General features: G+C 37.4%; 2 protein-coding genes and 1 long non-coding RNA gene across 7 annotated transcripts in view; 2 read left to right on the top strand and 1 right to left on the bottom strand.

The window, feature by feature from the left end:
- Positions 1-83,770: 83,770 nt before the first annotated feature.
- Positions 83,771-213,904, top strand: LOC149088928 (uncharacterized). 4 transcript variants are annotated; one of them, XR_016195129.1, is made up of 6 exons: positions 83,771-83,930; positions 98,685-98,736; positions 110,166-110,249; positions 113,032-113,128; positions 208,707-208,784; positions 211,358-213,904. It is a non-coding gene; the product is annotated as an uncharacterized LOC149088928 (long non-coding RNA). The 4 variants fall into 4 exon arrangements; XR_016195131.1 differs by lacking the exon at positions 113,032-113,128 and having other exon boundaries at positions 83,796-83,930; XR_016195134.1 differs by lacking the exon at positions 98,685-98,736 and having other exon boundaries at positions 83,816-83,930.
- A 28,721-nt stretch (positions 213,905-242,625) lies between these two features.
- LOC149088929 (fatty acid hydroxylase domain-containing protein 2-like) lies at positions 242,626-257,627 on the top strand. Of its 2 annotated transcripts, XM_089253221.1 has the most exons (5): positions 242,626-242,875; positions 247,323-247,453; positions 250,213-250,415; positions 257,012-257,284; positions 257,395-257,627. In XM_089253221.1, the coding sequence occupies exons 1-5, from the start codon at positions 242,806-242,808 to the stop codon at positions 257,519-257,521; spliced, it is 804 nt and encodes a 267-aa protein (XP_089109347.1). In that variant the 5' UTR covers positions 242,626-242,805; the 3' UTR covers positions 257,522-257,627. The 2 variants fall into 2 exon arrangements, with proteins under 2 accessions (XP_089109347.1, XP_089109353.1); XM_089253227.1 differs by lacking the exon at positions 247,323-247,453 and having other exon boundaries at positions 242,789-242,875.
- A 30,549-nt stretch (positions 257,628-288,176) lies between these two features.
- LOC149088930 (dual specificity protein phosphatase 3-like) overlaps positions 288,177-288,358 on the bottom strand; it is a 552-nt gene continuing 370 nt past the window's right edge. The window contains exon 1 of the mRNA XM_089252474.1: positions 288,177-288,358. This exon is cut by the window's right edge and continues 370 nt beyond it. Within this exon, the coding sequence (XP_089108600.1) occupies positions 288,177-288,358 (182 nt within the window).

The following is a 288,358-nucleotide window of genomic DNA, read 5'->3' on the forward strand; positions in this document are numbered from 1 at the left end:
CGTGTGCAGAAATTGACCATCGTGCGATAAAAATGATCAATGAACTCTTTTTTGGCAAACTTCCAAATGTAGCCACAAATTGTAAAAAAAAAGCGAAAATTTATACAATTGAAGAAATGCACATATATCTTTTTTCTTTTTTAAACTAATTGTTAAGAGATTATTATTATTATTATTTTTCACGTAAGTAAAGGAGGAAAAGATATTTCACATTTCCGTGTACGGAATTGCAATTCCGGGATAAAGAAAGTGTTTGGAGATGGCATTTCGTGTGGAAAAAAAATTGAACGAGGTGAGGATGTGTTTACACCTGCGAAACGCGTGAAGGACCATTAGTTTTGTCCACAGAAAAATTCTCTCATCCACCGTCTCTTTTGCTGTCAAGATTCTTAAAGGCGGAAACAATGTTTGCGGAAATTCCTACGTGCCAAATATGTCAAGCGGGAGTGACGTGTAGATGAAACTTTTCAAGCCTTGCGTTTATGTTTGCCAAAGAGACTATAGTCTGTACGCATTAGTGAGAGAGTGACACGTGGCAATATTTTCTGCTCAGGCCGAAATATATTTATTAAATAAAGTAATATTTTTGTCGCGTGGTTATGAAAGAATATATTTTGATGCTTTATATGAGAAAATAACGTTTTAGACATTGTATTTACGTATAAAAATTCAAGGAAATTTAAGATTAAACTACAGCATGCATTATTCAAGTATTATGAGTTTATTGTGGCACTATCAAAGAACTATCAAAGAAATATGAATGGTGATACTAGAGATTTCTGAAGTTTTGAGCGCCATTGGAGTCTCGGCTTGATCTTTATTCAGGATATTTTGATTTCTGAAATAATTCTGTGGATGCTCGACGCATGTTGTAAAAGCACCTACGCCATCGACGCAATTAATTTCAACTTATCACAATTTATTCGTCAATATCTTTTAATTGCTCGTGAGGAAATGTGATGAAAAATTTTAAGATTGCATTTCAGATTTTACTTGATCATTTTTATCGCACCACGGCCATTTTCTCCACGCGAGGGCGAATTGGACCGGGAGCTACAATTTATTTCCGATTCCACAAGCGACAGCTTTTTTTTTTTTTTTACTCGCCGGGAGGTTGGTGCGATAACCCTTCGATGTGGGACTCCCTGCTGTAGCAATCTTTTTCTGTGGTATTGTCGCCGTCTCTGTTGTGCCCCTGTCCCACTGTCGTGATCGCCCTCTCCCCTCCCCCGACCCACACCCACCAAACGAAACCACAATTCACACATAGATACATTGGAAACAACACATTTTGAGTTTCTTTCCTATCTCAGGAATTCCACGACGCACATTTCTTTGTATAGAGATACGTGCAAGTTGCGCAACAAAATTCCATTCATTGACCATGACCATATTTGGTGAGCTGGGGTCCCGATCGCCGCTGTGGTAGTGGCTCATACCCCCTTCATCTCTCTTCGCCAATTCCATTCATTTCTATCATCACTTGAGACAGACATGTCACGTTTTCATGCACGTGCCTGCGAACCAATGAAAACCTTTGTTAGATAACAGGTGATAGTATTTAACCAATAGGAGCAGTTTCCATCGACTTTGTGTAAACACACGACGAGCTCTTCATCATAGAGAGTGATCGGTTTTACATGAGGGAAGGTCAGGTTTTGAACTCACTCTCTCGGCATGGGGAAGCGTAAAGTTGTTTTTTGTTGGTATAAAGTGGTGCTATCTGTTGTGGAAATCGAGAAAATGGCGGCCCGAAGGAGGCGCGCAAGCGTCCTCCTTTCTCAGTTTTCAAACCTGGTAACCCTATGTGATTGCAACTGTTGAATGTTGCATCAAAACAAGTCACAGAGTAACAAACCATGTTTTTTATCAGAGAATTCCACCCACGGAAAATTTAGTGGAAGAAAAAATGTTGTGTTTCAAACATTTTATAAAATTGAAGAATCTGATCTTTTTCTCCCTCTGATGTATTTTTTTTTCAAATTTTCGTTGTACTTTCTCAATCGCATTACTTTTCCGTTTCTTTTCATTATTGTTTCATTGAAATTGAAGAATGAGTCTATAGTTACCTTTTTTTCCGGGTTTTTTTTTTTCAAATTTATCAATTTCATATGAAAAATTTCCTCTTTCTTTTGTTAGAAATTCCGTTAGATCTGAGATTTTTTCTTATGTCTGAGAAACAAAAGTTATCAAAATAATGCTTAAATATAATGATTACGAGAAATATAAAGTGATTAAAAAAATTTATAAATATATTTCATTTTACTATCATTTGTTATTTCTAGTTTGAATAAGGTTTTTTCTTAAGAAATAGAAAGTTGAAACACCATATTTTATTAATTTGAAGCACATTCATCTTCTTGATAAATAAAACAATTTTATTTCCAAATTAAAAATGTAATCAGTAAATGAATTTTTTGTAAAACAAAAAAGCGAAGTAATTGAATATTTTTCGAATTTTAATCTTTCGTTTGAGATTTTAGCTAAATTAAATTTGAAATACTTCTGAAAAATTTCTTCATTTCATTTTCTTTCGCATTCTCCGACAAGAATGCGGAACAGAAACATTAAATAACAAATTTAAACCAATAATCTTATTAAATTAGTTACGGATTAAATTCAATTTTTATTCGTCTATTAGTTTTTAATAACTAAAATAACTGGAAATTTTAGTTATTATATGTTCAGTATGATTTTTTCGTTTATTTTAATCTGTTTTAATGAATTTCACCAACAAAGTAATGAATGAGTGAACAAACTTTCGGGACAGAAGCTTTTCATTGAAAACTACTATTTTGTTAATAAATTTTAAACAATCAATTAAAATTACTTATTGTTTTTTAAACCAGTATCCGGTACGTATAACAAATTTTCAACTGTCCTTTTATCGGTAATTCATAATTTTACATAATTAAAGTAGAAATAAATTTAATAAATAAATTTATGATTTATTTGTCTTTTCGATGTTCTAAAAATATTATGAAATGTACCGTTTCCGCAATTTATCATTTACTTACAAACTTAATACTGCTGAATATTTAAGATCATTTCCCATGAATTCGCGCGACAATTTATCGACAAAAAACGGGTACCGATGGGATTGTTAACAAATTCGCAGATGACGTGAAGCTAAACGGGATAGTCGGGAATTAAAGCGATAGAGAGTTGCTCCAGACCAACCTAAACAGGATTACAGCAAATGAATGGAGCATGTCTTTTAGCGTGGACGAGTGCATGGTCGCTCATTTTTGGTTCCGAACAACCGACGTTTCACTTACGAGTTCAATGGTGTCATTATTTCGGATACAATAGATCTCCTTTAGGATCACCGATTTGGGTATTCTTATTGAACGAGCGGCTTTGGTTTTCTGATCATTGTTCAACTGTGGTCAGAAAACCGAATAGAATAGAATTCGGTTTCCATTCTCAAAAAGGTCTCTTCGAGTTCTCCTAAAGTGATCCTTCCTCTTTCCCGGGGCATAATTCGTCTTGCACTGTTGCACTGGAGTATTCTGCAAGGTTTTGGAAACCATGCCTACAGAGGGACACAGACTTGGTCGACGGGGTGCAGAGAAGCGTAGCGCCTGCTGTTAATGGCACACATATTTCTTGAACATGTTTACATTGGAAGAGCGCAGGTGTCGGGGGGACATGATTGAAGCGTTTAAAATTTTCAACGGGATGGATAAAATTGACCATGAGTTATTAATGCACTGTCAATCAACTGCTTCGATAAGGACATCAGTATCGATTTGTGAGGGACAATTCTAAGTTGTGGTGTCACAGGGAGTTTTCCTCTCTAATAGGGTTGTGGATAAATGGAATAGCTTACGTACAGGGGTCGTGGATTCACACAATTGACACATTTAAAAAGGAATACGATAGACATATTGGGATAAATCGAGAAGCTCTCCATACTTAGATGAAACAACCATAATTTTTATGGGTATCATTTTTTTCCTTAACCTCGTTGGAAATTTTGTCTGCTGTGGCCTTTGCATTTGTGTATTTCTATTATAAATTGTACAGAGGCTTATTAGGTGTATTATATCTATAATCAACCTTTAATGCCACAGCCATAATTATAATTTTCGATAAATTATCCTGTAATATTACGTCAATGAATCACCGTCATCCAATTTTTTGAACCTCTGAAATACAATATTTTGTTGTTAGTGTAACTGAATGCTTTAAAATCATGATCGAAAAATATTTTACGTAACGTATATGTGTGTGTGTCAGACAAGTTAACAAACCATTTACTTCTCGGCTCAGTTAAATGTTCAAAAATGTTTTCACTTAATTGAAAAAGTCAAAAACCACTTCTTTCTTAATTGAAATCTCGCGAGTTTCAGTCCCACAATTGAATCACTTTTTTTTCATGTAAATTAAGAATCCTTTTGTAGAACACGGGAACAAACACTGTTTTATGCAGTTTTAAAATGTCTAAAAGATTTTTTTTCTCTTTAGTCTCAATTTGGTTCGTTCATTTGCATGCAAAGTGGTGTCAACATTCGGGGTGAAGAAAAAGGTGCAGAGACGGAAAACGCTTAGAAGAAGCATTTATTTTGTCTCTCCTGAGGAAGATGTTTTTCCCCCATTAACATTAGCAGTAACATCGCTTTACTTGAATTAAGTTGGATTCAGTTTAAACACAAATTTACTTTGCCTTTTGTGCAGAGCAGAATCTTGTGGAATTTTATAATATTACTAGCTATAATGATGCTATCTTGAATGATGCTTTTTGGATCACGTGATATCTCCCTCTTTCTTTGAGGGACATGCAAACCGTGTCTAAATTAACCAATATGGCGACTTCCTGCGCGACTTCATGAAATAAACAAATCTAGATTTAAAGAAACGTAGAAATGAATATATATATTGTACCCCCCCCCTTCTTTAAGGGTAGCTCAGTATTTCGACCCCCCCCCCCGAACTTCAAGTTATCCATCTGCCAGTTTCAGCTTCCAAAAATGCTTAATTAAAGCTGTGAAATTTTTTCGATGTACTTTTTACGGGCCCATAATAAATTTTAAAATATCCTGACCTACATGAACTTATGCAGTTTGAATATCAAAAGACTATACGGAGACATTAGTTTTCATGCTTGAGAAGATATAAATAAAAGTTGAAATCAATGTTATTGCATGAATATCCAACTCAAAAGTAGGTCCGGATAATTACTTCATATTTAATCTCTTGGGCTTCGTATATCTCTCAAAGCGAACTCAATGTTTCAAAAATCAAGAATTCAATGCAATTTTTAAAATTATTGATGTGACAGGAAACTCCCAGTAAATTTCCGTATTTATGCAGTAAAATCTGCAATTTTAACACTGATATCTATGGGGATCATCCTTTGCCTGACCTTCAAAGTGATGCTGATTATGATTCTGACGACTATTGAAAAAAGTGGCAAAACATTATAAAGGCATAAACTGTTATACATATACACTGGCAGCGTAAAAGAAGCGACAAACCATTGTAAAGGCATATACACGTCTGAAACGCATTGCTAAGGAACCAAGGTAACCAAAGTAAACGTTCGGAAAGTGATTGTTGAGCCCGAGAAACCATTGTTGCCCGACAGTTTTTTTGCTCATTTGGGGCACTTGCCCTGCTCTGACGAAATTTTAAAGTAGCCTATCGTTCAAGTCGGGTCCCATTTGGTATATATGCAAAATTTGGCGACGATCGATCTAAAATTGTAGATTTGTATGGAGAACATACATACACACACACAGACACACACAGAAAATCAATTTTATATATATAGATAGATAGATATCGTAACTTACATTCGAATCATTAAAATTGGTTTTCTTATGTGTACTAACTATTTTCTACATAATTCTGTTAATGAAGGAGGATTTAAATTCTGCTAAATTTGGTATTTTGTTAAAATGGGTAACAGCCAAGAGCCTAATATCAAGACATTTGCAATTTTTGTACATAAAAATAGAAATGCATGAAACGTAAATTTTCGTCGTATATTTTGAATACATCTCCAAACATGAGAAATGATTGACATGAGGCTGGGACTATAGGCCTACACGATTTAGAAAAATTCTTGTATAAAAATTTAAAAATGCAACCAATAAGAGCAGTAACAAATAATCAGCCTATTGGTTACATCCAAGGCCTCCTCTCTAGACAGTTTTGGGGAGCCGTGGAAGAACGATGACTGCGGAAGGGAACTACGGGTAGAGAAAATTAAGAACCCCTGCTTATACGAAATTAAATTTTTGGCACGAAAAAAAGCTCTTCTCATTCGGTTTATTTCATCGTGTTTGAATTGTGTAAGTTTCGAATTATTTTCTTAAATTATTTTATTGAGATATACCATCGAAAAAAATACATATACATATTGATCATAATACTTGTTACATATTCTATAGCGGTTGGTGTCCGTAAATTATTTTTTTACAACTGCAACAGCGGAACGGTGGAAAAAAAAGTGGTTGGAAAATTTTGCGGACCGGCGGAAAAGTAAGAAATAATTTACGGATCAACTAATAATAAATAAATAAGAAAAAACCGTATTTGATTCACAACCATCGAGAAATGATTTTAGGACCAACAAAAAAAAATGAGGGAAATAATTTGCGAAATAATTTAAGGATTGGCAAATAAATAAACAGAAGAAATAATAAGTAAATAGTAGAGAAAATACAGAAAATGCATAGAAAAAATAATTTGCGGACCGGCAAAAAATAAATAAATATGATTTGCAGACCCGCTCACGGCTAAAACAAAAATAAAAACCATTGAAAGATGAGATAGAACATTTATAAATGTAAATTTATGAAGTGGCCACAGCCGAAATGCTTCATGAACCAGCATCGGTCCTCGTACCAACATTTGAAAAGAGTGCTGGCTTCTTATATGTGTTGCTTGCTACCAAAACCCGAATCGGCCATTTCGCGAACTGGTCAATTTCGTTAAATATTGACCTGGCCCATTTACAGTTCGCGAAGTGGCCGTTAATCCCTTTCGAAAACCCGATAACAAAAGACATGATTCGGAACCATCGTCAAGTTGGCGTATTTTTTCTTGACAATAATGCCAACGTTAGTTATGGTAACCCATTAAACCCCAGTCACGACGAGGTAATCATTTTGTTTCTCTCCAAAATTTTGATGAAAAAAATCATGAATTTATACAATTATTTTATAGTTTTTCTCTCAAATTTCACTTTTTTCCCCCCGTCACTTACCGAGTTGACCGAGGATATTAAGATACATATATATATTTTGTTTTGAATATATCTTTGCATCAACCAGCTGTTAAAAACCTTAGTTTGGATAGCGGAGATTGACATCATCCTCGGATAAGTCGCCATCTGGTGGCAGTGTCAGCAATTGTGAGCTTTGATCTGAATTGTGTCCGACCGTCCATGTACGAGCTCCATGGAAAGATTGAGATATCCATTGCCTCTGCAGTCTAGTGGTCTAGGGCGTTCACCCGAAAAGTGAAAGGACGTGGATTCGATTCCCCTCAGGGGCAGTTGAATTTTCTCTCTTTTCGAAAATATATGTTCGCATCAACCAGCTGTTAAAGACATGGAGTTAATCCAATACAGCTGTTATATATAAACATGTATCACACATTGGCGATGAAAAAAAAATGGATTTGGGTCCTATATACCGGGCCGTCTTACATCAGCACATCGAGTTTTGGCCAGGAATCTCCGGGCACTTCGCGAAATGACCGGACAAAATCCGAATCATTACTGCAGTTCGGACTTTGGTTAAAACGCGTTTGGTTAAGATGCCGGCCCCGTCGAGAATCGGCCTCACTTCGGGCTTTGACAAGAACATGCATACAATCAGAAATCGGCTGATTCATGACAATAATATTTTATGAGCTCTTCCAACATTATTTCTTTTTTAAATTGATTTTTTCTTTTCTTTTTTTAGTTTTTTACTTTTTTTTAGTAATTTTTTCCAGCCACTTTGTTGAGAAATACGTCTGTTGTGGCTTCTGATTTCATATTTGTAAACAATTACTTATCTGCGATTTGAAAAATGAGCTCTTATCGATAGTCTAATTAAAACCAAGTAACATTCACAGATAACCGCTACTTTGAGCTGCAAAAGCATTATTCTGAGAGACAATCCTCCATTTCACTTAAATCAATTATGACTAAATACAAAATATCCGGAGTTTCCTGTGGAAACAAACGGGGTAAAAGTATGTTAAAACATACCTATTCAATTATTCAGGGATATCGGAAGCTGTTAATGGACACCGGCTGCTTCACTTTTCCACTCCAGTAGTTGGCTTACATGTGCCCCCGAATGAGGACAGGACTAGCTTTTCAAGCGAAAGAATAAAAAAAGTGACTTTCAATAGCATTTTTGTTCAGTTTCGAGACCGGAATGTTTCAGTTACTCAGACTTTTCCGTGACCGAACATTCGAATAACGTATTGAAAGGAGAATTTCTTCGAGCGATATACATGTTCATACACTTTTCTCTCTCAAAAGAACGAGAAGTAACGGGAAAAATGTTTGTATACGAATTGCAAAAGATAAGAAACACAAACTTTCCACTGCTTTGCTGAATAGAAAAATAAGCTACAAAAACGAGACCTGAAAGAGCCTCGAGAAAGTGCATCGCATCACGGAAAGTGCAACAAGTAAATTAATTAAATATACGTTGCATTAATGAGTTGATACGTGATTCTGATTAGTTTCAGTTGATTTAGAAATATTCGATCAACATATAAGAGTAGCAAATGTCTCTTCGGATTTTTTTCTGATAAAATTTGTGTGATTTTTGCTTACATGTGACGTCTTTAATATTAAAAAAATTATTTTAACATATAGTGAATCGCAACCATCATGTACAAGTAAATACGCTTTTGCGATGAATTTCGTAGAAAATTTATTTTTTATGAAATATTTTTACCCTTTTCAGAAAGATCTTTTTGAAAAAAATTCTAGTTATAGATAGTTCAGCTGAAGAAGAATTTCACGAATGTTCATTAAATTATAAGTGGAAATTTAAAATTCAAATTACGCTAAAAATACGCTTATGGGTTTTTAATACATATTTTCTGAAAGGAATATAAATTCTATGATTGAATTGAAGTAAGTAGGGGGGCTCTGCCCCCCCTGCCACCTTTGGCGGCCAACCCACCCACCCCCCCTCCACTTCTCTTCCTAACATATCTTGTTTATTTCGTCCCACTTCATCAGCGTGCTATGGAAAGGGGGAAAGGGACGTGTGAAAGCACCAGCTTACTGAAGAAGCGAATTTTAATAAAAATAATAATAAAGCAAAAAAAAAACAAATGAGATTCATCAAGTACCCCCCAGAAAACTTCCCCGTGGGGGTCCCCAGATTCAATTCGCTGAATTTCAGTGGGGCCCCACACTGGATATATCTTGGACTACCGATGTGTTGCAAATTTTACAATGTTAAACCACAAAAATCAATGAGATACATCCAGGGGCACCTCATTACAACCTGCCAACATTTCCATGGTGCCCTGACCTGGAAGTTTGTCGGACACCCCGCTGTGAGAATTTTTCATTTTTATCAATTTTACAAGGAATAAAATCCAGGGCCCCACATCCAGTAGCGGGGACACCAATTCGCATACTTTTGGTGGGACGCCAGACTGGCTTTATCTCGGGCTTCCGCTGTTGCAAATTCTACAACAGAAAAGAATGAGATTCATCCAGGGCCCCCAAAATGAAACCTGTAAACATGGGGCTCCCGACATGGAAGCTTGTCGGTCATCCTCCGGTGCGAGCGCCATGAAAAATTTTCATTTGTATTCGTTTTACCAACGAATAAAATCCAGAGCCCCCGAAATGAAACCTGTAAACATGGGGCCTCCGACTTGGAAGCTTGTCGGTCATCCCCCGGAGCGAGTGCCATGAAAAATTTTCATTTGTATTCGTTTTACCAACGAATAAAATCGAGGGTCACCAACCAATTACCTGGGACACCAAATCGCATACTTTTCGTGGGGCCCCAGCCTTTCTTTATCTCGGGCTTCCGCTGTTGCAAATTCTACAACAGAAAAGAATGAGGTTCACCCAGGGCCCCCAAAATGAAACCTGTAAACATGGGGGATCCCGACTTGGAAGCTTGTCGGTCATCCCCCGCTGCGAGTGTTATGAAAAATTTTCACATACTTTTGGTGGGGCCCCAGACTGGCTTTATCTCGGGCTTCCGCTGTTGCAAATTCTACAACAGAAAAGAATGAAAAAAATTTTTGTTTTCGTTTTACTAACAAATAAAATCCAGGACCCCCAAAATGAAACCTGTAAACATGGGGCCCGGACTTGGAAGCTTGTCGGTCATCCCCCGGAGCGAGTGCCATGAAAAATTTTCATTTGTATTCGTTTTACCAACGAATAAAATCCAGGGCCACCGACCAATTACCCGGGACACCAATTCGCATACTTTTGGTGGGGCCCCAGACTGGATATATCTTTTGCTTCCGCTATCGCAAATTTTTCAACGTTAAAGCAGCAAGAAAATAATGAGATCCATCAAGGGCTCCTGGAAATGAAAACTTTTTACTTATACGTGAAATCTCCCCCGGGTACCCCGACCCTGTGTTGGGAGCACTGCTGCTGTTGTGTGTATATTATACATATACATACCTCTCGGCATGGACCCCCCCCCCCCCACAAGGGCAGGGCTGACAGGGGCCACAACGACTCTTATCACTTTTTGATTTCCCACACTATAAATTAATCACAGAGGGGCCCCTGAAAAGCTGGTTTGGGGGCTCGAAATCTAAATTCCAGCCTAAGGGCTCTGCTGTAGGAGCCTCTCGGTACATGCACATAACGTGGTTTCGATATGTGCTACAGTTAAATGAATATTTGACCCAAAATCGTAAATTCAATCGACAAAATTCTTTATCCAAATACCGTGGGGTAAATGTTTTTCGCTGCAATACAAGGCACAGACTTTACTGGCGGGTTATAAAGATATTCAAATCGATTGAATATTCAAATTAACATTTCTAAGATTTTATTGTTTGAAATAAATTCATATATTTGTAATAAAGGAATATGTTTATTCAATATAGTAAGGTTCACATTTTGAGGTATTTGAGAATTATTTTGTTTTAAAATTTGCTGATTTTAAAACCAAATTACTATAGTGTGATGCATAATTTAATATTGGTATAAATATTTTAATATATATGTTATACGGAAAATGTGATAAATGCGGTTAATATACATAATAACCGGTTATTATGTATACTTAACAAGCATTTTGGTAAGTTTGATAAATTCCCTAAATTTATCATTTTTATCGGAGATTACACATAATACCCAAGCGTTGCGTCGTTGATAAACATAATAAATCATACTATATGATATACTATACATGATAATTCATACATGTATTGTCTCGTTATATTCATACTAGACTCATTTGGAATTTTTTCATATTTATCAAATTCAATAATTACAATCGATTATTATGCATAATCACACATAAAGGCGATACATTTCAAGTATTTATCAAATTTACCAACGACACTTGGTTATTATATATATACGCCGGCAAAAGTGGTACATTTACCAAACTTACCAAGATGATTGATAAGTATGCATGATAACCGGTTATTATATATACAATATCCGATTTATCACATTTACCGTAATATATATGTTTCGCAGTGATTTCACCGATATCAACCGCATTACGCATGAATCAAGCGTTAATGTCTTTTTTTTTATCTGTTGTATCTTTATTCATTGTACCAAACAAATACAAATACAAGGAAACAACGGGTAAAATGCCCAGCGAGGTGGCTGAACCAAGAGAAAAGAAAAATTGTTCAGCACATTATAACTGTTTGGAATAACTTTCCTTAGAATATTTCCTTCTTAAAATTATGAGAAAGTGATAATAAAATAATTGATGCGCGAATACTTTTGTGGGAAAATAATGGAAACGACGCTAATGCGTTTTGCAACTTAGCTTTTAAAAACATTCTCTTCAAAATTCTACTTACGAAAAAAAAACAAAATGATGCTATTATAATTATGTGCGTGTCAACCGAGAAGCTAATGCTCTTTTAATACGCGTAAGAGATAATGCATTTTGACGAGATAAGCAGTTTGAAAGATTCACAAAAGTATTCCCCCTCGGAGTCTTTTCATTAGGGTTTCTTTGACAGAAAAAAACCATCCGTGATTGCGATATTGTACTTTTTGAGTTAATCTTGCTGATATGATTTCACTTCCTGACCTATTGTTAATTAATGCACAGTGAGTTTGGATTTTTCAACCTTTTGTTTGAGTCGAAACCTCTTAATGGTCGTCATACCGATGGGGGAAAAACAACTGAAGTTATTCAAATGATTTTTTTTCCTTCTTGAAACAGTGATTTTGAGTACATTCTTGAACATTTTAGCTACTTGATTCAAAAGAATGTATTTTTAGACACGATGCTTTCACAATATTAATGACATGGATGCCCAGACCGGGATTCAAAACCTCAACTTTCAGAGTAGGAAAGTTCATCCAAGAGAATTGTAACCTTCAATACTCACAGCCTGGAAGAGTATGCCTAGACATTTGTGCAATAATCCAAAGTATTTGCCGCTATTGTGTTTTGTGGGGTATATGAATCAGGGCACCTGTTCTCTCTCTCCAGGTGCAAGGCCTGGTATGAAAATGATGGAAGGGCACCTTCGCGGGCAGTGGTGTGTTAGAGATATGAGTCAACAAGTCCCGGACACAGAATTAAAAAGCTTCCTAGATACTACTCCATCTACGAGGCGTTGAAAGAATCCTGAATCAAATAGGGGAGTCACAAATCCCCGAAGGCTTCAATAAATTTGATCTTATTTCTTCCCTGAATTCTCTGAAGTTTTATTAAATTCTGAATTGATTTCTTTCATTCGTTCTGAATTTTTGTCAAACATAGATTTATTTCTCTCATTAAATTATTGATCGTTTTTTTCTTGGATTCTGTATTCTTGTTAGTTGTGAAGTCTTGTTACTTCTGAATTTTCAATGATTCTGGAAACACATTTGTCATTAATTTATGGATTACATCTGTCATTAACATTTTAATTACTTCTCTCATTAACATTTTAATTACTTCTCTCATTAACTTTTGAATTACATGTGTCATTCACTTTCGGATCCAATTGAATCCAATTCGCTCATCAGTTTTGGAAATACTTCTGTCAATATATATAATTTTGGAATTATTATTATTTTCATTCATTTCAGATGTTTTTGGTTCCGAATTTTCATTTACTTCTGGGATAACTCTACCCCGGTTAATTATAATATTACTTCCCTCAACAATTTTTATATTACTTCTCATCATTATGAAATTACTTTTTATCATTATGAAATTACTTTTTATCATTATGAAATTACTTTTTATCATTATGAAATTACTTTTTATCATTATGAAATTACTTTTTATCATTATGAAATTACTTTTTATCATTATGGAATTACTTCTCCCACTAATATGTAATTAAATTTTATAATCTCTTCATTAATTTTGTAATAATTTTTTAAAAATAATTTTGCATTTTCATCAATTTCGAATTTTTATTAATTCTGTCATTAACTCTCTATCAGTTTTTGTTCGTTTCATCCGTTAATTCTGAATTTTTATTAGCTCTCCATTTTCATTTCCGCGGGTGTGAATTGCATCTAAAATCGAGTGATTTTTGCAGATATTTTTCAGTATTCCTGTACATTCTGCAATAATTTATATTTTTCGTACGACCCCCATCCCCTCACCTAAAAAAAATGTAAATTGGGCCCCTGGTCTCCCCGAAATCCCAGTTCATGGGACAAATAAATTCATCTAATTACGCACAAAATTTAGCTTTTCATACCCATTTTTACTGTTGAGGTGGAGTCACCTTGAAATTTTTTAACATTATTGAAAAAATATTTAAACAATAGTTTTTTTTTGTTATTTTACCTATAGTACAGACCTAAATGCGGATCTGATAAGACGGCAAGGATGGAGTAATTCTATTTACATCATATGTGTGGTTTCTAGGATATATCAATACAATCCGCGTCTATATTGTGGAGGATGGAAAATAATGAAAACAGTCAGTGGAAAACTCAAAATATTGACTTTCTATTTGGACAAAAGAAAAACCCGATTTTTTTTTGAAAAAAAAAAGGAGAAGCTTCTGATTAATTTGACGCGAAAGAATTAAGAGATCCTTGATGCGGAAAATTGAGTTGTTTCAAAACATCAAAGAAGTAGTCAATGGACGATGAAAAAACTTCAAAGAAATTTCTTGGAGAAAAAACAATAAAACCTAATGGAAGTTCCATAGTACAGTCAATTGAATTTTCTATACTTATTCCAGTAAGTAAACTACTTTTTTTTACAGGATGAAGAATAAAAAGATAATGTTTACAAAAAGTAATAAATCCACAAATTTAATAGAATGAAATGAAATATATAGCATATATTTTTATAAAAAAAAACTCGTAAAAAAACTCATGTTTTTATAGAGTAGGATGTAATTTGAAGAAAAAACAATTGCCACGGTATAAACATTTCGACTGAAAATGTATGAAATAATATTGCAGCGTAAAAATGTAATCTTAATAATTATCTTAATTAATCTTAGTTAGTAAAACTGGGGGCAGATGGCAGCACTACACATAACAAGCATTACACAGAAACAAACTATACGTCAGGTTGCACTACACGTACACGCACATTCCCGCATTTACCGATTCGTTGGGGGGGGGTTCCGCGGGGGGGGGGGGTGTAGCAGTAGTAGGTAGGGGCTCGGGGATCCATGATGTTGTTAAGTCAGCCACCTCGTTGGGCGGTTTGCCTGTTGTGGCGTTGTATTTGTATTTGTATAATAATTACCTTATTTTTTGTTTGTTTTTTCGAAAAATTCCAATGGTTTTTTTCTATGTGAAATTTTTATGAAGAAAATTAAAACACGAAAACTGGACAATTTTCTTCGAATAAAACGAAGTTATATTTTTAATGTAAAAAGCGCCAAACCCCAATTAACAGCTTCACTCACGTTCGATTGGCGAGAAATTCGGATGATGTCTGCTTCACGCATCAGCGATAAATTCACGTTTTGATAACCTTTTTCCATTATGGAATGTTAGAAAAAGGAAGGAAAAAAACAGTAGAAAAGTAAGAAAAGATAAAAACAATATATTACTACACTCTCTCTCTCTCTCTCTCATCTGTAATGCTTTCAGATAAGAGATAGTGGAAAGATATTTTAGCTAGTTGATATATAGCTAGTTGATGCCAAGAAATATTCTTGGAACGAGAGGAAATTCAACTGCCCCAGCGGGGAATCGAACCCACGTTCTTAGACATTCCGGGTGAACGTCCTAGACCACTGAAAAATTCTATTGAAAAAACTATTTTTTCCAAAAATATATCTTCGCATCAACCAACTGTAAAAAAACCTTTGTATGAGAGTGACGTCATCCTCGGATAAGTCGCCATCTGGTGGCATTGTCAGCAATTGAGTTATATCAGACCGTCCATTGCACACAAAATCTGAGGAAACATTGAGAAATTCTTTGCCTCTGTAGTTTTGCGGTCTAAGGCATTCACCAGGAATGTGCAAGGACGTGGGTTCGATTCCCCGCAGGAGCAGTTGAAATTTTCTCGCTTTCCAAAAATATATCTCCGCATCAACCAGCAGTAAAAACGTTTATATCGATAGCGGAGAGTGGAGTTATCCTCGGAGAAAAGATAGTAGGGGTATGAAGTATATTTCCCTTTTCACCCTCACCTATAATTACATTACATACTATTGTATATTACATTATATTATTACTGGGGGGGGGGGCTCTGCCCCCCTGCCACCTTTGGCGGCCACCCCCCCCCCCCCCCACTTCTCTTCCCAACATATCTTGTTTATTTCGTCCCACTTCATCAGCGTGCTATGGAAAGGGGGAAAGGGACGTGTGAAAGCACCAGCTTACTGAAGAAGCGAATTTTAATGAAAATAATAATAAAGCAACAAAAAACAAATGAGATTCATCAAGTACCCCCCAGAAAACTTCCCCATGGGGGTCCCCAGATTCAATTCGCTGAATTTCAGTGGGGCCCCACACCGGATATATCTTGGGCTACCGATGTGTTGCAAATTTTACAATGTTAAACCACAAAAATCAATGAGATACATCCAGGGGCACCTCATTACAACCTGCCAACATTTCCATGGTGCCCTGACCTGGAAGTTTGTCGGAAACCCCCCTGTGAGAATTTTTCATTTTTATCAATTTTACAACGAATAAAATCCAGGGACCCACATCCAATAGCGGGGACACCAATTCGCATACTTTTGGTGGGACCCCAGACTGGTTTTATCTCGGGCTTCCGCTGTTGCAAATTCTACAACAGAAAAGAATGAAATTCATCCAGGGCCCCCAAAATGAAACCTGTAAACATGAGACTCCCGACTTGGAAGCTTGTCGGTCATCCCCCGGAGCGAGTACCATGAAAAATTTTCATTTGTATTCGTTTTACCAACGAATAAAATCCAGGGCCACCGACCAATTACCCGGGACACCAATTCGCATACTTTTGGTGGGGCCCCAGACTGGATATATCTTTCGCTTCCGCTATCGCAAATTTTTCAACGTTAAAGCAGCAAGAAAAGAATGAGATCCATCAAGGGCCCCTGGAAATGAAAACTTTTTACTTATACGTGAAATCTCCATATATATATATATATATATATACCTCTCGGCATATTATATATACCTCTCGGCATATTATATATACCTCTCGGCATATTATATATACCTCTCGGCATGGACCCCCCCCCCACAAGGGCAGGGCTGACAGGGGCCACAACGATTCTTATCACTTTTTGATTTTCCACACTATAAATTAATCACAGAGGGGGCCCCTGAAAAGCTGGTTTGGGGGCTCGAAATCTAAATTCCAGCCTAAGGGCTCTGCCGTAGGAGCCTCTCGGTACATGCACATAACATGGCCCCGATGGGTCAAATGGGTCCCGATATGTGCTACAGTTAAATGAATATTTGACCCAAAATCGTAACCGACTTCCGTAACACAAAAACGTAACAGATTTCCGTGACTCAAAAACTTCACCCACTTCCGTCACTCGGTTGCTTAGCAACAGGCCCTTTTCGAGTTTGTGATTTTATATTATAGAGTAGATATATTATTATATATTATATTGTATATATTATATTGTATATATTATATTATATATACAAGATATACGGAAGACTGGATGTTGTGAAGATATTTATTATTTGAGATGTTAATTTTTTTTTTAAGGAAGGAAAAAACTCATCACTACCTCTACCGGGAGTCGAACCCGGGTCCCTCGATTGCCGGACGAGTGCTCTGACCACTAAGCTACAGAGGAGATAGAGATTTTCCTTCGCTAGAGCGTATTTTTCCTTCCTTAAAAAAAAAATTAACATCTCAAATAATAAATATCTTCACAACATCCAGTCTTCCGTATATCTTGTATTAACAAGTGGAGAGCGACATTCATGTCATATATATTATATATCTTCTATATATATAAAATTGATTTTCTGTGTGTGTGTCTGTGTGTGTGTGTGTATGTTCTCTATACAAATCTACAATTTTAGATCGATCGTCGCCAAATTTTGCATATATACCAAATGGGACCCGACTTGAACGATAGGCTACTTTAAAATTTCGTCAGACCAGGACAAATGCCCCAAATGGGCAAAAAACTGTCCGGCAACAATGGTTTTTGGGCCTCAACAATCACTTTCCGAACGTTTACTTTGGTTACCGTGGTTCCCTAGCGATGAGTTTCAGACGTGTTTATGTCTTTACAATGGTTTGTCACTTCTTTAATGCTGTCAGTTATGTATAATAGTTTATGCCTTTATAATGGTTTGCCACATTTTCAATTCTCCCAGTAATGAGGTTTTTTGAATGACCTCATAATCATTATCAGCATCGCTTTGAGGGTCAGGAAAAGGGTGATCCTCATAGAAATCAGTATTAAAATTGCCGATTTTACTGCATAAATACGGAAATTTAGTGGGGGAGGGGGGGTTTCCTGCCGCATCAATAATTTTAAAAATTAAATTGAATTCTCGATTTTTGAAATATTGAATTCACTTGGAGATACGAAGCCCAGAAAATTAAAAATATGAATAATTTGCCGGATCTACTTTTGAGTTTGATATCCATGTAATAACATTGATTTCAACTTTTTATTTATATCTTCTCAAGCATGAAAATTAAGTTCTCCGTATTGTCTTTTGATATTTATTAGCATAAATTCATATAGTTTAGGATGTTTTTAAAATTAGTTATGGGCCCCGTAAAGTGCATCGAAAAAATTCCACAGCTTTAATTAAGCATTTTTGGAAGCTCAAACAGGCAGAAATAGATAACTTGAAGTTCTGGGGGAGGGAATCGAAATACCTAACACCCATAAAAAAAGGGGGGGGGACTATTCATTTCTACGTTTCTGTAAATTTAGATTTTTTTCTTTCATGAGTCGCGCTGGACGTCGCCATATTGGTTAACTTAGACACGGTTTGCATGTCCCTCAAAGAAAGAGGGAGATATCGCATGATCCAAAAAGCCTCATTGAAGAAAACCCGGGCAGCGCCGGATATTGTAGCTAGTTATATATATTATTATATATATATTGTATATTACATTATATTACATGTTTTCTTTCCCATCTTATGTACATGTATATAGTACAACCTATTTCACCTTAGAATAGAAGTTTTTTCCTCCTCATAACGGAGATGTAACAAAGTTTCGTGTTGATGAGGAAAGAGGAGAGAGAACAGATTATAGGCTCGTTTGAATTTATCCCATTGGCGTTTGGACGCAATATTACCGCTTTGATCGTAAAGTGGTTAAATTACTTAAACAGCCAAAGATTTATAGTTTTAGGAATATCTGTGTCAGCCATGACATCGATTTAAAAACCATACATTAAATTACAGTCGAATGTTTTTCGTTTCAGGGATTACCACATTTTCAACTCACAGTTGGATAATCATGGCTGAACTCAGTTCTTTGAGATGAAAATTGGACCGGTTTTCGCCAATTCTGTCTGGCAATAGGCTTAACTACCGGACACGCTGGAACCAAATTTTTTTTACAGAAAAATTAACGTATGACTTGCCCAAGTGCAATGAACACCGCATCTTTCCTTTGTTTTGTATATATATTTTACAAAAAAATGTATTTTTTAATTACCATGGACGTTTTCTTCGCTTTTTAAATCGATGAGTATGCAGAGTGTCCCACAACTTGACCGACAAAATGCGAGGGGGGATACCACACGTCCAGACAAACAATTTTTCTCTTATAACCCACTTATTTAAGGGATGCGCAGTCGCTTAAATCCCTGTAAACACGCGCTGAAAATAAAAGTCATTTGTGACAGTGAGCCGCATCGCAAAAATTGTGTGTGTTTGTCTTCACGTGTATTATCATTTCTATCTTTTTTCATGACCGAGTTCCGCGACCCCCTGAATGAAATGTCTCGAAAATTTGAATACTTATATTACAGGACACTTCCTAAATACAGACGGTCCACATTGAATACGGCCATCTGGTGGCCCAATATCATTCTTTAACAAAACAAAAACTCTTTTATTATTTCAGTCGACACTCGTTATAACGATCTTGCGTAATACTGACCGTTCTTTTATAACGACCGATGATATTTTTGGATAAATCTCAAATGTTTCATATATAGAGTATCCTATATGTTTCATACGTAGAGTATCCTATATGTTTCATATGTAGAGTATCCTATATGTTTCATATGTAGAGTATCCTATATGTTTCATATGTAGAGTATCCTATATGTTTCATATGTAGAGTATCCTATATGTTTCATATGTAGAGTATCCTATATGTTTCATATGTAGAGTATCCTATATGTTTCATATGTAGAGTATCCTATATGTTTCCTATTGCTTCTAAACTGTTTTCCACGGAAAGATAGGGTTCGTTGTAACCAAGGTCCGAATGTTGTTGGCTTAAGAAATCTTGAAAAGTAGCCTTAAATAAAAAAATCCCTTAAAAACTCGAAAAATACCCTAAAAATTGGAATAGATAAAATAAAGTTTTCTTGAAGAACCGATTATACTTTCGAAAGTCGAACGGAAAAGTTTTGACAGCATCAAAAAATATCAAATGTACATTTATTTTTTTTAATGCTTAGATTCTCATCGAAAATAACAATTTTTCTAGTAAACGACTTATGATTCATGAATTGGTTAGGAATATTGGCGTTATAGCAAAGAGAGCTGTCAGTCCCACCCTTGCAGGGCGCTCCGGCCCGAGTGCCTGAGAAGATTTTCTGTTTCTTCACAAGAAATTCATTATTGAGAAGCCCGTGACGAATTTGACCGGGGGCGTATTGCTGGATGTGAGAGCCATGACTGGCGTTCTGGGGGAGGAGGTGTGTAGGGTTTCTTCGTTGTAAAAAACGAAAAATGATTCTCTTCTGGGAAAATCCTATTTATGCCTATGATTAAGAAGCCGAAAAGCATATTTCATTTTATTTTTCAAAGCAATTCAAGAATAATTTTTCATAAATGTTCAATGTGCAATCAGTATTCATTTTATTTTTTCGATCCTTTACATTGTCAAAAATATTTGAAAATTTGAAAAAAAATATCCTGAAAATGACAAAAAATGTCCTAACAGTGAAAAAAAAAAAAAAAAAAAATAGAAAAGATGCAAAAAAATTATAAATATCAACATCCGGGCCTGTAGTTATAACAAACGTTGATCTTATGTTATGATCTTATATGACACAGTTTTTATCTTATGTTATGATCTTTCACCTTATGTTATGGGGAAAATTTAAATTTCTACTTCTACATTTTATTATTCGGATCTCGATATTGATTTGAGTGTAGTCTCCAGGGCCGTAACTAAGCTAGGACAACCGGGGGCACTGTCCCGGGGTCCCAGCCAAATGGGAGCCTCACAATGACTGCACACTTATTTTGCATAAAGTTTCCCTATTTAAAGGGCCCATCCCATTAAAATGCTTGTCCCGGGGCGCCGAGAAGGTACGCTACGGCTCTGGTAGCTTCTGAAAGGTTAAACATAAATTTTATATGAAAAATATAATTATTTTTAAAATTTCAATGATTTTCATAATTTTTTTGAGTGAAAAAAATTTATATATCAATTATTTTTAAAAGATCCTTCCATGTGACATTTGAGTTCTTTTTACTTGACGTAGACGCACTTCACCATTCACTTTCATGTTTTTCATGTGATATTCATTCAACTTCAAGGAGAACGTCTAGAAATTTTATTCATATATAAGTTTAACACAATTCCTTGTATTTTTCCCTAAAAAAAAAATGAGAAGAAAAATGTAAAATAATATGAAATTTTATTCAATCACGCGAGAGTCACAAGAACTCTCGCATTTCTTTTCTTGAAGAACTTTTAAGTTAAAAGAAAACCATGAAAAGTAGGGAAAAGTTTCCTTTCTTATTAAAAACTGAAACTTCAGTTTTTCTTAAAAAAAAAAAGAATTTCAAAGCAAAAAGAAAAACGTTTTCTTTGCTCTAAAATCTCGAGCGTTTCTTGGAAATTCTATACCGTTTCTATATGTATAAAGAAAAAATCGGTATAGAATGACACATTTTCTGTATCCAGTAAGAAGAATTCAATGGGAAAAAAGTGCATCAAGGACGCCCGAAATTCCATGCAATAGTGCGATATTGACTCACTCTATATAAGCTCCTTTTATACTTAAAGTTTGTACTTATCAAAATATGAATATATTTTATACGAGTATGTATTTCACCTTGAGAGATTTTCTGAAGATTAGCCGATTTTTCTTGAAGGGCCATTCGGGTGAATAAATCAATTTATATTTCAATGCCGGCCCATATTTTACGGTCAAGTGTTTTGTATAAGAGCGTTTTTTATAAAAAAAAAAATCTTCTATCAAAAAGGTTCTTCACGATAAAATAAAAGTTATAGAGGACTTTGGTGGATTTTGTACTATCTTAAGGAGACTGAAGAGAAACTTTGTGGGAACAGAACTGCCCTTAGGGGCGTCCGACAGGGGCAGATAGCTGTAGATCTTATCTAAGTTTAAGAATTGGATAAGAACTTTAGAGGTTTAAGACTAACTGTAAACTTTTCATCCCTCCCACTAATCACTTGATAAGAATCTCTAATTCAATGCCACTTCGTGAATTTATTGTCATAGATCAGGTGTAGTCAACAGCTGGTCCGCGACAAGGTAAAAAGTACCGTGAAAAAATTGAATTTGTGATCATTATTTGAACTATCGGTTGAAACAGCAGATTTCTTGATTAACAAACTGCTTACAAACGTCTTATTTCTAGTGACGAAATTAATTTAATAACTAATTAATCGAATTAATAATTGAGTTGCACCACTGATGCGGCGCGTGACGCTATTGCTGACCCATTACGTTCGCCCGCGAACAGAAAGAAGTTGGCCACCCCTGGCATTAGATATATGAATAATATTTTAAAAAAAAACACAATTCGGATGGCATACTTATCACTAAATATTTGAATATAAAAAAATAATCTTTCTTCGTTTCTGTCACTTGTGCAGATAATCAATACATTCGAGATGATTGATCGGTTTATCAATGCATCAAATATTCCCAAATGAATGTTAACATTTTGAAAAGAAAATGAAGTTAAGATGTCGTTCGTGTTGAGATTGTATTCTATCATTTTTCGTTCCTAAAAAAACCGTGAGTGATAACAAATTTTATTGTACTTTTTCTCTTTTGATGTACTGTATTTTTTAGGCACGTCTTAAGATATTTCAACGCATTATAAAAACCGATATATTTGCATAATCATCAATCATATTCCCGGATAAGAAAGGAAAAATATTTCATGATTGTGATCGTAAAAGAAACCATAATTTTTTTTCCCCAATTTGGTGGAAAAATTTTTTGATATGCATTTATACATATTTTTGTCAAATTGTATTACTATTTTCTATAAATTTAACACATATTCTACTTGGGTTTTTAGAACCTTTACAATGACATATTTTTGAGAATTTTTAATTGATGTGATGAAGTTCATAATTGCAATATAATGATAATAATTAAGGTGAGAGATTCTACATGACTTTTTTGGATTTATTTCAGCATTTTCAGTTTAAGATTGCTACTACAGTAAAGCATCGATTATCCGCATACCGATCAACCGAGACATCGGTTAACCGAAAGCGTTCTAGTCGGGCAATTTACTGCCTTGAGACGGCTATGAAGTGGTGGTTAGAACAAGCAAGTTTGAAGAATAAAATGTGATGTTGTCCAATCGCTGTCTTTAAAACGTTTGAGATATTTAGCGGCAAAAACAAAAAGAGTCTCGGCTCGGAAGCAAAAGAAATTTTTTGGACTTCTTTTCTTAAACTGTTGGCCTACTTTAATGGCCATTTGGAACTTGCCAAACTAGGCTAGTCAGTTCTTTGTGCATGGCTCTCACAAGGGTGGGATTGACAGGGCTCCAGTCCTGGGGCCCAGGACAATTACTGCCATTTTTTTTGTTTTTTCATGCAATAAATTCACTATATAAGGACCCGTGACAAGTTTGGTTTTGGGAGCCCACTAAAGATTTCAGCCTAAGGGTCCTGCTCAAAGCTGTGGGGGGGGGGGGCAGGTCTCTCTGTTATTTGTAAGATGTGTGACACAAAATGTATAAAGTTGTGTGTCTAATATCAGTCTTTCTTTATTTCATGTTGCTTCTCTGACACTGGGTACAATTTTTTTTATGTGAATGATTGGTTATTCAAACACCCCCAGTCCCCAATTGTTTAGGATAATCGATGCTCTGCTTTATAGTACTTGACCGTACATGCACCTCGAACACATTCCTCCAGGGAATTTCTATCGAATCAGAGTATGCAGGAACGTGCTGTATGTGTGTATGCGTGGCACTAACATACTTATGTTTTCAGAGTTGTCATACTCTCTTGTTTCGTATTATACTGGTGCTTCCATCTGGATTCTTTATACTTTGAAGTGAAAATGGCAAAAACCTGAATTTTCATGTTACATATGTTAAGTATTAAGTATCGTGTTGAAGGTCTGCCTGTTATCAAAGGCTGGGAGAGCTGGGCACCGATGTGCGCAGCGCAGCTTTGGACTTTATAGAACCTCTAATCTGTGATTCAAACTAAACTATGATTCCAGATTTTATCAAGGCATCTTGTGCTTGACATTGACTATTTACTTCTCCATCGATTCAAGATTTGTTGTGGCTTGAAATTTGTGATTTATATTTTAAAAAGTAAATAAATGAATAAAATTACCGGGTACACACCCGTCCTTCGGTACTGCGTCGAAATCTCTTTGACATGTGAAACGGGTTGTGCCCGGTCCATCATTGTTCAATGTCTGCGGGAAGACTTTTTTTTAAATGGGTTACCCGTTCGAAGTTGCAAAACTAGTGAAAATCTACTTCAGCCGACTACTGCGGCAACATTAATGGAGTTCGAACGTGGATCCTCGCGGTGAGAGTTAAACACGATGCCCACACGACCTGACAGCAGTATAACGGTTTGATGCACTACAGTTGTTCCCTGGCGGATTTTTATGTTGGCCTAGTTTTATCTAACGTCACTTGACGACGGCAACTGCTTGTGTTGGAGGAACGTCGTGTTGGAACTGGAACACGCAGTGGTCTATCGTCCTGCACGATTCATTTTCATTAAAAAACAATAACGAAAACTCTTATCAGATTGTCAAAGCTTATTTGCATCACAATATCTTCCATCTTTAAACGTTTCTTTGGTACTTGTTCTTGATTTGAGAAGTGAATTAATTACTTTGATCAGGAATGCATAACCAAATGCACGTAGAAAATGCATTATGAGCACCGAAACAACTTCTTACTCGGGTATTTCATGAAGGAGCACCAAAAATATTTTTCACATTTCCACCGAAAATAGTGCTCGTTTTAAATAAATACTGTCAGTAGTAATTCGAAACGAAGAACATCTTGGAATTCCTTTCATGTTGGAAATTAGCCCAAGGTAGATAAGGTTTAATCTCTTTTCAACTCGAAAAGTGGGCACGCGTCATACTTTCTTTATGTCCTAACATTCATAACAACAGAGTCGAACATTATTTAAATAACACAAACCACAAACTCGGCAGATATTAACAACTCGCAACAACTTTTACTCTTGAGAGGAACATTATAATTTTGTTTTTTTAACTTATAGTGCGAGCACATTTTGGATCGGTATTAAGCTGTTTTCAAAACATGTTTGCCTTAAGACTATGCCGAGGTTACCTTAATAGAACGGTCAAATATCAGAGATTAGAAACGAGAATTATTTATAGGAACTATGTCTGAAACGTTGGTTGTTTTTGAGAAAGAAGTTTCACAAAAAGGGATCCGTGTGACGTGTGTTAAAACAAAGCATGGATCAGAATATAGTGTATGACGCATGGAGCGCAGGGGTAATTGTTTGTCCGTTGTTTGACTAAGGGATCCTCGTGTAAATGCGAATTTAAAAGCTATTCCCTATGTGGTAAGCTTCAGACTATTTATTAAGGCTGGGAATCGATCAAAATTTACAACTGGTTAATCAAAAGCTTTTAATCGATTGACTGATTAATCGAATTCTAATTTCATATTTTTTGCGATCATATAATATTGATAGATGCTATAAAAATACATTTTATTCATTTCTCTTAACTATTCGGTAGATGCAAACCAGTATTTATGGCATGATGCTCTCCACTTGTCAATGCAAGATATCTCTCTCTCCCCCTCTGTAGCTTAGTGTTGAGAGCACTCGTCCGGCAAACGAGGGACCCGGGTTCACTCCCGGTAGAGACAGGGATGAGTTGTTTCCTTCCTTAAAAAAAATCAACATCTCAAAAAATAAATATCTTCACAACACATCCAATTTTCTGTATATCTTTCATAAACCAGTATTTTCCAAAGTGGGTTATGTCGCCCCCTGGTGGACGATGGAATAGTCCAGGGAGCATAGAGTCTACGAATTTAACACAGCGTCCTATGGGTTCACTTGAGTTTGAGGGAGGGAGGCGATGAGAAGAAAAGAAATTCCGATGAAGGAGACGATGGAACAAAACGTTTGGGAAACTACGATGTAAACTAATATAGGAATAATTTAAGAAATTAAGACTGTCCGCTTTGAACAATTTACTATGATGAACATAATTGCCAAAACCTGTAATTTCTTTTCTTGGATCTTGTCGTTTCTGTTTTATAAATCGGTTATTTCCGGTTATTATTCAATGATTTCGAAACTGTTTCGATCATACTATTGTTTGTTTTCCTAGTAACGCCTCTCGAATGGTACTTGTGAGGAGATGAGCTGATGCTTCCAGGAATACGGAAAACTACTGTCCGTAGAGTGGAGACAATAAATTTTGGTCGTCTTCTAAAACTCACATCAAACTGAATTTGAAACTGAAATCATCAGTTTCCGTTGAATCTAATTTAATCGAAATATTGATTCAAATATTTTTAAATATGATCACTTATCCAAAATGTTCTGTATAGAACATAATTTATAAGATATCTTAATCAGTTTTTTCACAAAAAAAAGAGTTAATTCCCAAACTTCAGATAAAAATTTTAATCGAATTTATCGAATCGATTAACTCGGGAAAAAAATTACCGTATATACTCGTGTATAAGCCGAGTTTCTTTGTGGAAAAATTCGTTCCTCAAGTGCGGGGGTCGGCTTATACTCGGGTCAGTTTTTGATGAGAAAATATCGACTCCCGCAGTCAGTCATTTTTGTAGCAGTGTTCGAGAATCCGGCATTATTAGGTATGGGATATGTTCAAAGCCTACAGAACGGATAATGTCAAAGCCGAGGTAAAGAATCGACAAGCCTCTCAAAAACTATTTGAGGAATTTGGGGATCGAATGGATGAGTTCCGATGATAAAGAAACTACAAAAAAGTGGTGCCTTGAAGAAACCTGACATTGGTCTAGTGTGCCAATGGGTACATGAGGCGTGGAATTCTGTTTCTGCGGATCCTTCAAAAAGTGTTGCGTCAGCAATGAGATGGACGGAAATGAAGATGATATTGTCTTTGAAAGTGCAATGGCGATGACAGCCCAGATGAAGATTAAAAACGAAGATGCCGCACCCCCTATGATGATCTGATGGATTACGATGAGCTTGGAGACTCAAAAGAAATGGATTAAAAAGTTTGAATCATTTTCTATTGTAAATCTCCACAAACTATTCATTTTGCATGAAAATATAAGATTTTTTTTCTCTAAAATGCACAGATTTTTTTGGGGTCGGCTTATACACGGGTTTTCAATTTATTGCGGTTTTGGTGGTCCTGAAGTATGGGGGTCGGCTTATATACGGTATATCAGCTGAAGTTATTATCGATCAAAACACGAAATTGTATTAAAATCGCGCATATTTAGCACCGTATTAATATTTAGCTCGAAAAGTTGGTTCAAACGAATGAATTCAGAAACAAAACACCCAAGCCTTAAAAAAAACTTCAGAAATTTTAATTTTATCTGGCAAAAACTTCGTTAAACACGAAAAAAAAAAAAAAACAGTGGCTGGATGTGATTTAGAAAACTCAATGGAGTAAATACTGTAGGACTTGATTTCAAGTTTACCGCTTTTCTTGTGTGATTGATTTTTTCCTTGTTCACCCTCCATCGACTATTTCTCTAGTGTTTTCTTTTGCAACAACTCAATTTTCTGCATGAAAGATCTCTTAATTCCTTGTGTCGCGGCAAGATTACTGCAAATTGTGTTTGTTTCCACCCCTCGATCTTACCACAGTTCTTTTCTTTCAACATCAACTCAAAAAACTCCATTCCTTTTTCTTCCACGGAATGTTTATTCGTTTTCCTTTTGTTTATGTTGCATCATAGAAAAGACACAAAAGTCCTATAGTAAATTCTAGTGAGGTGCATTCAGATGTGGTATTAGTGAAAAATAGCGTTCCGGATAATATATCTCACACAAGTCCTTGAAATGAATAAAGGACGGACCAAAATGCAGGATGTCACAGATTTATTCGAAACAGCTATTTTACACGTGTTCACAAACAGTTATTTGACAATATACGCTAAACAGTGAATCCCTTACAGATGGCTTCTCAAACGTACACAAGAGGTTTTTTTTTCTTTTAACTACAAAGTTTCGCTTTGACAGAAGCTTTTGTAGAGGAAAAGAAAAGTCGAGAAGTTTCTCGACCATTCTCGCGAGATCCCATTTTCTTCCCCTTTCTTTCTACAAATTTCCCTTTGCGCTATGACATCGCTAAATAATCAGAGCTGTCGCTAAACTCACCAAGTTTGTTTTCAACTCGGTAACATTTACAGAGAAATATGCTAATTTTCACTTTAAGCCGGGTTTTCCTAGAAGCAGGTTTCTACAGTGCGTGCAGCGTGATTGGTTAAAAAAACCTGAATTTCAAGTTTTTAACCAATCAACATTTTCACGCTGCACACGGCGCAAAAATTCTATTCCTAGGAAAACCTGGCGTTACATAGGGTAATGACGGGCTCGGATTTCTGTCTTTGCCTTTTTTTTTGCATATTTCGCTATTTTTACGTGATGGACCATATTTTCAAAATTTTAAGGAATATTTTTCTCATTTTATGATTTCCGATTAAAATTAAATTTATTTCCCGCCTCTGACGAGAGCTCTTTGGGCTAGAATTTTTATGCACTAAAAAAATGGAACTTCGTTGTTGATTGGAAAAAAAATCCTGAAATTCATGTTTTCAACCAACCAGCAATTAACATTGAATTGTTAGAGCATAAAAATACTAGCTATTCAACGACACTGGTGTGTGCTATAAATAGATCAATCATCTGTCGGTGATGGTAACTGGCGGGAAAAATTCACTAAAATTTGTAAATGGGGGGGGGGGGGGTTTTGCGTTTGAGGGAAATTTTAATAGTTTAATCAAATGAAAACAATTATTTATTTATTTAAAATTTATGTTTTTCTAAAGCTAAATATATATATATATATATATATATATATATATATATACACTACTTGACTAGGTATTTTTACCTACAGATGGCAACGTATAAATTCTGTATTTGTGAAGAAAAACTTTGTTCAAAAGGGAAATTTTTGAAGGAAATTTTGGCTCCATAAGGTCAGTTAGTAAAACGAAGAATTTCTGTTCATGCAATAGGTAATTTGTTCAAATTAGTTTAGACAGCATCAACACTTATCGTATTATTTTGCTAAAACTAATGTTATCTTAGACAGGAATGAAACATTTTTTAGGACATATTTTTCGTTTTTAGGGCATATTTACCATTTTTGTAACGGCAAAAATGCATTTTTTACACGTTTTTAGAGCATAAAAATCCTAGCCCTATAATTATTCACAATATTTATAGGTGAAAATGGCGTATAATAAAATTGATAAATAAGAACTATTTGCATAATTTTCGTAACAGTATAGGAGAGACCTGGGCTACTTAGCATAAGGGGATAGTTAACATACAGCTTTTTACGGCAGTGCGTTGTCATGGGCATCATTTTCTCAGCCCCCTCGTTGGGCATTTTGCATGTTGTGGCGTTGTATTTGTATAGTATTGCCACTGTCAAACCACCTGAGGGTGTTGCATCATTCATTGTAGTTTAATTGTGATGGAAGCTCCCAGAGAGAAAGGGCAGCAAATTTCCCGATTTCCCGAAAGAGGAATGTATATATATTTTTTTCATTTCCACGAAAGTTTTTGTTAAATTCTCTGAGGCCTATAAATATGTTGACACGTTTTCAACACTTGTGATGGGTAGAGTGGTCAATAACGTTTTGTATTCAAGTGCTGAAATGCTTCGTAATACTTTTGTGATACAGTGAGAGGCAGCCTTCTTGTCTAAACAGCGATGTTGGGGCCAGTTGCATCCCAGCTGAGGGGCATGTTGGCATATAACACGCGTCATATATACTTACCTACCACGATTTGGTATAACCACAGCAAAATTATGCGAAAATTGCAACCACCAGCTTAAGAGAGCGATCGATATACTTTCTTGGTGGACAGGAAACTGAAACTAACATGTTCATTCAATTTCAGCGGTCTGCAATGAGAAAAAGGCTGGAGAACATTGAACTTAAAAATCCTACAAGGCCCAGGTATTTAGTGTGCTTTTAGGTAATTTTGGACAATGCCTTTACGATTCGGCATTATAATGCTCTCAGAAAGTTTATTTTTTCAAGATGCCCCGGTTTTTATCAGTGATTTTCCCGGTTTCTCAGTCGCACTGGATTCGTTAGAAGTTCCGCAGAGAAATATGGACGAGGTGCATGTCTGGTTTAGTAGTAGTAGTAGTCGGATGATCCGGGGCCTTATAATAGCCATGTACTTGCGCAAGTCACGTCCCGCACCGTAAATAAGCTGATTCTATAATTGAGGTGAATTGTAACTTGGCGTCTTCTTTTCCGATGCCAAGGGCGCCGAAGGTACTAATTCGTAATAAGCGGTTTTATACTAATCCTAGATTTTTAATTGGTGACCACATTTTTCTTTTAAATTTTCGTTTTTCAAAATTTCGATTAAAAAGAAAATTATATCCTTTCCGATATTATTTATGCAAATAAATAAATTTGTTTTCAAAGTTTTTTCAAGCAAATCCAGTGGTAATATTTTTTGGACACGTGAAATTTTGATTCGGTTATCTATTATTTCAACTTAAATGCCCGAAAGGTATGTAAATTTTCGGAGATTTGTCCAGCCCTGGCATATTGGATTATCAGTGACTATATAAAGCCTATGCGACAGGTCGACGGGGGATTTAACGTGTTTGCCTCCTGACTATTCCAGTATAGTGATTCCGAAACATCTCTCACGCTTCTTCATGAGCGTAACTGCTTGTTTTTAGTTAATTGATCACTCACAGTTCTTAAACCGGGATGTCTCCCCGTGTGTTTCATCTTATTGACAGATATTCTGGTGATCGTATGGAGAGGAGGAGCTCTTGAGTTTTCGTTGTGAAGGAGAACGGGCAGTTCAGTCTTTCAGTCTCCATGATATTCGAGATTGATTGCTTTGAGTACATATCTCTGTCTTATACAAATATAAGGAAATATTTCCGAATAGCGGCATTACAGTAGCGAGGAGACTTACCTTACGCAAGTCACCACTCAATTGGTACCGTAGGTTTTCTAGCCGCCAATGCTTCAATAGCCTAATCTGTGTGACACTATAGAAATACATGTGTTGGATCGTCTGGATGCTGAGTCTTCTAGTATTTAGGCAACTTTAGTATCCCGTGTAAAGAGGTCTCTTGTTTCCTCTCCGTTGCTAATCCCACATGTGCGTTGAATGTAGCCAAACTAATCATAAAAACTACGTATCAAAAATTAAGAAATTATTTTGAAAAATATATATGAGATACTCCAACTTTTATATCGAGATATCGAGTGAAATTAGTGTGACAGTCGATGAAACTGCACACTCAGGCAATTAAGGAAATATAATCGATGAATCTTAAAATATAAACCCAAACGAAAAAATTCAGAAAATAACAGTGCGAGTTTTCAATGACACAGTATAGCGAAACGACGAAAAATTACGAATTCCCCCTCCCCCACACACATAAGTCAATAAAGTAACCAAACATACAGTTACAAGTCATATTTTACCATATATTGGAATCCATACAAAACAAGAAAAGATTGGGTATATTAGTTTTTCCCAATTTATCTGGACATAGCATTTTTTACCAAGCTAATGATACTTCCAAGTAATTGTTCAAATACACGAAAAGCATTCGTTATAGTGAATTCCTGATTAAATGAATCTCAACAAACTAGGTGATTCATTAAGTTTGTGAGTCAGCATTGGTTCCCTAAATGGTATTCTGAGTTCACTTTCAGTTTGTCGCCAAATTGTGTATAATTTCACGAAAACAGACCAGATTGGAACATCAGTCCCACTTAAAAGTCGTGTATATCAAACATATTCTCTTGAAACTGAATATTTATGCCCCAAATTGATTCTGCTGGCCATTTCCATACGCGTTGGAATCGTTGGAGGTTCGGTGAACGGCGTTCAAGTGAATGTTCGTTCGAAGATATTCGCTCATGTTTGAGCACGAATATGAATTGATTGTCAAACTGACAAAGTGAAGTGAGAGAGAGACTCTCGAACTAACTTCTGGTAGGGAAGCCATCTTCTCAATGATATTCACAACGAAATTTGTATATAAATGAGGTTAGCTTTCCGTGTGGTCACTTCCAATTTCTCTTCAAGATTGCATGTAATTCCCCGTGAATTCCTCGTGGAGGAATCTGCGAGTCACTTTAGAAGTGAATACGCATATTTCTCAGTATCTCAAACGCATTCTAGGATCTAATGCTTCCATACCAAGTCAATTAAAATTTCAAATTATAACAATAAGCAGTTTCCTATGCTGATTTTTTTTTTTCAGTTAAATTAGCAAATACCAAAAGTAAGAAAGTGAGCCTGGGGGATTCTTAGAGGCGAATAGGCTCCCTGCGTGTAATTTGCAAATGCAAGATTCACCAAAATACAAAATATTATTCACCAAAATACAAGTATGGAAAGGGTTGTTGGTCACGTTTTGGTGAAAAAAAAGTGAATTAATCTCTATAAAAATGCCCTTTTCCTTTTTCAATACCTCGGAGAAAGAAGCTATGCGTAATGTCGTACAATATACATTAAGAGCTTTTTCAACATATAATCCGCGGTTTATTATACGCAAGAACTGCAATTATATATTTATTGGTTTTAGTTATATGCTAGCCTATTTTTTGGCAATGCAATCCAACGCGAATCGTATAATTCTTAGCAGATTCCATGATGCAGATGTGTATTTCGAACATCATCTACAAACGATGTTTTTCCAGTCATTTAAAATTGAATGTCATAACACTTAAGAAGTTTTAACACGTGCAAGTGTCTTCATTACATTTCTTATAATTATCTTCATGACGCATGTCTTTATGATGTTTCTTATACGTACCTTTATGAAGTTTCTCATACATATCTGTATAATGTTTCATATCTTTATTAACGTTTCTTATGACTGTTTTTGTATGTTACAAAAAAGTAACTTTTTGACTTTTATTGAAATTATCTGTAATGTCTTTACAGTCTGATAGAGAGTTGTCATCCATCTAACTGTATTTGAAGAGATTGAATCGAAACTACTTTCACTGAAAATATATGTCATAGTTATATATGAACGAAATATCGATTGCCATATTCGCCAAGGAATTATATATTATTAGTTATTCTAGCGTGAATTACCTTCAAAGCATGATGTATTCACTTGTTACGTAAAACCATTTTTCTTTCATTCGTGTAGAACTCATTCTCATCTGTTAGCGAAACGAAATTTGGAATGGAGTAAAATCTAAATGATACTTTTTACATATAAAACAAATATGAACATTTATTTGTAATTTATTATAAATACATGTTGTAATACTCGAAAGTGACTAAAATATTAATTATTCGGATGTTATTCAATGATGAGTTAGTCACAATGGAGTTGAGTAGTTTATTTAAATCTCATTTTAAATATGTTTTCCTTTAATCCGTTTTACTGAAGTAGTATTTATTAGCGAAAGTTTAGAATTTTTATTTTTTTGCTTTCTTAAAGAAACCTTCTAACGGATACACACACATAAAACGACTTGAAGTATAAAACTGAATGTTGATAAGTCTGATCTCGTGACGACATCTACGAGTCCAAGAAGACCATCCCAATTCTCGAGTATATCAAGTCTAACACCGTAGAAAATGTGACACTTTGCGACGCCAGAGGACTCGTAAGATGATCGTAAAACTCGGTTCACTTCATGCGACCGGACAAGAAAAACTTTTATCGATTTCGAAACTTACGATACTTTTAGATTTAATACATTTTTAGCTGTAAATTTACATTTTATCTGTAAACTGTGTGACAAGCGAAGGAATTCGGTTCTTGAGGAAAACTTTTAAGAGAGTTTTCTCACAACTTTGATCGTTAATCATTTTACTTTCTTTTTTTTTTTTCAATGTTATTTTTGTAAAGTTAATATCAAAAATTGAAGATTATGGAAATAATGTAATCAATGAATGCCTTTTTTTACAAGATATAAACTTTAGCATTTTTGAAAATCTCTAAAGATATAAGACACAATGGGGATAAATAACTTATTTTTCTATTTTTTTTGGACTTGAGTCGATTTTTGCTCCCGAAAATTTCAGCAAAATTCTCACGAGTAGGACAAAAATTAAGTTTTAATGTCAAACAAAAATATTCAAATTTATCATATAAGAGAACTGTACGTAATTTTCAGACATAATCTCACAGAAAAAGATCATTCTCAATACTAAACTCTCCTTAATTAAATGACACTAAAGATTTAGTATTTTTTGACGAGCTTAACGTTTAATTTCTGAGTTAAAAATATGTGCATGTTTAAAATTACTATCCAGCTAATTAAAACTTCTCCACAATAATCTAAGAATAAAACTAATTAACACTTTGCGAAAATGATTAATATCTTTTGAATGAGTTAAGTTCTTATTTGCGGACGAAATGACTTCACGCGTGTGTAAGTACTTCCTATCGCTAAATAACTAGAAAGCAATGTTTGTCACTAAAGTAAATCCCCAAACTATTGGAAAATTATATTAAAATAGTTTTAAGATGCAATAAATCTTGTTCTCCTGGTTGTAAATTTATATTTGTCATTTCTAAAATACTTATTTTTCTAGGTATTCAACCTGGAACTCTTAAGTATTTTATTTTAGAAAAACTTATTTTCGAAATAAAATTGTTAGTGTTTTTGACGAAGTTCTATAAAATGATTACTCTGCTCACAACACTGATTTTTTTCCTCAAAGACATTTCAGTGATTTAAGGGGGATTTCGGGGCTCCGACTCCGAATCTGGCATTGGTTTTGTTAGATTGGCTCTAGTTTTTGAGATAAAGTGAAAATTAAATTTCGATCGTAATGGCATACGAATCGCATTGTTGGGATTATGCATTATCCCAAAAACTAGAGCCAGTTCGGCAAAATCAACACAATTTCTGAAATCGACAGCCGCAATATTCCCTATAACCATTCAAATTTCTTTAACCCTTTCAGCGGCAATCCCGAAGTATCTCGTCAAACTTGATGTGCTTTATTTCAGCCGTCCCAAAATATTTCGTCTTCTTTGAACGCGTTGATGGTATTTTTACCGTAAAGCACGTTTTCCAACCCTCCCGCCCCACTCCAACTAATCAACTGCCAGTAGGAGGAGCCAACTCTTGTTCAAGGTTACATAAGAGAAAAAGAAAAATTATGTGTTTTTCTTTCAGCACAGTAAACAAATATACACTCAATATAAATAATAGAAAAACATTCTTTATCCCAAAAAAGAGAGGATTTCTCTTCCTATATAAAGCCAACACGCCATGACAGAGGTTTTTCTATCATATTGAGGGAAATGAAAGCGATGGGTGGAGGAAATGTTCTTGTTGGGGGCTGGAAGCAATTATCAGACCGTAATCGGAAAACAAGAATAACACTTCTTGAAAATAGGTGACAATTTGCGAAGGTTTCGCAATATTTAGCATTCAAATGGGGAAGTTATAACGTGGATCAGGAAAATTTTGAAAACCGCTTGAAGGGTAAAGAGCATGAGACTTGATTTTCTTTGAGTAGAGTTATTGGTCTATAATTTCGAGTTAAATATTTTTCCTCCTTTTTTGAAGGAATTTATTCACTTATACAAGAAAATACACGACATGCTATAAACGCTTACGTAAATATCGGTGCACTGTGAGTTGACAAGGGGTAACTTGGTTACCCATACTGACAACATAAAATGTAGCTGAAATTAGAAGTCGTTAGTACAATTAGTGTTACTGTTTTGAAATGTGTGAAAATCAAAAAATAATAATAAGTAAATAAATTGGATATAAATAATAATAAGTAAATAAATTTTGAAAATAAACGTGCGGCTGTGTCATAGACACAGCCGCACGTTTTGACGTGAATACGTTTATTGTGCCTTGAATGGCGTGGTAGATTATCATCTGCGTTTTCTTTGGAGTAGCTAATGAACAGTACCAATGTCATGTCGTCTATTTTCGTTGCCAACTCTTCGAGATATAGCGGAAAACAATTTGTTGCAAATCAGGGTGGTGGTTCTTTTGCCTTGATGGCAAGAGATATTGAAACCAAAGTCATAATACGAAGGTTTTAACAACTGGATGTTGCGAAGATATATTTTGGAAAGAGAGAAAATTCAGCAGGGGCAGTTGAATTTCCTCTCTTTCCAAAATATATCTTCGCAACATCCAGTTGTTAAAACCTTCGTATGATAGCGGAGAGTGAAGTCATCCTTGTGCAAAGTCATAATATTGAATGCACCTTTGCAATGTGCATCTCACGATAGCACTGCGTACTTGCTGAGATATAGCGGAAAACAATTTGTTACGAATCGGGGCAGCGGTTCTGGTGCCCAGACGGGAAGAGACAGTAAAACCGGAGAGATATCGGTGAATATACAAATTTTCAATGTGCATCTGATGATGTCATTGCTTTTTTGACTTTCGTTGCGTAATTTCTGAGGTATGAGCGTTTAAAGAAGTCCGTCACGTAATTTTTTTGCGAATGCTCCCAGTATCGTCGGATAATGCCCGCGTGGCGTGGTGGTAAGATGCTCGTCTACAACCTTGAAGGTTACTGTGACGGTCACAGGTTCATACCCGAGGGAGGATATAGATAAGATATTTTCCCTGACGAGAGAGAGAGTGCTTTAGGCGACCACACCGATAGACAGCACCTTAATTTCCAAAACATCTCTCAGTAATGGCAGTGAATTGCAATATAGCGATATGGCCAGAGTTGATGTTTTTGGTGAAATAGTATCGTCGGATGATTGAAAAGACGTATTCACGTGAAAAAAATACATTTGCATAAAATAAACTATATGTCAAAGAAAATACATGTACTAAGTATAAAATTAATTTTTTAGACATTTTCATTGCAAATGTAAATTTTGCAGTATGAAGTACGTATTAGTCTTTTACCTCTGAGGGAATATATGTCTAATAATTTTCTCGTTGAAGCAATAATTTTGCGGTTTCAGAAATTACTGTTTAAACGAGGCTACATAACACAACAGTTTGTCTAGTATAACGTCTAAATAATTATACACTTTTTACATTTTTCACTTTAAAACATTCATTTTTTGCATTTTACGTAGAATAAGAATATTATGGTGAACATGATACTGCTTCTGAAATTGCAAGATTGGAAAGGTTGTTGATGTCTTTTTTCCTGCAACTATGTTGATTCCACTATAAATATTTCATGTTTTTTCGACTTTTTCACTGAAAACATGATCGATGGGTATGTAAATTTAGATATTATCATGCATTAAAATAGGTTTCTCTATTCGCGTAGTGAAGAGTATATTAAAGAAAACGTAATCCTTTGTCATTCGTATTTTTTTCTTCGAAAAAAAAGAAAACAGGAATAGATTTTTGAAACATGAACGGCATCTTAACTTTTTTGATCCATCAACATTCTTTTGGGAATATGTGCATTAGGGATAAGCCGATCAATCATTTGAAATAATATACTGATTACTCGCAGTCATGAGGGAATCGGATGATGAAAACTGAAAAAAAAAGCGTTCTTTATTCTAATCTCTGAATAAAAGTGCTATAAAAACATCATTTTGTAAGAAAATAAATATCATGTTGTTTGAATACTTACGACAGCCGATATTGCAACTATGTAGAGTGAAACCTCGCTACAACAATTCTCTATATATATTAAATTATAATTATATACTAAATTCTTATTCAATGATATTTGTGTTTGGAAAAAAAATGATAACATCATCCAAAATCCCGATAAGTATAAACGAGTTTTTCCCATGTTATTATATTGGCCCGTCTCGTTCCTTGCAAGAGTCATAACAGTGAGCAAATGACATTAACCGCGATTCTAATAACTCGCCTCGACTGCATTAAAGCGGCCGGATATTATTTTAACAATACGAAAGACACTCTCATGATTCACTTTCACGATAATATTTACGAGTATGAACCTATATTTAATTAGCGGAACGTGAATAAAATTCCATATTCTTACATACATGTAAAGTGAAATTTACAATTCTCCCATATACTCCTAATCTCGTTTATCTAGCGAGATGTGAAGCCGTTTTCATTTTAAAAGTTAAGTTCATCTCGTATACAATATCCATACGTTACACATGCCAGAAAATTAATTAATCTTCCTCTGTATATATATCATCGCGAAATACCTCGTCTGATATTAGAGCTCAGATTAGAACTATACAATTAATTTTCTGATTAGCATGTGGAACTTTCCAGACACCTTGGATTTCGAAATTTTAACTCTGAGCAACTGTATTTGCATATTTCGAAGCAGGAATGAGTTATGCGTTTATATATTTAAATTGTATTTCGAAAAGTTTCTTTTGATGGTATCCGTTATTAGTAAGATTTCGTAGTTTGGGTTTTCATTGAATTTTCATGTTTGGTTTAATTATCAAAGTGCTTGACGATGTGATATTTTTTCGACATAATCCACTACTTTTAACTAAATAATTGAAAGGGATCTATTGAAAAGCGCGAGTTGATTTCTTAATGAAATAGCTGTAAAAATGGTGATGGGATTTTAAATTAGAGTCTGAGTGTGGTGAGATATGAATGCACACACTCGAATCCGGACTCACTCGCTACCCCCCACCACACCATCAAAAAACACCATTTTAATACGAAAAACCCCTATTCATATTTTGTGACCTCTTGTTACAGGTCAGCACTTTATGCATGAATGTATATGTTACTGACAAATCCAGAAATATCGGCCAATTTCGTTGTTAATTTTGTTAATTGACCTGACCAATATCCGAATTTTGGGCTTTGGTCAGCAAGTTCACGGAGTGGTCGGAGATCCCTGGCGAAAGTCCGGTAACAAAAAACATGATTCAGAGCATCGCCAGGATGGCGTATTTTTTCGTAATAATTATGTTTACATTAGATATGGCAACCCATGAAACCGCAGTCACGATGGGGTAATTATATTTTTCTCTTCAAAATTTGTTAGAAAAACTATAAGTTATATAATACAGAGTGAGCAAAAAGTCCGCGCGCGTAAAAATTTTAAAAATTCATAAAAACCGGAAAAATAACCGAAATAAAAACGGTTTGCATGGTTAGCATCGCTAGGTCACGGAAAATTTTTTAAGCAGGAAAAAAACATAACTCACAAAAAGTCGATAGGTGGCGTTGATGTACACAAGTCAAAGAAAATATACGCAAATAACGAACAAAATGTCTGCAAATCGTTTATTACAGCAGTATGTATTTCACATGACCACCACCACAGGGGATAACACATTGCAGGCAAGTCACAAATCCAGCAACGGCAGAGTGCAGCAGGTCCGCATACACAGTTTACAACAGTGAACTGACTGTGGATTAGGAGCGCAAGTTCTTATAACCGTCTCATTTGCATATTTCCACCGAAGTCGCTCGTACCAGCGCCACCTATCCGCTGTTTTGAGGTTTTTTTCCTGTCAAAAAAATTCTCGTGACCTAGCAATGTTAACCCTACAAACCGTTTTTTATTTCGATTATTTTTCCGGTTTTTATTCCTTTTTAAAGTTTCTACGGACTTTTTGCCCACCCTGTATAATAGCTTTTTTTCCTCTCAAATTTGTCTTTCTTTGTTTTTCTGACGTAAAGCAATTTCAATACACTTACTGTATATAGTAATGTGTCACACATTCACGATGAAAAAAAAATGGATTTTGGGACCTAATCAGCACATCGAACATTGGCCAAGGATCTCTAATCACTTCATGAATCGGCCATTCAAAGCTCGAATCCTTTCTGAAAATAGGACTTTGGCCGAAACTGTCGGCCAATTCACAAAGTAGCCGTACTTTGGGCTTCGGCAGTAACATATAGACATAATGTAAATGTTATGTACTCTACTGTACGCTTTAAAAATGCATAACAGAAAATAAAGCCAAGAATATGAATATTGTTACGAAAATTATGTAAATAGTTCTTAATCATCATTTATTATGTCATTTTTCGCCTGTAAGGGGCTATTCAAGTATTACGTAAGCAGATTTTTAGCCATTTTTGACCCCTTCCCCCATTGTCAGCAAAATTTCGTCAGCAGCTTTGAATAATTAATATCTTCAAAAAGGGAGGTTGATGACGTAAGCAACCTTCAAACCCTGCTTCCCCTTGTCATCAAAAGTCAGCAAATCCGAAACCTCCAGCCCCCCCCCCCTCGATGCTGACGTAATACTTTAATGACCCCTAAATATAAATTATCTTATGTGCAAATAAAAATTAATGCATTCCTCTGTAAATACTGCCACATTGGTTACAAACTGAGCGAAGTTTTGACGATATAATGGTGTCGGGGGTTGGATAGTCGTGAGCAGGATAGTCGAGATTCTACAGCATTACTTTTACTTTCTGAAATGCAGAAAACGTAATTGATTATCGATAAACACTATAATAATGTTAATTATGTGTTAAAAGTTCGAAGGTATGCCCGATTATTGTACTTCATTGGAAATTTTACATAATTGATATCATCGTAGATGAAAAAATGTACGAAATTAAAAGTTTACCAAATTTTTTGAAACTAGATTAATTAAAGTTTCAAATATTTTGGATTTTTTTTTATACTCCCGCGTGGAGCATGAAGTCGAAAAAAAAATGAATGCCCGGTGCATGTGTCACATTAGATTTGTCCAGTGCTGCCATATGCCTATCTGAGTTTCACCACAGAAAATCCGAGTGTTAGTTCACCTGGATACCGAAAGACAACATTAGTATTCCCGTTTGAGGACCCTCACGTAGGTGAGAATTCACCATGACTACTCCCTCGTGCAGGGATATTCACATGGCTCGCCATTAACTTCTTGGCTTACAAGTGATTGGCAAGAAATTCGGATGCTCTCCATTTGACGAATCGGCAATAAATATAGTAACCTTGTCCTAACCTAACCGCACGTTAGAAAAAGAAAAAAAAAGAATAGAAGAGCCATAAGGGAAAAAACAAATAAAAGAGTAAGAAAGTGTATAATAGATAAGGTGATAAGAATGTAAGTACAAAACAGGTTTCTCTTTTCACCTTCTCCCTACCTGTTTCCTTTCATTCTCATAAGAAAGATGCATCATATGTGGGGGAAAATCACTGTCAGAAAATACAAAAAACCAAGAAGAAAAATAATTGTACGGTTCCGACAAAGCTCCGGGATGACGAAGAGAGAGGAAAGAAAACAGAGTGAACTTTTTTTACTGGCTTTTAGACGCAATATTACGTCTCTGATCGTAGAGTGGTTACGCACGTGTACATGTGAGTTAAGCATGATTTTTTTTTTTGATAGTTTCCCGACTTTTCATCATGTTGCGTGAGATTTTAATATATACAAATACAAATACAACGCCACAACAGGCAAAATGCCCAATGAGGTGGCTGAGAAAAAGATGCACATAACAAATATGGATGTCATATATTTAAAAAATACAGCAACCCAATTAAAAACGCAATTAACACAAATTACAAACAATATATACACATGATAAAATATTATACAATGCCCATAAAGAATACTTATGATTGTCTTATTCTAAGTATGGATAGCTTCTCGATTTATCCCAACATGTTTATCGTATTTCTTTTTAAACGTGTCAATTGTGTTACAATTTACTACCTCCGGGGGTAAGCTATTCTATTTATTAACAACTCTATTAGATAAAAATTCCCTGCGATACCATAGCCTTGCACTGTTCCTTACCAATCGATACGGGTGTCCCCTTGTAAAAGCAGTCGATTGACGGTGTACTAAAAGTTCATGGTCCATCCTATCCATCCCATTGAAAATTTTGAACACTTCGATCATATCTCCTCGACACCTGCGTTCATCCAATGTAAACATATTCAAAAAATGAAGTCTCTCTTCATAACTCAAGCCCTGTGTGCCAATAAGGACCCTCGTAGCTCTTCTCTGCACCCCTTCAACAGAGTCTATGTCCCTCTGTAGGTATGGTCTCCAAAACCTTACAGCATACTCCAGTCCAAGACGAACTAAGCCTCGAAAAAGCGGAAGAATGACTTTAGGAGAACGCGAAAAGACTTTTTTGAAAATGAGACCAAGCATTCTATAATACTTTCTATAGGATTTATAATTATTTTATTCTAGTTAGTTGATTATTTATTTATTTCTAGGACCATAAGTTTTACTCCCCCCCTGCAATAAACGCGAGAGATGTATTAATATCGCGTCATCGATGAGAAAAAACAAAAACTCGCGATAGAGATAATTCAAGCTAAATATAAGAGGGGCTCATTTTTAACAAAAAAATTATTTTACAAATTATTAGTTTTTTTTCACGCTTACTAAAGCAAAATGAAATTAAGAAAACTAAATAAATGAACTTAATATCCCAAAAAAACAGAAAAAAAAACAAGTGACGTAAGCATAAAAAAATAGCAATTTTTTTCCCGACTTATACGCACAAAGTAACGTCATGGCGTATTAACCTGATTAAAAATTCTTTTCTGGTTCACGTAAACAAAAAAAAATGCTAACTTAATATTACCTGGAGAAAAAAAAAACCACATTCTGTGGTTGCGTTTCTCTTTTTTTCCAACGTCTTAATATTCTGCAGGGTTGAAAAATGACTCGGAATTAAGTTACGTTATTACTCGCTATCAAAAATAATTATGACCGGAATTTTTATTTATTTTTGAATAAAAATGAAGAAGCTGGAAGTAATTTCATTTTTACGCTGCGAGTGATTTTTTTTTCTCACTTGATGAACATTTTTTCCATGAAATGCAAACATAAAAAATAAATAACGAACTGTATGGTATGGTATAAAAATACGGTATACTCTCTACAACGAACTTCTAGGTAGAACCTCTCTATGTCAAATGTCAAAACTTTTTAACGTTGGATATGCTACTTTACTAACTTTGTATATGCTACAAATCCGAAATAAAACGATAATCTAATTTGGAGAACTTTAACGTTCTTTGATCGTGATCATGAATGTAAATTTTTGGTGAGCAGCATCGAAACAGTTTCTAAAGGATACATAGCATGCTGAACGCGCATCCTGGTAACTGTGGTTTCCGTTCGGGTGTAGTGCAAAAATACAGGGTGTCTCATAAATTCGTTGATACTTTGAAAATTCATAAATATCGTTAAGAAAATTATGTAAATACTTTGAGCAGTGACGACTTCCAGTCTTGGTAAATTGAACCATTTGATCCACGATGTCGACTCCATATTTAGTTTCGTTCTGTGTAGTAGGCAATTATTTCTGGGGTCTTTTTTCGTTTTCATTGAAAGCTGCAACAGTATGAAGTGAACTCAGAACAAGAAAATTTTTATTTTTTTCCCTGATAGGATGTCAGCGTGATATCAGTTCCAGTTGTGAATACGATCGACGAGTATAGATCTTGTTTTCCTGTTTGTGCAGTTGGAGGCACCTCACGACAGTCATTTCGAAGGATCCCAACCAAGCTTGTCGATTTCGATTTCAAAAACGCACATAATCTCAGTGAGGTAAACTAATTATCTGTGTTGTTACGTTTCGATATTTTCCTAGATAAAGTTCGGTTAATCGAATTAAAACATGTTCATGAATAAGTTGATTTGCTGGTCTGGCATTATCTGCTCCAGTGTAAGGAAAACCATTTAGAATATATTTCAACGCGGCCAAGAAGCCAGAATTTGATCCCAAATTTGTTTGGCTTATTTGGGATATAATGTGTAAATGGACATCTTGCTTTTGAAGGTAAAAGTTGTTCGCCGACAGTTAGATTGGGTCTGGTTTGTAGTAAGTCGTATTGTTTTCTATGAATGAATTCCATAGTGAAGATGCAAGAGCAAATTTGTCAGTTTTCAATCTTTCAGACCTTTTAGATTTCAGATCGAATCTGATGAATTTCAAAATTTCTTTTAAATGACCTCTTGTCATTTTTGCGGAAAAAAAAGGGGGGAAACCCAAGCCAACGACAACTTGAACTCAGGGGAAAGTATTTCGCACCATTAAATTGTATGTTCCGGTGCAATTAGTCCGTACAGAAAATGACCGTGGTGCGAAAAAAAATGATAAAATTAATATCAATCTCAATACGGAGGATGGCCAGCCTATATAGCATTTCTTGTCATTTTATTTGTAATGGAAGTAAACAAAAAAAACAACTTTGAAACCTTCTCTTTCAAAGGCTTTGAGCTGTTTGTCTCCGTTTGTATCCTTCATAGCTTTTCGTAAATACTTTTTTCGAGACAGGTCCAGGCGTCTAGAACACCCTGTACTTTCTCTAATGAAAGTGAAAGTACCTTTTCCATTGATTGAAAATCTTGTGAGAAATCTTGATTGTTCCAGCGGATACTCAAAAATCCATAGTCTCTGTCTAATGTCAAAATTACAACAGGTGAAATAAGAACGCTATACTCTCAAACAATAGCTGTTATTATTTAAATTTTATATTATTAAAAAAAAAAAGTAATTTTTCTTTCTAGAGAGGGGAAATCCCTTCTCGTATGAATTTCAAACTACGAAATATTCAATTTTCTAATTTGAAAATTGAATCATAATTTCCGCAATTCAAAATTTTAAAATATTCATCAAATGGAATCGAATCCAGAATCGTCACATCTTCTAGAACTTTCTTATAATTCAGAAAATTGAAAGTTTTTTACGTCCCTCCCTAGAGTCAATTCTGTGAAATTACTCCCTAAATATATGAATTTTTCAAATTGAATTTTTAGTGAAACCGAAATATTGTTTACTTAAATTTTTCTGAAGAAAAAATGGAATAAAACTGGAGCTAGTTTTTTTTATATTTGTTCTTTTGTTCCTTTTATAAATTTATTAGCTGTCAGTTTGTCTTCGCTTTTTCTCGTACGAAAGTTTTCTGCTTGAATGGAATTTTTACTTATCTTATTTCGTAGATATCAGATGAGTAAATTTACCTTAGAAAGAAATACACCTGAAGCGAAAAATCAGGAAGTGCTGGAGTAGATATTAAACTTAGAGAAAAGTTCAACTTATCAACACTTTACGTACGGGATGTCGCCAAAGCATTTAGGCAATGTATAGTTGCAATGCCCAGTGATATAGAGGGAGGACGAAAAGCCCATGTGAAAAATGTATAAAAAATAACAAATCGACAAAAAAAAAGTGCGGTTTCCACGACAAAAAATAACGTGCAGTAGATGTTCAAAATATGACCAAAAATGTCACTCTCCCTTGTTAATACGGCAGATACGAAAAACTGGCTGAGTGAGGTGATATCGATGTTTCAAACGAGAGACCGGGGTTCGTGTCCCCGTGAGGGCAGAGATGAATTTTCCTTCCCAACATCGATATCTCCTCACTCAGCCGGTTTTCCGTATCTGTCGAGGTTCAAAATGTTCAAACTTTCACTTACGGGTGGCACTGGATAAATAAAAACTTCACATCGGGGTGTGGGCCATCTTTTTCGTAGCCGTGCCGCAATCAGAAATTTTTGTAATACACAAATGCGACAAAAACAGTGTAAACATTAATGATTATTACGACTTTCGTTTCATAAAACTATCACATTTCGATATTAGCACTCTTTCTAGCTCGGGCTGCATCTAAACAGGTGGAAAGTGGTAATTATACTATTCATACATGGTTTTATGCAACGAGAACCGTAATAAACATTAGTTATACACAGTGTGTCGCATTTTATGAGCAGCAAACGCAATTATGTGGAACTAGCGAAACAATTAATACTACAGACACGATTATTTCTAGATTACCGTGATGCAGCGCCGTCTGTAAGCGAAAATTTGAACTTCTAATTTGAAAAAAAAAAAATACAAAGTGAAAAGTATTGTATGGAAACCGCATTTTTTATGCTAATTTGTATATTTCTTATTATTATTTTAAAAGCAATGTGAAGTCAGACCAAGTAGGTGAAAGACTAAATTTGTCTATGGGAGTTCGGTATGTCTATTCAATATTAAATAGGGAATAAAACTGTTGTCTATATGGGCATTTTTCAATCATCAGCCCGGTTATAAGGTTTTATGCGCATCGAGCTTATATTACTGGAGGGAGCATCCAGCCGGCAGCAACGGCATCGACGGCAGCGACATCGAATGCAAGGAAATCACGTGACTCGGTGAAAACAAAGTTCGTGCCTTTCGATCGGTCTCTAAACAGTTCGGTCTCTAAATATTGCGTTTTAAAGATTAAAAAAAAGAATAGAGAGAACTCACCTAAAGATGAAAAAAGATTAAATTATTCATTTCATTAATACTGGAATCATTTCTTTCATTAATACTGGAATAATCTCTTTCATTAATACTGGAATCATTTCTTTCATTAATACTGGAATCATTTCTTTCATTAATACTGGAATAATCTCTTTCATTAATACTGGAATCATTTCTTTCATTAATACTGGAATCATTTCTTTCATTAATACTGGAATAATCTCTTTCATTAATACTGGAATCATTTCTTTCATTAATACTGGAATCATTTCTTTCATTAATACTGGAATCATTTCTTTCATTAATACTGGAATCATTTCTTTCATTAATACTGGAATCATTTCTTTCATTAATACTGGAATAATCTCTTTGATTAATTATGGAATTGTCTTTCACTAATTATGGAATTATATTTTATTATTTCTGGAATTATCTCTATCATTAATTTTGGAATTATCACTTTCATCAATGCTGAAATTATCTCTCATTAATTATAGGATTTCTTCTTCTTTCCTTTATTCTATAATTCTTTCATTAATGCTGGAGTTACCTCCTTCCTTAATTCTGGAATTATCTCATCGATGCTGAAATTATTTCTTTCATTTGTTTTAAACTCCTATTTATTCCATAAGAAAATAACGGACATTGCACCGAGATATTCACCGAGTCACGTAATCTTCCGAGGAATGATGCTGTGGACAACGCTCTCAGTACTGTCAAGGCAAATGCCTTTGTTGTGCAGGTTAATTCAGTTTCTCCTTCCCATTCACAGGAAGTCGTAAATACATCCTAATATGGATTCCTCTTCCCTTTTCCCGTGTAAAAGTGAACGACATCTGGTGTGTATTAATTTTGTTTTATCATTATTTTTTAAAGAAAGAAGAAACTACAACGTTGTGACACTGTTAACTGCAACAAGTTGCAGTGGGACAGCTATCGCTCTCGTACTGGTGAAACACGACAAGAAAATAGGATGGGTTTGATTAGGCTGACCATATTCGCTCGAAAAAAATGCGCAAAATCGCTCCTCAAAATACGGGACATCGCCAATAATCACCAAAGATGATGCCAAAAGGAAGCAAAAGTCGCTGACTCGTGCTAAAATCACAAAAAAAGTCGTCAATCGAAGAAAACGAAGCACCGCTTCAAATTGCGGTGAGTTAAGAAAAACATCAGAAATATGTGAAATATTCTTATTTCTAGTCGTAATTATCTTAATGTAATTTCTGGGTTGGGGGAAGATAATTTTAATCATTGATTTGAAGTTGATTTCGTTAAAAATCCGTGAAAAACCAGGACATTTTTGCAAAAAAGTAGGGACAGACAAAAAAACCGAAAAAAACTGGGACTGTCTCGGCTAATACGGGACATATGATCTACACTCTATAATATTATGAGTGATAAGAAATACGCATGCGCTATTTTCCATTACTCGTTCCGGGAACACGTGACGGTCGTCCACGGAACCTGCACCATGCGACCGTTCTCTGAAGAAGAGATCCTATGCGAATTGTTTTGTATTTCGACAATAGGGAAATTTCGAACATATCCGTAGGGTATTTAGCCGAACATGTTGACAGGCGACGTAGTGAATGGGTGGGTGATCCATCACCTAAGGGTAAATTAACCATTTAAACGGCAATGACGAGATATCTCGCATCCATAAAAGCTTCATATTTTAGCATTGACAAATCCAGATATTTTGTAAAGTTGTTTCCTCAATTGAAAACGTTTCCCTATGCCATACAATCCTTTAAATTTTGGTTCATTACCTGCATCATTACTAGCTAAATGTAGTGTGAGAATAACAAAACAATTCATTCATGGAATTTTTGACAATTGTGTTTGGAATATTACATGAATTTTGCTTAAAAGTTGACATAAATATGACTTTTCATAGAAAATTACATTTAGGTAGTCCGAAATTTATTTATTTTTTCAGTCACAAACTTTATTCAATCAAATTTATTCAAAAAAATAATACAATATAATGCGATATATCTAAACATATGCAAGTGTATCGATATATATGAGTTGTCGAGGAGTAATTATGCCGGTACTGACAACCAATCAACGAAATTAATGGTCATAGTGAAAACAATTTTCTCACAGTCATACATAATGTAAATGTTAATAATAGTCATAAACATAAAGCGGCAATTTTAATTCAAGTACAGTATTTACATAGTCCCGTGATATACATTCAGAAATAGTCTTCAATGTTCCTCCTCCCTCTGAGCACTCAATTTGAGCAGTTCCAGAACAAGAGTTTGGGGCAACTACCCTGAACGGCAATCTTGAGGGGAGAGGGGTGGAAATTATAGAGATAAGAATTGAAAAACAAAATGTACTTCATAAGATATTGCAAAAAAAACCACTGTTATAGTGCTTTGAAGTTATGTTGGGACTGGGGAGGGGCTACTATTTAGGGGACCCGTACCTTTTACCCATGGTGAAAAAGCATGTCCTAATAAAAACATCATTAAAAATACCACTTAAGGGGGTAAAACGTAATTGATAACACGTTTCTTTTTTGTTCAGTGTTGAATTAGAAGTTTCGAAAACAAATGAATAAAAGTAAAATGATTAACGATCGTAGTTGTGGAGACTTTCTCCGAGAGAACCTAATCTTTTTTCCGCCTGACGTAATTTACACACGAAGTGAACATGCCCGTGTACAGATAAGAATGTGTTGAAATCGGTAGAGATTTTTATTTCTTCCGAAGCAAAGTCATATGAAGTAAACCACGCTTTTATGGTGATCTGGAGTCTTCCGGCGTCGCAAAGTGTCACATTTTCTACGGTGTTAGTAGTGATATATTGGAGAATTGAGAAGATCTTCTTTGGTCTATAGATGTCGTCGTGAGAACTGAATCGTGGACTAAGTACAATATTTAAAGTCATCTGACGTCTATGCATCCATCGCTAAGTATAAATAATAAAAATACTCGACGCTTTTAATAATAAATATAAAAATACGCCATTTTTGCTATTAATTCTATCAAATGTAAGTATTACTATATTAAATGCCAATTATCGATTTTGTTTAATATATGTATATATATATATATATAGAGAGAGAGAGAGACAGAGACAGAGAGAATTTAAAGCTCGACGCATTTACATTGGTTTGTGTGTCCAAAAAAAAACGTTTTTTTTATGTTTGCGGAGATTTTGTTAGATTTTATTTAATATTTTGTTAGATTATCATTAGATTTTGTTCCAAAAACAATTTTTGAGGGTTATAATTGCGCTTACACACATTGTTCTTTGTTTAAAAAAATATTATTTTAAATTCGATGTGCTTACGTTTTGTTTCTATTTTAGAAATATAATTTTTTTTTGGCTTAGGGTGTTTTCACGTGGATTTCTCTTCAAATAACACAATTTTTGTTTTTAAAAATTGCTGTTATTTTCGCCTCCAAATAGCAAAATCGGCAAGAAATTGACTATGGTTATTATAGAATAACAATTTTTTTATTAGCTTTTATTTAATCGTATAGTTCTGCGTCGTTATCAAGTATTTTCTAGCAAAAATATACTGTAATTATTTGTAAAACGCGACAATGCAGTAATTTCGCGAAAGTTAAATTGAAATTTAAATAATTAATGGGGTGGGAAAAACTGTGTAATGAGCTATTAGGCAACGCCATCAAAACATAAATGATTAATGTTATTATTTTAACTTACAGGAATGCTTTCCGACATGCTTCATTCACTTTGTAAAAAAACATTTTTTTTAATAAAATAACATATAGTTGCGTATAGGTGATTAGCCCGTTACAAAGACTGGCAACACCTCTCAGATACATCATAATTGTGTCATGACAGTTCAGCGCAAGACAACTCAGCGCAGTGATGGTGTTTTGTAAATAATAATTCCCACTTTTTCCAGACTGTTTAGGACTGACCGAAGATGCATTGCTCTAATTCAATTTCTGTTAGCTTTTCCTCTTTTTGCAGCGCCGTTGTCAATGTCCAAACATTGGGATGATGGACTGAACGAATTTTGTCATCCCTCAATACTATTATTTCTTTTTGCAAGGCCGTCAATAGTGGGGTCGAACTGTTTCCATAGTTCTATAGCAAATTTCGGATCTCTACTGCGATTTTCTCATGTTGGCCTTCCAATCCGTGTGTCTTTTTGAATAATTTACAATATCATGTAAATCTTCATTTTCTCTGTAATACTCTATAGCAGCGGTTCTTAACCGGTGCTCCACGGAGCCCTTGGGGCTCCACGGCCATTCGAAAATAATGAAATAAATCAATAAATTTGATAAACAAAAAAAAAAAAGAAGCCTAAAGGGTACCGCCCCATATAAATAGTACACTAAAAAAGGCTCCTCGAGTTAAACAGGGCTCCGCAAGTCAGAATAGGTTGAGAACCGCTGCTCGATAGTATCCTTCGAAAACGCTTCGATATCTCCGATACATATTTCATGACGACGACATATTTGCGTCACAAAATTCTGACAACACCTTATTTTCAAAATAATTTCAAAGCATTTTGAAAGTACGTATGCCAGTCTGGAAAAAGTGGGAAGGAAGAATTGTTATTTACAAAACACAATCACTGCGCTAAATCGTCGGCACTGAATTGTCTCGCGCTGAACTGTCGTAGATTCCATCATAATTGTTTCAAAAGAAACAGGAAATCAATTCGAAGAAATTTTTCAACAGAAACAAACACTGTTAAAAAATTGTGTATTTATCTAATATAAAATTTTATTGGATGAATTAGTATCTATTAACTGCATCAATCCATCTGAGATAATACATTCATAGTGGGGTAAAATATACTTGTTACGGCAAATTCGGAAAAAAGAACAATCAAGTAGGATGTGCACAAAATACAGTAAAACTTCGATTAACAGTCACCGTCCGGACCAGGACTGTGACGGATAACAGAAATATCTTAATGCATATGTACAGTAACGTGATTTCACTGCGAGCTTGGGACGAAAATGAAAATAATATCCTTTAAAAGTGAATAATACATACATATTGTATTTAATTTTACACAAAACGATCAACATAAACTTCAATATAAGGTCAGTCAGTCGAGGCAGTGGCGACATTGAAAATAGCGTCCTTTATGTTGTATCTCTTCCAAAATTCTTTTCAATTATGCCCTGATCCATAGGATGGACAAGTGGAGTTGTGCTTGTTGGGAGAAAGAGGGATGTGTCGGGGCATTGTCCATTAGCAGCACTTTTTCCTGCCGCAACTGCTTTTCGTCACGAAAACGTTGTGGAACCACTCTGAAAAAATTGTTTGGTCCATCCAAGCACTTTTTTCGGGCATAATAGTTCACAGGCAATGCGTTCATACTTAAATTTTTGAAAGCACGTGTTTTTTGGATTTACCAGTGTACAAGCAGGGGCAATATATGATTGTCGGTGGCATTTGCACAGACCATAGCAGTGATCCGAGCTTTTTTTTACCTTAAAACCTGGGGCTGTTTTTTTCCGTACCTTTTTTTTTGTTTAGACGATGACGGTTAACCGAAACTGACGGTTAAACGATTGGCGTTTAATCGAAGTTTTACTGTATTACCATTGACTCCAGAATCACAAAGTATACAGATCTAATGCAAGTTCCTCTCTGTCCCTCGGAAATGATGAAGTAGATCATGGTCGAAACAACGTGAGAACAACTTTAATTGGTAAACTAAAATATAGTTTGCATAATTAAGAGAAAATTATGTGTTAATAATGTGGGAAGTTTAATGAAATGAAATTATACAGACATACAAATACAACGTCACAACAGGCAAAATGCCCAACGAGGTGGCTGTCTATAATGTCTATGGTAATTGAGCATTACAACGTGGTTTTTAAAATAGAAGGAATGGTACGCTTAATTTCGGTAATAGATAGGAACTATAGATACAGTTAGCCATATACGGTTAGAATAAGTTTTACCTGAGATACCCGGGTGAGAGCTCTCCTATATAATTAATTCTTCTCAGTTCATCTGTCAATTGAATTAAGGACATTAAAGAATGGTTCTTCGAGGCAACCTTCTTCAGGCAGACCAAAAGCACAATTTACTACTGATATGGATGATAGCGGGAAATAAAAATCCAGATGGGACCTGCCAAGCACAGATCAATTGAGAGCATCGTTAGATCAATTTCCCGCATTTCTCTTAGAAGACTATCTATAGACCAAACAAACACTTGACGATGAAAATAAGAATTGCTTGTGTCGTTGAAGAGATTGATGTTTGTTACTTACACACAGAGAAATGTTACCTACAACATTAGATTCGTTATTTTTACTCATGATAAAGTATCTCTACCATACATGTTTCTCCATTAATTCGCCCAACACACATTCTCAGCACTATAGGTATGTCACGGGAGAATTCTCCAAGGATGCTTGCCTAGATAAAAGCATTTTCCAGCAACAGAGTCAAGTGGCAAATTGGTGGTGAGAATTTTATCCTAAAACAATGTACTGTACGCATACCATGCATATACAGTGAAATCTGTCTAAGACGGACACTGGATTAGTCGGAAACCTGTCTTAAACGGAATAAAAACACAGCCTATTCAATGGTTATTACTTTCATTTGCGCCTTTGTAAAACGGAAATTTATCTAAAACGGAATATTATTTCAGTCTATATTGACGTTCCGTTCCGTGCAGGTTTCACTGTAGTACATTGTTACAGGATGAAATTCTCAAGACATGATTGCCACTTCACTCCGTTGCTAACCAATGCTTTTATTTGCTTTTCCTCTCGTTACCGAAAAATCAATGATATTATATATATTCTTATTTTCATACTAAAATTATTTTCTGTTCATGCAACTATCAATTGATAGAGAAGTGCATTCATTGGTACCTTGACTTGCAAGTAATTCAAGTTTACATGATCAAACTATTCACCAAAACAACTTGTGGGCAAATAATATCCAGCGGACGAGCATGAAAAAAATAGTTCATCAGACATTCGTAAACTGTCGTTTCTTACGCGTAAATTCACGAGTTTCCATGAAATCTCGATTTGATGTTGGGGAAAAAACTCACAATTTTTTAAATCCTGATTCACTTTCATTTATTTGCAACTTACGTTAGATTTAGAAGCAATTTATTTGCGAAAATAATTGATTTTCGCCATCAAACTACGTTTAGTCATTTTCATCTGAGGCTTGCAGATTTAAGTACAAGATAATTCGTGAGAAAATCGCATCATTTAATTAAGAGAAACATGTGAAAGTTTATTCACACACATTTCCGTTGCCTTGCTGTAAAACTGTCGACCCGAAACATGTCAAACTTTGGCGATCATATTCATGTTTCAATATCAGCGAGCGCCTCTTACATGAATGGAAACATCTTGAACGAATTAAAGTGTGTATGCTAGTTTCCACAATCAAAAGTTTCCGGTAAATGTGTGTGGTTCAGCGACTGATGCCCCAATCTGTGAATCCTTGTTTGCTTAAGAGAAATCGTGCGCGATTCTGATTAGACTACCGTGAATCTGACTTTTGAAAACACACATCATTTAGGTAATATACTGTATGCTCAACCCGTGGCCCTTGACCTGAAACCAAATTTTGTAAAAATGAAGAAAATAGGACATTTTTATAAATCACTCAAGTGGTCCGCGACACATTTATACATCACTTGAGTGACACCCGGCGCAGTTACAGAGCACTTAAGCGGCCATCGGTTCATCTACAGATCACCTTTGTGACCCGCGGTACATCTACACCCCGATCACTTCCATAACATGCGGCACTTCTATAGATCACTTAAATGGCTCGTGGTACAGTCCGACATCCCTGAAGTGGCCCGCATCACTTAAGTTTCCTGCAGCACAATTACAAATCACTCAGATGACCTGCGACATATTTACAGATCACCTAAGTGATGTATAACGCAGTTCCAGATAGATTAAGCGGCTAGAGACACATTTCCAGATCACTTTTGTTGAGCCACGAAACATCTACAGTATCTTTTCTGCGACCCGCGGCGCATCTACTGATCGCTTCTGTAACATGCGGCACTTCTACAGATAGTTAAATGGCCCGTAATACAGTTCCACATCACTCAAGTGACCATCAGCAAATTCATGAATCACTCAAATGACACGCGAAATATTTACCGACCACCTAAGTGACGCGTGGCGCAGTTCCAAAGCACTTAAGTGGCCCACGGCGTAGTTCCCGATCACTTCAGTGATCCGGGCCACTTCACTGATTTGATGACCCGCGGCATATTTACAGATCTCTCACTTCAGTGACCCAGTACATAGTTCCAGTGCACTCAAGCGGTTCGCGACGCACTTCTAGATTATTTAAGTGACCCACGACCGGTTTTCAAATCAATAAGGTGGCCCGCAATCTCTTGAAGGTTGAGCACCCTTGGCTTGGGTTGAAATTTCTCACGGAGAATTTGGTGACCAAGTGAAAGCAAACTCTCGAAATAGGAAGCTGTTATCGATCAGTTTTGCATTCACTAAGCATTTGTCTATTCACGAACTTGAATCATCGGGTGGGTTATGATTGATGAAATGTGAATTTTTCCGATAAAATGATGCTTTCAAAATGAGCTTCTCTCAAAAATGAAGCTTTTGGTAGATTTATGATCAATTTTTCTTACTGGGAAAATACATGCAAGGTGTAATGTAAGTGCTTTAATTTCACCTTCATCTCATATCAAACTATCGTCGTAGAGGTATGGTTCTAATTTTAAAAACAAATATGCTCAAAATGTGTTCAAAGATCACTCAGTACCAGTTTTGAGAATGAAAATGCAGTGCCATAAAATAAAGAAATCCTAATTTTTCTTACGGTCTCCCCCACCGTCTTCTAATTAGAGAGTTGTTTCTTTGTCTCTGCAGAGACCAACAAAAAAAATCCATGTTTCTAATGTGCAATATTTTCTGAGATATTCGAATTCAAAAATGAGAGAAAATTGGGGAAGAACAGCATAAATGAGGGAAAGAAGCGTTGTCCATTCTTTTACGCTGATCTTTCCCAACTTTTCTCCGTTTTCTGAAACACTACATCTGAATGAATATTGCACTTGGAAATGTGATTTTTTTTGGCCCCGGGAGACACAGGACAACAACTTTCTAATTGGAAATTTGAGGACGGAGGGACCGTATAAAAATTAAATTTTACATTTTTGCACACTGTATTTTCACTCTTGAAACTGGCACAGAGTACTTGCTGAACACATTTTGAGCATTTTCTTTATTATAAAACTACACTTCTGCGACAAACAGTTGATGAGATAAAGGCCGAATCACGACTTAGGGGCCATTCATGTATTACGTAAGCAGATTTTCAGCCATTTTTGCCCCCGCCCCCCGTCAGCGAAATTTCGTCAGCAGCTTGGAATATTTCATATCTTCAAAAAGGAGTGGTTGATGACATAAGCAACCTTCAGACCCTCCCCCTTGTCATAAAAAGTCAGCAAATCCGAAACCCTCTCCCCCCCCCCGTCGATGCGGACGTAATACTTGTATGACCCCCTTACAGGATACCTAGTACAGATATATGGCCGTAAAATTCCAGAAATTCAGCGACAATATAAGAGAGACACTGACCCGGCGGCACTTTTGAAAACTCTAATGCTCGAATTTTTAACAAGGCGAATCCGTTTCGATATGTTAGTTCGTACCTTCATTCCATTCGTGGATAAAATACGCAGCAATGGTTTCTCTTTATTTGAAGAAATTTCGTTCCATCAATTTTATATAATTTTTTTTATTTGATAAAAGTTTAGTCCACCAGTATCTCCGCTAGTAGATCGATCCACGGCTCTCTATAGCCTATCGACATACCGGCCGCAATATTTTTTCCAATGGCTTCGCTGTGTCGCCGATTAGACTCGTCACGTACTGACCATTGCCGAAAACGTCAGTATCGCTCAGCTGAATGGATGTTCATTTCCGTGAGAGGATTTTACACTACGCAACGTAAACGAACATCGGACATATACGTTGAAGAGATTGATGGCACACTCACGGATGTAGAGAATCCTCATCAATACTTTATTCGTTTTCACTAGAAACAAAGTATGTCTACCATTCACGTTTCGTCGTAAATGCGTCCAATATATATTCTCAATACAAGATATGCCACTTAAGAGACCTTGCTGCCAAGAATCTGTAAGGAATCCACACGTACATTAATTTAACAGAAAAAAATAAATACAGTCAAACCTCGTTAGTGCGTCACCCGGTTAATACGTCACTCCACTTACTGGATCACTTTTTGGAAGTCCCAATTATCCTCAGGCAGGAATTGGCACAGCTATGGCTTACTCCGTTTAACGAGTGACTCCGTTTATCAAGTCATATTTTTGCTCTCACAAGAGTGACTCATTAACTAGGTTTGACTGTACTGGACAAGCCTTTCGGGATCGGTCGATTATTTTCAAACGTTAATTTTGAATAATCACAAATGCCGATCACAAGGAACGCGTTTCATCTTGGAGATACGATTTCAGTAACTGCACACAAATTAAGCCTCATTTACAAATTCTATCATCATTGAAATGGAATCCGAAGTTAGATTGAGAGTTTCTCTTGCAGCTGCTGTTGTGGTCAAGTGGTAATAGTGAAGGACTCGCATCGTGAGGTGCCGAGTTCGAACCCCACCGTCACCGCAGTGGTGGTCGGCTGAAGTTAGTTTTCTATGGTTCCCAAATTCGAGGTGCGAATACACAAGCCGATCTCCCCATTAAAAAGTATCACCAGAGACAGCAACAGGCCTACAACGGTAAAATCTTCAAAGATTACACTTCACGCATAGTTCGAAAAATATGTGGTAGATGGCAGGACTACAATAAGCATCACACAGAAACAAGAAAAAAACAGGTTCACCGTGAACCTGATGTGAAGCTTGTTCTGATGTTCTTCTATTGATAGATAGATAGATAGAACCGCTCACAAACCCGGACTGATGCAAAGCAACTTACTTCCGTTACCTCAAAAGAGGCAGCGTTGTGTCGGAAAAATTAGCTAAAATTAATAGTAGCGGCACCCCAGCCCCGTGCTCGGAAGTATCAATCACTCGCGTCGTTCCCCCGATGAAGACAGCTCTATCAGGTGTAATATATATTCTCTATATTTTAAGGCCCGTTTACACGCGGTAAGTGATTAAGTTGGTAACTAAATTTTAAGTTACCGATTGTTCTTGAAAGTGTCCACACGATAAGTCGTCAAGTAGACGCTCATTGGATAATTTTTAAGGAGGCCAAGAGCAACTAGCGCATGCGCGCTTCAGTCTACTCAAATCTACAGAGGAAGAGAGACGCAACGCGTGGCATTATAATAGTAATAATTTTTTATTTATCGGGCATTCTCTCAGAGAGGTGTTTTTTTAAAGCTTTCGTAACAATGGATGAAGGTGATCCGGCAGAACTTACGAATACTGTGATCAGAGCCATATTATACGAGATTTTTTTTAAAGAAGAATATAAATTTATTCACTTTCACTTACACAAAAGAGTACACAACATATTATGAACTTATGTAAGTCATCGAGAAGAAATATAAGATTTCTCTCTGTTTCTCCTCTAAGATGTAAATATCGATTATATGATATTTTAATCGAAGTTAAAGGGGAGATAAATTATAAATTATATAAGCCGAAAATATGGGAGAAGATTCTTGGCATTCCTAGGAAATTCTAAGGATTAAAAATTAAATAATAAAAAATTAATTAAACATAAAAATTAATTCCAAATTTTCCAAATTATTATTTCTTTAAATTTAATCTAGATGCTATCTTTATGTAAAATATTTGATTATGTATTTTTACAACAGATGGCAGCAAAATCATTCTGGACGAGAGAAATATTCGAAATCCCCCCCCTTCCCCGTGTCCAGTTTTTAATATATAATAAATCCTCCACACCAGCACCCGATATATATTTTTGAATCTTCAATTTTTTTCAACTCCTCACATCACGTCGACAGAATATTCCATAGCTTTTTCCAACATCGAATAATTTTTAGCTTGTTTGTTAAGGTAATTTTCATTTCTATAGTTCAACAAACATTCATGGCGAAGATATTTTTCAACAAACTTGAATGTTGTGTCCTCTGGCCACCTCACCATCCAATATTTCCGCGGAATTCTGGCGAAACTTCAGGGGACGACGGAGCATGAACAGGTTCACGCTTGAGATCAAAATAAACCCCCCGAGAGAGTGGCAGGCCACTCCCACTGGCGCATGCGTCTAATTAACAGGAAAAAATGGGACCGTTTTTATTTCACTGAACCACTAAATCACTTGTGCACTTCCCACTTACCGACAAAAGCCGTGCAATTGGCCCTTATCGTCTGCATACATTGTAACGTACTTGGCAACTTAAGATTTAGTTACCTACTTAATCACTTACCGCGTGTAAACGGGCCTTTAGGCTAAGAAGAGGATCTAAGCTTTTTTTGATTTTGTTCTTGGTATGGTTCCTGAAGTTGAGTCCTTCATCCAGGGTGACGCCCAGGTACTTAGTTTGAGTCGATGGCACGATATCTTGTCGCTGTATGATGATTCGGTTTGTGAGCCACATCATTACACATTTGTTCAGCTTGGCATTGTTGTTTGCATTCCAGCTTTCGACGTTTGTGATCAGCTCCTGGAGGCTACTTAGCGCTTTCAAGGGCTTCCTGTCGGTTGAAATTAATATAACATCGTCAGCGTATAAACCCAGGATGCCCTTTGGTACCACAGGGTAATCATCCATGAAAATACTGTGTATCATCGAGCTCAAGCTGGAGCCTTGGTTAATTCCTGCGGTTATACGTATTTTTTCAGATAATGAGTCGTTTATCTTGACCTCAAAGGTTCGAAAAGATGAATATCAACACAAAAAAATTGATCATGATTGAGGATTTTATTTCAGTTATATTAACTGATAATATTTTATTTTACACAAATATTAACTACTAAATTTTTGAAGTAAATTTAAAAATTAAATTGATATTATTGTTTCAAAAATATATATTATATCATATTTTTTTCATACGTTCATTATTTCCTGCAAATTTTATTTTGAAGAGTCATTAACAGTTATGTTTTTTATTTGCTAGATGGCAGAACAGGTTCTAGTTTAATGATGTTTCCAAATGTATGTATGTATACATGATGTATTTGTACATCCTATACTGTATAGTTATTTTGTGAAACCCATATTTTTTTTGCGGCTGATAGAATTTTTTTTTATCCGTTTGTTGGGTGGGTATGGACAAAATTAACTAAGAATGACACTTTTATTTCATGGTAAATACGTTTACAAACAGACAGATCAGCGCAGGTGAAATAAAAGAGAATACGGAAGAAAACAAAGTTGGAGGGCACATCTCATGTAAGAATAAAATTCCTCCTTTTCCCGCGAGCATCTCTGTGATCATCATGGCCCCTCCAACCTCATAAGCCAGGCACCCTAGACTCAGATCTTTAGCGATGGCCTCCTCAATATTGAGTTTATAGTAAAAAAACGACAACTCTCAGATAAACGTCCTATGATTCAATGATTAGCATCATGATTATTTCAAGCAATTTCATGGTTGATTAAAGCGACATGATTATTAAAAGGAGCTCTGATAATGGTTATAATAAAGACTATTCGTGAATATATGCGTACAATATAGGATGAGAGGGCTCTGACCTCTTGAGTCTCAACAATGAGTTCAATCGGGTACAGCACGGACACCCATGCTCCTTCCCCATTCTGCAGTAGGGCCCCTAAGCTGCGATGTTTGGTGGGCTCCAAGGTAAGACTCTTAACGGGCCCCTCAGTATTATGAACTTATCGTGTGAAAACAAAAATTATGACGACAACCCTGGGCTACTACTACTAAACCACGCATGCACCTCGTCCATATTCCTCTGCGGAACTTCTAACGAATTAGTACGTGTCGAAATGTGCGTGTCCGTGTTGTGAACCTAACGTGTTTGTTTCTGTGTGCTGCCATCTGCTACCACTTTTGGAACTATGAATAAAGCGTCATGATTGAAGATTTACCGTTGTAGGCTTGTTACTCTCAACGGGGAGATCGGCTTGCATTCGCACCTCGAAGTCGGGAACAACAGAAACCCAACTTCAGCTGACCACCACTGTGCGGTTCGAACCTGGGTCCTCGCGATGTGAGTCCGTCACTATTACCACTCGACCACCACAACGGCATAATCCTTGGCTGCATGCTGGAGCTCTGCCAACCCCCATCCCTTCTTGTAGGTGACATGCGGGGAGCGCAGTTTAATAACGGTTCCACGATAAGATCTGACACGATGATTTATGACAATAAATATGTGGTTCGAGAGCAGAGACCTCTACGCATAGGGGTGAATGGGGGAGCCGCCCCCCTCCCTCCTAAGCCGACCAAAACTAAAAAAAAACAAGCTGAATATTTCGGTTTAAAAAAATTAAAATATCTGAAGAAAATACCTTTTTATGTGCTATTTTAACCAATTTCTGTTAGTTTAAATGTTTTTTGAAGTGTTATAACTCAAAATTTCTCGGGAAGACAATTTTTGCCCCCCCCCCCAAGCCAAAAGTCGATCCTGCTCGCTCCTGAATAAGATGTTGTGCATTAGCCCACTTTCATTTTGCCCTGGGGGGGGGGGGCTATGCTTGAGACGGCAGTAGGTACAAACTTTTTTTTTGGGGTAAATATTCAAAATTTAAGTTCCGTGAAATAGCCTCATTATTATCAAGTGTTCCGCCGAACAGCCTTATAACCATCAAGGGTTCCGATAGAAACTCTACGGTGGAAACCCCTGGTCTAGGGTGCAATCCCCTAGGGCAGGCATCTTTCCGTAGTGCTATGGGGGGAGCAATATGATGCTCGCGAGCACCCGCGGGAGCACTTGATCAACGTTCCAATTAAAACACATTGTACAAATGCATTCAGGATTGAAACCATCCTCATTTCGCCCATTTTTATGTCAAGCGGACCGCAAGAGTGTTTTTCTTTTTATGATAGGTACACGCAGTGCTTGCGACTAGAAAATGATTGAAGACCTCTGCCCTGAAAGGGACAGAGCGGGGGGGACACACGGTTGGTCTGGTAGTAGTCGTCTAGGGCAGTGTTTCTTAACCTTTTTTTGCCTGTGGCCCCCTTTGAACCTGTGGCCTACGTATTGAATTGATTTTTTCAGTGAATTTATACTGAATGGAAATTTTGGAAATAAGATTTGCCTTCAGACCACTGGCCCAGAATTTATTGAGCTCCCCGCTAGTCCGAGTTCTATTCAGGGCCGTCTCAACGTCATGGGCCCCATAGGCAAAGTGATGCTATGGTAGTCCCTTACTTAGCTGGAAATAAACAGTCTACATACTTCCTATTTATTTTCAAAGTTTATTGTACTATGCAAAATATAAGGTGGGGTCACTTATGGACATCAGACCCCCGGGCATGACCCCTCACAAGAGTGGAACTGCAGCCCGGGGCCTGATATGGGTTGCATCATTTTTTTGTTTTTCACACTATAAATTTAAGTAATATAGAGGAGGGGTGTGTGAAAAATCTAGCCGGGGGCCTGCGAAAAACCCCCATCCTAGCGAACCTGCTGCAAAATGTAGGCTGTGAGGCCTGGGTGGGTCCATGCCCTAAGATGGCCCTCGTTTTATGGCTGGTTTTGTCACTAATATAAAAGCTTTATTTCTTCACACCTTAATTTTTCTTAGCCCTCTGCAGTCCCCAAACAACCTGTCATGGCCCCTTTCTCCATTTTCTTCCATGCCCCCCCCCCCCCTGAAGTGTCCCAGTAGCACTAGGGGGCCATATGGCCCCGGTTGAGAACCACTGATCTAGGTCACACACCCGGTAATTGAGAGGACTAGGGTTCGATTCCCCGCAAGGGCAGTTGAATTTTCTTTCTCTCCCGAATTCATTTTCAACCAGCTGTTGAAAAACCTTCGTATGTGATCTTATATATTGTCGATATTATACGAACGAAACTAACAATGGAACGACAAGAACCGCTTTTTAAATCTAAAGCTATCGCAGCGCCACCTACAATGTAAACACTTGCAATAACTTATTCTTAACCAGAGCTGATATAACATGGTTTGGTTTCATTTTCCAGTTGTTGGTTCCATAATATTTTGAGAAATATTGTGTTTACACAAAAAGAGTGTTTATGTGTTATGTTAAAAATGTGATAAATCAGTAATTGTGCATAATAATAGGTTATTATACATAATTGTCAACCGTCTCGGTAAATGTGGTAAATTTATCACTCTTACCGGTTATTATACATGATTCCAAAGAGTACCAGCTGAATTTGATAAATAATTTTATTGGTAATTATGCGTAATAACCTAGTGTAATTGGTGAATTTGATAAATATATATAAAAAACCAAATGAATCTCGATTGTATGATTGATAAATATAGTTAGACCCCGATACAACAAACTCCTATTTAATGAATTCCACGATTTAACAAAATTTTTTTCGGAACCTGTCCCAATGGGAATCTGTTAAATGAGAGCTTGTAAAAGCACGTTAAATTGAATATTTTTTCAATAGGAGCTCGTAATAGCGGGGTACAATCATGAGGTTTGTTAAATATAACTTCGTTATATCGGGGGTCCCGTATGCTTAGGTAAAATAGGAGTTATTTATATCGGGGTGTGATTATATATGACAAAAACTTGTAAAAATTCGTCAAAGAATTTTCTAAATGAGAGTTCGTTATATCAGGGTATGTGATCGTAAAACTGATTAAATAGGAGGTTTATCGAGTTCGATCGCAAAAATTGTTAAATAGGAGTTCGTTATATCGAGGTTCGATTTCAGAACTCATCGAAACAGGGGTTAATTATAGGAATTACAGTCGGCCCCGCTTAATCGGACATACGGATAATCGGATACAACGCTTAAACGGATAAAATTCTCTGGCACCGAATTTTCTCTCACAGAGAGAAATAGTTTCCCGTATAAGAGGATATTGTGTACTGGAATCGTTGATATCCGATTAAGCGGGACCGACTGTATTTTGGAGATGCTCGGAAAAATTCGTTATATCAGAGTTGATTAAATCCGGTTCAGACTTTAGCTCACAAGTACTGTTGTCTAAATAATAAATCTTAGTATGGCGATGGGATCGATTTATCATATTTACCGATACGAAATATCGATTATGCATAACAATCGGCAAATGTAATGGATTTAGTACGATTTATCATGTTTTCCGACGACGCTTGGGTATTATGCATATTCGCCGGTGAAAGTGATAAATGTAGGGAAATTTACAAACTCTCCAAAATGGTCTGTGATTATGCATAATAACCGAATTGATCACATTCACCGAGCGTAATATATGTTTTTAACACAGGTGCGTAATGTTACGTAGATAAATCGAAAAGCACAGACACAAACTAGTAGATACCCATGTTATGAAAACATGATACATAGACTTCTCTTGATACTGTAACACTTTGACACTTCCATTACCTTTGACATAATTGAAAAACGAATTTAAAATAGAAAAGAAATGCAATCGTTGGTGGAAAATAATGTCAAAATTGTCTAAAAATGCCCCCCCCCCCCGCAAACAGATACCTCTCAAGGAAACGTATCACTGTGCTTACGTGTTACATATACAGTGCCTTCTTTGACTATGAGAGCCATTCTGATGCATAGTCGCATCTTCGACATATATCTTTCTCAACAGTTCATATTGAAATCGCAAGCAATATATCAACATGGTTTTTCGGATAAGTTTCGAAAAGGGAAAAAAAGAATTTGAATCTCGTATATATATGGAAGAGAGAGTGAGAGGAATATTCTCCGGATTTCCCCCGTTTCATGGAAATATCCTTGAAAAAAGATCTCACGTTAAAAAAAGGGGAATATGTATGTGTGCATCGACAGCTTCGAAGTCGTGCACGAAAGTGTTTCATATTACAACGTGTTGCGTTACTTGGGTTTCTTGAAAGTATATGAACGTCAACAGAAACTTACGCTGCGCATGTGTCAGAGGAAAAAATATTCGGATTTTGCTTCAAGAAACAATATCAAAATCACGTCGATAAGGTATTTATTTGATTGAGGGAATATCAGAATGGATTGTAATACCGCTATTTGATCCATCTTTTTTTTTTTAAATAACATTATGGTTTTGATTTTCGGTCATCGGATATGAAATCGAAGCATACTTTTTTTGATACGTATAACAGGTAAATGAAGTAGAAATGTGCTACTTTGAAATGCTTGTCGATATTGGTACACCGCGTGCCCAAAGCTTCAACAGTATCTCCAGAGCTGAGAAGTGCACTAGGGACAGAAATTTAGAAAAATGTGATAAGACAGACATTCAGCAAAGAGAAGGAAATATAAATTTAGAAAAGAGCAGGAAGTGGAAATTCCAAAATTGAAAAGGGAGAAAGTCGGAAAATGGCAGGGAAAGCAGAAATGCGCAAAATGTGCAATGGGGCAGAGACTGAAATTCAAAAAAGACAAAGGAAAGGGCATAATAAGTGTGGAATTTAAAGAGCTTGTTTTAGAGAGATGAAAAAATCGGGAAAAAGCAGGAGGACAGAAATTCAAGGGGGGGGGGGGGGGAAAGAGCCAGAAAATTCACATAGGGCAAAGAAGAAATTAGAAAAAATGGCATAAGGGCAGAAATTACGAACAGAGCAACGGGGGCAGAAATTCAGGAAAGAGCAAGGATGCAGTCATTTAGAAAAGAGCAGAGGAACAGAAATTCCAAAACATCAAGAAAAAGGGTAAAGAAGAAATTGAGTAAAAATGGGAAAGGGTCATAAAATTCAGAAAAGTGTCATCATCATCAACCATTTTCAATCCACTGCTGGACAAATTTGTAAGTACAATCGAATCCCGTGATAACGAACTCCAAGATACCGGTGAAATAATTTCGTTACAAAGTGATTCCGGGATTTTGCTTTGTTCCTATGAAAACTTATCTGAGGGATTAAAAAAAAGTGTTCGTTAAAACGAGATTTCCGCTATAACGGCATTCGAGTGTGTATGTGTGTGTGTCCTCGTTTGTAAATTTCTGAAGGTCTCTGAATTTTTCCATTTTACTGTGCCTGATGCTTTAGCCTTCCAGTTGACTCCAGCGACTTTTCTGATCCCGTCAATCCATCTTGCGTGGGGACGCCTTCTCGGACCAAGGGGGGCACCAACCCAGGATACTTGTGGTCCATCTGTTGTCCCGTCTTCTTGTAATACTATGTCCAGCTTATTTCTATTTTAGACGTTTAATTCTTTCCATGGCATCATATATTTTTGTGTGGCTTCTTACCCAAGTGATTCGTTTTCTGTCTCTCTTTGTGACGCATCTTTCCATGCTTCTTTGTGTTTTCTGTAGCCTTTGTATCGTCTTGCTTGTGAATGTCCATGTTTCAGCTCCATGAGTCAGTGCTGGCAGCTAACACTCGTTAAACACTTTTCTTTCAGGCACAATGGCACGTGGCTCTTCAGAATCACACAGTTTTTGCCAAAAGTGCTCCATCTGATCCTGAGAGTAGAGGGGACGGAAATTCAGAAGAAGCAAATAAGCAATTCCGTGAGAGCAGGTGGAGGGACAGAAATTTCGAAAGGCAGGGAAGGTAGAAATTCAGGAAAGAGCAGTGGGACAGAAATTCATTACAGGACAATGAAGATATCCAAAAAAAAGGCCCGAGAAGAAATTGAAAAAAGGGCAAGAAAGAAATTCGGAAAAACGGAAAATGAACAGAAATTAAAATAAACAAAATTGCAAATACGGTCAGAACTTCATAAGAGCAAATAGATCGGTAGAAATTCAGGAAAGATAACAAATTTAACAAAGAACTGAACTTTCAAAAATTTAGAAAAGTGAATTTATTAGAATGACTTCTCAAAATAATGTCTCGTTTTTTCGTAAAGTCAAAAATATGAATATGACACACATGAAATACATTTCTCAAAGTCACTGACATGTTCATCGTGAAACAATTTCAAGATCAGCAGAATGAAATGTAAGGTATACTTTACTGTGAAATAAATGATCAATGACTAAATGTTTTATTATTCTATTTCTGTTTCCTGTGCATATTTCTTGCACAACCTGTACGTAAAATCAATTTTCATAAAGCCGTTCTCTAATCTGTGGATTTCGGACCTGAATTCTCTGCTTGGTAGAGCTATAGCATCTGTATCGTTTACTTACTACAATTTCGAGAGTCGTACAAGGCACGATGCAGTAATATCTGCCATTATATAAGGCAGGGGTCTTAACCTTTTTCAGCCGCGACCCAAAATCAACAATAATATCAGTTTCGCGACCCACAGGACTGTTTTTTTTTTTTAATTGGTGAAACCAGTGATGCAATAAGTGTAATATCATAACTTGCATGTGGATTTTTGTACTACTCATCTAGGAAGCCGCTGCGAATCAAGTTCGTGCCGTAACCCCTAGCTCAAGAATCCTGGATGTGAGTGTGTTTGTGCGACCCATTTCTGAAACCTGTGTGAATCTTGTTCAGGTAGCGACCCATAGCTCAATAATCTCTGAAATAAGTGGGTTTGTGCGACCCAAATTTCTAAAACCTATGAAAATCAAGTTTTGGTCGTCACCAAAAGAATCCCTGGCTGTAAGTGGATTTGAACGACCCATCTCGGAATCCAAGGTGACCCAAGTGTGGGTCGTGACCCGCAGGTTAAGAATCCCTGAGCCAAGATATTTCATTCGATGGAGCAAGTAAAGTAAATAAAGTATTCATAAAATAAGTCAACTTCAATTTTGCAGAAATGCTACATTACACTGCAATACATTAGAAATGCGTAGGAAAATATTTTTAGAAGTTGCCACGTCATAACCAGAATCAATTCTTCAATTTAGAACTTCACTCGCACGTATTCATGCGATTCCATTTCTCTTCTTTGCGTAATACCTACGAAGAAAGCTTTAATAAATTCAAGAAAGTGGATGGATGTTCCCGCAAATGTCATCTTTTGTTAGGATTTTGAATATCATATCTTCGGATCCTTTATATACATACATACGGTAATTTTATCTTTCGGAATTCATGCCGGCGAAAATGAATTTTCCACCTTATAAAGAGTAGCGTGGGAGTTAAGAAAGAACGACAAAAAAAAAAGGAAAATTCTTAACTCCTTTCTGAAAAGGGGAAGTAAATTTATTAACTTTTTGAGAAGAATATACTGCAGAAGAAGAATGGAAAAGGAATATTTTCGAGGATTCATTGTCTCGTGTGTTTGTGTGTGTGTGGACAGCAACACATACCTAAGCTCCGACGACGTCATACCTCTCGTCTACTGAATATTTAAAGAGTCTCCATTACCGCCTTAAAGTAATTTATTTTGCACCTCCCTGTTTTTCCCCACGAGCTACCTTTTGAAGGGGAATCCATTTCTGCATGGAATTTAATATTAATATTTTTTCAGGCATAGCGGGAAGAATGGAAACTAATCTATCTGATATTATCAGGGGTCTTCAATTCATGACCAGCGGGCCACATTTGGTCCTCGAAACTTGGTGTCATGGCCCACCGATCGTTTCCTGAAAATGGTTGAAAACATTAAAACACGATTAATTCTAGAATGAATGAAATAAATATAATTCTAGAATGAATGAAATAAATATAATTCTAGAATAAATGAAATAAATATAATTCTAGAATAAATGAAATAAATATAATTCTAGAATAAATGAAATAAATAATTCTAGAATAAATGAAATAAATAATTCTAGAATAAATGAAATAAATAATTCTAGAATAAATGAAATAAATAATTCTAGAATAAATGAAATAAATAATTCTAGAATAAATGAAATAAATAATTCTAGAATAAATGAAATAAATAATTCTAGAATAAATGAAATAAATAATTCTAGAATAAATGAAATAAATAATTCTAGAATAAATTCAAAGCAATCCTTGAAAAATGTGTGCCGGTTGTCATGTACCGACAGACTACAGATTGTTTTTTGTAGACCTACTGGAAGGACACCCTACTCTCTTGGGGAAACAGGGTGAATGTTCCTAATCGATATATGTGTCTTTTGTTTCTGTTTTTGTCTTTTGTATCAATTTGCACTTGTTATGTTATTGTTATACAACCAAATGCTGCTTAAATGTTCGATCAGATTTACTATAACAATAAGGGAATTTTTAACCTTTTTATTAGAGTGAAACCTGCCCTAACGGACACCTTCCGTTGACAGACAATTTTCATAGAGTTTTAATATATTTTACTTCCTTCTAACGGACACTCTCGATAGCGGACAATAATAAAATCAGGCAAACTCTGATTTTTTCCCCAAAAACTCTAATTTAATAACTTTTCATCATAAGCCGAGAATTTGTCATCTTCAACTAAGATTATGTTCGTTAAGATTCCAAGCTCGTGTTGGTAAATGTGTTAAACCGTCGATTAATTAATTACTTAAGTGAACGTAACTATGGTCCAGGATGGGGAATTCGAATGGTTGTTAATTTAATTTAATTTCAATTGCAAAATACCGTTTAGTGCACGTATCATGGACTGACAAAAATAATTAATTGGTTTAATGGAGGGAAGGAAGGTATGAGTTTTTCCGTATTTATCAGGCCTTGATCATAATGGAGCGAAGAGATACGAGTCTCGAGAACAGAAAGAAAAAAATACATAGGGGTGGAGGAAGAGACGTCCGAACGTAGTAAAAGAAGAGGGGGGGGATAGAGAAAATGGCCGGATGGGTTCCAAAATGTAAGGTGTGATGATGATGATCCGTCCGCAGAAGAGGAAAAGAAAAAAATGTAGAAACGGACCAATCAGCAGATCGAGGTGAAAACAAACTGGATTGTTCAAGTCGCGGACCTCGTTGAGTGGCCTCTTTCTCTTCTTTGTCTCGCCACTCGAATATGTGAAGCGTAAAACAAAACAATACAATTGTTTTCGTCAGTGCACTCCTGTACCTAGTGGTCGCCTCACTATGTGTTCGGCCTCAAACTTACCCACTTTACTTGGGAATTATGCCTAATCACCGGTAAAAGTGGTAATTGTAGTGAAATTTAATCAGACTTTATCAAGGCGATAATTGATTATGCATAACCACCGGTGTATCACTTTTACACACGCCCACGCAGTGACATATGTATACATTTTAACATTAAAATGTATAGAAACCGAATTCGATCAAAGTCAAACGTCATATAAATGTAAAAATCGTATAAACAAGGTTACACTGTGTATCGTATTCCGGTTAATGGACAAAAATTTTTGGTCCCATGGGTGGCCGTTATCGAGAAGTTCTGCTGTATTAAAATTTTAAGATCAAGATAAGTAATGATACTGGCCTAATACTTGTGGTCAAGGCTATTCAAGCTTAACTTCCAGAGCGAAGTAGAACGGACTACCTTTCACGTCCAGTGGATTCTTTCTTAATTTGTCCCGAAACGTGTTGAAACTATTATGTTTCTTATAAGAAAACCCTTTTTTTTTTCTTTCAGGTAAGTGAAGCTCATCTTTTTGTTCGTCGGTCAAGAACAAGATGTTCTTCTTCTAACGCGAGATAACTTTCCTCGCCTCTGGCAGTAAACAACCAACAAACCAAAAAAATAATAATGATAATATAAAAAAAAAAAAAGAAGAAATCTGAGAGAAGATGTAGTTCCCAGCAACGAAATCACAAGCTGCAAAAAAATAAGATGAAAAGGCAACAACATAACCACCACCACAAAATGAAAGCCTTTATAGAAAGTGTTACTTCTTTTTGTTTCAAGAGCGTTTTTTTCGTAGAGAAAAGTTAGATTCGATTTGAGTTCGAGAAGATAATAATAATAATGATAATAATAGAAAAAAAATGAAGAAGAAGCACCGGGATAATGCGTGAACGTATTAAGCTCGATCGTGCCTAAGTATTTCTTGCCTACAGGCACTAATATCACAGCCTTTCTTTGTTATTATCTTTCAAACGAACGAGTAAACTATGGACTCCTTTCATGAAATAAATAAATCTCAATCAGTTATAATATATAAGAGAACGTTTGGAAATTTATCAATAATTTGTGTATCTGATTTTTCTTTCCATTAATGATGTATACAGATCTTTTGTTCGCAATACTATTTCATCAGCGTTTTTATTTGCAATAAAAATGCATTTGCTTTTTCGTTTACGATGACATTGTATTTGCTCTTTCGTTTGCAATAGAAATTCATTTCTTTCTTTCTTTACAATTTAATACTGCATCAGCGTTTTTGTTTAAAATAAAAATGCAACTGTTTCCTTATCTACAAATAATTTTGAATTTGCTTCTTTGTGTACAATTAATATTGTATGTGCGTTTTCGTTTTAAAATAAAATTTCATCTGCTTCTTCTTTTGCAATGATATTATGTCTGTTTTTTTGTATACAATTTGATATTTCAATTGCTTTATTATTTAAAATAGAAATACATCTGCTTTATTGTTTACAATGATATTGTATCTGTATTTTAATTTACAAATTAATATTGCATCTACGTTTTTGGTTAATAAAAAAACTTACCTGCCTCTTGATTCGCAATAAAAATGCCTCTGCTTCCTTGTTCACATGAAAAATACATCTGCTTTCTTGTCCACAATGAAACTGAATCTGCTTCCTTGCTCACAATAATATTGTATGTGCATTTTTGTGTTCAATTTAATATTATATAACTGCGATTTTAATAAACATAAAAATACATCTGCTTCTTGATTCACATTGAATATTGAAAGATCGGGCACATCCCACTTCACATCTCTGATATGTGAAAGAAGGGGGACACACCTCACTTTACATCTCTCAGAGAGATATCGAAGTGCTCCCGGAGGATGGATGGTTCCGGAAATTTTATTAAATAAAATTTAATTTCTTGATTCACAATAAAAATGCTTTATTGTTTACAATAATGTTTTACTTGCGTTTTTGTTAACAATAAAAATGCAGCTGCTTCATTTTTATCACAATTAATATTGTATCTGCAATTTTGTTTCCAATAATATTGTCTCCGTGTTTTTATTTCGTGATATATTTTTTATATCTGCTTTTTTTTACGAAATAAAATTGTATCTGCGTTTTTGTTCACAATAAAAATGAAATTTCCGGAATTTACATTTTCGTAAGCTCAAGATGTGTTTCATATGCAAATAAACCGAAATACGTTATAATCTGAATAAAAGGCGACCGAAACATTTTGAGATCAGTACATATATCATATCGATTACAAGGGAATGAACACAGAAAGAGTAGCGATAAACCATAAATATCATAATACAAATTCGACAGAGATACGATTATTCCTTTACATATACGATCAAATTGAATTTTCTTGTGTGCGTCGAGTTTCTTGGTTCATTTACAAAATACACACATACACTCATATCTCCCATCCTTATATTTCACTTTGCGTGGATGCCTCGAGAGACAGGAAATTGAGTTGAGAATCGTTCGTTGTAGAACCTCTAGAGTAATTTAAAGGTTTCCGGGAAAACTTCTATATTTCGTGGAATTCCTTTCAAATATAACTGATACTCTCGTACCTAACTCCCTTTTACCTCCTGGGCAGTCGTACCTCTCTCGGGTTGAGATATTTATACGCACTATTTCATCTTGAAAATTCTCCTCTTCATAACCCAGGAGGAGTCTAAGCATTCCGTCGTCGTTGGATTATGGAAATGTATTAGGATCTTTCCCTCACATTTGAAGATTATAATAACCTTCTAGATTGCTGGAAAAGCTTCTTAAAAGGATTAGAAATTAACTGGAGAAAATCCGCCTCGGTTTTGGATGTAATGCAGTTCTTAGGTATTGGTAAAACTACCGAACCACGAGATACGTATTCAACTAACAATGTGTTGACATATCGACAATATTTCGCTCGCGAAAGATTATCCTTTAGTTGTCCATAATTTAGGCGCTGTCGCTAGTGTTGGTGACAATTTTAAGGCTAGTCTTCCGAACGTGCTGGCTTTATTTTTGGCTTCAAAGTGTCAAATTTATTTCAGTGATGTCCACGAAACGATCCTCCAACCTAGAAATGGCCAACTGGGACCTGTACGAGGAGCAGATGTACCTCTGGCGCGGTCCATGTTCATCGGTATCAATAGCAGGCATAAACGGATGCAGATCAGGGACACACAACCTCCTACCCACGGGCCAAATGTGGCCGGCCAAGAAGTTTCATCCGGCCCGCAAAAAGTATTATCGTAGAAAAGTATCAATACACACAACACGATAAACACCTAAACCTACAGAAATTCACTTCATAAAAATCGGACCCCATACGGGATATCACTAATTATCGAATCATTTGTTAAATGCGAGTATAGTTGTCAATTACCGCTAAAAATGTTGTCGCAGGCAAGTGAAGTGATTCGTTTCAGGGCAAGAAATTGACACAGGCAAGTTGAGTAGCCAATTACAGTCACAAAAATTTGTCTATGGAAATATTTTAAGACATGAAAATAATCTTAATTTTAACATTTTATTTAAAAAAATGTTGGGACGACGAAAATTACTGGAATGTCTTACGTCTCATAAAATCATAGGTCATATTCTCTCTCCATATATATGTTACGGTAAATGTGATAAATCAGTTATCTATATACAGCATAACTTCTCTTTTGCGGACACCGGTGGGACAAAAAACTCGTCTGTAAAAGAGGGGGATCGTAAATGAGGTCAGTGGAGTCTGACATACATACTTTTACTATACACAGGAAAATTATTATTTGGCAGTAAAGGAAGGGTAACCGTTAAAAGTAGCTCTACTGTATATAAAATGATATGTCCGCTTACCGATGATTCACTAATTCCTCATCGACGAGTCGAAACCACTGAAGTTATTAAATATGAAATTTGGTGAGCACTTTTATTTCATAATGCGATAACTCACTAAAACGGGTTTTTTTTTTCAAAATTTCACCTTTAAAGGAGTCATGAGGGGGTTCAAAGGTTATATGGAGCAAGGGATTAGAAGGGATGTGAAGCTGTAAATATGAAATTTTATTTCATTACGTAAAGACTCACTAAGAAAGGGATCGACCCCTAGAGACGTCATGCGTTCAACGGTTACATGAGGAAATCACTGCCAAGCCGAAACCGATGAAGCTATAAACATGGAACTTGGTCTATAAATTTTTGATTTAGATACCCACTGAGATAGGATTTTTGAAAATTCAACCCCCAAGGGGGGTCATGAGGGGTTCAAATGTTTACATGGGGGAATCATCACCGAGTGATTAGATCAAATCACTTGGTTAGGTAATCATCATCTTCAGATTACCAAATCCACACGAGCGAAGTCACGGGTAACAGCTACTTATACATAATAACCGATGAATTTATCACTTTTACCGGTGAACTGGTCACGAGAGCTCATCTTATTTGTCACCGGTCATGGGCCTTTCCCGGCAACGTTACATCGCTTTAAAGCGATTGCCAGTGATAAATGATCTAGTCTTGAGCCTGGCACGCCCCTGCACTACGCCACATGCTGTCCAGAAACGACGCCCTTTCACTTCTGTTCGCCGGCTGCACATCTACACAGACCATGGATGCTGGGCATACTACGTCGAGAGGAATCAGAAGAAAAGATAAGAAAAATGGTGAAATCCCTTGAGGAAAATCCTGAGAAGATAAGAGGGATCCGTCTCCTCCAGCTCCTGTAACTCCGATACCAGAGCCGTTAAGGAGATCGCCGCGTCTGACAGTGCGCTGGTGGCACTGTTTGCAAGCGAGGAGCAGAATGAATCCCAAATCTAATTAATGAAGTCCCGGAGAAATTTTAAAAGATCTTCAGTGATCAAAAGTGAATTAGACTGAATGTATTGAACTGCCCGAGCCCAATGGGGTGCTCTGCCCTTCTGTCATACAGTCCTTGATCAATCAACTTCCTGACTGTGCACCTTTTGCGATAAGATTTTATACAACTTTCTATGATTATTTATTATCCGTGCCCGTTGCACTTTGATTTTAACTTGATTAATTTGATTCTTCGATTTACGTAATTTTTTATTTCCTTGCACTATATGTAATCTTTGACGTATCAATAAATTTTGGTTTTACCAGAGATGCCCTGCCCCCCCCCCCCCCGGAGTGGGGCAAGTGCTTACGTCGCTTCTTGCGACAGAGCCTGGGTGTCTTGCGGTTTCTCCAGTTCTCCAGCTGAAGTATTATGTTCCAATGGCTGTGAAACTGGCAATATGGAATTGAAACCATTTCACCCGAGACTTGCCGATTGGTTGAATGAAGATGATTGTGACGCCCGCCTGCAGTTTGCTGAAGAGTAGCTCACCAAGTTGGAAGATAACCCATTCTGGAACAGTGTGTGGGGTGTGGACTGATAATGCAAAATTTTACCTGTCCGGTAGTGTAAACAGATATAATTGCGGGTACTGCCGCGTGATTCCAATCTAAATGTGGTAGTCCAGTACGATGATAAAAGTCCCGGCATCATTGGCTGGGGTGTTGCGTATGAAGGTGTCATTGGCCCTTTCTTCTCCGAAGGTGGCGTAAATGTCGAGAATTACCTGAACCTCATTAGGGACACTGTTTACCTTAATAGAGAAATCACTTCAATCAGTTGTGGTGGCAGCAGGATGGAGCTCCTCCTCATTATGCCAGAACAGTAAGGAATTGGTTGGACCAGGCATTCTTGGACGTTGGATCGGCTGTCACGGGCCGAATTTTTGGCCGGCCCGCTCTCCGGATCTCACCCCACCAGACTTTTTCTTGTGGGAGTATTTAAAGGATAAAATTCATTCCAACAAAATCAGCACCCTACAGGACCTGAAGAGTCATTACTGAGGAATTTACTGCTGTTCCTCACGACCTGTAAGCATGTGTTTGCGATTACAGGCCTGTATTGACGCTGAATTCATGCAAGTTGATCACACTATAGAAAACAGATATAAAAGACAGTTTGTGTTACAAAATAAGCGATTGTTCTAAGTTCATGCCGACTCTGCTAGAAGTTACGGCACTTTGGGCCACCCTCTCATAGGGTATAAAGAAAGGACTGGACATAACGTATTCATTTTTAATTTCTGTAACGTATTCACGGGCCTCTGCGTAGAATCGAACCAGTCACCTCTCGAGTGCGCTAGAGCACTCTTCAACTTTCTTCTACTTGCGGACCGATGCAATTCAGTGAACAATTTAGTGCACCGGCATAAATGAGAGAAATAATTGGTGACCCAGTGGAGAAAAAATATAAAATTCTCTCTCTCTCTCTCTCTCTCTCTCTCTCTCTCTCTCTCTCTGTTGACCTTCCAACTTTTTATATTTCACATTAGCATTTCAGGCGAGATACATCATTGGGTTAGGAACCTTGCTTCCAGCTATCGAATGAAATCAAAATTTTGATTTGCCGCTGTGGTGGTCGAGTGGTTATAGTGACGGACTCGCGGTGCGAGGATCCGGGTTCGAACCCCACAGTGGTGGTCGGCTGAAGTTGGTTTTCTGTGGTTCCCAACTTCAAGGCGCAAATGCGAGCCGATCTCCCCGTTAAAAAGTCTCGCCACAGAGAGCGACATTCCTACAACGAAAAATCATTCAATAATAACACTTCACTCATAGTTAGAAAAACTGGTGGCAGATGACAGCACTACACATAACAAGCATTACAGAGAAACAAAAAAACTTCACGTCAGGTTTCACTACACGTACACGCACATTCCCGCATGTACCGATTCGTTGGGGGGTTCCGCGGGGGGTTGTGGGCGGGGTGCATGTGTGGTGTAGCAGTAGTAGGTAGGGCTCGTAGGTAGGGTAAAAAAGGGCTCGGGGATCCATGATGTTCTTAAGTCAGCCACCTCATTGGGCAATTTGCCTGTAGTGGTGTTGTATTTGTATAAAATTATTTGTTATATTCCTCAAAGTAACATGTGGTCATTGATTCAAATTAATGTGCGCAGGCAAATGAATGTTTAGTACGATATCAATTTTTTTCAGTTTCATGATGTATACTAATGTAAATGTGGTACTATGATACCAGTTACTGTGTTTTTATGTTTACCGCAGAATTTCAGAAATTACGTTTTCGAGTGGTAAAAATGAAAAGAATTCAACTTTTGCGACTAACGGGCAATGGGACATTTTGCTACAAAGAGTCCACTGCAATGAGCTATGTTTTTTTTATTGTTATTATTATTTCTTGTAGGTGGCAGCAGTGGTTTCAGTGTAACAATAATATTCTCTGTTATTATAAACAAGAGAAAAAAATTATGCAGGGACTTTTGCTGTCACCTATTGAGTAGAAACGTAAACATTTATTATAATTCTCCAAATTAAATTTACTGTTAGTTTTGAACCGATGCGCAGCATGAAAATGAATATGTGTATATGTGAATTATGTGTATATATATTCTTTTTTTCTGCTGTGAACTGGTGTAAATTTTATGCATGACATTACCGGTTGCTGTGTTGTTATATTAAACTGGCTTTTAGTTTTAATACGGTCAGTCAGGTGACAATTTTGGCATGCAAGATTAATTCTAAACTATTTATCCGCGTGTTAGGAAAATACTATACTGGAGTTTATTATGAAACCTCGTCACCTTCGAGCATTCGCATCGTGGGCGATGGAAGCTACGGGTATAGCATGGGATTCTATGGGTGAGATTGCGATGGGTCGCTCTTCTTTCTCATCTGTCCAAGTTATTCGAGAGGGTATTTGCTGCAAGACTGATCGAATTTAATAACAGATTCAACTTAGGCCCGAATGGAACAGTTCAGTTTCAAGGCAGAGCGCGGAAATTGGCAAGAAGGGCTATATATATATATCTATTCTATAATATAAAATCACAAACAAACTCGAAAAGGGCCTGTTGCTAAGCAACCGAGTGACGGAAATCTGTTACGGAAATGGGTTCGATTCATATATCGATATTCACATTCATATATCGTACATTCATATATCGTACATTCATATTCATATATCGTACATTCATATATCGTACATTCATATTCATATATCGATATGATATCGATATTGGGTCGATATTCACATATCGGGACCCATTTGACCCATCGGGACCATGTTATGTGCATGTACCAAGAGGCTCCTACATCCTACAGCAGAGCCCTTAGGCTGGAATTTAGATTTCGAGCCCCCAAACCAGCTTTTCAGGGGCCCCTCTGTAATTAATTTATAGTGTGAAAAATCAAAAAGTGATAAGAATCGTTGTGGCCCCTGTCAGCCCTTCCTTTGTGGGGGGGGGTCCATGCCGAGAGGTATATATATGTATAATATACACACACAACAGCAGTGCTCCCAACACAGGGTCGGGGTACCCGGGGAAGATTTCAGTATAAGTAAAAAGTTTTCATTTCCAGGGGCCCTTCATGGATCTCATTGTTTTCTTGCTGCTTTAACGTTGAAAAATTTCGATAGCGGAAGCAAAAGATATACCCAGTCTGGGGCCCCACCAAAAGTATGCGAATTGGTGTCCCGGGTAATTGGTTGGGGGGTCCTGGATTTTATTCGTTGGTAAAACGAATACAAATGAAAATTTTTCATGGTACTCGCTCCGTGGGATGGCCGACAAGCTTCCAAGTCGGGGCCCATGTTTACAGGTTTCATTTTGGGTGCCCTGGATTTTATTTGTTGGTAAAACGAATACAAATGAAAATTTTTCATAGCACTCGCACCGGGGGATGACCGACAAGCTTCCAAGTCGGGGGCCCCATGTTTACAGGTTTCATTTTGGGGCCCTGGACGAATCTCATTCTTTTCTGTTGTAGAATTCGCAACAGCGGAAGCCCGAGATAAAGCCAGTCTGGGGCCCCACCAAAAGTATGCGAATTGGTGTCCCGGGTAATTGGTTGGGGGCCCTGGATTTTATTCGTTGGTAAAACGAATACAAATGGAAATTTTTCATGGCACTCGCTCCGGGGGATGACCGACAAGCTTCCAAGTCGGGGGCCCCATATTTACAGGTTTCATTTTGGGGGCCCTGGATTTTATTCGTTGGTAAAACGAATACAAATGGAAATTTTTCATGGCACTCGCTCCGGGGGATGACCGACAAGCTTCCAAGTCGGGGGCCCCATGTTTACAGGTTTCATTTTGGGGCCCTGGACGAATCTCATTCTTTTCTGTTGTAGAATTCGCAACAGCGGAAGCCCGAGATAAAGCCAGTCTGGGGCCCCACCAAAAGTATGCGAATTGGTGTCCCGGGTAATTGGTTGGGGGCCCTGGATTTTATTCGTTGGGAAAACGAATACAAATGGAAATTTTTCATGGCACTCGCTCCGGGGGATGACCGACAAGCTTCCAAGTCGGGGGCCCCATGTTTACAGGTTTCATTTTGGGGGCCCTGGATTTTATTCGTTGGTAAAACGAATACAAATGAAAATTTTTCATGGCACTCGCTCCGGGGGATGACCGACAAGCTTCCAAGTCGGGGGCCCCATGTTTACAGGTTCCATTTTGGGGGCCCTGGATTTTATTCGTTGGTAAAACGAATACAAATGAAAATTTTTCATGGCACTCGCTCCGGGGGATGACCGACAAGCTTCCAAGTCGGCGCCCATGTTTACAGGTTTCATTTTGGGTGCCCTGGATTTTATTTGTTGGTAAAACGAATACAAATGAAAATTTTTCATAGCACTCGCACCGGGGGATGACCGACAAGCTTCCAAGTCGGGGGCCCCATGTTTACAGGTTTCATTTTGGGGGCCCTGGACGAATCTCATTCTTTTCTGTTGTAGAATTCGCAACAGCGGAACCCCGAGATAAAGCCAGTCTGGGGCCCCACCAAAAGTATGCGAATTGGTGTCCCGGGTAATTGTTTGGGGGCCCTGGATTTTATTCGTTCGTAAAACGAATACAAATGAAAATTTTTCATGGCACTCGCACCGAGGGATGACCGACAAGCTTCCAAGTCGGGATCCCCCATGTTTACAGGTTTCATTTTGGGGCCCTGGATTTTATTCGTTGGTAAAACGAATACAAATGAAAATTTTTCATGGCACTCGCACCGGGGGATGACCGACGAGCTTCCAAGTCGGGGGCCCTATGTTTACAGGTTTGATTTTGGGGGCCCTGGATGAATCTCATTCTTTTCTGTTGTAGAATTTGCCACAGCCGAAACCCGAGATATAGCCAGTCTGGGGTCCCACTAAAAATCTGCGTATTGTGTCCCCGCTACTGGATGTGGGGCCCTGGATTTTATTCGTTGTAAAATTGATAAAAATGAAAAATTCTCACAGGGGGGTGTCCGACAAGCTTGCAGGTCAGGGCTTCATGGAAATGTTGGCAGGTTGTAATTCGGTGCCCCTGAATGTATCTCATTGATTTTTGTGGTTTAACATTGTAAAATTTGCAACACATCGGTAGCCCAAGATATATCCAGTATGGGGCCCCACTGAAATTCAGCGAATTGAATCTGGGGACCCCCATGGGGAAGTTTTCTGGGGATACTTGATGAATCTCATTTGTTTTTTGTTGCTTTATTATTATTTTCATTAAAATTCGCTTCTTCAGTAAGCTGGTGCTTTCACACGTCCCTTTCCCCTTTTCCATAGCACGCTGATGAAGTGGGACGAAATAAACAAGATATGTCCGGGAGAGAAGTGGGGGGGGGGGGTTGGCCGCCAAAGGCGGCAGGGGGGCAGAGCCCCCCTAGTATATATATATATTTCAAAATGATCAATATATAGGGGCTACTCCTCAATTATAATTAAATTTTTGAGTTCATACTTAGCTTTTCGTTGCTCTCAGTCAATATAAACGACTCATTATCAGAAAAAAAGACGTATAACCACAGGAATTAACCAGATAATTTAGGCCAGATAATCTACAGTATTTTCATGGATGATTATCCTATGGTACTAAAGGCCTGAGTTTTTTACGTTGACGACATTACATTAATTTCAACTAACACTAAGTGCTTGAAGGCGCTAAGTAACTTCCAGGAGATGATCACAAATGTCCAAAAATGGAACGCATACAATAAAATGCCAAGTTGAATGTGAACAAATGTGTGATGATTGGTTCACAAACTGAGATATTCCCATCAAACACGAATATCATCATAGAGCGACAAGATATCTTGCCATCGACTCAAACTAAGTACCTGAGCGTCACCCTGGATGAAAGACTCAATTTCAGGAGCCATACCAAGAACAAAATCAAAAAGGCTCCGATCCTATTGAGATTATTGATGTATTGAGATTCTGCTATCCGAAGTCCAAACTGAGTTTGAGGAACGAAGTTTTTATGTACGAACAAATCATTCGCCCAGTTATAACACACACCCAGCTTGGGCTTTCGCATCTAAGAGCAACATGTACAAATTCCAGCACCAAACTTTTTCCGCCTCACCGATCAGCACGAAGATGTGAAGGTGTCGTTCATGTATCTCCACATCAAGAAACTAGCTCGAAACTGCAGTCGAATTCCTTCATAACGAACTCCAAGACACCAGAGAAATCACTTCCCTATAATGAAATTTCGTTATAAAGGAATTCCAGGTGTTTGCATTGTTCCTATGAAAACTTATCTGAGGGATTAGAAAAGCATTCGTTAAAACGAAATTTTAGCTATAACGGTATTCATTAAAACGGATTTCGACTGTACTTCGAAAAAATGAAAGGTCGTGTCTACATCTGAGAGAGATCTCCAATTATGATGCTCGCGAGTTTCTGAGAGAAAGAAACATCTAAGGCCTAAAACTTACTCCATACAAAATATAAGTTTGAATTTAGAAAAATTTTTGCTCGCTCTTGTACGTATATATTTTCTTTGAGTATTATTGGGCAAACTCATCTACTGTTCCGTACATATGTGTTGCTGCCAAAGTCCGAATTGCAGAAATGGTAAGGACTTTGGCCGGCCATTTCGTGATGGGCATAGGGCGGGTCAATATTTAACGGATTTGGCCAATTTGCGAAGCGGCCGGCCTCGTTACGAATTGGCCAATTCCGGGCTTTGGCAGTAACATATACTCCTTTTTTTTGTAAATATTCAAACATTCATTAGTGTTCATCTTTCAAGACAATGTTTAAGACAGTCTCACGAACGAAGACATCAAATATGTGACGAACTGATGGATAAGGTAATTTTTCGCAACAAAATGCTACTTACTTGTCTACTTTTTTTTCCCTTCAAATATTATCATTTTATGTCAATGTAATATCGAGTTACTCCAAGATCAAGGAGAATAGTAATCTTTTGAGCTCCGCGGTCAGTATAACGTTTAACGGTCACAGTCACTTGAGAACGAATAATAAATACATTGTATGATATTTTTCGTCTATTTTCATGCTGCGCAATCCGGCAGAAATTTTACACATCATTACCGATACTATACATATTACCGATTACTATGCTTTTATTTGCGACATTTTGGCAATTACTTTTTGGTGTTCCGAATATGAATGTAATTGGGACCAGAGCTGTATTAAGAAGCTCTTTGATTCAGCTTTGATTGAGAATAAGACCGGAATTACACTATGAATGAAGTTATAGAAAAGTTATTTTATAAAACTTCATTTCAGAAGCAGACATTTTCGGTTAAATTCGAGTTCGTATCGGTTGCATCCGGGCGAATGTAACCAATAGTCATATTGGTTGATTTTATTTTTTTTCCAAGTTTTATGAAAGATCTTTCGTGAAACTTTTATAGTGCAATCGCGACCTGAATGGAAGCTTCTTTGCTGAATGACGTTGAAAAATAGTAATCTTGTGAGTTCTTGGCCGCCCTGCGTGCATCGTTATCACACTCTCAACGCTACCAAACAAATGTGCTCAAACAATTTCGGATAACCCATTTTGATATTACGGTTGGCATAATTGAGGAAAAATATTAGGGTATTTGGTGCGATTTTCATAATCACTGTATAAAGAGTCTAAATGATGGGCTTCATTCCAGCAGCTAGGTTGCAGCTAGGCATCGCGAGGACCCGGGTCGAACCCCACCGCCGAGACAGTGGTGGTCGGTTGGTCTTCTGTGGTTCCCATCGTCGAGGTGTGAATGCGAGCCGATCTCCCCGTTAAATAGTCTCGCGACAGAAAGCAACAGGCCTACCAACGATGCAAACATTCAATCATTATACTCACTTCACTTCTGAAACGTAGACAGCACTGAAAAATCAGGCACAACACTAGATACGCACTCAGACTGTTAGGTACACGTGCTCACACTTCAGGCACAACGCAATCGGTAGTGACGATAGACCTGAGTTGTGCTCTGTTTGAAAGAAAAGAAAGCTAGTTTGGAAGACTACTGTACGTACACCGATTCCGATCATTTGAGCGTGCGGCAATTTACTACCGTCAGGTGTCATCTATCGGTGGTCGCCCCAGGCTCGGTAGGTGAAGCTCTTCTTTTCAATGTTCTTCCTCCGGATTCGAACCCTCTGACCTTAACGGTAACCCCATGATGGAAGATTACGAGATTTTCATACCGTCGCTTACCCAGGGTCCCGTTGCAGTATTTTGACAGATGGTAACGCCTTCATATCGTTTGTGACTAAAATAATTCGGAGACCTCATTTTTAATCGATATTCGTCTTCTCTCTCAGGAGAATAATTTGTAATAAGATAATTTGCACGTAGTTTCCTGTAATACATAAATTGTAAAACAAAGTTCTTCATGGCTTTGGACCGCAAATATTTCATCTAAAAGAGACCAATTAAACAACTCGCCTATCACGTTCTTCTCGTTAATCAGCCCCAACTATGTTTCTCTCATATTATACAGTATATAGTGTAGTCAAACTTTCATTATATGCCTAACAACTTATACTATAAGTTTCGCCCCCCCCCCCGGAAACTATACAGAATCATACAGAAAACTATACAACACACGGCGGGTCAGTGTTGGTTAGCGTACGTTATTTTGACCACATTTCCGCCGTTCGCGGTGAAAACTTGTAGGGACTAAAATTTGAGGAATTACGTTGAAGTTTAATTGCTTTAACACACATAAGATGTTCTTGGATGGGGGTGTATTTCGGTGCTTTACTCTCTCACACACACACACAGAGCAGTTCAATTTAAAACGGCTGCCGAATGCGTTGGAAGCACGCAAATGTATGTAGAGGGAGAGAAAGTGCGTGCGAAGAATATTCGCCGGCTACGATGAAGTTCAAACACGAACTTGTATCATTAGTTTTCCAAAGAGACCGACCACAAGTTATACCTACAAGTTTGCACTTGGGCGAGCACGTGTTGAATCTTTCCCCCTTATGACGTTAGTGATACGAAATTCACGACTACACGGATACACTCTGCGCGTGCGTATACGGAACCCAAAAAAGAATGAAATCTCATTATTTTTTCATGATTAAGAAGCGCAGAAAAAATCTCATTAAAAATTGTAATGTGCAAAAGGTTTCACCAACTTCTGCCACGTATGTGCTATATATGTTACGGTAAATGTGATATATATATATAAATCTGGTGATTATAATCATATAATCCATAATTAAGCACACTCACCGTGACGTACATATAGGAGGAAACTATCATAGCTTGATCATAGTGAACCTTGAAACACTTGGAATAGTTTTAGCAGTATTGCACTCGTAACTGATATGTACAAGAGATTAGAAATACATTATCTCACAACTGAATGTGTTTTCAGCTCTTTGTCTGCGACATCGACAGAGATATTGCAATTGGTACATTTTAGCTAAGAAATTGAACGAACGTTTTTTCTGTGTTTCTTTTCAACATTGCAACTTTAGTGAACTGCATTTCAAGTAATTATAATCTATACAATCGCCTGATGAACCATATCAAAAGTTATTAATATTTTTCACGAATAGTGGAACGTGTTGGTGTACCTTGAAACAAAAAAGCCTCGTATAAAACTCGAAATTTTCCTAGTTTACCTTGGAATGTTCAACTTGCATTAGTTAATTTTTAATACTCCTTTTTTTGCTTTTAAATGAAATTTATGTTTTAAATTTCATGTAGCTCTTATACTCATTCCCTATAAAGATTTTAGCTTCAGTCGGTCTCAAAAGTATAGACATTATAGATTTTTAACTGCATCATACATAGATACCGTTTCAAAATTTGAATTCTTTTCTTTTTTAGTTGTGATCACAATGCAAAAACCTACTTAAAACTTCGGTTATTGTCGAGAAAAATAAGTTTTGGATTTTTTTAAACTCAAATCTTTGAAAAATGGCTGCCTCAAAAGTTTAGAAAAACTTCCGATTATATGCAAATTTCGAAAATTGCATCAATATGGCGTATCAGAGACGTGATAGTATAAAAGTGAAAGGCAATAGGACTGGTTTTTATGCTTAAAGTCATTGCACCGGGCACCAGTTCCGTCCGATCCCCTCCAGTTGCAACCCTGTTGATTAATCAATTATTATAATATTACAGTATTAATATAACCATACATTTTATTATAATCAATTATATAATTATCGTAATCAATTATATAATTATCGTAATCAATTACAGAACAGATTATCATTTTAAATGTTACATAGATCGCAAATTTTCGGTGTTGTCGTTTTTATTGTTTTTGTTTTCAAAAATAAAACGGTCATTCCCAATAACGGCTACCTCCGAATAGCGGCCACATTTTTACGGTCCCGTTAGTAGCCGTTGTTGGGAGGTTTCACAGTACACAAAAAAGTAAAGAATATAACTTTTTATGTGTGGGGCCGTTCAAGTATTACGTCATGGGGGGAAGGGGTTTCCAATTTGCTAACATTTGATGACAAGGGGGGAGGGGGGTTTGGATCATGCTTACGTCATCAACCACCCTTTATGAAAATATGAAATATTTTTAATGGCATCTTACTCGGTGCACCAAAAACGAGAAAATACCTTTCGATAGTTTATGGGCACTTGAAGTAACATCCTCCCCCCTATTAATACAGAGCCTCTTCAGTGGTCTCTAAATGTTTCGCGGATCCAAGTGAACTGGAAATGTGTACGGGCCGCTTAAGTGTTCTCGAAATGTGCCACGCATGACTCAAGTGATCCATAATTATATGCCGTGGATCACTTAAATAATCTGAGAATATGCCGCGGGTAACTTGACTGATGTAGAACCGCACCGGGGGCCACTTAAGTGCTCTAAAACTACGTCACATGTCTCTCTAATGGGATCTCTAAATGTGTCACGAATCGCTTAAGTGTTCTGGAATTGTGCTGACGGACACTTAAGCGATCTGTAAATGTGCCGATCAGTTCATTTTTACAAAATTAGGTTTGAGGAGGGCAGGCCGCATCAGATAACCCCCAAGGCCATATTTAGTCCGCGGGCCAAGGGTCTTTATGCGATTTATCATTATATGGCTTAGAGGGTGGGTAGCAATGAATTTATTAAAGAGAAATTTTGCGTTCATAGCCCTGAAATAACATTGAAATCAACAGAAATTGATTATAATAACATATAAAAAGGTATTTTCTTCCGAAATTTAATTAAAAGAAAATGTTTTTTTGCATTAAAAAATTAATTTTTGATCGTCGGGGGGGGGGGGGGCACTACATTATTCTGCTGAGAGAGAAGACGAATATCGATTAAAAATGAGGTGTCTCCGAATTATTTTAGTCACAATCGAAATGTATGCGTTATCCTCTGTCAAAATACTGCAACGGAACTCTGGGTATAAGCGACGGTATGCAAATCTCGTAATCCTCCACTACGAAGGTTAGCGTTAAGGTAATCGGAATCGGTGTACGTACAGTAGTCTTCCACAAACTAGCTTTCTTTTCCTTCAAACAAAGCACGACTCAGGTCTATTGCCACTACCGATTGCGTTGTGCCGGAAGTGTGAGCATGTCTACCTAACAGTCTGAGTGCGTATCTAGTGTTGTGCCTGATTTTTCAGTGCTGTCTACGTTTCAGAAGTGAAGTGAGTGTAATGATTGAATGTTTGTACCGTTGGTACGCCAGTTGCTCTCTGTGCCCCCCCCCCCCCCTCCTGACGTGTACGTCTCTGATCCCGAAATTTTGCTGACAAGGGGGGCGGGGTCAAAAATGGCTAAAAATTTGCTTACGTAATACATGAACGGCCCCTGTGCTAAGACTTGCAACTAGTGAAATGTAAACGCGACTCTGGAAAGTTATTCGCAAACAATTTCTTGTTTTTAAATGCAAACGTCAGTGGAAACTTTGAATTTCCGACATGTTTCTAAATTTCTAGAGAACCACTTGTTGAATTGTTCTGCAGTTTCGGGAACGTAAATACTACAGTGCAAATTAGACTTTAAATATAACAGCTGACCAATTAAAAATAGTTATAAAACATCGTTGATCATTAATCTATATCAACTAATTTTTTCTTCACTTTGTGAATCAGTGAGAGAAGATAAGAAAAAGTTTGAAACACTTCTACAACTACTACTTAACCGTACATGCACCTCGTACACATTGCTCTGCGGAATTTTGAGGTAATCGGTGCATGTTGGAACGAGTTGGATAAATGAGTATATGTATTTCTTCAGAGTTATTCTTGTTTCGTGCTCTTCGTGCTGTTGCCATCTGCCTTCCATATTTTAAAGTAGAGATGGTAAATACTTGAATTTTCATGCTATTTAAATATCGTGTTGAAGGTCTACCTGCTCTCTGCGATGTTTGTATACTTGTATATACTACTTTAAATCCAGCATTTGAATGAATATTATCAAAGGGTCCTCTAAGCAACCTAAAATTGGGGGGGGGGGGCGAATTCCTTGTATAACCTGATCATTTTCTAATTGTCTGCCCTCGCACACGCTATTTGAAATTGTATCTGAATGTACATGGCTCGGGGTTCTTTAGGTCCCACCCCCAAAGCCCCCTTTCATTTTATTTTTTTTATCTTTAGTCTCGCACTTATTATGTGTACACGTTACCTCGATTCTCGTATCCTAAAATAGAGGGGCCCCCGAACTCATTGTACAATCTGATTCTCTCCGTTGTTTCTGACTTCACTTATGCTTTTTGTAATCGTTCACGAATGCAAATACAAGACCAGTCCTTTAGATTCCAAGATACGGACCCCAATTATTATTATTTTTCTCCTTGAAACTCGGGATATCCTTCAGCACGACCACGCAATTCGAGGCAATGAACTTATATCGCGTAAGCGACAAAGACAGGTTGTACTCGGTCTGTCGTATTCTGCTCTTTGCAGAGAGACTTTTAATATACAAATACAAATACAACGCCACAACAGGCAAACTGCCCAACGAGGTGGCTGACTTGAGAACATCATGCAAACACCAAACATGGCCCCCGCTCTGTCCCTTGTGGGATATAAGCAGGCTACCTTGCGGCTGGGCCATGCTGGAAAAAAGAAAATGCCCCGCTAGCCACCAAGACCACTGTCCGACCTCCAACCCACGGAAAGGAATACAGACACCAACACCAAACATGGCCCAGCTCTGAGGCAGATTACCCAGCGGCTGGGACATGCTGGAAAAACTATCTTGATGTTCGGGCCCGGCAGGCATCCCCGGCCCGTAAGCCACAGGACCCAATCCCGCCGAGGCCCCCCATCGCCCCCGACTCCTGGCAATTACACCCCCAAAGTCCCCGGAAACCCCCGCCAAGGAGCCCGGGCGAATCGCCCGCAAGAGGCCAACAAAAACATCTCGAGCCATCCGCCATCATCACTGTACTCTGTCCCCAACCATCAGCCAATCTGCAACACCAACTTCACTCATCTTGTCTTTTGTTGGAAGGGTTTTTTCATAGGTCCGAATCTGCAAATAGAACATGAAAAACAGGATACATGTACAAATTCAGGTCCAATGAACTATAAATATGTAAGTGGGAATTATCGATATTGATCAATTGCTGGTGTTAATAATATCACAAGACTGAAGGAGCCGGGGGGGGACTTTTCATTGCCAGTTAGAGACATGTTTAGATTTGGTTATTATAGTCCTAATGATGAGATCAAGTCCGAAGAAATTACAAAGTTCACTTGAACATACAAAGTTCAGCTGCGCACTAGTGGATTCACCGGTGGTATACATTGGAACACATGAATATATTGATGAATAACAAAAATTATGGCGTTTCATAGCAGTTGAGAAAGTATATAAAATGTGCTTATAAGCAGGTGTCCGGGTACAACGTCAGAGTTTTTATAACAGATGGGCTGTGGGAATGATCTAGACAAACAGCGATGCCACGAAACGTAAGATATATAGCGTACATGATGATATTATGTAAGCATTAAATAGTATATAACATGCATAGTAAATATACATGAAATGAGATAAAATTTAATTATGCTTACAGGACAACATCTGCAAACTACGCATGATTCAATAATAAAAATTTAGTGAACAATTCAATCAAAAAAAAAAAATTAAAATTCAATCGACAATGCAAGTAATAATAAAATTCAATCAAAATTCAATCACAATCAATAATTCAATCAAAAATAAAATTCAATCAATAATTCAATCAAAAAAAAAAATTCAATCAATAATTCAATCAAAAAAAATTCAATCAATAATTCAATCAACAATTGCGCTCAGCCCATCAAAGCAGAGCAGAAAAATTCAAACAGGATATTATTAAACATTGAATCTGAAGTAGATACTTTGGATACAAAAAATATATATGAACATGGAAAGAATACATATTGGCATCACTGACAATGATAAATTTCATTAAAATATCACTATACATATTTTATAGCACATGGGGTTAGGAAAGACGTCGCAATTATGGTACATAGTCTGAGTCCGAATCAGAGTCCAAGGGATCTTCTCTGTCTTGATATGCCATAGGTCTCGGGAAGATGTATAACTCTTGATTATTTTCCATAAAGTTGATAAGATTTTTAATCTTATTATAACTGCCAGGATTTTGGAAGACCTTCAACTTCCAAGACTGTGTATCAGCAACAGGGATTTGTAAGTGGAAGTCTTTGGTGAACGGGCAGGCTGTAGAGTAGTGGATGACCGTGCCCTCCCCGCCACATTTGCATTTCTCAGTCTGTCGATGAAATCTCGCCAGATATGCTGGGAAAGGACCATGTTCGGAAAAGAATATAACCATTTCCCTGGTCCATTTCCTATATCTGTATCTTGCTGTGGGGAGGAGAGCATATATTTTCCTGCCAACTTTGCGTTCTGTCTGCCATCGATTTTGCCACTTCTGCATCATTTCCTCAGATAAGATGTTCTTTGCCCATGACTTAGGGAAGAGCAGCGAAAAGTCAGACGTCACTCTTGCAGTCGCAGCTTTTGCAAGTTGGTCTGCCTGTTCATTCCCATATGTTCCTGCATGAGCTTTCACCCAATTGAGACTGATTTGAGGATTGGCACACAGAACCTTTCTGATTTGCCTAGCGATGATGTGTTGAGACAGGGGATCCCTGATTGAGTGGAGTGATGAAAGTGAATCTGTGAAGATAGATGTTCTCTTCTGGAGTTCTTCCGCTTTCTTAATAGCCATAAGTAAAGCAAAAAGTTCGGCTTGGAATACTGTGTTATTGGTATTCAATTTACAAGACCATCTGTAGAAGATGTCATCTTTCTGAAGGATAGTAAAAGCTGCTGCAACTCCATTTTCCGTCTTTGAACCATCGGTATAGATGTCGAAATAGGGTTTTTTAAACAGTTCAGTGTCAGTCGGATCTGCAGACATTTGTCTATCATCAGGATATTCTGCCGGGTGTCTCGTCCATCCGGTGATTTTCCTTTGGATTTGAGTGTGACTGATGTGAGTTGCATCTTGTAGTTGGATATTGCGTTTGTTCCGAAGTGCCCCCATTTTAGCTTCGTACTCCACGATATATCTTAGTGGAGGCAGACCAGCCAAGATTTGCAGGGCGTTTGTTGGTGATGTCGAGTAAGCTTTGAGGATGTACAATAAGCAACCACGTTGGATAGAATCAAGACGTCTACCCTGTTCCTCCGTTAATGTGATACCCCAGGCTGGGGCACCATATGCGATGATCCTCTCAGCCACTGTCATATATAGGATTCTTCGCATTGACGTGGTAATGCCCCATTCCTTTCCAGTAGAGCACCATAATCTTGGCATGAGGGCATTAATTTTGGTCGAAATTGTAGCGATATGGCTGTACCAATTCAGTTGGTCATCAAATGTCACCCCGAGAATCTTAATATTAGATCGTTTCTTAATGAAATTGTCGCCAATTTTTACCGATGGTGGTCTTTTGGAAGAGAGCCATAAAAAGTTGGTTTTATCCATTGCGATGCTGAGTCCGTGTTGGTCTAACCAATGATGGATTTCATTTAGCACATATGTGGCTAGTCTACCTGTGCCTTCTACTGTAGGGCCCGAGGCTATTACCGTAATGTCATCTGCGTAGGCCTGAACCCTGACATTCTTCGGCCACCTCTTAAGGAGGAGATCATTAAGGAATAAGTTCCAAAGTAGTGGCCCGGAACACGATCCTTGAGGACATCCCCTTGCCATTCTATGTCGAACTGTTCCTAATGGTGTCCGCATCTGTACCACCCTGTGTTGGAGCATGCTTATCAGAATATTGGCTAGATTAGATGGTATAGGCAGATTAAGCAACTTTTCCCTGATAATATTATGATTGATGTGATCGAAAGCCCCCTGGATGTCCAGGGTAATTATTATGACGTTATGTTTTTTAATTCTTTGATTTTTGATCTCTGTGACAATGTCCATGAGAGCTTGTTCTGCCGAACTCCCATGGCGAAATCCATATTGAAGGGGGCTGATGACATTAGATTTTTCCAAGAAGAAGATAACTCTCTGGCAAATGACTTTTTCGAACAATTTACCCAGTGTTGATAACAAATGTATGGGTCTATATGATTTAGTTGATGTTGGATCTTTGTCTTTTTTGAGGAAGAAGAGGACATTGCTAATCTTGAAATGTCGTGGAAAATGTTCAAGTTGAAAGCTTTTATTAAATAATGCGGAGAACACCTCGGGAAAGCTTTGCAGTAGAGCTTGAAGGGTTACATTATTAATTGCGTCTTCGCCAGGAGCTTTTTTCTTATTTAAATGACTTGCAATGTACGACAGTTCTTGGCGTGAGATTTTCTTATTATCCGGCTCGTGAGACACCAAGCTAGCCGTTGAAAAGTTTATTTGATGATTGGTTGGATAGTTAGCCTCAGGGAAAAATTCTTGAAGTTGCTTTTGGGCTTGTTCTAGGACAGTCAAATTCTCGTCTGTATCAGTTTGGAAAAAAAGTTGTGGGGACAGAGAAGATTGTTTCACCGTTGCTTTGTAAAATATACCGTACGGATTTGTAGCTGAGTTACACAATTCCCTCCAGGAGCTTCTTTTTGTCTTCCTGATTAATTTTGAATATAAGGCCCTGTTACGGTGGTAAATGATTCTCAATACCTCCTTATTATCTAGGTTTGCCGCTAGATACCTTCTCTTACTAGTCCTGCATTTCCGTCTAGCGACCTCTAAATCTTTGGTCCACCACCCGTCGAAATATCGTGTCTTTTGCTTTGATATTAGGAGATACTTGTTACCCTGCGTTTTCAAGAGATTGAAGAGATCATTCGTGCATTCTTCCAATTGTTCAGTGGATGTAGCTAAGTTGATATTTTGTACATGGAGAGGTAATTGATCAACCATTGATCTCGTGAACTTCTCAATTCGGCGTCTCGAGTTGGAGAATTTGACCGTCTTAATGATTGATGGTTGAACAGAAATAGAAATTTCTATATGTGAATGCGGGCTATGTGTAACATCGAGATGCCTGACCTTCCAAGTTACATTATCAAGCGGTGGAACAAAATTTGACAATGTAACGTCTGGAGCGCCTGTGGCCCCGAAGTATTCGTATGTGTTCGAGCCATCATTGTGAAATATCAGATGATTGGCATTAGCGAAATCCAGCAGCGACCATCCTCTGTTGTTATTATCCTTATATCCCCAGCTTTGGTGGTGGGCGTTCATATCTGCAGATATTAAAATTGGAGAGTTACCAGCTTTCCCACAAATAAGGTTCAGTTCTTGAATGGTATTTTCAATTTTCTGGTATGGGGATGAATATGCCGAGACTATAATTATTTCTCCAGAAATGGTGCAAATTTTAATTGCCACACAATTTGTCATGATGGAAAAAGTGGCACCGGAGAGATGTTGACTAGCAAGGACTATCGCTGCTTTTTTATTTAGAGAGGTCCATTTCGGCCAAGACGCTGGAAGTTCGAGTAGTTTACCTTTACCAATCAGAGGTTCTTGTAACATCAATATACCCCAAGAGTTTTTGGTGGCTTGCAACGGAAGAAGCGCAGTCGCATTTCTGCATTTGTTGGCATTAAATTGTAATATTTTGATGCCATTTGTGGAAGATGTTGGAACAGACACTGAACGTTGATGATCAGGAGAAGACATAATCCTATATAATGACAAATAAGGTGTTCTCTTAAGGGATGTTACACAAGAATTTAGAACCACGAAAAGAAGAAAAGTCTTTTGATCCAACGATAAGCCTGAGGATTAGATGACGCGTAGGTGAAGTTTGAGTTTAAAATTGTTATTGATCTCTCTCCTGATCGCTGCTTGTCCATACAAGGAGGAGCAATCTATAAAAAGACCATTCGGGCATTGAGAAGTACGCCGAACTAGATGTTGGAATCCGGCATATTTGAGCTGTTCCTCCAGGTTTTTCATTGTGAGAGTTGGATTTCTACTGCTACAGTAGGTCATGTGAATTGGAAATTTCTCCTGTTCCTGATATTGCCTGTTATCGGAGGGGGTCGAAGATTGTGTTTGGTTCCATCGGTCACTCTTTTTACTAGGCATTCGAGATTTGATAAAGGCAATAGCATGATGATTTAGATAGTCATTATTCTCCAGGGAACTCTTAATATTGTAGCAAATTTCCCTGGATTTACATTGAATAGCCAGCCCATTTCTAACTGGACGAGTACAAATAATTTCTGAGTCGAATTCATCAAGAAATTCAATGAGGCTGATTGTTTCTTGACCTGTTGACTCTCTTCTCCTGTAAATTAAAACCGTCCCTGCCTGTGATGTCTTCTCCCGCTCTAGGTAAATATTTGATCGAGATTCAGCATTTTTACTAGATGATAATGTATTCCCAAGAACTCGATTAATTTTTGACGATTGTTGGCTGTTTCTATCCCCCATTTGGGAGTTGTTCGTGGGGATGGCATAGATATTGTCTCTTGTCACTTTTCTAGAGAGGACAGCTGTTTTTATTTCTTGACATGTTTTATTTTGGTAGCAATCAAGTGCATATCCTCTGCTTATTTTTCTGATTCTGCCTATGCCATTATGAAATTGGTTTAAAATTATTCGAAACTCATTAAAAATATATTTTTTTGTAGAGTTATTGTTTTTCAAAAGAAGAATTGTAAAAAATTCATCTGGATTTCTTCGTTCCTGTGAGATTCCTCTTTCCTGTACCTTTCGCTTATTCTTTTTCTTCTTGCGCACCTCTTGAAATTGTTCTTGTATTGTTTTGTCTTCCTGTTCTACGATCAGCTCTTCTACAATCTCAAATTGCCCCAATTCTTCTGACGCCGTTGCTTTTTCAGAAGCAGATTCTATTGGAGGCGGAATGGTTAGATTATCAATCTCGGTCTTCTCTTTATCCTCCGTATTGTTTTCCTGGGTCTGTGAAGAAGAGGGATTTTTGAGACTCACCTTCTTCACCTTTTTCTTCCTCTGCGGAAGGGGGGGAGGAAGCCCGAGAATTTTAGTAGAATTTCCCTTCGTTATCTTTGCACCGTCCTCTACAACTGAAGGATTTTTCAAAATTGTATTTCCTCCAATTACCTGTTTCTCTTGTGCTGTTTTGGACAATTTCTCATTTTCTCTACAACTTTCTTCTATCCAATCTTCCACGAGTTTGATTAATTTATCTGCTCTTTTGCGGGCGGCTCGAGGGATGTTGTGTCTAATCTTGTTCTCTACAATTGTAGAAGAATGTACAATGTCCGTGATACAGGTCATCATTTGCAGAATATTTGTGCATTTATCAAATCGTCCATATTCCTTGAATTGTATTTTTTTGCGATCAGGCTGAAGTCGGAACGCCAAGTCTTCCGCTTCTCGGACTCTGTTTTCATAGTACTCCTCCAAATTGCTGTTTTCTTCAGTACAATATAGACCTTCTAGTCTCTCCAATAGTTTTTTAGTCGCTAAATCTCTAAAAGATGCCTTACAGTGTCCACAAACTGGTTCAATACTCTTCTCGACGTCCGAGTCTGTAATATTTTGTGGATTACTGTCCAAGAGATTAAATTCTTTCGAAATACAATTTAATTGATTTGTTTCTGTACCTTTTTCATCTCGACGATTGTTGGGTGTATTCTTATCCCTGATATTCCGATCATCATGTTTTTTTCCCTTCTTAGTTGAGGATATACTTTGATGTTTTTTTGTTTTCTTGAAACTTTTTCTTCTTGTATTCACCTCGTCCATCAAAGCAGTATCGTCCTCTTGCGAAGAATCACTTAAGTTAGGGCTCCTGAAGTATAGAGATTTTTTGCTAACCTCTTTTTCCGTTTGCTGGGATGAAGACAAGTCGTTCGATGCATCGTAGGGTTCGTCGTCTCCCTCCTCGAAGGTGGTAGCCATTGAAGAAGAGTCCAAATTGAGGGACTGATTCTCGAAAAAAGACGAGTTCACGATATTTGAAGTGGCAAATCCGAATCTGGCCTGTGTGGCAGGGATAGGTGGTGTTGCTTGTCGTTGAAGATCTCCAGCTTGATGCGCTGAATCCAACGATATAGATGAGACACCTGATGAATTGTGCATCTCCGACATTGAGGTGACAGACAAATTAAAATCCAATGATGTTTGCGTCGGTCCTTTGGCAGTGGAACACATGGATTGCAGTCGTTGGCTTCGTCTGGGCGGATGAGGAGAGGTAAACCGGAAAAAAGATGGGCCTCTATCACACATTATTGGAGAATATACTGTACTGTTCGGAGAAGCCCGTGAATCGTCAGTTAGCGTCTCTTCCTGATTGGTGATTTTACTAACATTTTCAAGATTCTCAAAAACAGTTGCAAGTTTTTCTGTTGATTTCTCGTTTGCTAACACGTTTTTCAGCAATTTATAGTGCCCGGAGTATGTGCGACTCATTTTACACTGTTTTTACACAATAAGGGACAAAAAGCAACAAAAACAGGACAAAGAATGGGAACGTGACGTATGGTTCAGATTTCACCAATTAGCGCTAAATTTAGGAAGAAACATTTGATTCAACAATGCCAAGAATGACGAAAGACTTAATCCCGTATTCAAACATTTAACAAAAAATTCCCATACAAAATATAGTGATACAAACACACAGTGGTATGCAGTTAAGGCTATTCTCAAATATATTGATGATATAATGCAATAAAATGTCTCAATCTCAGAAAATAAACACATTATGTGTAACATAGGGCCATCATACCACAAAATGCATAATGGATATTGTCAAACTAAAACTTTATCATTCTATAATTGAGACAGTCCAGGATCATGTGAGAGGCTATGGTATGATATATAGATGCGTACAATAGACACAGAATGCTAAATAAAACAATGTCTCGCAAAATTTAAAAGTAATATGGTCACCAACCTATTACGGGACTGCGTAATAATCAATAGTTAAATTATCCACGGGGTACACGACGCTATTAATTACATATATCCATACTATCAGCATATGATGCAAATATACAATGTTCAGATTCTCAATTCAAATTATGGTCCGTCTTCAAATACGGGACTATAGAGTCCAGCTTGCGTTCAATTTATAACCTCCAAGTTTTAACCCTGTATAATTTTTTGCACGCTTCTGTCCCTGGCCACGTTGCTTCGATAATGGCGACCAAATGTCAAAACCAATGTTATAATAAGCATTCAAAAACATATATCTTGAATAATAATCATCTCAGAATTTAAATAATGACAGATTCTGAATCAAAAAAAAAAAAAAAAAAAAAAAAAAATATATATATATATATATATATATAAACGCCCCAGTTGGATACAAACAATGACATCCTACAAAACATATTACCTAATGGGTAATCATCTTTGTCTAACAGAGGGGCCGCAGCATTCAACTTCCAGAAACGTTTGGTTCCAAACATTTTGGGCCAATTAACATGATTTTTTTTCCCCTTTTTTTTTTTTTTTTTTTTTCCTTTCCCTTTTTTTTTTTTTTTTTTAAAGATTTTTCAAAGTTTCCCGTACTTACAGCTCCCGAACATTAGGGTACGTCCATAGTGCACCGCTTCCCGCTTCTCGCTTTATTGCTTAAACCGCGGCAATTGCAGAAGGCGAGATGATCTCGCGCGATTCTAGCCGGTGATGGTTATAGTGCACCGCTCGCGGGAGCGTCTGCTTGCATGAGCAGTTGGCATCATGGAGCTATCACGTGGGGATCTATTGTGTTTTTGTTGACAACAAAAAATATGTACATGAAATGAATAGGACTCGCCTTGAAGTTGCAATGCGTTTAGTGTAATCACTAATTATAGTTAATTAATTAATTGATGATAAATCAGCGATTTCGCTTTTAGTGCCACAACAAATTTTCGATTAGAAAAACGAGAATTAATCGTTACAAATTTCCGTTTGATTTAGTTTTATCGTTGATTAGTTTATACTAATGATAAAACTAAATCATGATCGATAATTAACTAATCAACTAATAACGATAAAACTAAACTGGCCGATAATTAGTCAATTAACGGCAAAATCCGTTGGATTTCGTTTTATCGTTAATTAGTTAATCAACTTAATTAGTTAATTAACGAATTAACGCTAAAACGAAATCCAACGGTATTTTGATTAATTAACGATATCGTTTTAATTACGTCAACTAATTAACGATTATTATTAACAATAATTAGGCGTCATAAAAACTCCGTTGGATTTAGTGTGATCATTAATGATTCTTAATTAATTAACGATTAATTAGCGATTTCGCTTATTATGTCATAACTAATTAACGATTAGTATTAGCAACAATTATCCGTCACAAAAACTCCGTTGGATTCAGTATAATCGTTAATTAACCTTAATTAATGATTAATCACCGATATCACTTTTATTATGTCATATCTAGTTAACGATTAGTATTAACAATAATTATTCGTCATAAAAACTCCGTTGGATTCAGTATTACCATTGATGATCCTTAATTAATAACCGATTTCGCTTATATTATGCCATAACGATTAGTATTGACAATAATTAATTCTCTCAAAAACTCCAATAGGATTCACTATAATTATTAATTTTCCTTAATTACTTGATGATTAACGATTTTGCTTTTATTATGTTATAATTAATCAACGATTAGTCAATCAACTCCGTCGATTTACTATTCCACTATAAAACGAACACTTAGAGGAAAGTATCCGTTTTAAAGTGCAAGCGGTGAGCCGGTCAAGCGAGAAAAAGAAATAACAATTCATTCCGGTTAAAGCGGGTAAAAGCAGTTTCAGCCGGTAAAAGCAGGTAGGCGGGCGCACCATGGCCGCCCCAATGAGTTTTCACGATCTATTTTCAGCCGCGATAAAGCGAGTAGCGAGAAGCGGTTCACTATGGACGTACCCTTACACACGACTGTGTTAGCCCCAACACCTCGCAACGGCGTGGCTTTTCCAATATCCACAGAACTTTCTCTCACTTCACTCGATTGCACAATTTTATAAAAACACTGTTTCTCCTACACTTAATGAATACCTATAACACATATAGTACCCGTCATGTTCTAATATACACATAAAAAATGTAATTTTTATTCGAGCACGAAAATAAACAATCCCACTCCATTATGACTTGACTGGACTCATGTCGAGAACATCATGGATCCCCGAGTCATTTTTTTTTTGGAGACCCTACCTACTACTGCTACACCCCGCCCACATCCCCTCCCCCCGCGGAACCCCCCAACGAATCGGTACATGCGGGAATGTGCGTGTACGTGTAGTGCAACCTGACGTAAAGTTTGTTTCGGTGTAATGCTTGTTACGTGTAGTGCTGTCATCTGCCCCCAGTTTTTCTAACTATGAGTGAAGTGTCATGATTGAATGATTTATCGTTGTAGGACTGTTGGTCTCTGTGGCGAGACTTTTTAACGGGGAGATCGGCTCGCATTTGCGCCTTGAAGTTGGGAACCACATAAAACCAACTGCAGCCGACCACGAATAATATGGTGAATTGCTTGAATGAAAGGCATTAAATTGTGTAATTACCACCATTTTTTTATACTCCTTGAACTGTATTGAATTCATTGAAGAAAAAATGGGAATTAAAATAGATTTCTACGTTCAATTCATTTCCATTCAGTGTTTATGATGCATCCTATAGACTGGTTTCTATCGTCACATTAGATCGAAATGCATCCAAGACGGATATCATACATATAGAAGACCGGAGCAAAGAACTATTTGCAACACATACTATGTATTCGAGATGCAATATACGTACATACACTGTACAAGAGAAAATATATGTGGCTCCGAGAGGGGGCACATAAAATTCAATCTCCTTCATCGCATCATAATATATATTCATTTCTTATTTTCAGGACATAAAGAAAGGAACAGACATTATACTTTAGGCAGGAAATCGAACTGGAGGTTGGTCTATTAACATAAAGATACCATTTTGAAAACGAAATTACATTTATTTTACTGTAATATCCGAAATAAGGGTAAATTCTTATTCGTTTCCGGTGATTTCCGGAACAAAACGGCAAAACCACACAAAACAATTTTTCCCCCCAGTGTATGTGCCATAATACGTATATATTATGCGCATGAATTGCTATCATTGCGAGTCAGAATATCCTATTTTTTATGTTCCTCATTTATATTTTCGGATGTTTTTCTCGAACTTATTCTTGAAAAAAATAGTAGTATCTTGGGTAGCAAAGAAAAGGCAACAAAAATGTATATCGATTTATGTCAGTTTAGAATGATATAGATTTCTTCAAATTCGGTTAACTGAAGTTGTGAGTTTAAAAAACGATACTAAAGAAATGTACGATATTGAGTGATGTAATGTGCCGCCCGCTATGCGGTCGTGTGCGCATCGTGCTGGATTCTCGTCCTGAAGATCCAGCTTCGAACCCCGTTGACGGCATAGTGTTGGTCGGTTCAAGATAGCTTTGTGCGGTTTTCCAGCTTCGAGGTGCGAATGCCAGCCGTAATCCCCCCACAACTCCCCCCCCCATTTGGAAAAGTCTCTGCGAAGAGAGCAGACACACCTACAACATGATACTGACAAAACATGAAAACTAAAGCATTTCCATCTCTACTTCAGAAAATGGAAGACAGATGGCAACACGAACAGGAAAAAAGCGCAACTCGACAACATAAATACGTTAGGCTCACTTAGAACATATATTTCGGCGTGTACCGATTCGTACAGGAATGTGTACGAGGTGCATGCACGGTTTAGTAGTAGTAGTAGTATTGAGTACTCAAATGTTTACATCATACGAATGTTAAGAAAGTATTGAAAAAAATGTACGTTCTGAGTGATACAAAACAGCTTGGTCTGCTTAAAAGAATGCCGAGACAGTGGTTTCTCAACGATGTTAATAATTAAACGCGTCCCTCTTTAATACCCTTATCAGATCTGAATTAGAATATGCTTAAATCATTTGGAATCTTTTTCACGATTTCCATATCACGAGCCTTGAAACCATTCAAAACAATTTTTCAAATATATTTGTGTTTCAAGAAGCATGATGTCCTTATCATAATACCTCATCCACGCAACAGATTTAATACCATAAGCTTTCAAAAACGCGGAGAGACTACTTGCTAACTATTTTTTTCATCAAACTGTTCAATAACCACATTTGATTCCGTAACTATTCTCAACAAAATTCGTTTCCATATTAAGAATCATAACACGTACTAGATCAAATTGTTTGTTTGCCGTCAAACCGTATAATATTAATATTGATGAATACTATATAGTAGATATTCTGAATTTTCTAATGAGAGCTTCCTTCAACATCTGGATATTTTTTTTTTTCATCTATATCCGATTTTAGAAGGTTTTTGTTGTAAATTTTTTGTTTATATGTTCATTCTTATTTTTGTATTTTAATTGCATTTGTGTGAACTTTTAGCACGGGGTGGGAAAAACGTCCGTAGAAACTTAAAAAATTAATAAAAACCGAAAAAATACCAAATAAAAACGGTTTGCAGGGTTAGCTTTGTTACTGGAATCTTTTTAAAACAAGGGAAAAAAAACTCGAAGAAACTGCCGATAGGTGACGCTAGTACGTGCGACTTCGGTGGAAACATGCAAATGAGACAGCTATAAGAACTTGCGCTCCTAATCCACAACCGTTGTAACCGTGTATGTGGACCTGCTGCACTCTGTCGTTGCTGGATTTGTGACTCGCCTGCAATGTGTTATCCCCTGCGGTGGTGGTGATCATGTGGAAAACATACCGCTGTAATAAACGATTTGGAGACATTCTGTTCTCTATTTGAGTATCTTTTCTTTGACTTGTGTACGTCAGCGACACATATCGGCTGTTTTCCCGAGGTTTATTTTCCTGTCACGAAAATTCCCGTGACCTAGCGATGCTAACCCTGCAAACCGTTTTTTATTTCGGTTATTTTTCCTGTATTTTATGAATTTTTAAAGTTTTTAGGAGCTTTTTGCCCACCCTGTATGTTGTCTGAATTTTCAATGTTTTATTTTTATTTACGTAAATATTTATACTGCAAGCTGTAATGAGTTTCAACCTGCTCTCTGTTTTTAAATAAACAAATACATAATACGTTATTGATTATAAATATTTATTCAAGCATATATCGGTAAGCAAAGTGAAAAATGTACACTGAGTAGCCAGAAAAAGTGGTCGCGGTATGTTGTTCTGCAAGCCTGCGAGAGGAAGTAAGATATGAGTTGCTTTTATTGAGCTGGACTAGGGTTAGTCAATACTAAAATTCAACAAAATGAAATTAGCTGAAGATATTCAATGATCACACACATATCTATGAATAGACATTTTCTATGTAGGCGAAAGCGTTCCCAGGATCACAACGACGATATACGTTGTTATCCAAATTAAACTTCCTCAACTCCGGTGATTGTGAATTTTGCCGATTCAATTGACACCAAATTCAGACTATAGATATTAGGTATGGTGCGCCAACTATTCATCGAAAAAAACAATAGCGGTTTAAAATTTTCATCCTGTCGAAAAATGGATGTTGCACATGCTCCTCCTGGTTAGCAGTTGCGTTTTTCATTCGTTAAGCCAGGTTCGTTTAATGCCTAGGAAAAAACAAATTTTGCAACAAGTTGACTGGGCTAAATACGCTGATATACTGGAAAACCTGCCTACGTTAGAGCTAAATGAACCTAGCGCCCATGACATTGACCAAGCAGTTGAGCATATAACTACACTCATTAAAAACACAATAAATGAGGTTTCTACTGAAAGAGAAATAAAACAATAAAAATTTCGGTCTTCCAAAAGAGATCCTTGATAAGATACGATATAAAAACAGGGTGAGAAAAAGGTGGCAAACCTTTAGAGGAAACATTGACAAAATCATACTAAACAAGCTACAAAGGGAAATAAAAAAGGAGGTGGCTGCTCATGTAAATGAAAGATTCATGGATTTCCTAAGTAATGTTAACAGCTGAGAACGGACAATTATGGCGTGCATGGAAATTGTGCAAACCTAAAGACACTAGGATAAACAAATTGAAAAATAATTCAGGTGACCTAGTTTATACAGATCAGGAAATAGCTGATTCCTTTGCCGAAGGATATGCAAGACAGTTCACCGGTAACACAAACCAACCTTTAACAACTTCACAAAGAATTAGACGCAAGGTTGCGCAATATTTACACCATTATGGTAGTATCACAAGCACTCATATGGAGCTTAAATCTACAAATGAGATTCGTGAAATAATAAATAAATTGGATATCAGAAAAGCGACTGGAATAGATGGCATTAGTAATAGAGCACTTAAATGTCTCCCAGTCAATATTCTGAACTCTGTCGATAATATTTTCAATGCAGCAATTCAAAACAACTATTTTCCTACACCTTTGAAAAGATCAATTATTAAGGCTATACACAAGGCGAATACTGATCCCCTAATTGCTCAACATTTTAGGCCTATCAGCCTCCTGAGTAATTTTAGTAAAGTTTTTGAGCGAGTTATAGCCCCATGTATACAATACAATATATGCATGTCAACAACATTATCAGACCTGAACAGCACGGTTTCAGGGCAGAGCATTCATGCGTAACACAACTTGTCAGGGTTACAGAATTTATCACTAAGGCATTCAATCACTTTGACTTTGTGGCATCAGCTTTTTTGGATTTTTCCAAGGCGGTTGATCGCTGTGATCACGCTACACTGCTGTCAAAAATGGTTGATCTAAACTTCCCGCCTCATTATATCATTTTCTTCTACAATTACCTTTTGGAGAGAACTTTTCAAGTCAGAATACAGGACAAATTGTCAGCTGTTAAACCTCTAATAACCCATACAAGCCTCTATCCCACAGGGCGGTGTCTTGGGGCCACAATTATTTTTACTGTATATAAATGATATTCCTAGTCCCCAAAATGGAACCATTGCATTATTTGCTGATGATTGTGCAATTCTGTGTAGCAGCAGGAAAGCCACACAGGCTTTAGACAACTTGCAGGAAACTATTGACTACATTGAGACATGGTGTGACAAATCAGCCATTCAACTGAATTATGACAAATGTAAGTTTGTCTGGTTCACGAGGCGACGAATACTGCCAAGGAAACCACTTTTGATTGGAAACAGCATTTTAAGACCTGTTGGACAGGTCAAATACTTGGGGTGCATATTGAACAAAAACCTTTCGTTTACATCACACGTTGAATACGTCAAAAATAAAACCAATAGAGTATCGGGGATGCTTAACAAGATCACATTCCCTCAGGCGAAACTCACACTCAAAAACAAGGTAATTCTCTTTAAAACCATTATTAGACCAACTAAGCTATACGCGTCTCCTGCTTGGTCACATTCATGTAAGATGAACATAAGAAATATTCAGACGGTGCAGAATAAATTTCTTATTTTACCAGTGCACCTTGGTATATTAGAGGAAGTAACATTAGAAATGATCTCAAAATTCCCCACATTTTTGATTACAATAAAAAAATTAATGGTGAACAATTCGACAGAATGAAAGAATCAGAGTACCAGCACTTGCGAGATATTGTTAAATATGATATCCAAGTAATGGAGAAATACAGAAGACCCCAACAAATTTCCCACTTGGACTGGAATCTATTATAAAACCCATTATTCTGAAGTATATATGGCGAATAGAGAATTACTTAGTAATAGAGAATGTTCAGATTTTTCCAATTCTTTTCCATATGCTTACTGTTTTTGCAAATAATAATCTTCAATTCCAATATATATTATTTTCGATAAGCACTTACTGAACAGAACTGTTGTATAGAGTTTGTTATTTTTGTACATGATGCTGCCATACATCAATATTATTGAACTTTTCAAAGTGTACGAGGTTTTTTGCGCTGCGACACCCAATCAGTGTTTTTTTTTTGTCCTCTTTTCCATCTACGAACTTGAGTAAGAAGTTGACTGATGTCTGTCGAGAGAGTGTGCCTGCTTCTAGATTGAAAGAACTAGGTTGTAGCGGCGGATTACCCTGACTTAATTTTGTACTAGTCTGACGACAAAATTCCATTCCTTTCTTCTTCTAAATTTCCTTCCTTTTCCACTCTTCATAGGTCTTCTTGGCTAGTTCGTAAGCCGACAGTCGTCCCCAAAAGGATGGGAATCGGCTCCAAATTCTATTTAGGTCTGGTCTAGTTGTACTAAGTACAGACAGACAGAATTTAATTTTTCTCGTCGCTGCCCAGCCCAAAGGGGCTACCTGGCGACTTACAGACTGCTCTTGCTAGCTATGAAGAGGGTTATAGACAAGTTTGTGCGTGTTTGTGTAGATGTGAAGTGCTTGTAAGTTAATAGAGAGAAAAAAAAACAACACATACAGTCCGATAAATGCTACCATCAGAATAGTAAAATACACAAAGATCAGCCAAACTTCACCAAAATGCCACTCTATGCAATAGAGCAGTTGATCAGTAAAATCAATAGTAGTAAAAAAAAAAAGAAAAAAAAATATATATATGTATACATACACATATACACACACATATATTCACATACATATTGTGCGATAAATGTATATTATAATGGACACAAAAATGAAATTACTTATGTACAATTCACCAAAACGCTACATAAATGCACTAATGAGAAAATAATAATAAAAAATAAATCTAACATACAAAAGAAGTCATAGAAAAACAAGTGTTTTAGCCGAAATTATACAAATTGGTGCAGTGCAAGATCAGTCATGTACATCAAACCACAATGCCACTCTATGCAATAGAGTTGATCGATTATTTCGATAGCAAATTAAAAGTACAAAAATATTATGATAGATCGACAAAGATTATACAGCTCAGTAGTTCAGACCCCAAGGCACGTGCAGCACGTTTTGAGGCCTAAGAAATTTTAGTCTTTCACGTGGATTGTAATCGACCAGCTCTCTCAGATGCTCGTATTCTGAGTTCCTCATCCTTTCAAAGTGATCCTCTGAGATTTGTTGGATGTAGCTGAGGATGGTTGGAATCTTCAGGTCTTTTCTAATGTCAGCTCCTCTGATGTACTTTGGGGCACGCACAAGACTTCTCAGTATTTTATTCTGTTGACTTTGCAGACGCTGCATGTTGGTTTTTGAAACATGAGCCCATACTGGGGCGGCGTAGGTCATGATAGGTCTAATGATTGATTTAAACAATATGACTTTGTTTTTAAGAGTTAGTCTTGCACTTGGAAATGTAATGCGTGACATCATTCCCATGGTTTGGGTAGCCTTAGTTCTTACGTGATTTATTTGCGGAACGAAGAATAATGATTGGTTTAGAATACATCCCAAATATTTCACTTCCTTCACAGGTCTTATGGCTTCTCTGCCCAGGTAGATTGGTGCTCTAGTGAATTTGGTTCTTCTTGTTATCCAGATGAACTGACACTTGGCATGATTAACCTCGACAGCATTATCCTCACACCAGTCTTCAACCTCCTCTAGAGTCTCCTGAAGATTTTCTCTGCATTTATCAGATTTTCTGTTGTTGGTGATAATAATTGCATCATCCGCAAAGAGTCCCAGTATGCCCATTTGGGGGGCAGGGAAGTCATTGATGTAGATGGAGAAGAGCTGAGGCCCAAGAACTGATCCTTCGGGAACCGAGGCTCTTATTGGACGTACAGAAGAACAAGCATTTCCATTTTTACCAGAAAATGCCTGTCTTTAAGATAGCTGTTGAAGAACAACACATAGTGGTCAGGAAAACCGTATTTAACAAGCTTGGCCAACAGAGTTACGTGATTCGTTTTGTCAAACGCCTTGCTAATGTCCAAGCACATTGCGCAGGTGAAATCCTTGTGGTTGAAGGCTTGTATTGCGAATTCTACGACTCGGTGCAGCTGTGTGACACAGGAGTGGTTTCTTCTGAATCCATGCTGCTCAGGACGAAGAAAATTAGAAGATTCGAGATAGTTATTGAATCGTATAAGAAGAATACGTTCAAACAGCTTAGATATATTGCTCAGAAGGCTGATCGGTCGGAAATTTTTGGCTATGAGAGGGTTAGAGCCAGATTGTTCCTAGATGTTCCAAGGATTTATTCGAGGTCTAGACGGTAGCCCACTTGTGGACGAAGGACTGAAGATGTAAAGGGGTTAACTTGTTTCAGACTTGTTAGAACTTTTTTCCAAAGAGGGAAAGTTCATTAAGCTGGGAGGTAGCTTGGGAAGAAAAGTTCTTGCTCCGTCACTTCTACTGGAAGGTCTTTGCGGACAGCCTGTGAAAGTTCCAGTGTGTGGACCACCACACATAACACATTTCATTTTAGATTGATTCCCTTTTGAGGGGCAATCTCTGGTGCTGTGTCCAAGGGCACAAAAAACACAGTTTGGTGAATTAAAACAGTAGTATGATGAATGTCCGAATAATAAACAATTTCTACATTGTAGAGGGAATTTATTACATCTGTAACGGTCTATTTCAATTGGTACGTCTTGAATATCAACTAAGTTGGCAATTTATTTGCTGCTGATAGGTACTTCTATCAAGAACAGTGGTAGAATACATCCAGTGGAATAATTTCTCATATTGGAGATTTTTTTGATCTCAAAACCCTTGTTGATCAAGTCTGATTTAATGTCCTCAAAGCTGGTGTTCGCCGGAAGGCTTCTGATGACGAATTTTAGAGATCTCTCACTGTCTAGTTGGTATGTGTGGTATTCCAGATTCTTTTCATTTAAATACTTAGTAGCCGTTCTATGATCTTTTTCAGAAAAGACATTTAATAATATATTTCTCGATGTTGGTTTGGCTACCGGAGGGAATTCGCACATCCCCCTAATTCTTTTGAAGTCATTAATCCAGTTTTCACCCCATTTGGTGATAACTATTTGGGGAATACCCGATTTCTTTCTTCTGTGGTTCACTTGCGTGAAGTAATCATTGTTGTGGTCACTGTCATCCTCTGATTCGTCAGAAAGTTCCCCATCCTCTTTAGCTACATCCGCAGGAACACCAGTATCCGTAGGGGGGTCTTTGAGGACCAGGTTTGTTAATGGGTGCAGCCTTGGTAGCAAGCTGTGTTCTATCTTTGTCAAGATGATGGGTCGCAGACACAACCTGTTTTTTGGAAGACTTAACCCGAGAGAGCTGGGTTGAGCTTGTCAGTTTTTTCTTATTGTCATCTTTTTTAGAATTTATAAGTTCCATCTGTCCTTTCCTCTCTACTGCTTTTTGCTCAGCTGTAGAAAGTCCACTAGTACCAGGGATCGCAGCATCATGAGTAGGGATCTTTTTCTTTTTATTCTTCCCTTTTTTCTTTTTATTTGCTTTGAATGTCGCATTATCACCAACAAGGTCAGCGTTTACATCTTCACTGTTCATAAAATCAATGACAGATTCATTATCTAGATTTTTATCACAATAATTATTTTTCGCTTTCTTCCTAGATTTCTTATTTTTTCTAGTTATACTCGTTTTATTTTTTAACACACTATTTTGCATCTCCGATAAGGAGTCAGATTTATACTCAACATCACTTATGATATTATTGACATTAGCATGAGAATTTTTTGGAGTGCCCATCATGTCATCATCGTTCTCTGTAGCATTCATGGGATCAGAAATACTCAAAGGAGCATAAACATTAGAAATTCTAATATCATAGGTTAAACAGTCCAAACCACAATCACTGCTCAGGTAATCAGAAGCATTAAGGTCATTAGATACATTGAGAACGTCCATGACAGAGTGGTCACCCCTTTTCACAATAGCTAACCTGTCATTAGAGCACGTATTCTCCCTCAAGAAACAGTTTGAAGTAGCAGACTCATTTGGAGCTTTGCTATAACCACTAATTCCCGAGTCAGCTGACAGTTGTGTACTATCAACGCGAGTTTTCCCTTCCAAAAGAACGTCCCATTCAGTCTGAGTGTTACAAATAATGTGAGAAAAAGTTTTATGAATTTTAGCATGATCAGCACCTCCAACGTTAGGAACGCAGTGCTTTAGAGCATTAGTGTGCTCAGTATCACGTTTATCATGTGCATAAGCATTACATTTCAACAAATATTTATTAGAAAGCACAGAATCATTAACAACATCAGTTTTATCGTGCAAAGTGATATCACCATTAAGAATAATTTCATTGGTTTGAGCATTGCACTCTGAGAGACAATCAGTAGAGCAACCATACATATCAGTACCATTAGTAGTAAAGACACAATTTACATCCAAAATTTTTTTGTCATTCAGAGTGACACTATTATTAGGAACATCTTCTAAAGTTCGAGCATCACACATTAAATTATAATCATTTGTGCCACAATATTTGTCAGAATTATCACCATTCGGAACACTATTTTCATCAAAAAATGTTGTGACATTTAAGGTGTTACCATCACTAATTACACCTTCTGATATATGAGCATTACACACTACATGGCAATCCTTAGCATCACTATATTTATCGGTGTCATTAACAGAAGAATTATCATGTTTATCCAAAGATTTAATGTCCTCCACAGAGGTACAACCGTTAGTAAATACTGAGGTTTGAGCATGACATACCAAATGGCAACCATTAGTATCACTATTTGAATTTGGTACAAAGGAAAAACCATTTTCATCTAAAAAATTTTGACCTTCCTTAACACATTTTGCTTTATGTGTAGGACTAACTTTTTTACTAATTACTGGCACTTTACCATCTGTTTCAAAGCGAAAGCTTTTTTTGAAAGCACTAGCCAGTTTATGTATACAATCAAAACCATCCAAATTGTTAAAAAATCTGACAGCTTCAATTACTAGTTTACGGCATATATCTCCATTCGATGGCTCTACCAGATACTCGACATACACTGAAATTACATCCAATAACTCTCTAATCACTTCACAGTCATCAACAAAACCATCATTGCCCGCATCATATTGAGCTCGAATCCAGGGAAAGAAACTTCCCGCAAAGGTTTCGAGATCTCTCCCTTTGTCATCGTGAGCATTTTCTGCAAGCCTTCGAAGCCCCAAAATTTGGGCCCTGTCAACGTGATTGCTATAGATACAGCAGAGTGGCATGACGCAGTTGAAAAAGTCGAGAACTTACCCCTGACGAGCCACATCTATGGTCAGGACCAGGTTTTTACCCTCGGCAAGACCGTACGACCAAAGCAAACTACGGGAAAGAGTTTCGGAAACTTGGAAAACAACCAATGTCCGTTGAAATATCAAGACCGTTGATCCGTGTCGATGCGCAAAATCTCGTAACTCTGAGGCGAAAACACACGTCATTATACTGACGATTGGAAATAACACTATTTCAGAGAGCAAAAACACAATTAGCAAGCGAAGACTCAAGATGACCGTTGTGCCGTATTGCAGACATCCATTAGGCCTACGGTTGGTCGTTGCCGAAGACTGCCGTTATGTAACTGACGGAGAGAAAACTACATGTGACCGATCGTGACGAGATCCGAGCAGAAAAAACTCAAACACCTCTAAATGATGGAGTCATAAACCAAAAACTAAAACCCCTAAACCTAGTTGTACTAAGTACCAGACCAGACCAGAATTGAACGTTTCCGTCGCTGCCCAGCCTTTGCAGGCTGTCTGGCGACTTACAGATCACCAGGGGTGGTATGAGAAGGAAAAAGACAAGTTTGTGCATGTGTGTAAGGTATGTAGTGTATGTGTAGAGAATGAATGAGCCAGGAGAGTATTGTTTACAAATCTTCGCGAAATGAACGCTCATCGAGATAAAACACAACACAATCGAAGAACAAGGGGGAAATGTCTTACGGGAAGTAGCTGATGATATGCTACCCAAAAACCCCAACATTATAAATATTTACATAGAGTTGTAGTTGCACTAAGTGAATATTTATATTTGGTTCATGAAAATAATTTCTGTAATTTTATTACAACGTAAAAATATAGTTACTGATATTAACAAAAATAATAATTTTTTATATTATACTATATATTATTGATTCTTGTGTTTTATAACGGTTCGAATCTAACACTCACTTTTTCTTGAAAAATTGAGACAAACCTTATTATTTTTATTTGATAGGTGGCAGCACGTCTGTTAAAGCAACGCGTTGTTTCTTGTGTATAGTAATAGTATAGTAATTATTGTTACATGTAAACTCCAACTATCAATTACAAAAAAAAAAGAAAATGCATATTGTAGTGAGTTGTCTGCCGCAAAATATGAACTGAAATCCTGTGAAAAAACATAAAATAAATACCCAACGTTAAGCCACATACAAATTTATTTTTACTCGTATCATACACATATTGTTCATTTTCAATGTTGCATTTTCAACAGTGCTGCACACCGGTTTTGACAACCGATTTTACTTTAGGCGTTTCAACAAACATTTAATTTCTTTTCTTTTTTGATAGGTGGTAGCAGAGGTCTCAGCTCAACGCAGGTTCTCGCATATATAATATAAAATATAAATAAGAAAAATTCAAAAAATCAGAAAGGTAGGAAATTTTCCATCTACGTACCATTATTATTTGTTGTCGGTTCGTAAATTAATTCTCCCATTTTTTGTCGGTCTACGAAATTGTTCACTTAATTTCACCGGTCTCAGGTAGAAACATTTTGAAGAATACTGGTGTAAACCAAAAATCTGCCATTTTACTTGCGAACACTGTATCATTATATACAACTACTACTACTAAACAGAACACGCACCTCGCACACATTCCTCTGCGGAATTTCTAACGAATCGATTCATGCCGGAACGTGTTGTGTGAGTGTATATACATGCATGGCCCTAAGATATGTATGTTGTTCGGCTCTTTTGCTTGTTTCGGATACTTGCTAGTGCTGCCAATCCGTGTTCCATATTTTGAAGTAAAGATAGCAAATGCTTGAATTTCCATGTTGTGCCAGTATCGTGTTGTAGGACTGCTTGCTCTCTCTACAGAGACACTTTTTTTTAAGGGAGACCGGCTCGCATTCGCGCCTCGAATTCGGAGATCCGCAGAAAGCCAAATTCAGCCGGCGAACACGGTGAGAGTCCAGTATGATGCCCACACGACCCATGGCGAAGATCATTATATACTAAAAAAACTGCATGGACGATGGGAAAACCACAAACTCATAACGTAAAAATTGGAAAAGTGATTCCCAACCTGATCTCCGTCTGCTGTTACCAGAAGCTCTATGACTACTCCAGGGTAATGAGATGAATCGGTAATCATTTTGTGAAGAAAATTACATAGTTCCGGAAAGTTTCACCAGAGCGATAGAAGCGTTTCACTGTTGTATTCTAAAAATTTTATTCATTCCAAGATCTATAATTGACTTTTCTTGAATTAATCATTTTAAAATTTAATTTTTTTTTTTTATATCACTGAATCAGAATCATTTCAAAGCGAAAAACAAGTAATAAAACCAAACATTCCATCATCGATTATTATTATCGAAATTCCTCTTAATATACAAAGACATTAAATACATAAAATACAATAAAAAACTGACCTGGGCGGTTATAGTCGTAAAAATTTGAATTAAAACAGCACCTCCTTGCGGTTTTTACGACTACGAGTTTTATAATGCAGAAAGATTTCACATCCAAACAAAAAATAGTAATAATAAAAAAATGATAATATTCTACTTGAAAGTAATTATCATACGAGATATTGAAGGCCGTAAACATCTGGAATCTCTCTTTCGAGGAAACAAAAAAAAACACATCGGGCCGTAAAATTTATTTTACAGCCATCGCTGTATTTGTGTAAGACCAACAACAACAAAATACACGAATTTTATTCTGTTTTATTTTTAACGTTCGATGCTTGTTTCCGATCATCAATCTCGAGTTTACTTCGGATAGAGATGTGTTATTCTATTCACGAAACACTAAAACTGTTCTCCCCCCCCCCCACCTCTTTGATTTCTTTTAGAGGTTTTGAGGAAAAAATTGCGATGGAATTTTAGAGAATGAATCGGATTCGTACGGGATTGGCAACAACGCTTGACATGGGTACGACACGTGACTTGACGTGTACTAAAATCGTTTAAGGAGGGTGAAATTGGCTGTTCTGTTTCAGAAAAGATTTAAGACGATGGTTTCTTTTATCCATTGTTATCGGAAAAAAGAATCCTGATTCGGATAAGAATTGACTAGCCACCAACTCTGACTTATAACTAGAGCCCGGGTTATATGCACCTAAAAAGTGACAAAATATGCTCCAAAAATATGCAAATATGCACTTAAAAATGCTAAAATATGCACTTAAAATGCTAAAATATGCACTTAAGAATGCTAAAACATGCACTTAAAATGCTAAAATATGCACTTAAGAATGCTAAAATATGCACATAAAAAAGTCAAAATATATACTATCTTTACACACTTTCATATTTTTTATGGGTATCTTTTTTAGCCACCTCGTTAGGCAATTCGCCTGTTGTGGCATTTGTGTTTGATTTAAAAAATCCTGAAAAAAATTAAAAATTCCAAAATATGTACCAAAAATGAGAAAATATGCATGAAAAAATCACTATGCCAACAAAAAAGCAAATATGTTTTTAGAAAATGAATATTTTCTGGATGCATATGGCTGTGTTTAGTGGTGTGTAGTACCTTCACAAATATACACTTATTCTGAAAATTATTTGATTTTATACATTTAAATGCATTAATGCTGAAAAAGGCCAAAATGTGCAAATGCGCATAATCCGGGCTCTACTTATAACGTATAAATTGGAAAAGTGGTTGCTCTATGTTACGTTAACAGAAGCTTCACGGCTACTCCATAGAAATGAGATGAATCAGTAAATTTAGTAAATAATTAAGAAAAGTGGCTTGAAGGGCACCTGGAGCCAAAAAAAGATTGGGAACCACTGACCTTGAACGTAAATGTTTTCAAATGAAACATATCATGCAACAGTCCTGCAACGATAAATCATTCAATCATAACACTTCACCATTGTTAGAAAAACTGGTGGCAGATGGCAGCACTACACATAACAAACATTACACAGAAACAAACTTTACGTCAGGTTGCACTACACGTACACGCACATTCCCGCATGTAACGATTCGTTGGGGGGTTCCGCGGGGGGGGGTGCATTTGTGGTGTAGCAGTAGTAGGTAGGGCCTGCAAAAAATGACTCAGGGATCCATGATGTTCTTAAGTCAGCCACCTCGTTGGGCAATTTGCCTGTTGTGGCGTTGTATTTGTATATGCAGAACAGCGTGTTAAGTTACCAGTTATGTTTTTATGGTGTTTTTGTTCCAATCTACTCTAGGTTGTGATATCTCACTCTTGTACGGAAAAAGGTAAAAGTGCGACTGTGAAGTACAGCCGTTCCAAGACGTAACCTCCAAGATACTGTACATTCACAAGTATATATAAAATCATTATCAATATATTTGCTTCAAAGTGAAAAACTAGAAATATGGAAAAAGATTGAATTGCAATAGATTTTGAAATGAGCAAAATATAAAATTCAAATTCAATATGGGAAAACTCAATATAAGATACTCCAGATAGAAATGTGTTATTCTAGTCACGAAACACTAAAAATGTTTTACTTTTATTTCTTTTAGAGATTTGGAAAAAAAATTGCGATGGAATTTCATAGAATGAATTGGATTCATATGGGATTGGCTTCGTAGAAATATCGCCTGTCATGGGTACGACATGTGATTTGACGTGTATTTAAAATCGTTTAAAGAAGTTGAAACTGGTTATTCTGTTTGAGAAAAGATTTTGGTAGACAGCTTTTTATCCATTGTTATCGGAAAACGGAAAAGAAACTTGATTCGGATAAGTATTTCCTAACCACAAACTCTGACTTATAACTTAAAAATTAGAAATGGTTCCCAACCTGAGCTTCGTGTGCTGTTACCAGAAGCTCCACGGCTATTCCAGGAAAATGAAATTAATCACTAAATTTAGTAAATAATTAAGAAAAGAAGCTTAAGTGGCTCCGTTACGGAATTTTATTCTGAAAAAGAGCGTTTCGAGCCGAAAGAGGTTCGAAAGTGCTGACTTACAATATAAGGTTTGTTCAAATGTAACAAATATAGAGCAGTTACAAGTTATGTTATTACGTTTTTTCCCATTTACTCTGCACCGTGATATCTCACCCCTGTACGGAGAAAGATTAAGGTGCGACTGTGAAGTGCAACCCCGTTCTGAGACTTAAACGCGAAGGAACATTCACAGGAATAGATGAAAATCAATATCAATCTAGTTGCTTCAAAGTGAAAAAAAATGAGTAAAAAGATTAAATTAGAATAGATTCTGCGTGATAAAAACAAAATATAAAATTCTAATTCAATATAGAATGAGTTTTTATTGAAACGAGGAAAATGGCCACGAAATAAACTATCGCCTATGAATAGCTACATAGATCATAACTCGGGCGAAGAAAATAAAATTGCGGTTATTCCTAATTATATCGAAAACATGTATCTCCAAAAACATCAAAGCAAAAGAAATTGTTTCAACGGAATTAAATTTGTTTGTATCCAGTTAGTTTCATCGCAAATGTTTTCATCGCAAAATGCACGCACCAAAAAAATCTCTATATTAAAAGCCTAATATTTTTTCTTTCTGGGCTATTGATGAATATGAAAATTTTCGTTGATGAATCTATACCTATATGTTTGAAAAAAAAAAAGGTTTTCAATTATAAAAAAGTGTTTTCATTAATTTTTGTTAGAAGCCTATAGAAGTCTCTTAGATCACGTTTTTTTCTGTACATAAAATAAAATTAATGAAGTATATGCTCGAAAAGTCTCAAAGTCTAATGACTTGCCTATTATTCATTTTCAAAAGACAGCACCGAATAATAATGAAAGGGGGAAAAAAAACTTTTAACTTAGGCTAAAAACTAAACGCGCACACACACGGGTCACATCCTGGCATCTCAAGTGCTCAAAATTCGATTACCTGCATGAAGAATTTGAGGAAATTTTGTCTCTTTTCGGAAGTTAATGAACTACATTGAAGACTTTTTTTTGTAATTTTATTTTGAGATTGGGCCAAAGATTTTTTTTTTTGAAGAAAGAAAATTTCACGAAAAAATTTCTTTTTGTCTCACTTGTGATATCTTTACTTGAATTTTTGTTTTTCATCGTGGATTAAAATTAGCGCAATTTTACAGAATTCTATATACAGTTCTGGACACAAGGTCTGAAATGTCTGTACACAGTCCATTTACCACTGGAAGAGGGGGGGGGGGATTTCAATGATGTATTGCAAACAAAAGGCTGAATTTTTCCTTAACCACAACATTGATATGGTTTACTGTAGACTCTTTCGAAAACTGGTGCAATCGACAAGTTTTTTTGGCAAATTTTCCTGATTGTATTTAGAAGGTGGTTTGCGGAATTGGAGATAAAAAATTTTGGTGACAACTCGATTTTGAACTTCGCCAATCTTTTAGTTCTTGTAGCTCGCCATTAATTAAGATATTAAAGATTATAGATAATATTAAGATATTAAATAAAGATATCATGATGAAAGTGGTGTCGTTTTATAGGACTTTTTCTGTTCTTCCCAAATGTGTGCCTTGTGTTGGTGTGTGTGTAGTTTTTTCAGAAATTTCACAAATTCAATTTTTTTTTCAGACTGATATTGTGCATTTTTTTATCACATAATTAATTATCCACTATAACTTGAAAAAGGTTCGAGATAGTACAGGGTTAGTAGAGTGTTTCATGTTCCATTTGAGCTCGTCTATCACGCTCGTTTGTTTCGCAAAACAGGTCACATTCACCCTGTCTATTTAGGGGGAAGCTATCCTCTGTTTTGCTTCACGCCATATCCTTTGTTCATGAAAAGTGAGTTTATTTGTCGCCGAACCCCTCTTACTCATAGAAAAACGGCGTGACCTTGGGAAGAAAAAGGAATTTAGAGGGAATGAAAGAGGAATGGGTGACTTATCATCCTTTATGGAAAAAAAGAAGGACGTTGAATAAGGAAAGTAAAAGAGAGGTTGAATCAAGATTGACAGATAATATTGGCATCCCCCCGGTAAAAGGATCTGGGGAGAGAGCGATGTAGGCATGTGAAATGCTTTCAATGACTTTTCCGTGTGATATCTAAAGTACGAGTGTGTCATGGGGTTATTAAGTCCTCAAAGATATTCAACTGGAAGATGTGAAAGTCCTAAAACTTCTAAATACATTTGTGCAAGCCAAGCACCAGGAGCAGATGGTAATATCCTAAGGTCCTTAAGGAATGTGTTGGGGCCAGTTAGACTTACACAAGTAGTGTTGCTGAGGGTATCGTCCCAGAATATGGAAGCTTGCTAATATGGTTTCGATGTTCAGGAAGGCTAGTAGAGAAACCGTATCGAATTATGGTCTAGTGAGTTTGAAGAGATCCCTCTCGAAATTTTATTATTATCAAAAGGCAATTGGTGAAGTTAATAGACAAGAATAACGTATTGCGAAGAAAACCAGCATGGGTTCAGGAAGGGGTAGTCATGTTTAACCACACACACACGACCTCCTTTGCTTCTATGATCACATGGCTTTCGATCGGGTCCAACATGGTAAATACACTGCTGGCCACCCAAATTGCAACACCAAGAAAGACAAGAGATATCGCAACAATATTTATTTTGTAGATAACATGTTGACCAAGCATCAAATGATTAAATTTATAGACTTCTGTGAAGTGTGGTTCCTGCCAAAATCAGTAGCCAGAGTAGCCGCCATTGTTGGAGATCACCGCTGCCACACGCCTCGGCATTGATTCAAAGAGATTTTGGATGTGTTCTTGGGGTACAGCAGACCAAGCAGCTTCCACGCGTTGCCAAAGTTGATCTGGTGTGGCAGCTGGAGATGTAATCTGGGTCAATCGTTGAGCAACCATGGACCACATGTTTTCTATCGGCGAAAGATCCGGAGAGCGAGCTGGCCAGGGAAACAATTCAATCTGGCGATTGACGAAGAACCTTTGGACAATGCGTGCCACGTGTGGTCGCGCATTATCCTGTTGAAATATGGCTGTGGGCAAGCCCTGAAGGTAAGGAAGGACAACTGGCTCCAACACCTCGGAGACGTAGCGCTGGCTTTTTAAAGTACCGGCAATGCATACTAGAGGAGTGCGAGAGTGATATCCAATACCGCCCCATACCATAATACCCGGTGCAGGACCAGTGTGGCGGTGCATAACACAGCTGTTCAGCATCCTCTCTCCACGGTGTCTCCAGACTCGAATCCGACCATCGTGGTGTTGCAGACAGAAGCGTGACTCGTCAGTAAAGACAATTTCATTCCATTGTGCCGTCCACATCCTTCTTTCATCGCACCATTGGCGGCGGAGACGTCTGTGGTTCTGCGTCAAGGGTAGACGAAGCAATGGACGTCTTGCGGACAGACCACTCTGCTGTAAACGGCGTCGAATCGAATGGTACGCGCAGACACTGGATGATGCGGTACAGACTGAATGTGCTGTGCTATGGTTCGTGATGTGGCTGAGCGATCCATCACTGCCATGCGCACAATACGCCCGTCATCACGTGAAGTGGTGCACTGAGGTGGATGCGATCGAACACATCGGTCCGTCGTACCCTCCTGCATCCAACGATCACATATCCGCATTACAGTTGTTTGGTTTTGTCCAACACGGCTACCGATTTCCCTGAAAGATAATCCACAATCTCGGTAGGCCACTATCCTTCCTCTGTCGAACTCGGATACTTGATCAAAAGATGATCGCTGTTTTCTACGAGGCATAATCGATCGTTTTTTTGAAAAAACCACAAGAAAAACACAATTGCCGTACTTCAAATCGTCGAAATCTCCAAGCCTTAAATAGCGCTTTGAAGTGGCGCCACAGGCGCGCGTGATGTGCGTCTGCGCTGAAATTCTAATCATTTGCATATCTCACCTCCGCTAATGCATGTTGTAAATTTCCTATTATTTGCATGCTTCCTTCAGGGTGTTGCATTTACGGTGACCAGCAGTGTATTTGAAATGTTTTTACATGAGAGTGGTATTGGGTGGAAATTGTTGAATTGGATGGAATCGCGGTTGCGAGAGACAGGTCACAACGGGTTATAGTGAATGGAGAATTTTCTTCTCTATCACAGGTCGCAGCTTCAAACATCCGCGAAATTCGGGGTATTTTTGAAAGGGTTCGACAATCAATGCGTCGCCGTTGTGAAGCGTGCATAACTGTGGATGGTAAGAGCTTTGAGTAATTGTTGTGAACTTAACGTGTACACGTACTATCCTCGTGTAAAGTATCGCTAAATAAAGAGTTTTTCCACCCATTATTGACTTGTCATTTCTGCATTTTCGTTTATCCTCCAGCTAATCAAGTTGGGGTTTCTGGTCATACATTCCTATGCAATTCTGTTTTGTGTTTTCTACCTCCACTAAAAGTTTGTACGTTTAGTTTCGAATCACCCCGTATAGAGTAATCAATTACAACGATCTTCGATCACTTTTCCCGTTCAACTTGAAATGGGAAGATCGCACATACTAACTTAATTATTATACACTAAGACAAATTATCAGGTTGATGTTTGAACTGAAATCTATTATTTGGTACAACATTTTGATAGAAGTGTTTTATGCATGGGTATTTTCACATATATTAGACGAATTACCTGTCTGGGGAGGAACATACAAAAGTTCTATTCTATCTATAAATCGTTTATATGATTATTTTCGACGAGATATTCTGCAGATTAACACTATTTTCTCGCAATACAATGTAACACTGATACATTTCAACGTACGCCAACTTTATTTATTCATATTTATACAGTTTAGCTGTTCACGTATAAAAATCCTCACTGGTATCCCAGCAGAGTAGTTACTCAAAGAGGTATACGAACAGCGGATTTATATCAATATACCAGTACTAAGAAAAACAATTTACAAAAGAATCTTTGTGCTTTCTTGCTCCAAGGTTATGCAATGGATTTAATGGCATTGATAGACAACAGCTCTCATTCGATTTGTTGAAAAAAAGCTAGAGAAAATTGTGTATTTAAAATACCGGATATTGAACAGATCATTTTATTTGAATTAGCTAACACTGTAATTTGAGAGAAGAAGGTAACATTTACGTAGTGTTATTAAAAAAAAAGTATTAATTTGGATATTGAGTGTTATTGTTTATTGTGTATTATTTGAGAATTATTGGTCTTTGTACACTTGCAAGGTCACCAAGAAAATTGTCTTATTTTGGTTACTGTTTATGACCCATGAAAGGATCACATCCCTTTGTGTCAAATAGTGTTTGTTTTGTAGTTTTCTTTTTGTCTTTCTGTCTTGTATGTTTTTTGCCTAATCTCATGGTGATAATCTATAGAGCAGTTTTCGGCAACCCAAAAACACCTGGCGAGTTAACACAGTGTCTTTTTCGGTTTCCAGAATAGTCTCAGTGCGAGGTACGTTATTATGAAAATTGTATAAAAAAAAAAGTTACTACGTTTAGTCTTGAGATTCTTATACCCAATCCCTTGAACACAACTGCAAATATTTATAATTAATGTTTCCTTACATTTATTTCTATTGTGAGAAATTTTAAAAAAAACGTGAAAAAAATGGTCCTGATATAGAACAAAATAAGGTTTTGATAAATATTGTCGATGAGAATCTATTATTTCAACAAAAATTTCATTTCGATTCTCCTTAAAATATATGTAAATCCCATAGCCGAACAAAAAACTTCACATTTGAGATTTTAATACCATTTAAGACCCTTTCTACGAAGATGCAATACTAAAATGTCTCTTTACAGATAAATAATTCCTCTAAAACATCTTTTAAAAAGTTTTCAACTATTCTTGACGCAATTTTCGAAAAACAATCTCTTTCTCATGGTAATATATTAATTCCGAAAATTTTTGTTGCTGCATAAACTTCTGAAATTTATGAATAATAATGAAAAGAAATTTTCTCTCACATGAGGGGGCTTTTCAACTTAACCAGTCTAAAGTCCCAATATATTTGAGTATAAACATATCTATTGTGTAATATATTTTTTGTTTTTGCATGAGGCTCCTCTTGATTCGTTCGCCTGAATAATCAAATACTCGTTAACGTACGGGGGGGGGGGGGGGGAGGTCCCCATTTAGAATAAATAATGCATTTGAGTTGTTCCACTGCGATGTCAAGAGTTGGCTGAAGGGCAGCAGCCAACTCAACCGTTCAATCAATTCAAGTACCAGAGATTCCACTCGGATGGAATAACCGTGCCATCAGGTGATTTTCAAACGAACGCTTGGGTTAATATGCGAACTTTTATTTCAAGTCCCCGAAATTTTAAATTGCACAGCAAGTATTTCTAATGTCTTTGAAGAAAACAACATCATCGCACTCTTCGATATCAACTACGAACGACAAGTGCATTAATGCCGGTAATTTGCGATTGTGTGTATAATGGGAATCACGCAGATCAGTAGATATGTATTATCGACTTTTGTGCGGCTTTCCAAAGAGGGTGTCACGTGGCGACCTAGTCATCCGTAGCTCATCGATTTCGGTTCGGATTCCAAGAGTGGAGTGAAAAAAATGCAAGTTTGCAATCAGCTATAAACATCTTAGTTCTTGTCTAATTAGCTAAAGTGCTACATACCCAAAGACCACTCAGTCGAGACCACGAGTAGTCGTAAATGTTGGTCTCTGATCGTGGACTGCCAACTTTTGCTTTGTGTACCAGAGCAATTTATATATAAATACAAACGCAAATGCCACAACAGACAAATGCCCAACGAAGTGGCTAAAATAGATACCCATAAAAAATATGGATGTCATATATAACCAGAACAACGTTATATACTAAGTTTCGATGAAACACATTCACCACAACGGGCGCTACATACGTCTGAGTAGTGTCAGTATAATAAAACACGGACACTATCGAGATTAATTAAGCTGACACTACTCCGATCTATGTAGCGCCCGTTGTGATGGACGTATTTCATTGAAACGTGGTATATACGTTGTCTGGACCATTGGGGAGGGGCAAGGATAACTGCGATAAAACTTTTCAACCTGGTGGTCAAAACTTGAACTATTTTTTCATTGAAATATTCTTTTCCCCCTATAGTCTATGTATACCAAGTTTCATCAAAATACCTCCGTCAGAATGGGCGCTACATACGTCTGAGCAGTGTCATTTTATCTCTATAACCACCCTGTATAATAAAAGTATGCATTTCAACGTCCCACCGGTGACCAAAAGAGATCGGTTCCACTGTACTTTCAGCAATAATTTCAAAAATAAAAATTTTCTCTCCAAAAAATGTCTCATTAAACACTTTTTAACCGAGTGTGAAATTTTCCCGTGGAAGTTTATACCACACTCCTTTATCATTTTTCTTTATATGAAGAACAAAATCTCCAAAAACAATCACAATTTATGTACAAAACTCTAGACGTTAATCGAAATATTAACAACAACAAAAAAATTCAATTTCGCACAGAAACAATTTCAACGCCGTACTTATTTCTTGTTTCTCCATAAACTACAGCCAAACAAGTTTAAACGTAAAAACAAAAGATATTTTTTACGGTCATAAAAGAAATAAATATATTTTTCCTTTGTTTCATAAGAAACAAAAACGAAACAAAATGCAACGTAGCTTTTTTTTGTTTTTTTTTCTTCCATTAGATTTTCGTCCCGTTTCCCAATTTCCATGTATATTTCAACAGGAACCCAAAGCCCATAAAACATATAAAGATTGTAGTTCCGACTCATTTCAGAAAAACGTACGTGATGAGCGTTTCAAAAACACATGAAACAGTCTCCTTTATAGTCCTTTTTTTTTTCCACGCCAGAGGGTTTTCGGAGGAATGTTTTCCAGTACTAAACAAAATTTCAGGCTTCCTTGAACAGTGAAACCATTGGAGCTTCATAGAAAACAAAAACATTTTGGAATAAACACAAATTATCATTTATTCCACGGATATCTGCACGTGTTTCAATTTTTCTAATTATATTTTCCCTGAAATAAAAATTATATAAGTTTCCTGATGCAAATAAATGTTATCAAATTTTCTCACTTTCCAAAGCACTGTGTTCATGGATTGCTGCTTCTGCGCATGCCGGAAAAAATGAGTCTGTCAAGAAATTAGCAAATTTGCATGGCAATTTTGACTATATATTTACACTTTGAAATAAGCTTTATGGGCATGTTACGCTGGAAAGTGAAAATATTACTAAATAAAAAATAATTTTCAAGGTATATAGCAGCATCTAATAAAAGTATCGTTGAAGTGAAAGCAATATCAACTGAAAGTATTGTTGAAGTGAAAGATTATTTTATGCGAAAGAAAGTGTTATCACATCAAAGCATTTTTCAAGTAAAAAAAAATATTAAATACGATTTACGGTTGAAGTGAAAGCAGTAATAGATGAGAAAAATTGTTGAAGTGAGAGCAGTATTAAATAATAAGTATTGTTGAAGTGAGAGCAGTATTAAATAATAAGTATTGTTGAAGTGAATGCAGTATTAAAGAAAGAAATATTGTTGGAGTGAAAGCAGTATCAAATAAGAAGTATTGTTGAAGTGAAAGCGGTACGTGTTAAATAAGAAAAATTGTTGAAGAGAAAGCAGCATTAAATAAGAAGCATTATTGAAGTGAAAGCAGTATGTGAAAAGAAATATTGTTGAAGTGAAAGAAGTATTGAAAAAGAAAAATTGTTCAAGTGAAAACGGCATTAAATAAAAAGTATTGTTGAAGTGAAAGCATTATTATATAAATAAAAAGTATTGTTGAAAAGGTATGTATTATATCAAATAAAAAGTAATTTTCAAAAGAAAGCATTGCTAAATTGAAAATATTGTTGAAGTGAAAGTTTTATTAAATAAAAAGTATTGTTGAAATGAAATACCAAACTCTGGAGGAAAAACAGATGTTTACGCTAAAAGCTCATTCAATGGATTTACTGAAGTAAAAGCATTTTCAATTCATAAGCGTAGTCAGAGCATTATTAGAATCGAAAGTTTTTTTAAATACAAAGTTTTCTTAAAATAGAAGAACTATTAAGTTAAAAATAGGGTAAAATTCAAGCATTATATTGAGATGGAAGTATAACCTAGAAAGTATTTTTGATCAAACAATAATTATATATAATTCAGCAGTATTGCTGATTTGTCAATGCTTTCACTTCAACAATATTTTCGATTAAATAATACTTCTAATCAAACAATGCTTTCTGATGAATAATCGACAATATATATTTCGATAAAACTGAAAATCAAAAATTTTTTCTTTTCAACAAAATGCTTTGAAATCTATAAGTTTCCCAAACCTTAGGAATAATCACTGCTTTCAATTCAACATTCAAAAATGCTTTTAACTCAACAATGCGTTTAATTCAACAATGCTTTTGAACAATGCAAAAATTTATAAATTAGAGTTTGAAAAAAAATTACAGTTTACCTTGGTTTCCGCTATCGAGAGTGTTCGCAAACGGGGAGTGAAATACATTAGAGCCCTATACCGCAGGACAGAGGATCAGAAAAGTGTCCTTTAGGAGAGGTTCCACTGTGTTGTTGATCTAGTTAATGTTCTAATATATGATACAATCTTCTGTACATATTATACAATGCAATGTATTCCAGTAATATTCTATATTTCAACAATACTATTGATTTAATGGCATTTTCCCTTCAGCAATACTTTCTCACAAATCATTTTCGAAACTCACAATACACTCCAATCTGAATTATTCGACATAACTTACTCAAAATCTGTACCGAACTATTACGTTAGCATATTGTTTTTACTTAAACACTTAAGCACAAATTAACGAACTTTTAAAAATTAATACGAGAAATTAGCGTAATTATTATAGCATAATTATTTTTATTTTGTGTGAAATGCGTTGATGTTGGAATTTCATTTCGCCGAAGGGAAGTTTCCAGTTCATTATCGGCAGGGCGAGGATATAAAGGTTCGAAAGAGAGATTGATTATTTACGGAATATTCTGGAAACCGTCCTTTCGGAAACCGCTAATTGTTTAAAAATTTTCCCTTGCCAAATTGCTGGCAAATTGAAAACTAATTCTGCGTATAAGCCGCCTTCCACCCGTTCTTCTTCGAGACTTTAGAACTCGTTCTAAATTCATTAACTCGTTAATAAAGTTCTGTGTGTGTTATGGCCTCTCTCTCTCTCTCTCTCTCTCTCGTAGAACTTCATCAATCGGGAAACGGTGTTAATTATGAGTTTCGTCTCTCTCAAAACAGGTAGATTGTTTTCGCACACAACTAAATTTCGATGAAGGTATTCGAAATAGTTTCTCAAATTTATCTCGTCGTTTGTCTGATCAATATGGCAACGTCCGTGCTCTGCTCTTAAAATGATTATCGAAATCTCGCGTTTCCTCGTATGAGTTTACATTATAGCTACTCGTTTGTGCAATATATGCAGATTATCCCAAGGACATGACCCCTCTATATCTTTGACGGGTCCAGTGGGGCAGCCTACAAGGACTCGGGACCCTTTTTATACCAGTGCTCTTCAAACTTTCTACAACCGTGGACCGGTAAAAAGTTTTTAATAATATCGCGGACAGGCTGAATGAATTAATGAACGCCAGAACTTTGCCACTGGACTTATCCCGTTGCCGATATCTCTTCCAGCTTATTCACGGACAGGCAGAAATGGGATACATAATTTGCAGACTTGCTGATGGCCAAGATAAATAACAACTAATACAGAAACTCGATTTTATGTTTTTAATCTAAAATTGTGTAGTGGTTACATGAATTGGACAAAATGTTTCATGGATCCGCAAGAAAAAAAATTCCCATGATTGAAGACCACTGCTTTATACAATATCAATTCGATGATATTGCTTTCAATTACGGACCAATAAAAGGCTGATCTGCTGTCGGAGTCATTCTCTATGGTATTTGTGAGTGATAACGGAACAGCACATATTGATGATGGCATTGCAGAACCTCTGCCAGCACAGTTTCATACCATGTTCACTAAGAGCAAAATTTCTAGAATAATCACTCAAATAAAACCCAACTCGGCTCCTGGTCCTGACAGTTTAAACGCTAAATTTTATAAGCTGTTCTGCTCGAGGATAAGTGCTATCTTGTCACTAGTGTTTTCTACCTGTTTCGAAGACGGACGTATTCCAGATGTCTGGTAACATGCAATTATCGCTCCAATATACAAAAAGAAAGGTAGATCCGAATTGGCCGAAAATTATCGTGCAATATCTTTAACACACACGTGGATGCAAAAATTTTTGAACAGTGTCTACTACACGAATTATTGTCATTTTTATTGGAAAGACGTATATTAACGCATCAACAATTTGCTTCTATACCTGGCAGATTCTCAGTGGTATAGATGCTTCAATGTCTTGACGACTGGAGCAAGGTCGTGGAAAATAACGTACCAACTGGCATAACCTACATTGATTTAGAAAAGGCATTTGACGAAGTGAAAAGATTAGTATTGTTGCGTAAACTTGACTATTTTGGTGTCCCCCACAAGTAGTCAGAGCTATCAATGGCTTACTGTCTGAAAGAACTCAGCAGGTCCGTGACGGAAGCTGTCTGTCGAAACTTGTGCAAGGTACAAGGAACTAATCTATCTATATAAATAAAATTGATTTTCTCTGTGCGTGCGTGCGTGTGTGTTCTCTATACAAATCTACAATTTTAGATCGATCGTCGCCAAATTTTGCATATATAACAAATGGGACCCGACTTGAACGATAGGCTACTTTAAAATTTCGTCAGAGTAGGGCAAATGCCCCAAATGGGCAAAAAACTGTCGGGCAACAATGGTTTTTGAGCCTCAACAATCACTTTCCGAACGTTTACTTTGGTTACCGGGGTTCCCTAGCAATGCGTTTCAGACGTGCATATGCCTTTACAATGGTCTGTCACTTCTTTAACGCTGCCAGTATATTTAAAATGGTCTATGCCTTTATAATGGTTTGCCACTTTTTTAATAGACGTCAGAATCATCATCAGCATCACTTCGAGAGTCAGGCAAAGGATGATTCCCCATAGAAATCAGTGTTAAAATTGCCGATTTTACTTTAGAAATGCGGAAATTTAGTGGAAGTTTCCTGTCACATCAATAATTTTAAAAATTGTATTGAATTCTCGATTTTTGAAATTTTGAGTTCGCTTAGAGATATATACGAAGCCCAGGAGACTAAATATGAAGTAATTGGATATGCATGCAATAACATTGATTTCAACCATTTATTTATGTCTTCTGAAGCATGAAAATTAATATCTCCGTATTGTCTATTAATATTCAACTGCATAAATTCATATAGTTATGGAGGTTTTAAAACTAATTATGGGCCCATAAAATACATCGAAGAAATTTCACAGCTTTAACCAAGCATTTTTGGAAGCAGAAACAGGCAGATGCATAACTTGAAGTTCAAGGGGGGAATCGAAATACCTAGCCCCCCTTAAAAAAAAAAAAAATTCATTTCTACGTTTCTTTAAACCTAGATTTGTTTCTTTCATGAATCGCGCAGGAAGTTGCCATATTTGTTAACTTAGACACGGTTTGTATGTCCCGTCCAAGGAAGAGGGAGATATCGCGTGATCCAAAAAAGCCTCATTGAAGAAAACCCGGGTAGCGCCGGGTATTATAGCTAAAACAGTACAATAATAATTTAAGAATCCGTTCTCGGGCCTGTGCTCTTTTCGGTTTTTGTTCACGACTTCCCACCTGCACTGGGTTCCATACAGAATACAGAATGAACCGAGCACGTCCAGGCTCTATCGCTATTGCAAATAAAATTGTTCGACGACAACTTTTATTCAATTTCAATTTAGTGAAAGAAAGGAATGAGAATAAACAATTGTTTCTTTACACTTCAATTTTTTAGTACCTTTACTTCAAAAACTCCTTCAGTTATCAACATTTGTTACATCAAACATGCGTTCTGTACATATGCGGCATCATCGTGTATCCAATCTCTCTGTATCAACCTCAAACTATGTGTAAAATAAATTCAGCAAGTTTATAATAAGTTTTTCAAGTTTTTAATAAGTTTTTACTTCATTTAATTTTCGTCAATTCTAAAACCGATTTAATTAATCAAATTAGTGTGTGAATGCGATCAACTTCAAGCACAGAAAACCTTAATTGCAAATTAAATCTATAATATAATCCATCGTTTTTCTTCTCTCGTGGTTTTTCATTGTTATGTTCGATGTAATTTAAATCATATAATAACTAACCACGTTTTTTCTACTTGGATAAAGTTTAAATTTCCTGTGAGAATAAAATTCTAAACCACCATTATTTTTATTTGCAAGTTGTTTCTTTTCTTTTCCGATACGATGGCAAAATATCTCAAATTTCTCTTATATGAAACTAAATACTTATTTATGCGTTTAAAATTTTAATTCTTTTTTTTTCTTTTTCAAGTATCATCTTCGTGGATAAATTTAGATTATTTCGGAATATTTTTGGCATGGCTTTAACATCTTTTATATCGGATAGTAATACTGTACATTTAAAGTTCTGTATTTAATTGTATGTTCAAAGGTAAGTATTTTCATAAAAATGTTATGAAACATCTATTTTATTTCCTTCAATCTATATAGACCAAATAAAAGAATATGAATTTGTCTCTCTATAATCCTGTATATATAATTCCAATTGAAATAATATGAATTCATGAATTGATGTGAATAAATGATAACTTGATGAGGAGTATGCCAAGATGATATGATGAATATCAGCGGACATACTTCGTAATAAGCTTGGTAGCCGAAAAAATAGGTAATCATTGCCGAGAATTTTTGATGTCTCGTGGAATTTGGATTTGGCTGTATTTTGTGATTTCGACTAATAATTGAAATTTGGACTATCTTAACCAGCATGTATATTTTCAAGGCTTTGATAAGTAATGTGCGTATATTAAGAAGTAACCAACGAATAAGGTAAATATACGAAAAATGCAAAACCTCTTGTTACATTTCGAACATACAGTGCGGAGAGTGACATCAACCTCAGATAAATAGCCATCAGCTGACAATTTTTAGCAATTGCGAGCTTTGGCCTGAGTTAGGTCCGACCGTCCATGTACGATCCCGTTCATGGGACCGTACTAGGTCCGTGCACAAGAGCTCCAAGGGAAGATTGAGAGAGATATCCGTTGCCTTTGTAGTCTAGTGGTGTAGGACGTTTACCCGGTAAGTGAAAGGACGTGGGTTCGATTCCTCGCAAAAGGCAGTTTAATTTTCTCTCTTTATAAAATATATCTTCGCATCAGCCAGCTGTTAAAAATCTTCGTATGGATATCGGAGAGTGACATCATCGTCGGATACAGTGGGTGTCGTCTTCAGAGGAAAAAATATTTAACCACTAATCACACGCTGATCGAGGCAAGGATCTCACTTGGGTTGGATACCAAACCTTAACACTCGGTTTCTCAGCGGGAAAAAAGTATGTTTGTTCATTTCAAACTTCGTGGTCAGAATGAAGCTGAGAGCCTGCGTGTATTAGATTAATGCAGCACCCTGACTGATTGGACACTTGTAAAATGGAGCTACCCAATTTGTCGATTCGAATTTTCTTAGAATCTCAGCTCGTAATGAATCTAAGCCATGGCGTTGCGATCGATGGTGTCGATTTATTGTGGTTTACCAATCTATTTTTGAAGTCTTAAATATACTCGGTGGCCAAAAAAATTAGGATTATCCCCCCCACTCAAAGGCTACGGACACACGGTAGAGTTTTCCCGTTGGACGCAAACCTGTTTTCGAGCAGCTTTTACCCCCTGGTCACACGAGAGCGTATTTCGGACGCGAACGCAAGTTTTATGACGTCACAGTGCCAGTTCCTTATTGATTGTCTGTCATAAGCGCCTTATGACCATTACGACGTTATTATGACAGGCAGACGCTGTCCCTTCACGAAGGGATCAGCCCAGTTGACCCGGCCAATGTCCGAAATTCGAGCTTTCACCGGCCCCTATATATCGATCCTTATAAAGTATATCCCTATATCGATTCCTATGATTCGGGTCATCGACGCGTTGGCGTGTTTTTTCTGATAATTATGACCATTTATAATTACTTTGTTTTAATTGTTTTATTTAATTTGCTGAAATTAATAAGCAATCAATTAATTTTAATTTTAAAAACCCGATTTTTTTTTTTTTAAGAAATGATTTTTTCATACCGTGGCCCGGATTATATGCAAATGCACATGTGCATATACATTTGCATATTTTGGCCTTTTCAGCATTAATGCATAAAATCCAAGAATTTTCAGAATAAGTGCATATGTTTAAGAAAAATCTCCCTTCATGAGAATAACTTGCAAACACCACATTCAAATATACAAATTTCTTAATTTTTTATGCATTTTTAAACCATTTAATAATTGATAGGACAGTATTTTTATCTACAATGGCGGTCCCTATCCCGGGTCCAGAACCGTCATGCTACGATATTCCAAACTGTGTATAAAACTAGTTTTAATGTGTTTTTGAACCGATTTTTCGTAGCCACACCCCAGAACATGTATTCACGTGGCTCGGAGAAGCGTATCGCTGCTGGTGGGGATCAGAATTTAGGGTTAAACAAGAAAAATATAATAACACCATGAAAAACCCAGGTGTGGTCATAATTGGCGGTAAAACTAAATTTGTCTCGTACACATCATTCTACATATCAATCGTTTTTATATTCAACTACAAGCGGCCTGAGAATAAAAATGCATGATATGCATGGATTTCAGACACTACACATAGTATTCATACTTATTCGTACTCATTTGAATAAAGTTTTCATTTTTTACTCTTCGAACGTTTCGCAATTCTTTATTACCCAAAAAATGAATCCCTCATAAAAAAAAAAAAAACATTTTTTTTTCTCTTCCTCATACATATATAGCTCTCCTCGAAAGTAAATAATTTCCGGAAAAAGTATGAACAATAAAACACGTACTTTTAGTTCCCAGCATCAAAAGAAAAAGCGATATTAGTACTTCAAAAGACCTCTGGAGAGATTTCCTTGCAGCTGAAGAGTTTCGAAATACTGAAGTTGCCGCTATTGAAATCTTGGGGGGAAAAAAACTCTCAGGAATGAGGTGGTTGAAGGGGAAAAAAAGAAGGTAAATTGCCATTCACGTCGTCTTATAATACACCACACGATGTTCTTTCTTGCCCCTCACGCCACAATAAATAACTTGCCTTCCCGAGCTATTATAAAATACCTCTCTAGCTGCTTCTCCGATGCCTTAAAATGAGGTGCTATTAAAAACACAGCGCACATTTCTTCTCTCTTTTATTATTATTCTTTCTTCCATATTTTCCCCCCAAAACTCCGAGTATTACGATTTATCCTTTACGCACTCATTTCTTCTCTTTTTTTCTTTTTACTATAAGCACCAAGAAGGTACTATCATGTTCTTATTAGAATTCATTGTGAGAGCGATTCATATTCACTTTTCTTCTAAAAAAAATTCAAAAGAAATATATCATAAAAAATTATGTTGCGCTATTAAACTTGATTTTGCGTTACGTAACCGCTCGAGTAATTACATTTTAGCTAATAGACACTAGAAACTTATTTCTGAATGAATCTCATTATTTCAATCGGACCTAATCCACGAACATTAGTCTCTTGTTGATTAAAATTTCTTTCTTATTATATAAAAGTACAGTCGAATCCCGTTATAACGAACTCCAAGAAACCGGTGAAATCACTTCGTTATAACGAAATTTCGTTATAAAGGAATTCCAGTTTTTTTGCATTGTTCCTATGTAAACTTACCTGGAGGATTAGAAACGTGTTCTTTAAAACGAGATTTTCGCTATATCAGTATTCGTTAAAACGGGATTCGACTGTAGTAATAAACATAGTTTTGTGTCTTTTTTCGTATTTATCTCTCTTAACAATACGACAATATTTAACTAACAAAGAACAATAGTTTATGTATATATACACACACGCGCACACACTGAGTCAAAATGAATGCTGGATTCGAAGCTTTACTACGTAAAATGTAATTAATGTATTTTATTCGAAACATACATACATGTACAGGTATTATAATCAAGTTTTGAACGTAGTCCTCAAAAATGTTCGATATGCGCTCCTTTTGTTACATGGCATACATGAAGTCTGCAATGCAATTCTTGCCAAATCTTGTGCAGCATATCTATTTCGATGCTGGCTATAGCAGCTGTGATACGGGCTTTCAAAATCAGTCAGGGTCGTTGGACCTGGAGGCACATACACGCGATCCTTTACGAACTCGCACCAAAAAAAAAAAATTGTACGGGATGAGATCGTGGTGGCCAAGGTAACATTGCTTTGTCTGAGGCAGATAAGTGACCAATCCACCGTTGTGATAACGTGTTATTGAGGTGGTTCTGCACTTCAGTTAGAAAATGTAGTGGTGCAGCATAAAGCTTGGCAGGCACAGTAGCTGCGGCAGAAGCCACAATTGGAACATATCTAGAAACGCAATTCCCGTCACGGTGGTTTCAGCAAAAAAGAACGGTCCGTAGATCTTTTCACGGGATATTGCGCAAAACACATTAACCTTCGGGGAATCACATGGTTTCGGCAAGAGTTGCATTGCAGACTTGATGTTATGCCATGCAACTAAACGAGCACATATTGAACATCTACGAGGACTATACATTAAAACTTTGATTATAATACCTATATATATATGTATCTATTGAATAAATACATTAATTACATTTTCCGCAGTAAAGCTTTGATATTCCGGCATTCATTTTAACTTACCCTATATATAATATCGAGTATTATATCGATAAAATTACGGGTAAAGTGGAAATTTATCCCCCCCCCCGTCAAGAAAAAAGTTCGGAAACTGTTTGGTGCTTGTAGTTTCTTTCGAGGAAGATAGAGGGCGTCTTCACAAGAAATGAAGATAAAATAATGAAAGGCTTCAAGTCTTCAAGAGGAAAATTTTTCCGAAGCAAGAACTAGTTAAAGACAATGAAAATGGTAAAAACACACTGCAAGATATCTATTCCTATTTATTTATTCACGCAAAACAAGCGTCAGCCAACACCATCTATAGCAGAAGGCCTCCGCACGAAGCTCGTGACGTCACTGAAGGAGGTCATCTCACCTACAGCCATTGGATATAGGGGGATTCAAGTATTACGTCATCATCGATGGGGTGGGGGTTCCGATTTGGTGGTTTTTGATGACAGGGGGAAGGGGGGGGGGGGGGTTTGGATTACGCTTACGTCATCAACCACCCTTTATGTTGATATAAATATTCTTAATGGCATCTTATTCGGTGCGTCCAAAACGGGAAAACCTTTCGATAGTTATTGCGCACCTGAACTAGCAATTCTCCCTATTGATAAGCCCCCTACAGAGCCACTTTAATGATCTCTAAATTTTTCTCTAATAGGGTTGTCAATAAATGGAATAGCTTACCCCCGGAGGAAGTAAATTGTAACACAATTGACACGTTTAAAAATAAGTATGATAAACATGTTGGGGTAAATCGAGAAGCTATCCATACTTAGAATAAGACAACCATAAGTATTCTTTATGGGCACTGTATAATATTTTATCATGTATATATATTGTTTATAATTTGCGTTAATTGCGTTTTTAATTGGGTTGCTGTATTTTTGAAACATATGACAACCATATTTTTATGGGCATCTTTTTATCAGCCACCTCCTTGGGCATTGGCGTTGTATTTGTATTTGTATTAGTATGCGCTATTATAGTATGTGTCCGTTTCCATAATACACTGTGTACGTCTAGTTTATTTCTAGAATATTCTCATTCAATTATTAAATATGATTAAATTAGAATAACTTATCTTTTCGAACTTCTTCATCTCCATAAATTTGGCATGTTTTACTAATACGATATTCGTCGTAAATAGCGCCGTAATTTCAATAAATTTCTCTTTCTCCCACTCTGAAATCGGAATTTCTGGTAAATCGAAATAACGCTAATTCGAATTTTTTTATCGGCTGCTGCACACATCGAGTCATCGAGATTTGACTGTATATTCCACTCCATGTCCAAGTAAACTCGCGTGGTAATATCTATAATATTCTCTTTATCCGTCGACTCCTCGACTAACCCATAAAATGTTCTCCTGCTTTTCATCATTTTTGTTTATACGCTTACGTACATCAACACACCCATAAACCATAATTATTTCTCATACAGACCGATAAATTTTGATGCGTTTTAACATCATTCATTCATCATTTGATACATTGGCATATCTTGCATCATTACCTAAAAATTCCCTAAAAAAAAATAACAGTATCTAACGATAACTGCAAGACATGATCTGATGGTCATGATGAATGGGTCTTATTACATGAATAAATACATACATTCTATCTTTATACCAGTCCATAACGTCACTCGACTCTTGTCTTGATGAAGCATTTGAAAGAATCAGTTCAACGTGACAGTCAAGAGTCAAATGGCGTTCGAAAGTGATGAATAGTTTTGTGCTTCCGATGGGAAATGGAAGTTGGGGGGGAAGAGAAATTTGACTTTCTCTTTTTTGGCGATCGATCGATCGAAACACAAACACATCGGAAAAATTTACCCAATGGACACGAGGTATCGGATTTGTTATTCGATATCTGGTCCGGGGGGGGGGGAATAAAGCATCGCTCTGTCGCTGCCATCAGAGATATCAGCTAAACTGAACTGAAACGAAATATAGGAAATCGACAAAACACCAGAGATCACGGAGACATTTATAGATTCGGGGATTCTTCTCAGCAACATAATGCACGAAAACGATCATAATACAGGTGGAATCGTCGTTTATTTCCAGCTCGAAATTTTTGTGGTGCCGAGCTTTCTTTGATGTAATGATAATTTGAATCGGTGACTAACACGGTATTCTTACGAAATGTAGAACCTATACTTGGTCATCTGCACAATTGCATTGAACTGGTCATTCTCGAGAGGGAACAACCTCCAAATGAAAGCCGAACCGTTGATCCTATAAAGGTACGCTTTCCAATTCGAAAAAGATTTCCAAATAACGTGCAGTATTCAGATACGTCATTCTTGTTTCAAGGGATTTTGTGTAGTTATTAAAATAAGAATGGTAATCTTTTTATATGGACACCCTGTGTTCAAAAACTAAATTGGAAAGTTGTTACCCTGTCTCTCTTGATGTAAACAAAAAATAAATCCACGTTTCTAAGTGCAATATTCAGAGAGATATTCTTGAATTAGAAAAATGGAGGAAAAATTTGGGAAAGAACAGTGCCAAATGCGGAAAAACAATTTTACTCGCATTTAACGCTGTTCTTTCTCAAATTTCCTCCGCTTTCCTAATTTCAATATCTCTAGGAATATCGTATTTTTTTTTAGCATCAAGAAAGACAGGGCAACAACTTTATAATTGTGTTTCCGGACACATGGGGACTGTATATAAAAAATTAATTTTTTCGTTTTAATAACTGCACAATTATCTTCACGTACCCTTTGAAACATGAATGGCATATCTGGATACTACGTTATGTGAAAACTTTTTCTAGCTGGAGGTATACCTCTTAGATCAACGGTTCGGCAGTAAAATTGTCATACCCCCGTTTGCTATGCACCCTGTTGATTTGACCTAATTTTTTTAACTCGATAGGATTTAGGTATACACACACACACACACGTTCACTCAGGAAATTCACCGTGCCGAGTATTGCCATTTATATTTTTGCTTCATTCATCATGCATCCATTCATCATTAAGAAAACAAACAGCCGAAAATGCGTTTCAAAGGATATAAGATTATTTGAATCTCGTGGACCTGTATCCTCTTCAATGTTGTTCTTCTGTCATGATAAGGTTACCTCTCGATATAACGCGATAGTTCCTTTACAACGATATTTTTTCTTTGTCCACGGAGTATCATTGTGCAGAGGCTTCACTGTAACTAGTTTTTCTAGAAACAGAGAAGCTGGAGGAAGGAAAGGAAAAGAAATTGAAAAGAATTTTGTTTTTCTTAGATATCGCCAAGAAGCGCGTGAGATGATGAGTAACCGACGGTTATCGTTTTTAAGAATATTTTGTGTCTTGAATTATTGCATTTCGATGTTATTTTTTTTTTATTATTTGTTTGTGTTCGAGACGAACGACGTACTTAAATTTTTGGCATAGTTTTCAAAAAGTTCGACATCTTGTGACACTTTCCATTAGTTCTTTTTGAATATTAACGTGGAGGTGTGTCTGGTTTCTCTGTGACACTTTCCTTGTAAGATGTTTCTTCTTCACGATTTGAGCCCGAGTATTACGTTATTACAAGTTGAAAAATTCGATTTCTGTAATAAAATCTGAAAAAATTTATATATTTCACGCTTTTCTCCAGCGTGTATCGTATAGCCACGTAAAATGACTTTCAAACCACTAAATTTTTGGAAACTTTCGTTCAGGACGCCATATTTCCGTATGCAAAACAGAAGGAAAGCGCCTCAGATATCGATTAAATCCTATAATTTTTTCTCCATAATAAAATCCAGAGATCAATCACCGCACGGCATCGAATAATTCATAAAAACATAAAAATTTCAAAAAATATGATCGTTCGAATTTGGTAGCTTTTGTGAGAAAAAATTTCAAAAGATATAGGAAAGTATTTTCACCCAGAAAAAATATATACTTATTGATTCTTCGAAAACGGATCAAGTTTTACAAACAAATCATGAACAACAAAAGTACAGAAACTTGAGAAAATGAATCGGAAAATCGATTCAATGCAAATGAGCGTCTAGAAATGAGTTTGTCTCATACATATGCAGAGTCACTGGAAACCGAATATTTTTCGAGTAAGTGTTTTTTGTTCCACAATATGCCGCGATTTTCGTTTCCATTTCTAATGGACTATTTACCTGGAAACTCTTGAAAATTATACAAAATAGTGAATTAATCCATACATTAAACCAGCGGCGTAAGCAGGATCGACCTTTGGAGGGGGTACAAAAGACTTGAAGGTGGCACAAAAATTTTCTAAACGGGAAATTTTGAATTACTGCTCGGCTTGGGGGGAGGGCTGGACCCACATGCCACCCCACCCCTTCCCCACTGCGTACGTTTCTGCATGAAAATGTCATCCTAACGTAGGGTACGAACAACACACCACCGTACACTATGTTCGTACCCATAATCCTGATGAGATAAAATTCTGGCGGCTAAAATTCCAACCGTACTGGAATTCGACAAGACACAATACTGACACTACTGGAATTCCGACGCTACTGAAATCCTGTGACTAGCCCGACACTACTTAAGACAAGAGAAAATCTTGATACTATTGGAATCCAAACAAGTCAAACTCTTGACACTACTGAAATCCGACAAGCTAAATTCCTGACACTACTGAAGTTTTGAATAGCCAAAATCTTGGCATTACTGAAATTCCGACAAGCCAAATTCCCGACATTACGGAAATAAAGACAAGCCATCATTCCGCTACTAATGAAACCCCATCAAGCCGAAATTCTGACACTACTGAAATGAAGACGACGCCACTTCTTTTAGAATGACAGTTATTAATATAGATAAATATTGGAATAGAAGCCACGGTCTAGTATTATTTAACTTTTGTGGCTTTTCATCCAAATCTTGGACTAGCATATTCAATCACTGGGATATAATCATGAGGTACGAACATAGTGCACGCTAGTTTCCGATTTTGGAGAGTGGGTGTGGTTTAATCGCGCCAAAATGATGTACATAGTGCAAGCAGATTATCGGCCGCAGACACATCAACAGTACTTTTATACTGTTTATTTATTTTACTCGTCAAACCAGAGGGAGGGATAAAAGCGGAAAAATGCCAAGGTAAAGAAACAAAAACCAGTTCCGATTCACAGGATTGCCAATAAAGTGCCTGGGAAAGGGTTACCATAACACCGGGGTGGCTAACTTCTTTGTGTTCAAGGGCCACCATAATGGTCAGCTGCAGTGTCGTGGGCTGCATTATTGTCACTCTGGTGTATAAGCCGCACCGGTAAAATGACCCGGAAAACTCGCACATTTGTATACGCCATAAATAAATGGTAAAGCACGGACAATTTAGTCGCCAAACTTTTACACAGTGCGTGGGCATTGTATTCTCTTTCATATTCATAACCACATTCATTGTTTATTTGGTTACGTTCCCATCCACATGCGATGCATCAAAAATCCGTTTCTTCTGCAAATTATTCCTTCAAATCTGTTTGTTCATAGTTTGAATTTCTCACAAACGAAACATTTGTTCCAATTTTTCTTGAATTATTATTTTGGCAAAATGAGCAATTTACCATGCGAAGTGGCGGAAAAAACAATAACCCATGCGTGTGCCTCTCTCAAGTTTTATGAGCATATTGTGTGTTTGGAAAAACAGTGTATTGATAGCAGAGTAAATTATTTTCATCACTAACAATTAGGAATATAAGTAGTTTCTTGTTGTTGGAACAAGAGTAGCTCAAATAATGATGACAAATATGATTTAACACCTTGTAAATTATTAATTTTAGTTGAATAATTCACTTCTAACATATCGGTGGCAGCATGCGGTCCGCGAGCCAGCTGTTGGCCGACCATAAGCAAGAAGGGAAGAAGGGGGAGAGAGAGAGAGAGAGAGAGAGAGAGAGAGACAGAGAGAGAGAGAGAGAGAGAGGGAGAGCTCGTATTTTTATATCATTTCCCTCATCTACTCTGGGCCCAGTAAACTCACCTCGGGAATCGGAAGAAGTTCAGTTGAATTAATAATAACTGAGGTTATTATGATCAACTTTTTTTTATTCGTTAACCCATTCAAACGCCAGTGGAATAAATTCAAACAAGATCGCTCTTTTTTTCTTTCCTATCTCCTCATCATCACGAAGATTTGTTGTAACCCTATGAAATGAAGTTGTTGTTTTTTTTTACAAATACAAAACGCCACAACGGGCAAAATGCCCAACGAGGTGGCTGAGAAACAGATGCCCATAAAAATATGGATGTCATATATTTCCAAAAAATATATAGCAACCCAATTAAAAATGCAATTAACAAAAATTATAATCAATATATACACATTATAAAATACTATACAATGCCCATAAAGAATACTTATGGTTGTCTTATTCTAAGAATGGATAGTTTCTCGATTTACCCCAACATGTTTATCGCATTCCTTTTTCAACGTGTCAATTGTGTTGCAATTTACTACCTCCGGGGGTAAGCTATTCCATTTATTAACAACCCTATTAGAGAAAAATTCCCTGCGACACCATAGCCTTGCATTGTCCCACACCAATCGATACTGGTGTCCCCTGGTAAAAGCAGTCGATTGGCGGTTTACTAAAAGTTCATGGTCCATCCTATCCATCCCATTGAAAATTTTGAACACTTCGATCATATCTCCTCGACACCTGCGTTCATCCAATGTAAACATATTGAAAAAAATGAAGTCTTTCTTCTTAACTCAAGCCCCTTGTGCCAATAAGGACACGCGTAGCTCTTCTCTGCACCCCTTCAACCAAGTAAATTTTTATCTCTGCTTATTTCTATACTCATATTAGTGATTTTTTGCCCACATATGATGTATCCCTCTACTATATACATGTAAGGGGGAATGAGAAGAGGTAGGGTAAGGGTGAAAAGAAAAATCTACTTCGTACTTATCATAGCGATTCTTAACTATTATACTGTTTTAATTGCATTTGTTTTTTTCGTCCTTTTCTTCTACATTTTTCCTTCTCCTTTTCTTTTTCTAACGTGCAGCTAGGTTAGGACAAGGTTACCATATTTATCACCGATTCGACAAATAGAGATCATCTGAATTTCTTGCCAATATCTTGTAAGCGAAAGGGTTAATAAATAATATTTATACTTAATAACCAATCTGTTGAAGTGATCCGAAGGATTCCCTTCAGATGATGAAATGGATGTATGCCAACCGTAGATTTGCCATAGGGGCCGTTCAAGTATTACGCAAATTTTTAGCCATTTTTGACCCCCTTCCCCCCTCTTGTCAGGAAAAGTCAGCAAAACGCTAACACCCCCCCCCCCTTTTCAGCAAAATTTCGTCATCAGCTCTTCCCTCTGAATCCTAACTCATATTTTCATGAGGAGTGGTTGATGACGTAAGCATTATCCAAATCCCTCACCTTCCCTCTTGTCATCAAAAGTCAGCAAATCGGAAACCACCTCTCCCTCCCCCCATCGATGATTACGTAATACTTGAATTGCCCCATAGTATTTCTAAAGGGTTTCTACCGCCTTTGGAACAACCAAATATATTATAATTATTTTACAACTATTTATAAAGTTCTCAAGTGAAATATCGTGAAGGGAAAAAAGGCGAATACTTTAAGCATCCAGAAGAGATGTCGATAGAACCAGGGCCATCTTAATGGGCCCATGGAGGATGGATGGCCCGTTGCCTCATATCCATAGGGGGGAGGGGGTCTACATTATTTGATTTTTGTTCATTAGAAGATTAATTTGATTAAATTCAATCCAATAATTAGGAAAGGTACTGTTTCTGGATGACGGTAGGGAGCCCTGGATAAGATAGGGTAGCCACGTGAACAAAATATTTTCCAAAAGAGCCCAATGGGCTAAAAAAGGTTGAGAAACACTGCACCCGACGATGATTCCTTAGCCCAGAACAATACCACCATCATCACGTAAATTTTAGTTTCAGTTCAAATCTAAATTTTCTACTTTACATCCTTTCACTGTATCCTCGATTAACACACCTTTCAGAATCTTTTTACGTGCACTCGACATACGTGTTAATTGATTTGTTGAAATATTCAACTCTAAATCTCTTTCAATAAAACAAAAAAAGAACATTCCCCCTAAGAAAATCGGTGGCACGAAGTGAAACAAACGCGAGAGGAGGAAAGAACAAAAACAAACTAGAAACAATTTTTCATTTTTTGTTTTTCTTTTCTGTCGGAGAATATACAGATGACAAAAGAGAAAGAGGTAAGTGGAAAATATGAAAAATGGAGGCGTTTTTGTGCATAGAGATGCTTTTGGCATTCGGAAGTCTTTCCGAAAGTACAGTTCATCATTTTCAAGAGAACTCGCTGACCTCAGTGAAAACACAATGTCTCCTTTTCTTTTCCGGAGGATCATAAAAAAAGGGATGACTCCATTTCTCTTCGCAGCGAAACGTGGCCAGTAACAAAAAAACAATATATTTCCCGGAATATTTTGCATTCACTTTCGCTTTTTTGCTGAAAATTCTGAACTTTTCCACTCAAAAATATTCCCTTCCACGGTTGTTTGCATTTAAGGGGGTCTCATACCTTTTAACATGATGCAAAAACTATACCGTAGTGGAAATATTAAAAATACGGTATTTTTAACCATTTATTTCAAGTTTTTCGCGCATATATTTTTGATTCCATATGCTTTGTCAGTACAAAATTTGACATAGATCAATACTTAATTTTTTGAAATTTTTTCAAAAAAACCTTGCGAGAAAGATAAATTTGCGTCAATGTAATTGAATAGAAATTTAATCGTTGTTTAACCGGTGTGCAGCATGAAAATTAACAGTATATTGCATGACACATATATATTGCTAATTTTTATGCTGCATATTTCATTCTCTTTTATACCGGTTAGTATGTTTGCTGAACATAGCTGGTTCATTTTTATGAACCAGACCTACATTCATAGCTGGTTCATAATTACATTCCTTACATTCACTACGATCAAAAAAGATAACAAAACATCGCGAGAGGCGCAGTTTTTGGCGAAACTGCGAAATTTGAAGTTCATTAACGAAAAATGAAAGCAATTTTCCGTGAATGAGTAAATGATAGCTGGGCGTTCGCATCACGAACCATTGTTATTGTCATCTCTATGCATCTGAACCGCATTTTATTAAATCAGAAAAAAATGTATAAGCAGTTTTTTAGTAAATCTGTAAATGACAGCAAAGATGGAAGTATGAGGAAAAAAAATCTTGGATGGGTTTTAGAAAGGAATCGAACACACAACCTTCGGTACGTGTGACCCGTGCTCTAACCATTGTTCCAACTGCAGATGCCGAATTCCTTCACAATTGACTATATCTATTGTTACGAAGGGTAGGAATTTGTAGAAGTTTGGGAACCGTATGCAAGGATCGCGTGGCATGCGATTGTTAGAGTAGAAGAACGAGATTCTAAAGGGACTCGGACAGTAGAATTCGGATCGGAAAGACGTACGTTTGAAAGGGTGCTCTAGTTTAGCAGGAATTCTAGTTTTGTAAATGAACACGTTTCCTTGTTCTCAGATCCTCGTTCCTGTGAGTTTTTGACCATCTTCAAGTCTACGGTCCGGGAGAGAACCGCGCGACGGGACGACAGAGGTTCGACGAGAGACGGCGGCGCAATGCGTCGCGACACTATTGTTAAGTATCACCAACAAAGATTTTACTATGAGTGACGTAATGGTTCATCACTCATTTCGGCGAATCACGATGGGCTAAATTTCTATAATGTAGCTAGGAATGTAGGGCTTGTTTATAAGGCCGCTGTGGTGGTCGAGTGGTTATAGTGACGGACTCGCGATGCGAGGATCCGGGTTCGAGCCCCCACAGTGGTGGTCGGCTGAAGTTGGTTTTCTGTGGTTCCCAACTTCAAGGCGCAAATGCGAGCCGATCTCCCCGTTAAAAAGTCTCGCCACAGAGAGCAACAGTCCTACAACGATAAATCATTCAATCATAACACTTCACTCATAGTTAGAAAAACTGGTGGCAGATGGCAGCACGACACATAACAAGCATTACAGAGAAACAAAAAACTTCACGTCAGGTTTCACTACACGCACATTTTCGCATGTACCGATTCGTTGGGGGTTCCACGGGGGGGGGTGCTGCATGTGTGGTGTAGCAGTAGTAGGTAGGGGCTCCAAAATATGGCTCGGGGATCCATGATGTTCTTAAGTCAGCCACCTCGTTGGGCAATTTGCCGGTTGTGGCGTTGTATTTGTAAAAAAGCTTCCTGGACGCGTACCATCACCCCCTCTTATTTTGGATATAGAGTTCTGGGACACCCTGTATAATTCCATACAGTGAAAAACGCTTGTACCTATCTGCTACATAGAACGAGATCCTTATAAAAATAGAAATATACCTTACTCAAATTCTATTCCTGGAAGTTGCAGTTCTTAGAAATATCAGCGATAACATAGTTATATATATATAAGCTCAAGCATCCCATTGTGGGGGTATGCGAGTAGGTGGCGATATTCTTCGGTTTTCAATTGCAAATGTCATGCCCGAGGTACTTTTAGTAGCCAACAGTGTGGCAAAACTAAACCAGAAAATCTGGTATTTCGGAGTTGAAGTCCAACCGTGTAACAAAAACTTGAAAGTTTGAACTGTCGAATAGAAATAGTTTTTTTATTAATACAGTAATTCTCATCCCAATATATAGTTTGGGAGCTTTCTTATCCCGTTTTGAGAAAACATGTTCAAAGACGAACTAAAAAGTGTTTATATGATTTATTTTTTTAACATTTTTTCATTCAACTGGGCACAAAATATGTGCTTCAAATACCACCAAATTGACCGAAGGGTTTTTGAACATCCGGAAATATTTTCAGAAGTATTTATTTCTGGTTATTTATATTTTTCTGTAGATATTACAATATAGAAACGTTTCAGAAAAAAATGTCAAGATTTTTTTTCTTCTAAAAAAATATTGGATTTCCCCCATTTCCTGTGGAAATATTCAAAATATTACATCTAAGATGGACTTCAAAAGAGAAAAATATTAGAAGACGGAAAAGAAAACTGATATTTTTCTCTTCTTCGAATGTCAATTTAATGTGCCTTCGAGGCAGATATTTTAAAAGGATCAAGAGGGAAAAAAAGTGGATTTCTTGTCATTTCCAAACATGTTGTATCGGCCGAGAGACATCATCATTTGAAGTGTTTCGTTTGCCCTTTGAGAAGTAAGAAGAAAAATTTCTTACATTCAAAAAAAAAGATGAAAGCGAATTTGTGGGCAAGTGATTTTTGTGTCATCAAATAGATTTTGTCGACGAGTCCGTGTAAATCCATAATTACTTAAGACGCGCTGTGAATACGGTTTTCTTTCTTCACATTTCACATTCCTCCAGATTCCACAATTTCCTTCCACCGCGTATGTGTTACGTTGAATGTGATAAATCGCCAAGTATGCATAGTTATTGTTTTTATGTATAATTACCAATCGTCTCCGTGTACAAGTTTGGTAAATTTTCCTACGTTTATCACTTTTACTGGTGATTACACATAATTCTTGATTGAAGTTGTATATCATCATAAATATGGAAGACATATCACTCAACTGCCAAATTTTAACCACTTATCAGTTTCTTCCGTACGTGATGGATGCATTGCACATATCTTGCCATAAAAATTAAATTAAATAAAAATAAGTTTTATAATTAAAAAAACGTATAAATCATTATCAGCATTTGTAATATTAGCTTTCAGCTCATTATCAGCATTCTTGAATGTAATCAACATCCCTGATCGAATCCATCAAACCTACACTGAAGTTTGAGCAAACTTTCCGGTAAATTTAAGTTATTAACTGACGCTTTATCATATTTAGCATAGTGAATCTGATATTATCTACAACATCACCAAACCTGGTGATATCGCTGTATTGAAATTCACTGTCATTAATGAGATGGGTTCGAAATGGTATATTGGCCGCCCTACACTGTGTATTGGTGGTCGCCGTAAGCTCGTTAGGGAAGATATCTTATTTATAATCCTCCCTCGGGATTGAACCTGTGACCGTGACAGAAACCTCTATGGCAGTAGACGAGCATCTTACTACCACTACGTCACTCGGGCTAGCAATATGGACTGGAAGGCATGCATAATCACGGTAAACTTGATAAATTCACAAACTATCATACTTATGGAAGGGTAGATAAACTTTGCCTAATAATAAATAGCAAATCACCAACGAACAAATGCAAGGTAAATACAAAACTCCTAATGCATTTTCGACACGCTATGTGTATCGTCTTAAGATAATAAAAAATGTCTCACTGATCGTGGATCCCACTTGTATAGGTACCCAAATCTTAGCTTTCGGTTGCTCTGCGGAAAGAAAATATTAATAGTCTATAAATAGTCTGTCGAAGTGAAACGTTGCGACCAGAGAGCAGCTGAGAGTTCGCGTGAATGAAGATGAGCGTCTTCTACAACGCTCTGATTGGCTGCTTGCGAAATGTGGATGTCCAGTTGGTCTATCAGAATTTCTTTTCCTTCAAAAATAAATTAGTAAACGCCGATATATCAACACCACCGATCGCAGCGTCATGGCTGGAGTTACTTACGAGCGAGAAGAAATTATTGCATGTTCAAGAATATGGGAATCTCTGCTGCCACCTATGAAACAAAAACTGAACAATGTGTTATAATTTTTCAAATAAAGCTGGCTGTTAGTTTCAAACCATTACGCAGCACGAAAATAAACAAAATGTGTTATAATATCATTTTTGATTTATTTTCATGCCGCGTATTGGTGCGAATGCTATTTGCCAAAGTAACGGTTAATATGTTTTTATGTTTGCCTCAAAATTAGTTGTGTTAACACCAAAAAATTTATCAACTGGTATTTTTACTCATGCATATTTACACCGGTATGCAGCACAAAAATAAAAATATCCTTCTTTCAGAATATATATATTATTTATTTTCATTCTACTCTATTCGGTTTTATAGCAACGGGAATTTTGTTTCGAGAATTATAACGAATAGTTTTGTTTCTATTCAATAGGTGACAGCAGGGTAGATAACTTAACGCGGTTTCTCATATTTATGTTAGCGAATTATTAAAAAGTCAGAAAAGGCCAGGGGAAATTTTCGTCTTAACATTTCTTTTCACCGGTTCGCAAATTATTTTCTTCATTTATGGTGGTTCGCGAGGATATTCATTTAATTTCAGCGGTCTGGAATGAGAAAAAGGTTGAAAAGAGCTCTGAACTCGACCGTACAAGGATAATAAAGTACAAGGATAACCGCCAATCGATAATTTCATCCATTGCTTTACGATTCGACACTAATACCCTCTGAAAAAAATTTCGAGATGTCTCGGATTTTATCAGTGAATTATCGTATGTCCCGGTTTTTATCGAGTTTTGTTACTGTTTCTCAGTAGCATGATCCGGCCGTCGTATCTTAGGTTCGCGTCTGCCCAAGTCCGGCCTGTCCCATACGGCAAATCGGCTATGATTCTATAAGCGAGGTGAATAGTAACTTGGTGAGATCTCCGGTGTCAACAGCACGGAAAACTACAATCAGCGGCTTAACTAATTTTAGATTTTCAATTGGTGGATACATTCTTGTTGAAAATTTTCGTGTTTCTCTCAAAATTTCGATTTACAAAAGAAAAAAAAAAATTCGTAAGGGGTTTTCATTGGCCCAGATGTACAATGTCTGTCTGCAGAGTTGTGATGGTGTTATGTAATACGTACTTATTCAGTGCTCGATTGCGTCTAAGAAATACCTGGTGAGGGAAAGGAGAGCACACGTGTTGCATCCCATGTATTGATGCATGTATGTATGATGTGTGGTTTCTCTATGAGAAGGCGAGAGGGGGAGAGAGTGTGTGTAAGGTGCACTCGTGACACAATGTCATATTCATGAAGTAAATGTAAAGGTTTAAAAATTCTACTCGACTCGAATCCTTTCTTGAAGTTTTGTTCAAGTCTTTTGATATTTTTAGTAACGAGTGAATATAACAGCAGTAGCCAATCACCGGCGTGCTAATGCTTCTTGTGTAACTGAGAAAGTAGGGATTGTAATTACGCGCCCGGGACCCCGACTTCTGAAAGGCCCCGGAAAAACCCCAACATTACGCTTTTTTCTAATTCGGGGGGGGGGGGGGGAGAGAAAAATTTTAGTTTGCCCCTGGGGACTCAACCGACGTTTATCCGTCTCTGGCTATAACTTTCAACTTTACTTGCCTTTGACAATGTTTTCAGTTGTAATTGGCAATTTCAGTTGCCTTGACAACTTTTTTGGATTTATCCCGTATTTTATGAAAGAGATATGGTCAGCCAGGTATTTTTATCGTGTTGTGTGTAGTGTGTATTGGTACTTTTCTACCGGGAAAAACTTTTTTTAAGAAAAAGAAATTTTAAATTTAATTAAATGTCGTAATAATCCCATATAAAAAAAGGAAAAAGTGAAATGCTTTGGATGTACAGCGTTGTTAGAGCGCAGCCGATTAGGAGCTGACACGGTGGCGTCACAAAACTTGCATTCGCGTGCGAAATACACTCTCGTGCGACCAGGGGCTCATAGGGGGGGGGGGTTTAGGGGAAAAGTAATCAACTGTCTTTGTTGGGTAATAAAACGCTCAACGATATTCAAGTGGAAGACGTGGAGGTCCTAAATCTTCTAAGAAATGTATGTGCAAGCAAAGCACCAGGACCAGATGATATCTATCCCAGGGTTCTCAGGGAAGGTGCTAATGAATTGTTGGGGCCAGTCGCACAGATATACAGGAGTAGTGTTGCTGAGGGTATCGTCCCGAGAGATTGGAAACTGGCTAACGTTGTTCCGATATTTAAGAAGGGTAGTAGAGAAGTGGTGTCTAATTATCGTCCAGTGAGTTTGACGAGCTCCCTCTCGAAAATTTTGGAAATTATCATCAAAAGGCAGTTTGTGAAGTGGATAGACGAGAATAATGTATTGTCGGATAATCAGCATGGGTTCAGGAAGGGGAAGTCATGTGTAACTAACCTCCTTTGCTTCTATGATTACGTGACTAAGGCTTTGGGTAAGAGCAAAAATGTCGACGTTGTTTACCTTGATTTCCAGAAGGCATTCGATCGGGTCCAACATGGCAAACTCTTGAAGCGTTTACACGAGATTGGAATAGGGGGCAACTTGCTGAATTGGATAGAATCGTGGTTAAGAGATAGGTCGCAACGAGTTATGGTGAACGGGGAATTCTCTGGTTGGACAGACGTCACAAGTGGAGTTCCTCAGGGAAGTGTCCTTGGCCCCATACTTTTTTCACTTTTTATCGACAAACTCGATCAGGGTATCGATGGAATTACTAGCAAATTCGCAGATGATGTGAAGCTAATGGGGGTAATCGGAAATGAAAGCGATAGGGAGTTGCTCCAGACCAACTTAAACAAGATTGCAGCATGGGCAAATGAATGGAGCATGACGTTTAGCGTAGATAAGTGCATGGTCGCTCATTTTGGTTCGAACAACCCACGGTTCTCTTACGAGTTGAATGATGTCACTATCCCGGATGCAACTAGAGTCACCGATTTGGGAATTCTCATTGACGAGCGGTTTAGGTTTTCTGAACATTGTTCAGCGGTTGTCAAAAAAGCGAATAGAATGCTTGGTCTCATTTTCAAAAAGGTCTCTTCGCGTTCTCCTAAAGTCATTCTTCCGCTTTTTCGAGGCTTAGTTCGTCCTGGACTGGAGTATGCTGTAAGGTTTTGGAGACCATACCTACAGAGGGACATAGACTTGGTTGAAGGGGTGCAGAGAAGAGCTACGCGTGTCCTTATTGGCACACAGGGCTTGAGTTATGAAGAAAGACTTCATTTTTTGAATATGTTTACATTGGATGAACGCAGGTGTCGAGGAGATATGATCGAAGTGTTCAAAATTTTCAATGGGATGGATAGGATGGACCATGAACTTTTAGTACACCGCCAATCGACTGCTTTTACAAGGGGACACCAGTATCGATTGGTGAGGGACAATGCAAGGTTATGGTGTCGCAGGGAATTTTTCTCTAATAGGGTTGTTAATAAATGGAATAGCTTACCCCCGGAGGTAGTAAATTGTAACACAATTGACACGTTTAAAAAGAAATACGATAAACATGTTGGGGTAAATCGAGAAGCTATCCATTCTTAGAATAAGACAACCATAAGTATTCTTTATGGGCATTGTATAATATTTTATCATGTGTATATATTGTTTGTAATTTGTGTTAATTGCATTTTTAATTGGGTTGCTGTATTTTTGAAACATATGACAACCATATTTTTATGGGCATCTTTTTATCAGCCACCTCGTTGGGCATTTTGCCTGTTGTGGCGTTGTATTTGTATTTGTATTTGTATTTGTATTTGTCCAACGCAACTCCAAAAGCCACACACATCCCCTCCTACACACAACTCTACTTCCTTAAATCTAGTGATAATATTTTTCGGGAATGTAAAATTTGGATTCAGGCAACTAATGATTTTAATTCACGTGCCTGACCGGGCATGTAAATTTTCGGAGATCTCTCCAGCCCTGGACACGGTCCGAAAGCCGGTCAATACCTTCCATCAAATAAAAGTGAATTCTGACTTCTTTATTGATTGGTTTATTCTCAATAACTATTGGATATACCTTCTCGTTCGAGTTTTAATAAATCCCCCCGAGAAAGAAATGCATTCGATGAATCCTTGTTATTAACACAATTTCTCGTGCCTTGTTCTATGTTTGGCATGGTTTTAAATTTCACTGTCTTTGATATTGTTTCAGTGCATTTATAACAGGACGTAGCTTTTTCTAATGAGGAACAAGATGGAGTTATTTGATGGACAAGTTTTAAATTACTTCACAGTAATTCCGACGATTTTTCTTCTCGGCAGAGACTCAAATACTAATTATCGCGTTTGTGCTCTTCTACTATAATGAGATTTAATACTTCCCGAGAAGTGATTTAACAAGCGTAACATGTTACTGAAGAAAACCCTCCTACCGTAACCGTATTTTCGACTAATTAATGTTTCAGAGCTTCTGACAAGACTCTTCTCGTGTTTTTCACAGCGTTTGTGAGTCTCTCCTCGGACAGATTCTTTGCATAAATTGTGTTCTTGGATGTTGTTCACCGGCGTTAACCAAAACAAATTGATTTTGATGATAGAAATTGAGAGAAGGGTGCGATGTTTGCAGATTTCATCCCACTCTCACTCAGAAGGCCACGCTTTTTCAATTCTGTCAGACGTGATCTTAATCATCTGCATAAAATTTGCATATTTTCACTCGAATTCAGAAGTTAATGATACGCGTATAGCAATTATTTTATTTTAACTATTTTTTTTTCTTTGGGTTATTTCTAGATATATCAATACTTTTTTTTTTCATCCAAGTAATATGTGATAATTTACTTTAAAAATAATTAGTTAGTGAATTCAACGAAAATAATTAATTCTGAAATGCAAATTGAAATGCCGAAATAACCCGCCGAAGCAATGAATTAAAATTTTACGAGAGAGAGAGAGAGAGAATGCAAGAGTAATTTACTATATCTTTGAGTTAGAGTATACACAGGATGATTAAATTAAAAATGAATTTAAATTTCAAGAGTTGGTAGAACCCACCAGGATTCTAGTTTTTTATTTGGAGATTTATTGGTCGGACATGAAACGCGTAAATGCAATACATAGGGTTTTTTTTTTTTGGTCAGTGAAACGGGTGTATCTATAGCAAAGATTGCTCAACCTTCTGAGTCCGCGGGCCAGATATGCGGTATTTCTGCCACTCGCTGGGCCAGAAACTTGTATATATACATTCTGGCCATATGTTCCAAATTTTTTTAGCACGATATTTCGTAATTTTAACTGTCCCAACATTTTATAAAATGTCCTGTCTTTTCCCCTATTTTCAACAAGGCTCAACTGAATTTTTCAAATCAAGAATTAAGATCATTTTCATGATTTATACATAAAATGATAATTATTACTGTATTTCACACTCATATGCAGGGTGTTCTGTTAATGGACCGACAAACTCAGAGGGTTGTTGGTAGGCATCAAGAGGAACAAAAATTGCAATGCTGTCGCAAACCACGTTGAGAGGGTGAAAATCGCGAAAAACGCATGCAGGCTCTGAGTCCAGAGGAGACGAAAGGTGGATGTCAGTTGATAGCTGAATGCGTTCGCTCACCATATCTGACGTAAGCAGCGCGAGACGCATGCGCTGGGGTAGGATCACGTGCTGCGGACGACGTAAATTAGCGTCATTGCGGTAGTAAGCGCGTGTAGCAGTTAGTTGCCTGTTTCAATGAGTACCGTGGTGGCTGATTATACGAACTAGGAATACGCTGAGATGCATCTGATTTACGGTCGAGCAGATGGCAATGGGCGCTTAGCACAGCGGATGTGGACACACCGGAGGATCTCATAGCGCGGATTGTCTTCGCTGCGGCAGACATCAAAAGCATACCTAGTACCTTCGAGCTCATCCGGCAGTCGTTTTTACGGCGTTGTAGATTGTGCCATAACGTCAGCGGCCGTCACTTCCAACAACTCTTGTAATAATTAATCAAACAAATCTTATTGTAGTTAGTATTTTACTTTTTGTCGTTCCTGCGTGACGTCGAAACCTGCATGCGTTTTGCGCGATATTCACCTTCCCAACGTTGTTTCCGACACCATGTTGTATTTCAATTTTTGTTCCTCTTGATGCCTGCTAACAACCATCTGAGTTTGTCGGTCCATTAACAGAGCACCCTTGTTTTTATCAAATATATATATATATATATACGGTTGTTTTTGGTTGCCTTTGGCAAATTTTTACGACTATAGCCATAGGCGGATTTATTTAAAACGTCTCGCCGCAGAGAGCAACAGACCTACAAACAGTGCAATTGTAATTCAGTCATAACATATCACTAACTTCACTTCTGAAATATAGATGGCAGCACTGAAAAATTAAATACTACATGCGCGCTCAGACTGTTAGGTACACACACTGTTACACTTCCGGTACAACTCACTAGGTAGTAAAAATCACCCATAGATGGTGATAGGCCGGAGTTGTGCTCGGTTTGAAAGAAAAGAAAGAAAGAGGCAGTTTTATATATAACGGCGGGTGCACTGGGCGAGCGCCCGGGACACATATAAACAATCGCTACATTTCTAGCTGCATTGTAGAAATTTAGCGCATCGTGATTGGCCGAAATGAGTGATGAACCATTACGTGACTAACGGTGAAAATTTTGCTGGAGACGTTTACAATAGATACATTTTAGTGTGCTTCAACCCGACAACCACCGTTGGAATAATGTTCATAGTACGGGACTCACGTCCTGAACGTTGTGCGTTCGATTCGGTCTGACACTTATCTGAACTTCTTCCCATCCTTCTATCTTTGCTGTCATTTACTCATTTACTAAAAAATGTTTCCATTTTTGTTTCTGATTTAATCAAATGCTGTTCACGTACATCGAGAAGACTATAATAACGGCTCGCGAAGCTGGGCCCAGTTATCATTTACTGATTCAATAAAAAATGCCTTCATTTCTCCTTAATGAACTTTGAAATTCAGTTTCGCCCAAAACTCCACCTCTCGTGACGTCTTGCTAGATTTTTTGCTGGCAGTGTTATGATCGAAGTCATAACACATACTTTATGTAAATTATGTTATTGTTTTAGATGGCTATATATTGTGCATAAAGTGTAGGTGTTTTTTTTTTTTTTCTCGACTGGTGAAAGGGAATTTCCTCATGGCCCCCCTCGGACATTCCTTAGATGGACGAGGTCCACTTTCACTTGGAAGGGGTCGGGTGGTCTGAGTTCCTGGAAACTTTCCGTGACGTAGATCTCATCCAGCACGCTGATTGGCTCAGTCCCGCTCCAGGAGTGTTATCTTGTAAGTTTCGTTTCTCTCGGGGCGATTCTTGATGAGTATGTCGAGGTGTTAAGATGTAGTAAATTAATGCTTGAGCACGACTTCGATTTCCGTGCTTGTGGTCTGTGTGAATAGCAATGAAGTATTGAAAGGCACGTCAAAAAAAAAATGGGTATCGTTGTAATCTTATGTTATTTATATTATATATACAAATATATTTTGTGATTATGTAACCAAGGAGTCATGTAATTCTTTTTTTCTCACAGCGCAATTGTTGTGGCTCTACTACGATTGAAAAATAATAATAATCTTATTTATTCATTGAAAATTCTTCGACACCGTGAATTACACTAAACTCGATACAATTTACATTCAACATGGACACTCTCACTCCACCAAATTAAACACACAATAATTATATATAGTTTGAATCACTCCCCGTCATCTCGGGGCAAGGTTTCTTGCGTCCCCTACATTGAGGGATCCCGACCCGGGGTTAGGAGGAGAGAGAGAGTAAATTAACGACTTTTCAAGCACGACATGTTGGTCGTCCAAACTCCAGCAATACTCTCTGTCAAAAGCCTCGTGTATTCCCAAACCAAGTTGGTGGAGACCTCTGCTATTGGTCAAAGGCAATCACCTGATTTTTTTAAGGGGTTTTCATTGGCCCAGAGGCACAATGTCTGTCTGCGGAGTTGTGATGGTGTTATGTAATACGTACTTATTCAGTGCTCAATTGCGTCTAAGAAATGCCTGGTGAGGGAAAGGAGAGCACACGTGTTGCATCCCATGTATTGATGTATGTATGTATGATGTGTGGTTTCTCTATGAGAAGGCGAGAGGGGGAGAGAGTGTGTGTAAGGTGCACTCGTGACACAATGTCATATTCATGAAGTAAATGTAAAGGTTTAAAAATTCTACTCGACTCGAATCCTTTCTTGAAGTTTTGTTCAAGTCTTTTGATATTTTTAGTAACGAGTGAATATAACAGCAGTAGCCAATCACCGGCGTGCTAATGCTTCTTGTGTAACTGAGAAAGTAGGGATTGTAATTACGCGCCCGGGACCCCGACTTCTGAAAGGCCCCGGAAAAACCCCAACATTACGCTTTTTTCTAATTCGGGGGGGGGGGGAGCAAAATTTCAGTTTGCGCCTGGGGACTCAACCGACGTTTATCCGTCTCTGGCTATAACTTTCAACTTTACTTGCCTTTGACAATGTTTTCGGTTGTAATTGGCAATTTCAGTTGCCTTGACAACTTTTTTGGATTTATCCCGTATTTTATGAAAGAGATATGGTCAGCCAGGTATTTTTATCGTGTTGTGTGTAGTGTGTATTGGTACTTTTCTACCGGGAAAAACTTTCTGACCAGATGGAACTCTTTGGCGGGCCGCATTTAGCCCGCGGGCCGGAGATTATGCATTCCTTCCCTAGAGTCTTCAAGTGTCCCCCCCCCAGCATACCCCAACCCACACGGGTAAAGGGCTTATATCCCGGAAAGGACAGAGCCCGGGCCCTATCTGGTCTGATGGTCTTCAAGTTGCATTTCTGACCTTGTTTACCCTGACAAAATATTGCCTTGATGTGTTCTACAATCTCTTAATATTCGGCTTAACTTCCTTGGAACTCAATTACAGGGAAATCAACAATGTTCGCCAAACGTGAGCGAAAATAGTGAATTATGGTTCAAATTGTTAAAATAATGGCAAATGGCTACTGCTATCGCAGTATATACATCAAAATACATTCCATTGAAAAATTTGTATTTATAGTGGTCGAATCCCGCCACGGTGGTAGTCGGCTGAAGTTTTTTTCCTGTGATTTCCAACTTTGAGGCTCGAATGCAAACGGGTCTTCCTGGTAAAAAATTCTCACCACAGAGCAACAGGCCTACAGCGGTACAAATATTTAATCATCACACTTAACTTATAGATGGCAGCACTGAAAATTCTACATTACAAATACAACGTCACAACAGGCAAATTGCCCAACGAGGTGGCTGACCTAAGAGCATTATGGATCCCCGAGCCATTTTTTGGAGGCCCTACCTACTACTACTACACCACACATGCCCCCCCCCCGCGGAACCCCCCAACGAATCGGTACATGCGGGAATGTGCGTGTAGTGAAACCTGACGTGAAGTTTTGTTGTTTCTCTGTAATGCTTGTTATGTGTCGTGCTGCCATCTGCCCCCAGTTTTTCTAACTATGAGTGAAGTGTTACGATTGAATGATTTATCGTTGTAGGACTGTTGCTCTCTGTGGCGAGACTTTTTAACGGGGAGATCGGCTCGCATTTGCGCCTTGAAGTGGGGAACCACAGAAAACCAACTTCAGCCGACCACCACTGTGGGGTTCGAACCCGGATCCTCGTATCGCGAGTCCGTCACTATAGCCACTCGACCAACACAGCGGCCAAACGACACTATATACATTTTACACACTCAAACTGTTAAGTACCTACTACTATTAAACCGAACATACACTTCGTACACATTCCTCTGCGGAATTTCTAAATTTCTAACGAATCGGTACATGTCGGAACGCGTTGCGTGAGTGTATATGCACATGGCTTTTACACGTTAGGTACCTACACACACAAACACACACACACACACACACTCCCGGCACAACTCAATCGGTAGGAAACTGCCCGTGGCGATACAGCGGAATTTGGCTTCGTTGGAATGAATGCCCTAAGCATCTAGTTGCTGACCTGGACTTTTAATATGGACGAAAAAAAAACAGTAATTCTCCGCAATGTTCTCTCGCTGAATTGCTTCCGTGTGAAAATGACTTCTCATTTAACGATGAAACTGCTTTACCGCACAGCAACTCCGATCATATCACCATTCGGCGATTTCCAAACTGTGGAGTTGGGTGGGAAATGGAGTCTCCATATATACCGGTGGTCGCCCCAGGCTCGGTTGGCAAAGAACATGTTTCCGATCTTGTTTTCCCGGATTCGAACCCGTGGTTCCAACCGGTAACCGTCATCGTGGTAGACGAGCATTTTACCACCGGACCAATCGAGGAAACTAGAACATCCCGCCAATTCTCACAAATAATCGCCAATCCTCGATCAAAAACAGCACAATAACCGCTTTACGTCGTTACATTTCTACCAAAAAAAATGTGTCGAACGTTCGTTTCCATCAAGTTAAAGAGATATAAATATTACACTTCGAGAGAGGAAAACATAAGACGCAGATATTACATATGGAATTCATACGCAAAAAATCTGCGCCTTATATCCAATAAAGAAACGACAATGGATTTATCGAAGAAGACTTGGAAGAATGTGTAACGCGATTTCTCTCTCTCTTTTTTCGCGAAAACTTTTATCGACATCGGCTGTCAATATGGTTGTCATGGAATTTCACGTCGATAGAAATTATTTCCAGAGTTTCATATATGAGATTTCTCCTGCCAAATATATTCAAAATTCCCAGTTGGAGTATGAAGAAACGATACCGCATTAAGTTACTGTAAATACAAATACAAATACAACGCCACAACAGGCGAAATGCCCAACGAGGTGGCTGAGAAAATATGCGTGGTTATTACTTCATTTTCTTCAAGGTGGTATAAGAGAATGTTCCTGAAGTTAAAGCTATTTTTTTCCTTCTTCCTGAAAGCCCATTTGTCTAAATAATATCTGTACAAATTCCACGCAATTGGTTATTCCGTGGATTGTGTTTCCAGAGCTTATTTCTTTCTGATCCAAGATGTGAGCGGGTCATAACTTATTCTTTTTGGATAAACTGCATCATTGTGTTTAATCGAATCAAATGAACGTCACGTTCCAGAAAAGTTTCTTTAAGGAGATTTTGGCGAATTTAAAAACATGTTTTTCCTTTTAATTCAGTCAAAGAAAAAACTATTTAATGAGTTCATCTCCCAATTAATAGGCTCAGAGTTATTCGATTGGGTTGCTGTATTTTTTAAATATATGACGTCCGTGACAAATTTGCTATGGGCATGTTTTTTCCATCAGCCACTTTGTTGGTCATTTTGCCTGTTGTGACCTTGTATTAGTGTTTAAAAATATACATTACGTAAAGAATTTGTTTCTTCTTGAAGGAAAAAATGAGAGTTTGAATAAAGTCTTATTAATCTCATCATCGGATAGATATAAGATCAAATTGAAAGGAAAAACATTAAATGGTCTCCTACCTTTCAGTAAAACTCTGCTCTACTAGAAATATCTTTGAAAATATTGTCTAATAATTGATTAATTTCAAATTTAATTCACGCATATTTTATCGCGTATGCCAATAGAATGCTTTACATATCTCTAATATCTAATTTTTCCCAAATTTTCAAAAACAAAAAGCACTATTATCGTATTTCGAGCTTGATAACATAGCGTTACATGAATATAATTGAATAGAAAGCGATTCCAGATGTAGGAAACTGTTGAGTTCATAAAATGATGAAAAGGATCTGAGATTCATTCGTAAATACTTATGTTATAAAGCAAAAGTTATTTAACTTTTTCTTTGTAACCCAAATACTGTATTTAATTGAAATTTTAATTTTAAAAAATATTTAATTTCAAAACCTATTTAATTTTTTTCGGTTTTGAAATTTAAAATTCCCATTTTAAATAAGTTTAAGTCAATGTGAAATCTCAATCTTTTTCATCATCTTATGAACTGATCAGTTTCCTTTATTGCGAGTAAATTTTTATTCAATTACGTACATTGATATCATGCAAAGCTGTGAATATCTATTGCCCGAATGACCGTGGCATGAAATATTTCGACCTGCCCACATGGAGTGGGCAGATCTAATGTATATGTATACATGAATTGACATCATCATCATCGTGCCCCCCCAGCAATATTGACCTTGCCCCCCCCCCCAGACTTCCAAATATATCTCCGCCAATGATTAGTATGGACGTATACTTTAAAAGCAATTCCCCCCCCCCCATGCCACCTCATCTGTTGATGTCTCACATCAACGGATCAGTGGACACGAGCTCCAAAGAAAGATTGAGATATTCGGTTGCATCTAGTGGTCTAGGGCGTGGGTTCGATTCCCCGCAAGGGCAGTTGAATTTTCTGTCTTTCCAAAATATATCTTCGCATCTCAGCCAGCTGTTAAAAACCTTTGTATTCACGAATAGCCGTCGAAATTCCCAGAACTGCTTCTGTTTTTACTTTTTTTCAGCTGTTCGTTTTTTTTTAGAATTGGAAAAGTTATTGTTGTGTCCGATTCTATTGGTCAAACAGTAGCGCCATCTATTTGGAAAATTGGGAAAGTGACTTTTTCAGGATGCGCACAGGTGTCCTCTTTTCTCAGTTTTTCTAACCTAGTAACCCTAGCTATATTGTAACTACCCGAAACGGCTGTAGTATTCCCCCCCCCCCCTTCAGTACACGGCACCTACAGATGGTAAGTAAAGAATGTTATTCTCGAACTGGATATTACTGTTTTCTTCTTCTTCCAGAGCTGTTTTTCCCACTGTCTGTTTTCATGTTATCCTGGGACAAGCTGGGACACTATTAGAATAGCGTTTGCCAGCTTGGAGCCAACTTGGATTCGTCCGGGACTTTCGAGGCTGTGGGTCAAAGAGTGTGAAAATGTGTGGGAAAAACACACACGCGCAAATACTTATGCAAATGAAGAGATATACCTTCCAGAGTGAAAAAAAAATTCTCAATAAAAAGGAAAATTATTCCAGATATCTGAACAGAGAGAGAGACAGAGAGGAGGACAAAAGGATGGATTGTCTAGAACGTAGGAGTCCGCTTGAAATGACGCCAGAAAGAAGGACGGGTGGTAACCGTAGTTGAGCACGATGTGTGATACCTATATGATTAGTGCTGCCATCTAATTTTCGAATTCTGAGTGGCAACCAAAAAATGCAAAAGTGTAACCGATTTTTTAACTCTACCAACAATTATTGTACAAGATTCACCGAAAGACTGGTTATTTGTGGAGATGAAGATTACAAGGAAGAAAATTCATCATTGCCCCCACGGGGACTCGAACCTCGGTCCCTCGCTTGCCGGACGAGTGCTCTCTACCATTTAAGCCACGGAAGCAGATAGAATGCTTCAACCTTGGAGCGTATATATATGTTGAAAGGCACCATATATGGACGGCGTCAACAATCAACTAATAGCTCGTGAATGACAACGGCCAACCAGATGGCCATATGCATATAGAAACGTCCTCTCCACTTGTCAATACAAGATTCATCGAAAGACTGGTTATTTGTGGAGATGAAGATTACAAGGAAGAAAATTCATCACTGCCCTCACGGGGACTCAAACCCCGGTCTCTCGCTTACCGGACGAGTGCTCTACCATCTAAGCTGTGGAAGCAGGTGAATATTCTTCCTTGTAATCTTCATCTCCACAAATAACCAGTCTTTCGATTAATCTTGTATTGACAAGTGGAGAGGACGTTTCTATGTGAACAATTATTGTGTTGAAACGTTATTCAAACTGCAAATTTGCATCTCGCGGAATTTTTAAAATTAACTTCAGCCGACTGCCGAAGTTTGCTGAGGAGGTTGGTACGCGGTAACTGCGTTTCCTAACAATAATACAGTAAAACCTCTCTTATGCGGACACCGATGGGACAAAAAAAAAAAAAAATCGTCCGTAAAAGAGCGGTTACCGTTAATCTGGGGGTTTGAAATACATACTTTTATTATACAATTGTAAATTATTATTTGGCCGTTAAAGGGGGTGGGGGTGACCGCATCTGAGAAGTATCCGTTAAGAGGGGTCTTACTGAGTATTCCAAATTTCTGATGTGTGACGCCGGATGAAAAACTTCAATATCATCAGAAGGTTTGATTTCTTCAGTCGATTTTCATCGGCGAAGAGAAAACATTTCCTATTTTTGTTCAAATGGAAGGAGATAGACCTCTCAAAAAGCGTAATGATGTACATTTGGGTACAAGTACATGGATCACATTTGCAGAAGGACGACGACTTTCTATTCTTGCTTCTCGTCTTTCCGAGTGAAGAAGTCTGGAAGTAACTCCGTGTTCGTCTTGCATGTATTTACTTGCATGAGCACAAACACTCTCCCCAAATGCGACCGCATTAGTTGATTGCTTGGAAATGCAGTCGCGGTTAAATACTGATGATAATCCTTTAGGGACGTTTTGGATCCGAAAGATGTTTTTTCCTTCAACTACCAGTCTTATTACTTTCTTATCCTTCATTATTTGCTTTTACTGCCAGAATTTTGCTTTTTTCGAATTTTTCTTCTGCATCTACATCTGAAGTAGGAGGGAAAAAAATCCCAAGGTATCAAACTTGATATTCATATTGAATTTAATATTTATTGTTTGAGCCTTAGCTCATTACAATATTACAATGCATCAATAAAAAACGATAATAATGATTCATAGTAGTGACAACACATTAATACAAAAACATCTTTGCGTGAAAAGGAGGATAACAAAATGTCAAACTTGATATAAATATCGTTTAGTCAATGAGGAAGGAATTGGGAAAGAAAAATAGTTCCGATTTTTACCACTAGGGACCTGAATAACTTTGTAAGCTAACTGTTGTAATTTGTTGGTTTCAGCTATTTTTAATTTACGAAAGAAATTGAAAATCCCCGTTGTTTTCAAACACTATTTACGTCATGGTCAGTGTTAGACGTTCGAATACTTCGAGGATATTACAATTTGGATTGAAATTTTTAGATACTACAATCAATGTGATTTTTTTTAAGAATATTTTTTTTGTTTATTGGGATTTTTGCTGACTCCTTCTATGATTTTGCTCCTTTTCCAGTTTTTACGCATTGGCTACCAACTGGTCAGCCATTTTGCAAAATCTGACTTCAAGTTTGCCATATTGGCAATTTTGGTTGATTTTGGCCACAATTACATTTTCACAATCGGGCTTTGAGCACTCTCCTTCAACTATGGTCACCGTTTATGCAGGGTATCTGGAAAATGGCTACATTGGCTGTACCGTATATGAACTTCAAAAACATGCTTCCGAGAGATTCCAATGAATTATTGTATGCCAGATTGTGCTATGCACCAAAGTTGAAGATGATTGTTGAGTAATATGTGCTATTCGAGAATTGCTGCCGTCTGGTTTCGAGATCTGGAAGCAACAAACTTGTTTACGTTCACTGTAATTTTACCAGACTTTCATTTCCAATTACTGTAGTTGTTGATGATCACTGTTTACCTTTGCCGCGTTTTCTGCAGATGTGTTTTCTGTTCAGACCATAGGCTACACTGTCATTAGCGGAGCTCAGCTTTGCAAAAGGAGCCGTTCAAGTACTACGTAAGCAAATTTTTAGCCATTTTTTACCCCCCCCCCCCTTGTCAGCAAAAGTAAGTAAAGCGCTGACCCCCCCCCCCCACCTTGTCAGCAAAATTTCGTCATCAGCTCTGCACCTCTGAAACTTAAGGCATATTGGTGGGATCAGAGACGTACACGGGGGGGGGGCGCATAGAAGGGCTCTCTCCTGCCCCCTTCCCACGATCAAAAATTTGTTTTTTTAATGTACAAAAAATAATTTTTTTTTTAATTGAAATTTCGGAAGAAAATACCGTAAAATGTTATTATAATCAATTTCTGTTAATTTCAATGTTATTTGAAGGCTATGAACTCAAAATTTATCTTTAATAAATTCATTGCTACCCACCCTCTAAGCCATATAATGATAAATCACAAAGTTCCTTGGCCCGCGGACCAAATATGGCCCTGGGTTTATTTGATACGGCCTGCCCTCTTCATACGTAATTTTGTAAAAATGAACTAAGCGGCACATTTACAGATCGCTTAAGTGTTCCGTGGTACAATATAGGAACATTTAAGCGGTCCGTGGCATATTTTCAGAACACTTAAATGACCCGAGACACAGTTCCAGAACACTTAAGCCATCCGTGACACATTTAAGGATCACTTGAGTGACATGTGACGTAGTTTTAGAGCACTTAACTGGCCCCCAGTGCGGTTCTACATCACTCAAATTACGCGCGGCACATTCTCAGATTATTTAAATGATCCGGGGCACAGTTCCAGAGCGCTTAAGCGGCCCGAACACATATTTCCAGATCACTTGGATCCGCGAAATATTGAGATCACTAAAGTGGCTCTGTAAGGCACTTATCAATAGGGGGATGTTACTTCAATTGCCCACAAACTATCGAAAGGTTTTTCTCGTTTGTGGCGCACCGAGTACGATGCCATTAAAAATATTTCATATTTTCATAAAAGGTAGTTGATGACGTAAGCATTATCCAAACCCCCCTCCTCCCCCCTTGTCATCAAAAGTCAGCAAATCGGAACACCCCCCCCCCCCATCGATGATGACGTAATACTTGAACGGCCCCAAAGTATAAAAAAAAACATTGAACAATTGCTTAATTAATTTCTTTTAAGTGAAATTCCTAGCAGTTTTGTCACTGTTTTCCTCCACAACTGATTGCATTTTCTGAGTTCCGTAAACATGCAATTAACTTGTTATTTATTAGTTGCCATCTTTTATTCATTTCCTCCTTTTTGCATATCTTTGTGTGTGTCATTGACTAATTGTTCTTACTCTGATATAGCCCTGCTTTTTCCCTTCTAATTTCATTGATTGTTTGTATTTTGCACAGAGTGACGTCAGAGCCCACTGGCTTTTCACAGGTTTGTACATCAAATAAATAAATAAATATTTATCAATATTCTCTCACCAACACACCTACTAATAAAATGTATTACCAATTTTGATAATAATAAAACATATTCTACACCGAACTCTAGGAATGGTGGGAAATCTGAAATAATATCCGTCTTAAGCCGAAAAAAGTTTTCTCTAATACTGTGGAACTTTCCCTAATGGACACCTCCCGTTAACGGGCACTTTTCTGATTCCCGATTCCATGGAATAGGGGGCTTTAATGTATTTCACCTCCCGTTGGCGGACACTCTCGACAGCGAATGATTTATTAATTTTTGGTCATAAACCGAGGATTTGCCATATTCAAGTGAAATTATGTTCGATGCCATGCTCGTATTGGTAAATACGACAAATCGTAAATTAATCTTATATATAAATGTGAAAGTATGTATGTATGTATGTATGCTCTTTATACAAATCTACAGTTTTAGACCGATCGTCGCCAGATTTTGCATATATACCAAACAGGTCCGGGATTGAACCGTAGGCTACTTTAAAAGTTCGTCAGAGCTGAGCAAATGCCCGAAATGGGCGAAAAACTGTCGGGCAACAATGGTTTTGGGGCCTCAACAATTACTTTCGGAACGTTTACTTTGGTTACCGTGGTTCCCAACAATGCATTTCAGACATGTATATGCCTATACTATGGTTTGTCACATTTTTAACGCTGCCATCATAACAGTTCATTCCTTTATAATGGTTTGGCTCTTTTCCAATACTCCCAGTAATTGAAGAAAACCCTGGAAGCGCCAGATATTTTTGCTTGAATGTATACAGGGTGTCCTGTAAGTGCTAATGTGGCCTTTATCTCATCAACCACCCATCGTTGAGGTATAGTTTCAATTTAAAAAGTGCTTAAAAGGAGTTTGAATAATATTCCCTGCAGAAGCTGGACATATCGCGTCACTAACAACAGAGAACAACAACTACGGCGATAAAACTGGGAATAAAAATGTTCAACGCCAGCTGATGAACTCAATGCTCGCCTCAAATCATCAGCACTCTACTTCACCAAGCACCAACTCTGGCCATATCGCTACATTGCAATTTACTGCCATTAGTGAGATGGGTTGGAAGTGAAGGTGCTGTCTATCGGTGGTCGCCTCGAGTTTGTTAGGACATCAACACTCTGGCACGAAGCTAAAAAATTATCATTATCCACCAACATGCGAGTTCAACTGCAAAATGACTCGGCACTGCTATCATTTTCACATCAGTTGATCAAACTTGGCAATGGAAGAATTCCCGTTGACCCAAGCACTGGACTGATAACGTTCCCAAATAGATTTTGCCAGTTATTATATATATAAACTCAGTTCAAGAACTTGCAGACAAAGTCTTCCCAAACATTCAACAAAATCACCGAAACCGTGAGTGGCTTTGTGAGAGTGCGATTCTGGCACCGAAAAATGACCGTGTGAACAAGATCAACGGAAAAATCCTAAAAATTATTCCGGGAGACTCCACATCTTACAAATCGGTTGACACTGTCACAGACACAGCGCAGAAAGTTATGTATCCTGCAGAATTTTTAAACTCTTTGGATATTCCGGGTGTGCCACCACACAACTTGACCCTCAAAGTCGGAGCACCTATAATGATTTTAAGAAATTTGGAGACACCGATACTCTGCAATGGCAACAGACTCTGCGTGAAGAAATTGCGCAATTACATCATTGAAGCAACGATTCTAACTGGATGTGCTGGAGGAGAAGACGTCTTCATTCCACGTACCCCAATTATCACTGAAGAAATGCCATTCACTTTAAAGCGATTACAGTTCCCGATTCATTTAGCTTTTCCCATGACAATCAACAAAGCGCAAGGCCAGTAGTTAGTAGTGGCAGGTATCAACCTACTTGAGCCCTGTATTTCTCAGTAATTGAAGAAAACACGGGAAGAGCGCCGGGTATTTCTGCTAGCCTATATACAGGGTATCCTGTAAGTGCTAATGCGGCCTTTATCTCATCAACCGCTATACCGCTCATCAACCGTATAGGTATAGTTTCAATTTAGAAAATGCTTAAAACGCGTTTGAATAATATTCGCTGGACATGGGACGTCAGTAATAGCAGAGAACAACAACTACGGTGACAAAACTGAGAATAAAAATGTTCAACTCCAGCTGCCAGTCGTTAAATAATTATTAAGGTATACATATATAATTTTTTTACGGGGCGGGCAACGTCGCCGGGTATCAGCTAGTTACTAAATAAACTGAACATGATCATTGTTCAGGACGGTGAATTCGAATGATGATAATGTTGGATTTGTTTGCGCATGTTGATTCGTGTGAAGAAAGCCAACGTTACAAAACTGATAATGTTGTCATAATGTTTTTACCTTCTTCACACTTGTTTTAATCTCATTTTAATTGCAAAATATGTGCAGTGCAAGTGTCATGCACGGATGAAACTAATTAATTGGTTTAATGAAGAGAAGAAAGAGTAGAAATTTTTCCCATATTTATCAGACTTGACAACTTTATTTGGGTATTATGCATAATCGCCGGTAAAAAAGACAAACGTATTGAAATTTTTTTACCGAGACTACGGAGACTATTGGTGACTATACATAACCACTGCTGCGTGACTTTTAAGCAGTAACATGTACATTTTAACACTGAAATGTATAGGAACCAATTGCGACCGAATATAAATATCGTATAAATGTGAAAGTCGTATAAACGAGGTTACTCTGCATATCGTACCTCCCCATTAGCGGACTCTCCCCGTTAGCGAACAAAACTTTTGGTCCCACGAGTGTCCGTTATCGAGAGTAGGTATGTGTTTAGCTAATTATGTGTTTCTGAAAACAATGCTGCTCAAGCAATCGCAGTATCACGGAAAAGAAATATTTTTGCATTAGGTCCATAACAGATACGGATAATCGATTCGCGATGAATACGACCTTTTTTTTCCATTCCCACACCCCGACACAGTTGTTGTATTGCCAGGAACCCTCATCCACAATCACCAATTCCTTCCGATCGATTTGTTTTGAATCAAAACAATGATCCGTAATTTTTCGCGGAGAGGTTTGTATTTTCCAGATCACGTGACCTCTCCCTTGAAAAACTGGAAGTTCGTATTCCTCGAATCATACCGTGTGACTTGATTCAACATTTCCGAAGAATTTTCCAGCACAAACAATGGGGGGGTTTTCCCATCTTTAGTATAATAACGTTATAGATTTTTCCCGAAACCTTAGATAACATTGAGCAATCACAGGATCACGGGAAGAGAGATCTTCCTGGAAATGATAAAGCTTTTGATGGAGATTATCCCGAAGAACTCCATTTTCCTACTCAGAAAAGCTTCCGCATTTTATATTGCCGCAATCACGAGTAATGGTACAAGGAATTCCTGTTCTTTAAATTGCGAGCTCATTTCGATGCGATGATGGCCCCACCGCTGCTGCCATTTCGTAGAAACGAAACTTCTCAAGAGGGTTTTTCATTATTATTTTATATATATTTCCAGTTGAATTAAATATGAACTTATTTCTCCGGGTTGAAAACAATTTCGCTTTAATTGGAAACGAAAAGCCGTCGTTTTAATTCCGAGGTATACCACGAATGGAAACCGATATAACCTGGTATTTTCTTTTTTTCCCTTTTCTACGGTATGTGATATAAAAATGGCGGAGTCCAAAGCTGCACATGATAAAAATGATCCTGATTTTGATGACCGCAATTTTTTTATGTCCTGCATTTTTGCGTGAGGAAGAGCCTTTTTGTTATTTCTACTCGATGAAATCGTTTCGCGTGTGGCCAATGGTGCGGCTCGAAAATATTTCATTGGTGGGGAAACTGAATCCGTGAAAAATAAACGAACGTGGGTAATGAATAAGCAATCGATTAACGCTCGTTTGATCTGGATGGTAGTCGTAGTCATGGGCGTGTTTTCACGTTCTTGAAACATAAAAGAGAAACATCTAATTGCATCTACATATCGGATGCAAATTACGTAAGGTAGGCTACACCGAGGCAGAGGCGCATCTATGGTTTTGCGGGCTATATATATACGAATTTCGCCAACTTTCTCCCGTTCTAGTCTAACTTTCTTGATTACTCTTTCCTCGAATTGGAACTCTGTGCTATAACCCGCTTGGACTCCCTGCTGTCCGCTCCTGCAAGTACACTGTGTCTCTAAAGTCACTCTTTTAGTCATTCACATGCTTGCACACTGTTTTAGACACTTACATGCTTACACACTGTTTTAGTCACTCACATGCTTGCACATGATCTAGGGTAGTCTTACCCCTACCGACATAGCCCTTCTATCTGTAGGTCACTCGTTTGGTCATTCACATGCTTACTTACACTCTAAGCCACTCGTTTGCTCACGCTCGAAATCACTCTTTTACTCACTCGCATGCGCTCACATTGTTTTGCTGACTCAGATTCTTGCATATTATTCGAATCAACTTGTACACTGTTTAGTCACTCACATACACGCACATGCTCTAAGATAGCCTTACCCCTACTCACATGGCCCGTCTCTCTGTAGGTCACTCGTTTGGTCATTCACATGCTTACTCACACTCTAAGCCACTCGTTTGTTTACGCTCCAAATCACTCTTTTTCTCACGCTCCAAATCGCTCTTTTTCTCAAGGTCCAAATCACTCTTTTTCTCACGCTCCAAATCACTCTTTTTCTCACGCTCCAAATCACTCTTTTTCTCACGCTCCAAATCACTTTTTTGCTCACTCACATGCTTGCACACTGTTCTAGTCACTCACATTCTTACACACTGTTTTAGTCATTCACATACGCACACATGCTCTAAGGTCACTCACTGACTTGGGCATCTCTCTGTAGGTCACTTCACATGATTATTCACACTCCTAGCCACTCGTTTGCTCAAGCTTCAAATCACTCTTTTACTCGCCAACATGCTTGCACATTGTTCAAGTCACTCACTTGCTCGCATACTGTTTTAGTCACTCACATGAATGCACACGCTCTACGGTCACTTACTGACCTAGTCCTTGGCTCTGTAGGTCACTCGTTCACTTGATTGCTCACACTCCAAGTCACACCTTCGCTAGCTCACGTGCATTCCCGCTGTTTTGCTGACTCGCATGCTTGCATAAGGTTTTGGACACTCACATACTTGCATACGGTTTTGGCCACTCACATACTTGCATACGGTTTTGGCCACTCACATGCTTGCATACGGTTTTGGCCACTCACATGCTTGCATACGGTTTTGGCCACTCACATACTTGCACACGCCCTAGGTCACTGGGCTCACATTATAGCGAAGTTATTGAGTGATACAAATTTTGCCGCCCTTCGCTCATTCTACTGATTTTCTTGGCAACTAATCCCTCGAATTTGCAACTCCTCTGAACTTGCCGTCCCGGGTTATAGCTGGCTAAGCCCCCTGTAAATACGCCACTGACCGCAAGTGCTTGTCTCTTCCCCAACGCGTGAAAGATGTTCAACTTGATGAAGTGAATCATTTTTCCCCGATAAGCGGACGATGAAAATGCATCGAAATGCATATTACCAGAATGCAAATCAAGAACCAGGGTGATTTGTATAAATAGTCAAATGCATTTATGTGTTTTGAAAAATAATTGTTTCGGGAGGTGAAACTTGATGCAATGTATAGCATATACAGGGTGGGCAAAAAGTCCGTAGAAACTTTAAAAATTCATGAAAACCGGAAAAATTACCGAAATAAAAAACAGTTTGCATGGTTAGCATCGCTAAGTCACGGGAATTTTTTTAAGACAGGAGCAAAACTCAGAAAACCGCCGATAGATGGCGCTGTCTTCCAAATTCAACGAAAAGATACCCACCACCACAGGGTATAACAAATTTCAGGCGTGTCACGAATCCAGTAACGGCAGTGTGCAGCAGGTCCACATACACGGTTTGCAACATCGAACTGCTTGTGGATTAGGAGCGCAAGTTCTTATAACCGTCTCATTTCCATATTTCCACCGAATCACTCGTACTAGCGCCACCTAGGGGCTGTTTTTTGAAGTGATTTTTTTTCTGGTCTTGAAAAAAATTCCCGTGACCTAGCGATGCTAACCCTGCAAACCGTTTTTATTTCGGTTATTCTTTCGGTTTTTATGAGTTTTTAAATTTTCTACGAGCTTTCTCCCCACCCTGCATATTGCTCCATTTGATAATTAACTCTAAGTAATAAAACTAACACGTCAATTCCTAATGCCTGTTGTGAATTGATGTCATATAATGTTGCGTTTTAAATTTGTAAATAATGAGTATACATTTCACTATGGTTAAAATATTAAGTGTTTCTACTCATTTGAATCCTGAGGTACACATACGTGTACCTAAAATTTCTAGCCCCCACCCCCCTCCCCTTATCCCCTTCTCGAATACTTACGGAAAATTTTTCTTTTCTATTGCAGTCTCCAAACACTGAAGAAACGTAAAATCGACAGAGATTTCTTTTAGCTGTTTCTGAAGCTTCAGGTTTGAAAAGATTCAGTCAAAATTGCTAATGTTTTTGAAGAATAAAAGCTCTCTATTACACCTTTTGGAATGTTCTCACGAAATATTCTACGAGAGAGAGCTCTCTATGGCAGCCTATATAACTTGGGTTTTTTTTTTTCTTCTACGATACGTGATATAAAAATGGAAGAATTCAAAGCTACATATGATGAAAATGCTTTTGGTTTTGATGACCGAAATTTTATGTTCTGTATCTTTCAGTGCAGAAAAGCTTATTTCATTGGTGGAGAAATAAACGTGGGTAATATAAGAAACAATCATAAGAGTTCAACTAATGCTTGCACGATGTTGGTAGTGAGTGTCGTGAATTTTCTCATGTTATATCGTGCTCTTGATATGTAAAATAGAAAACTTCTAATTGCATCAAAAAATCGGTCACCAAGTTATGCAAGTCAAAATTGCTGAGGTTTTTGAGTGATAAAAGCTAATAAAAGTAAAACATTCTTCCCTAATAAATATATAAAACAAATTGTGACTCTCTTTTAATATAAGTGGCAGTCTAACGTTGAAGCTCAAAATAATAAAGATATGGCAAAGATTCTCGATGTGATCACATTAACCGGACTGTATGACCAGAATACAACAACCCGATATGAAAGCATATGCGTATCACGAAAGAACAGAAAACTATCAACATGATGACTTCTGTCGATAACTTAATTATTTCACTTGTTATTTCACAAGATCCTATGACTAAAATTTTTCGTTTTATATTCGCTTCTTTGTTACTTGACTTTTGACCAACACGATTGCGCACAATAGACAAAATATGAAATTCTAAGAATATTTTAGTCATAAAACTTTTTAATAAATATCATTTAATGAGAAAATAACGCTTGACTTACTTACAATCCATTACAATGGATATATTTTATTTATATTCCAGTGGGGAATAACTAATTATACATGAGAAATTATACTCTCATCGAGTTATTTTCAAATTAATACTTTAGAGACAAATTTGGAGTTTTAATGAGAGAGTTTATTGGGGAAAAAAATTGCCTGTTTTCATGAGAGAAATTCTTTTATAGTCGGTTGTGTGGAAAAACAAGAACCCTCGTAAACGTTGTACATAATGGAAATACACGCAGTACGTATAATAATATATCCCTTAAACGTGAGGAAGGAAAGTGAAGGGATCAAAATTCATTATAGGATCATTAAAAGTTGCGAGCGACTCATTACTGAGTATCACCGCTCACCGCTGCTCATTTGCATACCAGAGACCCTCCCGACTAATGAGCGCGATGTTTATTAGGGAGTCTTAATTCTCGTGTTTCGATCGTCGTATTCGTTGTTCGTTTTAATGAATGGCGAGAGAGAGACAAAGATAGTTAGTTGTTCATTCACTTTTACTCCTTTATGTTTCGTTTTAAATCTACGCTCCCTTCCCAGAGAATATGAGAACGGTTTTCGGCCCAAAAAGTGTTCTAGATGATAAACTACTCGAGACAAATGGTTTTGTGAATGTCGGAAGTTCTCTTCTTGTAACAACATGTCGCTGACACAACGAACAAGAGGCGTGTTTTGGGAGCTTCATTATAAAAATACGAAACATTATATCATGGTTAAAAGAAAATCAAGGTTAGCCAAGAAATGTGTGATTATAATGTTATGGAAATTAACTACTAATTCTTTGAGGAGCATTATCATGATAGATACATAGACCTCTAAACGCATGTGAGAGTTTAGGGATCATTCAAGTATTACAGTATTATGTCAGCATCTATGGGGGGGTCGGGGTTGCTGACTTTTGATAACAAGGGAGTAAGGAGGGCGTTTGAATAATGCTTACGTCATCAACCACCCTTTATAAAAATATGAGAAATTCTTAATGACATCTTACTGGGTGTGCCAAAAAACGACAAATCCTTTCGCTAGTTTGTGGGCACCTGGACTAACGTTATTTCTATTGATAAGTCCTCCGCAGAGCCACTTTAGTGATATCTAAATGTTCCGCGGATTCTTCAAGTGATGTGGAAATGTGTTCAAGTGCTCTAGGAATGTGTCGCGCGTCACTCAATTAATTTGTAATTGTGCCGCGGATGACTTAAGTAATCTGGGAATGTGACGCCCGGAAGCGGATTTAACGGCAGGTGCCCCTGACCGGGTCTCGACTTTTAAAGGGCCCCAAAAAACACAAACTTCACTTTTTTTCTAATTTAAGGGGCCCAATATTTTCTTTTGCGCCCGGGGCCTCGGCCGACTTTAATCCGCCACTGGTGACGCGGGTAACTTGAATGATGTAGAACTGCACTGGAGGCCGCTTAACTATGCCGCGTGTCACTCAAGGGACCTCTAAATGTGCCACGGACCACTTAAGTGTTCTGGAACTGCATCGCGGGTCACTTAAGTGATCTGTGAATGTGCCATGGTCCTACTGAGTGATCTGAAAATATGCCACGGGCCGCTTATATGCTCTGTAATTGTTCCACGGGTCACTTAAACGATCTGTAAAAATGTGCCACTCAGTTCATTTTTAAAAAATTAGGTTTGAGGTAGCGGGCCACATCATATAACCCAGAATTCCGCGAACCATGGATTCAGCATATATGGCTTAGAGAACAGGCCTCAATGAATTTCTTAGAAAGATATTTTGAGTTCTCAGCCTTCAAATAGTATTGAAATGAACAGAAATCAACTATAAAGGTATTTTCTTCCAAAAAATTTAAATTTCTTTTTTAAATACTTTTTTGCATTTAAAAAAAAATTGATGTTCTGGTGAGGGGGGGGGGAGGGGGAGTGCACGAGCCTTCCGCTTACGTCTCTGATCTTGATATGCGTAAAAAGTTAAGGGACATAGGTGACACGAAATTCTGCTGCCAAGGGGGAGGGGGGTGTCAAAAGAAGCTAAAAATCTTCTGGAGCAATATACAGGGTGGGCAAAAAGTCCATAGAAACTTCAAAAATAAATAAATTTGCATATTTCCTACTTCGTTGAAAATTAAGAGTTACTGACCGGAAGTACCTGGATCCTAAGGGATTTTTCATAAATTTGTATTTCGATTATTTTCTGTCATTTGATTATTTCGATTATTTTTCTGTCATTTGATTACTTTGATTATTTTCTGTCATTTAATTATTTCGATTATTTTTCTGTCATTTGATTACTTCGATTATTTTCTGTCATTTGATTATTTCGATTATTTTTCTGTCATTTGATTACTTCGATTATTTTCTGTCATTTGATTACTTCGATTATTTTCTGTCATTTGATTATTTCGATTATTTTTCTGTCATTTGATTATTTCGATTATTTTTCTGTCATTTGATTACTTCGATTATTTTCTGTCATTTGGTTATTTTGATTATTTTCTGTCATTTGATTATTTCGATTATTTTTCTGTCATTCGATTATTTCGATTATTTTTCTGTCATTTGATTATTTCGTTCAGTTTCTTCATTTTGACATTATACTTTTGTGTTGTGTGCAAGCATTTCTCTTATATAGCATCGGACACGTGTCTTCGCTCATTCTCACAAAGCTGTGGTCTTAATTTTCAAATAATCAATGACATAAAATAATCCAAATACAAATTTGTGGAAAATCCCTTATCATCCATGTATTCTCGGTTAGTAACTTAAATTGCAGCTCACAATATCGCGTATATCTTTTTTCAATTTTCATGGCATTCAACTGGAATTTTTACATAAGTTGCATTATATACCTGGCAACCAATTTCAGGCCTAATTTTAATTTTAAATTCCTACACAGGGTATTTCATGTGTAATACCAATTTTTCTATAAATTTCATGAAAATTGATTGAAAACTCCGCATATTATAAGCGAGAAGCATGCGATGAAAATTGGAAGTTCTATAGAAAACATTTATATCTTTAATCTCAGTTGCTCATTTTTTTCCGTTCCACTGAGCAACCGAGATTGAAGATTTGGTACTCAATCCAAGTGGGGAAACTCAGTCAGCGTGATGCTCTTATCCTCTGAAGACGACACCCACAGCGTGTCGAAATGCATTAGGAATTTCTTAGTATTTCCTGGTATTTGCCTTGTTTGTTGAAGATTTTTTTGAGTATTATAGATTACACTTCAATTTGTGATTTTGTAAGTAGCATCAATCGTTTTCTACGTCAAACCCCATCACCGCATTCTCTTCCATAGGCCTCGGCCAAACAATATTATATGAGTAAACAAATAAAATGGTTTTCCTTTTTTAAAAAAAAAAGGAATTACGCAGATAGTAATAATTATTCGGAATTTCTCTCGAACTGAAACAGAAAAAGGGACGAATAACGAACGCACCAATGATTCTTACAACGATGAAAAATTTCATTCCACGAAAAATACAATTAATTTTTTCTCTTTTCTATTCCGGTATTTGCATGACGAGAATAGAATTTCATGTAAGCATTTCGTGTCGTATTTCAACAATTTTTCTTTGCACGGCTCAGTAACTAAATTTTCAATTAATTTCTAGGGAATAAAAAAGTAAATATAACAGAAGGGGTGGGGGGAAATGTATATTGAAATATTAAAATGATGTTTTTTTTTTCAAAAAAAAAATTATTGTTTGCAATCCTTCTCGAGATGTCATGAGGGAATACTGATGTTATTAGGTAAACAAAAAACTGTATAAATTTCAATTAAGAAAATATTGTATGTTTTAATGGTATAATGTCGATAAAAAGCATTTACGTAATTAAAGTGTACACGTTATTTTTTTTCTATATTGTTTTAAATGTGAAAGAAGTGTTATATCAAAATACGTGATCTATAGCTAACTGAAAAAAAAAATCTCGCTAATTATTAAGAAATTATTGTTGGTGTAATTATCATAACGTAGTGAAAACAACTATCATGTTACAATAATTCGAATGACGAATAACAATTTTGTTATTGCTTTGAAATAATTTTAAAAAATGGAGATAACTTTATTATAAATTTAAGATATGTGAAGGGAGCATCATTTCAAAATTTTTTTTTTTTTTAATGATTTTCCAAAAATTTAAATTATGATGGTTTACGGTTTGTGTAAATACACACAGGGTGTATTTTCTTGGGAAAATTAAATGTTTTTGAAAATGGTGGAGTCTTACGACAACGTATTACGTAGGTATTTGCTTTGAAAAACTCAATTTTTTGAAGAGATTGGCATCTTTATGCGTAATTCACGCATCAACATTCAATTTTCCCCCTTCAAATTTTGTTGGGGAGTGAAAATACACTAATTTTAGGTATTTTAATAGAGTTATTTCCCTGTTTTTCATTAAAAAAAAACTCCTTTTTTACAAAAATACCCATTAAAACTTTAGAGAAAAGTGAAATTACTCTACGAAATTATTTTTTCGGATAACACTGGCATTGATGTAAGAAAAGAATTTGAAATGAATATAGGAATTATTATTTTTAAATCTGCATCGATACCGAAAGTCATTAACCCCCATCAATATTTTCTCTATTGATTTAGCTAATTATTCCAAATACTCTGATCGAAGTTGGGGATTAGCTATACTTAATTTAGCGGTTCAAATTACTAGGACAAATATTGTGCCAACTAGAAAGCGTGGATGCCTTCAGCGCGTGCGTGCGTGTGTGTTTCACAACTTCGACGCACGACAAAAATCGACAAAACCTACAACAGTACAAATATTCGATCATTACATTTAACTCACAAAATTTCAATGTGTGTGTGTGTGTGAATGTGTGCAACTTTCTGGGAAGTCACAAAGTTTCCACAATACAGGGATGATAACAACATAATTTCCCATATTAATCTATGTTACGCTATTTTCCTGTTAATCTTCCCTAAAGTGATAGATTAGGTACCGCAAACTGAGGTGACTAGGGTACAGATTTCTGACATTTCTTTTTTAATTATCTCCATTACGCATTAACATTTTTAACTAAAAATTTCACCTCTAGAAAGAAGAAGTTTTAGTCATTTCTTTTTGCAAGAATAACTGTTTTGTCAGTCTCCTATCAGTAATTTATAAAATCTTCACCAAAGTGCTGGCATATAGGCTTGAATCCAAAGGGAATGCGAATTACCATTGTGTATGGCCTTGATTGATTTTGAGAAAGCGTTTGACTCTGTCTTCACACCTGCTGTTATTAAAGCTCTAGATGTAATTGTGGTAGAGAAGATTTACATCTCAATATTATCAAGAAAATATATAACAAAGCAACTGCAACGACTCGTTTGGATAAAGGAAAACGAAAAAATTAAACTCGGAAAAGGAATCAGACAGGATGATACTATCTCACCAAAACTCTTTACCGCTGTTTTAGAAGAAGTATTCAGAAAACTGGATTGGGATAAAAAAGGAATCAAAATAACTGGAGAATTTCTCAACCATTTGTGTTTTACAGACGACATTGTTGTTATCGGCAGTAATCCAGGTGAACTAGAAGTAATGATACAAGAACTTGCGAAGGCAAGTATTCAGGTGGGCTTAAAAATGAATCTGCACAAGACTAAAGCTATGGTCAACCTCTTTGCGTTGAAGAAGACAATCTTGCTCAACAACACAGAGATAGAAGAAGTAGAAAGTTATGTATACTTGGGACAAGAAATTACCATGGACAACGGAATCGTTAAGGAAATAAAGAGAAGGATCAGGATTGGAGATGGAGTCCTTTTGGCAAAAAACTGCGTAATTCCGAAGAGCCCATGCCATTATGCCTGAAAAGAAAAGTTTTTAACCAGTGTGTGCTACCAGCACTGACTTATGGAGCTGAAACATGGACACTCAATAAGCAAGACGATACAAAGGCTATAGAAAACACAAAGGAGCATGGAAAGATGCATCACAAGGAGAGACAGAAAACGAATCACTTGGATAAGGAACCACACAAAGGTATGTGATATCATGGAAAGAATTAAACGTTTGAAATGGAAATGGGCTGGACATATTGCAAGAAGACAAAAGAACAGATTTACCACAAGTATTCTAGATTGGTACCCCCGTGGTGTTAAACATCCGAGAAGGCGTCCCCACGCAAGATGGATTGACGAGATCAGGAAAGTGGCAGGAGTCAACTGGATGGCTAAAGCATCAGATAGAGAAGAACGGAAAAATTTAGAGGAGACCTTCATACAGCAGAGGATTGAAAATGGTTGTTGTTGATGATGATGATGATTGATGTGTATATGCCGTTTATAATTAAAATTTTGGTTTGAAAAAAATGCCTAGAATTTTCTAAAAATATCAGAAAAGTTGTAAAAATTCGATTATCAGCATAATTAATGTTTTTAAGGCTACTCTTTGTGGTAAGAGATGTACAAGCACGTTCACTTTTGGGTCGAAACATAATTCCAGGCTTACGGTATACTTACCAAAGCAAACTTCTATGTAGACTGTAAGATGTAACTACTAACAACTGCAAAAATTGCAAAAAAAAATTATTCATGATTATATATATCAGAGATTGAGGCGCCACTTTTAATCTGGAGGCATGGGTGCCCCCACATTCTAGAGCGGGCTTCCTAGGCTTGAGCCTCTGCCAGACTTCTCACGGAGCCCCTTTATTTTAATTTATATAGCGTGAAAAAAAAACATTGATGAGAATCGTCCCGGGCCCCACGTCCAGAGCCCTAACTTGGGGGCGGGGCCATGCATGTAAGCTCACTCTGGCGGCTGAGCTCGAGATCTCACAACCCTATTTCATTTACAGTGGCTATAGCGTCGTCTAAAAAGAAAAATTGCAGCATGTGGGCCCAAGTCACCCCAATTTAACGGTATGCGGACGATCAGAGTAAATTAAATCAGTGATTGTGTAATTACAGAGATCATAATACGTGATGTACTTTTTGAATTGAGATTTCGTAAAACTCAATTTTGAAAGTCACTTCCGTCAGGAAATGGCGAAATAAAGGATGGGGGGAAAAAATGTTGTCCGGTGTTTTTTTCTATCAGTCGACTGGAAAAAAAACTGGGAATTGTTTCTTTCTGGAAAAAAAGGGGAAACTCCTTATTCCCAAAGGAAAAGGCAGATGCAAAAGAAAAAAAAATTAAACCTTCGACAAAAAGAATAAGAAAAACATTTCCGAACAAAACAGCACTCCAGAGGATTATTAGCAGTGTAGCAGTAGTTAACCGTGACTGGATTCTTAACCAATCAGCTAATGTGATCAGCATGTTGCCACTCGTATATGATACGCACATAAAAAAAACCTACATGGAGTATTTTCCAGATTCATTCGATCAAAAGTCGCAATGGAGGAAAATATATTTTTGTATCAACCTTTGATTATATGTTTGATTCAAGGAAAATTCATCGCTAAAAATTTACCACCGGGAACTTAAGTGATCGATCAGCAGCAAGTAGCCAAGTCACTCTCAGTAAGTGAGCGACCAAGTAAAAGAGAAACTCAGTGAGCAAGGGAATGAGCAACTGATGAATAATTACCAGAGTAAATGAGTGATCAACTGAGCAAGCGATCTAGTGAGTGCCCTCCTCACTAACTCATGTCCTGTCGGGCATGTAAATTTTTGGAGATTTCTCCAGCCCTGTTGTGTAAGTATCGTTCGTGAAAAGGTCTGACTGCTCTCTGCGGGGAGACTTTTATCGAATGGAGGTCCGGCTGGTCATTAGCACCTTCGAGTTGGGAAACCACAGAAAATTAATGACTCACTCATCCCTTGTTCGCTTGTTTACTCAATTGCTCACTTTCTCATTCACTTGCTTGTATTATTCTCTCACCTTCACACTCACTCATACCCACTCCTTACGTGCTAACGCAATCACCGAATCCATTGCTCACTCGATTACTCACGCACTCCCTCAATTGCTCACTGACTCACGCATTCACTCAGTTTCACTCCTTTTTCCCATCCTTTCTTTTGCACTGATTGGTCTCGGTTACTCACTCACTCGCTCGCTCGTGCACTTACGCATTCACTCATTTGCTCACTTACTCACACCCTGGCTCCCTCAGTCACTCGCTCCCTTAATTGCTCTCTTACTATTGCTCACCCTCACTTTCTTGATCGCTCGCTCGCTCCCTGTCATTTGCTCACTCACTAACCCCAATGGCCACCATTGAAAACAAACGGAATCAACGACCCTTCCCACTCCAAAAAAAAAAATATCGCTAACTTTGGGTCCTTTCGCATCAGTCAACTTGCAAAATCATTCGCCGTCACCGTTCAAACCGTACACGGCTAACACCATCTATAGCAGAAAGCTTCCGCGGGATGCTCGTGACGTCACTGATGAAGGTCATCTCACCTATAGCCATTGAATATACTACAAAAAAGGGTAAAGATGGCACATATGTCGGTCTGCTATATCCAATATATCCAACGGCTATAAATGAGATGACCTTCTTTAGTGACGTCACGGCATTATGGTATAGACGGTGCTGACACGGCCCAGGCTGCATCTTCTGGTGACAATCACCCTTACCATATCAACTTACCGTTTCCTGGCTACTGGGTATCAAATTCCGCCACATCAATTGCCTTGAATAGGTGCAGGGGAAAAATTAAATATTTATAGAAAGAAAGTTTTAAAGACATTATTTTCAAACGAAATTTTCCAACCGCTCCTTCGTCTTCAAGAAGCGGATGAATTCTTACAACCGATTAGATAATGAATTTTACTTTATCCATCAATTTAACAGAGGCTCTTATTTCAACTGTCTCCTTGAATTCTTCTTTTTGTGGACCCTGTGTTTGTTTAGGACGATGCTGTTACAAATCCTGGTCCAGCCTCCAATAAACAAACAATAGCGACGTTATTAATGAAGTAACTATTTTTACGCCGTCGAAAGTACTACAAGTCACCTTTGCTACTTTTCTTCTTCAAATTTCTGAAGAAAACGGGAAAAGTTTTCTCCTTTGATAGATGGGCTCCTAGACCGCCTTTTCCCACTCCGTGTTTTGCAAACATATTTTTCTTTCTAGACACTGCTTTTCAATGTACGGTGGCTGCATCGACATCACACCGTAGACTGACTTGCCTCAGGGTTGTCATTCATTAATACTGTGTGTGCGTGTGCGTGCGTGCGTGCGTGCGTGCGTGGACACTGCAGCGATGCAGCCTGCAACTCTACACGGATTGGCTAATTCAGATTTTTTTACAAATCCGTGTAGAGTTGTAGGGTGCATCGCGTCTGTAGTATCGGTCCAGTGTGCAATGCGCGTGAGACTTGTATCGGAGGGAACTCGTGTGAAACTATATGGAAAGCTAAAAAAATCCTAAGGAGAATAATATCCCATCGGTGTTCGCCTTCCAGGATTTTTCTTAAGCCTGCAGAAAGATTTAGTCTTCTGCTAAGCGATAAAATTTTAGAAAATAGCTTTTGAAACCAATACCTTTAGTGAACGGCAAAGAAAAGCCGGTCAATTTGACATTCGGTGAGAAAAACTAGTTTCCTTCACACCTCTTTTGCCATCATCATTGAATCATGTTATTGACTAATTAAAGAATAAAATATTTTTTGAAAGGAAAAGCCTGTCCGCGCGGATATTAATGCTGAGACAACCTCTAAAATAGAAAATTTTACTGGTCTTTGCCGTTAATCGAACCACGGTCCTCTTTAAATCCTGGGCAAGTGCGTCAACCAATACACTACGAAAACACGAACTTTTCCTTTCTTTTTGTTTTACTCTTTCACTATTGAACATAGATACGCATCATGCGCTGATTAGAGACATTACAGCGTCACTAAACTTCAGCAATGGGCCCTAAGCGGCAGTAGAAGAGAGGTAGAGATCATTTTATCCAGCGTTGTGTCACGCTAGTTGGCATTTATTAAGAAAACAGAAGTCCGTATATCCGAAATAGGAAATTAGTTAGTGTACTTGCCAGGACTCCAAGACCTATGATCTGATTGCAGGTGGAGAAAATAAACTTTTCTTTCCGGAAGTTCGTCTTATCATTAACATACGGGAAATCCCTTTCTTTGATGTATTGTGGGTTTAGAAAAAAAATTATCTCTTTTTAAAATATGTTTTATTCGACTTAGATAGCACCCACACATGCCAACAGCATAGACTTGCCACTCCAAACATACTTTCGCGTCTGAAACTCCACCCCAATTAAATCAACAGAGTCCACACAAGCTGAGATGCCGAAGCTTTTTAGAAGCTGTATTGTCTTAGGATCAAGGAGATTTTAGGAGGTTTCGTGTGGTTCTAAACTAGCTTGAAATCTTCGCAAAGAACTTTCATTCTAGATACCCAGAAGAGTCCGGCAATTTTTTGGAATAGGATAGATGGCGTCATAAGGTGATGAAAGTTAAATGTCACGAGACCGGATCACGACACTTATTTTATTTTAAATATTTAAAATTGATTGTGGGTGGACGTGCGTGCTCTCTATACAAATCTACAGTTTTAGATCTATCTTCGCCAAATTCTGCATGTATATACCAACGGGACCCGACTTGAACGATAGGCTACTTTAAAAGTTTGTCAGAGCTGGGCAATGTTCGAAATGGCCAAAAAAACCGTCGGGCAACAATGGTTTCTGAGCCCCAACAATCACTTTCAGAATGTTTACTTTGGTTACCGTGGTTCCCTAAGAATGTATTTCAGACGTGTACATGAATTTACAGTGGTTTGGCACTTCTTTAATGCTGCCCGTAACTCGTGTGTATTACATCATATGAACTTTTAACAGCGGCAATCCCGATATATCTGGGGTTCTGAAATCTTTCCCAAAACGGCAACCCCGAACACAGATTTTTGTTCCCCTTATAACATGTTTCCCCTTAACTTCCCGTCCTGTCAACCAACTCCCAGTGGGCGGATTCAGGTCCTGTTCAATGTCTGGTAATAGAAGGGGGAGAGAAAGAATGTTTATCCTTTCCCTTGGTTGTTGTATACGATTATACTTACAGCATACATAACAGGGAGAAAAATAACCCTTTACTGTTCATTATTATTATTACTATTTTATGTGGGGGAAGAAAGCATTTATAAGCTCACACACACACACAATCGGAAAAATAATCTGCTTGAAAATAGGTGGCAATTAATGCAGAATTTTTAAATTTTAAATTCCAAAAAATTTTTAAATCAGAATTTAATTTTAAATAAGACTGAGTGAATGAAATCTCGGTCTTTTGCTTTATTTCATGAATTTAACAGTTTCCTTTATTTATATCAATTTTTATTCAATTACATTGAAGTCATGGTATTTTTTCATGCGCGCAAGCTCTTTTAATGCATTTTTTTGAAAATTTACAAAAAAATAAGTATCTAAGATATATAAAACTTTATACCAGCATAGAATACCACATGGTTATATATACATAGTATTTTTAATGATATTTTAATTAGATTATAGTTTTTCACCCTGTTAAAAGTTATGAGACCCCTTAAGTTGAGGAACAGGGATTGCCCAGTGAATGGTAAGGCTTTTATTTTTCAGAGTAACTTAATGGAAATATTTTGCCTCTATAAATTAATACGGCAAAAGATGACAATTTTTTCGGACCTTGTAATTCGTAAATTAAGTTTATATTGAGGCGTATTATTGCTATTATTTATTTATTTATTTATTTGAACTGGAAAATATTGTTGTTTCGCTGTATTTTTGTTTCTTTCTCCTATTTTCATTTTATTCTGGAACCTTTTAAAAATTAAGACAACGAACGAGTTGAGTAAAACATCGCGAAGGTGAAGATAAATTGGTGTCGGGGGAGACCCTTAACCTGTCACGTTGGCTGTCCATTGGCTTGACCATCTCTTTTGCTCCTTGTGACTCGGAAAAAAACGGTCATTTTCCGGTTTTCTGGGATACAGCCAAAATTGTGCCACCATATTTACAAAAAGGAAAAGGGATACCACATATTTTCATTTGAAGTGACTTTGTAACAAGTATATTGAGACTGCAAAATATTTGTCTCCTTTGTTTGTGCATTATGTCAAGGTACCGTTTATTTATCGACCGATGTTATTTTTCTCATTGCTAGATATTTTTGTCGATATCAGAATGAAATTTTCGTGGAATGGATTGCGAAAATATCGGTTTTATGTGAGTAAGCTGTATTGAGAGGAATGGCTTCGGAAGAAAAATGTCTCCATTCATATTGCGTGATTGGAAAGAAAGAGTTATCGAAACCGAGTTATGGAATTTTCTTGTTTGACAGCGATTACATGTGTTTCCGAAGGAACTGTGATCATTATGATCAAAATGACATCAGTGAGGGTTTAAACGTTTTGCTGTTTGAGAGGTTTTGCCGTTCTCGTAATCTCACGAGTCTTTTAATAATTTCAATGCGGTTTCGCCCAACTTCCATAGTTTTCGCGTTTCTTCCTTGATCTTCCAAAATCTGCATTCTTCTTCCCTGGGATTTTAAAATCTTCATCATTACAATATCTTCATCCTCACAATAAACGCATCAACTTTTCTCGAATAATTGTCAGTGATTGACAAAAAATATTCACCTCCATTTAATGATTTCCACGGGTGCTGGCCCCCATGAATCGATGTGGATTCCTTCGAAAAAGCATTTCGTATTCCATGCATACTCGTGATTTTTAGTCAGACATTCTCGTTTAGACTTCTATCAGAAGTTACGCAATTAGCGTTTTTAAGTTTCACATTTTCTAAACCTTTTACGCTATTATTTAGATTCATATTTTCAATTACACAGGAACAGTTATGTGACAAAATCTTTATACACACAATCAGAATCCAAACTATGTATTTCAATATCATTCTCTTCATTTATTTTTGGATAACCATATAATACATATAACAAACCTCTAGGAAAAACAGCAAAAATAATATATTCAAATTCTTTCTTATACGCAATCATTTTGTTACTTTTCCAAATAATTTTTGTTCCCGCCTTAATCTATTTTAGCTCCGCTTAGTAAATTTTTCCTCATATTTGATACATACAGCACATTCGTAAGAGTTACGTTATATAACGTCACCTTTTACATCTTAATAACAAAATCAATATCACCTACTGCAAGGATCTTGGATGTATTGTCCTTGTCAGCTAGTAGCGCTTCCGCGATGATGGTAGTACTCCAAAGTTCTTAAACCATGATTGTTGATTACAAAAGTGTGCAGTCGCTGCTGTGTCACATCTTTCTGGTCGAAGAAAGGTCTTGATTTTGATCGGTGATCGCACTACCACAATACATAGTCTAGGTGTTCCTCTGATGATCACTGTCATATTTTTTTTTCTTTTTGAAGCATCGATCCACCTTGTGATTAGTCCCTTTATAGTATGTACACAATTTCGACGGCCCCCATAAGATAATCGTAGGTGGTTGAAGAACTATATTGTTCGTTTGGTTTGCCTAACACGAAACCATTGCTGTCGATTTTAGAACGACGATCCGATTTAAACCGATCCCGTTTCGTTGTCGATTTCATCGCATATGCACGGTCAATTGCTGTTGGGGAGAAAAATTCAAATAAATAACCTTAAAATAAAAAAATAATAACGATGCAAAATAAGCTATTGATCTTCAAGTGTAGTACCTTGTAAAGTGCTACTGCTCAGAAAGCCAGGATTACACATAAAAGTTTCATAAAAGTTCGTTTATAAAACTTGAAAAATGCAACCACTAAGGTAATAGGTTACATTTGCAATACCCCTGCTCAAATGTTAAACTGCTAGAGAATTATATAATGACAAATTATCCTAGGCATGAACTTGTATCCGGTCCGTAAACACCAAGCCCGCATCTAATTTATCCCCCCCACACACCCACCTCCGCAATACTAATGATCCCTCCCACTATTTTCAATAACGTCACGCCTCTACATATTTTACTATCATTTCTAATTTTTATAATGCATTAGTTAATTTTGAATCCCCTCTTAACAAAATTATTCTACTGTACGGTAAAAGGTATAAAAGTAAAGATAATTTTTTTTCTAAAATGGGCGTATACCTTGGCAAGCGAAAGAATGGTGTTTGTACTACTTCCATAGCACTTCCGACGAAATATTACGTAAGAAACATTAGACAGGTTAACAATATTACCTGACGAATACTATGATTAGAAATTTATAATTTATCTATCAAGAGCATGGAAAGATAAATAACATGACATTCAACTACCGACCCGATTATACAATCAAAACCAAGTCTGTTATATTTGTTTTTATCAACCGCTTTTATTTCTCACGATTTATCTTCTTTTTCAATGAAATATTTTTCGCTTTTACTGCCATGCTATTCCACAAACACACGCGAAACCATTTCATTTTAGCGAGAAAGAAAAAAAAAAAGCTTTCGCACTCCAAAATAAGGAAAATAAAATTCCGATCATTAAAATCAGGAACAATTTTAACATCAATATCTTTAGACCTTTTCATTTTTGTATCGCCTACCGTAGGAGAAGAAAAAAAGCAAGAAGTTATGAAGGTTTCGATTCGCGGCTAATTAAAGCGAAACTTTTCTGACCAGAGAAAAAGTCCATATTTAATTCAACTGGAAATATATATAAAAAATAATGAAAAACTCTCTTGAGAAGTTTCGTTTCTACGAAATGGCAGCAGCCGTGGCCATCATCGCATCGAAATGAGCTGGCGATTTAAAGAACAGAAATATCATCACTTGTGGTTGCAGCAACAATATAAAATGTGGAAACTTCTGAGTGGGAAAACGGAGTTCTTAGGATTATCTCCATCAGCAGCTCTATCATTATCAGGAAGATCTCTCTTCCAGTGATTCCATGATTGCTTAGTGCTATCTATATAATTTTCGAGAAAAATTTAAAACTTTATATTGAAGATGGGAATCCCTATTCCTTGTGTATCAGAAAATTCTTCGGAAACAATACATTAAGTCATGGAGTAATCCTTAGAATACAAAGATGTACGGAAAACTGCCTATATGTAGAGATGCTGATTTTGTGGAAAGAAAAATTCATCCCTGCGTCTACTGGGGCTCGAATCCAGGTCATTCGTATGCCAGACGAGTGCTCTACCGCTAAGCTATAGAAGCAGATAGAATATTTCCCCCACGGAGCGAGCAGGCCATTTGTTGATTGATGTCGCTGTCCATCGCACGGCACCATTCATCATATATACGCTACAAGAGGAAGGAATATTCCATCTGCTGTTCCACTAACACTCAAAACTTAAGCAAATAAATAATGCTTATAAAAGCAAATTTTTTAATTCCTTTTTTTTTTGCAGTTTACACAGATCATAGGGTAAAGGAGAAGATATTTCCTGGCAAAATTATAAAGACAATAAAGAAAATCCAAAATCGAATAAATGGCGTAGAAAAAAAAACAATTATGTATTGAGAAACAAAAAGTTCAATGTAAAACTTCGGACAATGTATGGGATAACGACCACCTAAGCTGGATACTCTGCAAATTTCATAAAAATTGGTTGAAAATTCGACAAATTATAAATATATGCGCTTTTTTTCACGAAAATGCACACAAATATTGCACAAAGTTAGTACAATATTTTGTGAAAGTTACAAATCATTTCGCAGTTTTTTATCATACAGAGTAGAACAAAAAACTATTTTTTTCTTGTTGAATATTTTGTCTGTCTTCAAATTGCAATCGTGACTAAATTTTCGTTGGAAATTGTGAGCAAAAGCATAGAGTTCGGTTGACCGAAATTTCGCAACGATTTTCCCAGTATTTTTCTATAAATTCCAGAAAATGTATCTAAACTCCAAAAAGGACACAGACTTTTGGAAATAACGCCGGTTTCCCGTATATCTTGTAGTAACAAGTGGAGAGGACATCTTTCTCCACATAGTCCGTAGAACTTCCGAAAAATTACAAATTAGTAATTTAAACTGATATATGATTCAGTGCGCATTAATCCCACATAACGATTCCATGAAGTGCGAGCAATGTGTTATTTGGAAAAGGGACTAAAATTACCGTGCATAATAAACGTATCTCTTTTCTGTGATTCAGTGCTTGTACAATTAACTTCGAATATGTTTTCAAAAAATAAAACCAAACTATAGGAATATTTCACTTATTCTGAGATTATTCTCTCATCGGATATGAATTCTCACTGATTCTGAAAATATTTTTTCACTGAATATATGAATTTCGTTCGAATTGTTCCTTCGTCAAATATGGATTTTGCATCGACTTCAAAATTATTTTTGCGTTAAATAATGAATCTTCATTTAATCTGAAAATTAATTTTTTTCGATAACTTTGGAAATATTTTTCATTAATTCTGAAAATCTTATTTTAAACATTTTTCATTAATTTTGAAAATATTTATCTTTCTTTAGTTCTGGAAATATTTATTTAATTATTAACTATTTAATAATTTTAATTATTATTTAATTTGTTTAACTTCAATAATTCTGAAAATTCTTTTCATTAATTCTAAGAATATTTTTTCAATAATTCTGGAAATATTATTCATTAATTATGAATTTTCATGAATTGGGAAATACAATAGGAAAAATTATTTCTTTCAGCAATTCTAAAGTTATTTCTTTCAATATCCATGAAATTATTTCCCTCAAAAAAATTCTGTTTTCTGAATTTGAAATTATGTCTTTCACTAATTCTGAAATACACAAACCTCGTTAGTGCGTCACCCGGTTAACACGTCCCTCCGCTTATCAAGTCATATTTTTGCTCTTCCAAGAGTGACTCATTAACGAGGTTTGACTGTACATTTCTTCATTCAGGTTTTTCTTAAGCATTTCTATAACTACATAAAAGTTTTCGTCGGTGGACCACAAAGAACTTCCAGAACCCAATGTAGCTCGCGGGTCATGTGTTAAATACCCCTGCAACAGATTAAAGATGCCTACATTACTACAATGTTAAGATTTTAGTATATGCAATGAAATAAACAACTTATTAGAAAATTGCAGACAATTTCAGGAAAATTACGTCATCTACTGTGAAAATCTTTCACAGTAGATCAGTGGTTCTCAAACTTTTGTCACCAGCGGCTGCCTTGCCTAATTCACGGTCCGTCTGCGGTTTCCCAGAATAGTTTAGTAGACATTTTCACTGATAGAATAACAACTTCAAAGCATAAATAGATGCACACACACAAATCAATACCTCCAACTCGCCGTGACGACCCTGACAAAGGTTGGCAATGCTCCTAGGAGCCGCGGCGCACACTTTGAGAAAAGCTGCAGAAGATGATGCAAGTACCCCCCGCCCCCTTAATGGTAAAAACCTATGGAATATTTCGTTATTTTATTTTTGCTGTTGAAGAACGCAGAATGGTTTCAAAACTAGAAAATCCAACTAGAGAGTCCAATTTTAACGAATACCGTTATAGCGAAAAAATCTCGTTCTAACGAACACTTTTCTAATCCCGCAGATATGTTTATATAGGGACAATGAAAATACTTGGAATTCCTTTATAAAGAAATTTCGTCGTAACGAAGTAATTTCTCCGGTCTAATGGAGTTCGTTATAACGGGATTCGACTGTATTAATAAAAACATATGATTGTCAAAATTCGTAAAAATATGTGATTGGCATTACTAAAAAAACTATTTTAAGAAACATTTAAATGGAAAAGTAAATTTTACACATATTGCTTTTCTCCTCTCTATTACCGTTTCTCTTCCCGATTCAATCTTATATCGATGATGAAACTAATAAGATCTTTCCTTTGTTTTCCTTCAAGAAAGGGAAACAAACCTTCTTCGTTGAGATTTTCATGAATCTCTTTTTCATTCTCTGAATTCATTATTCCGGCGAATTCATTAAATTGGTTTGTTTTCTTTTTTTTTTCATTGACTGAATTAAAAGCAAAACCGTGTTCTTTGGATTTCTCCAAAATCCTTCCCGGAAAAAAAACGGAGAAGTTTCCTCAAACGTGACGTTCATTTAATTTCACTAAATATAGTAGAATTCATTTAAATGGATTTTCGTTCGGCTCATCTCGGATTCTAGGATAAGAATGAAATAAGTTTTGGAAATGAAATAATTCCAGAAACAATCAATTGTATCGGCATTGGGTTCTCCTTGAACGCGGGACGATTTTCGGCATTTTTCTCATTTCTAAAGGGGAATTTTTCTTTTAATTCTTCCTCATTTCTTTTAATCCAAGGAATTTACTCAATTTATTTTTGCATTTTATAGATCAACTCGCCCGAATATGGCTCGATAATGGAAATTAGATTGTAATATGCACCTGTTTGTATTTGGAATAAGTTGGTTTTATTATCATTTCGTGAAAAATGTAGACTGAGATTTTTTTACATATATTTCCTATTGGGACCAGACCTTAGATCATTTTCCCACATTTTCACGAAATCGCAAAACATTAGTCACCATTAATATATTTTTAATGTTTTTCAAGCCGTCTTCAAGAAAAATTGCAGAATGTACTACTTTTTATAGTACAGAGTTCTTCAGCGTTTCAGACATTGCGAGATAAATTAAAATTGTACACGAAGCCAACAAGGCATAGAATTATTTAGATTCACTAAATAGCGTCTTAAGGGAGTTCATGCATGCCAATTTTCCAAAAAAATATGCATTTTCAAATTTTTCAATCAAATGCTGTGAAATTTTCTGCTTCCACTTGTACTAGAACTACTGTATTTTTTTAATATTTTAATTTAAACTTCTGGCAGGCATTATATATATGCTAATGTTTGCCGCTAAAATGCTCTTTTCTCAAGTTCTTTGTTAGATAAATAACTTATTTGATCTCTTTTTACGGACCGAATATTTAACATCCCGGTGTGGTCATGGGCCTGCATAATTTTTGTGTAGAAGAGAAATGCGTATTAATATTGCTTTAAATACAAGTTTTGCGCAAGGACTTCCGCTGACATATATCTAATAAAATCAAAACTATCTGTTACAATTCTTAAAATGAAATGGTTATTTGTTTTAAACCGATGTGCAGCATAACAATATAAACACGACATGATGTAATAAACTACAATTTTTTTATTTTTATGCTACATATTGGTGTAAGTTTTATGCGCCCAAATATTGGTTATTATTGTCACTAAAAAATCACTTTTTTTAAACACCAAAAAATATAGTAACTGGTATTTTGGCGCATAAAACTCACCCGGGTCATAAAAATATAAAAAAAATACAGTTTTATACCACATTCTGTGTATTTTCATGCTGCACACCAGTTTAAGACCATCAACTATTTTATTTCAAGAATTATAAGGAATAGTTTTGTTTTTATTTAATAGGTGGCAGCCGCAGATGTCCTAGCTTAACAATGTTTATCCTATTTATAATAGCAAGATATAAATAGGAAATATTTATATTTTTGTAATTTTATTTCCATACCAGGCATGTACATTTTTGGATAAAGCCCTGGTCCAGAGCTCTGAATCGAACAGGAGGCTCCTAAATTATTGCATTTTTTTTTATTGATGCTGAATTATTTTTGAAATTTCACTTTGTTCCGCTGGTATTTTTCAAAACTTCTATATATTCAGTAAATGTGAATGCATTTTACATGCAACCCCCCCCCCCCCGCATAAAAAAATATAACTAATTTGGGTTTGAGAGGGAGCCGCAAATGTTTGAAACCAGTGCCTCCAAGGGACTTGGTGTTCCTCGAAATTCCGGGGAAGAATGTGTACGAGGTTCATGCACGGTGAAATAATAGCAGTAGTTATTATTCATTCAGTGTTTCGTGTAAATGTGGTTACTGATCTCATTGAAGTTTGGATATAAAGAAGAAACTATTCAGCGGTCGATGCTCCATGAATCACGACGACAATAAAAAAGACCCGTAGCATTTCCGAAACTCGTAAATCGTCGAGTTTATTTCCCGGTTTCTTTTAAAATGGGAAGCGGAAGAGGATTGCGCTTTTACCTCAAATCCTATTCCTGTGTATTTCATTCTTTTCTTGCCCGTTTCCTTACTGTCCAGGGACCACTTGAAAAATTAAGACAACGAACAAGTTGTGAGAAAACAACAAAAAAACTCGACAACAACCGAAGATAGATTGGTGTTGCGGGAAGCTCTAAACCTGTCACGTTGTCCGTCCGTTGCCTTATCCTTTTGTTTCGTTGTTTACTCGAATAGAAGATCTACACTGCTTTTCCAACGATTCTGTTCCGTTGTAAATAAAAAATGTCATGTGAGCCGTTGAGTGCAAGAGCTGTGTAAGTCATTTTCGGCCAATCCGCGACTAACACTATATGTGGGTAGCTTTTTCTACAATCTGTTTTGTACACGAGTGGTTGTTCAACTGGTTATCATCATATTGCAGCAAAAGTTTATTAGTAGGAAATGAAATGGCGTAAACGTTTTGTGCGAAAGTGGTGTAAGTCATATCCCAAGCGGAGGAATGAATTGGCGTCGGATGAGGCTTGAATATACGCGTAGGATGGGAGGATTGCTTCAATGGGATCCCAGGGAATAGCTTTCTCGTCTCACAAAGAATCTTGAACTAGAAGCAGCAGAAAAAAAATACTTAAAAAAGCGTTCAGTGACAGTTGCACTAGGCAAAATTATTTCAAATTATCTCTTTACCATGGATGAAAGTTGTCATTGACCCAAATAATAATATTACGGTAGTTAAGCACAAATATTTTGTAGCAGGCCACAGTTTTATTAGGAACGATTCAGGCTTTAGAAACATTGAAACTGCCGCCAGAAATAAAGTGTATTACGTACCTCCGCGTACTAGTACGGAACTATCCGTTCCACCCGGAAGTGAATAGGTTCCACAGTAAGTAATATCTCAGCAAGATTTCAAATCAATAGCACAGCTGGAAAAGGCTGTTATAAAAAAATCAAGGAAGAAGGTAAGCCAATATACAGTGGCTCGGGATAAGTTGGATGCAATTCAGACAGTCGTGTATGTTATGTACTATAAACATACACTGAACAATCTAGAGCAGTTTCACATACTCTGACTGACTGCCACCTGCAAAAGGATCCGCACAAATTGAGAAACGAACGTTGTGCACCGCAACAAGGCCCGTTACCGAAGCCAAAACAAAGGACATGATATAGACTTGCTTTCTTTTATACGCCCTGTCCATCACCCCTTCTTTATTGCTCGAGACAAATCTCGTCATGTATGAATATGATTACCCTGATATGTATTATCTGATTATATTATCTGATTATATTATCTGATATATTATCTGATTATATTATCTGATATATTATCTGATTATATTATCTGATTATATTATCTGATATATTATCTGATTATATTATCTGATATATTATCTGATTATATTATCTGATATGTATTGATATGCATTATCTGAAAATACTCTTACTCTCTTCCCACCAAATTTCACTTTAAAGCTTCATTTCTTAATGCCAATTTTTTTTTTCACAGCTCTTTATAAAGTCCCAAGAAGGGCTCATGGCTGTCCTTCCCTTTTATTAACGCCCGTGCCTCCCCACCCCCCAACAGAATTATTTGTAAGAGTTATTATTTTATTGTTATAATTTTTTTCCCCCAATGGAAAATCTTCATTTCATAGAAATCGAGAACTGTCAATATCTCGGTTCTAACTGATCGATTCGCTCAAAACTCATTAAAGTTGAGAAGGTTCAATTTTTTTTAAGAGGATTTATTGAAAATTACGTATTGTGTGAACCCAAGGTGCCTCAGAACTTAGCTGTTCGTTCATCAATCAGATAATCCGTCATCCTTGGGTTGATGAATCCGCGTGTGTGTGTTATTGATAGCGTATTCGGTGCATAACAACGGGAATTCAATTTTAGATATCGTGCCCGAATTAATTGGATAACACTCCTATCCATCAATGGGGGACCATCTCTTGGAATGATGATGGAAAAATACTGTTTCATGCAGTATATCACGTCGTTATGAACTCTCGAAACATTCCATGATGTCGAAATATGAAATAATAGCATACGTAACAATCATAATACCGTGTTTATTTAGTACATATGAGAATTATTACAACTTACATCGAGAGTTCGTGTTTTAATTCCTTTTTTCGTGATGATGGTGGCGATCAAGGCTGGGTAAATATCCAAAAATTTACATGAATGGTCGAGTGCGTAAGTTGAAATTTTCGATGCCGGAATCAATATTTTACATGCCCGAAAAACATCATGACTGGATTTACTTACTGGATAAAAATTTAAAAACAAATTTATTTATTTGTATTGAAAATATCGAAAGTGATATAATTATTTTTTGAATTCAAAAGGAATAAGTCCACCAATTAAAAATTAGTCGAACGGCTAATTATTATTTTCTGCGCTTTTGTCCGGGCCTAGGATAGGATGGCCAAATCATGTGGCTGAGGAACCAAGACAAATATTGACAAAACCATCGGAAAAAAATACATCTTGGAGATAAAAACAACTTTCTGAGGCCAATATAGTGTCGAATTATAAGACAATGGATGAAATTACCCATCGGCACTAAAAGCCTGGCCCTTGTTAGGCTTGGTTCATTGTTCTTCAACTTCTTTCTTATTGCAGACCCGCTGAAATTGAGAGAACAATTCCGCGAACAGGCTTAAATTGGAGGAATGATTAGCTAACCGGTGAAAAAAAATATTAGAAGGATTTAATTTCCTAAAACATTCTATTTCATAAATATCTGTTATTTTCAAATAAAAATTATAACAAAGCTGTATTTCATATTTACACCTTGTTATGCGTGAAAAAAAAGACCCGTGAGGACATCTGCTGCCACCTATTAAATGAAAACAAAACTATGTTACAATTCTTGAAATTAAATCGTTGTCAATTTTAAATTAATGTGCAGCACGAAAATAGACAATATATGGGTGTGAAACTTTTTTTAATTTTTATGTATCAGCGTATAGTTCATGCTCCAAAATTCCGGTTGATAAGTTTTTTGAAGTTTACAAAAAGTGATTTTGCGCCAAGCATACAAACATGACAACCGATTTTTGGCGCATAAAACTTACATCAATATGCAGCATAAAAATAAAAAATTTAAGTTCCACACCACATGTATACAATACAATGCTATATACAAATACAACGCCACAACAGGCAAACTGCCCAACGAGGTGGCTGACTTAAGAACATCATAGATCCCCGAGCCATTTTTTGGAGGCCCTACCTACTACTGGTATACCAACCCCCCCCCCCCGCGCAACCTCCAACGAATCGGTACATGCGGGAATGTGCGTGTGCGTGCACGTGTAGTGAAACCTGACGTGAAGTTTTTTTGTTTCTCTGTAATGCTTGTTATGTGTAGTGCTGCCATCTGCCACCAGTTTTTCTAACTATGAGTGAAGTGTTATGATTGAATGATTTATCGTTGTAGGACTGTTGCTCTCTGTGGCGAGACTTTTTAACGGGGAGATCGGCTCGCATTTGCGCCTTGAAGTTGGGAACCACAGAAAACCAACTTCAGCCAACCACCACTGTGGGGTTCGAACCCGGATCCTCGCATCGTGAGTCCGTCACTATAACCACTCGACCACCACAGCGGCGAAAAGAAATCGAGTGGGTTTACATTAAAATTCGAACCCACAACCTTCGATACACAAACCCAGCACTGTAACTATTACACCGACTGGTACACTACTGGTGTTGTTCACTTTTATACTGCACATCAATTTAAAACATCATTTTACACTGAAGAGCGGAAAAAACTGGTATACCTGCCTAATATCGTGTAGGACTAAACTGACCATATTTCCTCGAGAGAAATATGGGACATTGGGATTCCAAATACGGGAAAATACGGGACATCGCCAATTATCGCCAAACATGACGCCAAAATCAAACAAAGTTGCCAAATATTGTTGAAATTACAGAAAAATCAAAATGGTGGGAAATGAACCATTACTGCGAATTGAAGCGGATTAAAATGAATTCCAGGAAGAAAAACGTTCACCAAGGCAAATGTGGGATATTAATATCCCCATATATAGTTGTAATTATCATAAAATAATTTATGAGTTGAAAAATAATGTCAATCTTTGACTTCAATAAAGAATAAAAATTCAAGTAGGCTTCGTGTAAAATATGGGAAAAACCGGGACACTTCTGCCAGAAAATTGGGACGGCCAAAAAAACAGGAAATACCGGGACTGTCCCGGGAAATACGGGACGTATGGTCGCCCTATGTAGGACCGATTAGAAATTATGTATATAACAACCGGTTATATTATGCATAATAACTAATTCATCCCATCTACTATAACATTTATCTGTCTATATCAAGAGGAAAACTTATTCGAATTCATCAACATTCTTTCCTATACACACTTTCATATACACTGAAGAGCCAAAAAAACTGGCCCACCTGCCTAATATCGTGTAGGCCCCCGCGAGCACGCAGAAGTGCCGCAACACGACGTGGCATGGACTCGACTAATGTCTCAAGTAGTGCTGGAAGCAATTGACACCATGAATCCTGCAGGCCTGTCCATAAATCCGTAGAAGTAAGAGGGGGTGGAGATCTCTTCTGAACAGCACGTTGCAAGGCATCCCAGATATGTTCAATATTGTTCATGTCTGGGGATTTAGGTGGCCAGCGGAAGTGTCGAAAGTCAGAAGAGTGTTCCTGGAGCCACTTTGTAGCAATTCTGGACGTGTGGGGTGTCGCATTGTCCTGCTGAAATTGTCCAAGTTCGTCGGAATGCACAATGGACATGAATGGGTGCAGGTGATCAGACAGGATGCTTACGTACCTGTCGCCTGTCAGAGTCGTATCTAGACGTATCAGGGGTCCCATATCACACCAACTGCACACGCCCCAAACCATCACACAGCCGCCACCAGCTTGAACAGTCCCCTGTTGACTTGTAGGTCCATGGATTCATGAGGTTGTCTCCATACCCGTACACGTCCATCAGCTCGAAGCAATTGGAACCGAAACTCGTCAGACCAGGCAACGTGTTTCCAGTCCTCAACAGTCCAATGTCGGTGTTGTCGGGCCCAGGCGAGGCGTAAAGCTTTGTGTCGTGCAGTCATCAAGAGTGGGCCTTCGGCTCCGAAAGCCCATATCGATGATGTTTCGTTGAATGGTTCGCACGCTGACACTTGTTGATGGCACAGCATTGAAATCTGGAGCAATTTGCGGAAGGGTTGCACGTCTGTCACGTTTAATGATTCTCGTCAGTCGTCGTTGGTCCCGTTATTGCATGATCTTTCTCCGGCTGTAGCGATGTCGTAGATTTAATTTTTTACCAGATTCCCGATATTCACGGTACACTCGTGAAATGGTACGTACGTGAAAATCCAAATTTCATCGCTACCTCGGAGATGCTATGTCCCATCTCTCGTGCGCCGATTATAACACCACGTTCAAACTCACTTAAATCTCGATAGCCTGCCATTGTAGCAGCAGTAACCGATCTAACAACTATGCCAGACACTTGTTGTGTTATATAGGCGTTGCCGACTGCAGCGCCGTACTCTGATTGGTTCCATATCTCTTTACTTTCATACGCATGCCTGCACCAGTTTTTTTGGCTCTTCAGTTTATTTTAATAATCATATTTACATAGTTTTTCTTTTATTTGATGGATGGCAGCAGAAGTCCCAGCGCAAAAGGACCTTTTCTCTTTCAAGAAATATTTATACGCATTCCTCTTTTGCACAAAAATTACCGGTGCGGGAAAGCAAATAGAATTCGTACTCGTTCATCAATTCCTAAGGCAACATAATTTATCCTCCTGACACAAGTACATGTTTAATAGTCACATCTTTAACAAACGTCTTTCGTTCTCTCATCGTTGCTCTGAAGTTATCAAGAAATCCAAGAAAGCCCAAGGACTAAAAATTCCAGCCTATCAGCCCAGTTGCAGTACATGGAGGCCTGTACCGCAGTACTATAGTTGACTGTAATGTCCTCTTATTTCATTCAAAGAAAATTTGTTCTTTTCATTTTTTTCCATTTGAACTTGGTTTTCTTTTCACGAGACTTCCATTTTCCCAGAACAAAATTGGCAAATTGATTGATTTGTTTCAATAACGATCAGTTCTGATGCATCGTGACACATAAGACGATTGTGGGCATTTTGAAAAGGAAATGGCTTGTCGTTCCTGAAATATAAAGAAACAGATTTTCTTTTTTTTCATGTCTTCTCTCCCCGAATAAGACACAAAGAAACAAAAGAGTAAAAATATAAGTGGAAAATATGAAAAATGTTTTGTTTTCCCTGCATATACATGCTTTTGACATTCGAAAAAGTTCCATCGTCATTTCATCGTTTCCAGAAGAACCGGCTGACCTTGCAAGCAAATTTTTTTAAAGCTTTCTTCTTAAAACAACAATAAGAATTGGAAAAAATCGACGTCATTTTTTTTTCTCTTCGCAGCAAAATGAATACAGTATAAAGTAAAAGAATAAAGTATACCATAGAATATATTTCAAACATGATTTCACTTCACTATAAATAACAGTCTTGAGACATCTTACGTTCCTCTTCAATATTTTCTTTCCGAGAACGTATTGCAAAGCAAAGGCTTCGTCAAACGTGTTGAGGAGCTGCGTCTGTTTTGTAATTTGTGGAAATTAGAATTTTTCCCAGACCATTCGCACTGCTATCACTACCACGAGAGGGTAGTGAAAATTTTTACCCCTAAGGCGATAGGAATGCCGGTAAATGATGACTTTTGCAAGAGAAACACGTGTAAATAATCGCAAGTGAATAATCGCTTTTGCAAGAGAGCCACGGGTAAGTGATCGTTAGGGTCTGGGAGATGAGGGTCCCGAAAGATTCAGAACCATTACTGCTTTACAATGTGTTTCCTCTTTTTCTGTATGTCCGGAAAATTCAACGTCAACAATTCAACGACAGGAAAATTCAATTACGAACACGTTGCCATCATCGAAAAATAGAGTGAATGACCGAGTAAATGAGAAAGTGTGAGAGAGTGCTATTGAGCGTGTAAAAGTAGGTGACGGATTCGGTCAGCAAGTGAGCGAGCAAATGAGTGTGAAATTCAATGAGCAAGTGAGAGAATGATCAAATCAGTGAGAGTGAATGAGTGAGAAGGTGGACAATAAAAGAGAGTCAGAGACGGCGAATCTTGTAAGCACATTTTCCAGTTGATAAATTTTCTTTTCGTTGAATTTTTTATTACATTTTTATCTTTCTTGCGTCTATTAGAATTGAATAAGAATTTTTCTGACTTTTGATAGGAACAGAAAAAGATAATAAGTTATATATCAAAAATCACTAACTAACGTAGTTAGTAAAAACTATAATGCACACAATGAGTGAATTGCAGCTGTAAAATATAAAAATATTATTCATAAATGTCTTGCGAACCTCCCCTAGAGGCATACACGTAGTATACACTATAAAAATGTTATAAAAAATAATAATATAACAAATACAATATTATCCGGTCGAGACAAGCTAAAAATTCACTCGACAATACCACTGAATTCATACCACAAATCGGTTCTGCACATATTGTATACCGACTGGAAATTAAACGATAGTTTCATTTCCACTTTCTCTTTTTCATAAAAAAAGAAACTTAATCTGGAGCGAAAAATATTTCTTTTATCAAATTTATATTTAAAAAGGAATACGGAAAACAACCTTCAACAAGGGAGTTTTCATAATTTTTTTTTTTTTTTCATGTTTTTTCGAGAGAGAGAGAGAAACCAGTCACACAACAACACGTGTAGTTATCGCACGCACTTGCCATTGCTTTTTTTCGTACGAGTAAACTTTTGCGTATGAATAAATAAATCACAGCGGAGCGTGAAATTCAAACGTACCGTTGAAAATTCGATTAACTTTCGCTTTTATTTGTAAAAAAAAAAGAAATTTATACAAATTTTCCAAAAAGTCGGTTAATTAATCACAAAAAAGTGCGGCATGTGTTTTGAGGATATTTTAAAGTATTCTCTCAACGCTTCAAAAATAATGTTATTCTTTTCCTTTTTCCACGTTAAGCGATTCAACTGGAAAAAACGTTAATTAATTTCTGTGATATCATCTATCATTTTTCCTGTTTTTAGGGGGGGGGGGAGAAACTTTTTCCCCCCACTTTCTGTGTTTTGTGCACGAAACGGAAAAATTCGATTGTTTCTTTCGCTATTTATTTTTTTAATGATGTTCTACGAAAAAATTATTAACTTCAGAAAGTTATTTTTATTAGCGGCTCGAATTTCGGAAACGACCTTTTAATGAATTGAATTTTTATTTATCTTTTATTTAACCCTATCCCTGCCGAGAGTCACCAGATGTTCTCCCATCTCGACAGTTATTGGCTAGCTCAAAACAAAATTATTTTCTGCCATTCTTTATTATTTTACTCAGTGTTGACATTATTAATTTTTTCTCTATCATTTGGCATTTTGAAGTGAAAAATTCGGTTTTAATTTTTCGTTAATTTAACTGTAATGAAAAATTCATTTTTCTTTTATCGATATGTATTTCTATTAAAAATTAAATGACAAGTTTCTTGATGGCTCAAATGGTGCAGGATTGAAGTATTTTACTCGTTCGAAATTGGTTGATGTGTGTTGATATTTGCGAAATATGGACATGTATTTAGCTTACTTTGCAAAAATGAATCGTACGGGCTTGGACAAGATCAACGGAATACGGAAGGTCCGTGCTGAAAACATTCATTCTGAGGTATTTCATTAGAATTGGGATAAAATGGAGATTGTTACATAATTTTCTTCGCCAATTCAAAGCCTAGTTCTTACTCCTAATTTACCGTGGCGTTTTTTGTTTTGTTTTCATTATATTTGTGTCTTATTCCTAATATTTTCATCAACACAGAAAACAGCCATGTCGTCTCAAATCCTCTATGCTGATGGTTTTAGAATAGAGATTAACTGCAGTGAGTGTAAACCCCATATCAGCCGGTTTTATTTATTTTGTTTTTATCACTTTCAAAAATTTAGTTATAACCAGGGAGAATATTTATATTCAGATGACAAACGAACTTAGAAATCCTAATGGGTCAAATATTCTTGACGAAGCTTGCAGGATACTTCGCTTCATTTGTCTGTTTGACGTTATGAAGTCCACGATATCTTTTGCTGTGAAGGTGAAAATGTCCTTCGTGATATCCCACTGAAAACCTAGGACTTTGGAGTGAGACAGAATCAGGGCAGGGCAAAATTTTTACTTAAGACACTGTGGATATGGTACATTGCTTCTTGAAATTGCGGAATAAGCTGATTGAACGTTGAATCACAAGAAAGTGCATTTTACAATTTCCATGGCAATTCTGAGTACTCACCAGCTTCGTTCTTCGTGCGAATTCGAAAGATCATCAGCCATTTTCAATTCACTGCTGAATGAAAGTCTCCTCTAAATTTATCCATTTCACTCTGATGCTTTTGCTATCCTGTTGACTCCAGCCACATTTTGGATCTCGCCAATCCATGGACGTTTAACACCACAGGGGTACCAACCCGGAATACTTGTGGTCCAACTATTGTCCTGTCTTCTTGCAATATGTCCAGTCCATTTCGATTTTAAACGTTCAATGTATTCCATGATACCACATACGTCTTTGTGTGGCTTCTTATCCACACAAGTGATTCGTTTTCTGTCTCTCATGCGATGCCTAACATACATCTGTCCATGCTCCCTTGTGTTGTCTGTAGCCTTTGTATCATCTTGTTGGTGAGTGTGTATGTTTCATTCCCATAAGTCAGCGCTAGAAGCACACACACACACTGCTTAAATGTGTTTCGTTTCACGCATAATTGAATGTGGCTCTTCAGAATTGCATTCTTTTTGCCAAAAGTACTCCATCGGATCCTGATCCTTCAATTTATTTCATTAATAATTCCATGGTCCAAAATTCCGTAGCAACGTATTGAATAGCGAATTGACGAACACGTGAAATTTTGTCGAATCCTTGCTCCTAGACATGCCTGAGATTTCATTTCACGACACAAATTATTTGATTCACTTGAGTGAAATGTTCTAGAGCCTATCTAACGTTATTAAAGATAAGTTAATGTCTGAAATGTTAATGTTTCTTATTTGTTCTACATCGTTAATATTTAAGCTATTCATAAAATAAAGATCTAATAATTACGAAAATTTGTTTTAGGTGCTTTCAACTTTTTAACTGCACAAATAAACCGGCGATATACGAAAAGCTCCTAAAATTTAGTTTTTCTAAAAAAAAAGGCCAACAGCTCGGTGTTGATTTTTCTACTGTTTGTCGATACGTCATACACAAATTTTTAGAAAACTATTTTTTACAAATTTATTGCTTATTTGTTTCCATTTCATGGTGTATGGGTACAGTATGGCACAGTACCTGGAGAAGACGTATTAAGATAGAGTTATCCTCAATACAGACAATACAGACGATGAAAATGTTATGAAATGTCCGACTATACGCTTAAACATCACTACGTTTTAACCTTATATCGGAAAAAAATATCAAAAATCTCATTTCTTGTCATTCTAAAACAGGTGTGTGTGTGTGTGTGTGTGTGTGTGTGCGTGTGTGTGTGTGTGTGTGTGTGTGTGTGTGTTTTAATATGACGTTTAGAACCGAAGTTACGTCCACTTTAGTGTTGCGTTTCTACATACAATGATCGAACGCCATGATTCTGCCGTTGGATTTATCCCGTTACCGGGATCTCTTCCAGCCCATCTCCATGGAACAGATTTTTGCAATTTTAACAGATGAGATGGGGTTGGAAGTTATTCGAAAATGTTCCGGGGAAACATTCTTGCATACAAGTAATTATTGAAATAAAAACTACAAACGCGTTTTATGAAGAATGCTATTTTTTTGCATTTTACTTGAGTTTGAAACTTATTTCTAAACATCTAACAACTGTATCATTACAAAATTTTAATATGATATTTTGCCATATATTGTTAAAGTTTGTTACAAAAATCTAAGGTCTATCACATAGGTTTGTCTAATTACAGTGTTTTATACACATTTGCGGAATGAAATTTCAAAAAGTTCACGAGCACGTCAAGAGATTTGGGTGTAACTTTTGAGCATATCATACAATCCTTTGGTACTGAACCTGCATCATCACTGGCTAAATTTACTGGGAAAAAAATCATTTCATTCATAGAATGTTTTGCATTTTCAATCTTACATGAATTTTGCTTACAATTTGACATGAAAATGACTTTTCCATCGAAAATCATGTAGGTAGTCCAAAATTTATTATTGTTTTCATCATTTTGAGGCACTTTCTATCAAAAAAAATATTATTGAAGTTCGCTTTTGTACCATTTAATATAAAAAGTAACAAGAAAGGTAGTCTCGGATACTTCTTAAACTTTTAAAAATCAAAATAATATTCGAAAAAAGCTTGGTTTTTTCAGCATATTTCTTACTTTCTCCTGATATGAAACAGCAAAAAAAATATTTTAAAGATCATATTGTTACGATCTGTAGGCGATAGATGGCGCGATTTGATCGATTGCTCTCAGAAATATCGAAATCGGTTGATGCCGGTTTCGGTTCATCGGAAGAAGATGCTATTGGTGAGAAGGTTGAAGATTGGTTGCCGCTGTGGTGGTCGAGTGGTTATAGTGACGGACTCACGATGCGAGGATCCGGGTTCGAACCCCACAGTGGTGGTTGGCTGAAGTTGGTTTTCTGTGGTTCCCAACTTCAAGGCGCAAATGCGAGCCGATCTCCCCGTTAAAAAGTCTCGCCACAGAGAGCAACAGTCCTACAACGATAAATCATTCAATCATAACACTTCACTCATAGTTAGAAAAACTGGTGGCAGATGGCAGCACTACACATAACAAGCATTACAGAGAAACAAAAAAACTTCACGTCAGGTTTCACTACACGTACACGCACATTCCCGCATGTACCGATTCGTTGGGGGTTCCGCGGGGGGGGGGGTGCATATGTGGTGTAGCAGTAGTAGGTAGGGCCTCCAAAAAATGGCTCGGGGATCCATGATGTTCTTAAGTCAGCCACCTCGTTGGGCAATTTGCCTGTTGTGGCGTGGTATTTGTACTTTGTACTTGTAAAACATTCCAGAAAGTCCCGCCCCTCCAGACATTGGTTCAACTCCTCCGTACGGTGGCGCCGCCAACTAGGAAACTGTAAAATAGAATTTTGTGGAATGTTCTTTTTCTCGATTTCTTCGGGGTTATAAATAGTGCGGCGCTCACAAGATGGCAGGCTTAGACAGGCTCAAAGAGACTCGAATACAGACACTTTCGATGAACAGTCAGTTGTGTTTAAACTTTACGAGAAAGTTGTTAGCTCTTTTATTAGCTTGTAAATACAAGTAACTGTAAATAAATCTGTGTTTGTCCGTCGAACCGCTTCTTGTTTCGCCATCTCGAAGTCTTGTGGAAAATTATCCGCAACAATATTTTATTTGAAAAAGTATAAAAATTCCCATTTTCGGAAAATACTTGAAACATTGTATTCAGGAAGATAGGATTAAAAATCCTAGACTGGAATGTCGTTTACGGCAATACTAAATAAAGGGAGATGCTTTTCTCCGAAGGTGATACTAAAGTCCTTTTGAGGCAAATATTTTTAAAGGATCAGGAGAAAAGTTGATTTTTATTTCCTAATTTTATCAGGACAGATACGAGTATTGATCGACAGACATCAAAGAATAAATAACTCTCGAGGTGTTTTCTTCGTCAAATATAAAGAAAGAACGCACAAGAAAAGTTTCATTTTAAACAGGGATAAAAGTAGATTTTGTGCACGTAATTTGCCTGTCGGCAATCGGATATTGTATACGAGTGCATATAAATTCGAAACCGCTTTTAAGAAGCGTTGGATGTGCTTTTTCTTTTTGTTTCTTAGTTTACATTTTGTTCTTCTAGGACTTTCTTCCATTTCCATGTGCGAAAGACAATCAATACCTACTTTGGCGAAAATAAAATAGTACATAAAAATAAATAAATTGAAGAGAGTTTTAGAAAAACTCGAAGGGAAATAAATACGAAACGACACTTGAAAGACTTTTTTTTTAGCCACTATTTTGAACGCGTTTTTTTGTGTGTGATTCTGGTTTTTTTTTCCTGTAATTTCTTAGGAAGTCGTTTTTCATGTTATTTTTGTAAAAAACTTCAGTCTTTTTTTTTTAAATTCACATTTTGTTCTGTTTACCTATTTGTTGCTTTTGTCCGCCTACTTGCCATTGAAATATGAACAGAAAAATGGTTTTGACCGATTTATGTGTGTGTGTGTTTTAGTTTATTGACAGGTTTTGATTCCAAGATTGATGGCACTATAACATCAATATTTTTCACATAAGAACGGAGCTCCGTTTTTCCCTAGCTATATTGGCTAAATTTTCCTAATTTTGAAGACCGCTATATATATGTCGTATATATTACGGTGAAAATCCGAGGACTGGTAAAACCTAGGTTTCACTGGTGAGAACTACATTTTACCAGGGAGAGTTGGTAAAAGCTCGAAATACTTGTAAACGCTTTCATTTCGGAATTTACCAAGTCTTGGAGCCCGTTTTTCATGAATCATTGAACCATCATTAACTTATTAGTTTCTGACCTTATTAATTGTTAATAATTATTGATTATTTAGATTTAATTAATAATTAACTTATGAATTAACTAACCACCATGAACTTATGAGTTTCTAACTAGGTGAGTAATTATATTTTAATTAATTGATTTAACGTTCAAACTGTTCAAAGTAAATTAATTAATCAATTCAATCCTAACACCGAAAGCCCATTTTTAATGAATCCATTGACCATCATAAATATACAAGTTCATAAATGACGTTCATTAATTAATAATTATATTTTGGTAAATATAATTAGTGCGTAGTTGATTAATGAATTTTTAAATTATAATTTATTATATTTTAATGATAAATTAATTAACCACCATGAATTTATAATATCCTGATGATTAATCAGCGTCCCAAACTAATGAATTCATGATGGTTAATTTATTAATTTGTTTATTAAATAATTACAATTATTAAATATTTTATCATTGCTTATTAATTACTAACCGGAAGGAACTAACAAGTTCATGACAGTAAATTGATGCATTTAAAACGTACTTTGACTTGGTAAAACTCCGGAACGAAAACGTTCACAAGTGTATTTCGTTCTCTTACCAACTCGCCTTGGTAAAACCTACATTTTACCAGGATTCGGGCTTTTACCGTAACATATATATATAAGCGACTGAATCACCCGATGTCATGCGAAGTGACATGTCTAAGTCCATTCTTGTTTTTAGAGGGGCTTAATCTAGTTGGCGTGACAAATAACTTACAAATCCAAACAGTATTTCCCTACCTTCACTAAGAGACGTGCTTGGCAAGTATTAGCAGTGGGTGAAAGACTCGATAGATGCTAGGAGGATCAGTGGAATAACTCTTGACGGGTAAATATAGCTGCGAGCACTATCTAGATATTTATCTATCTCCAAATCTTGATCTAATATATATCAGGTCTGTATACTTAGCTGTGTGTGAGTGGTCTTGAGATTGTTCGCATACGGGAATCAATTTTGCATTAATCTACAGAACGTCGATTACTTGCTTCACTTGACAGACTATCGATTACTGTATGTATCAAAACTACGGTATTTGTTTCGTTAAAGATATAGCTCGTGTGTTCTAAATGTTTAAATGCATTTGAGGCTCTATATCCTGTTCGCCCCTTTAACGGTTTTTAATGATTATTTTAAGTTAAGACCTGAAGTATACATAAAAATGGGTACCTAATGCAAATGGTCGTAGTGGAGGTATGGGCCCTAATTAATTAATTAATTAAAAAAATTCTATTTAAAGGATGTTTTGACACACACACAGTAAACACAAATCAATAGGAAAAAATACATTTTTAATCGTCAGTTTTGGCTCAGGTGTGAAGAGGTTATAGCTGTAAACACAAGGTTTTGCATTTTGGGAGGGACTCGGAAATGTCATACTTTAAATAAAAATAAATGTGTTTTCTTTCAGTTTTTATCAGAGTAACAGCTTTTCGTGAGGTTTATTGTCTGAACTTTTGATGCTGATTTAGTATCTACATGTTTAAAACCGAAATTATTTTTGAGTTTGTAAAGATTTGAGCTCAGCTAATGAAATTGAACGGAAACAATGGAGTCTGAAAAAATGTACAGCAGGAGCCTGAATGGACAAGAAGCTTTCAAATGGAACAAAATCAGGATTTACATCATTTTAGGGCCTGTTAAAAAAGAATTCAGATCCAGACGCTTAGGTCCTTGCCAATTCTAAGCGCTTCATTATTAGAGTACTTAATGTCAGGATTACCAGAATCGGTATTGAATGCAGACATTTCGCGTTTTAAAGATCCCGTGCATACCGGCAAGTGATGAGAGGAAGTGTGTTCGATCAGCACCTCCTAGAGATAGAAAGTCTCCGCACGGGTTACCAAATTCATCTGCACGTCATGAGAGTAGTCCGGTAAGGTTACCTAGCAAGTTTGCCACGTTTTGAACCACAGCATCCTATTTCGTTTCTTCTTATTTTGGCGTAGAATCTTCCGGGTTGGCTCACAAATTCCGCTCGGTGATTGGATGTGGGGCATAGAAATCGCCAATTCTGTGCGCGATCGTTTCTTTTCCGCACAACGACGATATTAGCACGAGCAGAGGAATTTTTTTCTCTGAATGTTTATTCTGAGTGAGAATGGACTACTTGTGTGACGCGAAACGTGCGGAGGCCTTCTATCTCTAGGAGATGCTAGTTTGATTCCCCGCAGTGAATTTTCTTTGCTGAATTCATTCGCAGGTTTTAAGACAACCATAAGTATTCTTTATGGGCATTGTATAATATTTCATCATGTGTATATATATTGTTTACAATTTTTGTTAATTGCATTTTTAATTGGGTTGCTATATTTTTGAAATATATGACATCCATATTTTTATGGGCATCTTTTTCTCAGCCACCTCATTGGGTAGTTTGCCTGTTGTGGCGTTGTATTTATATTTGTATTTATTTGTATCAGCCAGCTGTTGGAACCTGTGCATGAATAGCGGAAAGTGACATCACACACACACACATCTACGGATAAGGTTTTTGCTTACTGTAATCCCATGCATACGCGCAATTGCTTTCCCTCTGTGCGTGAATGAATATATTCGCATTTGAATAAATTCACACCGAAACATAAAATTCAATTGCAGCGGTGAAAAATTTGATTACATTCCTCCTTATTTGTAAAAAAAATTAAATTTCCGAAATTCAGTTAATTAATCATAAGAAGCAGCAATGTTTTTTAGGGTAATTTTCAGTCATTTCTAACGCTTCGAATAACGTTAATCTCCTAACTTTTCACATGCGCAGCAAGTGATTCGGCTTGATAACTTTAATTAATTTCTCTAATATAATTCATCATTTACTGTTTTCGAGGAGGAAACTCTTTCGGTTCCGTGCACGGAGAAATCGCTTTATTTTTACATTTTATTTCATATTTTTTGCTACGAGAAAATGTTAACTTCATGGAGTTGTTTTTATTATCGTTCGAGATTTAGAAAAAAAAAAATGGTTATTCCGTGTAATGAATCCACCCTATCCGTGTCTGACAAACTCCTTTTTTTATCAGCAAAAAATATACTCTTGGTTTTATTCTAAACACTGCCTATACGTGAGAATGTTTCATGCAATGATTTATGAAAGAAAATTCGGAATACTTCGCGTGTTACAGAGCACTGGTTTGATATCTGAAGAAATAATGACCGATTTATCTATGTTTCGCATGGCAGCACCTTCTGAATACATACATGCGCGACACAAACATGCAGAACATGAGGAATGCTTTTTCTAAATAAAAACTAAAATTTCTCAACTTTTCAGAAATCTTACTTTACTGAAACAGCTTCCAGGATGATGAATATTTCAAATATTATCCGTAATTAAAAGTTTCCTGTAGCACTGATGCTTTCGGCGATAAAAGTATTCTGTACATAAGAGGAAAAAAATAATTTATTTTGACAACGATTCTTTTCCTAAATTCACCTGAAATGTAAAAAATAAAAAGTGGAAGTTGGAATTTCAATGGATTCCTGTCTTAAGTATGGTCTTCCATTTCGGACCGTTGAGGGCAACAGATTGGGGGGGGGGGTCTTATACCTCTTAATATGGTGAAAACTATGCTCTAATACAAATATCATTAAAAATACTATTTAACCATTGATTTATTCCAAATTTTCTACGCATGTGCCTAATTATATACTCTATTCTATTCCAGTATAAAATTTCGTATATCTCCAATACTTAGTTTTTTGTAAATTTTCAAAAAAAATTCATCATAAACAGCTTGCACGCATCATAAAATACCACGACATCAATGTAAGTGAATAAAAATTGATTCGAAATATATAAAAGAAACTGCTCAAATGATGTAATGAAGCAAAAGGTTGAGATTTCACTTGATTCAAACTTACTTAAAATTAAATTTTAAATTGAAATTTTCAAAAATAATGTTAATTTAAAATTTAATGTTAAACAAGATTGAATCAATGAAATCTCAATCTTTTGCTTCATTACTAATTTAAGCAGTATCTTTTATGTATTTCGTTTTAATTTTTATTCAATTACATTGATGTCATGGTATTTTATTATGCACTCGAGCTGTTTTTTAATGTAGTTTTTTTTTTTTTCAAAAACGGAAAATAATTTAGGGGAGACCGGAACTAGTTGGCATAAGGGACAAGTTGGCACACAGCTTCTCTTTTCTACAGCAGCTACAGTATCGCTACTGTCAATCCACCACAGGGTGTTACATCATCCACATCGTAGTTTCATCCATTGTGTGATATGAGCTTCCCGGAAAGCAAGTTTCCCGATTTCCTTGCCAGGAAAGTTTTTTTTTTATCCAGTCAAACCCATGAATATGTTGAGAAGTTTTCAAAGGTTATGATGGGTAAATTGGTCAAAAACGCTTTGTATTCAAGTGCTGAAATGCTTCATGAAACTTTTGTGAAACAGTATGAGGCAGCCCTCTTGTGTGAAGAGTCATGGGACAAGTTGGCATCCCAGCTGAGGGGCATATGCAGTAGTGTATTTACAGTGGGGGCTAAGCGGGCTATAGCCCAGGGCGACAAATTTTGAGAATTTTTATTTATTTTCCAATTTCGTAAACGTATGGAAGTGCCATGTCCCATTTCTATCGTAAATAATATGTAATTAATAAAGCATATTGTTTATTTTTATTTGTTCGTGTTTTCTCCACACAGACTGCTGTTGAAGTGAAAAAATGTATGATTATCTAACCTTCGTATTCACAGTGTTATTCGCCACCTTTCCAAATAGTATTGTCATAAGTAGCGGTGGGAGGGTGAGTAGGCGCCCAGCGAAGCAAACAGTACTCATTCCAGATTAGCCTACTGATGGTGTTGGAAAAAAGACACAGTTCAGCCAACATCCCCCCTAAGAAGGGAGGGGGAGAAGGTATTTTGTTTAGAGGGCTATCTTAGAGGGTGTTAGCACAGTGTCTGGAAGGAAAAAAAGAAAGGAGGGGCTCTTTCAACACCCCCTAGGTTTTCTGAATGCGAGGACGGGGGGATATAAATTAATAGCGTTATCTCAATATACACGAAAATGGACACATAGTGCCTTTTACATATACACAGTATTTTAATTGCAATGTTATATTATTCCCCTTATTTCATGGAACGAGCATCGCGTTGCTTACGTTTTGAAAAATGTGATTCTAGAGACTGGTGGTGGTAGTATGCTCATTTTCGTTTCAAAAAACACAATTTCCAAGATATTGGCCTACTGCATTTTACGGGATATTCAACTGTCAGTTAACCGACTAGCATTTTTAAAATGGGCAATCACTTGGCAATCATTACTGAGCATTTAGCAAGCATTGCCGAAATTAAAAATGAGTATTAAATAAATTTTGTATCAGAAATGTATGGTGGATGCGAGCTTTTTATCTTAAGTTCATAAACAAAATGTCATATTTTGATGGTTCTTTTTTTCCGATACAGCGACGCATACGTTTATGTGGTGCTTATTCCAAGAAATACGGTACTGTATTAAACTACACGTACCGTAATTACAAAAAATACTCAATGAAATATAGAAACAAAAGACCACAATAAAATATATGTTAGTTATTGCTCATTTCGTTTTAATTCTAATATAAAAAATTAATTACGACTCAGTAAATCCCATATTAATTCGTATCAAGAATAAATTTAACATAATAAATTTGATTATTTGTAGAATAGAAATTATGGAAAATTTTCTGGGATATTTCCAGTTATATGGCAATCATTATATCGGAGTCGGATACGAATACAGGACAGGAAAGTACAATTTAGGTGTGCAACTATATACAGTACTACCAGTTTTGTTTATGATTTATAAGTAATGGCATGGGAGGGGTGGTCTAACAAACAATTCTAACAATTCTAACAAATCGGTATATGTTGGAATGTGCGTGTATATACAGTGAACCTTCCGCGAAGTTTGTTTCTGTGTAATGCTTGTTATGCGTAGTGCTTTTGCTATCTGTAAACAATTTTTTTTAACTATCCGAATCATCTCCGCAATTCGGAATTCGGCCAAAACTCTTGCCCAATTAGCACATAGAGCTTTGGCCAGGGATCTCTGGCCACTTCGCGAAATGGCCGGCCAAAATCCGAGTCATTTCTGCAATTCGGACTATGGCCAAAACTCTTGCCCAATTCGCGAAGTGGCCGGCCCCGTCATAAATTGGCCGCACTTCAGCCTTTGGTAGTAACATCTATACATTTGGCATACAAAGCGTCGAAAAACGTATTTTGAAGATCAATGATGTACTGTAATGATCACTCCTCTAGTTTAAATTCATAATGACAGGGTAATAAATAAGTCATCATTTTCTGTATTATCGGAGTCATGAGCACCGCTAACGTCTAGCGTATATGAGCACCCATAAAGCTGCTCTCAAATATGCTTTCACACAAAAATCAACATTATAGCAGTTCTTGGATATTTTAAGTGGTCAAACATGAATATTTTGCGATGACTGAAACGAACATAAGTATGGGATGTTCTTGGGTATTTCAGTGAGCACCTATGTGCTCACAAACAACAGGTCGAAGATTTTTGATCTAGTAAATTGAGTTATATGTCCCGTATATTTCCAATTAGGCTATATAGCCACAACATTTATATTACCGAAGAAATTCATTAATTAGGTAAAATGTATTTAATTTATGGATAGAGAGAAATATAGAAAAAAAAATGTCCATATCAAACAATATTTTGCGTTTGACTGTTACTGTGATTGTTTAAACTGAATGCATTCTTGTGAAAAGAATATTCAAAAACGCAAAAGTCAATTTTTCTTCAGTTTTGGATTGTCGTCCGTGCGGTGAGGGAGAATTTCTCAAGACCTCCCTCCTTTGTTTTATCAATTAGGTAATCCCGCTAAATGTAGGTATTGATAATTCTCAAATGTAACTATTTCACTGTCTTCAAATATGATGTGTGTGAAACCTAACACATTTATTTATTTTTTCAGTTGATAGATGAATGGCAGGTTCATGGAACCTGCTGAAGAGGTTCGGCCGACAAGTCATGTCTAAGGATATTCGTTCGGGTAAGTAAGGAGACAGTCGTTTTAGTTATCAATTAATATGTTTTATTTTATATACTCTATAGTTAAAATTCCTATGTTTTGCTCCTTCTTATGGAGCTCTTAAGAGCGGTTGTTTATGTATGGGGAGAAAGACTTTTAGTAGGATTATAAGTGGGCAATATCTAGGAATTTCCAAAGAGGGAAATATGGAATGATCCAGGAGAGGACGGGGGGGGGGGGGTCTGTAAAAGTTACCTTGATTCAGGGGCGATGAGAGAAAAAAATTGAAGTTTGTTTAAAAAAAACTATTTTATTAGTGCACATGATTTGATACGAATCTAGTGCAGTGGTAACCATCAAGTGACTAGGAAAGAGGTCTAACACCAAGCGGTGGTTTGCGCCTATTGTTATCAGAAGAGCACCCAAAAGCAACTTGGATATATCCTCAGATATAAAATTAGCAAAATGTTAATTATGCAAGTTGAATAAAATGCTCGATTGCTGATGGTCAAAATGGGATGCTCAATCAATAGTTTGCAGCACGAAATCGGAATCGAATACCTTTGGTGCTTTAGTGAGCACCGTAGTTACGGCTAAATTCTCGGTAGAAGACGGATGTAGGGATTCCTCGTAAAACTTGACAAATATGTCTTAAATTAATCGAAATAAAGTATGTTGTAACGCCAAGTAAGTCAAACCTTTATCGTTGAAGCTGCTAAAGTTTTCTTTGACCATAAGCGTGATGTGGCTAAATAAATGTCCGGAAGCAAAGAAAAGAAAATGTCGGACGCTGCTGTTCTGAATCTACAATAAATTGTAGGTCCCGATCGAGTACAGAAAATGACCGTGGTGAGAAAAAAAAAAGATCGATGATCAAATGACCCATGCTGTTGTCGGAACATCCTAGGAGGGAAGCCCCGTATATCAGAGAATCTTCAAAATAACTTGTTTTGGTTCTGTAGGACAGACTTGTTACCATAAAGGGTTCCGTGAAACAGCTTCTTAATCATCAGGGGTTACGCAATAGAGTTGGAAGTCTTTGCTCTGAGCAATATTGTTTCGAATGAACAGCAATAGACTCTCCTCAATAATGGTTTAGCTTATATTATTTGGCTCAGTAATACTTCAATTGATAAAGCTTCTCAGAAAATGTTCCCGCTAACAGAGGTGTTGTCATACTTCAATTAAGAAATAGTTCGAATACCTTTGGTGCTTTAGTGAGCACCGTAATTACGGCTAAAAATCAACAAAATTTTCATTCTTTTAATTGTAATTTCTCATACATTTGCTCCGAGAGCATTTATTAGGATTTCTGGTTCTGAAAAAGAAGGTATATTTTATTTGTCAGACGGCTGCTATCAATTCAATATACAATAGAACCTCACTATAACGGACTTCACTAATAACTGTCAGCTAAAACAGTTGTAAAAAATTTCAAAATTTTTATCTGACGAGTTCAAAACTCATTTTAAGTATTTGAAAAAGTATTAAAACCCGTCTAAAAGGAGTTTCCAAGTGAGCGATTAAACATCGATCGCTGTTTTGTTTTGAGTAAACCTTGTATGCGCTGCGTGACTCATACCGCTCTCGCCAGCCAGAAAAATTAAGATTAATGCAATATATACGTACGCATCTTTTTAAATTCAACCTATATTGAAGGCTGTTTTTCATTTTATATATAATAAACCCTTTTTACAGCTAAATTCTGCACTTTCAATAATGTAGCACTACACCCCCTTATAAGAATTATTTGTTATGAACAAGATTTTCATTACAACGAACGACTTTTAGCCCCTATTATTCCGTTATAACGAGGTTCTACTGTAAATTAATGATCAGTCAAATATTTTATTGGTTAAACCAATGAGAAAATCAAAAAGTTTAGGGATGTTTTTGTGCTTTATTTGAATATAAGGACACATTATAGAGCAGAACAATGAAATACGGATTCGTGAATCAAATATCTTTGGAAAAATTTAAGTGATCATAATTTTTACTACTACAACTTGTGTAATTGATAAATTTAGAGAGCCAAGTTGTGTTACCGTATTTCCTAGCATTAGTCTGCATGCCATAAAACTCGAGGGACACCTGGTTTCTGAATATTCGGGTCTGGTCTGTTCCCGGCATGCTGGGAAAAACGAGGTTCGTAGTAAGCATTCGGTTCAGCAAGTTTTTGAATTTCAAAAGTTCAAAAGTTTTTCAAAAAGAATTTCAAAAGTTTTTCAAAAAGAATTTCAAAAGTTTTTCAAAAAGAATTTCAAAAGTTTTTCCAGCTCAATGAATTTTTATAGTAAAATTGTTTAAGAATTTTTCCAGAATCTCTGACTCGAATTTCCCGAAATGAAGGAAAATACGGGTATTCCTGGAATTCTAGTTTTCCCTCGCTGTTTCCCGACATACTGGCTAATACGGAGAGATACGATACATGTACATAAAAACAAATGTTAATCTTTATTATTTTTTGGCTCTGAAAATATTGGGGATGTGTGACGGGGTCCTATATCACATTGAATCATCAAAATGCATTTAATAGATAATTAATAAGAAGAATTAAGATAATTAATAATTTTAAGATAATCGTATTACAATAGATGCTGTCTTGAAGAAGATAATCGTCTCGAAGTACAACATCCTTGCTGAGGGAGGACATCGAAGAAGGGACTCCATCTTGCTGAGGGAGGACATCGAAGAAGGGACTCCATCTTGCTGAGTGAGGACATCGAAGAAGAAACTCCATCTTGCTGGGATCTTTTAAGAAAGGGGGTGAGCTCAATCCATGTAGCTATTATCGCTATATAGATAATTTAGTGTAAGATACTCAAAATATTTGATACGCGTAAACCAGTGTTTCCTAAAGTGAGCAATATCGCCCTTTGGGAAGCGATGAAATGGTACGGGAAGGGGGAGGGGGGGAAGATCGGAGTTACGGCTACGTGTTGGTTTGAGTAAAGAAACATTAATACGAAACAGAAATAAAATTATGTCACATAATTAACTGATAATATCTTTATGCTAAGCATAGAAATTCATGAAAAAAAAAGCCCTTACTATATGAAAATCAATTACATGTAGAACAATTTAGGATTTATTAGTAATAACATTAATAAATTCTAATTTGAAATAAATGAATTAAGATCTATATAAAAAAAACTAATACAAAAAGATGAATGGAAAAATATTAATTTTCAAATACAATTATACTTGATTTTTTGTAAAGCTAGCGGTTAGTAGCTAAGACGGTAGTAGTGGAAGTAGGTCCCAGGGCCTAAAGCACGGCGTCTACCCTGTTGGTGAATGAGTAAGTGAGCGTTGCAGAAAACTTCACCAAAAGGGTACGGTGAGGTTCTATATAGGTCTTGGCCTTGTATACAGCCTCTCACGCAGATTTCTGGAAGCGTCATTTCATTGGCAAACAAGTAGGTGAGCGTTGCTGAAACCTTTGCCTTTGAAATACGTCACTAGAATCTGTGTGGAGCCTAAAGAGCAGAAAATGTAAGGCATGCCTCTTAAACGAACTATATAATTAATATTAATTAATTTTCAGGAAACAAATAATAATTAATTAAACAAATTACATAATTTTTTTGCTTCTAGAACAAAAAAGTTACTTTTATTCATCCTCATATTTCTAATTCCAGATTTTTTATTATATAACCTACATATTTTACGACATGTTAATCAAAATTTAAACAAGCTATTTTCAATTAAACAATTTCAGGAAACAATGACGGAAAAGCTTGTAATCCGAATCTAAAAATCTTCTAATTCACTCACATTCAGCACAAAAGCATTCGATATAAAAAAATTCATTCTGAATAGAAACCGTGTAGCTCGACCCCAAGAAACGTTCTCGACCCTATTTTTTAACAATAAGCAATAACTTTTTTCGTGCAAATAATGCATCCAAAGTTTAAACGTGAAAGGTATTTAATACGACAAATAGTTTGTGGCTCGGGGCTTACCTAACAAAAATCACTACAAAATCTTGCTGTCGAATAATGACCAATTAAACATAGAACAATTTAATTTCAGGTACAGCAGTTAATAGCATCAATATTAATTTTTAAAATAAAAGAATCGTAATTCGGAAGGACCGCAAAAACGAAAATAAATCTAAATTTAGGACGGTAATAGCTGAGTTTAAGATCCATATGAGGCACGGCATTTACTCCGTCGGTAAAGCGAGTAAGTGAGCGTTGCAGAAAGCTTTGCCAAAAGGGTATGAAGAGGCTGTATTTTTGCGTGTCAGCTATATTATACATTCCTCTCACACGTAGATGACTTGCGGTGCCATTACACTGGCAAACAAGTAGGTGAGCGTTGCTGAAAACTTTGCCTTTGAAATGCGTTGACAGCATCTGTATGGACGCCGAAGTGCAGAAAAAGCAAAAATCTGTGCATCATAAGATGCAGCGGAGATAAATAAAAGTAATGATTTATTATCGCAAAAACAGTAATATAAAGTAACTATTTCAAATTACGATTTAAACGGTTTCAAAACTATCATTAATGCCCTAATCACACTACAAATATTAATATGCTGCTAATGTTTTCAACACACACACGTAAATTGAATTTTTAAATCAAACTTTTAGGATAAAATCTCTCGTTTGTATAAAGTTTACCAACTTTAAAAATACTAAAATACCTAAGACGATAATAACAATAAATAATACTAAAGATGCTAATAATAATAAATAATACTAAAGATGCTAATAATAATAAATAATACTAAAGATGCTAATAATAATAAATAATACTAAAGATGCTAATAATAATAAATAATACTAAAGATGCTAATAATAATAAATAATACTAAAGACACTGAAGTCTTTCAAATTCTTCAAGGTTAGTCACTCATTAAAATCATTCAAGATGATAAAAGCTTCGATATTTAACTCTTAATAAAACCTCCTAATAATTTTATTTTCTCTATTCCGCGTCTGCTAAGTTTCAAAATACATTTTCTGCGTGATACTGCCGATTCTATTTTTGATCCTTGCAGATCCAAGACTGCAATGTAGCTGTTTCAGGACACCACACCGGTTAAGAAGACATCATTAGCAGCCTGGACGGGATTCCTGACACTTTTCACGAAGAAACGTTCGACTATTTGTAATCATCGATTTGAATAAACACTCGGAATTTTAAAAGTTTGCTCGTTCTCGGTACTGATATAATCATCGTAGAAACACATATTTTTCAACTTCGTACAAATTGAAAAAAATTTCCATTAAAATTCATAAATGTAAGGCTTCAATATTTATAAGTTGAAGCTTAATATAATCAAAACTGTTAGTTTCTTCAAAATATTTGTTAGCTTTAACTTATTAACATTGCATATATGAATTTAAATGGAAATTTTTCAACTTGCATGAAGTTGAAAAATATCGAAATATTCGAAAAAATAATAAATAATATGAGTGGAACAAAGAAAAGGGGAAGAGAATTAGGGAAATAATATTAAACATTTCGACAAATAATTTTACTAGAAAGCTAGTAAAATTATATAAACTGAAGAACCAAAAAAAAACTGGTACAGGCATGCGTATGCAAATAAAGAGATATGGAACCAATCAGAGGACGGCGCTGCGGTCGGCAACGCCTAAATAACACAACAAGTGTCTGGCATAGTTGTTAGATCGGTTACTGCTGCTACAATGATAGGTTATCGAGATTTAAGTGAGTTTGAACGTGGTGTTATAGTCGGCGCACGAGAGATGGGACATAGCATCTCCGAGGTAGCGATGAAATTTGGATTTTCACATACGACCATTTCACGAGTGTACCGTGAATATCGGGAATCCGGTAAAAAATTAAATCTACGACATCGCTGCGGCCGGAAAAAGATCATGCAAGAACGGGACTGACGAGAATCATTAAACGTGACAGACGTGCAACCCTTCCGCAAATTGCTGCAGATTTCAATGCTGGGCCATCAACAAGTATCAGCGTGCGAATCATTCAACGAAACAGCATCGATATGGGACTCGTGTACCATTGATAACTGCACGACACAAAGCTTTACGCCTCGCCTGGTCCCGACAACACCGACATTGTACTATTGAGGACTGGAAACACGTTGCCTGGTCTTACGAGTCTCGGTTCCAATTGCTTCTGATGGACGTGTACGGGGATGGAGACAACCTCATGAATCCATGGACCCTACATGTCAACAGGGACTGTTCAAGCTGGTGGAGGCTCTGTGATGGTATGGAGCGTGTCCAGTTGGCGTGATATGGGACTCCTGATACGTCTAGATACGACTCTGACAGGCGACAGGTACGTAAGCATCCTGTCTGATCACCTGCACCCATTCATGTCCATTGTGCATTCCGACGGACTTGGACAATTTCAGCAGGACAATGCGACACCCCACACGTCCAGAATTGCTACAAAGTGGCTCCAGGAACACTCTTCTGACTTTAGACACTTCCGCTGGCCACCTAAATCCCCAGACATGAACATTATTGAACATATCTGGGATGCCTTGCAACGTGCTGTTCAGAAGAGATCTCCACCCCCTCTTACTCCTACGGATTTATGGACAGCCCTGCAGGATTCATGGTGTCAATTACCTCCAGCACTACTTTAGTCATTAGTCGAGTCCATGCCACGTCGTTTTGCGGCACTTCTGCGGACTCGCGGGGGCCCTACACGATATTAGGCAGGTGGGCCAGTTTTTTTGGCTCTTCAGTGTATATGAAAGTGTGTATAGGAAAGAATGTTGATGAATTCGAATAAGTTTTCCTCTTGATATAGACAGATAAATGTTATAGTAGATGGGATGAATTAGTTATTATGCATAATATAACCGGTTGTTATATACATAATTTCTAATCGTCTTGGTACGCCAGTTCCATAAATTTATCTTTGCCACCGTTTATGCATAATACCCAAGTTGCTTTGATAAATTTGAAGAATACTAAATAATTACCACTTTCCCTGTAGCAATTATACATAAAACCCAAACATACCTGGTAAATTTGATAAATACTTGAAATTTAAGTGTTTTATTTATCATTATATTTTTGGTATTTCTATTGTTTTGGATTCGTTAATTGGGAATTCATTATATCGGGATAAGTGCCATCCGAAAATATAAATTTAGAGACTAATTTTAATACTCTCCCAAGTTTTGAGTATTTTTTTTAAAAAAAAAAAAAAGGTTATTTTTTTATCAGTGAGAAATAATATTGATTATAAATCACTAAATATAATCAGTGAGAACTATAATAGGAAAGTTACCTAAAATTTCAAGGAATATTTTCATTCCACGGCGAAATTTATAAGAGTAAAATTCAATTCTGATGAGGGAATCATGCATCTAGATGGGTATTAGCGAACGCTGATCAGGATACAGTCGGAATCTTTGTTAAATAGGAGTTCGTTGTACCGAGGTCTGATTGTAGAATTCGTCAAATAGGAGTTATATGGGGGTGTCTTATTGTATACGCACAGAAACCGGAAAAATTCAAAAAATTCATTAAATCAAAGAATTTGTTAAACGATAGTTCGATGTGTCGAGGTCCGATTATAATCCATAATTACCGGAAGAATGCGTAATGAATTTAGTACGATTCATTATGTTTACTAACATGCTTGGGTATTTCGAAACACACATTTATCATAATCGCCGATAAATATGATGTGTAAATAATTTTTTTTTAGTATTTGTTAAATTTACCAATGACGTTTGAGTATTATACACAAAACGCCGATAAAAGTGATAAATTTAGGGGAATTTATCGAGCTTACCTAAAAAAATGGTCGCCTTACCAAATGTTTTGCATAATAACCTAAGGTTATGCGTAATATGGTAAATGTGATCAATCCAGTTAGCATAAAAAACCGGTTATATGCATTATCGCTGATCATTTTGGTAAGTTTGATAAATTTTCCTATAGTTGTCACGTTTACAGACGGTTATGCATAATACCCAAGCGTCGTTGGTAAATATGATAAATCGTACTATCACAGTTTCTGGTATTTATGAATCGTCATTTCGTATAGATGATAAATCTGTCTCCATTGCTTTGCTAAGATTTATTATTCAGATCACCGTATTTGTAAACCAAAGCCTGAACCTCGATGTAACGAACCCTTATTTAACAAGTTTTACGGGAAACAAAAAAATTTAAATGGGAGTTGACCGCTATATCGTCCGAGAAAATTAATCAAACATACTAGACTCATTCGGGAATTAGCCTATATTTCATTATACTTACCAAACTTACCAATTACACTAGGGTATTATGATTAATCACTGGTAAAAGCGATAAATTTCAAGTATTTATAAAATTAACCAGATACGCTTGGGTATTATGTATAATCATCGCTGAAAGATATCATTTTTTTAGCATTTATCTAATGTATCAACGACACTTGGACATAATGAATTATTTTTTAATAATGTAATTTTTTTTTAGTATTTGTCAAAAACAGTATGTGTGTTTGTGTGTGTGGGTCTTAGGGTCTTATGCATAATCACCGGTAAAAATGATAAATTTATGAAGCTTGCCGAGACGATTGCCGATTATGTATAATTACCGATTTATCACATTTAACGTAACATATGCATTTTGATGACTAAGCTTCGACAGTTCTTCTCAATGGAAGGTATTTATTGATCGCCAGACTTTGAATGAATTGTTTCACCCATTCCGTCTATTTCGGAAGTTAAGAAGGGGGAGAGATTGACCGATCCTTTGATAAATCACCCTAGGACCGTGCTAACCCGTGGGCCTGCCATGAACGGCCCGGGAGGGGAGGGCTTCTCAGGTGTATAGGGGCACTCCATGATCGTGGGATCAGGTGCTATGTTAAATAGCAGGTGTTACTTCAGCAAATACTTTATTTTCCCACACGGAAATTCGAGCAATTAAAAATCCCACATGATTTCGTGACCCCCAATTACGGCTTTGCCCGGAGTCATCTCCATATGTGGATTTAAGGCCTTTACCGCCTGTGGGCCTTATCAATTTTCCGGCACTTCACCCATTTCCTAGTCTAGTTCCTTGACTCAGCGGTCACTCTTTTGGAGACTCAAATGTTTGCACGCTGTTTTGGTCATGCCATATGCTTGCACACTGTTTTGGTCATGCCATATGCCTGCACACTGTTTTGGTCATGCCATATGCTTGCACAATTTCTAGTTCATTCTTTTCGTCGCTCACTGACCTGGCACTTCGCTCTTCAGGCAGAGGTAGATTTATGGTTTTTTCTCACCCTTCCCCCATTCTACTCCAATGATCTTGACTCCCATTTCTCAAATTTGCTACCCCTAGGCTCTGCCTATCCCTCCTCCATTTTAAGTTGGAGTCCTGACATTTATACGAAAATGGATAAGAATGGAATGGGAGGGGTGGGTGGAAGGGAGAAGGGGGTTAAAAAGTTAGACTGAAATGGGAGGGGGCGGCAAAATTTGTATAGCCCGGGTATTTTTATACCACCAAAATTTATATAGGCGGCAGAATCATAAATACGGCGCTGGGCACATTGTTGATATAGAACTCTTGTCATATAACAACTTACCGATTTAATAATAACCGCAGCAAAATTGTGCGAAAATTACAAGCAGGAGTTCAAGTAAACGATCGGCCTACTATTTTCTTGGTGGACATGACGCTGTGAATGATGACTTCTCATTGTTCTTTTTGGCTTATAGTAGCATTTCTCTATTTACAATCAATTTCTTCTTCAAAATAATGAGTCCTTGATGTGTACATCAACTGTTTTTTCTGCACTTTTTGTTTTGAAACAAAAGTTTTGCAGTTGCTAACTCCCGTTTATACTCCTCAGATCATATTAACCATCATACTATGCCTTAACCCAGAGGTTGTGACAAATGGGGTAAGTTGGCATGGTTTTTTTTAACAATTTTTTTGAACAGATTTGACGAAATGAGCATACAATTTGAAGTGATATTTTCATCATTAATTTGTAGCCAAAGATTACCGCTATCCGCAGCATCCGTTACATTTGCTGTAATCATCACAATAAAAAAAAGAAAAATCATACAAAAGTAAAAACTGTGCCAACTAGCCCCGGTCTCCCCTACTCTAAATAATACAAAATAAATACAAATAAAATCGGATAATATTCCAAAATGCGAAGCATATTTCTTACTTTTCAGCCTCTCGATATTTCCATAACACGTTAGAAAATCAAAGACTTTCCAACTTCTTCAATGGGAAAAAATTAAAATATTTTTTCAACCAAAAAAATCCAAAACCTTTAAAACAAAATTAAAACTCATACATACGATATTCTATTGGAGTTTAAATTCAAATATCTTATTCCCGTACCACTCAAAAAAAAACCACATAAAAAGTTAAATGAAGACTCTAGCGATTTCTACATTTTCGAATTTTGATTTTTATTACATTTTTTTGAACCACACATAAAAGCAAGAATATGACAACCAAGAAGAGTAAGTTATCCGAAAAGTCTCTTAAAATCAAGTAAATATTCACAAAAGATTGGGAGGTTTTTTTGCGTGTTTAAACAGGCGAAAACATTTCGAAAGAAACTCCGGATTCTTATTTACTTGTAGTACTTAAAGTATTATATTTGGGCAGATGGGCTTAAAATAGTAAAAAAGATTAGGGGTGTCTGATTCGTGTAGATTCAGAATTTACATTAAAAAGGGAGAAAAAATTTATCTTTTCATCTTCGGAGGTGATTCTAATGTGCCTTCAAGGCAGATATTTTAAAAGGATCAAGGGGAAAAAATGTATTTCTTCTCATTTTTCAGGGGTAAACATGTTTTTATTGATCGAGAGACATCAAGGAATAAATAACTCCTATAGGGAAGCTTTTTTTTGCTTCTTCGATGAATAAAATAAAATAATATGTACATGATACAGGGTGATTATTAGGGCTAGGATATTTTATGACCTAAAAACAGACAGAATGTGCTCCATAACAAAATGCGCCCCAAAAAAACGTAAAATACTCTTAAAAACCTGTAAATATGCCTTTATAAATATTTCACCGAAGAAATTACTGGAAATCGACAATATCATTGTCCAAAATGATGCCGAAAACGCACAAATAAAATTACTAATTGTTGCTAATTCCGTCACCAATTATTGCCATAAGGAGCCGTTCAAGTATTACGTCAGCAAATTTTTAGCCAGTTTGACCCCTCCTCCCTCTGTCGTCGAAAGTCAGCAAATCGGTAACCCCCTCCCCATCGATGCTGACGTAATACTTCAATGACCCCTAAACGATGCCAAAAACGCACAAATAAAATTGCCAATATTGTTTCTAATTCCGTCGGAAAGTGCCCAACTATTGCAATAAACGATGTCAAAAACACAATTTCCAAATTGCTAATTCCGTCGAAAAATCACTAACTACCGCCAAAGACGATGCTAAAAGTAAAATTGCCAATTATTGCTAATATCGTAGAAAAATTGCCAGTTGTGGGAAATGAAACTAGTGAATAGTAAGCCTGGGAGGGGGGGCGGAATTCCCTGTTCATTGCAGAATCGTATTTTTCCACCCAAAATATACTGAGAAATTGAATTTTCTGGATGTTATGCCGAAACTGATATTTGGAAAGAAAAGTGATTTGTCCCCTACGGGAATCGAACCCGAATCCCCTTGCATACCGGGCATTTGGGCCGAAAAAATACCATCTCTTAATACAAAAACGCCAACTGGGGCGAAAATATCAGTCTCGGCACTCTCTTTTTCCAAATATTTTCGGCATAACATCCAGAAAATTCAATTTCTCCCTGTTCATTGTTCTACTGAAATATGTAAGATTATGCTCTAAAATATGAAAATATACCTTGAATTATGAAAATCATGAAAGACTGCCTTAAAATTATGAAAACCATGAAAAATGCTATATCACGTTAAAATAGCGAAATATGCAAAATCATTAAAAAAAATATGTGAATTCATGCAAATCCGAGTCCTAGTGATTATGATTAAAGTTCCCGTGCTCTCTCTGAATCGTTTTTCTCAAGAACTATTCATCCGAGCGCAGCCAAATTGTTAGTCTATCTTAATGAGACCATGGGAGAGAGATTTGTGAAATTAAATTGAATTGAAAATTTAATAAATTTAATAATTAAATTCAAATTAATCCAATTTCCGACCACCACGTCAGAAACTGGAGCTTTTTACCGCATTTACATTTTCCCCGCAGACCTCTGTTGCGTTCGTTCTGGTGGACTCATTCCATTGAAAATTCTATATGGACCTTGGGGGAAAAAATTCAATTAAAAAAAGCTCCAATTTCTTACCTGGTGGTCAAAAATTGAATTTTGTTTTTCTTATTGCATAAATCTCTCTCCCATGGTCTCAGTAAGATATCCTGAAAACTTTGCTATGTTCTAAAGAGTAATTTTTGAGAAAAACGATTCACACAGAGAATGTGGGAAGTTTAATTTTAATCACCCTGTATATAAATATAAGAAATGTTTCTTTCATTTCAAAGGAAAGAAATGAAATGTAAATATGTCCCCGTCAGCGATTTGGTGTTGTATACGAGTCCGTACAGTTTGGAAGCCTTTTGAGACATATTATCTCTCTTGGTCCACTAACCCGCATTGCATTTCGTTTTTGTAGACCTTTATTCTTTCGCCAAGTGTAAACAGGTAATATACATATAGCAGGGTGCGTGTGGCCAACTCCTTTCGGCGCAAGTTTACTACCGAACCGTTGATCCTAAAGACAGTGCCGTAACTAAGCAGGTGCAACAGGTGCACCCGCACATGGCCCACTTGGAAGAGGGCGACAAAATGGTCGTGAATAGGCCATTCTGGGCCCGAGAATGGGCTAGAAGGAACCTAAATGCAAATTCTAGCACAGGGCACAGGAATGCCTAGTTACGGTACTGCCTAAAGGCATACTTCTAATTAGAAAAAGTACTCAAATAAGGTGTAGACTTCAGATACGTCATTAATGTTGCACGGGACTGTATAGTTATTAAAATAAAATAAAAATAGCTTTTTATGCGGAGACCCTGCCTTCAGAAACCTAATTAGAAAGTGGTCGGCCTGCCTCATCTGAGGCCACCAAAAAATTCCATGTTTATAAATGCTCAGATATTTGAATTCAAAAATCGAAAAAAAACTTGGGGGGGGGGGAAAAGAACCGTATAAACTAACGGACAACGTTTGTTTCCCTCGTTTATCCTGTTCTTTCTAAACTTTTCTCCTATTTTTGAATTCGGTTTTTACGGAAATTTCGCCCCTAGCGCGTTTCTTCTCTAGTACATTTCATCCCTGACATTTCGCTTGCCCTTACTGAGTGAAAGTGTGAGTGACCAAGTGATTGTGTGAGTGTCCCTATAAATGAATGGCCATAAGACTGACCAAGTGGGTGGTTGTGAAGCGTCCGATTCGGGTTCGAATCCGACCTGAGAACATCAGAAACAAGTTCTTTACCTACCGAACCTGGAGCGAGCACTGATAGATGGCGCCTTCATTTCTCATCCATCTCCACTAGTTGGAAATTACCAATGGAGATATATGGCTCTCTCTCTCTCTCTGGAATTAGTGTGCGATAAAGTAAGTGGATGGATGAGTGACCGTATGAATGGTTGACCGTAAGACTGACCAAGTGAGCGGGTGAGTGTCCGTATGAGGGAATGGCCAAGTGGGTGGCCATATGAATGATCAAGTGAGTAGATTGGTACCATATTAGTGAGTGAAAGTATGTGAATGTGTGAGAGACCAAATGAGTGTGGTCACTCCCTTGGCTATTCACACGGTCACTAAATTGATCCCTCACACGGCCACGCATTTGGTCACTAATACTATCAGGCCCTTGGTCATTCACTCATACAGTCAGGCACTCACTAGACTACTCATACGGCCACTCAACCACTCACTTGATCATTCATATGGTCATTCACTCGCCATGCGATGACTCACTTGGTCAGGGCAGACAAAATGTAACGGGGGCGAAACGTACCGCGGGCGACATGTCGGAGGCGAAATATCGGGTTCCCTTCGAATTCAAATATATCTCAGCTAATATTCCCTTGGAACGTAGAATTTTTCTTGGTTTTTCTCATCGTAACGTTATTCCTTCAAATTTATATTCTGTGCAAGATTCATCGCATATGGTCATCTGGTTGGCCTTTGTCATTCACGAGCTGTTAGTTGATTGTTGACGCCGACCACGTACGGCGCCTTTCAACATATATATACGCTCCAAGGTTGAAGCATTCTATCTGCTTCCGTAGCTTAGATGGTAGAGAGTACTCGTCTGGCAAGCGAGAGACCGGGGTTCGAGTTCCCGTAGGGGCAGTGATGAATATTCTTCCTTGTAATCTTCATCTCCTCAAATATCCAGTCTTTCGATGAATCTTGTATTGACAAGTGGAGAGGACGTTTCTATATGATATTCTGTGATTTAAATAATAAATTTGTTTTGAAACATTTAATTTTTTTTCTCAGAAATTCTCAAAATAAATACAAGCCGTTGCCTAATAGGAAATTAGCCGATCACGAAAGAAAGGCACTCGGTGTCAAACCAAAAATAACGTCTTAATCAATTTTTACTGTTTGCGTGGGACCCATCAAAGGGGGTTTTCTTATTTCAAATGAAGAATCTTCACGTGAAAAGAAACAAATTTGAAAAGGCAAAACAGTAAACAAAAAAGCAAACACCAATGACTAAAGTTGCCTCGAAGCACAATTTGGGATTCATTTTTTATTCATCTTGTACTTTTTTTCGTGTTGTTTTGAGGCATTTCTCGTGATGAGCTTTCCTTGAGAAGAAAAAAAAACAGAAACGCGTACAAAATAACAAACAACCATGAATTCCTAATGGTTATCAAATTTTTAAACGATGGATAATGTTTTTTTGTGTTTCGGATGTTTTACCAAATAAACATACGTTTTCTTTTCCCGAGAGAAAAACACAACATGAAAACAACATCGCGTTTTAAAGCATTCTGACGTAAGACGTTTCCTCAGTGAATGACGTGAAGCGATATTTCAAAGAAAAACTGATGATTGGGGGGCCTTACCCAGGGGGTGCACTCACAGCGTCCGGCCCAGGGCCGAATGCTGTTCCCCCCCCCCCCAGAGATGCATTTATGGTTTTGCGGGCTACACGAATTTCGCCGACCTTCTCCCATTCTAGTCTAATTTTCTTGACTGCTCCTTCCTCGAATTCGCCACCCTGTGCTGTAACCCATTATGCTCACTCTCCCCCCAGTCCTGCAAATACATTTTTCTGAGTTACTCTTTTGGTCACTCCCATTCTCACACGCACTCTTTAAATCAGTCGCATGCTTGCACATTCTCTTGATCACTCACATGCTTGCACATTCTCTTGATCACTCACATGCTTGCACATTCTCTTGATCACTCACATGCTTGCACATTCTCTTGATCACTCACATGCTTGCACATTCTCTTGATCACTCACATGCTTGTACATTCTTTTGATCACTCACGTGCTTGCACATGCTCTAGTTCACTCTTTTGATTGCTCAACGACTCATCATTTGCACCTTTAAACATGATCTAAGTCATTCTTTTGGTCACTCATATGCCTGCACGCACTCTAGGTCACTCACTGACATGGTCCCTCGCTCTGTAGGTCATTCCTTTGGTCATTCCCATTCTTGCACGCACTCTAGGTCACTGTTTTTGCCATTCATAAGCTTGTACACACTCTACATCGCTCTTTTGGTCATTGACCTGTTTTCATACTCTCTAGGTCACTCTTTTCGGCATTCACAAACATGTAAATGACGAAAAATCCATTTCCAGTGCGAGACGTTGCAAATTATCATCAAAACCATTGTAAAAGGCGAGTAAAATTGCCAATTATAGCCAAAAAATTACAAAAACAATTGAAGTTGCCCATAATTGCCGAAAAATTTGCACAAATAAACTAACAGCATAAATTTGCATCCGTTTTTGTAAAAAAAAACTTACGCTCTTATGGGGGGTGAACCATAGAGCGTTGAACTAAAAATATGAATTTTTTTTCAGTTTAATTCTGGAGCCCGAGGGTTTCCATAAAAGGGATGCTCTTGCTGTAATGTATAAATTATGAGTTTAATTAAGAGAAAATAGGAAAACTTCTGTCCGCGTTCTTTTTCCGCCAAAAAAACATATTTTTCTCGTTTATTTCTGTCTTTGTCATCTGTTTATGATGTTACTAGAAGGTACCGAAAATTATATTACGGTTGTTATTCCTCGCCAGATATTCATGGTCGTAAAATTGCCGAGGTACACACATTATATGCATATACACCGTTTATATGTATATACATTACTCGCCATGACAAGGAATCATAAATTACATTGCTAACGTGCTTCTAATGGAAGTTTCAAGAGAACCTTTCGCTTAGCTTCTTTCGTCGTAAATCACGGGAATTTAAATTAAGACAACACATGCCTGGGTTATTATTTGCTTTTTCTGCTGCAGGCTCTAATCTTTATTATTGTTCTTTATTATTATTTTTTTTTTTATAGCATAAGGATTTAAAGTTCTCGTGTAGACGGAGAGGTGATGTATACCTTCGATTGATGGTTTATCAAATTTTATTCTGAACAATTCTGCTCAGAAATCATTGCCAATTTTTTTTTTTAGCACGAAACAAACAATCTTCTAGCTGTGTACATGTTACGGTAAATGGGATAAGTCGATCGCGTGTGCGCGCGTGAGTAACAACCGGGTTTTTATCGATCATTATGCATATTGGGTGGTTACATTGCGTAATAACCGGGTTTATCACATTTACCGTAACATATATACTCCAGCGTGATTCAAAATTGCTCTTTAAAACTTCCACAGGGATTCTTTCCCCCCAAGGAAATTCTTCGAGGAATATCCTCCAAGGGAAGCATGGCCACAGAAATGCAAACCAAATGAGATAAGAGGCACTATTCGCCAGAACTTTAGATTGTAACATGGACTTTCTATAGATGACAGGCAAGGGCCGCCGATGGCCGAAAAACGCAAGCGGGGGACAAAAATTCAGAAAATGGCAGGTAAGACATAAATTCTGAAAAAAACAGATGGGATAAAATTCCAAGAAAAAAGAGGGCGGTCATAATTCAGAAAAGAGGCTGTGGGACTAAAACTAAAAGAAAAGCAGGTGGGACAAATATTCAGAAGAGAGCAGAAGGGACAAAAATTAAAAAAAGAGTGGGTGAGACGAAAATTCAGAAAAGAAAAGGGGGTCAAAAATTCAGAGAAGAGAAAATGAGGCAAATATTCAGAAAAAGAGCGGGTTGAAAAACAAAGTTTCACAAAAGGATGGTAAGAGGGTGAATATACAGAAAGGGACAAGGAAGAGGGCAGACATTCATAGAAGATACAATGGGACAAAAATCCAGAAAAAAGCAGGGGAGACAAATGTTCATAAAAGGGTGATGTAGAGGGACATTCTGAAAAAAAAGCAAGTAAAACAAAAATTCAAAGAAAAAGCATTTTAAAAATTCGCAAAATTTATGAAAGAGCTGGTATGTACTTGCCCGCGACACAAAAATTCAGATGACGTCGTATCGAAACAACAACAACAACACATTTTTCAATTAGCAATAATTATTATGGATACAAAAACTAATTAATAAAAAGAAATTAAAAATCAGATTCATGAAAAGAGCCTTAAATAAATACGATTTCATTCATTAACTTCATGTTTTAACGCAGAAGAAAAGGAGCACGAATCATTTCGATTTTTTTGGCATCTCGTGCTGAAAAGAAAACGGGAAATTTTTTTGGGAAAAATAGTGTATGATAGATGATATATCGCGAAAATTAATTAACTTTTTTTCAATTAAATCTCTTCATTTAAAACAGAAGAGAAAATGTTAATTGAAGCATTGAGAATACTTAAAATAACCACAAATACGTGCTACGTTTTTCTGATTAATTAACCGGATTTTGGGAATTAATATTTCTACAAATATATACGAGTCCACAACAGGCAAGACGCCCAACGAGGTGGCTGAGGAAAAGATGCCCATAACAAATATGGATGTCATATATTTCAAAAATACAGCAACCCAATTAAAAATGCAATCATAAAAACTAAAGACTATCCAATGTATACACATGACAAAATATTATACAATGCCCATAAAGAATACTTATGGTTGTCTTACTCTAAGTATGGATAGCTTCTCGATTTACCCCAACATGTTTATCGTATTTCTTTTTAAACGTGTGTGTGTGTGTGTGCGTCAATTGTATTAGAATTCACTAACTCCGGGAGTGAAGCTATCCCGTGTATTAACAACACTATTAGAGGAAAACTCCCTGTGACACCACGACCTGGAATTGCCCCTGAGGGGTCATTCAAGTATTACGTCAGCATCGAGGGGGGGGGGGTTTGTTTGGATCTGTTGACTTTTGATGACATGGGCGGAAGGGGTTTTGAAGGTTGCTTACGTAATCAACCACCCCTTTTTGAAGATATAAAATATTCTAAGCTGCTGACGAAATTTTGCTGACAGGGGGGAAGGCTCAGTGTTTTGCTGACTTTAGCTGACAAGGGGAGGGAGAGGGTCAAAAATGGCTGAAAATCTGCTTACGTAATACTTGAATGGCCCCTTACTAAACGATACCTGTATTCCCCCCCCCCTTGTCGAAGCAGTCGATTGAACGTGTATTAATAAATCATGGCCCATCCTATCCATCCTATTCAAAATTTTGAACACTTCGATCATATCTCCTCGACACCTGCGTTCATCCAATGTAAACATATTCAAAAAATGAAGTCTCTCTTCATAACTCAATCCCCGTGTGCCAATAAGGACACGCGTAGCTCTTCTCTGCACCCCTTCAACCAAGTCTATGTCTCTCTGTAGATATGGTCTCCAAAACCTTACAGCATACTCCAGTCCAAGACGAACTAAGCCTCGAAAAAGCGGAAGAATGACTTCAGGAGAACGCGAACGATATTCAGAAAACCTAAAGGCGGGTTTTCCTAGGAGCAGGTTCCTTCAGCGCGCAGCGTAAAAATGCTGATTGGTCAAAAAACCTGAATTTCAGGTTTTTAACCAATCAGCGTTTTCACGCTGCACACGGCGCAAAAGTTGTACTCCTAGGAAAACCCGGCTTAAGCCTCTCGTCAATGAGAATACGCAGATCGCTCATCCCAGTTGCATCCGGGATAGTAATACCATTCAACTCGTAAATGAAACATGGGTTGTACGAATCCGCGCGGATCCCCTTGCATACCGGGTAAGTGAACTAACCAATACACCAGAGACAAATATTTTAATTCCTTATAACACGCATTAGCAGCGTGAAGCACTGAGCGGAGAAATAGCAGCCTCCCTTAACTACCGCAATTTTCGCGGAAAAAATATCATCTCTTAATACAAAAACGTCAACTTAACGAAAATTGCTGTAGTTAAGGGAGGCCGCTGTCTCCACTTTGTGCTTCACGCTACTAATGCATGTTATAAGGAATTAAAAGGTATGCCAGGGATCCGGGTTCAATTCCCGGAGGGGACACAAATCACTTTTCTTTCCAAATATTAGTTTCAACATAACATCCAGGAAATTCAATTTTTCAGTATATTTCAGGACGGAAAAATACCATCTCTTGGTACACAAATAAAATTGCTAGTATTGCTAAAAAAATCACCAATCATTGCCGAAAACGACGTCAAAGATAAGTGAAATTTTCAATTATTGCTAAAATCGCCAATTGCGGGAAACGAAACTGGGATAATCTCTCTTACCCATTGCTATTCTGAAATATACAAAATAATGCTCCAAACTATGAAAACATGGCTTGAATTCTGGTCATGAAAAATGCCCTTATGCTGCTGAAAATCATGAAAAAACGTCCCAAAACTACTGAAAACCAGGAAGAAATGTTCTAAAATAACGGAATATGCAAAGTCATGGAAAACTAACCTTATTGATTGCAAACAGAATTTGATAAAACTACATTATATGATACATGATAAATAGTTTAGTTGAGTAAAGGTTTTTTCCCCCTACATATTGATATCTACGATGCGAAAAAATAAAATAAAAATTTCTTATTCGGTCGTTTTTATTTCGCAGAATCTTCCGCGACCCACACTTTGGGAACGTATAGGAATGGAGGTGCATTTTGCGGTAAAGTAAGAGGAGCAGTGGAGTATCTGTGGCGATAATGTTGAAAAACGAAGCTTCAGCTCCTTAGAACCGCACTCGCAAATATTACACTTTTCTTTTTCTCCGACCTTTCGAATGTTTTTGTCATGATAATAAATCGAAATTTGAATGGAAGAAATTTATAGAGAACACTATCTTCTGTTTTAATGCTATGCTGAGAGCTTCAACGTAACTCCAGGTCAGTGATTCCCAACGTGAGCGCGTTAAACATTACCTTGGAACATTCCAAGGTGCGGTAGAAGCTACAGGTATAACATAGGATCCTATGGGTTCGATTGCGTTGGGGGGGGGGCGATTGGTTTTTTTCTCCCATCGCCCCCAAACGCAATCTAACCCATAGGATCCTATGTTATACCCGTAGCTTCTACCACCACACCCCCCCCCCCTGGACTTTTCCATCTGCCCTCAAAACGCGATATTGTCCACTTCGGGAAACACTGCAGACACCATTGGTTTTCGAGATTTACTCTAACGAAATTGATTTTCGGTTTGTGTTAATGCCGAATACATTCCAAATATCAATTCTTTTCTGGCGTTATTATTCGTGAACGTTCGAAACATTCTCTTCATTAGTATGTAACGAAACCCACAATAGTATTTGATGATTTGAGAGGTAGATGGCAGCACATTTTGAACGCATACGAGATCGAGACTGAAAAAATGCTGTGACCATACGTCTCGTATTGCCAGGGAAATCTTGGTTTTCCTGGTTGTCCCAACATTTTGCAACAATATGTTGCGGTTTTTCATGTATTTTCAACGAAGCCAGCTTGACTCTTTGTTCTTCAATTTATTCTTGAAATCAATGAATAATATTATCATCGCAACTCAGAAATTATATTGCGATATTTACGACTACAAATAAGAATATTCATCTGACGTATTTGTCGCGTGTTTTTTGTTTTAATTCACTGTAGTTTGAAGTAGCGCTTCATTTCCCACGATTGGCGACTTTTCTGTGATTTTAGCGTGAGTTGGGGGACTTCCATTACTTTTGGCATTTTTGGCGATAATTTGCAATGTCCCGTATTTTTCTCGAGCAAATATGATCAGCCTTCTCAAAAATAATGACGGATTGTCGTCAGGATTTAATGTGAATGGGGTATTTTACATACACGGTTTTATATTATAACAGGATTGATACCACAGATATTTTTTCTGTTACCTCAAGGGAATTTCGTTCGCCTAGATCACAATCACTGATCTCTGATGATTGCGCAACAAAATCTGCTACTGTGTGTGTGTGTGTTTTACTTGCATAACTCTCACAATAGCTTTTTGAAATCAATCTTGTTTTGATTTGATTGAAAACACAATGACTTGTATGCACGGCCCCATCAAGGGTAGGGATCACCTGGGGCCCGAGATGATTCTCATTATTTTTTGTTTTTTCACGCTATAAATTCATCATAAAGGGGCCCGTAAAAGTCTGGTCTGGTGGGGGGCCCTGCTCTAGGATGTGGGAGGCCATGCCGTGTGTTTACAGAAGTTTTGTGTTTGTGTGTTGAAAATACAAATTGTTTTTGTCGAATCAGAAATATTTTTTTCTCCTAAATAAACCGCAATTTCATCGATCGAAACTAATAGTAAAAATATAATAGCTTTTCCATCTTGGGGGCCGTTCGAGTATTACGTCATCATCGAGAAGGGGGAGGGGGTTTCCGATTTGCTGACTTTTGATGACAAGGGGGGAGGGGGTCAAAAATGGTTAAAAATTTGCTTACGTAATATTTTAAGGCCCCTTGTCAAAACTGCACAAAATCACCCCGATGTGGCCCGCGGACCAGCTGTTGGCCGCCCCATGGTTTACATAATTATTTTTATATATTTTTTCTCTCAAATTTCACTTTTTTTTCTGTCTCGTCACATGGAGCTAATCCAAAACAGCTGCTATATAGGGACGTGTATCACACGTTGGCGATTAAAAAAATGGGTTTGGCTCCTACCGGGCCGTCTTACATCAGCACATCGAGCTTTGGCCAGGGATCTCCGGTCACTTCACGGAATGGCCCTGCCAAATTCCGAATCATCTATGCAATTCGGACTTTGGCCAAACCTATTGGACAATTCACGTAATGGGCTTTCCCGTCGCGAATTGGCCGCTTACTTTGGGCTTTGGCAGTAACATCGATATAACTCAACATGATGAATTAAAAGGCATGACATGTTAAAAGAGATGAGCGATCAAAAGCGGTGATACATATAGATAATGAACACACGAGATCCGGTAGCAATCTGTGTGCTCCGCATCATTTCCCACTCTATACATCGGAAGCTATAAAATCTAGTATTACCCCCTTGCAGTTGGAATTTTGATTTGTAGTGGATGTTCTCAGCGATGGTCTGGCAATGATTTCAAAGAATGGAGATGACTGATCCGTACAGACTGAGTTGCGTGCAAGTTTGAAGCACAGTTTCAAATCGGCCTCAAGGCGACGACATTCTAATGAGTGGAAATCCTGGCTTCTTATTTAGTGTGACACTTTTTTGATAGGCCTTTCGTAGAACATAACAAGCGCGTCTCACTTTATACACTGTATTTGAATAGTGTAGGTCGAAACTTCTGGTGTTGCAAATGGTGTTCTCTAAGTCGTGGTAGGAAGTGATTTTTTCTGGAAATCTTCCCCATATCCATATTCTAGACCACTGGTGCGCAAGCTTTTTGAAGCGCGACACCATTTTGAACAAAATAATTTCCTGGTAACACTGGTAACCAGTAAATTATTTTGGTAGGCTTGTTTTACAGGCTGACCATATGTCCCGGAGAACCGGGACATTCTGATTTTTTGCTGGTAAACGTGTTATCCCGAAAGCGCTTTTCGAAACGCTTGTTTCGATTTTGATTACGTGATATTGGTTACCAAAAAGATATTCAATTTCTTTTAATATCATATAAATATTTACTTTGTTTTTTGATGTACTTAGTGTCCCTTATGCAAAAATGGAATTGTAGTGAAGTGTATGATCTCCTTGATTTTCGTATACAGGGTGATTAAGAAAGAATCAGCCGATTTCAAAATGATTCTTCACTTGAAATCGACAATTAACAAATAAGTAAATTTTATTGTGACATGAATGTCGCTCTCCACTTGTTAAGACAAGATATACAGAAGACTGGATGTTGTGAAGATATTTATTATTTGAGATGTTAATTTTTTAAGGAAGGAAAAAACTCATCTCTGCCTCTACCGGGAGTCGAACCCGGGTCCCTCGATTGCCGGACGAGTGCTCTGACCACTGAGCTACAGGTAGCTTAGTGGTCAGAGCAATTGTGTGGATACAGTTAGTGTATATAAGTATAATTAAGATCATTTTAGAAAATATGAATTCGATAACTCGTGGCTTACTTATCACAGAAATTTGGAATTTGCAGAGCTATGTCCGAAGGAGGTGAAGTATCAAAATTCAATAATATTATGCATTTCATATGGAATTACAAAATCAAACAGTCAATTATCTGAGCAAATAATTGACAAAAAAGTGTGGAATCCTGCACCTAATGGTTATAACAGAGTATATGCAGGGGTTGGACAAAATAATGTGCACACCTGTGCAAAAAACAACACTGGAGGAAACCTGTCTTATACTCCCGCCCTCTAGTGAGGAAGAGTTCCACTTAGTGGGCGATAATGTGCATACATCATTCTAGTCGTAGCAGTGATAGCGTCCGCTGCGATGTACATTGGGGCGTTAAAACTTCGTTATATGGCTGACCTCACAGATTTCCAAAGAGGCATGATTGTTGGAGCAAGTCTTGCCGGGGCCACAGTAATGAAAACGGCCATCCTTGTTGGTGTCGGGAGAAGTACTGTGCGGATGGTAATAACAGCCTATAACAAACATGGAAAGACATCATCTACCAAGCATAACCGCGGCCGAAAGTCGAAGATGGCTGATAGACCCAGAAGGGTTTTGAAGACGATTGTGTGGCCAAAAAGCACAAGATAACAGCATCCCAGATAACATCTGAGATGAACACACAGCTACAGGAGAGAAGGTGTATTGACACAAACTATCCGCCGTGAACTGCATGCAACAAACATACAAGATAGAGCGACTATTCCAAAATCATTGGTGATACCATACAATGCCTTGAAACGACGAACATAAGAATTTTACACAACAACAATGGGAGAATGTCATTGGTTCAGACGAATCGTCGTTCACATTATTCCAGACTAACGCACGTGTTTACGTTTGGAGAACGCCAGCACAAGGTTATGATCGTCTCTTTTCTACTGTTAAGCATGGACCTGTGTTCCAAGAAGATAATTCACCGGTTTACACTGCTGGAATTGTCGGAGACTGACTTGATGAACACCATGATGAACTGCAACACGTCGTGTGGCCTGCTCGGTCCCCTTATATTAATATAATTGAACCTTTGTGGGGTATTTTGCAGGCCAAAATGTGCAGTAGGTTTCCACCTCCAAAGACACGTTCAGAATTAGTGGCCTTTTCGTAGGAGCAGTGGCTATGTATCCCCGTGACTGTTGTGCATGACTTGTATTTGTCCATCCCAAAGCGGATACAAGCTGTAATTAATGCAAAAGGAGGGCCAACATTATAAAATATACTTTTTTTGACGTAACGCATAATAACTAAAATCCGGTTGCCAATTTCAAGCAAAGAATTGTAAAAGTTTTATTTGATAGATGGCGGATGGGGTTCTAGTCCATTGATGTCTTTCTTACATGTAAATACACTGAAGAGCCAAAAAAACTGGTAAACCTGCCTAATATCGTGTAGGGCCAACGCGAGCCCGCAGAAGTGACGCAACACGACGTGGCATGGACTCGACTAATGTCTGAAGTAGTGCTGGAGGTAATTGACACCATGAATCCTGCAGGGCTGTCCATAAATCCGTAGGAGTAAGAGGGGGTGGAGATCTCTTCTGAACAGCACGTTGCAAGGCATCCCAGATATGTTCAATAATGTTCATGTCTGGGGATTTTGGTGGCCAGCGGAAGTGTCTAAAGTCAGAAGAGTGTTTCTGGAGCCACTTTGTAGCAATTCTGGACGTGTGGGGTGTCGCATTGTCCTGCTGAACTTGTCCAAGTCCGTCGGAATGCACAATGGACATGAATGGGTGCAGGTGATCAGACAGGATGCTTACGTACCTGTCACCTGTCAGAGTCGTATCTAGACGTATCAGGGGTCCCATATCACGCCAACTGCCCAACTGCACACGCCCCATACCATCACAGAGCCTCCACCAGCTTGAACAGTCCCCTGTTGACATGTAGGGTCCATGGATTCATGAGGTTGTCTCCATACCCGTACACGTCCATCAGCTTGAAGCAATTGGAACGGAGACTCGTCAGACCAGGCAACGTGTTTCCAGTCCTTAACAGTCCAATGTCGATGTTGTCGGGCCCAGGCGAGGCGTAAAGCTTTGTGTCGTGCAGTCATCAAGAGTGGGCCTTCGGCTCCGAAAGCCCATATCGATGATGTTTCGTTGAATGGTTCGCACGCTGACACTTGTTGATGGCCCAGCATTGAAATCCGCAGCAATTTGCGGAAGGGTTGCATGTCTGTCACGTTTAATGATTCTCGTCGTTGGTCCCGTTCTTGCATGATCTTTTTCCGGCCGCAGCGATGTCGTAGATTTAATTTTTTACCGGATTCCCGATATTCACGGTACACTCGTGAAATGGTCGTACGTGAAAATCCAAATTTCATCGCTACCTCGGAGATGCTTTGTCCCATCTCTCGTGCGCCGACTATAACACCACACCACGTTCAAACTCACTTAAATCTCGATAACCTGCCATTGTAGCAGCAGTAACCGATCTAACAAATATGCCAGACACTTGTTGTGTTATATAGGCGTTGCCGACCGCAGCGCCGTCCTCTGATTGGTTCCATATCTCTTTATTTACATATGCATGCCTGTACCAGTTTTTTAGCTCTTCAGTTTAGTATACTGTATTGTATAATTTTTTTTTAATATTTTCTGGAAGGCATATCTTTTGCTGATGAAATTTTATTTTCACCCGTTTATTATGGGTTATGACCACAAGTGCCAAAGAAAGGTATCATTTGTTCATGGTGAAAAAGTTTACAAAATATTGACGTCTGAGAATACTTCCGTGTGCACAGTTCCGTCTTAAAGCATGGGGCCACCCGGGCACGGCCCGGGGGCCTCAGAAAAATGATTAGTTGAATTTTTTGAGAATTTTTGCCAGGTGGGGCCTCAGAAAAATCACTTGGCCCGGGGGCCCATGATGCTATTAAGACGGTCCTGCGTGTATATGAAGTTTTTTTGCTGCGCAGAAAGAAATTTTCTATATTGTATAATGCCGCATGTTATTTTGTCATTCCGCAGATACCGAAAATCTGTGAGCAGGGCTCATCATGCCCCCCCCCCTGAAGATTGAGGTATTTATTGTGGTTTCCTCTATAGTGAATCTATAGCGTAGCGTAAAAAAATTGGTTTCTCCGTTAGGCCCCCTTACTACAGCCAGGGTGCACCATGGCACCCTGCCCTTGCTTTTTCGTCTGGTGATACTAATAATCAATGCTCTTGATTTTGCCCTTGGGCTATGATGTTGATGGTACGGCAGTAGAGACACTTTCTTTGCACCCCCTCGTGCTTTCCCTATCAAATTATTTCGATGTGTTTTTTAATGAAATTTGCGCGTGTAAAAATTTGTGCGCGAGAGTGAAAAACACAGTCATAATAAATGTCTAAAAAAATGCCGCCCTTGTAATCATGCTGCTCTAAGTGGCCGCCTCATGCCTGGTGCCAGCTCTGCACCAATTCATTAGAATTTTTAAAGTGAAATGTTTACGAGTTTCATATAATGTTTAGAGGTCATGGACAGATTACTTGATAAGTGATAATATAAGTTACTTGAATGCGTCCCGCTTATAGGTTGTGTAGAAGTTTACTAATTAATACTTCAACACATAAAAATATCACTTTTTTTTTTTAAGATACTATTCTTGTTTGTATATGTTACTGTGAAGCCTGGAGTGGTGTCGATTCGCGAAATGGCCAAGAGGATTAGCCAAAATCCAATTTTCAGAAGAGATTCCGTCTTTGGCCAGCCAATTCGCGAAGTGGCTGGAGATCCCTGGCCAAAGTTGGATGTTTTGATGTAAGACGGTCCGACAGGAGCCCAATTCATTTTTTTTCACCGCCAACGTGTGATACGGGGCTATATATACTGTCGATCTCACTTATAAAGTTTCCACTTATAACGTTTTCCCCGCTTAATACGACTTACGGTCTCAACTCCAACTAATTCTCATTCAGATTTGCCGTTGGAAAACGTTTTTGGAAAACGTTATAGACGGGATCCGCTGTATTAGATTAGCTCCATGTGACGAGAGAGAAAAAAATAAATTTTGAAGAAAAACTAAAAATAATATAGACATAGTTTTTTGTCAAATTTTGAAGGGGGGGGGGGGGAAATGATTACCGCATCGTGACGTGCGGTTTGATGAGTTGCCTCTGTTAACGTGGACGTAATTACCACGAAAAAAAACGCCAAATTTTTTTTTGCAATGATCATGAATCATGTCTTTTATTTTCGGACTTTGGCCAAGAATCTCCAGCCACTTCACGAATTATCTGGCCAAAGTCCGAAATTCGGATATTGGCCGGGTTAATATTCAATGAAATTGGCTCATTCGCGAACTCGCAAAATTTCGAGCTTTAGCAACAACATTGAAAAGTCCCGCCACAGAGAGCAACAGGCCTACAATGATACAATTATTCAATCATTACATTTCACTCATAGTTAGAAAAACTGGTGGCAGATGGCAGCACTACACATAACAAGCATTGCACAGAAATAGTCACTTCACGTCAGGTTTCACTACACGTACACGTACATTGCAACATGTACCAATTCGTTAGAGGTTCCGCAGAGGAATATGGACGAGGCACATGTATGGTTTAGTGGCACATATGGCAGTAGCAACATATACACTATAGTGGCCAAAAAATAGGAACACCCCCCCCACTCAAACTTCGACTCGTCCGTGCAGCACGTGCGCTGACGTAATGAACCGCCGGATTTGCTGATAAAAAGCTTTCTCTTGGTCAAAAGCACCAGTTAACGTTGCAAATTTCCTGTTCATGGGAAAAACAAGAGATTTGAATTACTTTTAACGCAGCATGATTGTGGGCGCCAGAGGGGGCGGGTCCAGTATCTCCGAAGCCGCTAACCTTCTTGGCTTTTCTCGTACAACAGTATCTCGAGTCTTCAAAGAATGGCAGCTAAGCCAAAAAAAACTTCGAGTGGAAAGCGGAATAGTAGGCGGAAATCGCTTCTGAACGAAAGAGGTGACAGGTGACGGACACGCGTTGTGTGCATCAACAGAAGAGCTACAAATTGCAGCGCAATACAACTCAGGATCATCGTAAAGCATATCCGTACACGCTTAAAACCAATTGGTTTTCATGGCCGGCGACCAACAAGAGTCCCGCTGCAAAAACGAAGAAAACTGCTTTTGTGGGCTAGAGAACGCCGATATTGGACACTTGATGAATGAAAGAAAGTTGTCTAGTCTGTCGAGTTAAGATTTCCTCTTCATGACGTTGCTTCTTCATGGCAGGATCCATGTGTGGCGCAAGCAGAACGAAATCATGGATCCGACATGCCACATGACAACTGTTCAAGAGAGTTGTGATGGAATCACGGCCTGCAGAGTATTTTTCTGGTATACTCTTAGTCCCTTATTTCCATTGGAACCATCCGTCAATGCCAGCGCCTACCTCCACATTGTTGCTGACTACGTGCACCCGTTTATGGCCATAATGTTTCCTCATGATGATGATGGCTAATTCAAGCAAGAAAATTCACCATCCCACGAGGCTGGAATTATCTCAGATTGATTTGAGGCACGTGATTCAGAGTTTCAACTGCTTCAATGACCCCCCCCCCCCAATCACCCGATCCCAACCCGATTGAGCATTTGTGGGACGAGGTCTGTTAAAAGCTCCAAAACACAACCTTCTAATCTTAATCGGAGAGAATTAAGAGCTGTCACTTCGTTATCATGGGCTAATAACATTCCTCCTCAACGGTTTCAGCACCATGTAGAGTCCATGCCTAGAAAAATGTCTGCTGTCATCAAAGCCAGAGGAGGTCCCGCACGATATTAGTGGTGCGTTGCAGGGTGTTCCTAATTTTTTGGCTGCTGAGTATACTTTCGTTTCCTCCTCTTTATAACAGGGGCATTCAGTACAAGACACTAATGTTTCGACAGATTGATTCGATCTCAACACGCAACGAACCATTGTTAAACACACACACAATTGGCAGTACTACGCTAGTTGTTTCGTTTTGTTTTTTTTTCCTCCCATCAATGTTCATTCGCTTAAGAAGAATAATACCGTGGCACACAATGACATGCTAAATTAACTTGTCAATCAATAGAGGGCAACACCAGCTTTATTAACTTAAACTAGAAGTGGTAGAAAGAGAACCACTACTGAGAGATGCTGTCAGAACGTCTTGTTACACACGGGTTAACAACTAATATCCAAACACAATGCCAACCTCTTCTTTACATCTTCATCTGCTTCTATAATTTGCTTTCTTGCGTATGTAGATTCGATCGTGGTCCCATTTCCGATAGAGAAAAATATAAAGTTAAGTCTCATCACCTTATGCATCAGGAAATTACGAAATTAGCTGCCGAATGTGAAAATAAATATGCATGTTGTTGATGACCTGTTTCTCTTTTTATGATTCATCAAGTTCAATGCTCTACATTAGGTGAGACTCGAACCTGGTTTTCTTCTTATGGCTCCCACTGAACCCAACGTTGACGTTGCCCCCGTGAGGTCAGATCGGTATTTTCGTGTGCGAAATATTTTTGCGTTTTGAAGAAGAACTCACTGAAAATTCTTTCCCGTATCTAAAGCAGTGATCTTTTTTCGCATTTTAACATTGAAATTTTCCCCCAACTCTGAAATTTTGGGAATGAGAGGAAATTCGAATAAAATGCATTTAATAATATATTATATAATTTAACATTTAGTAGATTCATTTCTCTGATTGCAAAATAGTGAATGATTTTTTTTTCCCCACGCCAGACGGACAAAAAACAGAGACAGTCAAAAATCAATGCATTTTTTGACAAAAAGTAATCTTGTATACGTTACGGTAAAAGCCCGAAATACGCTTGTAAACGCTTTCATTTCGGACTTTTACCGAGTCGAAGACTGTTTTTGATAAATCAATTAACATCATAAACTTATTAGTTCCTGACCTTATTAATTGTTAATAGTTACTGATCATTTACATTTAGTTAATAATTAACTGATGAATTAATTAACCACCATGAACTCATTAGTTTCCTGAAGGTAATTAATTAATATTTGTATTTTTAGTAACTATATTTCTTGGTTAATTGACTAATTCTTTTTAATATATATAGATATATATATTGTTTGTAATTTTAATTTTTAATTGTGTTGCTGTATTTTTGAAATATGACATCCATATTTATTATGGGCATCTTTTTCTCAGCGGCCTCGTTGGGCATCTTGCCTGTTGTGGCGTTGTATTTGTATTTAATTATAATTGATTATAATTAACTAATCAACCACCGTGAACTAAATTTTCCCGATGCTTAATTAGCGTCATAATCCGCAGCCCTCGTGGTTAATAACGCGGACCACCATTGATAACACGAGGATCAAATCCGCAGCCCCATTGTTCTCGTGCGGAGCCCTGTTGTGTTTGAATCGGCACTTTATCTCCGTGTTTATGAATGTATCACACATTTGTCTTTAAGTCATTCAAATGCCCTGTGTAATATCAATTTAAATGCCAAATCTCACATCTGTGTCCCCATCATTAAGAAATGAAACATCTTGATCCTCCCTTCCGTTTTCTTCGAACCGTTTTATCTCGTTTAAAAGTGAAAACAAAAGTGTTTCTTAGAACTTTATGACAAGACAACCAACGAATTTCTATGTGATGAGGTAATCATTAAACATATTATATGATAATGATCGTTAATAACACAAATGATCGGCTCTCATTCGTTTGTGTTTAACAATTTTTTTTAATGCAAATTCTTCACACTTTCCAGTGAATAAAAAAAATACAGTAAAGCCTCTCTTTAACGGAATCGCAGAGACAGAGATTTTTTTTTTCCGTTGAACACAGGTTTCCGCTTGATAAAGGTTCAATTGACGTTAATTAAATGTAAATTATTATTTATTTATTATTAATTAAATGTAAGTTATTTTCTACTTAAAAATTATTATTTCTCACTTGATATGATACGTTATTTATAAAAATAAATATACAAACTTACTTTAACGTTACAGGTTCATGCAGTACATTATATAAATTAACTGTTCGTATCGCCGAATAGGGAATAAAGAATTAAAAACAGTGCTCTGTAAGTAAATTCATTTGAATTTTTTCCAATAATAGTTTTCTGTATGCAGTTCACACCCTTTGCTGCCCGTCGTCTTTTTGCTTCCGAAATCATACTAAACATGCCCGAGTCATTATGCTGTAAAGCAAAATGCTGCAGCTCTTTCAAGATTTTGGCAGCATCTGCATAAGACTTCACCCTACACCGTTCTTCTTCCGAAATGACGATATTTATCTCATCCTCATCCTCTTCTTTTTAACTTCTGAGAGTGTGAATAGCTGTCGTGTCAGGTTCAATCTGCACATGGTCGTCTATGTTTATGTAATCCTCAGTACTGCGATCACGGTAAGCAGCTTGCATACAGTTTGTGAGTATTACATATCATTTCGAGATCCAACCCTTACAGAGACTTCTCCCGTGCAAAAGTCTGTGTCGGGTTCGTTTTCGACGATTGGTTGGCTTCTACCACAAGCGCTGTCACTTTTTTGATTATATTTGATTTAATTATAACTTCTAACAATAAGCATTATCACCTCCTCCTCGCTTACAGCGAGCCTTTCAAATTACCTCCCGAGTCCACAGGAGCCACTCTCTAACTACGAAGGTTTTCAACAGCTGTGTGTATGTGTGTGTATGTTCGCGCGCGCGCGCGATAGTGAGAGATAAATTTTCCGTTAAGCGGGTACAATTTTCCTTTGCGTTTCCGCGTTACGCAGGTTCGGTTTAAGGGGGTTGGTGCACGCAAATTGTCCAAAAAACACATTTTCCAATTTTTTAATTTTTTAATAATATGAAATTTTCTGCGTCCTTCTTCAAGTTTTTGTTCTACTTTTGCTAAAAATATTTTAATATAAACTGCTGGCTAGCACATTAAAATGCTTTTCTCTAAAAACTAAGTTTTTTGTTAGATAAGGAACATTTTTCGATCACCACTCATTCAAATGTCTTGAAACAACTTTGTGTGTCTCTCAACACTATGGTGTCACACACTTTAACACGAGCTTTTAGGATTGTAATTGTTGGTTTTTTTTATCGAATTTTAACTCCAACAACATGCAACTTTTTCAAAAATCACCAAAATTTACCGATATTTTGTGCCATAAAAATTTTTAAATAATTTTAATAAAAAACCCCCTCGTGTTAAAATATGTAACACCATAGTGTTGAGAAACACACAAAGTTTCAAGACATTTGAATGAGTGGTGTTCGAAAAAATATTCATTATCTAACAACAAACTTAGTTTTGAGAAAAACGCATTTTAGTGAAAAACATTAGCATGTATAATGCCTGCCAGCAGTTTGTATTAAAATGTTTTAAAGATGTTTTTTCTAGTACAAGTAGAACAAAAAAATTGAACACTGACGCAGAAAATTTCATATTATTTAAAAATTGAAAGATGTGTTTTTTGGAAAATTTGCGTGTACCAAACCCTTTAATCCAAGTTCTTTAATGTGTATTTTGGTATTGAAATCACTTGACTACGATTTTTCTCCGTTGCAGACAGGTTTCCGCTTAATGCAGGCTCCGTAAAAGACAGGTTTTACTGTATTCGTAAAAAGTTTTTTTTAAAGAATCCAAATATTTTTTTAGCTCTTGTTTGGACGACGCGGGCCGCAAATGGTTCCTTCGGAGGGTTACGAGTTTGATACGCACCCTCTGGTGTAGAGCATTCCACAAGGACGTAGATTAACGAACTAATCCTGAAGACAGTGACGTACATGCACCAAGGCAAAGCTGATAGAAACAACATCCCCTTCTTCGCTCGCGAAATAAGAAATTCTAATCGATTTTGGATTTTGTAAATTGCATCACCGATGCGATTTCCCAGCGTAAGTCAATGCAGCGGTTACTCACCACCGAATAGAAGCCCGATTAAGAGCGCGTTACGCTAGCATCAACCAGAGAAAATGCTACCCAACTGAGAGTAATCGCCTAATTTGCATATTACTCTGAAGAAAAACGAAAGGGCCTATTTGTATACGCACGTGTCCATCCTGCCTGCGTAAATACAGTCACAATTTCAAATAATCGTTTTCCGATTTCTAAGACGGGAAATAAATATCCTCAGTGAACAAATACATTTTCTAAAGAGTAGTTCCGCAATTTTGTTCTTTTAATGAAGTTAATTTCACACATTTCCAACCATCCATGAACAATGCCTGCTATTCATAGCCTGCTGCTACCAAGTAGAGTGAATTTGAGTGAAGGAACAGGTTTCAAGATTAGCCACAAAACGAGAATTAAAAAAATGTATTTGGCCGAGTTTTTTTTGTTTTGGTTTTGTCATGGCCACCCACTGGGTACAACTTGAAAGGCAAGGTAAAGGAAAAGTAATTTTAATATCCAATAATTATGCCGCCCGCGAGAACATTTCCCCTTCCATGTAATTCATTTCCATCCATAGGAAGTGAAATGTTCCTTGAAGGAGAATCTTCATGTGTTTGCAGGTCTCCGAGTACATCGAAATTTTTATTGCTCATCATGGATTCATAAAGCGTATATAACGGTATAATATTTGTGTTATCGTAGAGGTATTTGCCTTTTCTACTGTATAATTTGCTTAATTTAATTTATCCCATGGATTATTTTGATCTTTGTTGGTTTCGAGAAGAAAGTTGCAGAGAAGAATTTTTACGACATGTTTCAGGTAAGGTAAAATTTGCTTTGATTTTTTTTCTTCTTTTTGCTATGTAACTACAGTCCACGCCACTTAATGTGATCATCTCGGGGTTTCTGATAACAATAACCGAATGATATGTACATCCGAAAAGTTCCGTTTACAAGTTTGGTGACCATATGTCCCGTTTGGCCAAGTGGGACGAAGGGAAACGGAACAACTTTTTTTCCCCTTTTAAGGGAAGTTGATACCTTCAACATGGTGAAAAAAACGAAAACTATGCTTTAATAGAAATACAGTAGAACGTCGTTAAGTCGTCACTCACGTTATCGAGAAATTATGACGGCTTAAGCGGAGCGACGACTTAAGCGAAGTGTCGTCAGTTTCAAAGTGCAATATTTTGAAAGTCGTAAAATTTTAAAGTAATATAAAATTTATTAGAATGTGAATTAAAATTATAATACAGTGGAATCCCGTTTTAACGAATTCAGTTATAACGAAAAAATCTCGTTTTAACGAACACTTTTCTAATCCCCCAGATAAGTTTACATAGAAACAATACAAAAACCTGGAATTCCTTTGTAATGAAATCTCGTTATAACGCAGTGATCTCTCCGTTCTCTTGGACTTCGTTATAACGGAATTCGATTGTAGTAACAAAATGAAAAAAAAAAAAATTTATCTTTTTCGAGCTTTTAGTGTTTTACTTATATGATAAAATACATTTGTACACTTATTAATAATTTAGGATACAAACACACAAGGTAAACTCGAACACGGGACCCAATTTTGGCTTGATGGGGTCCTAGGCAGGGCAAATCAGACGCTAGAACGCCTCAACTTGGGAAAAAAATGTCTCGTTTTTCACTTAATATATTTCGTTCAAAAATTTTAAGCTTTAATTTAGTGGGACCCTTGCAGAAAACGGGACCAGCTTGAACAGCCCCTGAAGTTCCTAGATCTTTTGTTATTTTAGTCAGGGCTTTTATAGTCAATTTTGTACATATGTGTATAGCCGTAGAAATGTATATTCCTCTCTCTCAAACTTTCTCATAGTGATGTGTTAACCGAAATTAACGACGATAAACGAGAGTTTAAATTAAGATCGTTATCGTATTTTTGAAACATATGACAACCATATTTTTATGGGCATCTTTTTATCAGCCACCTCGTTGGGCATTTTGCCTGTTGTGGCGTTGTATTTGTATTTGTATTTGTGACAATGCTGTTATCGAGTTCTTTCTTTAAGAAGAGCCGTAGAAATGTATATTCCTCTCTCTCAAACTTTCTCATAGTGATGTGTTAACCGAAATTAACGACGATAAACGAGAGTTTAAATTAAGATCGTTATCTATGAAAGCTAGACAGGACCGGAGAAAAATGACGAATTAACCGGAATGGCGTACTATTAGGGTGACGAGATAACGAGGTTTTACTGTATCATCAAAAATATTATTTAACCATTGATCTATTTCAAATCTTTTACACATGTTCTTCGTTGTATCTGCTATCCTATGCAAGTATAAAGTTTTACATATCTTGGGGATACCTCATTTTTTGTAAATTTTCGAAGAAATACATACTTGCGCACGTGATGGAATAGCATGACATAAATGTGCCACTCAAGTGCTCTAGAACTGCGTGTGCACTGTCCAATAAAATGGAGTGTAACCGCACATCGGGTCATTTAATTTATCTGTGTAGGTGCCGATAAGTTCATTTTTACAAAATTAAGTTTGTGCGAACTACATCAGATGCCTCCGGAGGCCACATTTGGCCCACGGGGCGTGGGTTGACCATATATGCTGTAAAGCATGCACCAGAACTACCTTACCTTGGGAAAGACAACTTACGTATTCTAAGTCTTGAGGCCGGGATTGCACTAAGTTTTATTAAACTTCTTTTATAAAACTTTAAAAATGCAGCCAATAAGCGTATCAGTTACATTCGCGCGAATTTAACCAATACTCTTATTTATTGGTTTCAAGTTTTGTAAAAGATATTTCATCCAATTTTTATAACGCAATCCCAGCCTGAGACGAAATGGCTATGCGGTTTATGGTTTTAATAATCACAACTTTCTCCGTATCCCGCGGGCCAACGAATTATATCGTGGTATCCCCGGTGATTCAACAGGATACTTCACAAATTTATTAAACACTTTTATTAACTGCGAATTTAATTAATTCATTATATAATTTAAATTTTTATTAATTTTCAAATAACTTCCTTTCATTAATTAATTAATTCTTTTTTTAATCAGTTATTTCTTTTATTAAATCTGAAATTTGTCCCCATTGTTCTGAAATTATTTTTCCATTAATTTTAAACTATAATTAATTATGAAATTATTTGTTCCAAAAAATCTTGGATTTTTTCATGAATTATTTTCTTTTAACAATTTCGAAATTACTGTTGACAATTCTGAGATTATTTGTATCAGCAGTTCTGCAATTGTTGCTATCAATGGTTCTGCAATTGTTTGTATCAGCAGTTCTGCAATTGTTTCAATCAGTAGTTCTGCAATTATTTCTGTCAGCAGTTTTGCAATTATTTGTATCAGCAGTTTTGCAATTATTTGTATCAGCAGTTTTGCAATTATTTCTGTCAACAGTTCTGCAATTGTTTCTAGAAAAGATTCTGCAATTGTTTCTAGAAAAGATTCTGCAATTGTTTCTAGAAAAGATTCTGCAATTGTTTCTAGAAAAGATTCTGCAAGTGTTTGTATCAATACTTTTGCAATTGTTGCTATCAGTGGTTCTGCAATTGTTTGTACTAGTAGTTCTGCAATTATTTGTATCAGCAGTTCTGCAATTGTTGCTATCAGTGGTTCTGCAATTGTTTGTATCAGCAGTTCTGCAATTGTTTCAATCAGTAGTTCTGCAATTATTTCTGTCAGCAGTTTTGCAATTGTTTCTGTCAGCAGTTTTGCAATTATTTGTATCAGCAGTTTTGCAATTATTTCTGTCAACAGTTCTGCAATTGTTTCTAGAAAAGATTCTGCAATTGTTTCTAGAAAAGATTCTGCAATTGTTTCTAGAAAAGATTCTGCAATTGTTTCAAGAAAAGATTCTGCAATTGTTTCTAGAAAAGATTCTGCAATTGTTTCTAGAAAAGATTCTGCAAGTGTTTGTATCAATACTTTTGCAATTGTTGCTATCAGTGGTTCTGCAATTGTTTGTACTAGTAGTTCTGCAATTATTTGTATCAGCAGTTCTGCAATTGTTTCAATCAGTAGTTCTGCAATTATTTCTGTCAGCAGTTTTGCAATTATTTGTATCAGCAGTTTTGCAATTATTTGTATCAGCAGTTTTGCAATTATTTCTGTCAACAGTTCTGCAATTGTTTCTAGAAAAGATTCTGCAATTGTTTCTAGAAAAGATTCTGCAATTGTTTCTAGAAAAGATTCTGCAATTGTTTCTAGAAAAGATTCTGCAATTGTTTCTAGAAAAGATTCTGCAATTGTTTCTAGAAAAGATTCTGCAATTGTTTCTAGAAAAGATTCTGCAATTGTTTCTAGAAAAGATTCTGCAATTGTTTCTAGAAAAGATTCTGCAATTGTTTCTAGAAAAGATTCTGCAAGTGTTTGTATCAATACTTTTGCAATTGTTGCTATCAGTGGTTCTGCAATTTTTTGTATTAGCAGTTCTGCAATTATTTGCATTAGTAGTTCTGCAATTGTTGCTATCAGTAGTTTGCAGTTGTTTCTGCAACTGTTTCTATCAGCAGTTCAGTATTTCTGCAAATGTTTCTACCAGTGCTTCTATAATTGTTTGTGTCAGTAGTTCAGCGTTTCTGCAGTTGTTTCTATCAGCAGTTCTGCAATTCTTTCTATCAATGGTTCAGTATTTTTGCAATTGTTTGTATGAGTAGTTCTGTAATTATTTCTATCAATAGTTCTGCAATTGTTTCTTTCAGTAATTGTGTAACCGTATTATTCATTAATTATAAATTTTCATCAATTATGAAATTTTTTTACGATTTCGTGATACAGGCAGTTACCAGAAATATGTATGTTCGGAATGTACTCCATTATGAATTATAGTGAAAATTGCGTAACAATTTCTTAGCAATTGATATAACTTTGTTAGTTGTGCGCTGATTATTCCGAAATAATGCTCTACGCCGAGTGGCGTGGTGGTAAGATGCTCGTCTACTACCGTGAAGGTTGCTGTCCCGGGTTCGAATCCGAGGGAGGATATAGGTAAGATATTTCCCTAACGAACTTAAGGCGACGACCAGGCATTTTCAATCCATCTCATTAATGGCAGTAAATTGCAATATAATATTATGGCCAGAGTTGGTGAACAATTTACCTTCTGTCATAAGATATTTGTGTGAGAAAACTCTCAATATAAAATTAGAAATGAAAATAAAACCATTTAATTTATGCTGAGATTGTTGGAATAATCGTGGTCTTATAATTTATCTTTCATTGTTATACGTAAATTAATTGAATGTATATTTGTGATGACAGTTCCTCTTGCGATCATGATGACCACCTACTGGATAATGGGAACCTTATTTACAATCGTAGACCTCACCGGAAGGCCGAGTTGTATCGTTCGTTATAGAATTGATAACGTCAAGGATTCGCTACCTGTCAGGGTATGTGTGTGTAAAAATTAATACATGTGTAATACCGGGATTACACGATAAAAGTTTTGTAAAAGTTCTTTAATAAAATTTAAAGAAAGCAACCAATAAGCGCATTGGTTACATTTGAGCGAAGGTGACCAATAGGCTTATTGGTTGTTCTTCCTGTTTTTTAAATACGAGGCGGAAAGATCTTTTATCAAACTTTTCTGTAGTGTAAAATAATCCCGGCCTAATATTATGTATCTGATATTTTTCTTCATCTCATATATCTTGATCATTATTTTTTTCTTTTAAATCTTTACCGTTTTCCGCTTATTTGTCGGTCTCTTTTCTCTTATCAAAATCTTTATACACTGTGTTTGATGTCCTCATCAGTAAGTGCAGCATTTTTTAATTGCCGTGGATCCCATCATATTTTAGGGCCCCGACTATAAAAATGATCGATTAATCATTTTTTAAGCCGGGATTACACTATAAAAGTTTGATAAAAGAGCTTTCACAAAACTTGAAAAAAAACAACCAGTAAGCGTATTGGTTAAATCAACACCTCCTATAGCACAAGGCCTCCGCACGAAGCTTGTGGCGTCAATCAAGAAGTCTATTTCTCTTATTGCCATTGGATGCATTGCAAAAGAAAGGTAAAGATATCGCATACGTCGGCCTGTTATATCCAATGGCAATAGGTAAAATGGCCTTCTTCAATGGCGTCACGAGCTTCGTACGGAGGCCTTGTTCTATAGGTGGTGTTGGTTAAATTCGCTCGAATGTAACTGATGCGTTTATTAGTTGCATTTTCAAGTTTCATAAAACTTTTATAATCTAATCCCGGCCGCCCCATATTGTTTCCCCAAACGCCTTTCTTATCATCTTCGATGAAGAAACTAAAACAAAAATGTTTAATTCGCCCGCGTACGGGGGTACGGTCGAAAAAAACACATGCCCGGTCGAAATTTTTACATGCCTCGGGAATGTCAGACAATATATATGTCCAGCCCAGATATATAGACTATATTTCAATTCTGAAATCTGAAATTATATGGGTGGATCAAATGAAAAAGGAACAAGAGCCACAGAAAGAAATGACTTCTTCAAAGGTACACAAGCATGAGTGCGTGTCACCCTGCTCGTAGAAGTCCTTTGGCTGAGGTCGGAGTCAGTTTCGAACATCGTCCGAATGAAAATGACGACCTTCAATAATTCTTTCAGTGGACCAAAAATATGAAAGTCACGTGATGATAGACCCGGTCTTTACGGTAGGTGTTCCAACAATGTCCACCGTAATTTCACCAACGTATTCTCTGTAAGAGCCACAGCATGTGCCTGCTTGTTGTCATGCAGTACCCATCTGCATCGTTCCCGTGCCGTAACAAGGCCAAACGTCTAGGCCTGTTGTCCCCTGGAATCAAAACACCATCAAAGGCATTGAAGGGTCACCGTTTTTACTCAGACAGCGAAGTCATGGACTATGTCCAAAACTGGTTCTGATCTCAGCAGTCAAAGGACCCCAAACTACCTCTTGGTGAAACAGTGGGACATATACTTGTGTAGCTTTAAAGATTACGTTTGAAATTAACTGTCTTTTTTTTTCTGTGGCTCCTGTTCCATTCTCATTGATCCACCCTTATACGGGGTGTAACTAAATTGATTGTAAGAACTGTAAGGGGTGATATAACTCGCCAAAACAAACTTTCATCATACAATTTGGGGTCGGAAAGCAAGTAAGAGGCGCCTTCCTGGTGAAAATGCAGAACACAGTAAAGACGAATAATAAAGGACAAATAATTTTTATTAACGAAAACGTTACAACAAATGCTCAAATCAGCGATCACCAGCTACAATGCAGACGTAACATCGGCGACGGATAGCAGCTGAATGATGGGTTCTACGAAAAGCGACGTTTCACCCACTACAGACAAAGCGCCCTCTCGCGGCTCGCAGCTTGCTTTCCGACCCCACATTGCATGGTGAAAGTTGGCGAGATCTATCACCTCTTACAAATCTGACCATCAATTAAGTTACACCCTGTATAAAGCGGTCACATGAATAAGGCAAAATGTTTCGCTGACCGGCAGGAAATTCTCACGGACCAGTGGTTGAAGAACACTGGTTTAAACAGCTTTAAATAGCCTGTATGATTGTAATTCTCGGCACAAAGTTATAACATGTAGTTATGTATACTGTGACAATGGAAAGATGGTCTCTGACCTTCTATGGCCTTCATCACGAAAAGAGAGGATTTGATCATTTGATCAATTTTGGCGCACCACAGTCATTTTATGCACAAGAGGGCTAATTAAACCGGGTCATACAATTTATTGCCGATTCCAAACGACAAGCTTGTTTTTATACTCATCGAGAGGTTGATGCGTTAACCCCTCGATGGGGACTCCCTGCGGTAGCAAATTTTTCTGCGGTCACGTCGCCGTTTCTGTTGCACCCCTGTGTCTGGAAAGTTTTTTGACAGGGACGAACTGGGTATCAAACTCGTGATACCTCTAAACATCCTTTGGTTCTTTCGGTGACTATCTTATCGACCTGGGCTACCACGCCCAAGGGAGGATTTATTCTTCAGTAGGGAGAATTAGGAGGGAAAAATAAAGAATCCTTGCAGCAACCCTGGAGAGGATGTTTATTTCCTTCCCCCTATTTCTCCCTGCTGAAGAATGAACCCTCCATTTTCGTAATGAAGGCCATAAAAGGACAAAAGCCATCTTCCCGTGGTCACATTTCAACTCTACATGGATTTTTTATTTTGAATCCATTTTCAGGTTTCCTTGGCTGGTGTCTTCCAAGTGGCAAGGCAAGTCATTTTCAATCAACTCTTTGTGGCAACTCCCGTCATATATCTATGTTTCTGTTTGAAAATCTGGATAGGGTACGATCACCAAATGACGTTTTGCCTCAGAACCATGTCGAAAGACTTCATAATTTTTATCATCGTCGAGGAGGCCTTATTTTACTATTCTCATCGGTGAGTATTACTGAAACTTACACAATGTGTAAATTCAATATTGCATTAAATAGCCAGTTCTGTTTTTGACCTATGAAGAAATAATTTAAAGTAAATTTAAATATTTTTACCTGTCTTCTTTAGGTCAGGCAAATTGATCTAGGGCGATCTGTTGGGAGGGACAATTTATTGTTTAGGTTCGCTGAATCGCCACTGTATTTTACAGGACAGATAAATTTGTCTCCCATTTATTAGGAGGGACGATTGCCCCATCGCCCCTTCCGCATCCACGGCAAGAGCCGCGGCAGACCGTCATCGGCAAATAAAGTTGCTACTACTACTAAACCACGCATGCACCTCGTCCATATTCCTCCTCGGAACCTCTAACGAATTATTACATGTTGGAATGTGTGTGTGTAGTGACACCTGATGTGAAGTTTGTTTTTGTGTAATGCTTGATATGTGTAGTGCTGCCATCTGCCACCAGTTTTTCTAACTATGAGTGAAGTGTAATGATTGAATAATTTATCGTTGTAGGCCTGTTGCTCTCGGACTTTTAATGTGGTGTTCGCTCCTGTGGCGAGACTTTTTAATGGGGTGATCGGCTCGCATTTGCGCCTCGAAGCTGGGAACCACAGGCAAATAAAGCTGAGTCAGATGTCATGAGTCAGATGTCATTAGCGGCAAATAAAGCCGAGTCAGACATCATCAGCGGCAAATAAAGCCGAGGTGATATTTCCAGTTACAAATGAAGCGGAGCCGGACCTCTTCAGCAGTGAATGGAGTAGAGACAGACATCTCCAGCTTTGAATGTAGCCTGGGCAGTCATTTCCAGATGCGAATGGAGCGGAGGCAGACATCTCCGTCTGCGAATGAAGCGGAGGCAGACACCTTTATCTTCCAATGGAATGAAGGTAGAAATCTTCAGTTTCGAATGGAGCAGAGGCAGACACCATCAGCTGCTACTTAAACTGAGGCAAATATTTCCTGCTCAAATGCAGCTGAAACATCAGCGGCAAATAAAACCGAAGCGATATCTCCAGCTACAAATGAAGCGGAGGCGGACGTCTTCAGCAGTGAATGGAGTTGAAGCAGACATCTCCAGTCTAGAATGAAGTGAAGACAGACATTTCCAGCTTCCAATGTAGCCTAGGCGGATATATCCAGCTGCGAATGTAGCCGAGGACAGACATCATCTACGAATGGAGCAAAGGCAGACATCTTCAGCTTACAATGGAGTGAAGGTAGATATTTTTTCAGCTTCGAATGGAACAGAGGCAGACACCATCAGCTGCTAATTGAGACGAGACAAATATCTCCTGAGCCGAGACAGATATCTCCTGAGCCGAGACAGATATCTCCTGAGCAGAGGCGATATCTCCTGAGCCGAATGCAGCTTAGACAGGCATACATATTCAGCTTCAAATTGAGTAGAGGCTCACATCATCAACTATGAATGAAGCCGATGCAGACATCTTCAGCTGCGAATGAAGCGGAGGCAGACACCTTCATCAGGGAATGTAGTGAAGGCAGTTACCATTAGGTCCCGTGTTTTACAGGACAGATCAATTTTTGCCAAATGTTTTGTCTCTTAGGTGAGGCGATCAACCCCCTCCGGATCAGCGCATGCTCTAGGTTCAGCTCTAACGTTTATTAACGTATAAACGCCAGGAGTTGGTATCTCATAAAATCTTTTTTTTCTTAAACTGTCATTTTAAAATGTAGTCAATGTAGCATGACAGACAAGCTACGCGACTTCCATATTATTCAAGTAAATGTTTTAAGATGTTATCTTCGTAAAAGATGGGAGTAAAATATTTCTTGAGAGATTTTAGGGTTCGGAAATTTCGTTGTACGTGGGATGGGACGCGTTTTTTTAACCTGTTTTGTGAAATCTACTTATCGATCATTACATCGGTTAATAACCGTAATATTTTCATTTAATCTCTTTATTAACAGATTTTTGGCAACTAATTTGAACGAAGTATCTGCAAAACTCTCTGTTCTCAAAGTCTTTGTTCACGTGTAGGAAAAAAAATAAAATTGCTGAATATGGATTTTTCGATATTTCTTTTGCCATTGAGACTAACAGCCCAATTTTTCCCTATGGGAAACAGGCCTTGCGCCTATATACAGAAAATTCAACAACACTGACAACAATCCACTGTCACGCAATTCACCGGAAAAAAAAATTCATCGATAGTTCGTCACCCTCGTGTAATCTTCAGCTTGAGTTCAAGCGAGCAAGTGTCATTTCAGTGAAATTCGCTTCAGTGACGTGCCTGTCGATGAATTTTCCTTCGGTGAATTGTGTGTTGATGAATTTTCCTCCGGTGACTAGTCCATCGATGAACTTTCTTAGTGACGAATTTTCTTTCTAGATTGATTTTGCGGAGGTGAAGTTTCCTGGACGCGCCTTTCGGTACCCACATTGTACCACATTTGCGCATTTTTCCATAATTTTCATTGTTCCAACAACTTTCTTATGAAATAGTTCCGTTCTTTCCTGTATTTTCAAGAATTTCAATTTGAATTCATTCTTCAATATTTTTTTCCTATGACAATTTGTTTTTTGAAACTTTTTTGGCGATATTTGGCGATATCCAATACTTAAGATCCCTATTTCCAGTATATTTCTAAATGAAATATGGTCAACCTTCTTGTCAAATTTGGATACGGTATTCGCACTCATATTCATTTAATAACAGACAATCTTTCCCACTTTGGTAAAAAAAAATAACAGTCTTGCAAGGGGTTCACGCCAAATAATAAGGATTGCAAAAAGCGTGGATTTCAAACATTCTTCGAGCTAGAAAACCAGCAATTATGACAAATAGTTCATTAGAATATCTAATTTTTGAAAAAATGTTATGTGAAGACTGTTTTTTGACGTCAGGTCATATGTGACATCAGCACCCAAGAGTCTAGGGGTGTCATACTCTTTAAAGCAGGGTGCAAAACCTCCGGTCAGTGCATCAAATGAGGACCGCCAAGGGATTCCATCGGCTCGCGAAAGTTGTTTCAATACGAGATATCACCAAAAACATTTTCGAGGCAAAAAATGTCAATTACGTACAACCAAAAACATTGTCGAAGGCTAGTAAAGTTGACAATTACAGCCGAAAATTTTCTCAGAGGAATGTAAAGTAGCCAATAGCAGGCATAAAATTAGTAAAAGACAAGTGGAGTTGCCATTTACAATCTGGCTTTGACCACCAAAACCGCGGTCAAAGCCAGTTGGCCTATATTCGTTCGTGAGAAACTTACATCACTAATCACAGCTTTCAAACTTTTTCATTCCCTCGTGATTTCAACATTTATTGTACGGGAGCAGCTCTTTGGTCTACTAATTATCAAAATGACTTGGAAGTGATTTTTACTCTATTTTCCAGGAAGCTTCCAAATTTGCCAAGGCCAATCCCTGGATACATGATTAGAGCGGAGCTTGGGCAGCCTTCTTTGTAAATCGAACTGAAGAAAACCGTTCTGTCGATGTATATTCGTATATTGGAAATGAATGGCGATAGATTGCCTAGACTTTACCTCAACAAATTATAGGTTTGAATGGATTTCGAGACCCTAATGATCCATGCAACTGGTTATCCAATGTTTAGAGAATTTTGGATGAGACTGGCTTCAGTTTTCTGAAGTTTATACACGATATATACGACTGTCTTCAAACATTTTTTTTTCCCTTCGTATAATCTTAACACTGAAAGATCAGGTTTGACAGTCCAATATGGCGAAAATACGTGGCGTGGTTTTCTCCCACTTTGCAAAAACATGTAAACAAATTTTGAAATCGAGCCGTATCTCCTCTCCTCAACTTTCGTATAAAACGATTGATAATCCAACTGCGCTTTGGCTTCCATATCATCTTTTTTAATAAAAAATAAGATCTATGCAAATTTAGATTCAAATTGTGCATTTTGCAACATAGGGTTGCAAAATTGAGATCTTGTCGCATAGTTTGCTAGCGATACTTATAACACATAGAGGGCATTTTGTCGACCGACGATATTGTAACCTACCTTAATGGCCCCGTAATTAATTATAATAGTATCTGTTTTTTCCTTGCCATTTGTAAATAGTTGTTATGCTTACTAATTTTTATTTTGTGTTCTTACTTATTTACATGTATCTTGTTTTTACCAATTTATGCTTCGTAATCCTATGTTTTTAATAATCACAGCTCTATCGTAATTGCCACTATATTTGTGTTGTCATAGGTCCATGCACAAAGAAAGATTTTGATTTGATTTTAGTTGTATTTTTCAAAAATTCAAATAGGCCTGTTGGAACGGCAAAAAGTTACAGGAGTATTCCGTAAAATACAGGTCATATGGTCACCCTTTACATACAAGTTTCTAGCCCGAGAGCGGCAGAAACACCGTATATCTGGCCTGCGGACTGGAAAGTTTTGTGCACCTCTGCATCAAAAAAATCTAATATTTTCTTATTCGCTTATCGGAAACTTTCACCGCATTTTCACTGAACTTTCATGAAAACTTTCACCTGGTGAAAAGCGTATGCAAAAATTCCACCTGCAATGCGAGCTATGTTTAAAAATAAAAATCTAAACAAAGGATTATATATTGTGTGATTTTTATGTTTTGCGATTTCACAAAGCCACACTTTTTATCAACCTTTTTTCGCTTTAAAAAAATTGGTAGCTTTATTTTCATTGATACAACGATTAAAATGAAATAAAAGATTTCAGATCATACACAAATATTTGATTTACAAAAAAGAAATAAATTAATTTTTTTAATTTCTGAAAATTTAAAGTTAAAATTAAATTTTAAATAAGAATGAAATTTCAATTTTCGAGTTCACTTTACGAAATGAACTATATATATTTTACGGTAAAAGCTCAGAGTGGAAAGATCCCAAATTACGCTTATAAACGTCTTCATTTCGGACTTTTACCGAGTCTGTTTTTGATAAACAAATTAACATCATTAACTTATTAATTCCTGACCTAGTTGTTAATGATTATTGATTATTTAAAATTAATTAAGTAAGAGATAATTCTCGTGAGTTCACATAAATTAATTGATTTGAAGTTCAAACCGTTCAGAGTAAAATAATTAATCAATTCACTCCGAACCCTAAAAGCCTGTTTCCAATGAATCAATTGATCATCATGAATTTATTAGTTTCTGACGCTTATTAATTACTAATTATATTTTGAGTAACTATAATTTATGTCAAATTGATTAATTATTTGTTTAAATTCTTATTAATTACTAATCAACTAATGAATTGATCAACTAACGTGAACTTATAATTTCCTGATACTTAATTAGCGCCATAACTAATAAATACATGGTGGTCAGAATTAGTTTGTTATTATTGAATTATAATTATATATTTATTAATTACTAACCGACAGGAACTAAGTTTATGATGATAAATCTATTCATTAAAAATGGGTTTTGACTCGGTAAACGTCCGAAATGAAAACTTTTAAAATTGTATTTCGGGCTTTTATCAGCCGGCCTTGGTATAACCTAGGTTTCACCAGACTTCGGGCTCTCTTTTACCCCGTAACATATATTCTTCATTTTAATTCCGACATTGTGAGGTTACGTTAATGTCTTGTCATTTTATCGTGCGCGCAAGCTGTGTTTGATGTATTTTTTGAAAATTTAACCATTGAAGATATGTAAAACTTTTTACTGACGTAGGATAGCATATTTAATCAAAAATATGTGTGAAAATTTTGAAATAAATCAACTGTTAAATAGTATTTTTAATGATGTTTCGGGACTAGACTTACAGTTTTTCACCATGTCAAAATGTAAATTATTAATTAAATTTGTTCATTTTATAAAAGCGTTTCTGAGCAGTATTATATATGTTACGGTGAATCGGTTACAATGCATACCAATTACTAGTCATCAGTTAATTAATTACAATCACCAATCGTCTTGGTAAGTTTGATAAATTTATCACTTTTACCGGAAAATGTGCATAATACCTAAGCGTCGTTGAGAAAATTTGATAAATACTGACAACAATATCGCTTTTAACGGCGATTAGGCATAATAGCCAAGTGTCGTTGGAAAAATTGATAAATACTTGAAATTTACCGCGTTTACCTGTTAATATGCAGAATACCCTAGTGTAATTTGTGAATTTAATAAATATGAAAAAAATTCCAGGTGAGTCTTAATATGTGGGATGAATATAGTCGGTCCTCGATGTGGTAACAAATTTTATGATCGTACCTCGATATGATGATACACAATACATGTATGGATTATTATATCATGTATAGTATATCATATATAGTACGATTTATCGTGTTTATCAATGACGCGACATTTGGGTATTATGCATAATCGCAGATAAAACTGATTGGTTTTTTAGTATTTATTAAATTTATCAACGACATTTGAGTACTATGCATAATCACCGGAACATTTATCAAATTTACCAAAGAAGCTTGGGTACTATGCATAATCACAGGTAAAAGTGATAAATTCAGAAAAATGTTTCATACTTGCCAAATTGCTCGGTGATTGCGCATAATAACCGGTTATAATGTGTAATAACCGCATTTATCACATTTACTGCAACAAATACAGAATTTTGTCTCAATCGCGCAACAGGCTTCTCCACCGTCCCACCATGTACAGAAGATTCCACAAGAGGCACCACGAATGGATCTCTCCCATAGGCATCAGCGCAATCTACTGCCATCCAGTCGAACACGTGCTGTCGAACGTGTTGCCGTCGTTTCTGGGACCAGCGATAGCAGGATCGAATGCCTTGACCTTCTGGCTGTGGATGGCTTCCACGACGGCTTACGGCGTCATCGTACATTCCGGTTACCACTTGCCTTTACTGGCTTCACCAGAGGCCCACGATTACCACCATAAAAAGTAAAGCACGATGTATCACATTCTCCTTTTTTTAATACTTTTCGGGTGATAATAATCGAAATCACCTCATCGATTAATGCTGTGAATCACCCATGCATATTTATTTACAGATTCAACGAGATGTATGGCATCATAGGTTTCTTGGACTTTTTACATGGAACGGATAAACAATTCCGAAAATCCAAAGAATTCAAAAGCCACAGAGTACTTCTGACTCTGAATCCTATCAGTAAATGAAATTGAATCCCATGAAGAGAAAGTATGTATTCAGTTCGATCAAGACCCTTACATTGCGATGTTCGCAATATCCTTTTTCGCATGTAAAACATCAATAAAGCGCATGTTTCGACTCAGATTTCATTTTTATTTCCTGCTTACTACAACGAACCCGCCACTTGTATGAAAAACTCTAAAATAGCTCGGTAGATTGAGAAGTTTATAGAATGTTAATTGATATTTATGTATTTACAGATGGACTAAGCGGGCTGTAATGCAGGTTGGAAATTTCGGATTGGGTGGCAAATTGGAGGAATTAGTGGTCGAGAAAATTGGTTTAGAACGAGAAAAGGGCGGCAAAACCATAAATCCGCTTCTTCCAAAAAATGAAGGGACTAGGTCAGTGATCAACCAAAAGAGTGTGGAAGCTTGGGAGTGACTTATAGAACGCCGAAACATGTCTCTAAGAGTTGAAAAAAGTGATCTATAGAGTGTGCAAGAGAGCATCGGAATGACTAAAAGTGCACCATAAGAGCAAAAATCAGGTCAGCGAGCAATCAAAAAATTGTGCGAGCACGCGAGCGACCAAAACAGGAGGAATTAATGCAGCTGTCTGCTACTGAAACCGAAGCGGTACCAAATGAAGAAGATCAAGATAAAGAAGTAGAAGACAAGTTCACCGTGAGTAGCAGCATAGCCTTGTCATCATATTCATACTTGATATGAAGAAGAAACGGCAAACAGAAATCCCAATATTCTCCCAGGAAACATCGCCAACAATTGCTGCACCCTCTTTTACATTCCCTTATACCTCTGCGTTACCCTGCTCTTCCTGTGCTATTCAATAAACGAGATATACAAGAAAAAAACTATGGTTTCGGTTATTCGCGGATTTCTCGTATTCACGGTCACCCCCCCCCCGGAACGTAACCCCCGCGAATACGAGGGGGCTGACTGCATTACATACTTTTTGTAAACTTGTTGTGTTAATCACTTTGTGAAAAACTGATTGTTTAATATTGTACATATTGTGAGAATATTTGTAGTCGACGGGATTTATTTTTGAAAGTAAGTGTAATCTGATGGGGTAGAAGATGTTTTAACCCTTGAAAACTGATAACAGTATATTGATATTGTTTTGTATTAGTGAGAATATTTTATATATAAAGGGTTATATATAATTTTTAAAAAAATGTACTGGTGGTTGTTTTTAAGCAACCATTTTGCCATTGACTGATCAATATCTCTACCTAAGTAGAGAAACCAAGACTAGACCTCAGTGCTCGGTACTTCGCATCAACTAGCAACGGCAACTTTTTGTAATTATAAATCGAAAAAAATCTAACTGTGGTAAAACCCCTTTCTATAACAATCACAGCAAATGGGGAGTTTTCCGTTGTGCGCATTTTACTAAAGTTTGTTTACCGTACACAAATAACAACTACTAAAATTTTGAAGCAAACGTGATAATTTAATTAATATTATTTCACTCATAAAATAATTACTAATATCATAGTATATTGACTTTTTCTATGCGACACATTAATCAGAAATTGGTCACCAATTTCAATCGAAGAATCACAAACGTTTTGTTTTATAGGTGGCGAAAGGGGTTCAATGATGTTTCTCGCATGTAATGCAATACTGTACTCGCTGTATACTTATTTTCACTATTTTCTAGAGAAAAGACACATTTTTACTGATACAATTTTATTTCTACCCTTTTATTGTTTTTTGGACAAAAGTAAAAGAAAAAGAAAGGCATTTTTCATGGTGAATAAGTGTAAAAAGTATGGACGTTTACATTCTGTGAATGGCAGTATACCTCCCTGCGCACAGAGTTTTTAAGCTGAGCAAAGAAAAATTCCCTATACGAAATTGTACAGGGTGGTTATAAATAAAATGACATTATTCAGATGTATGTAGTGCCCTTGTGATGGAGGTACTTTTATAAAACTTGTGTGTAGGATACCATGGGGGTTAAAGAAAGATTCAATAAAAAATGGTTCAATTTTTTACCCCCAGGTGAAAACGCGGCGCTTTTTGTCGCAGTTTTCTTTTCCCATTGACCAAATAATGTACCATGTTTCAATGAAATACGTCCACCACAACTGGCGCTACATTAAGCTGAGTAGTGTCAGTATAATTAAGTTGAGTAGTGAGTTGAATTAAACTGGCAGAATCCTCTCTCTCTCCAGAATGTCACTAGTGGATAAAAAATTTCCCATGAAGCATTGTTTTCACACTTGTAATTGCCTGATAAAACGCCGAAATGCATTCATGAACTTCTGGAGCTTCTGGTTGAAAAATTCACAGTGAAAAAAAAAATGTCATGTTACTGTTCCTAAGTTGTTAAGTCTTTCCAAGAGCGGTGTGATTTTTTTAAAAAAGACATCATCTCGTTAAAATTCAAAATAAAGAACAGCTTTGCGAGTTATTACTAGCAAGAAAGTTTTCTTCGAGAGTGCTTCATTTTCCCGGATATTTAAGAGATCCATGGTGTTTGAGCATGCGGAACCCAAAAAACCTGTCGGGGGGGGTTCCGCGAAACACCAGTTGGAAACCCGTGACGTAGGGCTAGCCGAAGGATCTTGGTAACTACAGTAGAACCTCAATAACTCGACATTAGTTATCCTCATGGTTGGCACAATATTAAATTCAATAAGAAGAAAACTCTCTAAGGGCGATATTCACCGACATGGTTTAAACTGTAGTCACAATTTTTGGGTAAGAGATCAACATAGATTGGTTAAAAACCTGAATTTAACAAATCCGTCTCGATCTTATCAAAAAATTGTGACTATAGCTTAAACCATGTCGGTGAATACCGCCCTAACTCGACACGAGGTGACTAAATAAGGGTTGTCTCGAAAATTTCTGGTTCTCATTTTTGTGAGGCCCTCCTCTTCACTTGAGGCCCCGGTCCGTGCCCTGGTAGACCTCCCCCATGCGTTAAGACGGCACTGGACTAAACCCCGCTTAACCCATTAACAACGACTTCGATTTTTTTTTTTAAACAAAAATAATGAGTGGAAGCACTTCCACCATTTATTGGCAAAGAGAAACTTAAAATTTATAATCACAAATTTTCTTACCAACCGGCGTTAATGGGTTAACTCTACTACGAATTACGTTGCGTTATCCCAACTAATAAACTGTATAAAAATTTAGATTTCTTATTTTGTAACACACTGAATTTTCACTTCCAAAACTGGTACAACGTAATTTCTGAACGTCTTTTGAGCATTTTTTTAAATTGAAAACTATACCTCTACGACGGACGGCTGATGAGATATAGGCAGCATTAGCACTTACAGGACACCCGGCATATTTTTTATTTTATTAGAGCGTGGCGTCGAAATTGACCTGACGCTACGGGGGTGGGGGTCCGCGAAGCATTGATCTGCACTAGAGGGGGGTCCGTGATATAAAAAAAGTGAGGAAGCACTACTTTACACCATACATTTAGCTTCTCGTTCCTTTTTTGGGATTTTGATGCCAGCATCACAACGACCAGCACCGCATCGACCTCATCAATATGAAGTAATTGTTATATTTAAAACAAATTGTTTAATATAACGAGTTAAAAAAATGCTCCTTTTCATAGACTTCGAGTTCAATGTACTAATTATTAGTTTTACGAATGGAATCCGCTACTGTAAACTGAAGTGACTTGTTGACTTGGGTACATGACCAATTTCTTATTTTAGGTTTCACTATAGTCACTGGAAATGAAATAGAGATGCGATTCCCGGTTCGGAAACAAGAGCGTGCGCCAGTGCGACCACAGTGCTGGTCGGCTGAAGTTGGATTTTCTGTGGTTTTCAACTTCGAGGTGCGAATGCGAGCCAATCTTCCCCGTTAAAAAGTCTCGCCGCAGAAAGTAACAGACCTATAAACGGTACAAATGTAATTCAATCGTTGCACTTCACTCACGATTTGAAATATAGATGGCAGCACAAAAACTTCACGCACAACACTATATGCGCATTCAAACTGTTAGATGCGCGCACACACACTTCCGGCGCAACTCAATCGGTAGTAAATTGGCCACAGATGGCGATAAACCTGAGTTGTGCTCAGTTTGAAAGAAGAAAAAAAAGAAAGCATCGCCTCTTTAATCAAAAATGGGGTTCAAATCTCTGATAATTATTTCGCCTTCTTTTATGATAACCTTTGGTTTCTGTGAAAATTATGAAACTAATTCATAGTCAAACACATTGACTGGGCGCAGGGAATCCCGTTATATAAGTTTAATTGTATAGAGAGATAGACAGATACAACCGTACAGCATGGCCGCGTAAAGAAGACTGATAGTTGCCACTCATATCAAAAGTAAATTGTACAAGATAAACAAAACAGAGGAGTTGCCATTCTGTAAACCAGCAGAATATAAAACTTCAACACTCCCACCAATTCTATGGTTTACAGGTAACATATATATAAAACAAACATTGTCAAAAAAAATATATATATATATAATCATGAAATTTTCACATTGAGCATATTTCACAATTTTTCAAACCTCTCTTTTGGAAGGCGTTTGGTGAAAATATCGGCTATTTGATCAACTGATTTAACATATTTCACACAGATGGATTTATCCTCATATTTTTCTCTTATGAAATGGTACCTAACATCTATGTGTTTGGTTCGCTTATGGAATACCAGGTTTTTGATGAGTTTTATGGCACTTTGGTTATCAATGCACAAGGGTACTCCATCGGCATTAATAATTTCACCAAAATCCTTGAGAAGTTGAGTTAACCACAGAGTTTCTTTCACAGCTGTCGAAGCAGAGATGTATTCCGCTTCTGTGGTTGATGTAGACACAACTGACTGTTTTTGGGTAGCCCATGTCACAGCTCCATCGCTAATCTTGAACACATATCCTGATGTCGATTTTCGAGTGTCCACATCATTCGCAAAGTCAGCGTCGGAATAACCAACCAAGGTTGATTCATCACAGCTCTGTTGTGTATACTCGATTTCGTACGATGATGTACCTTTCAGGTATCTAAAGATTCTTTTGACGGCATTCCAATGACAAAGTCCAGGATTTTCTTGGTACCTGCTCACGATATTAACGGCAAACATTATGTCGGGACGAGTAGTGATAGCTAGAAACATTAATGTTCTGACTGCTTCACGGTAAGGTACTGAACCTTTTTCAAGTGGTGTTGAGTCTGCAACTGATTGTACGAAACCATGACTTTTTAGAAAGTCTGAGAATTTCTTGTTCCAATATCTTGAAGCTTGTTTCAGACCGTATAAAGACTTCCTTAGTTTGCACACCTTGTTGTCATCGCTTGTTAATCCCGGAGGTGACTCAAGGTATATTTCTTCCTCTATTTCACCATGGAGAAAAGCGTTCTTTATGTCAAATTGCATTATCTTGAGATTGCGTTGGACAGCAATAGCAAACAGAACCCTTATCGTGTCGTATCTTGAAGTTGGTGAATAGGTTTCTGAGTAATCAATTCCTTCAATCTGCGAAAAGCCTTTTGCACACAGCCTTGCTTTAAACTTCTTAATTTTTCCGTCTGGGAAATATTTAATTTTGAATACCCATTTTGAACCTACAGTTCTTTTGCCATCTGGTAGATTGACAAAGTCAAAAACTTCATTCTTCTCAAGAGCATCGATTTCTTCTTTAATCGCTTTCTTCCATTCCTGTGACTGAGGAGAACACATCGCCTCTTCATATGAAACAGGTGTTTCGATTTCCGTCACATTCGCTTCGAAGTAAGAAGGAGACTTTATTGCAGATCGATCTCGAAGATTGTAGCTATGGGTTTTTCTTCCAGGATCAGGATTCTTAGATTCGCGATCAGACATATCATCTTGCATATCTTCATCACAGTTCGGGCTTATATCATTGTTTTCATCCGGAATGACATGTACCTTGGATGTTGAGGGAAGCATCTTCACATCATGGACTTCATTGAACTTGACATTTCTCGACACTTTCACAATTCTTTTATTCGGATCGAATAATCGATAGTTGTTCGAGTCTCTATCATATCCCACGAAAATCATCTTCTTACTTTTGGGTTCCAGTTTTTTTCTTTGAGAGTCCGGAACATGCATGAACGCTTCGCTTCCAAAAATCTTGAGATGATTCAGGCAATTTTTCTTTCCAGTCCAAAGTTCATATGGGGTAGAATTTGAAGCTTGACTCGTTGGTGTTCTGTTCAGAATATATACTGCAGTATTCACTGCTTCTGCCCACAAGTATTTAGGTAGCTGTTTTGCGTACAGCATTGATCTGGCACTTTCAACAATTGTTCTCATGTCTCTTTCTGCACGACCGTTTTGTTCGGGTGTGTATGGTGCCGTTGTTTCCATCAAGATGCCTTTACGAGCAAGGAAATAGTTGAACTCGTTATTGATAAATTCAGTTCCATTGTCAGTTCTGACTGCTTTGACAACATGTTGAAATTTGTTTTCACAGAGATGAACAAATTTTCTGAACTGTTCAAACGCATCACTTTTGTGTTTTATGAAAGCAACTGAACGATAGCCTGTGAAATCATCCTTAAAAAGAATGAAATAATTTGATCCTCCCACCGATTGAACAGACATCGGTCCACAAAGATCACAATGAATTAGTTCACCTGGGATAGTCGATTTATGTTCCCTTCTTGTGAAAGATAGCTTATGTTGCTTTCCATACTGACAAGCCTCACAAAAGAATTTTTCGGCATCAGAAAAATTAATATTTTCTTTCAAAATATTTCTTTCACATAGCTCTTTAAGAGCCTTCATATTTATGTGACCAGTCCTTTCATGCCATAATTGAAAGTCGTTGTTACTTGTAATATTTACCTCATCACAAAATATGACTTTGAAAAGCATTTTATACAAATTATTTGCAGTGCGAATACCTTCAGCAATTAATCTATTGTCATTATAAATTTTCACATAGTGATTTTTTTTAATTATCTTCATGTTCCTGGCAGCCAGTACACCTTCCGACAGTAAATTTCTTTTTAGACCAGGGACATATAATACTTCATGGATCTCCCCATTATTCCATGTACCATTCACGAATTTCTTAATCAAAACCTTACCTTTACCAAGAACGGGTAATTCAGTGTTGTTGCCGAGCTTAATTTAACCATCTGCCTCTTGATAATCACTAAGACACTTTTTAATACACGTCATGTGAGCAGATGCGCCACTGTCAAGAATCCACTCATTTTCACTTGATTGAAGAGCGCTGAAGACACTTTCAGCACTGAGCAAATCATGATTCACATCGGTAAAATTGGAAGCACCACCATTTTCGGACGAACGATTTAAGTCGTGCTTTCGTTTTTTACATTCGGAGGCATAGTGCCCTTTCCTTCGGCAAGAATAACAGATCACTTTCGACTTGTCGAGACGCTTTTCGGATTTTTCATGACTCTGAAAATTTTTGTTTTTCGACGAATAGTACTTCTTCGGCTTAGAAACTGAGACACACGCAGTTTCACTCTGTTCGTTGCGCGAAATCGAAAGCTCTTCATCGATGAGACGTGCCGTTAGATTGGCGACCGTTTGCTTACTTGAATCCATAGACAACCAGGCTTGACGAAAGTTCATGTATTTTGTCGGCAAAGTACTTAGAATCTTCGTTGTGATTGTAACATCACTCACCTCTTCACCAGCGTCCGTGATTTGACGAGCGAGGTTTTCAACTTTCGCTATATACTCGACAGCTGACTCGCTGCTTTCCATTTTCAGCTGATGAAATCTGTCCAGCAATAACATTTTGTTGAAGGCGGACTTTTGCTGATAAATCGAGTCTAGTTTGTCAATCATTTCTTTCGAGGAACGACAGTTCTGCACCAAAGATATCTGGGTCATCTCCATCGCCGAGGTGATAACAAACATCGCTGTTGCGTCAGCTTTCTCCCATCGTGCGAGGGCAGGACCTACATCGGGTTTAGCATTCTCGCCTACAACCACGTCGTAGACTCCTTTAGCTTTCAACGCACAGTTCACCAAGAACTTCCATTGGGAATAATTCGAGCCGTCGAATTTGTTGATTGACGAAATCTCAACTGTAGCCATCGTGGTAGTCGAAACGTAAACTAACGGATTCGGAAACTAGAACTTGTTCACAAAGAACATAAATCCCTCAAAACTTACAATTAACTTATCAACAGGGGCTGGGGACATAACCTGTGAAAATTATGAAACTAATTCATAGTCAAACACATTGACTGGGCGCAGGGAATCCCGTTATATAAGTTTAATTGTATAGAGAGATAGACAGATACAACCGTACAGCATGGCCGCGTAAAGAAGACTGATAGTTGCCACTCATATCAAAAGTAAATTGTACAAGATAAACAAAACAGAGGAGTTGCCATTCTGTAAACCAGCAGAATATAAAACTTCAACACTTTTATCATAACCTTTGGTTTCAAACACTGATTTATTTACAGAACAGCAATTTACACGTATTTACGAGCTAATCAGAGAGCGAACGACTTTCTCGCAAAGTCCAACCGAATTCTGATAGAGTCTATAACTGTAATCCCTGGATCTGTTTCCGCATCGTTTTTATAAATCGAAACTTCTAGAGCAGCGTTTCGAAACCTTTTGAAGTTCGTGGTACCCTCGAGAATAACAAGGAAAACTTGGGGCACCCTTGCTTGAATACACACAATACAGTTTACTACAACAATCACCCAGTAAAAACACATCAGTATAGTTTTGTTCGATTAAACATTAATATGAAACTTGTGATTGATGCTTAGGGGCCATTCAAGTATTACATAAGCAGATTTTCAGCCATTTTTAACCCCCTCCCTCCCCCTTGTTGTCAGCAAAAGTCAGCAAAACACTGACTCTTCCCCCCCCCCACCCCCGTCAACAAAATTTCGTCAGCAGCTTAGAATATTTCATATCTTCAAAAAGGGTGATTGATGACGTAAGCAACCTTCAAACCCCCCCCCCCCTCTTGTCATCAAAAGTCAGAAAATCCGAAACCCCCCCCCCCCATCCCCGATGCGGACGTAATACTTGAATTAGCCCTTAGAGCACAGATACTTGATATCAGGCCTTACAGTTGGCAACGAAACCACACGTAAATTGTCCTCAAGGTCTTGCAGTCTATTTCTTGACAGATAGCAGTAATACACATAACAAGCAGACACAAACTTCACGTTAGATTCACAACATATACGCGCATCCCAACATGTACCAATTCGTTAGAGATTCCGAATCGGAATGTGTACAAGCTGCATGTACGGTTGAGTAGTAGTAATAGTCTGTTCGTCATAGCAGAGAAGACTTGCTCGCATAGATATGATGTTGAAAAGGACAAGAGTGCTTTAATTGCGTTCTTCTTTAGATTAAGATACTGGTCTCTCAGTCAACGCCAACAATCAGCAACCGACGCTTCACTCTTGGTGAACTTTTGAGTGTTGGAATCGGAAAAATATCTTTGAGTTGCAAGCAAACAAATTTATTTCCTCCGCATTGTCTGCGAAATCAAATGCTGAGACAATCCAGTGAAGATTCTAAGTCGAAAGAGACTGAAAGTACGTATCTATTGCATCTTGATAAGTGTTGACAAATGAGGCCTTTCAGCTTATCCGAAGGTAATGTCACTCTCAGCTATTACTACTATGAAGGTTTCGACTTCGCTGGCTGATGCGAAGATAAATCCAAGACAGAAAATTCGACTGGCCTTGCGGGGAATCGGACCCACGTCCTCTCACTTGCCGGGTGAGAACCCAAGACAATTAGTAAAACTACAAAGCCAAGGAGTCATCTTTCCTTAAGCTCGTGCGTACTACACCATCTATAGCAGAAGTCCTAAGCTTTGACGTCACTGAAGAAGCCCATTTCAGACAGACAAACAAAATTTTATTGTTAGGCCGTGAGCCTATTACAATTTTGTGGCATTGAATATATATTATACACTGAAGAGTGAGTGACACAATACATCAATTTAAGATGGGGGGAAGGGCGAAAGGATTGCACTGAGTTAAAACTCCGTTTAAAAACTATTTAAAAAAATCTTTCAAAAATAGCGTTGGAGAGAATAAAATGAGCGTCCTTCTCACATGAAGGCTAGTGTTGCCACCCGAAGTCCATTCGACCTGTAGCCATTAGATATAGCCGGCCGACGCATGCAATACCTTTACCTTTTTTTGCAGTATATCCGATGACTATAGGTGCAGTGGAATTCTTCAGTGACGTCACGAGCTTCGCGTGGAGGCTTTCTGCTATAGATGGTGTTGGCTGAACGGGGCCGTACATGGACATCCAAAGCTCACATTGCCAACACTGCCAACAGATGGCGACTTAACCGATTAGTCTGCCATGCATGAGAGTAATTAATTCGAATTTTAAAAAAAATTAAGACTAATTGGACTGTCGTATATTTTTTATTTATCGCCATAATATCTCACGGCACCCTAGGGTGCTGGGACACTTGGGAAACAGTGTGCTAGAGAGTTCTCTGGTTTTCCGGAAAGTGGCAGCACCTTCTGGGAGATGAAACCCTCCAAAACATTCTCCACCAATGGGACGGCGGTGCAAAAAATCAAATGAAACTAGACCAGTACGCCGTTGTGTGCTCGATTGGCGCAGTGGTAAAGATGCTAGTCTTCCACTATGAAGGTTACCAGCAAGGTCTTTACCTACCTAGCCTGGGGCGACCACCGATGGATGGAGCCTTCATTTCCCACCCAACTCCACTGGTTGGAAATTGCCGTATGGTGATATACTTGTACACTAAGCTATAAGTAAAGTTTACTTATAGCTCAGTGGCGATATATGACCGGAGTTGGTGTGCGGTGAAGTAGTATGCCATTGCCATCATAAAATTGTGATACTTTTGAGGGGTCTTTTAAAAATTGCGCCATCAACCATTTACAGATTGTAATAATATCCTGCGTTTCAAGTTGGTGTACAGTCGGCCCCCCGTATTCGCGGTTTTTTTTTTCCTTTATTGGAAATTTTTTTTACAACACTCAGCAATCATCGTTCACGTGTTTTGTTTACAAAATTTGGGTTGTGCTTGTTTAGCACAACCCAAACTTCTATAGTGTAAAATAATCCCGGCCTAATACTATGTATCTGATATTTTTCTTCATCTCATATATCTTGGTCATTATCATTTTTTTTTTTACCGTTTTCCACCCATTTGTCGGTCTGTTAACTCTTATCAAAACCTTTGCACTCTGTGTTTGATGTCCTCATCGGTAAGTGCAGTATTTGTTTGAATGCCGTGGGTCCCTTCATATTTTAGGGCCCCCGACTATAACAATGATCGATTAATCATTCTTTAGGCCAGAATTACACTATAAAAGTTTGATAAAAGAGCTTTTACAAAACTTTAAGAAAAACAACCAATAATCGTATTGGTTAAATTCTCTCGAATGTAACTGATTACGTTTATTAGTTGCATTTCCAAGTTTCATGAAACTTTTATAATCTGATCCCATCTTTCCCATATTGTTTGCCCAAACGCTTTCTTATCATCGTTGATGAAGAAACTAAAAATACAAAAGTGTTTAATACACCCGCGTCGGGCGTATGGTCCAAAAAAAGACATGCCCGGTCGAAATTTTTACATGCCTCGGGAATGTCAGACAATATATTTGTCCAGCTCAAATGTATAGACTGCATTTCATTCATTAAATCTGACATTATATGGGTGGATCAAATTAAAATGGAACAAAACCCACAGAAAGAAATGACAGCTTATTTCAAATGTAATCTCCAAATATACACAAGCACGCGTGCGTGTCACCCTGCTCGTAGAACTCCTTTGGCTGAGATCGGACTCAGTTTCGAGCATTGTCCGAATGAAAAAAATACGACCTTCAATATTTTTTGAGTGGACCAAAAATGTGAAAGTCACATGGCGATAGACCCGATCTTTACGGTGGGTGTTCCAACAATGTCCACCGAAACTTCACTAACGTGTTCTCTGTAGCGCAGTAGCATTATGTAGCAGCAGTATGTGCCCGCTCGTTGTCATGCAGTACCCATCTGCACCGTTCGCGTGCCGCAACAAGGCCAAACGGTTAAGCCTGTCGTCCCCTGGAGTAAAAAGACCATTGAAGGGACACCGTTTTTCTCGGACAGCGAAGTGATGGACAATGTTCGAAACTGGTTCCGATCTCAGCAGCCAAAGGACCCCTACGAGCAGGGTACTCACCGCTTGGTGAAACAGTAGGACAAGTGCTTGCGGGGCTTTAAAGATTACGTTTGAAATTAACTATGTCATCTCTTTCTGTGGCTCCTGTTCCATTTTCATTTGATCCACTCTTATACTGGGTGTAACTAAACTGATTGTAAGAACTTGTTGTATATCCTGCCAAGCCGCTGATGTTTGGCAAGATTTGATCTCGCTTGGCGAAAAACACACTTCCGCTGGCAGTCACCGCGGAATGAACACGCAATGACAACCGTCCTGAAATTGTTAAGTTTAAACTATATAGTAGTAAATAATTTATTTTTCAACTAGCATAACCATGATTCTTCTCAACTCCTCCATCACTCACCATCACGATATTGGTGACCGAGATGTAGCCTTTTAGGTATGTGAAGAATTTCTTCATCGTTTCTCATTCGCCTCCTGGTTTCATGGTATCGTTTTCCTGCTTCGACGTGGCAGAAGCGTCGGCGATAAGGATACCAATTTTTACCGAGTCGGATCCCTCCCTCCTTGTGGTTTGAAATGTGCGAAGCTACCTTTGAACTCGCAACACCGAAGCCGATAATGGACTCGAAAACTGTACAACCATTGCGTTTCTCACCTGCCACGGAAATAGCTAGAATGGCACGCGAGCTGAGTGATAGGAAACCGTCCGAACTTCTCCGAATCATGTAGCGTCGTGCGGAAAATCGCAACATTGCCGACTCTCTGCTCTTGGAACTCTTCCTACAGCAGCTTCCGCCGAATGTTAGGGTACGTCCATAGTGCACCGCTTCCCGCTTCTCGCTTTATTGCTTAAACCGCGGCAGTTGTAGAAGGCGAGATGAACTCGCGCGATTCTAGCCGGTGGTGGTTATAGTGCACCGCTCGCGGGAGCGTCTGCTTGCATGAGCAGTTGGCATCATGGAGCTATCACGTGGGGATATATTGTGTTTTTGTTGACAACAAAAAATATGTACATGAAATGAATAGGACTCACCTTAAAGTTGCAATAGGTTTAGTGTAATCGCTAATTATAGTTAATTAATTAATTGATGATAAATCAGCGATTTCGCTTTTAGTGCCACAACAAATTTTCGATTAGAAAAACGAGAATTAATCGTTACAAAATTTCGTTTGATTTAGTTTTATCGTCAATTAGTTTATATTAATGATAAAACTAAATCATGATCGATAATTAACTAATCAACTAATAACGATAAAACTAAACTGGCCGATAACTAGTTAATTAACGGCAAAATCCGTTGGATTTCGTTTTATCGTTAATTAGTTAATCAACTTAATTAGTTAATTAACGAATTAACGCTAAAATGAAATCCAACGGTATTTTGATTAATTAACGATATCGTTTTTATTACGTCAACTAATTAACGATTAGTATTAACAATAATTAGGCGTCATAAAAACTCCGTTGGATTTAGTATGATCATTAATGATTCTTAATTAATTAACGATTTCGCTTATTATGTCATAACTAATTAATGATTAGTATTAGCAACAATTATCCGTCACAAAAACTCCGTTGGATTCAGTATAATCGTTAATTAACCTTAATTAATGATTAATCACCGATATCACTTTTAGTGTCATATCTAGTTAACGATTAGTATTAACAATAATTATTCGTCATAAAAACTCCGTTAGATTCAGTATTACCATTGATGATCCTTAATTAATAACCGATTTCGCTTATATTATGCCATAACTAGTTAACGATTAGTATTGACAATAATTAATTCTCACAATAGGATTCACTATAATTGTTAATTTTCCTTAATTACTTGATGATTAACGATTTTGCTTTTATTATGTCATAATTAATCAACGATTAGTCAATCAACTCCGTCGATTTACTATTCCACTATAAAACGAACACTTACAGGAAAGTATCCGTTTTAAAGTGCAAGCGGTGAGCCGGTCAAGCGAGAAAAAGAAATAACAATTCATTCCGGTTAAAGCGGGTAAAAGCAGTTTCAGCCGGTAAAAGCAGGTAGGCGGGCGCACTATGGCCGCCCCAATGAGTGTTCACGATCTTTTTTCAGCCGCGATGAAGCGAGTAGCGAGAAGCGGTTCACTATGGACGTACCCTTACTTCGATTCTAGCTGCCACTCACACCACAGAAAGCAGCTGAAGTCGCGGATCGCATCCTGGAGTCAACGCCGATCGAAATCAAAGAGATTACGAGGCCATCGATCCCTCAAGCTAGTGCAGCTTCCTTGAATTCCGAGCTGATGGAGGAAATACAACAACTACGGTAAGAAGTTGCTATTTTGAGACGAGCCAGGAGTCATTACCGTGATCGAAACCAGTCCCGTTTCCGACGGAAAAGTCCCGCGAGTGTTTCTGATGTATGTTGGTATCATCGCAAGTTCCGTTCCAACGCGAGGAAGTGTACGAAGCCATGCTCCTACCAGGCAAACGACAACGGCCAGCGGTAGCGGCGACATGCCACTTGCCGGTAAGTTCTCGTCCCTTATTCGTTCGCGATCGTAAAACGAACATTCGCGTTCTCGTTGATACTGGTATTGACTGTTCTCTTATACCGGCAACCAAAAATGATTTCGAATTAGCACCAATTCAAAATTTCAAAGCTGCAAACGGCTCCGGAATTAGAGTATATGGCCGGAAATTACTCACCATAAATTTAGACCTTGGGAAACTGTTTGTGTTTTCGTTTATTATTTGTGATGTGTCATGTGCGATTATTGGAGCCGACTTCCTTCATTATTTCAACTTATTACTCGATCTTAGAAGTAGAAAATTAGTTGATTTAAATACCAAATTGGAAGTTTCGGGACATTTAAATAGTGCGGATCTTCACTCTGTTAAAGTGGTATCGGAAGATAGCATCTATTACAAATTACTACTTGAATTTCCCGATATCACGAAACCACCGCGTCCAGACCAGCCCATTAAGCACAATACCATGCATTACATGGAAACTTATGGTGCACCAGTCTTTGCTAAAGCTGGCAGACTGGATCCAGCTAAAATGAAACTGGCCAAATCAGCTTTTCAAGAAATGCTCAATCTCGGTCATATTTAACCTTCCAAGAGAAGTTTCTCATCTCCACTACACATCGTCCCGAAGAAAAATTCTTTACGGATTGGCGACCAGTAGGAGACTACAGAGCCCTAAATGTTCGTACCATCAAGGACAAGTACAGCGTCCCAAATATCACTTCACTGCGGAACTTCACGGGAAAAATATCTTTTCTCATGTAGATTTAGTGTCCGTATATCACCAGATTCCAATTTTTCCCGACCACATACACAAAACGGCCATCACAACACCCTTTGGTTTTTTCGAGTACAGACGAATGTCTTTTGTTCTGTGCAATGCGGCATCCACTTTCCAACGTTTTATCGATGAAGTTAGATATACGAGATCTTCAATTCATGTATGCTTTTGTTGATGATATTCTCATTGCATCGTCATCACCTGAGGAGCACCTTCATCATCTGAGAGCACTTTTTCGGTGACTCAACGACTATGGTCTCTCGCTGAAGCCCTCCAATTGTGTGTTTGGACTTTCCACAGTTGACTTTCTTGGAGTAGAAGTTTTGCCGTGGATGGCACCCAGCCTCTTCCAGATCGAGTCGAAGCCACCGCAAAATATCCTGCGCCATCCACTCTCACACAACTTAGAAAATTCTTGGGACTTTTCAGCTTCTACCGTCGCTTCGTTCCCTAGGCTTCTCATATCTTGGCACCGTTAGTGAAATTGTTAGAAGGCCGACAAAAAGCCCCAACGAAAACTGCAAAAAAAGAACTTCTTCAGTGGGATGAGACATGCCAAGATGCATTCGACAAAGTGAAAACAGCATTGGCTGAAGCAACTCTCCTTCACCATCCAGATGCCCCAATCAGTTTGTGGACTGACGCGTCTGACGTCGTCATCTTTGGATCTCTCATGCAATATCATGACAATCGATGGAATCCCATTGCATTTTTGTCGATGAAGCTGACAACAAGTCAGAAAAAGTGGTCAACCTACGACCGAGAGTTGTTAGCCATCTACACATGTGTCCGTCGATTCAGGCACATGTTTGAAGGACGAGAGTTCACCATATACACTGATCAAAATCCTCTCATTTTTTCATTTCAGCATAAACCTGATAAATGTTCTCCTAGACAGCTCAGGCATTTGGACTTCATCTCGCAATCCTTTACGGACATTCAGCATATCCAGAGAAAAGACAACATTGTCGCAGATGCTCTCTCGAGGATCGAGATCGACGCTCTATCTAAACTACCACCATTGAATTACAAGGAACTCTCTGACGCTCAAACCCAAGACGAGGAATTGCAAAATATTTTGGCATCAACCGATTCATCTTTGCAAATCGTAAAACAATATTTTCCTATCGAGAATGTTCATTTATATTGCGATGTGTCGAAAACCAGCCCTCGACCATTTGTGCCGCAATGTCTTCGAGCAGCAGTATTCCATCACCTACGCGACTTGTCACATCTAGGAGCCTTGGCAACTACGCAACTTATTTCCTCAAGATTTGTTTGGCCTGGCATGAAAACATCTATAAAAGAAGCCGTCAAATGTCAAAAATGCAAAATTTTCCGCCATACGAAATCTCCTCTGAGAACATTCGCTATGCCCGACACTCGCTTTGCCCACATCCATATCGAATTCATTGGACCTCTGCCACCATCCGAAGGGTACCAATACTGTATGACCATCATCGATCGCTTTACCAGATGGACAGAATGCATACCAATGCAAGACATGACAGCTGAAACTACAGCTGAAGCTCTCATTCATAGATGGGTGTCGAGATTCGGAACTCCTGTTACCATCACAACCGATAAAGGACGGAACTTTGAATCCACTCTTTTCCGTGAGTTGAACGCAATTTTCGGCACTTACAGAATACATACAACTGCATACCGTCCTCAATCCAATGGTATGATCGAAAGATTTCATCGTACTCTGAAAAGTGCCCTCGAAACACAACAACACTCGATGGATAGAATCATTACCAATAGTTCTGCTGGGATTGCGAGTAACGTACAAAAACGACATTCAAGCTACCAGCGCCGAGCTTGTTTACGGTACAACACTTCGTTTTAAAACTGACGTACTTTTTCCCGAGGCATATAGGGAAACAGCTGACTCAAACTACGTTTCGCGTTTGCGTGAGATTATGTGTAAGCGATCCTCTCCCTTCCTCTGGTCGCAGAACAAGAAGTGTGTACATTCACAAAGATTTATCGTCTTGTTCACACGTCTTTCTTTGCGTGGACAACATCCGTCCCTCTGTAACGCCTCCCTACTCAGGACCGTATGAGGTAATAGAACGCGACAACAAGAAGTTTGTTATCAAGGTACGCGATAAACTTGTGACAGTGTCGATCGACAGAGTGAAACCTGGTTACGTAATTGACGAGAATATTCGACCACCGACTCTACCTAGTCCCTCAATGGTTGTTCCCAAAACAACGGACACCAATATTGTAAAATCCAAAAACACCGTGACAAGATCAGAAAGAAAAGTGCATTTTCCTGAAAGACGTACTACTACTAAGATTTAGTGAATATGTTTATATGTTTTGTATGCTTTCAATTTTTCAAATCATTCATTATACCTATTTTTCGCATTCGGTATATATGTGTGATGTATGTGTGATTTTTGTTTTGCATTCAGAACACATATTTTTGCATTCGCTGCTCATACCTGCATTCGTATATATATATTTTTTTTCTCTTCTAATTCACGTATTTTGCACTTAGTGTTGATTTGCAAATTCATTCTCAAATGCTACGAATATCATTATGCTCAGTTTTTGTTTGTACCGCATATCTCATGCATAATTTGCGCCGTATCACATATATTGTTTCTATATACTTCATGTTTCCCTTAATCGCGACTAAGTCGCTGGGGGATACTCTGTTGTATATCCCGCCAAGCCACCTATGTTTGGTAAGATTTGATCTCGCTTGGCGAGAAACGCACTTCCGCTGGCAGTCACCGCGGAATGAACACGCAATAACAACCGTACTAAAATTGTTAAGTTTTTAAATTTATACAGTAATAAATATTTTATTTTAACTGCATAACCATGATTTTTCTCAACTCCATCACTCACCAACAGGATAAACTGTAAGAGGTGATATAACTCGCCAAAACAAACTTTCATCATACAATTTGGGGTCGGAAAGCGAGTGGCGAGCCGTGAGAGGCGCCTTCGTGGTGAAAATATAGAACACAATAAAGACGAATAATGAAGGACAAAGAATCTTTATATCTTAGAAATTTAATTTAAAATTAATAAAGAATCTTAGAAACTTTACAACAAATGCTCAAATCAGCAACCACCAGCAACAATGCAGGCTAACATCGGTGACGGATAGCAGCTGAAGATGAAGGGTTCTACGGAAAGCGACGTTTCACCCACCTCAGACAAAGCGCCCTCTCGCGGCTCGCCGATTGCTTTCTGACCCCAGTTTTAGCGAGATCTATCACCTTTTACAAATCTGACCGTCAGTCAAGTTACACCCTGTATATAGCGGTCACACGAATAAGGCAAAATGTTTCGCTGACCGGCAGGAAAATCTCACGGACCAGTGGTTGGAGAACACTGGTTTAAACAATTTTATATAAAGCCTGTATGATTGTAATTCTCGACACAAGGTTATAACATGTAGAATTATAGTGTGACCCATGGAAAGATGGTCTTTGACCTTGTATGGCCTTCATCACGAAAAGAGAGGATTTATTCTTCAGTAGGGAGAATTAGGAGGGAAAAATAAAGAATCCTTGCAGCAACCCTTGGAGGATGTTTATTCCCCCCCCCCCATTTCTCCCTGCTGAAGAATGAACCCTCTATTTTCGTCATGAATGCCATAAAAGGACAGAGGCCATCTTCCCGTGGTCACATTTCAACTCTACATGGATTTTGTATTTTAAATCCATATTTTTAGGTTTCCTTGGCTGGTGTCTTCCAAGTGGCAAGGCAAGTCATTTTCAATCAACTCTTTGTGGCAACTCCTGTCATATATCTATGTTTCTGTTTGAAAACCTGGATAGGGTACGATCACCAAATGACGTTTTGCCTGAGAACCATGTCGAAAGACTTTATAATTTTTATCAATGTCCAGGAGGTCTTATTGTACTATTCTCATCGGTGAGTATTACTGAAACGTACACAATGTGTAAATTCAGTTTTGCATTAAGTAGCCAGTTCTGTTTTTGCCCTATGAAGAAATAATTTAGTGTCTTCTCTAGGTCAGGCACGGATCTAGGGCGATTTGTTGGGAGGGACAATTTATTGTTTAGGTTCGCTGAATCGCCACTGTATTTTACAGGACAGATAAATTTGTCTCGCATTTTTAGAAGGGGCGATTGCCTTCATCGCCCCTTGAACCGAGACAGACACCATCAGCGGCAAATAAAGCCGAGGCGATATCTCCAGCTGCAAATGAAATGGAGTCGGACGTCTTCAACACAGTGAATGGGGTAGAGACAGATATTTCCAGCTTCGAATAAAGCCGTGGCAAACATCTCCATCTGCGAATGGAGCGGAGGCAGACATCTTTAGCTTCCAATGGAGTGAAGGTAGAAGTTTTCAGCACCGAATGGAGCAGAGACAGACACCATCAGCTGCTACTTAAGCCGAGGCAAATATTTCCTGCTCCAAATGCAGCCGAAACAGACGGCATCAGAGACAAATAAAACAGAGGCGATATCTCCAGCTAAAAATGAAGCGGAGGCGGACGTCTTCAGCGGTGAATGGAGTATCCAGTTGGACATCTCCAGTCTAGAATGAAGCGGAGGCAGATATCTCCAGCTTAGGTGGACATCCCCAGCTGCGAATGTAGCCGAGACAGACATCATCTGCGAATGGAGCGAAGGCAGACATGTTTAGCTTCCAATGGAGTAAAGGTGGACATTTTCAGCTTCGAATGGAGCAGAGGCAGACAGGCATATATATTCGCTTAAAATTGAGTGGAGGCTCACATCATCAGCTATGAATGAAGCCGATGCAGACATCTTCAGCCGGGAATGTAGTGAAGGCAGTTACTATTAGGTCCCGTATTTTACAGGACAGATCAGTTCTCCCCAAATGTTTTGTCGCTTAGGAGAGGCGATTCCCCCCCCCCCCCGGATCAGCGCACGCTCTAGGTGTAACTCTAAAGTTTATTAACTTATAAACGCCAAGCCAAGTTTTGTTACCTGATAAAATCTGTTTCTTCTCAAACTGAGTCAATGTAGCATGCCGGACAAGCTACGACTTTCATATTATCCAAGTAAATGTTTTAAGATGTTATCTTCGTAAAAGATGGGAGTAACATATTTTTATAAACAGTTTTATTGTGTTCAGAAATTTCGTTATGTGTGGGATAGGAAGCGTTTTCTTAAAAACCTATTCAGTGAATCTACTTATCCCTCTCTCTCTCGATTATTACATCGGTTAATAACCGTAATATTTGCATTTAATCTGTTTATTAACAGATTTTTGGCAATTTGAGCGAAGTATCTACAAAACTGAAATCTTTGTTCACGTGTAGGAAAAAAAGGAAATAGCTGAATATGGATTCAATATTTTTTTTTTTGCCATTCAGTGAAGAAGAGATACCAACAACCCAATTTCCCCCTATGGGGGAACAGGCCTTGCAGCTATTTACGGAAAATTCAAGGACAACAATTCACCGGGAAAAAACAATGCATCGACACAAAATTCATCGATAGTTTGTCACCCCCGTGTAATCTTGAGCTTGAGATCAAGCGAGCAAGTGTCCTTTCAGTGAATTTTCCTTGAATGCCTTCTAAATGAATTTTCTTTCAGTGACGTGCCTGTCGATGAATTTTCCTTCGATGAACATTGTACCACATTTACGCATTTTACCGTATGCTATCACTATAATAGTTAACAAGATATTTAGATTACCACTATTTCCATTTTTATTAGGATTTAGGGGATTAGCCGTGATGAGAGGGAAGGGGTATCATTCAAAGTACCCAGGTCCGCGATATCTGAAAATCTTACAATAAAAAGGCACAATCTCAACCAACACTTGACATCAAGAATCCAAGTAATATGTGAAATTTAAGTAATACCATGAAACTTTAATGCACAATGAGCGAAAAATAAAAATTGGTATGAAACCTTAGGGACCCCTATGGAATTATAAAGACAAAAATTTAATACGTCATTCAGTTACTTAGCATCGAGCATGAAAGTGTAGCTGTCGGGATGGGTAGGGAAATGGAATTACTTGGGCGAAACATAGGTTTAAATAGAGGATTAGAGTTAATTTACACTAGGCAAATCGGAAAAGAGTGAATTAACTTACGAGTCAAGGAGAAGAGCATGATCGAAGGCGATAGATCTGAGTGACCGTCGGAATCCAACAGGGTTCACTTAGCAACCAGGAAGTGATGTCGGCTAAATCGGAGACGACCCCGCTAAGGATCACCTAGCATCAGAGAATGAAGTGGCCGATCAGAGGCGGCCAGCAATGAGGTAGAATTCATCCTGGAAACGGTCCACCAGAGGAAGACCGTTCTAGCCGCGAGGAGGTGGCCCCGAGGATGAGCGGCACCCTGGCCGTAGTTAACCAGATGAAGACAGCTGGTACATCGAAGAGTTGGTTGCACCATAGAGGAGGACGACCAGAGGGAGACAGTTCTAGTCGCGAAGAGGTAGCCCCGTGGAAGTGGCCGACCGGAGGACGACAGCTATGGCATCCAGGTGGCACCTGAAGCGGACGACCAGAGTGATACTGTTAAGGCATCGAAGAGGTGGCACCATGGATGCGGCTGACCAGAGTGATACTGTTAAGATATCAAGGAGGAGGGTACCATGGATGATCCTGAGGATCTTTCATTCGGGGAGTCTCAGGAAACGAAACCCCCTTTCCTTGATAGACAATGAGAGTTCAGGGGGGAGGGAGTGGGTGGCGAGAGGCCCACGGAGACAGAGGAGAGCGTGACCGAACTGCATCATCTCTCCGAGCAAAAAACAGCGTCGTTTTTTCTCAACTTTTCTCCAGATCTTGAATTTTTCGGACTTCCGATTGAACGCGGAGGGATCACGAGATCGTCACGTCATGCTAACTCGATGAAACCGCGCGGGAATTGATGACTCACCCCGGCGAAGAGAAGGAGGGGATGGGGGTGGGGGGAGAAAGCAAAATGGCCAAAATGCGTGTCGAAACACGGATATGCAAAAATTTGGAATTTACATTGAAATTTAAATTCCTACTGAAATTATGGGTTGAAAGTTCTGAAATTTTGAATTTTTCGAGTACTTAATTTAATTTCCCGTCGAACGAGACCAATCGTAGCGTCGACGAACAGAGTTAAGTGGGCCAAAAGATGGACTTAAATTTCTCACGTGGTCATACAATACCCGGCGCTAATTAAGGCATTTAAGGAACTTGACTTTTTACTCTATTTGCCAGGAAGCTTCTAAATTTGCCAAGGCCAATCCCTTGGATACATGATTAGAGCGGAGCTTGGGCAGCGTTCTTTGTGAATCCAGTTGAACGATAGATTGCCTAGACTTCGCCTCAACAAATTATAGGTTTGAATGGATTTCGAGACCCTGATAATCCATGCAACTGGTTATCCAATGTGTGGAGAATTTTGGATGACACTGGCTTCATTTTTCTGAAGTTTATACACGATATATACGACTGTCTTCAAACATTTTTTTTTCCCTTCGTATAATCTTAACACTGAAAGATCAGTTGCCAGTCTGATATGGCTAAAATGCATGGTGTGGTTTTCCTCCCACTTTGCAAAAAAATTTAAACAAATTTTGAAATCGAGCCGTATCTCCTCTCCTCAACACGAATTCGTATAAAACGATTGATAATCCAACTGCGCTTTGGCTTCCATATCATCTCTTTTAATAAAAAATAAGATCTATGCAAATGTAGATTCAAATTGCACATTTTGCAACATAGGGTTGCAAAATTGAGATCTTGTCGCATAGTTTGCTAGCGATACTTGTAACACATAGAGGGCATTTTGTCGACCGACGATATTGTAACCTACCTTAATGGCCCCGTAATTAATTATAATAGTATCTGTTTTTTCCTTGCCATTTGTAAATAGTTGTTATGCTTACTAATTTTTATTTTGTGTTCTTACTTATTTACATGTATCTTGTTTTTACCAATTTATGCTTCGTAATCCTATGTTTTTAATAACCACAGCTCTATCGTAATTGCCACTATATTTGTGTTGTCATAGGTCCATGCACAAAGAAAGATTTTGATTTGATTTTAGTTGTATTTTTCAAAAATTCAAATAGGCCTGTTGGAACGGCAAAAAGTTACAGGAGTATTCCGTAAAATACAGGTCATATGGTCACCCTTTACATACAAGTTTCTGTCCCGCGAGTGGTAGAAATACCTCATATCTGGTCCGTGGACTGGAAAGTTTTGTGCACCCCTGCATCAAAAAATCAAATTTTTATTTTTTTAGTCACTTATCGGAAATTTAGGCTTTAACTGGATTACCTGGTAAAAACCGCAAGAAAAAGTTCCACCTGGAATGCGATTTATGTTTAAAACTAAAAATCTAAACAAAGGAATATTTTGTGGTTTTTGCGATTTCACAAAACCACAATTTTTTCAACCACATCAGCATAACTAATTAACCGCTTTAAAAAAAAATTAGCAGCTTCATTTTTATTTATACAACGATTGAAATGAAACAAGAGATTTCAGATACATATATACACAAATATTTCATTTCAAAAAAAAAAAAAAAATTCTTTTTTCTTTTAATTTCTGAAAATTTAAAGTTTAAATTAAATTTTAAATAAGAATGAAAGTCAATTTTTTAGTTCACTTTACGAAATGAAGTGCTGTATATATGTGGGCTCTTCACAGAGAAAAACACACAGCCTCCATTTTCTAAACATTTATTACGCGCACAAAACATACAAAACGATCACACACAGATACAATACAATAGAAAAAACGCGGCCTTTCCCGCCGACTTCTCCCGGCAAACTCACTTTTAAGCCAAAACTAATCTTTACAATATTACTCATTCACTTGCGTGCAGCAGCACCATCTACCGACAACAAAAAGAACTGAAAATAAAAATCCTACATATATATTTTACGGTAAAAGCCCAAAGATTGGTAAGACCTAGATTTTACCAACGCGAGTTCGTAAAAGCTCAACTCAAGCTTATAAACGCCTTCATTTCGTACTTTTATCAAGTCTGTTTTTGATAAATAGATTAACATCATTAACAGACCTACAAACAGTACAAATGTAATTCAATCATATCACATCACTCACTTCGCTTTTGAATAGGCAGCTCTGAAAAACCAAACACAACACTACATGCGCACTCAAAAGACTGTTAGGTACGTACACACAGTTACACTTCCGGCACAACTCACTATATGAGGTAGTAAATTGCTCATAGATGGTGATAGACCTGAGTTGTGCTCGGTTTGAAAGAAAGAAAGAAAACCTATGTCATATAGTACGATTCATCGTGTTTATCAATGACGCGACGCGTGGGTATTATGCATAATCACCGATAAAACTGTTTTTAGTACTTATTAAATTTATCAACGACATTTCAGTACTATGCATAATCGCCGATAAAAATGATTAATTTAAGGAAATTTATTGAATTTACCAACGACGCTTGGGTACTATGCATAATCGCCGGTAAAGTTTACTAATTTAGAAAAATTTACCAAAGACGCTTGGGTACTAAGCGTAATCGCCGGTGAAAGTGATAAATTCAGAAAAATTTATCAAACTTGCCAAATTGCTCGGCGATAGTGCATAATAACCGAATTTATCACATTTACTGCAACAAATACAGAATTTTGTCTAAATCGCGCAACAGGCTTCTCCACCGTCCCACCATGTACAGAAGATTCCACAAGAGGCACCACGAATATATCTCTTCCATAGGCATCAGCGCAATCTACTGCCATCCAGTCGAACACGTGCTGTCGAACGTGTTGCCGTCGTTTCTGGGACCAGCGATAGCAGGATCGAATGCCTTGACCTTCTGGCTGTGGATGGCTACCACGACGGCTTACGGCGTCATCGTACATTCCGGTTACCACTTGCCTTTACTGGTTTCACCCGAGGCCCACGATTACCACCATAAAAAGTAAGGCACGATATATCACATTCTTCCTTTTTAATACTTTGCGGGTGATAATCGAAATCACCTCATAGATTAATGCTGTGAATCACCCATGCATATTTATTTACAGATTCAACGAGATGTATGGCACCATAGGTTTCTTGGACTTTTTACATGGAACGGATGAACAATTCCGAAAATCCAAAGAATTCAAAAGCCACAGAGTACTTCTGACTCTGAATCCTATCAGTAAATGAAATTGAATCCCATGAAGAGAAAGTATGTATTCAGTTCGATCAAGACCCTTACATTGCGATGTTCGCAATACCCGTTTTCGCATGTAAAACATCAATAAAGCGCATGTTTCGACTCAGATTTCATTTTTATTTCCTGCTTACTACAACGAACCCGCCACTTATATGAAAAACTCTAAAATAGCTCGGTAGATTGAGAAGTTTATAGAATGTTAATTGATATTTATGTATTTACAGATGGGCTAAGCGGGCTGTAATGCAGGTTGGAAATTTCGGATTGGGTGGCAAATTTGAGGAATTAGTGGTCGAGAAAATTGGTTTAGAACGGGGAAAGGGCGGCAAAACCATAAATCCGCTTCTACCAAAAAATCAAGGGACTAGGTCAGTGATCAACCAAAAAAGTGTGAAAACTTGGGAGTGACTTATAGAGCGACGAAACATGCCTGAGAGAAATGAAAAGAGTGATCTATAGAGTCTGCAAGCATTGGAATGAATGAAGAGCGACATAAGAGCAGAAATCAGGTCAGCGAGCAACCAAAAACGTGTGCGAGCACGTGAGCGACCAAAACATTATGCGAGCTTGGGAATGACCAAAAGAATAATCTAGAGGGTGCGCGAGTATGGCAATGACCGAAAAAGTGACTTAGAGAACAAGAAATCAAATCAGTAAGTGACGAAAAGAGTTACCTATGAGAGTGTGCAAGCTTGGGAGTGACTTGTAAAACGAGGAAATATGCCAGTAAGCGACAAAAGGTTTGATCTAGAGAGTGTGCAAGCACGTGAACGTCAAAAAGAGTGATATATATATAGAGTTAACAGGTCAGTAAACAACCAAAAGAATATGCACAAGCAATGGGCATAACCGAAAGTGTGACTTAGAAAGCAAAGAACCAGGTTAATAAGGGACGAAAAGAGTGACCTAGAGAGAGTACAAGCACAGGAGGCTTGCACTCTCTACTCACTCACTACTCGTGACGTCAAGAACTGGTTTGAACTGTCAAACATGATGAAACTGACATAATGAAGAACTTACCTTTTTGCATATTACAATGTTTTATTTTTAAACATTAATTTATTACAATAATTAAAACAAAATATTAATTACAATTTGCAATTTTGAATTTTTCAACATAAAGAGTCTAGCGCATATAAAATATAATTTTATGGTTTACTCATCTAAGCTACTCGTTACCTGTGTTCGTTTTGCTAAGCGGAATAGAGAGAGAGAGAGCTGCTTATTGAAAATACTTAATTCTTTTATGTTTACATTGGATGAACGCAGGTGTCGAGGAGATATGATTTAAGTGTTCGAAATTTTCAATGGGATGGATAAGATGGACCATGAACTTTTAGTACACCGCCAATCGACTGCTTTTACAAGGGGACACCAGTATTGATTGGTGAGGGACAATGCAAGGCTATGGTGTCGCAGGGAATTTTTCTCTATTAGGGTTGTTAATAAATGGAATAGCTTACCTCCGGAGGTAGTAAATTGTAACACAATTGACACGTTTAAAAAGAAGTACGATAAACATGTTGGGGTAAATCGAGAAGCTATCCATGCTTAGTATAAGACAACCATAAGTATTCTTTATGGGCATTGTATAATATTTCATCATGTGTATATATTGTTTATAATTTGTGTTAATTGCATTTTTAATTGGGTTGCTATATTTTTGAAATATATGACATCCATATTTGTTATGTGCATCTTTTCTCAGCCACCTCGTTGGGCATTTTGCCTGTTGTGGCGTTGTATTTGTATTTGTAATATGCATAATAGGTCATCAGAGTTGGTATTAAAACTGACAAAAACTTACTGTGAATGATGTCAAATAGTTTTTCTTAACCTGATAGATATGTTAAATAACAAAACACTTACTTTTATGTAGATTAAAGTGTTCTACATTCGGAAGTATATATAATTACTGAGCATAAAATATCTATTTTGATATTTTAAATTTTCCGATCAGTCCAAAATTTTATTCCGTATAAAAATTCTCACACAGTATCTGTTAATGCACTAATTAAAATCATTTATTTTCACCTAAAAATTTCTGAGCTCAAGATGTATAAATTCACAGAGTTTTAAAGATTATTTTCAACCAAAGCAGAACCGACAGGACCCAAAGCATTTGTTTTGCACTTTTAAATGCAACTTCAATTGGAACACCATTGCATTATAAATGCTAGTAAATATACCATATCATAATGCAAAAGTAAGAATGAGTTTGATTAAGGATAAGTTACAGGATTTTCTTAAGCATCATATACAAGCTAGTATCATTGCCACATTAAATGACGTTTTAGTCCTACAATTTAGTATTTTGATCGCTAGATATATTTCAATTTTATGCACAATAAGAGTATCGTTTTAAGTTTCAATGAATGGATGTTTTAAAGTATCAGTGATTCTCTAGATAATTTAATAATAACAGAAATCACCATTACATATATGATGTAATAAACTTTTTTAATCACTTATCTGTTGTAAAAAGAGTACAGCAGATGGTTTATATTATATCAAAGCACACATGTATAAGCAGTTGAAGAAATTTTGGAAGGTCAAGAATCACAAGAATCATCTTGAATCAGAGAATGTCAAATCATTCCATAGTTTTCCCTTCAGTGTTTATACTATGCTTTATTCAAATTGTATAATTTATAAAAAAACATATATTGTCCAAAATAATTCTGTAGGGAGTAGGAAATTATTTTACAATCATATTAAATATTTATTCTTTGCATAACATAGTCACTTTAAACGTTACATGCAATTAACGTGTGTATTTCCAATGGGAATTTTTATATTGAAAAGCAGTATTTGAGGTATTTGATTGTTTTTGACAAAGGTTTTTGATAGTTTTTGACGGAAGGGTTTTTGACGTGACAGTTTGAACCACGGTTCAAACCGTCAAAAACTGTCATGTTTCAAAAACCTGCCAACCCTGGCACAGGGTGATTCTAAAGTCATTGGACAATCTTTAAGAGGCGATAAAAGACACCTAAACAAGAATTTTCCGTCATAGAATGTGTGGTCGAATCGCAATAGCAAAAACGGTCGAGAGTGTTTTTGGAGAATGGATCAAACAGCACTTCACCAAAAAATGAAAAAATCATATTTTTCCGACGTATTTGTGATGCGTTATGTGCTATCAACCCAGGGACGGGCTTAAGTATTTTGCTTCCCAGTGCAAAAAGTAGCTTTGCGGCCTTCTAAAACGGGGTTTTTCATTTCCCAGCTTCTCCACGAACACCGCGATGCATGCCAGATTTACATTAGCACCCGAGAATGAATATCGAATTACTATGTCACACGAAAAAAAAAAACATTCGACAATAAATTTGGACAGTAGTCCGTTGCCCAACGAAAAAAATAAAAGCACAAGTGCATTTAAAACACATAAGTTGAGAGCTATCCGGGCTAGAGATCCGATTATCTGCCCAGGACCTCATAGATACTAATTCAGCCGAGCAAGCATGCATTACGCATTGTGTAATTTTGAATGATTTGAAAAGACGAATTTAGCGCCCCCATTGATTCGACACCCGGGACTCTAGATCGAAGTGCATTCTTCCCTCGGCCTTGTGTGGAGGGGGTTCTGTAAAAACTCTAGGCCATAGAGTTCGATGTCTGGATTTTAGGGACAAAGTTTTAAGCTATTTTTATCCCGTTTTGCGACCCGGTGCGTCCTCGTCCTTCGCACCAGTCTATGTCCGGCCCTGTATGAACTACTCGAGGGTGAAGGAGATTGTAATGTGGTAGGCTTCCCCGTGGTGCTACCTGGATAACGCAAAATTTACCACAAGTCATTGTACCGCTTGTCACGGCGAAGATCCGGAAAGGAGAGGGGCGATGCGGGTGATCACCACTCCCAAGAGTTGAATAATATGGAAAAAAATTTGCTGTGTCTCGTATTTTACAGAGAAATCAAACGAACCTACACACTATAGATCTCCTCCCAACACAGTTCTCTGGAGCTTTCGCCTGGCTTGTCATTGGTTGGCTCAGCATGACCTTGGTGGTCCACGCACGAATAAAAACCAAACTTTGGTTTAAAAAAAAGTTTAGTTTTCATTGGTACAAATATTACACCTTCGGATTGGATTGGAGAGTTTGGTTTTTATTCGTGTGAGGACCATCAAGATTATGCTGCGCCAAACAACGGAAAGCGATATAATGCTTTGTGGTAAATTTTGCGTTACACAGGTTGCGCCAGGAGGGGGGGGGGGGGCTACCACATTTCAACCTCCAACATCCTTGAGTGATTGATAGCACATAAAGCATCAAAAATATATACGTCGAAAAAATATTTTTTCTTTGGGTGAAATGCTGTTGTGCCTCCGTAAAAACCATCCTCTACCGTGTTTGCTATTGCGATTCGACTACACGCACATTCTGTGACCAAAAATGCTCGTTTAGGTATCGTATAGTTTACGAAATTTCCCCCGACGTTTCGTTCCTGCCATTTCACCCCTGGCACGTTTCGTCCCTGTTACATTTCTCCCCGGACATTTCACCTGCCCTGACCGTGTGTGAGAGACGAAGTTAGTGGATATATGATTGGCCAAGTTTATTGGGTGAATGACCGTATGAGTGAACACGTGAGTGGTTAGTGACCATATGAGTTACGATGTGAGTGACCATATGAGTTACGATGTGAGTGACCGTATGAGTTACGATGTGAGTGACCGTATGAGTGAACACGTGAGTGGTTAGTGACCATATGGGTTGTGAAGTGAGTGACCGTAGTAGTGATCAAATTAGTAACGCATTAGTGATCAAGTTAGTAACCGTATGAGTGCCCAGATTCGTGAGCTTACGGTCACTCATTTGATCATTCCTATGGTCACTTACTTGGTCACTAATACGGTCATTCACACACTCATTTCGTCACTTATACGGTCAGGAAAGGTGAAATTTCCGAGGTTGAAATATACCGCGGACGAAACGTGCCAGGAGCAAAATTTCCGAATCCCGTTTAGAATCGCCCTGTGTATATAGCAATAAAATTACAATAAACTGCGACCAATGGAGACTAATGACGAATTAAGCATTCTCCTTTATTGAAGATTCTGGGTTGGAGATTGTTATTATTCGTCGGCAGATTTATAGATCTGAAATTCGTGTCTGCTTGCCCTCCATATTGATCACTACTTGTTGCCCACCATCAAGCGGTCGTTTAGGTCGCATAAATGCTGAAGGAATTCAGGACTGGGTCTTATCATCCTGCGAGACTGAATGAGATCAAGAGCCTGGGCAACGCTGTACCGCTTCTTGATCATGAGGTAAGCGGCGACGATCGTGGCTGATCTACCCCTGCCCATTTTGCAGT

Source organism: Pholcus phalangioides, unplaced genomic scaffold (genome assembly GCF_987345545.1).
Source record: "Pholcus phalangioides strain wild (caught in Gottingen) unplaced genomic scaffold, Ppha-v1.0 ptg000003l_1, whole genome shotgun sequence".
Taxonomy (NCBI): Eukaryota; Metazoa; Arthropoda; class Arachnida; order Araneae; family Pholcidae; genus Pholcus; species Pholcus phalangioides.

Excerpts from the sequence above, each read along its gene's own strand:
- LOC149088929 (XM_089253221.1), top strand. The coding sequence starts at position 242,806 with ATGGATTATTTTGATCTTTGTTGGTTTCGAGAAGAAAGTTGCAGAGAA. Across the intron at positions 242,876-247,322 it reads ATTTTTACGACATGTTTCAG|TTCCTCTTGCGATCATGATG; the intron begins GTAAGGTAAAAT and ends TTGTGATGACAG. Across the intron at positions 250,416-257,011 it reads TTATTTTACTATTCTCATCG|GCTTCTCCACCGTCCCACCA; the intron begins GTGAGTATTACT and ends ATCGCGCAACAG.